General features: G+C 42.4%; 5 protein-coding genes across 8 annotated transcripts in view; 4 read left to right on the top strand and 1 right to left on the bottom strand.

Annotated features, from left to right (window-relative positions):
- The window catches only part of TBK1 (TANK binding kinase 1), a 30,760-nt gene extending 256 nt beyond the window's left edge, over positions 1–30,504 (top strand). The window contains exons 1-21 of one of the 2 annotated variants that reach the window (XM_054213790.1): positions 338–2,919; positions 4,817–4,937; positions 6,732–6,872; positions 7,692–7,821; positions 8,684–8,865; positions 9,696–9,856; positions 11,777–11,887; positions 13,638–13,817; positions 15,350–15,546; positions 16,822–16,880; positions 18,061–18,152; positions 18,721–18,822; positions 21,505–21,583; positions 22,446–22,567; positions 22,692–22,768; positions 23,126–23,165; positions 25,472–25,573; positions 25,666–25,762; positions 26,771–26,877; positions 27,220–27,291; positions 28,051–30,504. In XM_054213790.1, the coding sequence (XP_054069765.1) occupies positions 4,851–4,937; positions 6,732–6,872; positions 7,692–7,821; positions 8,684–8,865; positions 9,696–9,856; positions 11,777–11,887; positions 13,638–13,817; positions 15,350–15,546; positions 16,822–16,880; positions 18,061–18,152; positions 18,721–18,822; positions 21,505–21,583; positions 22,446–22,567; positions 22,692–22,768; positions 23,126–23,165; positions 25,472–25,573; positions 25,666–25,762; positions 26,771–26,877; positions 27,220–27,291; positions 28,051–28,102 (2,190 nt within the window). In that variant the 5' untranslated portion in view covers positions 338–2,919; positions 4,817–4,850 and the 3' untranslated portion in view covers positions 28,103–30,504. Of the gene's footprint in view, positions 1–337; positions 2,920–4,816; positions 4,938–6,731; positions 6,873–7,691; positions 7,822–8,683; positions 8,866–9,695; positions 9,857–11,776; positions 11,888–13,637; positions 13,818–15,349; positions 15,547–16,821; positions 16,881–18,060; positions 18,153–18,720; positions 18,823–21,504; positions 21,584–22,445; positions 22,568–22,691; positions 22,769–23,125; positions 23,166–25,471; positions 25,574–25,665; positions 25,763–26,770; positions 26,878–27,219; positions 27,292–28,050 lie in introns of those variants that run through there. The other variant, XM_054213780.1, reaches the window with a different exon arrangement.
- Positions 30,505–48,141: 17,637 nt separating this feature from the next.
- On the top strand, positions 48,142–144,572 carry RASSF3 (Ras association domain family member 3). Of its 2 annotated transcripts, XM_054184844.1 has the most exons (6): positions 48,142–48,262; positions 66,184–66,308; positions 138,341–138,448; positions 139,782–140,049; positions 141,151–141,266; positions 141,641–144,572. In XM_054184844.1, the coding sequence occupies exons 1-6, from the start codon at positions 48,142–48,144 to the stop codon at positions 141,788–141,790; spliced, it is 888 nt and encodes a 295-aa protein (XP_054040819.1). In that variant the 3' UTR covers positions 141,791–144,572. The 2 variants fall into 2 exon arrangements, with proteins under 2 accessions (XP_054040819.1, XP_054040907.1); XM_054184932.1 differs by lacking the exons at positions 48,142–48,262; positions 66,184–66,308 and adding an exon at positions 91,098–91,420.
- Positions 144,573–144,708: 136 nt separating this feature from the next.
- LOC128902159 (adipocyte plasma membrane-associated protein-like) lies at positions 144,709–167,106 on the top strand. 2 transcript variants are annotated; one of them, XM_054184710.1, is made up of 10 exons: positions 144,709–144,996; positions 146,094–146,183; positions 146,748–146,869; positions 150,200–150,298; positions 151,697–151,846; positions 152,269–152,381; positions 153,579–153,739; positions 155,161–155,356; positions 155,603–155,762; positions 166,848–167,106. In XM_054184710.1, the coding sequence occupies exons 1-10, from the start codon at positions 144,935–144,937 to the stop codon at positions 166,964–166,966; spliced, it is 1,272 nt and encodes a 423-aa protein (XP_054040685.1). In that variant the 5' UTR covers positions 144,709–144,934; the 3' UTR covers positions 166,967–167,106. The 2 variants fall into 2 exon arrangements, with proteins under 2 accessions (XP_054040685.1, XP_054040602.1); XM_054184627.1 differs by lacking the exon at positions 166,848–167,106 and having other exon boundaries at positions 151,697–151,756; positions 155,603–156,296.
- On the bottom strand, positions 156,557–178,241 carry GNS (glucosamine (N-acetyl)-6-sulfatase). Its single transcript, XM_054184511.1, has 14 exons — positions 177,970–178,241; positions 177,272–177,331; positions 176,373–176,579; positions 174,760–174,825; positions 174,248–174,346; positions 171,749–171,916; positions 167,994–168,076; positions 166,500–166,618; positions 165,809–165,912; positions 165,310–165,411; positions 163,978–164,085; positions 163,155–163,265; positions 161,114–161,274; positions 156,557–160,271 (listed from the first exon to the last, which is right to left on the bottom strand). The coding sequence occupies exons 1-14, from the start codon at positions 178,108–178,110 to the stop codon at positions 160,196–160,198; spliced, it is 1,605 nt and encodes a 534-aa protein (XP_054040486.1). The 5' UTR covers positions 178,111–178,241; the 3' UTR covers positions 156,557–160,195.
- Positions 178,242–179,720: 1,479 nt separating this feature from the next.
- On the top strand, positions 179,721–233,996 carry TBC1D30 (TBC1 domain family member 30). Its single transcript, XM_054186025.1, has 14 exons — positions 179,721–180,086; positions 182,418–182,582; positions 208,745–208,806; positions 209,193–209,258; positions 212,499–212,624; positions 213,747–213,932; positions 216,856–217,024; positions 218,514–218,682; positions 221,623–221,728; positions 227,352–227,464; positions 227,638–227,777; positions 229,421–229,627; positions 229,814–229,870; positions 231,197–233,996. The coding sequence occupies exons 1-14, from the start codon at positions 179,825–179,827 to the stop codon at positions 231,976–231,978; spliced, it is 2,610 nt and encodes an 869-aa protein (XP_054042000.1). The 5' UTR covers positions 179,721–179,824; the 3' UTR covers positions 231,979–233,996.
- Positions 233,997–287,194: the final 53,198 nt, after the last annotated feature.

The raw sequence follows: 287,194 nt of genomic DNA, 5'->3' as shown, positions 1-287,194 counted from the left end.
GGAGAGGGGAAGCGGCTCCCTCCGCGCCGGCGCCGGGGCGAGATGGTTTCGGTTTCCCGGGGCGGCGGTGGGGCCTTCCCGAGAGCTGCCGCCTCCCGAGGAGGGTCGCGGGCGGCGGCGGGCACGGCCGTGCAGGCCGCCCCGCGGAGCGGCCCCCGCCCCGGGGCGGGTGGGGGTGAGGCGACGGCCGGCCTGCGGCCTCGGCGGCGTGCCTGGGGCTCGTCCCTTGCCCCGTTCTCGACGACTGTTATCCCTGTGAATGTCGGCGAGTCGCAGTTGAAAATTACTTTTGTAATGGGAAGGGGGGTGGGAGGAAAGAAAGCCAAGGGAAGCGTTGTGTTTGCCTGCGGTGTGGGTAAAAGCTTTCCTCAGGTAGCGGCGTCACCTCCGTGGTTGTAGAAGTAGTTAAACTTTTACCTCAGGAAGGGTGTCCTGTTGCGGAGATGAGCTCTGGTACTGTGCCCTCCTTTGCCCCACCTTTCTGGGTGCGGGGCTGGCCGAGTCGCTCGGGCAAGCCTGTGGCCCTCCATGGCTTTCCAGGAGCTGCCATCCCTGACAGGGGCCAAGTCCTCTTCCCCCAGTACAGGCTGGAAACTCTGAGAGTCCTGGTGATGAGCAGCAATGGAGCCAGGCTTGCCGTTTGTTTTGTGGGCCTTTGGGAGCATGTGCTGCTTTGTGTGGGTTCAGGCAGCACCTTGTATAGCCCAGAGCAGTGTATTCTGGTCATTCAGATCCCGGCTGTTGGGCTGGAAACCCCTGAAGGGAGGTTAGGTGAAGAAAGCAGGAACTTCAGGGGGAAAAACTTATTTTCTAGGTTTTAAAAGAGGGCATACAGGGAAGTATAAAACCTTCATATTTACCAGACTGCATAATGCTAACATAACATTTATTCAGAACTTCAGCACCTTGCCTGTTGGCTTTGGTGGCATATAGGATCTTGCCTGTAGACAGAAAGAGCCTTCACTTTAACGTCATCATCTGTCCCCACTTGCCTGGTGAACTTGTGCATTGCAGTTGTTAAGAGGGGAACTACCTGCTTTGTGTGCCTATCCTTCATGCCTAGGGTAACAGCAAACTTCTTTGTATTAATTAGAAGCAGACAGTACTCCTGCTTCCAAGCACTGGGAGTTTTTTAAAAAAAAAAATCACGTTAGCAATGCAGCCTTTTCCTATAACAGTCCCCCCTGCTGACAAATAAAGTAGTATCACCAGAAGCAGAAAAATATTTAAAAAACCCAAAAAGCAGCCCCCAAACCCTTGAAATGCTAATGAGTCATGGGGGACAATAAATCAAACTGCTGGTAAGAGAAAAATGAAAAATGCCTTTAGATATGTGAGGACTCATCTAGTATCAGACTTAATGACAATAAGTGAGATGTGAAGAAATAGAAAGTTCAGCATTGAATCGAGTGATAGGACCATGATAGGACCAGTCTCACAGAGATTTTTTTTTTTATTTTTTTTTTTTTAAATATGAAACTCTTAGTGAATTGATCTAGGAAAGTAATGGAAGACATAAAAAGAAAACTCGACAAATGCTGGTTGTTTAGCAAAGATCAGTTCTGAATCAGTCCCAGAAAGGAAAAGTACTAAAGGAGGTCTAACATGTTATATAAGTTATTGAATCAAATTTATTATAATTTGAAGATTAAAATCAAAGCTGAGTGAGATTTTATGCCTTTGAAGTGAAGGCTGTTAAAAGAGTGTAGACTTTGTTATTATTATAAAAGTACTATTTTGGCCGATAAAAAGTGTAGTATTGCAACACTGACTTTGGTTTGGCGTTGGTTATGTACCCTGGGATTAGTACTGGCATAATTCTATCTGCGGTTTTATGAGTGAAAGAAACCAGACCTTGAGAACCCATTAGTGACTTGCTGTTTTTTTAAAATCCATTGAGTGATATTTAGGCTCATCTGTCAAAGACTTGTCCGTTTGTTCTGTTTTCACCTATTGACCTTCATGCAAATTTAATTAGAAAGTAAGAAGGTAAAGGAACAGAGCTGATCTCATACATAAGCTACCTCATCTTTGTCACTTTCGGCAACGTAATAATTCTGTCTCAGGCTGCTAAAATTTTTGGTATTTGAATAGACATTGTTGAAGAAACTCTTTGTTTACTTGATCCTTCTGCACGCTTTCTGTCTGCTTAGAAAGGATTAACGTTTCTGCATCTTGCTATGGGTCTTACGAATGTTGCTTTGAAATAAATGACAAAATACATGTTTACTGGTAATGTGCTAGCTGGCTTGTTACAAGCAGGGTTTTAATTATGAGGAATTTTTTAATTCAGAGATTTTTCAAATGGTTTACAGTGGGCTATGCATTATTTACTTGCAGACATCTTTCTTACTTTCTATGCCTGCATCATAGATAGCACTTTGGCATCTACAGTAACTGCTAGCTGGGAGAAGTTATCTTATTCTGCTGTTGCACATTGTTGTGTCAGAGTTAAATCAGAATTCTAAGGATTTAGGGTGTGGTGTTGTTTTTCTTTGGTTCGGATTTGAGATAAAACCTTTCTTCTCTAGGCATTGAGAACTTTATCTAGATTTTAAAAAATGGTGTTGCTGCTGTAAGGCTTCTGGCCGTGTCATCTTGTGCACCAGGGAGCTCTCAAAAAGTGCCAATCACCTTCTCGTCGTAAACATGCACAGGAAATTCTGTCGAACTTCTTCCAGTAGTTACAGGAAAGGGGTTTTGTTTCTTTTGAGTATGTTAACTGTTTCTTGTCAATTAACGCAGGCTGCTGCAGGATATCCTGCCAGGCTGTGAGGAAAGGCTGCTGCTGTAGAACTTTCCCCTGGTCCGGTTGCTGTTTTGCTCTTAAGATCTTTAGATCCAGGAAGCTACATCTTTGACCTTAGAGCCTTTTGCTAAATTTAATGGCAAAATCAGTGCTTTAATTAAGCCAAAAAGGTAAGGCTATTAACCTGCAGCTCCTGCTGTTTTGGCAAGGGGGGAAATCTGGCAGTTCTAATGTTTTTTTTAAATAATTTTAATTTAATCAAAATTTTTTTTTCTCCTTCCCTTGAATCTGTGAAGACCTGAGTATCTGGCAGTTTACATTTCAGGAATGGTGGGGAAGCCAGGCTGTCTCTCTAGAAATGATGTAACATACCAAACGTGAAATTTTAGAAATGAGAGAAATGTCCCTTAATTTCTTCCAGTAGTAATTGGTCGTTCTAGCAAGTAGCTGAAAATACTTCTGTTAATTTTGATTTTCATCTAGCTCATGTAAAAATGCCTTTTTATAAGTAGTTAATCCAGTCCCTTTACAGTTGTGCTGAAGTGCAACTTCAGAGATGTGATCTAAAAGATCTGTATACTTATCTGCCATCATTGCTAGTGTCTGTTCCTTGATATATATATATTGAATAATGGAATTTGATTACAGGTCTTGCATATTTTCAAAAGATGTTGTGCATGTGTTTTTGACTCTTTCTTATAGGTTTTGCTACTGTATCATTTAAACACCTCTGTACAACAGAAAAGGGACTTTTGGTGGGTTGACCCTGGCTGGATGCTAGGTGCCCACTGAAGCCGCTCAATCACACCCCTCCTTGACTGGACAGGGGAGAGAAAATACAACGAAAGGCCCGTGGGTCGAGATAAGGGCAGGGAGAGATCACTCCCCAATTACCGTCACGGGCAAAACAGACTCAACTTGGGGAAATTAATTTATTACCAATCAAAATCAGAGTAGGATAATGAGAAAATAAAAACTGAATCTTAAAACGTCTTTACCCGATCCCTCCCTTCTTCCCTTCTTCTTTTCTTTACTCCCAATTTCTCTGCCTCCTCCCTCCAAGTGGCACAGGTGTGCAGTCAGTTCATCACATGTTCTCTCTGTCGCACCTTCCTTCTCAGGGGGAGGACTCCTCACAGTCTTCCTCTGCTGCAGCGTGGGGTCCCTCACATGGGAGACAGTTTTCCACAAAATTCTCCAACACGAGTCCTTCCCACAGGCTGCAGCTCTTCGTGAACTGCTCCAGCATGGGTCCTTTCCATGGGACAGAGGCCTTCAGGAATGGACTGCTCCAGCATGGGCTTCCCATGGTGTCACAGCCTCCTTTGGACACATCCACCTGCTCTGGCGTGGGGTCTGACGTGGGCTGCAGGTGGATATCTGCGCCACTGTTTACCTCCATGCACTGCAGGGGGATAGCCTGCCTCACCATGGTCTTTGCCATGGGCTGCAGGGGAATCTCTGCTCCAGTGCCTGGAGCACCTCATCCCCCTCCTTCTTCACTGACCTTTGTGTCTGCAGGGTTGTTTCTCTTACATATTCTCACCCCTCTTTCCAGCTGCAATTGCTGTTGTGCAGGGGTTTTTTTTCCCCCTTCTTAAATATGTTGTCACAGAGTTGCTACCACTGTCACTGATGGGCTCAGCCTTGGCCAGCAGTGGGTCCATCTTTGGAGCCAGCTGCTCTGTCAGACAAAAGAGGAAGCTTCTAGCAGCTCTTACAGAAGCCACCCTTGTAGCCCCTCCGGCTACCAAAACCTTGCCATGCAAACCCAATACAGGATTATAAAGCTTTCACTTTTCCAGTTATTTTTTCAAACAAAGTTTGGGAAGTAAAGACCTCAAATGCAGAGAGGTGTTGCATCTATGGCATTAGTTTTGATTATTGAGCTAGCTTGGGTTTGTTTCTTTGCTTTACCTCTTATTTCTCTACTTGGTGGTTCTTAATTACTTTTGTATGTCTTTGGAGTTGTGGTTGGGTGATGGTTTTTTCCTTCTAATTACAATCAGTTCCTTTTGTGTATTTCACTAAATTATAATTCAATACATGTAACCTTTTGTTTTTAAGGTGAAAAAGAAAACTGTCTAATCAAAGAGCAAAGATGCAGAGCACTTCAAATTACCTGTGGCTGTTGTCTGACATTCTAGGACAGGGAGCTACTGCAAATGTTTTCCGGGGACGACATAAGGTTAGTGAGGAATTACTAATCTGAGTAACATGTAAAATTGAAAATTTTTCACATGTAAATAGCATCATAAAATCAACGACAAACCGTTCAAGAGTTAGGCCTAAAGCAAATATATCTTTGTAACTATTCATACTTAGTTTTTAATTTTTAATAATCATCCATTGAATTAGAGTTCTCTACAGTTATTTCTGAGGATTTTTTAAATATTATATTATTTGTCCTTGTAAAATATTAACTGTTATTAATTCTTCGTTCCTTCATTCTTCAATTTTATGGAAAAAATTTTTATACTCCTTGCTTAAGAATTTAAATAGGAATAAAAGTCTTATCGGTTTTTATTACGTGATATGTTATTTTTGTCTTTGTTAAATTCTCTTGTCATAGTTTTTTACTCTCCATTTAAAACCTGTTTCTTATGATTTTGTACTGTAAGCAAAATACTCTTAACATATTATCATATCAGATGAAGTTGCTGTTAATCTTAGACTGAAAGTCAGTGCTTCATACATGTCTAGGTTACCGTGTTCTTGGTGACATGCCTTGAGTAATCAGTACAAAATAGTACATCTTCCAGCAGTTTTGCCATGTAAATAATATACTGATGTGTATGTTGTAACCTGAGTGAGGGGATAAAATGACCTTACTCGTGTAGGTCAGGCCATTCCTATGAATTTCATGGTATGACTCACAAAACGAAGATAATTGTGAAAATAACGGTCTCTTATAGTAATGACAGTCTGTGTGAAATCAACATGAAGTTATATATAAGCTACAGTGTTTTCTATGCTCCACGTGTAACTGTGAAGCAACATTAAGCAGTAATTTAGCAGCTAATGTGCTTTTCTGGGTGAGTGATTTTCAACACAGAATGATTCCCATGTAAAGCTTATGGTTTCATGGTTGCACTTCTCCTCACCCTCACAAGTCTGAGCACGTTACCTGCAGCTCCTTCTCAATGGGAGAAAACTTTTACCTGGGCACCAGTAGTGCACAGAAGTGTACTGTGCAACACACCTAGTCTAAGCACAGGAAAGCTTTGTCCTTAGAAAGAATCTGTTGCACACAAGACTGCCAATGTAAGCTTATTCCTAGAGTGGGTGCAGGGAGGTACTTTGCCGTAAGAGGGACAGGAGTTGCACTGTCAGCTGGTGCTGTGGGTGCCTGAGTGTGTTGGGGCTTAGTCCCACTTGAGAACTTAAGTCTCTGATTAAGCTCATGACTGTGCTCCTGTCACTTATTACGTGGGTTTGAATTGCTTCAGGATTTTGGATAAGTGGTATGTAGTGCTTGACGCTTCCTTCTTTGAAAAAACAAAATACTGCTTTATCAGTATAAACAGAACAATAAAGAGAGAGCAACGTTCAGCTTCTGAAAGTTGTCTCTTAAGCACTCCAAGACTCTCAACTGTAGTCTGTGTGTGTCTCATTGATTTGTGCAAGTGGCTTGCTTACCTCTTGCTGAAAAGTTATTTTTCAGTTAAGTTTATGGGTCGTTCTTAAATGTGTAGCCTTTCTTATGCTAACTATTCTTTTTTAAAAAACACTTAGATTTTGTGGGTTAATGTTGAGTTTCCATTCTGCTAGTCTCTTTGCTTCTAGTCTATATTAAACTCAACCAGCATACACAAAATTTTTTTTAGTAGAATCTTAACACCTTAATGCAAAATACTGTTTTGAACTATTTGTAATATGGGTATGCTCGTATGCACAACATAAGATCTCAAAATGCTTGGATAACGGGTACCTTTACAATCTTATACTTCTGTTTGATTAGTCATTTGTTTGTTTTGAACAGAAAACTGGGGATTTATATGCTGTCAAAGTATTTAACAGTATAAGTTTCCTTCGTCCTGTGGATGTTCAGATGCGAGAGTTTGAAGTATTGAAGAAACTAAATCATAAGAACATTGTCAAATTGTTTGCCATCGAAGAAGAGGTAATGAATTGTTGTAGTTGTGATCTGAGATGCATGGTTGTAACCACAGTAACTGTCTTTATGCTTTATCCTTAACTATAGAGGAAAAAGTTATGTTTTTAAAGAATGGTAACATATATGATGATATAAATACTCTGATCCAACCACCACCATTTTTTTCATTTTTTTTCTTTCTTTCTTTTTTTTTTGTTGTTGAAAGGATATGCTTGCTTTCAGTGTTTAGGCACAAGTTATGATTCTTCAAAGCCATCTCAAGAAGCCACTGTCCTAAGCTTTATCTTGAATTAGGATTTTTAAGATATCTACATGTATGAATATTTAATACATACTGATAGTTGTGGGTGTTTCAGTAATCCTGACAATATTATGCTTTTGCTTTGCAACCAACTAAAATAATGACATAGGACATGTAGAACTGTATGTTAGTATGAATCCCAGTAGTTGCGCTGAAACTGAGACTGATTTCTTGAAATGACCCAGATACTGAGATTAGTAAAGAGGAAAGAAGGACAATTGCTGCTGTCTGCTCTTCTGTACTGCAGTTTCTCATTTGTCTACCCGTCAATATTGCTATCAACTCTCCAAGTGCCTAGAACTTGAGGCTTTCTTAATTTTTTCCCCCTCTCCAAGTTAGAATGCATGAAACAATAAAAAAAATTCACCTGTGCTTCTTTTGAAGAAGATCACCAGGATGGGATTTATGGTCTAGCCACAGATTTTATTTTTCTTTTTGTGAGAGGAAGATCCTGTGGTTATATGTAATTTCTGACATTGTTTTCACAATAGTCACAGACTTAATCTTTTTTTATTTTTTTCCAGACAACGACTAGACACAAAGTACTAGTTATGGAATTTTGCCCATGTGGGAGTTTATATACAGTTTTAGAGGAGCCATCTAATGCCTTTGGTTTGCCAGAGTCTGAGTTCTTAATTGTTTTGAGAGATGTGGGTATGTAGACTTTGCTGTTTAGTCTAATTCATTGACTGAAACAAACTCGTTTTGTTTATCTTGAAACAACAAGAGATGAGGAATTTGAATGACTGTCAACTAATTGGAACAAGAGGAAATGGCCTCACGTTGCACCAGGGGCGGTTTAGATTGGATTTTAGGAAAAGTTTCTTCACCAGAAGGGTTGTGAAGCATTGGAACAGGCTGCCCAGGGAAGTGGTGGAGTCACCATCCCTGTAGATATTTAAAAGACATTTAGATGTAGGGCTGAGGGACATGGTTTAGTGCTAACTTGGCGTTGCTAGGTTAACGGTTGGACTTGATGATCTTAAAGGTCTTTTCCAACCTAAACAATTCTATGATTCTATAATGGAACAAATTAATATGTCATACGGAGTCAGATCTTTTATTTATGTCTATATTGGTACAGATATCTGCATTAAGAAGCCATTTCTGTTTAAAGCATTCCTATAATTCTCTATTTGTTTGTTTGTTTCAAGATTATTTGTCACACGTTGGACTGACTCCTAGTGATAATTAAACTCAGAAGAGTAAATTAGAAAAATAATGAGGTTTACCTGTGTCTGCCTGTTATAAAATTTTCCTCCATTACTTCATGTGAAAGATGCTGCTGAGAGCAAGAAAAACTGTAATTTATCTGTTCGAAAGAAAAAAAGGCAAAAATCCTTAGAATATTCTCTGGTCCTGATTTTTTTTGTTAATTGAGCGTCCTTTCTCATTTCTGTTTCCCAGTGAGAAAGTAAACACATATGTTTTCCTATCCTCAGTTATAATTCTGTGCTTGTGCAGTCCGTGTCAAGATGCATATATAAATTCCGTATTTATTTTTTTTTTATTGAAGTGGCTGGGATGAATCATCTCCGGGAGAATGGAATAGTGCACCGTGACATCAAACCAGGCAATATAATGCGTGTTATAGGTGAAGATGGTCAGTCTGTTTACAAACTTACAGACTTTGGTGCTGCAAGAGAACTTGAAGATGATGAACAATTTGTTTCTCTCTATGGCACAGAAGAGTATTTAGTAAGCCCATATGATTTCACTTTCTGTTGAAGAAATGTTTGAAGCCTGGGGCCTTTTGCGATGAGAGTTGAATAGGTGGTGGTCAGACTGTTGGGCATTAGTGTTTAAACCTTTGTATTATAATTGTATTTATAACTTTCCACCTTTTTCATATTGGGTCATGCCAGTTCTGCTGCTGATCTGGGCACGGTAGCCTTTAAATAATTTCTAGGTCTAACTTCCACTGTTGATTTGTGTGAAAGGAAGAACAACAGTATTTTAGTTATGAATGTCTTTGCCTTTATCTCTGTAGATGTTTTTCAGTTTGTATTTGAGCTACTTTATTGATGTTAGGTGAAGTTAAGATACACTTACTTGATATCTTAGTTAACCAAAGAGAGGCAGGCAGAGAAGCATCAATACAAGCATTTTAGGCATAATTTTCTTCCTGCCATGTTTCCCCCCCACAGGTAGTATCATAACTGATAATCTCCTCTGACGTGGATCTTTTTCTAAGTTTGTTTCTGTTGTTTCAAAATCATCTGGAGGAATACTGGCTTTCTGCTCTTCTTTAGTGGTGTCTTATTCTAGTGGGCAATCTTTAGCTAAATTTTAAAATATTTTTTGCAAACCTTTAATAGAAATGGCTCTCTTACCTAGGAGCACTGTAGTGATATTCTGTCAGAATAACTTCAGCAAATTCAGTGATACAAACTAACTTTGCATTTCAATTAAACAGATGAAAGTTTAGAATGACAAATTATCTTGCTGTGAAATGATAGTTTTTTTGTTCTTTATATTGTTCATAAAGCAATTCTAACTTTTTTCTGATGTTTTTTTTTTCTCTTTAGCATCCTGATATGTATGAGCGAGCAGTTTTGAGGAAAGAGCATCAGAAAAAGTATGGAGCAACGGTTGATCTGTGGAGCATTGGGGTGACCTTTTACCATGCTGCAACGGGGAGTTTGCCTTTCCGACCTTTTGAAGGACCTCGTAGAAACAAGGAAGTGATGTAGGTAATTTAGAAGGAGAATTTTATCTGTTTGTAAATTAAGTCAGTCCATGAAATGCTTTTTATCAAGAAATCCTACACACATACTGTAAACATTAAAATACTGAAAATATTTAAGGAAAAACATTCTTTAACTTTGTTGTGGTTTAACCCCAGTAGGCAGCTAAGCACCACGCAGCTGTTTGCGCACTCCCCCACAGTGGGATGGGGAAGAGAATTGGAAGGGTAAAAGCGCGAAAACTCGTGGGTTGAGATGAAGATAGTTTAATAAGTATTAAAAAAAAAAACCAACAAAAAAGCCCCACCTCTAAACCCAAAGGAAAACAAAACCGAGAAAAATGAATGATGCGAAAAAAAAAACCCCAATTGCTCGCCACCAGCCAACTGATGCCCAGTCAGTCTCTGAGCAACTGCAGCCCTGGCAAATTTCCCTCCCCAGGTTTTATTGCTGAGCATTATGTCATATGGTATGGAATATCCCTTGGTGTCAGCTGTCCTGGTGTGCCCCTTCAACCTTCTTGCCCACCCCCAGCCTACTCGCTGGCAGGGCAGTGTGAGAAGTAGAAAAGGCCTCGATGCTGTGTAAGCACTGCTCAGTAACGGATAAAGCATCCTCTTGTTATCAACTCTGTTTTGGTCACAAATCCAAAACACAGCACCATATGAGATACTGTGAAGACAATTAACTTTATTCCAGCCAAAACTAGTACAAACATTCTGTTTCAACAAGGATTTTACTGTGTGGCACCTTAAGACCTGAATTAAGCATCAGAGCTCCCCCAAAATACTGACGTATTTCCACGCATCCTTCCTTCACTATGTCACTAGGCTGGTCTGTTGCAGTGTCGTGTGTGTAACTTGGATATTCAGGCAAAATTATGATATTCTGAAATGGGTTTTCAGTGCTGCAAGTTTTTGTTGTCCTTTAAATGATTGTCTTCCCAGGCAGTCTTGAAATGCACGCGCTACCCATGAGACTGATATTTTTGGAGTAGCAGAGTTGTGGACTGTGGCTTAAGATAACAGGGGTAGCTCCTGAATGGGAAACAGAAGTTGCGTCTATGATGTCATGGTTGGAATTGATTCCTCTTTCATCTTAGTCTAGTTCTATGTTGTTGTTGTTCTGTGTGTTGCATTTGAAAAATAAAGCAAGGTGGTACTTGGGAAATCTGATAGACCATTAACATCTCTGTTCTGTTACTCCTTGCAAAGCTGACTCCAATTTCCTTAATTTTAGAAACTGTGATTATCCCACAGGCATTCTTGCTATTGTATCTACTTGGGAGATAAGCAGGGAACGTATGTTTCGTATGTACCTCATCCTCCCAAAAGAGAATGCACAACTGAAATTTTCTGCTGCAAAAAGTCTATTGCTTCTGATTATTTTCATGAGAAATTTGAGAAATACTAGCGTGTTCAGTACAAAGTTAGCCAATGCCAAATTGTATCCAAATTGCTAGATGTTTCCAAGTTAAAGTAATTTCTCAAAGCCTTCTTTATCCCCAAGTGACTTTGTGGTGGCCAAATGTCATCTCTTGCCATGGAACATGCTAGAAGTTAGTCTTGTAAATGCCTAAATTGAAAATGCCTTGGAAATCTGACTGTGATTAATTAACACTTGTGAAAAAACTGCCGCTTCCTTCAGTGATGCCTGAAACATCTTCTAATTCCTCCCAAATCTGAGGTGGACAAAGTTGCTTCTTCATTGTAGCCGAAAGTGTTTCCTTTTCATTGTTTACTATTTTAGCACCACTCTGTCAGCTTGTAAGTGAAGCTTCCTAATTATTGCACCACCTACAAATTTCGGCCAATCTGTTGTTTAGATTTGTATTATTGATACCCCTTTGAGGATTAGTTACTAGACCTATTTATGTATAAGAGGTAGTAGTTGAAGTCTCTTATTTTTATAATGTATTGCAGGTATAAAATAATCACTGGAAAGCCTTCTGGTGCTATTTCTGGAATACAGAAAGCAGAAAATGGACCAATTGAATGGAGTTGGGAGATGCCCGTTTCTTGTAGTCTTTCAAAGTAAGTTTGAACTTCTCACAGAGTGTTTCTGTGCTGCTTGATTGGGCTTTTCCAGTTATTCTTTCAGGATTCGGTCTTTGGAACAGAGATCTAACTGTTGCACTTGTTCTCTTTGAACTCTTCAATAGATAGGTACAGTCTACTATTAGGTTATCGGGTGTTTTTTCTTCCTATCTGTCCAAATAGTTTTATGGCTACTAATTTACAAAAGAGTACCTGAGAATCAGAAGTGGTGTGAGTATAAGAAAGATTACTACTACATTTTCTCCACCCTCAGGAAGGAGTATGAAGATTTAAGAATTAAACTTTGAATTGATGGCCCCCCTTTCTTGTAAGAATATGACTTCAGACATTACAAAGATTAGGCAGTAGGAAGGATACGATGAAGAAAAGACAGTTCAGAGACTTGCGTTTTTGCTAGAAAACAATTCGTGTCAGCACATTTAATGTATTCTCATGGTACTTTTTAGATATTTTTTTTTATCATCATATTTTTGCTTCATGTGTCATAATACTAAGTAGGAAGAGCCATGGCAAATCTAATCACAATATGATCCTAAAAACAACTCCCACTTACCTATTTATCTTCCTGAGACTTCTTCAGTATTTTAAAATTACTACTCTTGCGTGGTATAGTGAGAAAGAAATTGTTCTGTGACGCCAGAAACAAACTTTTCTGAAGTATGTAGATCCATAAGAGGTGTAGAGTGAAAGTCTGGTTTATATCAATTCATTGGTTTATACTGTGCAGAACTTGCAATTCGTATATATTTTTTCATGATACTGCTCAGTTGCTTCCTCTGCTTATTCCATATAATTGAAGTGCTTTAAATAATAAGCAGATTTTTTCATTAAACATCTGTTTACAGTAATATTTTCAAGTAGTGTTTAAATAGTTATAAAGTTATAAGTTAGTTATAAGTTTAGTACTAAAGTGAGTTGGAGCACAGCATCCCCTGACCTCTAATGCGCTTATAAGCAACTGGAACTTGCTTCAAAATGGTACCAGTTTTACCACTGGGTTCAGGTTTGACGTGTACATAATGTTAAAACTTTGAAGTTGTGTTTAATAACACAGGAGTAGGATCCGTAAAGTTCCTTGCAATTCAGATTCTCAAAGTAGAAATGCAAGAAATTTAAGTTGGCCTTTCTGTAAGGCAATAGTTGCACATTTTTCTTTGCAGCAATTGAGCTGCATATGTGGAGTACTTATTTAGCCCCATCTCAATCAGGATGAATTCTGTTAGTGTTGACAATTTAAATAATGAGCCTTTGCTGACCCAGCTGATTTTGATTGAAAGCAACACAGTGTGCTCACACAAGCAGCTCAGTCAGCAAACCATAAATGGTAGCAGCTTCCTTCAAAGTGATGAACTGTGGTAAGTGTGTGGGGTGAGCTGGGTAAAAGGCTCAGCAGTGGTAGAAGGTGACCTTAATTCTACAATATAGACTTCTTAAATTGCATGCCATTTTTCCAATGCCCATGAAATTTGTCAAAAGCCAAGGAAAAAATAGTTGAGCCTACAACGGGAAGAGATAAAGTATGTGTATTAATGAAAAACAATAAATATTACCATAAAACATTTTGTTGTTCAGTAGAGGAAAAAGAAAAAAAAAAAGCTCTGGATATTCTTCAAGGAATAATAGATTTGCATTCATGAGAGAAATCCAATGAAGTATTGCAATTGGTTACAAGGTGAAAAGATCCAAGTAGATCCAAGTTGTCTTGTCTCTTCCTGGTGTCTTCTAGGGGTCTGCAGGTACTGCTCACGCCTGTCCTTGCAAATATTCTTGAAGCAGACCAGGAAAAATGCTGGGGATTTGACCAGTTCTTTGCAGAGACTAGTGACATACTGCACCGAATAATAATCCACATCTTTTCACTACAGCAGATGACCTTGCACAAAGTTTATATTCACAGCTATAATACGTAAGTGTGCTCTCTGTCTATTTTCATTTCTTTGCTCTTTATTCAGGGAAACATTACTGTCACCTGAGTTCACCAGTGTTACAAATTCAGTACCCTTTCCTTGGCAGTTTATCTGAGGAAGTGAAATTATAATTCTTCTGTGTATTCACAGCGCATAGAAGCATGTTGATCATCAAATATTTCTAATAAAAATAAAATCATTGAAGGTCAAATTAACTGATGCTAAAGTTGGTCTTAATCAGTGACAGAATGCAGACTTAATCCTTGACGTATTACAATGTGTCTGTGCTCTTAATGATACAGAATCATTCCACATTTGTATATGTTTCTTATTTACAAAATAGTTTTCCAGAGACTGCGTTCAGCTGTTGCTTTTCTTATCTCGTCCTCAAAAATACAAAATGTGCATGTCATCTGTCTGACATAAAACTCTCACAGGGTTTCTGAAGTTGTAATTGGTACGATTTAGGATTCTGAGTTATATGGAGTTCACTTTATGGTCATCAAGTGCTGATGTTAAAAGCTGTAAAATCTGGTTTACAGTTTGATACAAAAATAAGTGCCTTTTCTCTGCCTTATTACAAATAATACAAAGCGTGTGTTATTCTCTAATATGAGAACAGATACAGTTTTCATCAAATATATAAATACAGTTCTGACCTCTTCCAATTTCTCTTTTTGTCATTTGTATTTTGAGAGAGCCCGAGCACTATTTTTTTGCAGAGAAATGTTGCTTGCAGCTTAAATTGCTATTTGTACTTTATTTTTTTAAATTTGTTTTATTTCATTTACCTTTATGATTATTTGAATACTAGCTGTAGTATTAAGAAGTGACAGTGTACTAGTGCTGCACGGGAGGCAAATTGGTCCTTCCTCTTAGTGCAGTTAAGGGGTTTTTTCTTTGTTAGAGTTTTTTTGTTTGTTGATTTGGTGTTTTGGTTTTTGGTTTTTTTTGTCAGGGAGGGAAAATTTGTTATAAACTCTTATGCCTTATATCCATTGATTGCTGGAAATAAAATACAAAATTGTCTTTGGTTTTCTTTATCACTGCTGTTATAGGAGGTAATTGGGCTGTCAGTTAGCTTACAGGCTGAATTTAAGGTGTGTGCTTTCTGACGTGTAAAGCACAAGACTTTTCTCTTGGAGAGAGACATCCATCTCCTTTGAAGAAATGGGTATGCCTGAGAACACTAAAGTATGCTTCCTTCCTCTCATCTGGTGTTGCCTGTTTTTTACTGACCTTCAGACTTCGGGCCAAAGCAAGTTTGTTTACAGAGACATGCTTTGGTGGAAAATCAGAGGTAGAAAGGGAAGTTTGATATTTTGCAGGAAATAGCATTTATTTTTATAACAGAGCAACCTGAAGTCTTCAGCAGTGTGCTGCTTTTTGTTCTGCTTATAAGTCAAATGCTTTATGTAGAAAACTGGTTCTTAATTAATCAGAAGTAAAAGGAATTTTTATTTAAGTAGTACAAAATCTGAATTGTTGAACTGTTGTACTGAGTCTACTACTGAACGTATTTGTATTATAGAGCTGCTATATTTCATGAGTTGGTCTACAAACAGACAAAAATACCATCTCAGAATCAAGAACTACTATATGAAGGTCGGCGTTTAATACTAGAGCCTGGCAGATTGGCACAGCACTTCCCCAGAACAACTGAGGAGAATCCTATCTTTGTAGTAAGCAGGGAGGCTGTGAACATTGTCGGATTAATCTATGAAGAAGGTACATGAAAGTAATTTCCCCTTTCTTATAGCTATCCTTTGTAAATAGTTTGGATTATTTAATTATTGTTTTGTGTCTGTTATGTCTTAGAAATAATGTTTGAAAATTTTCTCTGTTGATGCCTGAAGTTTTAAGTGTGAAGTCCAATTTTTTTCACAAGTGCTGAGTATCCAGCATATTTTTACAGACCAGCAGCTGCTTGTAATGTTCCTAGTGGCTCTGAGCCTGAGCATTTATGTGTTAAGGTGTAGTGGGGCATACAGAGTTCTGAAATTTTTTGAAGTATGACACTTTTATCAAATAGAAAGGAACATTATAGAATGTAATTCAAAGCTTGTTCTTTTGTTCCATTACTCACTAAGTGGAAATTCGAGGTTTGCCCCCTTTTTTTTTTTTTTTTTTTTTTATTTGCCGTGAACATGGTTAGCCTTTTGGTTAACAGAGGAAGTTTTAACAACTTAGATTTGTTTAGAAGATAAGGTAATGCCAAAACAGAAAGAAAGGAATTAAGTTTTTGCATTTCCATTTATCACTGAGAGGCTTATAGAGGGCCCTTTGCCAGAGCCTTTTTTTATAAGAGGTGTGCTGGAGGGCACATCTGCAGTTGAGAGATCAGTGTTTCTTTTGTCCGTATGTCCTACATACTGACTGCTGGGGCCAGCTGGCACTCACACAGAGGTGCCAAAGAATCTGAGTAGGTGAGCTGTTTGTGTAAGGATCAACAGGGCCTTTATATTGTGTCAGAGCTTTCCAAGGAGTCAATGAATGTGAGAACAAAGGAGGTTCAGCTGATAGAGGCTACCCTAGCTTTTAAAAAGCTACCTGGTGAAGTCCTGCACTTAAGAGTCTCAATGAAATAAAGCAGCCATGAGATAAGAGCGAACGGTCTCCCATGCAGGCAAACACAGGGCTGAAGAACAGAAAGAAATGGTTGGCTTTCTCAATGGAGAGACACCACTAGTGGACACCTGCATGAAATCTGTGCTGTGCAGCATGTTCAAAAGTGAGTCTGAAAAAGGAAGTGAAGGACAGTTTGCTGAAGATACCAAGTTACTTAAAACATTTAAGACACAGGCTGGTTTTGAAGGTGCGCATGAGAACCACACAACATTAAAAGGCTTGTCAGTAACAGATGAAACAGAACAGATTAGGTGAAAATCCATGTAGATAGACATAAAAACAGCATACAGGGTAGGGAGGGGAGGGGAAACAGTCTGAACTTTTGAAGTCTCTCATAGAAAATAAGAAAATACAGGTGTTTGTTTTATGTTTCAGTTTTACTTCCTAAAGTACATCAACGTTATGATTTGGATGGGGATGCCAGTATGGCTAAAGTGAGTATTTATGATTTTAATCTATATACCTGTCTCAGATAATGATACTGAAATGAAAGCTACTTGATTTTCAGATGAATAATGTTAGTGAAACTATTTTTAATATGCTAGTGAGAATTCTGATTGATAGAAATGTGTTTGTTAACAAGGGCTCCAAAAGTATATTAAAGCCATAATTTGTATACAAAATATGTTTGTATATTTTTTTTTTTTTAAAAGAACAAACCCAAAAAACAGCCTTCTAAAGTCCAAGTGCTTTGTTACTGCATAATTCACTGATGGGGGAAAAAGGAGTCTGCCACTTTGGAGTCCTGAAGTTAGCTAGAAGATTCGTAACATCCCCTGTGATAGTGCAAAACTTAATGTAAGGAAAGTAACTTCCATCTTTCTCTCAATAGAGAGGAGTCTCTAGGACTCTGCAGGAGAGTGGAATTTTTTTTGCCTCTCTTGCAAGTTTTCAGAATCTGTGGGAGACAAGTAGAAGTTTCACTTCTTTGGTCATTTTGCTAAAACTACTGAACGTATGCATTGCCATGCTTTGACTGTGTGACCACCACTTACACTATGCCTATGAAGTACTGGCTGCTGAGGAGCCTTGTATTCAAGCACAGTAGTCCTGAAAGCTTACGTCTCTCTGAATACTAGAAGTCTTTAGAATTAATAAACAGAAAGTCATCCGTTAATAGTGATTATTTAAAATATTGTAAATTATCATTTCTGAAACTGTTCACAATTCTAAATAATGGAGCAAACTTGTTAGTGGAGTTAGGCGAATGAAGAGAGTCCCTAGCCTTAGAATATAATAACGTGTAATTTTTTACAAGTTTCTTTTAATGTATGTGTTTAATTCCTAAACTACTGAAGAAATGTACTTGTGACTTTCCAGAAATTAAACTAAATCCTGAGAGTAAGTGGTGTTATTTTTGTTTATAAGAGACTTATTTTCATCCCTAACAGATATTTCAGCATAACTGGAAAAACTCACTCACTGTGTTTATCTCTGCCTCCATAATGAGTTATCTCCCAACTAAAGTTTAGGCAAAGTTATGTGTTTTAAACCACCATCTTCATGTTGCTCTTTCTTTCATTAATCTGTGTTGCTTTGCTGTGATTAATTGACTCGAAACAGTTATTAAGAGAATGACAGATTAGTACTAACGTTGTTTGGTTTTTCCACCAGGCAGTAACAGGTATCGTATGTTATGCCTGTAGAGTTGCCAGTTCTTTGCTACTTTACCAGGAGCTGATGCGAAAAGGAATACGATGGCTAATGTAAGCAATTGATTGAATTTCATTGTGCATTTGTTGGGTTTTTTTATTGAGATATGCCTTGATTATCAATACATAATTCTGTGATCTCCCAGTATCTTGGGAGATTTTATTTACTTCTTGACTATGGTTTCTGAATTTTTTCCTTCTTTCTGTCCTTAAGGAAACAAAACTATTTTTTTCTGACAATAAGGTTTAGGTATTTGCAATTTCACTTTCTTCTGTGGATAATTTCAGTCTAACCTCTCGTAACATGCGGGTACAATTGAGCAGCTTGCACAAGATAGTTTTATAGAGGATTATATTAATGCATCTCTAGTGGCACAGATTGTAGGTTGTTTGTGAGTTTTTTGTTTTTGTTTGATTGTTTGGGGTTTTTTTGGTGTGTGTATGGTTGGACTTGATGATCTCGAAGGTCCTTTCTAGCCATGAAGATTCTATGATTCTATGATCTCTAACTGAAAGTAATTCTTACTAGCAGTTTTTGCTGTAGGTATAGTATTGTATTACCGATTGCTGGTAAGATGGCAGTTGAATACTTTTGTTATAGACTAATGCTTCACTTTTTTAGTGAAATCATCAAGGATGATTACAATGAAATGGTTCATAAAAAGGCAGAGGTTGTCATCAGGCTGGATTTCTGCAGCAGAAACATTGAGAAAGCTGAGAAAATGTGAGTAGAAGCACTACACTGAATGCATTGATTTTTCTTTATCAACTTTAATGACAGTAGTATTTTAAGTTATGTTTATTTACAGGAGTTTTGCATATAAAAGTTGAATTTGAATCAGCATGGATTTGCTGATGGCAGTGACTTAAGCAGATTCAGTAAATACAATTTACTCAAATTAGAGAGTTAATTTTGCTGCTTAACCTAGTGGGAACAAGTAATTACTATTGAGTAGTAACCATATGTGTTCTTTTACTCCTTTCTTCTCTGACTTCCCTCATTTGCTGTTGTTGACTTTAGAAGCTATAGGAAAGCCTGGACAAAGAATCAAATAGCTTTCCTTTCATTAGTGACTTAGTGCTTTTGTCACTGAGTTTGCTTGTGTGCATTTACAAAGGATGACTTTAAATACTGCCCCTTTCACAGCTTTAAGACCATAGCATTTTCTGCATGGAAGGAATTTTAAAGTTGAAATATAACATAGAGCAGCTGAAAAAAAAACAAAACAAAAAAACCCCACAAACCCAAACCAACCAAAACCCAAAGCTGCATTAGGGCATCACTACATCACAGTGCATGCGCATAGAGGTGCCAAAAGTTAAACTGCACAGGAAGTTCTACTTTTGTCATTTTTTTCAAGTGCATGACTGTTATGTTGATTTTGTCTATTTTGGTTAATTTAAATAGCAGTGGTCTGTATCACAGAATTTCACGGTTGCCCATATAGACCCATTTAGATCTATATAGTAGTAAGTTTTTTAGAGTGCTTTCTTCAAAACTGACAAAATTTATTATAAGCAGCAACTAAAGAATTGTAATCTTTTAGCATAGGAGTCTTCCAGGTTTCAAAGACCGCAGAAGACGCTTATTTCTCTTGTCTTCCATTCCAAGTAAGCAAACGTTTTCCAGCAAATGTCAGACTCTTCTGCCCTACCTCTTTCAATCAAGTGCTGTCTGTAGGAGATGAGATTGCACCATTGAATTCTCCTTCCAAGTTTCATTTTTTCTCTCTCACAGTCTTTGTTTCATCTCCGAGTCCCAGGCAATGTCCAATTCTCATTCACATTCCTTTCCACTTTTAAAGTGTTCTTTGCAGTGTTTTGTTCAGTCTTTCCACAAACTAACATTAGCTCCATCTTTAAGGTGTGTTATCCTTAATGCAGACTGATACAAACTTTAAACCCTGGCTCTTTTCTACTCAATTCAGCCTACTGCCAGTCTCCCCCAAATGCTGTCTTGGTCATAGGGTTCGCTAAACTTGCTTCCAGGCTGCTCTGAAAATAGAGATGCCTGCAGGACGATTAATGCATGCATGTAAAGCCATTGATTTGCAGAGTAGACTTAAGAATAGACTTAAACCATGTTGGAGCTGCTATGCATGTACAAATTGAACAGCTTGTGTGTAGTAATTATGGATACCCAAGGATTTTTCAGACTTGCTGTGTGCATGCCAAACTTGTACAGACTGATGCATCTGGGCTTTAAGGTACTTGCTTTAAAAAAACCCAACACAACAGTGAAACTAGCAACGTTGATAACTAACAAGATAACAGTATACCTGTGTAGCCTAGTTACAGATCATCAGGGCTATAATCCAAATTTTCCTTCAAGCCAGTTTACACTAGTTGACAGGACTGGTTCTTGTTCACTCTGTATTCGATTCACATAGCTTCTTCCTGCATTCTGCCAGGTCCTCACAGAAGGAAGCTACTTAGCTCAGAAGAAACCGCTGTAGGTTCTGATTTGTGACTAGTGCATTCAGCAGTGTTTCAGAGCAGCAATTTGAACAAAAATTATGTCCACTTCCGAACTGGAGTAGTTCTCATGTGAACAGACATTTGCTGCGTGTTGGCACATGGTCTTTCGGCCTCTTACGAAAGGGCAGTATTTTCAGTTTATTTGCCTTCAGAAGGCGTTTATGGAGTTAGCAAAGGACACGTCCTCTTGTTTGTCTTCCCTTTTCAAGGCTGGGCTTCAAAGCATGACAATGCAAAGCTTTTATTTGAAAAGGTAAACAAAATATTGAACTTGAGCAAAGTATGTATTTTTTGAAAGCAGCTGGGCTGGTTTTGATGTGTTTTGAAAAATAAAGTGTGCCTGGGACTCAACAGGAAGAATATTGTCCTGAATGATTTATTTGGCAATTCAGCTATGGTCATATGGAAAGTGTCGTTATGAACTGATGGTGGTACTAATCCAGCCTCTAAGGTTTTGGTAACCCAACCAACCCAAGATTTTGGTAGCTCAGCCTTTTTTTTTTTTTTTTTTCACAGAAGAGCATTTTGGTGCACTGGAGTACTAGTTTGTTGTGTGTCATTGACTACTTCAAGTAACTTTCATTTGGTAACTTTTTAAAAATTATTTATTGAGAGAAAATGGTTTTTCACTGCCTGTTGAGTACAAATAATAAGGTTAGAATAAAGAAGTCAGGAATGGAAGTTTCAAACTTCTCCTTAACACTTCAAATAGTTCATAACTAAAATGTTTCCATTCTTAATGGCCACTTGAGGTTGTCAGTGTTTCATGGTTGCTGCTTGACAGATACTATATCTCATATAAAAGAAAGATAATTATTGTTAATCTCTAGATTCAAGGAATATTTTGAGTGTATTCACTGCTGTTTATTTTCTTTTCTAACCGTGCTTTTTTATTTTCTTTTCCAACTCTCCTTTTTTTTGTGGTCAGATATGAGAATTTGATGCAGATCAACTTGGAAGCATCAGAAGTGGATGAAATTTCAGAGATACACACAAAACTGTTGCGGGTAAGTATCTTACAAAGCCTGTGTCATTCTCAAAATGGTGTTTCTAAAGAAAGAGCCAAACACACGATAACACAGGTTTTTCTGTGAACGACAGCTCTGAATTTTCAAAGTCAATTCTAGACTGCCAAGGACTGTTCAAATGCCCATACTGAGATGTGGATATCTTACTGAAAACAGAGTAATTCTTTTTATTAGCCCAGAGTAGTGAAAATAATAAGTTCCTGAAAATACAGTCTCATTTTCAAACATAGGTGAGTAAAAAATTGTAACCATGAAGTATATTTTACTTTGATGGGTTTTTTCCCCACTTCCTTAAAGAATTTTAAACTACTTTGTTGGCTTTCTAAAATGATAAATACACAAACACACTTCAGAGTGATCTGCTTTGAAATTTGTGTAATGTTTCCAGACAAGTAAGGAAAAATTGAAAATAACTTTACACGCTGGTGTCCTAAAATTCTCCATTCTAAAAGCAAAAGGTGGTTAGTTTTTGTTTTGAAGGTTGTATGAACCAGTAGAGAAATAAAGGTATGAATTATGTAGATAGTCATTACATGAATTCTTAACAAACTAAAAGAACAAGTGTGGAAATAAATAGGGAATATATGAAAGGTAGGAACTTATCATTGAAAGAAAATAAATCTTAACTAACATAAATGCCAGCGTCAAAGATGATTTTCTTTAATAATACCATGTTTTATCCGCTTTTAGCAAAGCATAGGCAGATAATTGGGCATATTTCTTTAATGAAGGTCAGCGAAACAAATGGGTCTATAGCATTAACGTGCTCAGTCTGTTTTCAGCCTCAAGTAATTTTTTACTTTAGCCAGTGGTAAGATTGAACTTTCTTGCTCTTATGTAGCTCTCCAGCTCTCAGGGCACAATAGAAACTAGTCTTCAAGATATCAAAAACAAACTTTCTCCTGGTGGTTTACTGGCTGACACCTGGGCAAATCAGGAAGGCATGCATCCAAAAGACAGAAAGTGAGTAACTGTATTAATTGTTTTAGTATTATTGAGTTCTACATTGAGTTGTAGTTATAAAACTCATTAATAGGTTCTTAAGTTTATATATAAATGTCTCATTTTTTTCCTTTTGTCACTCTAGTCCAGAAAGGCTGCAGGCACTGCTATGTTCCATCACAGATATTTATTATCAGTTCAAAAAAGACAAAGCAGAACGAAGTAAGTAACTTACTTGATTCACTTTTAACATAAACTGTAATGGAAAGGACAGGTCAGTCCTTGTTCCGCTAGGATATTTGTGGTAGGAATGAGGACTCGGCAACAGTGAATATGTCTGTAGGTCTTCCTTAGTGAGGTACCATCTTAAAGCCCGTATGAATGAAATGCCACTATTAATCTTATAAATTTGAATTGCAAGACTGAAGAGGAGAAAAAAAAAGAAGTAAATGACCACTTTTACCAATCAGGATAGGAGAAGGAAACCATAAAGGAAATGGGTAAATTTTTAGTGGAGTTTTACGTAAGTACAGCTAACAGAATTAAACTGGTAATGTCTGTCATCTGCTCTGATCCTAGGGCTTCCTTATAATGAAGAACAAATTCACAAGTTTGACAAGTAAGTTTTGAAGTTACCTTTGGGAAATGCTACATTTGCTTTCAGGTCCTTCAGCTGCTCTTGCCAATAACCTCTTTTGTTGATTTTTATTTTAAATTATAACCTGTTTAGGACTGCATTTAAAAAAAATTCCTTTAAGTATCTTAAATACGTAGGAGTGTCAGCATATAATAATGAGGTGCTTTCTGGCAGTGGAGTTCCTTCACTGATAGACCTTCTAAATGTAGATGTGAAATACCTGTTTGTTATCTGGGCATAACTGTCCTACAAGAGGTACGGGTTTTTTCCGGGTTTTTTGTGGTTTTTTTTTAGAGGAGGAAGAAGCCCTCAGGAAGAGTAAAACGACTTTGTAACTAGGGTGGAGATAATTTTCTACAGATGAATAAAATACGGGCTAGCTGAATGAAATTCTGGAATGATTTAGTATTCCAGGAAATACAGCACGCAAAATAAATTTCAATGTAGTTCTCCATACATGTTTAAAATTGTCAGTTATGAGAGGTGGCCACAATAAGTGTCTGCATGTAACCTGGGTGTCTAGACTGCCATTGGGCTCCACTGACTCTACCGACTAACTCTTGAGCAGCTGTAAACAGCTGCTGTGCTCATGCTGCTGGACCTGTCTCAGGATTGATTTCAGTTCCTCATACACAGATGCCTAATACTATTTAAGCAGGGTATCTGAGACATGCTTTGAGATTGGGAGGTAGGACACAAGACAAATGGGAAACCTACACCTTTCTGAACAAACAGTTGGAAGCAGGACATCCTTGTGCATCTCAAGTGACGCTAGATGCTTATGTTTAAGTAATTAAGTTATTCCCCTAGTGGCTGGTTAGTTGATTGGTTCCCTAGACTTTGCTGAGTGCAATGTGAATTTACACCCTGCCTCTGTAGTTTTCTCAAAATTCATGCTGTTACTACCACTAGTGTGACAATTCACTGATAATTACAGATAGAAAGCTAACGTGCAGAAGGCACTGGTATTCTCACAACTCTTCCACTTGATTTTCCTATAGCGAGAGTTAAATGGAATAACTGCCAAGTGGAGGGAAAGTTGCGTTAAGATAAAGCACAGCAGGGGCAGGAAATATGTAAGACAGATCTTGATATACTAAAAAAGACATGGACACATCATTGTCCTGCAACAGCAAAGGGCTGAATTTAATGTAAGAGATAATGTGAGCAATAATCTCCAGTCATGTGTTCATAAGGATATGGTTGGAGAACAGGCAAACACTGGAACACAATCCGTAGCTCATTTTAAAATTGCACTCCCTCAGGCAGATTAAAGAAATTTTAGGGCTTTTTCCACTACTCAAACTGCGTCCTTGCATTAATATATGAATAACTTTAAATAAATAGGCTTCATTTTCATGGTTTTGAATGCTAATGTATCTTCTACCACAAGTGTCTCCTTGGGATTGTTCTGGTATCTTTGAGATCCTAACTACATCTTATTTTCTATGACTCATGCCAGAGAGAAATGGCAGTGGTTTTTGTTAAGAACTGCGTGCCATTAGCAACAGAGGCTGGCCTTTACAACGTTTACCACTAGATAGACAAGGAAGCAGCACGCAATTCAGATTTTCTTCTGGTCGAATGACGCCTGATGACAATCCAACTACACTCCTGCCAGAATTTGATTAACCAATAGCTGTCATGCAAGACTTAATGGAATACCAGAAGCAGGTGTTACATGTAGTGTCCCAGTATTTTGTCCCTTAATTTTCCTTACTGGTGCATGGTAAGGCTGTTACACTGGGATTGCTGTCTGCAACACTAACCAGAATTGGGTTTTGTTTTGCTTTCCTGTCCTTATTTGCTTGCTTTTTTCTCCTGTCATAAGTTTAGGCTGACACAAAAATCCTGGGTTTTTTTCTTGCATGTATATTACTCAGCACAAAGGATTATTCATATATGCTGGAAGTTCCAAGTATCTGCTGAAGGCAAATAAGAAATAATAAGGATTTCTGTCATTTCCATTTAGAATTCCTTTTCCATAAATATACCTGCTTGGATAAATACTGACTTGGAGAAGATATTTGACCATTTGTTCATATACAAATAATTGCAACTAAATGCTTCAAATAATTATTTTTTTTCTCCCTGCTAGGGAATATTTTTGAAACACAAACTGTCAGTTCGTGCGGTGTGTTGAGTTCTTGTACATTACAACAGCATGAAGAAAGGTGGCTAAAGGGATTTTAAGTCTATATAGCTCTTCTCCAAGTTTCATAAAGTAAGTTAGAGGAACGGGGTTTTGAAAGCAGTGTAACACTGTTCCGGTTGTTTCTGTGTTACAGGCAGAAGCTGTATTTGCATGCTACAAAAGCCATAGCTCTATTCAAAGATGAATGTGTCAGCAAATATGATGCATTTTTGGACAAGGCTGAGGACTGGACAAGGCAAGCTATTGATTTTTTTTTTAATAGTTGGTAATGTTCACTGCACCACTTTTATAAAGGAAGCTCTTAAAAGCAAACTTTTTTTCTTTTAGGAAAATGCTTCACACAAGGAAGCAGTTACTGGCTCTCACCAACCAGTGTTTTGATATTGAAGAAGAGGTATCCAAATACCAGGATTATATAAATGAGGTAGAATGCTTCAAAACTATGTAAAGTCTTTGCATAGATAAAAGACTACTCCCCATGGTTTAATGTCAATGGTGTTGTTTACAGTGGGTCTTACATTAATGCAGTCGTATTAATGCAGGCCTGCATGGTTGCAGTGTTTGGTCTATAGTGGCTTCATCGCAGGTCTCAAAGTGGCATAAAGAGTGGCATAATTTTTTTGAATTCTGACTTGATTTTGGAGTTTGGGGGGGATTTTTAGATTTTGATTTTTTGGTGGGGTTCAGTTTTTGAGGGTTTTTTTTGTGGTAGTGTTAGCATTCCCCCCAAAAAATGTGTGCAAATGGATGTGGGTTCACTGAAAAGTGTTCTGTGTAACTGTTATCATAAAGGTATCTGAGCATCTAGAGAATTATTTTAATACTCTTATGAAGCATAAAAACACTACTCCCGTATTCAAGATTAGGGGATACGTGCTAAATTAAGGCTGCTGGGGACATGGAAAAAAATGTTTTGTTAAATTTGGATGGTGGGTCTGTGGGATGCAAGCTTATCAGAATTACATCAAAATCAAGAGAATGAGAGCATTTTCATGCAGTAAAATTATTATTTTCTCTACAGAAAATATAAATTAAAGAAGAGCACGCGAGAGGTCAAAAGCAATTGAAGAATGGTGGAGAGCAGCATTTTACTTGTTATTTCTTTGGATTTTAGTAGCACTACCAAAGTCAGTTATTGAGTAGGATCCTGTTGCCTTAGGATATCTGCAAACATAACAAATAATTCTTCCTGTTGAGAGTTTTTTATGAATGTATAAGACAGTTAAGAAGATGGAACAAATCAGGGAACTATAGGTCGTGTCAATACAAAACTTGCCATGATGATCTCAACTTGGGGAATATCAGCCACCTTAATACTGGATTTTAGGAGGCATCATAGCAGTGGAGAATGTAAAGAAGGATTGTGAGGTGGACATAAAGATACATACGACAACTTACGTTGTAACTTACATTTCCTTTTCATCTATTACAGTTACAAGATGCTCTGCCACAGAAAATGTTTGCAGCTTCCAGTGGGGTGAAACATACAATGAATACAGTCTATCCAAGCTCAAACACATTAGTTGAAATGACTCTTGGGTGAGAATTCCTTAATTGGATTGATGTAATATTCTATAGCTGTTATAGAGGCAAATTGAAAAAGAAAATAATTATAGTGGACTTAGTGATTGCTGTATTAAAATCAAGAATTTTATATTGCAGGAAATACTTCATATTGCTAAAGTGGTGGTACAGATTTGGGAGTGAGCAGGGGACAACACCAATATATCATCAGTCACTTTTAGTAAATACCAACCTGTTATCTGTCCCTGATTTTGTATGTAATGACAAGTTGCTGAAAGCTGTCTGGTGGTGAGTGATCATAGCAGATAACTGTCTCTATAAAAATTGTTACCTTTCTTTCACTTCTTGTTACTACAGTATGAAGAAACTAAAGGAGGAAATGGAAGGGGTTGTTAAAGAGCTGGCTGAGAACAACCACATTTTGGAAAGGCAAGCAATTGTTTTCCCTTTTTGGGCTGATACTGGGAACGGGCTTAATTTGGTACATTTTGTAGATCCAGAACTTAAACTAAGGGATGATTCTGTAATCTCTTTAATTGTAAATATATTTTGAACTGTTAATCTGAGGTGTAACAAAAAAAAAGGTATTCAAAACCTTGAAACATTACTGTAAAATTATTCTGATACAGCAATCATGGCGGTTTAGTTCCATGTTACTTGTGTTTAGCTAATACAAATACCTGTTGCACAGACAGAATAATTCTGAAATTAAACACGATACTGTTGCACCAATCCAGTGGTGCTCCTCACTTTTAGACGTAATTTTTAACAGCTGTGGAATTACACCAATCTGAATGAATGATTTCGTGGTTTTCGGATTGCCTAAGTAAAGTGAAGAGAAAGAGGCCAACATAGTTCTCACAATCCTGATTATCACGTACAAACTGACTGTCATTTTTTCCAATTATGTTGATGATAAAATATATAAAAATAATGATCTTCTGAAAGCTTCAGGGTAAATTGCTGGTGCAGCTGAGCTTAGCTTCAAGCTGAATTGGTTTGGTTTGGTTTTGTTCTCCACACCCAGTCCTTTCTTCTATCTTCTTTTCACATAGAAAAGTTAGATACAAACGCGTGTGTTGGCATGTGGCAAGGGAAAGGAAAAACCCTTAAATAAATTATAATGAATTAAGGATTGATTCTATAATCTGGCCAATCACCTAAGAATACACTGTTTTTTCATTTTAGATTTGGTGCTTTGACTGCAGATGGCGGCCTGCGGAACGTGGACTGTATCTAGCTTTCAAAGGACCTGAAGAGGACTTGTAAATTTTTTCAGAGGGGAAAAAAATACTGTTGGGACATTTAAAGGCAGATAATAAATCTGTATCCAGAGGTTTTTTTCCCCTCTACAACTGTAGTATTAAAAAATGTAAATATGTATAATATGTAAATATGAAAGAAATATATATCTTTTTTTGGTCCATGTTAGGATAGAATTACTCCTGGCAGGGAATTTAGCTCCTTGGGGGATCTCTGACAAAGTCCTAAAGGCAAGTGTGTTGTTAATGAAATTGGCATTTTTTTGCTTTGAATATTGCCCTTTTTGTCAGAATGCGATTTAGTCTTTATTGCAAGAGGACTTCCAGAACTCTAAACATTATGAATAGTCTTTAAAGGGTGTTCTGAGTTTCCTTTAAGCACCACTGTTATTGCAGAGTCCAGCTGAATGACTCTGATCATCACAGAACATGTTTTAAATGACATCTTTTGAAATAAGTGTGAATAGGGACTGAAAGCACAGATAGGACTGAGTGGAAATGCATTTGTCTTTCCTTGACAACCAAACTGTTAGTTCACTTCTACTTGAGAAAACAAATTCACAAAATTTTGTGAAGTTCCTCTCCATATGTGGTGCTCTGTTGTCTGTAATCATTTGACTGCTCTGTATATAGAAGTTTTGCACTCCGGGTTGTCAGACTGAATATAAAACCTCCTTTTTTAAAGTAGAGTCTTTTCAGAATTTCCCTGAAATCTTGTTGCTCACCGCAAGAGAAGCGGGTTCTTGAAATAGCTTTTTGAGAATCCTGTTTGCAGGCATAACTTTTTAAAAAGGTTAAAAATCCATATTAGGAGAATTTGCAGGCAATTAGTAGACTAGATAGCATCATGCCTCACTAGTAATTGAATATTGGAAAACTAAGTTACTGGTGTAGTAGTACTGAAAGTACTACTCTCAGTACTACATGATTAGGTTGCAGAGAAGCAGAATGAAAGAGTCTGCTCCAAAACACCTAAGAGAGGAGAAAGAGAAGAGGAAAACAAACAAAGAAAAACATCCCTTACTTTGTTTGGATACTACAGGTGTCCTTGGTTGTTTCAGCCGAAGAGCATGCAAATATTGCAGGACTCATTCTTTCCTTGTGGAAACCTGGACGTGGATGTCCAGTGGTGTCCAATAGCACTTCTAATTGCTATATTACATCTGTAAGAAGAGCTTCACCAACTACATATAGAATTTTCCATAAGTAATGGTGAAACATTTAGGTGTAAACTAAACAGCAGTAATCTGTGATAGCACCTGATAGTTTTGTGATGCTTATTCCCTGCTTACATGTTGAGGTCCGAATAAAAAACATTGCCATTGCATTTTTTTTTTTAGTATTTGAATAGAAACTTATGAAATTTATAATTGATTCTTTCATTGTTAAAAGAAGAGGAAATTCACTGCCTTGATGTCTGAGACCTGCTTTCCAGTGTCTTGGTGAGAATCAAAGATTAAAAGGGAATTCAGATGTTTTTACACCCACACGAGCAGCTTCTTTCTTTGCAGGCTTTGTCCCCAGAAAAAATCTAGCTATGCAAAAGGAGTGCAACAGTTTGCTACGTGTTTTTCTCCTGATTAGCCGTGGCATTCTCAACTGTTTGTTTTAAAATACTGGAATCATGTCTAACTGGAGTGTTTTAATGCCTGCTTGTACACTTGTTCATTCATGTCCACAGTCTCACTGAGTGTCAGTGAAACACATGCATTAAGTGTTAAAAGAATTGATTGGGCTTTTGAACTGTGCAAAAATTACATTTTTTCCCAATATTATGTCTGTAACACTTTGTTAATTTTGCAAGAAATGAAGTGTTAGCTGAAATACATAACTGTCAACTTCTTTATACTGAAGCAGTCTGAAAAACAAAGTTAATTGCAGTAACAATATAGTCTGTATATTGAAGTACGTGTGGCATTCTTTTACATGATTGAAAATGTTATATTTTATGTTCATTTTAAACATTGCTGGTTTTAGTGTTGCTAAATACATCAGTAATCTTAATCTTGTTAAAATTTCTTTTTCTAAAGCAATTTTAACTCAGCAGTAGCTAAGGAACTTGAAGTAATCAGTTCATAATTTACTGATTATGTTCTTATGAAGCAAATATATTTTTCACGCCAAAGCATAGTGTATAATACCATGAATTTTTGGCTCAAACTAAGTGTCCTGATACTCTCAGTCATGCTACTGATTTGCCAAAAGAAGTAATAGAAAGTAATATATGGTTCTTCCTCCTCAAGCTGGTTTACTGGTTTTGGGGGGTTTAGCTTAGTATATTAATTATCTGTTACTTGAACAAACCTGTTTTCATATGAACTGTGAAAATGCATGAGTGAATGACTTAATGACATAAATACATCATCAGCCACTTACTGTACAGTGTGTGCTTGCTTCTGTCTCTTTCCATAATTTCACTTCTCTTCATTTCAATATTATCGTATAATTTTTATTCCCCCATAAGTATGATACGAAGCCTTGAAATCTGATGTAGCGAATTGCAGCGTGGTTTGCATTAGCCAGCTCTCCAGAAAGAGTGTCCGTACAGCGGAATCACTAGCACAGGCTGTATGGTAGAGCCACTAATCCTTTTTATTTATTTGTTAACCACTGCTGATACCTGCTCTCATCTAAATTAGTTCTCTGTAATTGTGGCAAAATTCCTAGTCCCTGCTCAGTGTGAAACAGTCCACTGGTGGAGCTCAGTCAGTGCTAATTTAGTTTATTACTGTAGAAGTGGTAATCATAGAATAATTTTGGATACAGTATTATGACAAGGATTTAAAAGGCTGAATGGAAAAAGTTACTTTGGTGTGGTTTTGGTTTTTTTAAAGCTCAAAGCCTAAGAGGGGAGATGTGGAGTAAAGTGCAGTCACATAAACTTTTGGGGGTAAAATTAAACACGGAACTATTACTGAGTACTTGCAGAGCCTGCTGTTCCTGTGAAACCCCTTCCAGGGAAGGCACCGCAGTTGGTGTGGCTGCCACGTGTGGTTACCTAAACTGGGGATGACTTCTAGCTGGGGACCTGGGAAATCAATGGGATGGATGCTCTGTGCAGAGGAAAGCTCAGTTTACCCATGACCAGCCCGACGACGAGTGCTTTTAAACTGGCTTGGCCAGAAAAGTTGATACTGGCCACCTGAAGATAAGTTAGGGGAGAAAAAAAAGAATGGCCAGGGTCTGGAAAACTCACCTGAGAGGGACTGGGGAAAAATGGGAGCTGGCTGGCTGAAAGAAGATTGGAAGAAGGGGGACCAAAAGTCTTCAGTCATCTAAAGGCTGTTCCGGAAGATCAGTGTTCACCACCATGTCTGTGATGAAAGCATTAGAGGTTACAAATATAAATATTAGTTCAAGAAACAAAAAAATCCAGACTACAAGTTTGGAAAAGTCCTTCTCATAGTAAAGAGGGTAAAGTGCTGGAACAGATTGTTCTGGGAATTGGGCAATACTGATGACAGAGGGGTTTTAGGAACTGGTTATCTCTTTGGAGCTCTTGTGGCTGATCCTGCCATTGGCAGAATTTTAATTTTCTGTGCTCTACACAGCTTTTTTTTTTTTTTTTTTTTTTTTGTTATTTGTTCCATTGATCACAAAAAAATCCAATAGGGGTAGTGTGCCTTGGGGGAATTTGCTATATTGACACTGGTACCAGCCTGGCCAGCAGTGGTTGTGCTTGTAGATGTCCACTGGGCCATCTTCTGGAGAACTTTGCTTCCCATTGATGGAGACTGACGGCAACAGGTACAGCTGCTGGTGTGCTACGCACAAGGGCACGGGCATACAGCAGTTGTTCAAGGTTCTGTTCTGCTGAAAACCTGCACAAGCGTTGAAGTCTGTGACTACCGGGGCTTCCACAACCTTCAGAAGCTGATGAAGTGCATCACCGGCTCCTGCCAGCTCCCCGGGTGACAGTGAGAGAGTTGCTTCAGCATCTGGAGTACGTGTGGATATGTTAGAGGTTCGTTAGCGATTGTGGAGCTGGTTGCGAGCAAGTGAATCCGGCTGTACAGCCCTGCGCCGTGCTGGGGAGAACAAAGTGGGGCACTTTGAGCTTGGCAGGCGCGTTTGCTAACTCATGGTGAGCGCAGATGACGCCAGCACCATCGTGCTGCTGCTCCTGTGGTGACGGCCAGTTTCAGATTTAAGAGGACAGGAGCAGTTTGCAATCTTTAAAGAAAGCGGGTGAAAAGACGTAACTTTTTCTCCCCCCCGTTTTCATTCCTTGGAACCTTCTGTGTGAATGTGCAGGTGAATTGTTCATAAATCCTGTTTCTCCACATCTTAAAAATGCCTTAATGCCTACATCCCACTTTATACCACTTAAACTCCGTGCAAGGCTGCAGTAAACCAGCCGGTGTTTCTAACGCCTGGGAGACGCGACAGTTCCACGTACCAGTAAGTCCTCTGCAGGTTTGACAGATCCGGGCTTTACCTCACTGACGCTGCTGTCGCTTTGCCCCCAGCTCGTTACAAAAAGGGACGCGGGGCTCGGGGGAGCGACCGGCGGGGTCGGGGCCCGCCCGGGGCCCGCCTCTGCCCCCGGGGGCGGCGGCGCTCACAGTTCCCGCTGCCGCGGAAGGCGGCGTCTCCCTCAAACGCTTCCCTGGAAACTTCAGCTTGGGAAACAAAAGCAAAAAACCAAACCAAAGCCGCCACAAAGCAGTGTATTATCGGGTCTTAATTGTTTTATCTGCGGTAGTAAAACGTACCTCCTGGAAACGCTTCGCATCTTCTGTTTGTAACGCGCGTTATCAGTGAGCGCCTCGAAAACGGCAGGAAAAAGCGCTCCTTTGCATCCCGGCGGGAGCGGGGCCGGCACACCGGGAGCCTTCCAGGGCCGCCGCCCGCGGCTCTCCCTCCGTTGCGCCGTGAGAGGGAGCGGGAGGCGGCGGCGCTGAGCCCAGCCCAGCCCAGCCCCGCCGGGCGCCGGCCGCCAGGTCGGGGGAGGACGCGGCGCCGCTGCGGTGCTGTGCGGCCCCCCCCGTCGTCCCCCCCCGCCGCCGCCTCCCGCTCCCTCATGTGCGGGAGGCGTCCACCGCCGCCCGCCGCGGCCGCTCGGCGGGGAGAGGCGGGCGGGCAGCGGCCGCCGCACGGCGCTCCGCATGGCGGCGGCCCCGGGCGACGGCGGGGAGAAGCCGCCGCGGGGCCGGGCGGCGCCGCGGCCGATGTTCCCGCAGCCGGTCGCTCCCGCCGGCATCCCGGGCCCCGCGTACGGCGCCGGCCGCCGCCGCCCGCGGCCCCGCCACGTCCGAACCATCTTCCAGGCGGCGGCGGAGCCCCCGCACCGCTTCGGTCCGGCGGCGGCGGCGGGAACGTGGTGCGACCTCTGCTGCCGCTTCGTCCTGTCGCAGGGCCTGCGCTGCGCCGGTGAGCGAGCCCGCGTTTCCCAAAACTGAGGGTTACGCGGCTTTGGGAGGGGTTGGGGCGGGGGGGGCTCGGTCCGGTGTCTGCCGCTGGAAGCGTGTTCCTCGCCCGGCCCCGACGGGAGCCTGGGCTTCCCCACACGAAGCCTCGGGGCGTGAGGGATGATGGCTCTTCGTGCTGGATGGCTGGCGTGGGGTGATAGCATGGCATGGGGTGACAGCATAGCCTGGGTCCAGTGTGATCCAGGTCAAAGCACCACATGTCCACCCGACGGGAAGGGGATGCGTAGTATTATACCTGTATTTCACTCTGAGGGTGGAGAGGCACTGGAACAGGTTGCCCAGGGAAGCTGTGGATGCCCCATCCCTGGAAGTGTTCAAGGCCAGGCTGGATGGGGCTTTGAGCAGCCTGGTCTAGTGGGAGGTGTCCCTGCCCATGGCAGGGGGGTTGGAACTAGGTGATCTTTAAGGTCCCTCCCAACCCAAACCATTCTGTGATTCTGTGATTACAGGGGTGTGTGGGTAGTGCCGCTCCAAAGTGTCCTTGTGGCTTCCCACCCCTGGCAAAAACCCTTCAGTCTTCTCCCCTGCCCGGTCCTTCATGTGGGAGGAGGCAGCTGCATCTTGGAGTATTGCATGTCCCAGGGACACACCACCTACATGTCCTTTCACTCCCTGGGCTCTGATTCATAGTAGCCAAAGGTGGGTTTACCCTGAGTAGAAAACAACTTTTGTGCTTTTCAGCCCTTTGATTACCTCTGGTGTACTCTAAAATGTAGTAATTTCCTTCACCTGTTACCTCCCATTCTTTACGGTAGGAGAACATATATAATCTAGTGCTGGTGAAGAGTCCCCATTTGCTGTTCCTCACTTTGAAAACCATTTGGCCACATCATTGGTTTCATGGTGACCCTGGGGGCAGTTCCAGCATGGAACCCCACGGGCATTCTCACCACCCTGGATGTTCCTCACCCGCTGGTGCCATCCCGCTGCGCTTTTTAGGACAATCTGGTGCTATCCCTAGTGGAGTGACATGTTGAGGTGTGTGGTTTGCTTTTGATTTACGTAACTGAGCCTTTGTTTAACAGGTGATATTTGAAACCCAAGGTGGGACAGAAAGGTCAGTCTTTTCCTATCGTTTTGTTCTGGCTTAGGGAGATGTAATAACCTCATACTGTTCTCTGCTGAGATATAAAATTTCTGTTAACTCTTACAGTTACACTCACTTTCAGTAGCTCTATTTTTACAGTTGCTGTTGGAATGGAAAGACTTTGGCTGTGAAAATAAAGTATTTTTTATTTATCATTTAAGCTAGTGCACTATTTGTTCTGACAGGACGTATAGTGCACTGATGTGAAAATAGGCCTTAAAAATCATATTTTTTTCTTTTACGATCAAATGCTCTGTGGCAAGAACTTCAAGTGTCATGTTGGATTATATATCTTCCAGCAACATTTTCTCAGAACGATTACAGCTTACAACGTTTTTCCTTCTCCCCCTTCATGAGCTCCATTTTTATGAGGCATCCTACTTCAAGCTGCTCCCTTAAATTGCTGTTTAAGTAGCAGAGGAAGCATTCAACATTTATGACTTAGCGTGAATATAATATTTAAAAGCTGTAAAGTGGTATGGAGATGAAATGCTACAATAGCAGAAGCGCGCAAGAACCTCTGTCCTTTCCTGGTTGGCAGGCACACCGGCGAGCCAGGCGGAGGAACGGATCTGGCTGAAAAATTGAAAAGCAGTGGCCGTGTCAGGACAGCTTGGCGGCGTGGAGGGACGCGTGGCCGCCTGCCCTCCTGGCTCAGAGCTGCTAAACCCGCTCTGTGGCCAGGCGTCAGTCTGCACCCTTAGTCACGGGCTCTTCTGTGAGTAAGCAAATAGAGAAAGATGTCCCCCGCTGCGGAAAGCCGTCAGGCACGGCTGTGCTCAACCTCTACAGCGTGTCGAAACCGCCCTTGAAAGCTGCAACAGATACATCCAGCACTGCAGCTGGGTTTGCGGCCACTGTGGTAGCCTCTGTAAAGATGCCACCATCTCCTTTGGGTGTCCCTTGTGAAGCAGAGACTACAACTGAGGTGAAAGTTACGAGTACCTTTCGAAGATTTGAATGTGCCTGGCAAGGTGCGGCAGTGCCGAAAGGCTCCCAGGTAACTCCGTGTTTTCCAAAGGCCTACCACGAGTGGTAGGGACTAACATTTTATGTCATCTAAAAAGCAACACGCAACGGCATCTTCCAGATGGTCCACTGCCGATAGAGGCAGCCACGTACTAAATCGTCATGATTCTGAGTCACAAAGACATAGATATTATATTTATTTAAATTACCCTGTTTGATCATTGGCAGTTCTCACGAGATCGTTGCCCTCAGACAAGGTCAGAGTCAGAGGTGCCGAATTTGGTGATAACAATTAAAAGGCATGAAAAATTCCCTCTGGGATAGGGAAGTAGTCAAAAGGCACATCAAAAGGGCAATTTTAAATTCTTTAGGTGCAGACTTTTTTCTGTCTGAGAGGAAAGATGTGTGACGCCTTTGTGGGAGTGGGGCTTTCCTTTGGGTGTCTCTGTCCTGCCTTCCCCACAGGGACGGGGAAGATGCCCCAGCTGAGCTTCGGTGGAGGCTGGACTTTTCTTTCCTCATTTCGTAGGGCAGCTTTGGTCATCTTTGGGTTTTTGTACCCTCCTTAGCACACATCGTGAAGTGAGGTGGCATCACTGGAGTGAATCATGAACTACCGAGAAAAGGTCTTCCTGCCTTTTGTGAGATTTTTATTTGTAATTCACAAAGTTTGTTTTCAGGCTTCTGTTAAAGAAATGAAAAAATGCTTCCATATAACTCGGGGGAGAAAGGTCAGAATGGAAGAAAAAAAAAAGAGTTCAAGGAGACGAATGATCATCTGTTTCAATGCAGCGCACAAGGTGCACATTATTCAAGCAGCTTATTTCTTGGGAAAAAAATAAGGCAGTGCTGATATTTCTGGACCTCAGCCCAGGAAGAAAGCCAAGTGTAATGAAATACCTCTGAAAAAGATGCTTTGTAGTATCTGAGCTCTTGCTGTTGTTTTGGATTCCTTTTCAAGAGAGACTTAATTGGTTTAGCAGTCCAGACTTGCTCTGCCATTCACCTTTTCACCTCTGTTATTTGGGGTAAAAACCTGGCGATACTGTGCAGATGCAGAATGCCGGTGCCCGGCCTGGCTTCTCTGCACAAAGTCCTTTGAAACAGAAGCAGTTGGGATTATTCCAATTTATAGCAGTAAAATGATTCACATTGGGTTTTCTTTTCTAGCATTCCATTTTTCTTTCAGTCGGAGAGTGCTCTGGGGTGATGATTATCACTTTCTTATTGATGACTTCGTGGTGTGAAGCATTATGTAGCGTAGCAGCCCTGGCGTTGCTGCATTGTTTCGCCGTATCATTTGGCATTTGAAAAAATGAGGCATTTGTCATGGTTTTAGATGAAAGTCTATGCTGCCAGGTTTTGCAAAATGGTTTCTGAACAGGTTTACTTTCCCCATAGTCTCGTCAATGGACTGAGTGTGTGTAGGTGGCGGGGGCGTGAAAGGAATTATTTTGTGGACTGCTTATTCTGGGCTTCCTAGTTAATTTCTGTAACTTTGCTTGTACCTTGCATTTTGACACTTTCATTTCTGGTGCACTTTCTCATTGACCCAAACGGAAATGTTGCTAGGCCTTTTCAGAAGTTTTACTCTCTATTCAGGAGTATATAGAGAAATTATAGGGCCTCTGTGACTTTTGGTTCAAACTTCCTGAAGGTATTTAAGCAGATGGTATTTAGAGATACAATGAAAAACAGGTTGTTCCTTTCCAGTATTTAGTGATGGGACATGATTGGGAATTCACGGATGCTTTTGTTAAAAGCGTGACCTTGATGACGTTATTACTCTTAAAAACTGTAGGTTGCCCATGCAACAACATGTGTATTGGTGTATGTATTGGGTTTATATGGCAAGGTGAGAAGACTGGTACATTGTAATAGTGTAAGGACTTTGCGAAGCAAACAGAGACTCGAGTATTTGTTCATTTGCATGTAAAAGGATGCCTGCTAAAGGAGAATATAGAACATTTCTGTCAGATTTCTGGTGGTTGGAGTCCTTTATAAAGGTGCAATCAATGAGCACGGGGTGAGTGGGTGTCCTTTAAACGCTGGTTGGAAGTCATGTCCCTCAGCCTGTTTCCTCCTCACCTATAGTGTTACTTTCTGTACCTGCGGCATTACACCTGTCATGTCACCTGGGTGCAGTGTGATCGGTGCCCCTGTCCCCGCACAGCAGCCTCTCCAGTTACAAGGTGCTCTGCGGAGGCGCAGAAGCCCATGGAAACAGATAAGACTGCAAGGATCCTCTTCCCCTCCAGTCTACCGGGGAGTCATTTCAGCTTTGTTCACTGAACCATTGCTATATCTTTTTTACCCATTTTCCAGACTTTTTTGAGCGACCCTCCCTTGTAAAGCGTATAGCACAGTTTAAAGGCCTATAAAACGGGTGTTTTGGAAGTGCAGGCTAGCCTTTGGTGGGTCCCTCGTTCCATTTTTAGTGGGTTTTTTTTGGAAGTTGTCTCTGAATATTCAGCAGCTGACTCCTGCTGTAGTGCAGTTGAAGCGCAGAGGCGTCACATTTTAGTATGTGATGTAGCTCTCTTACTACAGGGTTTTTAAGTATCTGTAAAAACCCAGACCAAAACCCTGAGCCCCTTATCCCCTTAGAACAAACCAGGGAGTGTTATCTAAATTAGCAGGAATGGTAAAGAAATATATTCCCCCTTACAAAAATGAAGGGAAGGAGCAAATACAGGCATAAGTGGGTTTTTTTACTTCAAAAGGATATTTTTTTTTTGACAAATAAATTTGTGTAACATACTTTTTCATATTTTTAAAGAAGGGGATAGACATTGTCCTCTATTTCTGCAGCAGGAGTGCGTTCATATTTAATCACACGTAACGAGGGGGTTAAGTTGCTAATGCTACTTCTAGAGTTACGACTTGAATTACCAAAACCATTCAGGGTTGCATGAGCCTCTGAAAGTTTTATCAAAAGAGTGTGACCTGCGGGGTGGATTAGAAATAGGGGCAGTGGGAGGCTGCATCCCCATCCTGTGCTTTCTGTGGAGAGTTGTTTAAGGGTGCTCAGTTCTTAATTTTTTCTTCATTTAGTTTTAAATCCCAAATTACCAAAGTTTCTCAGAATGCGCAGGGGCTGGAGCAGCGGGAGGCAACAGGGTTTGGGTTGTGTGGGTGGAGCTCAGCTCGGAGAAAGCCCCGGTTCCTCCCTGTTGGGTTTGAAGGAGGTGGGTGAAGCGAAGGTGCTGCTCCAGCTGCTGGAGCTTGTGGGGCTGGTGGAGCTGGAGGCTGCTGTGACCCGTGCGGGGAGGAAGGTAGACCTGTGGAAATGGAGACCAAGAGGCAACTTTGATGGAGCTTGCTCTTTGAGAGTGATGTTTGTTGGCTTCCTCGGTTTCTCTGCACCTCCTGGGGCATTTCTGTGTTCTCTGCAGCTGCAGCAAGGCTCCCACTGCTGCAAAGCTGAGCCATTTTCCCCCCTGTTTGCTCAGAACTGGTTACTGGTTACTGTGGGTCCTGTTTTCTTGGCCCCTGACATTTCTCTTCCTATGGGGAGGTTTAGATTGGATATTAGGAAAAATTTCTTCACCAATTTCACCAAATTGGAACAGGCTGCCCAGGGAAGTGGTGGAAGCACCATTCTTGCAGGTATTTAAAAGACGGGTAGATGTGGTGCTGAGGGACATGGTTTAGTGGTGGTTTTGTCAGTGTTAGGTTGATGGTTGGACTCTATGATCTTAAAGGTCCCTTCCAACCTCGGCGATTCTATGATTCTACGTGAGGACCATCTTCCACTCCTAAGCCGTACACTGTCATACGTGGAGGCTTTCACTCATTCTCAGAGCATCTCTTTCTTTGTTCTCGTTTTCTCCACCTCATGAATGGTTAGTTGTTAATCATGCTGTCCTTCAGAATTTGGGTATCTCAGATAAAACCCTAAGAGACTACAGAGAATACAAGCAGTTGTTATTCAGTCTGCATAGAAGTGAAGAGAAAAATGAAAAAATCACCCCATAACATTCATCTGCCAGCACTGAAAGGCTCTGAAAATGCTGTGTGGTTTTCCCCCTTGTCTTCCTCACATGTTTTGGAGCTGCTCTGTGTTTCGTTTCACACGCAGGGGGGACGGAGGCCAGATGCCATAAGGCTTGGTTGCGAACTGACTGGTATTTGAGAGCTGGTATGGGAGTAGAAAAGTGTCCGCTAATGAAAAAGTGATAAAATAGGTATTTCTGCAGGCAGCGTTCGTAGAATCATAGAATGTGTTGGGTTGGAAGGGACCTTTAAAGGTCATCTAGTCCAACCCCCCAAAGGTTCATAGCCTAGGACATCTTCAAGATTTGTGATAAAACATCAAAGCAGTGATCTGTTTACAAAAGCAAAGAAGCTCTTAGTAATAAAACTGTTGTCATTACTCACCAGCATGATACCTCCTGGTGGTCTGCTTGCTGGGAAAGCCTTGGGGAACCAAGGAGAAACTTGACCTTGTCACGTAAAAGCCTTGGAGAGCTTGCTGTATCTTGAGGCCCATTTTTAGACAGTCCTATCATGCCATGCTCAGAGTTCAACAGGCTTGGCCAGGAGCTTGGGGTATTGTGGGAAGTAATGATACAAGTACCTTCTAAATGACATTGGGTTACATTGCTTGCATACTATTTACATATTGCTAATATCTGTGCTTTTAATACACAGAGGGCAAAGATAAAACTCAATTTTTTACCGGATAGTGTATTTTTTTGATAAATTGATAGCATAGTTCATTGCTGAGGGTTTTTTTTCGGATATTATTTTTTTTTTGCATTTTCTGTTAGCAATAGGAGCTGCCGGCCACAGTAAGTCCTTAATAGTGTGCTTGCGCAGGAAGAAGGAGCCGCTGGTCTGAAGTGCTATGAGCAAAATAGCCACAGATGAAAGCACTGAGAGTTGAAATGACTTTTCCAAGGTTACGCAGGAGGTCACTGGGCAAGCCAGCACTGGAGCTCAGCTCTTTCCCAGTGACAGTAGTCATCTCTTCCTTCTGTTGCTAAGTAGCGTTCACCAGAAACCTCCAGCACGATTGGATGGATCTCTTTATCCAGACAGTTAAATGCAGGTCAGCAATGTGCGCAACAGAAAGAAAATAACGATGCTGTTTTTGGCCTGGTGGCTTTATGAGCAGCTAGATGGGTCTGTTTTCTCCACACTGCACTGAGCACTGATGAATGCCTTTTTGATTTTGCTCAGTAAAGGAAGAGCATGTCACATATGGTAGCTTGGGTACAATAGCCTGACAGTGTAGGAGTGTAGGAGCTTGGAAGAAAATATAAAGGGCTACAATGAAAGTTAAGCTCTGCAGTATCTCTTTTGAGTGTTTTTCTCTTATACTGCAGTTCAAAATATTACTCTATTATCTAATAGCTGCCATGGCTAAAATAAGAAACATCCTGCTTGTCTAAGGAAAAGTAAACGTACAAGGTGCACCCTTGTTAATCTTCAAGAGTAAACAGCATGTAATCACTCATACAAGATGCAGAGATCTCAAGAAGGATGCTCACACCTTTCTTGTACTCAAAAAAACAATCAGACTACTTTTGCCTTAAGCAGACCAGATTAGGATGAACGAATTTACTGTTTTAGCAACACTTAACACATATTTCTGGTTTTCTTCCCTGATCTGATTTCCCTTAGCAATAGTTCCATGCAAGCTCTCGCTGAGAAGTCTGCTAATTTTGGCACAAAGTCACCCGAAGCCCACAGGCAAGTTGGTCTATCATCCACTGAGTCAAATCCTATGTGTCAGACCTTGTTACGAGGCAACTCAGTATCTTCTCTCCAGGTTTAGCCTTGAGTTTTATTTTCCCTGTACTTTAAAGTGTAGCTGTGTATGTACAAAAGTGATTTTGCTAAAGACTCTTCAGTCATTTCCCTGAGTTTACTGCTACTGGTATAGTGTCAACTACATAGCTAAAATTAACACTGATCTGGTTTTTTTTGACATTGCTCTACTATTGTCTGCATTTAACTTTTTGAACTAATATGCACAAACCTCCATAAATACATACATACAGTAAGCCTGTAACCAACCTACATGAAAAATGACAATGTGCATCACACTGTACCATCAGCAGTCTCTGGGAAGTAGTGAATTACCTTCCTGATGCTCAGCTGGACCAGCAAAGCAGTGTCTGGTCTGTCACACGCTTTCATCATGGTACTGTGCCAGTCCTGTCTGCCTCTGCACATTTCCAGCATCTGGAAAAGAACATAAAGCAAATTACAACAAATTTTACAGGTTGAAGTACTCGAAATGAAACAGGGAACAACTGTACAGTACGATGGATGATACTGAAAAGAATCAAGCAGGAGTATTGCTGAAATACACGAAGAGATGTTCTTTTTCATGTAACAATGTATGAAAATATTCAATGATAGTGTAATATATTGTAGAGTGAAATAAGAGCTGGTCAGATGCAAACAAAAGTGCTTCGGCACAGTGATTTTCTTCCTCAAAATCCAGGATGTGCTTCACTGGAGCTATTGCTCATAAGAAACCTTCCTACTTCTTAAGGGGAGAAATCCAGTTATTCCCCAACAGATAGCCTGTGAAAGAAGCAAGCAATTCATCTCAGAAGACCTTGAGACGTGACTGATGATAGGCTGAATTTGTGTTACTTATTTTATACATACAGCACTTTATACATACAGCACTTGAGGCCTGGAGAAAATGAACCAAAATTCCACTGCATTTGGAGAGTGCTCCTCTGCATTCATGTCAGAGCTCCAAAGCGAGACCTGCAGTTGTTGGTTGTCTGCTCTGGGTTGAGTCATTCTGGGATCTGTCCTCCATCCCTGACAGAGATGGTGCACCTGAACAACCTCAGGGTTTTCCATTTAAGATGTGCTCCGTGTGCCGTAGAAGCGTCAGGACACCGCTTCTCGTCCCCACCTCTGCTTTCCATGGTGGCATCCTGGGCTTCTCCAGAAGCTGCGCAGGGCACAGTTCATCTCGTGGATTGTACAGCTTTTCTGCAGGATGGGAATAAATGTGCCCACGAGGCACTGGTCTTTCTCTGCTGACGGTAACAGGAGCCCTGACAACCAGCTCAGCTGCAGACATCTGTATTCAATTAGATGAAGCCCAACTACCTGCTGGTACATGGTCCCTAGGACCATGAAAAAGGGTTGAAACTGCTCATGCTCACTTAATGCTCATTTGCTTCCTCTCCATTTTGGATGAGTTTCGGCCAAATTTCGTGCTGTTTTACTTCAAAAGTCATTCCAATCATAGGAATGTGTCTGGACTAGAAGCGTTTTTTACAGAAAATAACATTAGATTGGAGTTTCTAGTAGTATAGATTTGGTAGTGGCTCAGTTTGATGCGTGGCATCAATGTGATCTTTTTATGGTATTTTTAGCAGAATGGTTATCCACAGTGCGTTGTGTAAGGTTTTCAACATTTTTCCCCTTCTCTTCTGTCAGTTTTCTTTATTTTCATATTACATTTATTATCTATCAGTGTATAAATTATTGGAAGCCTTGATAGCAGTGGATTGAACATGTGAAATACTTTTGATGTCACAGCTAAAAAGGTGCCTATACAATTTTATTTTAACCTTATTTATTTATTTATCCGATAATAGATCATTAAATCTGATAACAAATGTGTCTTACATCAGTTTGAGTACTACAGTTCTTCCATTTCCAGCTTTCAAATGGAGGCAAGGTTTTGGAAGTTGCAGATTGCCAACCACCGGTTAATTTTTAATCGCTTCTTTTTGTGCCTGTGCAGCTGCTGAGAATCAAAAGTTTTTTTAGAAAGCTCACAAATATAGCTACTTATTTGGATTAGGGAGGGATGAACAGCTGAGCTGGAAATCGGAAGTATTATGCTAGTTTCGCTGAACGAAGCTCAAATGCAGCAGTTTTTTTGTTTTTAGTAGTTGTATTGTGTTCTTTATAAGCTTCCTAGCAACTGCATAGCTTTGTCACACATGATGATGTTACAAATTATGTTTTAGTATGAAATCTGTGATACTCGTGAAATCTGTGATACTATGAAATCTATGTCTTGATGGCGTCAGGCAAGTGCAGGAGTGCTGAAGCCCAGGGACTGGTCAGGCAGGACCCCTCTCTAACTTGGATAAAATTCACTCTGACATACATCCGAACAAGGTTTCAGGAAGGTCACAGCTTTTGTTTATAATATCTAGATAAATATGTTTCACACATTCAGTTCTGTCCAGTGCATAGGTACATTGTTTCTCTGCATAACCCCCTTCGGGATTGCTAAAATCTTTTAGTCTGTTTTAGATCTCTGTGAGGAAAAAAGTGAAGGGAGACAGTCCCTGGAGGTCTGGAAGTCTATTCCTTCTTCTTCGGAAGTTCGGGCTCCATCAATATGAAGAATATCCTTGTGAAGACTGGCTCGTGAATACCTCTCCACACTGAAGTGTGTCAGCGTGGCATGGAGCATAGCGTCACATACCCTGTCACACTGCGACAGGTTGCAAAGACACCACCTCATTTTCCAAGTACATTATTGTCCCTGCAAAGAAAGCAAAAACTCATTTTGAGCCCAGCTAATAGGGACAGGCTGAGAGAGCTGGGGTTGTTCAGCCTGGAGAAGAGAAGGCTCCAGGGAGACCTTATAGCAGCTTTCCACTATCTGAAGGGGACCGCCAAGAAAGCTGGAGAGGGACTTTTTACAAGGGCCTGTAGTAATGGGACAAGGGGTGATGGCTTCAAACTGGAAGAGGGTAGATTTAGATTAGATATCAGGAAGAAATTTTTCACTATGAGGGCGTGAGGCACTGGCACACAGAAGCTGTGGATGCCCCATCCCTGGAAGTGTTCAAGGCCAGGCTGGATGGGGCTTTGAGCAGCCTGGTCTAGTGGGAGGTGTCCCTGCCCATGGCAGGGGGGTTGGAACTAGACGATCTTTAAGGTCCCTTCCAACCTGAACCATTCTGTGATTCTGTGACATTTGCTAATGCAGGCAAGCAGATATTCCGTAATAGGTTTAGCTTTTCCTACAAACAATTCCCACTGTGAATGGACGTGTGGGGATCTTTGATCCTGAAACCAGACTTACCAGTTCCAGGTAGGTCAAAGCAATGAAATCCCTTGCTCATTCCAGTCATTTGCTACCTAAGAGCTGGGGGGAGCAGAAATGGCAGTAACTCCTCACTGAGGAAAGATGCTCTTCTGCCTCCAGGCAGAGAAAATGCTGCATTTGTCCCTCAGCTGGTACCACTGCATCTGCTCCTCCTCACTGTCAGACTTCATTTCTATGGTATCTCAGCGCTGCTGTGTTGCTCTAACAAACGCTTATCAGCAAAGAATTTGCTTTAAAATTGTATAAGCTCAGCAAACTCCAAGAGAATATTCCCAGTCAGACACCACTGGTTGTTTACAGTTCATCAGTTAAAAGTATTTCATGTAACAGCAAGGGTTTGTTGGGGTTTTTTTGGCTTTCTCAGCTCCAGCAGCGGGCGTGGGATGGCTACAGTGAGGTGGTCACTGGGTCCTTGTGTAGCTCTGCCTACATCTGTAGGTCGGGGAGGACAGTGACATGTCCAACCTGCTGGATGTTTCATGAGCACCCCTTTGCTTTCCCACCCGTGTGGAGAGGTTTCCATTTGGAAGGTGGGTCGTGGGGCAGATGCCAAGGGCGGTGCGTTGTGCCCGGCTCTCCTGCCAAGGCAGTGACTTGCTGCACGTCCCGGCACGTGGGGTGGGCACCACACACGTGGAGGCTGCCTGTGGTGCCGTTTCTGCCCTTTGCAAAGGCCTGCTGAGATCTGACCTTTGCACCGTGCAGGGAGATGGGAGGTCGGAGGCGTCCCGTGTAGCAGAGGGGACAGCTGCTCACCAACCTTCCCAGGCAGGTGGGACAGCATCAGTCCTCCCCCCCCTCTTCCAGCGCACTGCTTAGATGAGCAGAGGATGACCTGGGGGTTGAAATCTGCTGCAGGAAAAAGCCTTACACGGCTTTTTTTTTTTTTTTTTCCTTAAAGGGAGGCAGGGATCAAGAGTGTGACTCTGCTCATATTTCAGGTCCTTCTGTCCATCTCCGTGCGCTGTCTCTTCGTCAGGGTAGATTGAAAGGCACACATGTAGCCCCGCATAGTACCTTTTTAATTCAGTGGATTCTTAACTTCCGTAGTGCTTTGGTGTAATGTAAGCAATTGTAACTGTCTTGGGCTGTGAACTCCCCCCAGCACAGCTGATGCAGCTGATGCAGCTGATGCAGGCTGACAGCGCTGCAGTGCCGTGCAGAGCACCGTGTCCCGTATTCTGAAGCTCACAACTCGGGTTGAGAGGAACCCCCGCCATCACCACGGACCTCTCATCCATAAGCTGGGGGAGACGGGAAGGTTGCCCTCCGTTAGCTCTACATTTTGTCCCAACTAGAGCCAAGAAATGTGAAGTGATGGAGGAGTCAGGAAATTATTGCAAGGCTAACGACCGCTGCTTGAACTCAGGTCCATGTTCCCATCTGTATTTGCTGGTTTGTTGCACAGCATAATTGCCAGAGTCATCCAACTGACTTTCTTTGTCCAGAATGAGTTACGTTTGCCTTGATGTAATGTACAACATTTTATACTCTTGCTTATTTTTTGTTCCGGTAAGGCACTAAACGCTGTAAGATGTAAACCTGCACAGGTTTGTTATTCCCACCAGCAAAGTCAGTTTACCCCTTTATATTGTTATATTCTGGTGTGTTATCACAGAATCACAGAATGGCAAGGGCTGGAAGGGACCTCTGGAGATCATCTAGTCCAGCCCCCCTGCCAGAGCAGGGTCACCTCGAGCAGGTCACACAGGAATGCGTACAGGTGGGTTTTGAATGTCTTCAGAGACAGAGACTCATGTTATGCTGAATATTTTTTTAAGTCTCATAAAATACCAGTGTAACAAAAACGCTTATCAGCATTTTATGTTTAGGTGAAAAAAGTATTCCTGTGCCCCTCATATCCTGCTAAAGATTATACATATCTATATGGATTCTTTATCAAATTATGAAACTAGTTATCTTAACATATATTCACTTACGATCTGAAATAGTATGGAGGTTTTTTTATGCCACTTTGATTTTCATCAAATTTTTATATGTATACATTTCAGAAAAAAAAAATTTCATTGTTTGATTTGGTATTTGGCAGATGCTCGTAAATGTTCAAACCCATGCTGTTTCCTGAAAGAAGCAAGTTAGCTGTTGGGCCTTTAACTCTGCACCTCGCCTGTGCTGAATGGGGTAGCAGACCTCCTACTTGTGCTAAAACCGGCACTTTGCTACTAAATTCCTACTGGTATGACGGGGTGGAGCTCGAACAAGAGACAAGTCTGGCAGCCTGAGCCCTGCCTTCTGCTCTTTCATTGACACTGGCTGAAGAATTGTGGCAGATACAGTGTAAATGGAAATGTTTGTTTGTTTTCAGAAACATATTGGCCAAAGGAAATGCAATCTCTCTAGCTTGGTCCCGAGAAGTAGCAGTATGCTAAAAATGTCGGATGTATAAAATGGGGTTAAATATTTCACATATTTTAGCGTAGAAAAATACAGTGTGAATTCTAGAGGAGTTATTAACGGCGTGCTGTGAACGTAGCTGGTGTAACAAAGCCCTTACTTTCTGTAGTTTAAAGATTGATATAAAAGGATCTTTGTTTCATAATGACATTAGTCTTGGTTTTCAGTGTTTCCTACCATCCAGATCTAGCAGAAGAAAAAAAATCAAACAATATGTGAGAAGCGGAAGAGGAACTTTTGACATAGTCGAGGAAATAATACTAAGCTTGGGAAATGGTTAACTAGTCTTGCTGTTAAAAAAAGTATGCTAGGATCCGTGATATATGTTGGGGGGGGACAGACATATTGTAGTTCATAGCATCTCTGGATTTACAATTTAATATGTATCGTCTTTGAAGCATGTGTAGTCTCAGTACTGAGATGCTGTTAATTTTTTTGGGTAGCAATAGGTTGACAGATGCTCGACTCTTAAGTAAATTGTGGCAGTGAATGATTTGATTCTTATATTTGCTTTTAAATCCATTAAGAGTAAAAGTCCCATTTTTACCATCCTGTGTATCTATAGAAATCTCTGCTAAATTTACTTCTACTAATCTTCATAAGTAGGTCTTTGAGAAACACTCTCTCTAGAGAAAATCCTGTTGATTTAAATCAAGGGCTTTTGAAAGGGGACCTGTCCCTATCAGTTTTGGAGTTTGTTTGTTTACAGCCTAGAAAAGGTGGCTAAAGATGGACAAAAGAGCCCTTCTGTGGAAAACATGTCTTGTTTTAACATCACTGGAAACACAGTACCAGGTTAAGACTCCAGAGCGTTGGTCTTTCTTTAGCCAAAGCATCTATTAATATAGCTGCTTCTTGTAATGAAGAGGGAGGTCTGGAGGGCTCGGCGCGGAGTGACGGAGAGGGAGGGGATTTAGGACTAACAGGTGGTCCTGAGACGTGCTGCCCGACGCCGAGCTCACAGCCAGCGCGCTCTCTGCGGGAATTCGTGGGCTTTCCTCTCTCTGCCGGCATACGTGTGTCTGTTGTTCCCAGGGTAGCTGCGGAACCCTTTCAGCTATGGCTATAAGAAAGGACTTGAGCAAAACCATCAGGAGGATAGCACGTTTTTTTTACTGGTTTCCAAAATCGTTGAGCGGTTCAAGGAGGAGGACAGTAAAACTTCTCTGGAAGTCTGCTGGTAAGTCTGCTGTGATGTTTCTTAAGACATTTTTTCCGGCTAAAAAGAAATTCAAAGGGAAAAATAATTTATTTCCGCTCAGCTGGTTAACTTTTCCAGGCCAGCATTGTTTGCATTTTTCCATTCTCTGAGGCTCATTAGGCAAAACTGTAAAAATATTTTGGAAATGCAATAGAAGATTCATTAGGCTTGCTCAGATGAAGAATTCTCTTGCGGCTGTATAATTTATTCATATTAATGTTCATGTCGGTGGTATTTGGTGTCTTGTTTTTGCAGACCTTGTTTCTCTCTTAGGTGTGTATATAGCAGCTCTAGTATGACTCAAATACCCGTCAGAAAATTATTTGGAATTGCCTTAATCTGTTAATTGATCTAGAAGGCTGTGTAAAGACGGAATTGACTGCAAGAGCGTAACTCATTGTACCAGCGTTCACACAAAGGGATGAGCTGCTTAGAGAGGGCTTGTGTTCCGCAGTGATGCACTGACCTTCGTTTCCATTTTATCAGCTGAGAAGCAGCCCTGCGCAGCTCACCCGTCAGTGAAAGGTGTTGCTCCTAACGAGAACTCAGTGCTCTGATCTTTGTCCGCTCCTGGCAGAGAAGTGTTTGCATCTCTCAGATTAACATTCTCATAAACAACATGAAAGCCCAAAGGCTGCTGTGTCCCTCTAGAGCGGTCTGTTAAAGCTGGGGCTGAGGTATTTTCTCGGGGGCTTTGGAGGAACGTGGAGTGCTGTCATTTAGGAAGCTGACTTCATTCTGTTCTTCTTCAAGGACTAATTATACAAGACCAGCTTTCTTTGGATGAGGTCTGTTTTGACTGAAGTGGTGAACTTGTCAGTTCTGCAAATATTATAACATTAATACTAAATTCCTGTTTGTATGGGATGGGATTGGGTCAGTTCTGCAGGTGGACAATTTAGTGTCGTACTTCAAATGTGAATCTGAGAGGGGAAGGACAAGTTGGACCACCTGAAATCTGTCATGGAAACGTTGTTGGGCCACATGTCTAAATGACATGTGACTTATTCCCATGTGAAGGAGTCCACAGGTTTCAAACATCCAGAGGGAAATCCCATCTCACTGAATTCTGTGGCAAAACTTTCCTTGACTAAATCTAGAGCTTTAATTAACCTCTGTTTGAATATTGGAAATCTCAAGTCCTTCTAATACATCAGATCATCTTGAGTCCTCATAACACATCAGATCACTCCTAAATGAATGATCTGGCTTTAAAAGGAGGCTAAAAAGCATCAATAAATGTTATTGAGAGCTTTAATTGGTAGCTGAGTTACACACCTGTGAAAACATTTACATGCCAGTTATCTTTTCCCTCAGTACTACAAAAGAAAAACTGCATCCATGACTTGTAACAAGAAACAACGTGAACTTTGAGTGCTTCAAAAATAATACTTTTTGTGGTTTTTCTCCCATCTCCCTCTTGATCTAGTGGTTTGAATAAGATTTGTCTTTCTACCCTCATTTTAATTTATGTATTAGCATCTCTTTTGAAATGAATTTGTGAATAGTGTCAGAAGCACCCTACCTGTCCTTTTCTACCTGTGCGGTGAGATGATTATCACAAAATTGTGGTTTTGGTGGAAATGTGCCATTTTAGCACAAGGTTGCATCCAAGCAGGAAAAAAGTCAGTGTGAAAATTCAACTCAAGCTTCTCGTAACTTTGCAGAAGCCAGTCTCATCGAGCCTGTCTGTCATAAACTGGAAGCTGAAGCCCTGATGCTCCTCTCGCAGGGGAGGGGATGCTGCTCCTGTTTGCACGGACAATTCCTGTTTAGTCTTTACAAAGACAGCAAGTGGTATGAAACCTTAGCCACACTGAAGTCCATGAACATTTTCTGCCTTTTTCTTAAGTGGCCAGAATTTTCCTTGGGTCCTTGAGGAATTACTCACATGCTTCCTTAACTCTGAAACACCGCGTTTTGGTAACTCTTAACCAAGTTGCCCCTCTGTCCTTCTGAGAGAGTTCTCCAACACATGACCCTAGTCTGAGCAGTACTGACCATCTGGTTACCTTGGTACACAAAGAGATTTACCCTCACCTCCAGCATACTAGAGTTTTCAACTTCTTTATCTCTGCCTCTGTCTTTCTGCCAGGTTTTGCTCCAGTATTGGCACTAACAGATTTTTTTGGTTGGGTCAGCCAGGATGAGCCGGCAGAACAATTCTGCATCACTAGGCTTGTTCCACAGGTGAATAACCCAGCTTTCAGTAATACTAACTGATAGTTTTTAGCCACTTACGCTTTAACAAATAAATTAATGTTTTAACAGCAACAGAAGAGAAACTTTTCTGATTTGGATGTTAGGAAGAGCAGAGATTACATTCTCTAACATGCTTTGTCATAGATTTTGCGTGATAGCGTACGCCGTTTGAACCGAGACAGGCACTGTGCCTCTGCGCAGCACCCTCAGAGTTGTTGCTTTCGTTCTGCTTCTGTCTCGCTGTGTCTTGGGATGCCTGGTCCTCTCTGTCTGACCCAGAAACAAAATCTGCTGAAGCACAAAATTAGTTTTTAAGTACAACAATGAATTTAGTACTGTTGTAGGTCACCGTGTTCAGAAAGTTGCATTTGGTGCAATTTTAGAAAGAGCTATCAGAGCATAATTAGGCTGCTGTTTCTAAAAGTCCTTAGTTTTCCAGCCTGTCCTTGTATTAATACTCCGGGATTGTTGGCCACGGGCTATTGCCTGCAGCTAACATGCTCCTTTCTAAGCTGTAAAAGAAGAAAGAAAATTCAAGGGTGCTCTTCAGTAACTGGTTTTGATTGAATTACTTACTGAAGGACTAAGAAAAATACCTTAGACATGGTTCAGAATATACTAAATGTAGCTGATAATGTTTTAAGGGCACTGAGTTTAATCAAGAGTACAGAAAATTTTATAAGACGCTTAAACTGAGGGATGTAGTATTTAGGGTTCTGTAGCCTTTTGTTCTTTGAAATATATTTGGATTTTTTCCTGTAACATCTTGATAGAATTTGTGTTGACACATCATGTGACTAGAAGTTTTATCATGATAAAGTACATACGTACAGGGAGGGGTATTGAAACACAAAGAAATTCGAAAAAAATATGGAGGGCCGTGATAAGACTATAGGAAGCAATGATCAAAAAAATCAGAATAGACAAGTAGCTCCTGTTTTCTTTGTCTTATAGCAGAGTAATAGGGTGAGGGGTGAAAAATGTAAAGCAGATGATAGAAGGAATTTTAAAAAAAATTTTTTAGTCAGGATTTAATTAAATTGTAGAACTCATTACCAGAGGATGCTGCTGAGGTCAGGAATGTAACAAGATTTAAAGAAGGTCTGGAAGAATAAGAATATTCAATATTACAACAACTAAAGCTACAAGAAAAGCTTTGAAAGAGACATAAATCTTCTAAATCTTCTTGCTTCAGGGTTTAAGCTAATTTTTAACAATTAGGGATTAGTTTGAGCTAATTTTGTGGCTCAGATCCCACAACTGTTATTGTTTCTTCCTTTTCTTCCAAAGCAACTAATGCTCACCCCTGGCAGAGATGATGTTATGATTTGCATTGATTTAAACCTTTGTGACATTTTTCAGGCTTATACAGGAGAAGAACAGATTTTAGACCTGTTCAGAAAAGCATCCCATAATATCCTGTAGAAAACATGAAAAGCACAATGCTTGCTGTCATTTTTTTTTTTTACTCTGACAAAACTGCCCCAGTGGCAAGCCCTGCTTGCTCTGAAGCCATTCTAATAAATAAATAAATGCAGTAAATTAAGTCAGTCTGAGGTGGACGATTTTGTGTAGTCGTGTTTCTTGCCAAATCCTAGTGGCTCGTGAAGAGCTTTGTTCTCTGCTCTCGGCTGGGGAAGGTTCTCGTCAGTTTGAGCCACTATCCTCCTACTAGGGACGTTGGAAGGCTCTTTCGGAGGGCAGAAAGTGAGAATTTATCAACACAATCTTAAACTAACTGTATTTCACACAGCCTGAGGTTGATCTTTACCCTTTGCTGTTGGTTGGGGGTTTTTGTGACTTTTCTGCTCCAGTGTGTTACCCCTTTAGTCCTTCTCTAACATTAAAGTTAGTAGAGTATTCTTACTGATTTTGAAGGATTTTTGGTCAGAATGGTCAAGCGTTCACTATAAAATCATGTTTATGTAAGAATATGTGCTATGCAAAAACCTGTACAGAGGTATGGTGGTACCCCTTAAACTTGCTACCTCCTGAAAGAATTCACATCTAAAGGTTTAACTCATCAGACAGAGGAAAGTCAAACTTTGAACTCTCTCTCCAAAATACATCCAGCTGACAAAATAAATCTATAACACAGATGGAAAGAGAGAACATAATTTTAGTGTGATATGTCAATTTAGAATGGCTTAGTTTAAAATATTTGTGAATTCATTTCTTATTTTCATATTTGGCCCGCTAACGTGTGATGGCTTATGCTGTAAGCACCTGTGTCCTTACATGACCTCTTTAATCGGGCTATTCTGGGAACAGTTTGGGTATGTAGAGGTAGCATACCTAGCATTTTTGAGACTAAGTAGCTGGGAAATTAATGTACAGATAATGTCACTGTATTTCTGCGTTCTTGTCCAAACCCAGTTGGTGAAAGCCACTGCGTCCCCTGCTCCCTCAAGGCCAGTGGCATCTCACACCTCTACAGTCCTCACGGTCAGGTCCATGTCTCCTGCGCGGATACCTGCAACTGTCCGGTGAGGACCTGTATGGTCTCGTGTTTTTTCAGTCAAAGACAGTTCACCTGTCTGTCCCTACAGTTCACTGAGGCCGTAGTTCTCTTCTGCGCATCTGCTGCGCTGTGCATAGGAGCAATGCTCTGAGGTGCGATGGGTACGTCAAGCCCAGTGAGGGCTTGCAGAGGGGGACTCGGAAAGAGAGTGTCCGTCTCTGGGAATGACAGAGGGACTTTTGGCCCAACACAAGAGGTAAATGCCATGTAGGGGCATTTGTGAACTGTGACTCTGGAGCGTTCAAGCTCACATGGGTGGACAAGATGGTTGCCTCCAAGGGAATATCATTTGAAGGATTAATTAGCTGTGTTTGGGAGAGGGAGCAGAAGGACAATGTCTCAATGGAAACCAGCCTGGATGTAAATCAGTTATATTGAAACCTAACATGGTAGCAAACAAGGTGAGCTTATGACTGCAGATGGCCATTCTGGAGTGTGGATCCAGCAACCCAAGGTCGCGTCCCACTGGGACCTGCTGCGGTGGGTAAACAAGACCTCTGATCCAGCTTTTTCAGACTGCTGTATCTGTTCATTTCCTGAACGTCTAGTTCATGGCTACGATTTATATAGTGCTGGAGAGGGGTAGGCTACTGCAGCAGGTTGGGAAGCAGGTGGGAGATGATGGCCTTTTATCATCAGACCATACACAGAGGTCTTCTGCCTGCAGTAGGGTGGGTACAGTCCTTTCAGTTCATATTTGTTCATCTACTTCGGACATTTCAGCCCATTTGATTCGAATGTTCTTAACCATCGTTTAATAGCCTGGGTCCAATACACAGATTATTAATGGAAGAGTGCCATATAAATAACCTTTGTCTGGTGAAAGCATGATTTTAGTTTCTAGTCTCCCTTTCTAAAACATCTCTATATGTGCTTTTCCTACCTCTTTTGATTTTAGGTATATATTTATTAAATTTTTCTTGTATGATTCGCATAAAAATGCACTTACCTAGTTCTAAGAGGAGGCTATGCTGGGATCTGTAAATAAAAGACATTTATTAACAAAATGAAAAAGAAGATGGGTGCTGGATATCAGTGTTAACAGGTCATCAGGGTAGTTTAGAGTTAATTGTAGAAGGCTGTAGAAGAAACAGATCATACTGAGTGACTGGGCAGTAAAACGTAATTCAGTGTTGATAAATACAAACTATGGGGAAAACACTCACTGCACATATAGAGCAGTGGCTTTTAATTTAGCTTTTATCGCTTGGAAAACAGAATTAATCATGTGGATGGTTCTCTGAAGAGACTCTTCTTAATGTTCAAGCTAAAAGGGAAGTGAATATATGGAAGTATTAGGAAAGAAATAAAGCGAAAACCCAGAAAACTGTGCTGTGCCTGTATGTCACATGAAACAGTTTGGCCACCCCACCCTCTTAAAAAGGGTATAGTAGTATCTGAAGATAGAACAGAAGACTTTGGATTATCAAAGAGATCAGTAAACTCTACAGACCAGGGCTTTTCCGCTTGGTAAGAGGCAGCTGCAGGAGGATATTCTTCTGTAGTAATAAGAGCAGTGTGGAGAATTGAAAACAGCATAGTTATTTCCCGTTTTTCGTAGCGTAAAAGTCAGGGCTGCGCCATGAAATGGCCAGACAAGGGGCTTAAAACAAACTACTCTTTCACATACATCCGCATGCATGTAATTGAGTTGTGGAACTGACTGACACAGGATGTGTACGAGACTAGGAGTATAAATGTATTCAAGAAGGGATTAGGTAAATTCATGGAGGAAAGAGCCATCGAGGGATATTAAATAAAAAGATGCAGATACAGCCTCTGGCTCATTTGTTTGTTTTAAATTGCATATTGCCAGAGAGTAGAAAGGCATAAGGGGGAAACATCGCTCAAAATTGACTTTTTTTTCTTGTATGTATTCCCTAAGCATTTTCTCTCAGGCTCTTCCCAAGACAGGCTACTGGCCTAGACAGATCTTTGGTCTAACCAAGTCCATCTGTTCTTGTGTTTTTCAAATGCAATACTGATAAAGGCAAGAGAATATGAGAGCCTCCCTCGCTACTGTTGTTTTCTTTGCAATTCTCCACCCATTAAATAACTGTTTAGTTTTTCTGTTATTTGTGAGTCTGTCTTTTTCCAAGGGAGATGCATTCTGTTGGTGTTCGGATGATCCAGGATGTGTTTTTCTCTATAGCGGTTATTATTCACAGGTCTTACCAGTCACGTGGCTTTTGCAAATTGCATCATGTGTTGTTTTATTCCATTTCTCAGATAATTAGATGAGACGAATGTGGCATCCCACTACATTTTCCTTGGCTCTGCCAGTTTTAAATAAGACAAGACGAATCTCTCTGCCTACTCTGCCTCCCTTCCAAAGGAAAATCCTGGTTTGTACCCGGAGAGTTAGTAAGGTTTTTGTAAGCCTGTAATATATGTAAGAAAAAAAAAATTTGTTCAGAGACCGAACTTCGTCTCACAAGCCCCATTGCTGCTTGGATCAGGATTACCAAAGTGAATGTCCACAACACATGAGAGATGTCAGTACCACCAGGAATTGCTAGTAGTATGCCTACTGTGGGCTTGTTCTCCTGAAGTACTTGGGAAGATTTAATTTTACTTTTGGTTTTTCTGCTGCCACATTTTTCCTTTCCTTTGCCAACGTCAAACAATAGCTGTTGGAAGATGCTGTTTCTCTCCAGTTCATCTCTTTGCTGCCCTGGGAGCTCGTAGGAAGAGAAGACAAAGAAAAGAAGATGACCAACTGTGTGCGTTAAACTAAGCACCTCCCCAGTGTATCTGCTTCAAGCTCCACTATCAGGATGTGAATGATGACCTATAACATCTGAAACAAAAGCTGTGGATTGGTCATTTGTGAAGAGGAACATTAATAAATTAGCAGTGTGGAACTACCTGTTTTAAAGAGATAATGTAACATTAGAGCCATAGACCAAGCTTGGATGCAGCATGCAAAAGCATCCTCAGAATTGAGCTGTACTTGGTGTTAGAGATGATCAGTACGGAATACTCTGCTGCTTTTCCCAACAAGCACAGGTCTTTTTGTATTAAGCTTCATTTAATTTGATGGGTTTGATTCAACTTTTTTTCCCATCTCACATTCAAACATAACAGACCGCAGGTTTTGTTAGTGGGAAGCTCAAGTATTGAAATTGCACGTAATCTGCTTTTAAGAGGCCTGACTTTCGTCCTGCTAGGATATAATTGCTACTTTTCTCTCTCCTAATAGAGCCATTATTGATCCTTCAGCAGCGATTCAGAATGAACTCCCAATGTTGTGGCCAGGTAAAGCAGGTAAATCAGGTCTCTTCTGAGCTCTCGGGACCACTTTTCTATAACCCATCCCCTCCATGAACTGAAAGTGGTACCTCTTGTCCACTGTTAATTCCAGCAAGAAGAGGGAGTTTGTTAAATCACGTCTGGTCAGGAACTCACAGCTCCTCAGCAGCACAGGTGGCTAAACCTAAACCATACTTTTCTTTCCAGTTCTTGCTTTTTGGTCAGGTTTCTTCTAAAGGAAAACCGAAAGTGCGTGCCGATTTAACTTTGTGCTGGCTGTTTTGGTGGTTCAGCAATAGAGGGCACTAGAGTAAATGCTTTCAAAAAGCAATGTATTTATTGGGTTTGAGTACGGAAGTGAGGGCTCGCTTTTTTTTTACATGGAAGGGTTTCTCTCTCCATTTGTTTAGGTTTTTAATGTTGGAAAGATGCTAACAGTCAGAGCAAGTGGAAGTCCCAAAGTACCAGCATAACACATGGTGGAACTGCTTAAGTACTCTGGAGAGGCTGGAAGAGGTGGAGAGAGCAGCCAGCACTGGGCAGCCACTGGTGTCCATCCCTCTGCCCACTTCCAGCCCGGCGCCAGGGGATGCATGTGGCTAGTGCAGGGCTGTGAGCTGGCCACCGGCCAGGGGCCCGGCCCTGTGGCCTGACCCTGTGCCACTCAGCGAGTCGCAGAGATACCTGACAACTACTGCGGTCTTACACAAATAAGCATAAAAGGAAGAATTACTGGTTCTTTGGGAAATCAAATGTAAATAATTTATTGTAAGTTGCAGGTCGAATCTAGGATTTTATCTACAGGGCACTTTTTTCTTTTTGTGGCATAACTTCACTGCAGTTTGCTAGCATCAGAAACGGAGAATAAGGTTTGTTCTCTGTTCCAGAGACGTAATCCTTTTGGTCTCGAACTGAAGAAGAAATACAGCTGCTTTGTGGTACCTTGGTTTTGTCACTGCCATGCGTGGTCAGTAAAGCCTGTCACCCTCCAGGTCCATCAGATTTTCACTGACATTTTCTCCCGTGAGCCTGGATGTGATGGGTGTGTGGCTCGCTGTGTCCGCAGTACAAGAGCACTCTCTGAAGTCTGTCGTGAAAGGACAGACAAGGTGATACATCAAGACATCTGCCAAGGTTTGCCTCTAATCCCTTCTTTCAAGTTTCTGCACAGAGGAATTCGGCCTCCCCACCCCTATCTGGCATGGAGAAGTCGGAGGTGTAGGCTCTGTCTGCTGCCTGGAGCAAGCAGTTATGTCTCTGAGATCACGTCTCTGGAAAGGTGCTAGCAAGAGCTGAGTGCTTGGTCATTCCCTTCACATGTGCTGCGAAGCATGGATCTGATTTCCTACTCTGCATTTTTTAACAGGTTGAGTCTTACCAGACCTCACCGTTTTCATGGGTGGAGCTTTGGAAGACAGGAGGAATTGCAGTGCTACAGGGTGTTTAAAAAATCTCCTAAATCTTAAGGTTATCTTAGGGTTTTTGGCAGTGTGTGACAGCGTCCCTAGACGGGGACCTCAGAAAACTAGCCAGGTACATGGGGAGGAGAAGGTTGCTTGATTGAAACCCCCCCTTTCCCGGCTACATCATTTCATGTTTGATCTCAAAGCTCAGGGCAGAAGGAATGTTACCAGCCCGATGAGCCTGTTTCTCAAGGTGTGCATTGCAATTCAGACCATTTTTTCAGAAGGCTGTACAAGCAGAGTCAGCTTAAAGCTGTAGCCTGGAAGTTAAACTAAAGAATGCCATGGATGTGCGTGTATCAAGAGGACCTAAAGAGGAAGGAGAAATGAGGTATCTCCTCTCCTTTACTGTGTGGTGTTCCCGTGCCTAGGTGCCTCCAGGGGAGCCCTTCCCGGGAGGAGGCATTTCAGGCTGGGGAAGGAGAGCTCATCCCTGCACCCCCCAGGCTCCCTCCCAGACACAGGCGGATCTAAGAGCCCCCAAAAGCCCGGTAGCCCTGCGGTAGCCTCCGGAGGGGACATGGCCCGGCTCTCCAGCTAGCTGTGATGCTGAAACGGGTAAAGGAGATTGTGAGAAGTAAATATAATATAAACTTGTATTTTCTTGTCTTGTGCTTTTCTTTCTGAAGTGCTTCCACTATTGCAAATTTATGTTTTAACCCTTACCCTGATTGAATGAAGTAAACGTTTTCAGCCTTGTTTGCAAACAGATTTTGTGATTATTTCAGGGTGGTCTGGCAAGCGCTGGGTGTTCTGTTTCTGCGGGAGTGGTGACTGTAAACAGGACTGCAGGCAGCGCATTATCTGCCCAAAAGAGGTGTCGGAGTTTTCAGGAGCATCGACCTGTCTATAGGCTGGTTGTACAGAATCCTGGGCTTGTGCAAGAGTCTCCTGTGACAAGGCTTAGCTGGAGCCTGTTGGCAAGCACTGGAAGAAAAGAGAAGACCTGAGACTGTCGTCATGTTGATAAAAATACAAACGAGCTTTACAAACAGATTAAATTGTCTTTAATTCTTTAATAGCTCCAGAGTAAATCAATGGGATTTATGTTCCTACGTCACTTTGGGCCAGGCGCTCAGAGCCATTTAAGCATCTGAGAGCCATGGTAGATTTTAGCAGCTGAAGACAGGCCTTAACCCTTCTTCACGCATGGTTTTTGCACTTGCTGGCATGAAGAGTGGACAGTCCTCCCTCAGGGGTCAGGGACTTTCTCTGTGGTGGCAGCCATCAGGCCTACCTGGCTAGCAGTGGTCACTCAAAGATGCTTCATCCATGCAAACTCCTACATCCCAGTTCTTCAGCGTGCAGCTAGATGGCAATGTCTCCTTCCACTGTGGGAAGGCTGAGAGATGCCCTGGCGTGCCAGTCCTGCTGAGCCTGTCTGCCTAACCCCTGGCTGAGGGTGAACATGTCCACAGAACACGTGTGTCTTGGTGTTTACCAATTATCTAGCAAGCCCTCTAGCACAGAACAGGTTAAGATAAGCTCATACAAAAAATAAGTACTTAAAAGCTCCAAAACAGACTACAGGATTGTAGAAGTTTATAAAGGTACCAGCAGCAGAAACTGAAAAAAAAATCGGGTTGGCTATTGAATCTAAAATGCCTGTCATTCCATCCTGTTTTGCAGTTGGGAAGCCGAATTTATTTATTAAGCAATTACTTACTATCCAGTGCACGTGATGAGAGATGTGGTCCCTGTGTTCCCGGGCAGCAGGGACATTAGACAGTCCCAGGCTCGTGGAGGTTGCTGATTTCTATACCTCATCTTCTCCTTCAGGCCTCTCTGTTCTTGGTCAGTGATTCACTCAAGAGTTTTATTATCGTCTCACCACAAGGCTGATCGCTCCCTCCTGCTTTGCAAATGTAATGTCCTCTGGATGTGGAAAAGTCAGGTTGTTTCCCGCCTAGATGATAGATAAACTGTTATCTAAAAACTCTTATTAAACTGGTGAGTAATATAGCATATTTTTTTGTGCAGTACTCAAACTTTAGCTTGGTAAGACGCTTTGCAGACAAAAACCTAGTGAGCTTTTGGGTTGGGTCCTGGACTGTTCTATTAGAGTTAAAGCACAGGCCTTTTGCTGTGGTCCAAATATATGCAAATACATGATTTAGCAGGTCTGTGCCGTAGGCACTCTGGTTAATTTTATCTCAATCAGTATGAGTAGCTCCTAATAGAGCCTGTTACAGGAGTTTATCCTGTTCCCAGGCCAGGATTCCTGACCCTGAGCGGGGCTGTGGCAGTTACAGATGGGATTTCAAGCCTGGCAGAGATTCAGTTTTATCTGGTGCGTATGTAAATGTTTGGAGTTGCACAGTGCTTGGATGCGGGGTTGAAAAAATTAGCAGCCAGAAACAAGTGACAACTGCTAGTAAACTAGTAAAATGTGTGAATATATTCGATGTAGTGATAGATTAGCATTTGAGAGGCTTTTCGTTTTTTTTTTTTTTACTAATTGAAGATTGTAATCCAAATTGTATTTGCCAGTTGTGTGAAAATAGAAGATAAGTATTTTAGCAAAACTGAGGAAAAAATGCATTTATACCATGAAAGCTATTCTACCAGCTGACCTCCTTCCACTTTAATTTGCTTCTTTTGCGTTCCTGTTCAAAACCTCGCAGATTTCTGTGCTCTTTCTTCTGCTTTACAAGTCTACCATCCTTTTGATACTAAGGTGCTATGAATGTTAATAATCTTTGAAGTTTGGTGTAGTACTTCTCCGGGAGTGAACACCACTTACATTTCTGAAAAGCATTGTATCAGATATTCTGTTCTTTGTTATTATTCTGCAAGTAAAGGATGAATAGGGATAACTCACCTACGGTGGCATATCCGTGGCAGTTCATGTATTTGCACAAGGAAGGAAGCTGAGGTTGATTTTGTAGCTTCCCATTCCCTGCAGTGCAGGAGGGGAACAGGCGACAGAAAATTTGACACCGTGGCTGCAACTTTCCAACCATGGCACTTGCAGAATGATGGCTTTGTTTGTGCAAGATATTGAGCACCCAACATTTCTTTTGAGTGCTGTGTAAGCAGCGAGTGCCACTGCCTCTGATGATGACTCCAATTCTGTGTGGGTGTTTAAATTCTGTGTTTAAATTATAAATCTGGAAGCCTAGCTTTAGCACCAGCACTTTCAAAGTCTTCATCCTTTGCTGTTTCTATCCATGCTTGCATGCTAATTTTTTCAAGTGGGTTGCAACAGCTGTAGGAAATAGGAATTGAATGGGAGAGAGCACGTGCTTTTCAGCGAACAATATTCATCTGCTTGAAGGAGAAGGCACATCTGGTTACGTCTTCTGGCCTAATTCAGCCCGCTCAGTGCCACTCCAGTAACAAGATGCTTTCACTGTCTTTTTGGAGATTGTTGGAGCAGGCTTCTTGGAGCATTTCCCTAGGAAGCAAGTTAAGCCAGTTATATGCTCTTTCCGTGCCTAGCAAAATGATAGAGGATCCTCTCTTTTGGAAGCATGTGTCCCATATAGGGCCTCATGGCCAGTGGCTGTGGCCCATACAGGGCCTCATGGCGAGCGGCTGTGGCCATGGCCACTGTACCCGTTGAAAGCAGAGTCTCCAGAGCAACAGCAGATTAGAAGACCTTAAACAGCAAAGCAGTACTTGTGGATAGGCAGAGCTTTACAGGGGTTTGGAAGATGTAGGCTTTGCTGATCTAAGCCTTGCCTGGCTCCACAGTGCGGAAAGAGCACAAAATGTGCACAGAGATCCCGCAGGGGAAAGGATGGCCATACGGAGCTCGGAAAGTCTGTCTCATCTGTAAAGATTGTGATCCCTTAAAAATCACCCATGACTCACTAATTGGGAAATAGGGTTACAGTGAACTTTATTTTAATCTCAGACTGATGTTAAGTGAAACTAATAAATAAAAAAAATAATCAGAAATAAAAGGAATTGCATAGAGATAAAACTGACGTTACAGCAGATCTCCACCCACAAAAAGCCGTGCTTAACACTTTCTGAAGGCTGTTTATCCAAGCAGGTTTCCCGTTCCATTACAGCTTCTAGTGAAACTGCTAAAAAAGATCTTGGTAGCAACTTCGGCATCAAACTCGAATGTAGACATTTGAGCATCAGCAAAAAGGAGAACAACGCAACATATATTAAGTAGAAACCAAAATGTGAGATGTTGATATCAATGTATTGTAGAAATACAATGCAATTTGGCCTTGCAGGAGAAATACTGCTGAACTTCATTCTCCTTCCTTTTGTGACCTACTGGCTGAAAATGGATTAAGAATTAAAGCATTAAGCACCTTACGTAGTTTGAATATTTTTCCAAGAAGCTTTACAGAGATACTTTCCGTAGAGCAAGCATAGCAATAATCTCTCTTCTGATAGCTGGGAACCAAGCCACAAGCTCTCAAGTAAAGATGGTTTTACTTGCTAACTTCCTAACACACAGAGTAGGGGCACCAAGTTGTATACCCTCCTCATGCTTTCGAATAAAGACTTCTTCAACCTTACTGCGGTTGATAAATGATGCAAGCATAAATACAGACTTGGCTTTGAACTTTCCATGTGCTTCAATTGCTCAGGCACGACATACATTTTGCATAGCCGTTTGGAAGTTAAATGTGTCTGGGCCATCACAGAAATGAACATGTGCATTTCCTAGGCAGGGAAGACCCCAGCAGGGTAGAGAGACTTTGCCGTTGAGCCTCTGCCTGCCACTGCCTGGTTCAGTGATGCTCAATTACTAGGGTGTGATGTTGGAGCATCTGTTGGGTTGCCTGCCTGTTCACTCGCTTGCTTTCTGCTGCGCCGCCCCGGAGCAAATCAGTTATGGGAACAGCTATTTACAAGCTATCAGGCAAAATCAAGTTTCGGGTGAAGAAAACCCAAACATCGGGTAGGGACTATTCACCTAAAATTAATGTAAAATGAAGTCTGAAGGCAGGATAGGACTAGTGTGATTTCATGTAATTGTAAAATTTGCTAAGGTTTTTTTTTTTCTATGACTCTAGTCAAGCCATTGTTGCAATAGAATAATAAACAATAAGGTCTTACATCATGTCTCAGTAGCTGACAAGGCAACTTTTAAAGGATAATACTTGTTTGTTTAATAAATACATACTTTGCATTTCCTACCGATGCAGGACAATTATGCATATTCAGTGTGCATTGATGCATCACTTGCGTAAATAACCTCAGTGTACAGGGCAGTCTGAGCGTTAGTGAAACAAACCTGGTAGCTTTTCTAAATGTCAGTGAAAGCTTTTATCAACTGTGCCCAGTTAAAGCCCCCAGATCTTTGAATTCAAAGGACAGCATTCATTTCAGACCACGTGAAGGAAGAACACCTGGTTCTAATTGCTTTCCAAGCAGAAATAATATGTCAATCCACAATCTGATGACCAAAACCGTCTTTCCAGAATAATAGCTACTTTTTGAACTCATGGCAATTTTGGGAGTGGTCCAGTAAAGGATTACCACAAGAAGATATTATTTTTTAATTTGATGCAACCTGGACCTTTGTGAAACATTGTATGCCATGAATGGAATAAAATAATGTGTTTAAAGCTAGAACACATCGGAAAAAAGGTTTAAGTATTACTATTCTAGAAAATAATCATCCTTTTTCTTGTCTTACTCATTAAACTTATAATCAGTATGTTAAAATCTAGTTTATGATTGAAAGAGTTTCAGAGATGAAGCTTTTACATTTCTTGCAATCATGCCTATAACAGCCAGGCAGAAATTATGGGCTTGTCTTCCAAATGACATTACGGACTCACAAATTAAAATGAATACAAATGACAAAGAAAATGTCATTGAGAGGTAATATTTCCTAACTTAATTAGTAATCCTGTTTCAGAACACTGTTTAGCTAACAGATTTTTTTCCTAATATTATTTGTGAAAATGCGTCTTTAGAATTGGTGCATGATTGGTTTATATGGTTTTGCGTAATTTTATATGGTTTATAATTGGTTTATATGTTTGCGTAATTATAGAAAGTTGTGGAATTAGTGAAGCCTGGTTTCCTGCAGATTTGTGCCTCATTCCCCGTAACCTCCTCACCACGGAGGGGATGTTTTTAGTAACTGGTTGTGCAGACATTGCCAGACAATGGTGTAGCGGCTGAGTTTTGCTTGCCTTGCCCAGAGTGTGGGTATTAGTTTGGGTCTCCCTCCCTTTCCCAGGACGTAATTTTCATGAGAGTTACATTAACGTAATTAGCTTTTAGACCGTTTGTGGTTGACATTGGTCAGCTGTCTCAGAACTACAGGGGAAGGATAGAAAGGTAGACAAACAGTGCAATCTCATAAGTAGTTTTTTTCTTAAGAAGATGATAACTCAATTTGCAGAGCAAAGAACTCAGAAATGAAGAAAAATCAGAAATTCAAGTATTATTTTCATTTGACCTTCTTTTGCTTATGCATTACAATGTCATTTTTAATTAAGTGCTCCCATCTTGGGTTTTTCCTTGGAGCTGCCCCGCTCCCTCACTCGATGAACAGCAGCTCCAAATTTTATTTAATCCTGCTGATTATGGGTGAGGCTTTTCAACTGCTTCTTACGGCATCCTTTCCCAAATACAAAATTATTCTCTTCTCTCAAGGGCTCCATAAATGTGAGCATCCTTTTGCGTCCAGAAGTCCTCTATGAGCTGTGAGAGTCCTCTGAAAAATAATCCCAGCTGCATACGCGTAAAACAGAGCCCTGGAAAAACCTCATTTGGGTTAAAAACACAGTTCTCCCTGATTTTGGTTGCGGATGTGAATGCTCCATGTTTCCTGCAAATCAGATGAAGTAGCTCAAATGTGGCACCCAGGAGAAATTCAGCAGCAACTGTGGAAAGTCTGGCACGACTTGCCAGCATCACAGCAGGGTGCAGGGACAGTCATCGTTTCTCCTGGGCACCACACAGCTGCCTTAACCATCCTTTTTTCCCCTCTGTAGTCTTCTGCCTATTTTGCTTCATGTTTTCCAAATTCTGCATTAAATACAATGATGGTTTTAGAGAGTTAAAAGTCTTTTTTCAGTGTTTTTGATTTATACTGCAACGGGGTCCTTTTTGCCCCATAATTAGCTGGAGGCTATTTGCTGATGTCCCGAGAGGAGTGTGACTTGAGATATATTATTGTGATATAGCCAGTCTGGTTTAAGATCAGAAACATCCCAGTTACCTGATCCAGGATGGACTCGCTCTGCTGGGTCACTGGTATTGGAAAAGTTTTGACAGCTTGATTTTGTATCAGCAGACTTTGTGCCAAATAAAATATATTTAACCGTGCTTGAGTGCAAGTGTTGATTGGAAATGGGAACTCTTAAGAATTTATACTTGAGAAACTGTAATGAGCGTCTAATCAAACGTAAAGGAAACTGAGATTTTTGAGAGGCTGCTAAGGGAACAAAAAAAAAACCCATCCAGAATTCAGCTTTTGCTATAAACCAGGGAAGTGTAAAGCTTTGTAACAACAACAAAAAAATATTTTTAAGAGTAGTTTAGTTAGGGAAAATGAAAGCATTTCCTCCAAAAGTCATTCTTGGAAATGGATGAATTGTTTTAGCCAAAATGTTCTAAAACAAACAGCATGATGTTCCCCAGCATGGAAACTTGAAGCACAAGTGGTTGCTCTTTGGCAAAATTATGAACAGTTTAAAACCTAAAAATAGAAAGTGGCATTCAGTGCTAGACAAAGGTGGTATCACGAACTCTGCCCAACTTACAGAGAAAAACAGAAAACGCGACAAGGCTTCAGAGCAAATATAGGTTGTTTGAAGTGATTCTCTGTCTGGGGTTAGAGGCCATATGCATCACCTGATTTCTTACTCAGATGGGGACATTTGCCTCTGTTATCATGAATTTATGTTTCTAATAGCCATCTTAATTGATTTTGCTAGCCAGCAAGTGAAATTTCTGAATTGTTCCTGAAGGCAACTTAGTGATTTAGCAGTTTATTTACAGCTTCAGATAAGCTTCTCATTCCGTTTCCAATACTCATGTGTATATTCTTTTGAGAACCTAAGCTTAAAATATGTAAAACCATGTAATAGTGATTGTGCTTGCATAGAACTTTTTGTCTGAAAATCATAAATATTGAGTTTTTTTCTGAGAATAGTCCCTTTCGAGCTTACATTACAGCAGCTAATACCTAGTATGTGGCATGGATTTTTTGCAAAAACATCTCACCAAGGCAGCCCCGATCCAGCTAGCAGACTGCATCACTGCAGCCCTGTCAGCGTGACACTGAGGTGTGCCGCGCTGTCACCTTCGCTCCGGTGAATTTACATCTCCAGTAGCATGTAACTATTATTATCTTTACGTACGGATGGGGAGATTCAGTCGAGAGGTGGTGGTTTCTCTGAGGTCACGTAGCAAATGAGGATGTGCCTCGCTCCTAGGTTCTGCCTGCCGCAACTTTTATTTCTAAACACTTCTTCTATTTATTTTCTTTTTTGTTTGTTTGTTTTTGTGTGTCTCTGTGGGTGTTTCAGATTGCAAGTACACCTGCCATGCTCACTGCCGGGATCTGGTGCACCTGGGCTGCCGGCGGAATGGAAAATTAATGGACTGCCTTGCTCCGCATGACACCTTAGATCCATCTTACAACAACGGTCAGGTAATAGATCTCGTCTTCGTGTAATTACTGCTTTCTCTCATCAGCTCTGTGATGAAGTGTGGTCTGCATGCCTCACCCGGCTGCTTGGGAAGAATGTCTCACTTCGGCATGGCCAGCAAAGCTAAATTTCCCACCCAGTGCTGTGATTTTACAGTACGGCTGGGTCGAGCTGCAACCAGCTGCTGCCAGCTGGGTCACTCCTGCTCCAATTAATTTTCAGCTAAACTGTCTGAAAAGAAGCCCGGCAAAAAGGTATTTTCCCTGTTGGTTTGGGTGACTGTGGGGTCAGAGCAGGCACGTACAGCGGGGGATGAGAACAGGAGGACGGAGCTGCTCTTCAGATGGACTCGGCCATACCGTGGCGCAGCTCACAAAGCGAGCTTGGTGGCCCAGGTGCCTTGTGCTGCTGCTGGGTGTAGTGCCACCAGGAGGCAAATGAAACTAAGGGCTGGGCTGTTTGTGACCATTAAAGATCCTACTGGGTTTGGTGTTAATCCCCCCGTTCTCATCAAATCCCTCTTAGGGTAATTTCAAATTTCCTCGCCTGGATTCCCCAGCAGCTTCAATGGGTCACAGTGTGCCTCCTCATTTCCTTCCTTAAACCACCACAGAGCGTCACTCCTCGTGTTTCACCCTCGACATTGGGGCCTTTCTCTTTGTTCAGGGAACACATCAAAGCAGCACAGTTTTGCAGACAGAGCGGGGGTCCTCAGAGAGGGAGGTTCATACGGTGATAATGAGCCCCGTAGGCTTTTAGTGCTGTAATAAAGGTTGTATTGTGCTAATTAGTTCATGCCTTTTTGCATTTTCAAATGCATTTACCTTTTGTCCTCCACAAAAGTCCACCTGAACTTAGTTAGATATTAAGCCTTTGAACATTTACATCTAACCAGCATAAACTTCTGAGAAGGCACGAAAATTTCTCAGTGCCCTTGCTGAGCTCACTGCCTGTGTTCCAGGTCAGCACTGGGTTTTCTCTCAAGTGCAACGTTTATTTGGTAGGGGAGGTGCTTGCTCCAGCCACCCAAACTGCGACTGAGGACACAGTGTCTCTTGTGAGCTCCTCGTGACTTGCCGTTGGGAAGAGCGAAGGGGAACTCAGATGCAGAAAGGAAGAGTAGCAGGGATAGGGAGGAGGAAGGACGTGGCAACACGTCTTGGAAGTGACTATCAGCAAGAAAATACCACAGGAGCAGAAAGAGAAGGCCACTAAAAGCTGCTCATACTCAAAAAGACACGTACAGCTTGGCCATGAAAGATCTAAGAAAGAGATAGTGCTGTCTTGGGTAAAGTGGCTGTGAATACTGAGCAAGGAAACTGTTCCTTGCTGTTTGAGCCTTACAGTATTCAGGGAAGCCGAATTCAGTGTGTGGTTGTTTGTGTGCAACAAGATTGCATCAAAGAAGTACTGTTTTTTTCCTACTGATTCCTTCCTCTTGGAAGAAGTCACCATTTGGCTGGTTGCTGTGGATGGCAGTCGTTGCAAATCTCCCTTTTCCTCACTGGCTCTCTGGGGCAGTGTGCGCCTGGCAACTGATACATGTAAGATGAGGATTCAAATGCTATTTTCAGCATCCATCATCCATTGATTTTGAAGCAACAATCATTTACGTGCACAAAACCTGGAACGTTTCCTACCGGGTGAAGTGATTTCCTTTGTGCAGGGCTGTCCCGCGCTGACCCGGCTACCGATGGAGGCTGCAAGGTTGGACTCCACTCCTTCCTCTGACACTTACCTGCTCATACCACTTTGTCTTCCTAGGACTTACCTGCTTTTCTTGTAGCTAAAAAAAGAATTAGAATTTTTAAAAATAATTTTAAGATCTCTGAATGGAAACATCATTACAAGAGCTGGCATTTACAGGTTACTATTTAAGGAAATACAACTCCCAGCTCAGCTGCCTTTTCAAAATTACTTTTCCCTTCCTTGCTAAAATTTTCTGGACTTAGTCTCAGCCTTAAGGTGATTTTTCCTTTCTGTTTAAAGTTCGAAGCTCCATCTCACATACACAGCTGAGCAGGTGTTTAGCATAAGATAGTGAAGGAGACAGAGGATGGGAAAAAGGCTGAATCTAGTTCCTTTACAAAATTGTTCTTGCATTCTTATTCTGTGGATGGCGCCTAGGCTACAGAGTTTTAGTTAGACGCAGGAGTGTGCTTTTGAAGCAAATCTTCCAATTGTCCTCACTTCTCTTGTTTTGGTTGATATCAGCGAGCAGCCTTAGAGCACATAAACTTAATTCCCTTTCAGATGAAGATTAAGCTGTTTCCTGAAACCTCTGAGAAGAGGCACTCCAGGAGCCTACCCAACCTGCTCTGACCACTAATGGGCGTTCAGGCCACAGGATGAAAACAGAGACTGTCTGAAGTGAAACGTGTGAAGTGGACTATTGAGGACTTTGGGTTCTCAGCGCCACTTGCTTTGCTTTACAGAGCTGCTTGTGCTGCACCGCAGTATTTGCTAACGTAGGCGTCAGATACTTGGCATGGAACAGTCCCCAGCGAGAAGCAAACTGATAAGTGTTCCAGTGATGCCTGTGTTTGCTTTATCTACATCGTGACTTTGAAAATCACGTGGTATGCAAAACCAGTTAGTTTTGCATGAGCCATGCTAGTAAAATGCATAGCTGCAAAGACCACGCATGTATGTGGGGATGTCTCATCCACACAGTGAGCGTTGAATTAAAACACGAAGGGATTTTGCAGAACTACTCAAACTTTATAGTCTTTATGGAGAGGAATGCCTTGCTAACAAGCCTTAGTCCTGAGCTTTGTGCATTTTCTTTCCACCGGGATAACCATTTTGTTTTGAAGTGTAATTTTTTTTTTTTTAAGACAAAATAATTTTATATGGGCAAAGCACTAGTTTGAGGTTGTTATATTGGCATTCTTATGCTGCTGCAGCTTAGATCTTTTATTTTATTTTAAAGGGACACGGCACCTTTATATCTGCTTAACTTCCTCCACACAGGGAGATAATTGCTGTGAGCATGATGGTAGACAAATGCTTTCAGACCTAACTCCGTACAGGCTAAGGCCACTTTAGACCAGCCGGGCAACGTGAATATATCTCCTACTTGATCCAGGTGAGATAAACTGCACTTTGTCCTGCTGCAATGACCTTGTGGCACCCTGAGTGCGGCAGAGCTTGCGGCTCTGCTGTAGTTCCAGGTCCTGGTTGCTCATTTGTGCTCGGACACTGTCGCATGTTCCCCCCTGCCCTTCTGCTCCCAGTGGTGCCAGCACGGCTGCTTTTGGGCAATACTGTTTTAATAAGGGTCAGGGAAATGTTGTGGCTTTTAATGTTTGCTCTTGCAAAGCCCCATCAGCTCTTTAGTTCACAACGCGGCTTGTGAACAGTGCCATCAGCACAACAGGGGCTGGCTGTCCTGGTGTGGCTGGAACACCTTAAACTCCAAATAACCCCACACCAACGTCTTGTTGAACCATGGTTTGAGAAGCTGGGCTTAGGTTTTCCCCTATGGGGAAGAGGGATTTCTTACAGGCTCTTAACTGCTCATTTTGCAAAAGGAGCCAACAGATTTCCGAGGGATTTCCATTCTGTACAATTCTGCCAGTGACTGGAGCACTTTGGTGCACCCGCAAGTGGTCGGATAGTCTCAGAATCTGAAATATGGACATGCTGCTTGACCTCGTTAAGAAGTCATTGGAGCTCAAAAGGCCTGAACTTTGAGCTCCTTTCTCTGTTTGTTTGTGTATGTGTGTATATATATACACACATGTATATATAAACACACACACATACATATATGTTTCATTATAAAAAGGTCTAGGAAATTCACAGAATCACAGAATCTTCATGGTTGGAAAGGACCCTTAAGATCATCGAGTCCAACCAAACAACCTACAATCTCATTCCATTATGTAGCTATTTTGAGAAATCACTAAGGCTGCTGGGTTAAACACTTGTAAATGAAATTCGCAATTTCAGACATACCGCAGGTACCTGATGGCAGAAATACATGGCTCAGGTGAAAAGGGGATGGTGTTTTGCGAATTGTGTGGCCTTAAACATTTCCCTCCTGCCCTCCTGAAAAGGCTTGCTATAGAGATTAAAGAGGAAATGATGGATATAGGTTCTCTGTGATCTTGCAACAGAGCACTCAGACAGAGCTGCCAGTTTCCTCCAGGAACAAGCAGAGGGGATGAAAAGAGCCCCTTTCCAGCGGTCCTCTCCTGCGCTCCCACATTGACCATCACAGGAGCAACATCTGACTGACACTGCCAGTGGTTTCTCAAAGTCCAAGAAGTATCAAAGGCATTCTGTGGACTTTCATTTTTTTTCCTGTTTTTTTTTTCACCCCAGATGGATCAAAATGTTAAAATTTCTTACGTACAAGCCACAGATACAATTTCTTTTCTCCTTCAAGATGACCTGCCTTCACAAAGAGGTCTTACTGCACACAAATTTTCCCAAAGACAGAGGGTGGTGGGAGATGAGGTTTGTACAAGACCTGAGGCACTTGGTAAAGTGTGGAATGGGATATGGGCTGTCCCAAACAGCTGGGATAATAACGCCCCTGAGATTGCTTCAAGATGCATGAATCTGCTGGGGAGAAAACTGCGAGGATCTCACAGTGCAAATACAGAAACTTCTGGACGTGGATGGGCGCTGAGGTTATCATCTAAGTGTAACTGGAACTAAAAGTAGTTTCAGTTCTTTCCCTCAGAGGTGAGGTAGTTTGACATCTCTTTTCAAAAGTAACCCCTTTGGGGAAAAAAATGACAATACAGAGCAAAATATCACGTTGAAGATGTCTACAGCTCTTGATTATTAATGAAAGCTACTGTTGAGCTATTGATTGCTCTCCTCTACTAACTCTTGGCGGTGGCATGTACGCTGTACAACGGGCATGGTTTTTATGGCTTGTGTATTCCAAATCTCTCTTAAACCTGGTTATGCTTGCTAGCAGTTGAAAGGAAAAGAAGAAAACTGAATTATGTTTGTTTTGGCAGGCAGAGCGTGATTTTATTTTTGCCAGTGACTGGAAAAACTTTTAAACCAAACCTGAAGCTGGTTTCAGTTCTAATTGTGTATATTGCTCAGGCTAATTTTAGGGAAATCCATTTGGCAAAAATAAAAGCCTTGACAGATTGTATAAACTAGATATTAGTCCTAAGCTTTCAAAAAATAATGTGAGAGTATCCACAACAGTTCTTGGGGCATTACCTTCTGCAGCCTTCCTTCACGGGGGTATTATTAAAATGGGCTTTGAATAATACTGACTTAAGATCTTTAAATTATAAATTAATTGCAACATTTTTAAGAAGTCTAATTTACTGCATCAGAAATTATAAATTAATTGCAACATTTTTAAGAAGTCTAATTTACTGCATCAGATTATTTGGACTTCTTTAGTATTCTCTGGTGTAGGCATCACGCTAAAACAGACTGAATAAATGCTGGGGATGGTATTCACTGAGGCAGTAGTTGAATATTGCAAGTAGGACGAATCCAAAAGATGCATTTAAACAAGGAGGGATTTTTAAAATTAAAAGTGAATCTTAAAGCCCAATAAGTAAAGACTGGATGAGGCACGTGGTGAGGAGACATGTATCATCATACCACCAGATAACACAATATTAGAATTAATATTTTTAACAGAATGGACTTGATCTTGTTGGCACCTGGTGGAAATCTGCAGCCCATAGAAGCAATCAGAGTCATGGTGCTACACCACTATGGCTTTTTAACGTTATTTCAAAATCACACATTTTGATCAGTACATCTGTCTTTAAACTTTTTTGCTTAAGTTGGGGTTGTCAGGGTTTTTTTCTGTTTAAAATACGTGGGTAATATACAGGCCTGACCTTTCAAAGAGAAAGGTAGCAAGCTCACTGCTTAGAGAACACATTGCTGAAACCCAGGGGAGATCAATTATCGGTTGTTTAGCAACCAGATCAACTCCAGTCAAACAGCTCTGATTTTCTAGTTACGTAGAAGAAGCAGACAAGGCTTCAAATTACAGGAAAATACTGCTATTAGACGAGGGGAACATTTAAAATGCACTTTTGATTTTTGCACAGTTACGTGCTTTCATATTCAAGAGGTTTTTATGGTCTCCCTAGAAAATGATATGTGTTTCCCTAATAACGTGCCCAGCTTCAACCTGCCATTTTGTCAGCTGTCATTATAAGATCAATGTTCTTCTTCCACCATTTATTTCTAATACAGACTATTCTTACCACACGCATTTTTCCACAATCCTTTCCAGTTCCTGCTGTCAGTGCTGTGCCGGGTGTAGGATGTAAAATACCAACTACATTTTTTTTCTTGGAGCAGTTTTCTTCCTAATTCAAAGTTATTCATATCTTCCCGGTATCTCAGCAGGCTCAGCAGAGCACAGATGATCACATTACAAATTTAATACAAGTAATACAGGCCTGCACGTCCCGTGCGTTCCAGGTGGTTCTCTGATATTCAAATAGCATTGCCTAATCGTGCTGGAGAAGAAGTTCAAGGAGAACTGATCCTCTAAAACGTTAAGTTTTATGTGTTGCGTAGGTCGTGTAGCGTGATAAAGCTGCACACCGATGCGAGGGGTGGCCAGGCTCTCCCTGAGCAAGCTTGGCGGGGGCGAGGGGGGCCAGCAGGCAAGCAGCCAGGATCCTGAGGGTTGGGCTTGTGGTAGTTTGCAACAAAGAGATCAGAGCACGGTTTCTTTCTTATCTTTAGGGTAGATTTTCAAGATGCAGATCAGGACAACAATCACTCGGACGATTGGTTTTGATGGGGCGCGTGTGGGCAAATGGACATTGGCTGCCTGCATCAAAGCCTGCATGCCTGAAGAGGGGTGTTTTGCTGTTGTCTGCCGTAGATTACAATTGTACATGGAAGTGACCCAGTTGCTGGGTGATAAATCACTAACTATGATAGTGCCTTGAGTGCCTTACTCAGCCCTCAAAACATGGAAAGAAAATGAGCACTGTCTGTGAAACTGGTAAGTGGGGGGTGAGTTTGTGAGTCAGTTCCCGTGCAATCATAGGATCATAGAACGGTTTGGGTTGGAAGGGACCTTAAAGATCATCTAGTTCCAACCCCCTGCCATGGGCAGGGACACCTCCCACTAGACCAGGCTGCTCAAAGCCCCATCCAGCCTGGCCTTGAACACTTCCAGGGATGGGGCAGCCACAGCTTCTCTGGGCAACCTGGGCCAGCGTCTCACCACCCTCACAGTAAAGAATTTCTTCCTAATATCCAATCTAAATCTCCCCTCTTTCAGTTTAAAACCGTTACCCCTCATCCTATCATTACACTCCCTGATAAAATGGTCCCTCCCCATCCTTCCTGTAGGCCCCCTTCAGGTACTGTAAGGCCGCTATAAGGTCTCCCCGGAGCCTTCTCTTCTCCAGGCTGAACAACCCCAGCTCCCTCAGCCTGTCCTCGTAGCAGAGGTGCTCCAGCCCTCGGATCATCTTTGTGGCCCTCCGCTGGACCTGTTCCAACAGGTCCACGTCCTTCCTGTGCTGAGGACTCCAGAGCTGCAGGCAGTATGCCATAGATGACAGATGGACAACTAAACTTCACCTTTCTGTTAGAGATAGGCTGGTAAACAGGGTGACAGTGGTTTTCATTCCCCCCCCCCCAGGCTGCTTGATTATTTAATTTATATCCAAAAAACGCCTCGACCAAAATGGAATTACCAGCAGCTGCATGAGGTCTGTCCTAGTCTATTAAACCACAGGGGTGACTGGTTTCCAAGCAGGATCAGGGTACAAAGAAATATTTAATATCATGCACTTTCTAGTGTGCTTGTTCATGAGGTTGATTTTATTTTGCATGTGAATGTTGAGGAAGGTAGCTGGGCTGGTGACATGGCTGCAGACTACTTAATTCACCGCATGTAGACCTGCCCTAAGCAAATAACAAGATGGCAGCGGGAGCTGATGAGAAGAGAAAGTCAGAACTGTTGTGAAACTTATCCCATTTTCTCATCCAGATTGCCTAAAATATTCTCAGAGCTTCACACTCTCTCTTTTTTCTTTTTTTTTTTTTGTGCTACAGTATCAGGCTTCTTTTGTTGACTTATGGTGTTAGCAGCTGTTGGAAATGTACAGAGAAGAGATTGCTGCTGCCTTTTGACTCCGTGCAGGAAGGGCATGATGCAAAACCTTCCCTAGTGGGGAAGGAAGGTGGGGAGTGGTTTTTGATGATTTTTAATGATAACATTGCTGGGTGAAGATATGAAAATATTTGTTCCCAGTCTTTGATCCAAGTAGCTTGCCAACCAGCAGCCCCACAGACAGCTGTTAGGAAAACAGGTAGAGAACAGAGCCCTATGTTGTTGCGATGCGGTCCTGTTTGTCTTACAGGAATGTAAAGCCTTGCTTCCCTGAGAGTAGGAATCAAACAACGGGAGGTAGCTTTCCTTACTGATGCATGACTTCCTCTAACTGGGGACGCTGCCTAAAAGTTTCCCTCTGGACTCTTCCTCAGTGCCTGCCTGTTTGCATGAGTTGGGTTTCTCCCCAGCTCCGTGTGTGTTGTATGGTGGTTCCCCTTCTTCCGGGGATCTCGTTCTACAATGAAGTTCCATTCTTGTAGGTGTTGTCTCGTGTCAGTCTGCTCCATGGGAATTGTGGATAAGAACTTGGGTATTCCCCATTTACTCTGCAAATAGTGTGCATGAGTGCGTAAAAATTCAGTGACGTAGTATGTGTTAATGCTTCGATATATTTACTGGGAAGGAGGAAACTGTCACCAGTTGCTAGGTCATTTAAAAGCAATGGCTATGAAGTCACACTAGTTAAACTTCTGTGGAGTACGCCTCTTGTTCCTACCCAAAGTGTAAAGAAGCAGCTGGCTTTACCAGGATCAAAACATATGTTTTGGGTTCTCGTAGCACTGGTGGGAGATCTTGAGCAATAGTCACTTTGACGTGTTTCCTTCTCCATTTTTATTTAAGCTCTTGTAAGCCTCCATTCCTGCAGCATAGGTCCCAGTGGGGATCCTGCACCTCTGGTTCCTGTGACCTTCTGATCCTTCACTGCCAAGGAAAAGAAGCTGCCCGGATACAAAAGGCTGTTGTGTGGTTTCTTCTGAACGCAGAGACAGAGCTGCAAAATGTAGACTCCCACAAGCTTTTTAGATCTGGTTTGTTCTACAGAGAACATGCTGGCAATCAGTTGGGGTTTTTTGGGTTTGGGTTTGTTTTTTTTTTATTTCCATTAATGTTTATTTCACAAAGGATTTAACAACCCTTTTGAAAATGAGATAAAGTCCCTTAATCACTTCATCCAAGATATGGTTGTGGTTATGGTTGTGATATTCCAGATGAGATTTTTGATCCAGAGCTAGTTTTGCATCTTGATCACCTTTCACCTGTGACCTTTGGATTTCTTGTGACTTCTGACCTGTTTCTTAATCAAGAGGCCTCTCCTGAGGGTGGGTTTTGGATCTGCTCCTGGCCCAGACGATCCTGGAGCCATGCTGCTTGGAAGCTGGACGGTGCCCCGAGAAGGTAAACCCAGTTGGTCTCTGTATGCCTGCCCTATGTGGATAATCCCTACAGAAAACAGGAAAAAAATCATCTCCTTTTTACGTTTGAGAAGAAAACTTTCATCATGGGACCCCAAGAGATCTTCAAACACATACATTAGAACTCGTCTGGTGAACCACTGGAGAGCTAAGGATGTCCATTTCAGGTATTTTGCTTACTGATGTGCTGCAGTCATCTGGATAACTGGATACAATTATTTGCTTTGCCTAAATCATATCCTGTGCTTCTCCATCTCTTTCTCTGCCAGTGCTTGCGTGTATATAGCCACGGTCAATCCCCTTTTAAGGCTTTGTCTTCTCTGGCAGAGCGTTTGTTTACAGCAAGATAAATACCATCATTGATTATTTTCTTTACAATCCTGAGAACAAAGCAGAGGTGATAGTTACCATGGGGCAGCAGGACGAGGTCAGTACCGTGCATCCTGCCTGGGGCTGACCTCACCTAGCTGACTTCAGGATAGAATTATGTTGTCTTGATTTCACTAGGCTTTTCTATCACAATGACCTTATCAATCAGACAATTCTGCAACATTATTCTCTGGGGAAGGAAGACCAGTGTATAGCAAGGCTGAGAACTACTTTTACATTTCCCAGTACTCCTAAATGTGTATTTAGGGGAACATTGTGCAGTCCACGCTCCACTCTGAGTTTTCCATTTGCGCTGTTCTGTCCCCTCGACCTTCCTTTTGCCATCCTGACTAATATTTTCCTTTACAGTAACCTTGAAGAGAGATTTCCTTATCTGCATATATGACTAATCAGTAAGGTCTTACGGTTATTATAAAGCAATTTGTTGGAGGTAGGAATTAGAGCATGAAACTAGGACTGAGGAAGCCAGATTTGCAGTCCTTGCTCTACTAATGGCTGATTAGATATGGCCTTCAGCGAGTCAATTCGGCCTTGGTTTTCAGATGTGCTGATTTAATTTTTAGTCTTTTGCCTCCAGCTTTCTTTTCCTCCTTCTTCTAGGGGGAGGGAGGTGCCCACGGTATGCAAACCTGCTATTTCATTTTGCTTCAAATATGCCTCCGTCTGGGGAGTCAGGAGTAGAAGTTTTTGGAAATGGTGACATCGTGAATAATGTTCCTCGCTTATCTGCTGCTCATAGTCACACTGAGGTTTAGCTCTTTCTTGCAAAGTATTATGGGTAAATAAATGCATTTTGTGGCATTGAGTTACATTCTGAGAACTTGATCGTTTCTTCTTTATGCTTTACCCTTAACTTCTATGAATATTCCTGAATTTGTTAAAGAATCTGTAATCCAGGGAAGGAAAGGAAGGGTGAATTCTTAAAACTGAAGATTACAGATAGGGTAAATTCAGCGGTAACTCAGTATGAGAGCGTGGAAGGAGTAAAATCTCTGACAGCCGCATTTGTGAACTATTCTCCACAATTAACAGATATAGCTAGAGACAGGAACAATTTATTGGAGTGAATGAATACAAGAAATAAATGTTTTGGAAATACCTAGGATCCATATTTACAGTTGTAGTTAGGCAGCTGCTGCCTGTCTGAGAAGTGTCCTTAATGTTACTCTTCTGGGGTAGGTCAGGGGCCCTCTCCTTTGGCTGAACCATTTTTCTGAGATCCTGCACTCCGTCTCCCAGAAGGAACCTCCCAAGCTCTGCCGGGCTTCACAGCTCCCACAGCTTCCCCCACGCCCCCCAGGCCACTGGTCTTCAGCCCCTTGCTGCCAGGTCCTTCTGCCCTATGCAGGAGCATCTCATCCCACGTGTACAAACCACATGGTGGACCTGGAGAGAGAAGAGATCTTCACTGGTAGAGAAAGAGGAAGAGAGAAATGGAAAAGGGACAAGAGGGGCTGACACGAGCCATCTGGATTTTTTTTTTCTTGTCTCCCTCTGTCTCCTATTAACGCAGCCTGGACCTCCCAGGGCAGCCCCACTCTTGGGCTTGAGGATCACTGCATTAGGTTAGACTGTGAAAAAGGAGACGTAGGGTCTAACGGAGCCAGTGAGAGCAGAGTTTTGCCACCAACAGATCCAGTTTCACTAACAGTTTGTAAACATCTATTAACCATCTTCTTTTTTCTTTAAAGCGTCCTCAACTTGCAGTTTTGAGCCTTTGTCTGCTGGGGAGTCAGCACAGCGAGTCCCAGAGCTGGGGACAGGAACTGCCCCGCATCCTGAGCCAGAAAGAGAGGTCAGCAGACACATCAGGGGCCTCTGATGGGAGGGAAGTGTGTGTGCCTCCATCCCACCCACCCCCCAGGCTACCCGGATTATAAAATGAGTTGGCCATGGTCCAACGGTTGGCCGCATTTCATAGACAAGTCCTCTAGACTGTGCTAAAGCACTGTGTGTTAAGAGCAGTCTTTCCTGGTCATTCCAGCTCTCTTCCCCACACTTTCGTTTCTTTTCAGTCACCTGTGGTTTTTGGCTGCAATTAAGAAGGAAAAAATTTCTGGCGGTTCTGCCATAGCCCGATTTGGCAGTTTCACCGGTTACTTCCAGTAATTATCTCCATGTCACAGATATGCCCTCAGTGCCAGCTTTAGGAAAACCTTCCACCTTTCTGGTGTTTGAGTAAGGAAATGGATTCTATAGGAAATTGCTTTCCTCTGAGAACAGCCCCTTCTTTACAAATGGTCTTGCTGAGGTCTTTTGGAAAAGGCTGCATGCGAAATTTGAAATATGCTGATGTGCAAATCATTTCAATAGCTGACCTGCAGAATCTGTTGGCAGGGCTGCTCCGCTGGAGCAGTTTGTTCTGGAGGCAGTTTGCTCCGCTTCCCAGCCGCCTGCTTCATTCTGGCAGCCGCACATCTTCTGGCCCAGATGCCCGCAGCCTCCTGTCCAAGTTAGGAGCTAGACAAATTTTACACACGGTCCTGTAAATGCACCTCAGCTTATCATCCATGCGAAGAATTAGACCTAAAGCTCAGGCTGCCCTTTTGCCTCCCAAAGTTATTTTGAATGGATCCAATAAAGATGGATTTTGGGTTTACAGTGATGACTGTGCCGGCCGGACTCCCACCGAGGAGGGGGGAGAATCACTGCGTTTCCTTGTAAGGGTATTTGCCCGACCGCAGAGCGGTGGTGACGGCTGCCAGCCGCCTGAGCAATAGCAGGCAGGGCTTTGAAAGCAGCAAAGCACATAGAGGCAGATCCTCCCGAAAGAGCAGATGCCGAAGCAGATGTTAAGGCCACATCGAGGACTGCTGGGCACAGCTTGGGGGGGGCGGGTCGTGGCAGGAGATTGCCTCCAGGACGTGGATCTGAAATTCTTAGGTACGGCTCACAGCCTTGGTGTGCCTCTCTGTTTCAGATCCTCACAGCCCTGCCACAAGCCTCTTTTTAACTGTTTTGCAGAGTTTTCCCAAGTCAATTTAAAAACAGGTCTTTGAAACAGACAGTTTTTAAGACCTTCAGACCCAAATGAAATGAAGATAGATGCCCTAATGCTCACAGCAAAGAGTGTGAGCTTTTTAGCGTTGTTCTGCTGTGATGTTACATTCAGTGATGTTTCTGCCATGTTCTGCGGACTGCAAGCAGGCTGCACATTCACTGATTACTTTCTGACCTTGAGGTACAGCCCATCTTTCAATTATCCTGTGACTCTGCTAATTTAGTCTCATTTCAGGGGAGGGGAGGAGCACCCTCAGTGTTAAATTACCTGCACATATGGAGATAGGGATGCACCTCTACATCTGTTGAGTCACACGAACATAACCTCTCTTCGGCAGTGCGTTGCTGTGGTTTCTCTCCAGGTCCGGCACTCCAGACACTGAGTGCAGGTGGGAAGACGCGGTGCTGCTCCACGATTATGTGGGGGTCTGGTACTGCCCCTGTGGGACAAGAGGCAGAGGGTAAATGATGGAGACAGCGTATGACTGATGGGAATAAGCACTGATCAGCAGAACTCAAAGACAAGGTGTGAGGAACAAAGGCCATCCCTTTTGAAACAAAAATCATCCACTCTTTTTGCCAGATGCAGTTTGTTAACTGTTGGGGTTGGTGGGATTGCTTTTGTAATGGCAGCTACCCGGACAGATCTGGGATCCAGTTGGTATACGGCACAAAAGAAAGTGCTTGTGGCTCACACAGGCTGGGGCTTTGTGCCCCAGAGCGCTTTGTGTTCCTCTCCTCCGTGGAGCTTTCCAGCCTCTGACCAGGGACATCTTACCTCGGTATCGCTGCAGTAGTGCCCCCCTGCGCTGGTGCCCAGCCTGTTTTCCTCTTGGGGAGCTCCATTTCGCCTGGAGGGATGGCTCAGCTGATGAAGCAGCTGCTGTACGGTGGCAGATTTCAGCCTGGTGCTATTAAAAAAAAATAAAAAAAAATAATCGGAATTGGTTCCAGTTTATCCTAACCATCTAAACCCTAATTTGAGGCCGATCAGCAGCTGCTTCACCAACAGCTGAGCCGCCTGTGCTGAGGGACCGGGAACCTCTGGGAGAGGGGCAGCGCAGGCTGATAGCTAAGGGCAGGAGTAATTACTTGCGTCAGACCTCAGTCTCTCGGTGCAGGGGCTGCGCGGCAAATCTCAACACAGCAAAGAAAATCAGAGTTGCGGGAGATGTCTTCACGAGTCTGTAACAGAGAGGTTTTATGTCAGTGACAGAAAAGCGAACATGTTGAAACAAAGTGTTCAAATGTTGTAGGAAAACAGCTATATTTAGCTGCTCTAAAAATTGCTTAGTACCAGACATGAAGGAAATGGCTGTGGCAACCTACGCTCCTCCAGTTTCACCTGTTGCGGTGTTTCTTAAGCCTAGAAATATCTATAAAATAAGTAACAAAGCTGTTAAACCTTCCCCAGAAGAGGCGTAAACAAACTGAAACTCACTTGCCAAAGCAGCTATTGCTGAACTATGGATTGACCTTGAGCTGTGTCGATTTGCTGTAATGCAAACCATCTGCACGCTGAAACAATTAAAGCCTTCAGATCTCCTAGGAGTTTCCTTCCTCCGATTATAACTTATGTGCTGTGGTAGAACATAGAGGTAAACAGCTAGTTAGCGTGGACCTCTGTGTCTGTGTAATTTTATGGTGCAGCACATACAAAACCATTTCCATTTGAAGTGGCAGTCGGCTTTCAAGTAGAAAATACAGCATATGCTTGGTGCCGAATGCTGGAGTCACAGCTTGTAAAACAGCCTGAGTTAGACACATCTGCTTCGCCTCCTCTGCTTCCCTTCCCCCAGCTTCTCCTTCGGATGTACCGTTTTCGGTGATTTTTAACCAAGTTTCCGTAAAGCGCTGGTCCTGCTGGAGAGAGGCAGTGCTCAAACACAGACCTTCTTCTATAACGCCCCCATGCACGTGCCCATCTGAAACCCTCCTGCCTTCTCGAACAGCGGGATGTAAATAGTGCTTCTGTGCGGTGAGTCTGTGGCCACGTCTGAAGAAAAGGGACTGGATAACAACTGCAAGCGATTTTATAAAAGTCTTGCTTACTTTACAACTAGTTTGGTTTCCAGAAGCTCCTTAAAGCCTTAAAAAATCAATCTTTTGCCATGGCATCAGAGTTTGGGCATTGCTGCTGTGGGAAAATACCAGAGGCATTGCTTCTGTAGGATCTGTCTACAATTTGCTATGTCCCGCAATTGGCAAAATTTCATATTAAAAGCTCTACAGTGTAAAACCTCTTTTTACATGTTCTTCCACCATTTCTCTCCATCCAAATGATAACAGCATTAAAATTTCGGATCATCCCTTTTCAAATCACAGTGAAGACTAATCACCCAAGCTTAGTAAAACAAGAAAAGAGCTTTATTTTCTAAGAATAGTGGTTTTTTCTGATTCTTCTGAGCCAGCCATGACTATGTCCCTCTGCAGCCACAGGCCTCCATCCCAGGGAGTGACCCCTGGCCTCAGGCCAGGTCGTGCAGAGTGGCTCAGGTCAACGTTTCTTAGAGGTGTCCCCTCCTAGAGCAGGCTGTGTCCTACACCCCTACACCTGTGGACTTAAGATATGGCGTGCATATTTTATTGGTTCAAATTGCCTGGAAAATGTGAGGGGAGGCTGAGGGGGCGACACTGGCTGGGATAGCATGTGATGGTGAAGAGCAGAGGAAAGCTAAGGGGTCCATGCTTCTGACACGGCATGATTTCTGGCCGCTGACTGCCCCGCTGGGGTTTGTTTTGAAGGAAATGCACTGATTTGCTGTAAAAGAGGGCCCACAAATGGACTCACATGTAAAATAAGACTATCACAACACCAGACCCTGGGACTGAGCTGGGAAGCTGGATTGTTTGGCAGTGTAGGTTCAAATCCTATCAATTGTAGGTCACATTACGCATGTTATGTATAAAGGGCTATCTCTAACAAACAGGCAAAAGTATATCAAATGCCAGATCTATAGTTTCCTTTGTGACCTGAGTACTGGCCTGCGTCTGACCTATACTGGAGGCTGGAGAAGTGAGGAGGGTCTTGGTCATGCCCTGAATTGCAGCGTTGAGGGGAAAATGTTAAGCTCAAGGCAGTCAGACATGAAGGAGGCATGAAGGAAGCTTACAAGTACTGGTCTTTGAGACCCAAAAATATCCTGTTTGTGTTTTATTTTTTATAACGTAGGTGGTTTTTTGGTGAATAAATCAAATAAGAATCAGTCATATCAACTTGCCCTGCATCAGCCCAGGGCTCAGGCTCTGACCTCTCCACCCTTGGCAGGACCAGATGTGGCAGCAGGCAGAGGCATAAATAGCATTTTTCCCTCAGGGTGGGATGGTTTTTCTGCTGCATCTAAATGCAAATGTTGCTTATTTTCCCTCTGGTCATCTCTTTTTTCCCCCCAAAGTGCTGTCCTTACATCTGAGTGATAAAATGTAGGTAGAGGAGAGCAAGAGCTGCACAGAAGCAGGAAACCTCTCACAAGGCTACGACCCCCGTGCCATCTGCAGCTCTCCTGGATTTCTCCTTGATGTAAAGTGCCCGCTCCCTCCCTTCCTCTTCCCCCCGTATGTGAAGCCAGGAGGATGACTTTAAATCTGATAAATTGAGGATTCGAGATGCTGTGCACATCATGCCACAGTTTTGAAAGAAAAAAAAAAGCACCACCATATATTCTTTTTTTCCTTTTCTCTTTTTAACTTCTGCAGTATCTTCTTAGCCCTGACACGTTTTCTGTAGTTGCCCTTTCATGTAGTGCACTTTTCCCATAATTATCCTTTTTAATTCTTCAGTATGTTTTTTCTCTAAATCTTCCTTCAAAAGTAGAAGCATACATCTCAGTTTTCCTGGACCTGTGCTCTTTTTCCACCCAGAAATCTGTCTGGCCATTTGTTCTGGGGTTTTCAGGAATTCTGGATAGAAAAATCTGGTTCTTATTTCAAAATACTACCTTTTTTGTTTGGTTTTTACTTTGCCGATTTGCCTATTTATCACTTGTGTTTTTTCCAGTCCCTGCACTCCTGTCTCTTCTTTAAACTGTCCTATTTTTTTTCCCTTGCACTGATGCTCTTGCAGCAGGGGAGGAAAAGCGTGACAGCAAAGGAGGAAATCGGGAAGCGTTAGGCCAGTGAATGGGGCACGGACCAAATGTGAAAGGAGTTAGTGAGAATTGGCTAAAAGAAAGGCTGATTCAGGGTAAAATTTTCAAAGGTGGCCGCATCCTACTGAAAATGTAAAAAATGTTAATCTTGTGCAGAAGTACGAGCAAGGGGGGAAAATTTAATTACCTTGCCTTAGCAGCTGGCGGCTCCTGGGTTGCCTGCTGGGCTGGCAAGCTGGGGGGCAAGCGGGGGCTGCCCTGCTGCAGCCCCCAGCATTTCAAGCTGGCGGGGCTGGCTCGGCAGGCGCAGGGCACTGCTCTGCGAGGCTGATTTTTTTCAGATTTTTCCAGCTGAGGATGGACCGGATGGATTAGACAGGCATGTCAGCAACAAGTTGTCAGATCTGTTGTCCTGTCAAACATCACTTTCTGGGATGCTTGTCTTCATGGATTGTTTGTCAAGATGATTTACTAGAAAGTCCTAAGCTTGTGGGGACAGTTTCTAGGGAGTTTCTACTATCTATCACAATCAGACTTATGAAACAGAGCGAAACGTCATCTCGTACACAGCATGACAGGACAATTTCTTGTTCTTTGTCTAGGAAATGACAATGTGGATGTGATTCCCTGACCAGACGGCCCCATCCCCCACCAATTCCCTAGTTTGAGGACAGATGCTGGGAATCGGATTGCAGCTACAGCACATTAGGGCTCACATTTTCGTGGTATCCACAAAGCACGCTGAGCTTCCACAGTTGTGGTTTCTATACTTAAAACAGAAGGTCCTAGTTAATTTTACTGCCCCGCGTATTTTTATATACTGTTAGCAATTAGGAAGAGAATTAAAAGTAGGAGAATGTCTGGGTTTTATATGCTTTATTATAGAATATTTCCTTAAGATTGTATTTTCTTGTATAGCAGCTCTGCCGCTTACTCTGGCAAGATGAGGGTGCTTACAAAGAATTAGATGACAGCATTCCCAGGCCTCTGAGCTTCCCGTATGCCAACCTTAACTTCTACTTAACTTATAATAGTCAGACTTAACGTCTGACTATTCACATCAATGGGACTGTGTGAGTAAGGATGAATTCTTCACCTGTTTATTGAGTGGGGGCTTTGGGGCTACATCTGGGTACTGACAGACTTGTGATCTGACATTGCTAGGGCTGGCTACAGCATAAGCTAAGGTGGCCATTGCTGCAGGGAACAGATAAGGTGGCGCTCAGCTTCAAACTCTTGCTCCTGCTGGCACATCCACCAATCTGTCTGTGACGCAAAAATCCAGCCTTTGAAACCAGAGCAAGGGGCAGGGCAAGACTCACTTTGGTACATTTGCACAGCTCTTTGAAACCCTCTGACTAAACAAACATATGACAGACATCCGAAATATTTGTTCATCGTTTGTATTGTAAAATCTACCTTTTCTTATCTGTGACAAGAAAGTATCTGTTTAATAATGCAGTTTATAGTCAACTACTAGCAAATGTGTCTGCTTTGAAGAGCATTTCTGCCTAATTGGGATGCAAATACCCTGAAGAAAAATGCACACAAGTCAATGGCTTTAGGAGCTTTATCCAAATCTTTTCAAAGGCAATGGGAGTCTTTCAGTCGGTCCTGTTGGGTTTTGGGCAGGATGTGGGAAGGTTGGTGCTCACATGGCATGAGGAGGCCAGACTCCATGGCAGTGTCTTCAAACTGCAGAAATACTGCCTTGGTGAAGCTGTACCTGTAGCCTTACCCTGGCCTGTCTTGAGTCATCTTGCTAAGCTGGATCAACAACAACCACAACTTTTTTGAGGTAAAAAGGGGTATTGCTTGAATATTCTGGGAAACTCGCAAACTCCAACCCCGGGATGATGGTAATTCCAAAAGTGTGAGGAAGGATACGATTTCATCTCTATAGTTTTAGGTTGGAACCAAGGTAAAGTCCCCAGTCCTCCAAACTGTGTGTGTGCATGTTTAAAATTATGTGTAGCTCTGTTGATCTCAGTAAGACTGTGCCTGAGGGTAGGTGGCCGCATGTTTGCAGCATCTTAAAAAAGGAGACAAGCGCAATCTCCCCTTTACGTCCCCTTTTTATCTCCCTGCAAAATAATGTAGGTCTGACTGCTCCGAGCACAACCCCAAGATGCTATGAGAGAGGTGAACTTGCTCTGGGTTCTGTTATCTCTGGCCAGTCTAAGTATCTACCATGACAGTATGGTGGATGAAGACCACAGATTTGGTGCGTGACTGCAAGTTTGTGAATGCGTGAGTAAGAAAGTGATTACGTGGCTTATTTTTAGTTTCCAGGTATCCCTTTCATGTTGAGGATATTGGATGAAAGAGTTGCACTAAGGGGACTTACGGGTGAGGCAGAATTAAGAATTTCAGGAGCTGGAAGAGGATTCCTGATAGTGCTTTTTAAAGTTGCATCTGCCATAGCATAGCAAGTACATGTGCCCGTGGCATTTCTTCACCAGGAGATGGAGAGAGGCTGTTTAGCTGGCTCCTGTTTGCCTTCAGTCTGCACTCATGTGCCTGTGTGGCTGGAATTACCTTGTTTGAATTAACAAGTCTCTGAGTATGAATCAAAGGGTAATTGCCATTGCTGCCAGTGGTACTAAACAGACCTGAGCTATTAATTCAAGACAAATGGGAGAAATAAGTAAACAGAAAGTTTACTGGTGTAAGGAAACTACAAGCCTGAGTGGATGTTCTGCGTTGGTTGTATTTCAACTTCATTGCTTTGCTTTGATCATTTGAAATTACCACTGTTTTCAGCTAGAATGTATAAAAAACCAAAGCCACACAATTTCTGAATTATTTTTTCTGATTTTAAAGGGACAGTCTGTTAAAACTGACTTTTCTTCCTCTGTAACTTGTTTCGGGGAAGTCTTTGCTATACAGCCATAATTTGTGTAATGAACATCATGGAATAATTATATTTCCCTGTAAATATGTTAGAAATAAGCTAAATTCAATGTCCTTTTAGGTGTGAACCCTTTTGGATTTCAGTCCTAAGCATATCTTAAAATTTAGTATGTCCCATAAGGACTAATCATGGATAAAGCAATGTCCGTGGTTGAGTCTTTACAGGATCAGGGCTGGCACTGGTAAAGGCATGTGGAGGTGGAAAATAAGAGAGAGAGAGAGCAAACCACAGGACTCCAGAAGTGACCAGGTGGGTTCCTGAAGCAGACAGAGGCTGGGGGCATCTCACAAATTCATAGCAATTAGAATTATAAATACTGCCAGGGTCATTAATGAAACTCTTCCTGCAAAACACTGGTGACACCAGGGGATACTAATGCACGTTTAGAGGTAAGTAAGGGAGTTTAGTCTCTGCGCTGACCCTTTCCATCCCACAGCCCACGTCCTGCTTCCCTTCACCGCTCCGACCCCACTGGAGGCTGCCAGAGGTCCTGCCTGCCGGAGCTCATCAGGACCCTTGCAGGGTTTCCCCCAGGGTCGACTAAAGTCAGGAGGAATCTGTAGGCTCTTCTCTTGAGATCTCCACATTACTGTTTTTATTTTAATAGAAATAGAGTCTCAAATGCTGCAGAACTCTCCAGGCCCATGCCCTATCTTGCTTTCCGGCTCCTTTGATCCCGTGCCTTTTGATGTAGTCTGGCAAAAGTCTGGAAGAAAGACCAAGGCTTGTGTGTAGACCTGAGCATCTTAGTCCTGGGGCTCAAAGCAGCATTCCTGGACGAGTGAATGTTTAGTAGCTTTCCCGTTTTAATGAGTCCTCCCGGTTTCTATGTCAGAGGGCTAAGGGGATGTTTTAGAAACATGTAAACATCATGCAGTTGCTGATGCAGTTAATGTAAACTCTATAGGATGTTTTATCAGTTGTCCCTTTGTTTAGTCTGGGAAGCAGAATGGGGGGAAAAAAGAGAGTCCTAAAATACCCAAAAAGTTCCTATAAAAAACATCAGTGGACTGTTCTCTTTCTTTTGCTAAGAAGCAAATGGGCAAGGTTAAAGATTTAAAATATGATGTTAAGAAAAACTTTCTAACTCAATAAATAGCTTAAACACTGGAAGGGATAACTTTGGGTAGATGTTACACTACCGTACTGTATTTCAAGAATGGGTGAGCTAAAGATCTGTTAGGGATGGTGTAAAGCCCTCGGTTCTTCTTCAGACCAGGGGATGAATTTACTGAACTACCCCTTGTAATCCTGGTCAACCATACTTTCCTGTGGTATTGTGATCACTTCAATAAAGTGATATTTTGATACAAATAAACAAATGAAGCTGGAGGACTTGTGAAGCAGTCCACCTGTGTGAAATTCGATGTCTGGTTCTAAGAGTTATTTCAGTTATGGTAGTTGAAAGTCCTCATCCTTGACAGATTCATTAAATTATTCACACATGTTTTGCCATTTAGGAAGTTCAGCTTTAATTTCCACTTTTCTGGAAGCTATGCCTGATGTTTCGTTTCTCTGAACTGACTCTCCAAAACCACAAAGTGATTTAAAGCTCAATTTTATCCTTGAATGTAACAGTGATTTTAAATATTCTTTTTCCCCCTACACAACAGAAAGCTGTATATGACACAGGTTATCTTGCATGTGATTGCGTTTTATTAATATTTTATTCATGAGACTCTTGCTTTGGAACACACGACGCCCATTTTTGGTTTTACTATTTTTGGTTGTGTTACTTGAGTCACCACTTTTGACTGGCTTGAATGGGCTATAGTTTAAAAATATTCTGAAATTCTACCTGTGTCATCAAGCTTTAATAAAACACCAAAACCATTTCTTCTCTTTTTCTTCACAGGTGCATTTGCAGCACTGCCTGCTACGTGAACTTAATTGTTCATTTAAAAAGAAAGCATCTCCTTCTTGCCAGTTGCCTGTGTGATCCTGTGAACACTGTTTGGCAGTTTAATTTCTCACTGGGTTGAATTATTTCTTGGAAGGACTGATTGAGAACCTCCAAAGTGCTTGTAGATGTTTTAGATCTCTGCTGTTCCACATACATTCCTTGGCTTTTAACTTCATTATTTTAACCTAATGCTTCAATAATTCTACTTAAGAACAAGTATGCTTTCAGCAAGCCTATTACTAACTTTATCTTGAGACACGGCTGTTTTTGTTTTCATGATGCAGTGTGGGGTTTTTTTTGTTGACTACTTAAGAGGCCTGTCAGAGTGAACCAAAAATAATGCAAGGCTGGTAGTGTACAGGTTTCAGTGCAGCACCTAACAAAGAGCCTCGGATGAATCTTACCTAGGTAAGATCAAGAAGTCAATTTGAGAAGGTGGAAAAGTACTTGTCTGGGGACAGAGGCCTTGAAAATATGAACAGACAGTAGCCTGGGAACAGTGAAATCCACAGGGGTACCAATTAATCTTTAAGTAACGGTCTTGCAAAATACTTGGTAGGATTTGGATATGTTATTTGCAAGTACCAAGCAAATCAAAATTGAAAGGCATCACCTCTGTACCTTCATGTGAATTGTTTGATTCAGTGTCACGTCTGAAAAAAATTAAAGTAAAAAACCATTGTCAAATTAAAAATTAAAAGTCAAAGAAAATCACTGTCAAAATTAGGAGGCTTAAAAACAGAGCTATAGTTGAGGAGCAAACTCATACTGGAAGATATATCACAAAGAACTTAGACATATTTTCCCCATCATTCTTTGTTGCAGCAGGAGAAAACGATACTGTAATTCTTTCGGTGTTATCAATACAAAACATGCTTGACAGACCAGGTGAGTGCCATGCCTTGCTGCCAGAGAAGATATAAGGTCGAGCCCGGGACTTGCAACTGATGTTGCACAGATGGACTCTGAGCTCCCTGGCAGCAGCTTATTGTGTCAATGATCCATTTTGCCAGCTTGATGGTCCACCCACACACTATCGGGTTTGAGCCAGCGGCCAAGCAAACGAACTGTGCACACAGTGACTTTTGTTGCTGGGGAGTCCGTCAAGTGGCCAGCGGATTACATTTGAAAACACTTTTCTAGTTTGAAAACGCAAATCCGCTTTTGTAGCACACCCGAGTCACTTAAAAACCTTCACCTTCCTCATGGTCACGGTCAGGGGCGTTACATCCAAAAGCTTTGTAAATTGAGGTTGCTGGGTCTCGGACAGGTTCAGAGGCAAGCCCAGCAGATCTCTGGTGGGACTTCCTTTTGGCATGGGGCTGGTCTTGGCGAGCCAGGTAACACAAAGCTCATTTGTCCAAAGCAAGCATTTTAATACGTTTTAGTCGCATTCAAGTAACCTGGCATTCAGCTTAAAGCTATCTTGAATACCGTGGGGCTTTACAGTGCCAACAAGTAGGGTCAAGATCTGACACATTCGCATCTACTCTGTTAAACTCAATTATTTGTTTTTAAAAGCTATGCAGCCCTCTAATCTGCCAGATACTGAAACTCCATACAAAAATCTGGGAGAATCAGAGTTTATGGGAAAGTAAGGATTTAACACCTCCCAAACTGATTAACTGGTTTTATTTCTCAGTCTGAGCTGTTTTGCTGGTGTTGGGGTGACTTTTATCAGTATGTACGGCATACTGGTGGGGGAAGAGCACCTAGCTGGTAGAAACAGACCCAGTCCCCACTTGGGTGGGGGGACAGGAATGGCCACACAGCAAATGAGGAGTTTGTGAGGGGCCAGCGAGATGGGGAAGAGGGAAAGGAGACGTCAGCTGATGGCATCCCAGAGACATCTGTGGCTGAGTACTGAGACCACGGCTTAGACCGCTGTTTAGTAAACACGCTGCTTCCAATCTGTTTAATCTAAGGCTGTGCTGTTGCTGGAAGGTGTAGCCTGCCCTCCTTCCTGATCCCCACAGCCCTGTCTCCCGGGGTTTGCTCCAGCGGCCAGCAGCTGAGGTGACTCACTTCCCCCCGCGGGACCACTGCGGTGGCATGGGGACGGCTGGAACGCCGGGCTGAGGGCGTGCAGGAAAGGCAAGTCTGCTTTTTTGGGCAGCCTTAGGAAGCCCTACCTTAAACCCAGTATCCTGTCTGTCACAGTGACCAGCCCTAGATAAATTAAGGGAAGACATGAGAAACTCTGAAGCAGGTAATTACGGAGTGACTTGGCCTTCAGGCATTGTCTGTCATTTCCCCCATTAATAACGTGTCCGATGTACGCCCTGTGTCTTATCAGAGCTTGTGTGCTTTTTAAAATATGCTTCCCAGTTGGAGCGCTGGATATTCTCGCTATCTGTACACATATCTAATCTCTGCCGAGTCTTCACAAGCCTCGCTCCTCGTTACCTCCTGGGGCCACGAATTCCATTGACTTAATAGTCCGTGGGGCCGGTGTCGGGAGGCGAGGCCGGGCCACCCCCCACGGCAGCTCTTACTGCCCAGCCCCATTTGGGCCTGCTACCGGCTGCAAAGCTTAAATTCAAGGTCTACTGGAACTACAAGGCAGGAAGGGCTTGCAATTGTTTTGCCATTGGTTGTTTTTTTAATAACTTTGTTCTCAGAGGAGCGTAGGAGAGTGAAAGCAGGTAATTAGCAGGGGAAAGTCTGGGACCTTCTTTCTTTAGGAAGCCCCCCCCTCTCCCCCAACTGCCTCGTCGCTTGCAATTAAGGGGGTGGTGGTGTGATAAGGTGCCGGCCCAGAGGCCAGGAGGGGGGTCGGTAACTCCAACTCGAGCCCGACCTTTCATCCCCCGCCTCCCCCCCTTCGCCGCCCGGCCGCGGACTCACCGGGCCGGCGGGACCCCCCTCGCCGTGCCGGTGTTTCGGGGGGCGGGAAGCGCTCGGCCGCCGCCCCCTCACCTGCTGCCCAGGGCGGGCAGGGGCGTCCCCGCCTGGCAGGGCTCGGATCGGCTCGGCCCGCGGAAACTTGTGCGGCAGGAAGGGAGCGGGAGGGCGGGAGCGGAGCTGCCAGAGCAGCGGCTCCTCCTCCTCGTCCTCCTCCTCCTCCTGCGCCCCGGGCCCGGCGGCGTTGGGAGAGGAGCAGCAGCGGCGGGGCCCCATGCGGCGGCCGGGACGGCGCTCTCCGCCGCCCGGCCCCAGCAGCAGAAGCAGCACCACCAGCCGCCGCCGATGACCTGGACCAGCAGCATGAGCAGCGGCTACAGCAGCCTGGAGGAGGAGGAGTCCGAGGAGTTCTTCTTCACCGCCCGCACCTCCTTCTTCAGGAGGCCGCCGGGCAAGACCCGGGCCGCCCCGCAAGTAAGTGCCGTGCGCCGGGCTGAGGGGCGGCAGCGCCGGGCCGGGCCGTGGCGTGTCGGGCCGCCGCCTTCCTGCCCTCCGGCCTCGGCCTCCACGTGCACGCCGCCCCCTCCTCCATGGGAAGGACCGGCCGGAGCCGCCCGGGCCACGGGAGGGAGCGGGGAGGAGGCGGCAGGGAAGGACATCCCTTCCTCCCCGGGCTTCGAGCGAGGGGCTCCCGGCCGAGTGCGCCGCTCGGGAGCCGGCCTGAGGGAGCCGGACTGCGGGTCTGACTCCCCCCCCTACACCCAGACCCCTGAGCCCGGCGGGATGGGGATGTGATCAAAAATTACATGTTTGTGGGGTGAGTAAGCGTGCTATCGGCTCTGCCGGCGGCTCTCCGCCGGGGTCCGGCAGGGTCTGCTGCTTCACCCCGCTGGGAGCTGGCTTGCAGGGGAGCGACAGCCTCTTCAGCGGTTTTGTTGGCAGAGAACGGCCTTCAGAAGTGTTTTAGGTGCCTTGGTTTAAGCATTCAGGCTCAGGAAGTCAACTGTAAGTGGGCTTTGAAGTGAAGAACTGATTAAAAACAAAGCAAACCACCCCCCCCCACCCCCCCCAAACCAACCCCTTTTGTCGTCGGCATTGAAATTTCGGTGGAGGACCTTCAGGGCTGCAGGCAGAGAGAGAAGTGTTGAGGAAGCCGTGCCGTGACAGAACCGGCCCCTCTCCGAGGAGCAGAATCCGTGTCAGGGATACAAGATGGAACAGTCCTTGTCTGATCCAGAGCAGTCGTTGAACCATATAGGGTAAACGACACGATTCTTTAGTTAAGCAGTCCGGTGCCTCTCATTTTTCTCTTCCCAAAGTGCAGGATCTCTTTCTAGAGGTGGTTTGTATCTTTGGAAACTATTAGCTAGTGAGCCTGTTTTGTTTATTCTAGCCCTTCTTCCCCTGCTCCCACCAGCGTCTGTGGCTCCTCTCTCCTCAGCGCCTGTTTCTTTGTACAAACTTCTGGTGGTTTTTCCCCACTGCACTTTGGTGTCGATATTACTGCTGCTATGGAGACCTAAACTTCCTTGTCAAAGTCTGGATACCTTGGGTGCCCTCTGGCCCACTGGTGGGGCTTGTCAAGACCCATCGTTTGTTGCCCACAGTCATCCCTCTAGGCTACACTGTGCTGCAAAAAGCCAACCTTATTTTCTGTTTCTCCGAGGTTCTCCATTTGTTATGCCCCGTTTGTGATTTGCTTAAAACTTAAGCCCTCTAACTGCCCCTGGGGAAACTCCTGCTCCCGTTCGAGGAAGTGCACAGAGCTTTCTCGAGATTTGGCTTCCTTTGCGAAGTTTGGCAGGGAGCCTGGCCGCACCCTCTCCCTACACCTGAGCTCGGGCACCTTGTGCAAATAGGCTGGGACGAGCTTTTTATCCGGTCGTGGCTGCTTCCCCAGGGTGCTTCGCACTGCACCCCTCCTCGGGGGTCGTCTTTTTCTCATCCATCTTGAGTTTCAGCCTCCCACTGACCTGAGGGACTCTCTGGAAGTTGACAAGTCCTGCCGGGCATCCTTGAATTTCATCTGCTAACCTGTTTGTCCAGCGTTGGCTGCCACATGGCCCTTACAGAGGAGGACCATGGCGTGACATTACTGTGCAAACAGATACCTGGCTGCTGTCAGGCTGTGTGCGGCTGCTGTGTCATGAGATGTGAGAAGTCCCAGGCCTTGATTCAGATCCTAAAAACACATGCGTGTCTTTAGGATGCTGTTGTACAAGTTGCCTTACTAAATACTAGTTGTATAAGTAGTAAGTTGTGCAAACGTGTAAATCGCTATATGTGATGTTAACATTTCCAAGCAAGGAGGGATGGAAAAAAAACCCTAAAATTTGGTATTGTGCTCTAGTAATGACTCCCAAAAGAATACTGCAGCGAGGTGCTGCAGGGTACATGTTTTAGTAGCCTGGAACAAATTCATCTGTATTGCTGACTCTGCAGCATCAGAAACACTCAGCTAATGTTTCTAGTCATAAAGTTATTACCAGTTGCTCTGAGCTGCTGAGTTATAAAGAAAAAAAATCCCCAAACAATGCTGAATGTAGATTTCAACAGTCATGTGGCCAGTAAGAGTGAGTTTCCCCTTCCAGCAATAACAATCATAATAAGCCTCTTTGTACGGATGAGGATGTTACTTTTGGTTTGTATTTGAGGTTTAGTCAAAAAATGCATACTATGTCCCCTTGAGCAAAGAGAAAGGAGGGGAGCCGTTAGTTATTGTTTCTATGTATTTCTCAACTATACAGATATTAAGTTCTGCAGTGGGGGTTTCTTTTCTTGTAGAAGACTTAAGTGCTGGCAATTACTTTTATCGCTGTTTTAGCTCCCTCTGCCCCCTTTCTCTTGGGGAAGAAATGGGTCAAAGCGTTGGCCTTTCAGCTGTGCCTGCAGGAAAACTCAGTAGTAGCATTTGGACTTGTTTTGCGTGGCTTTCCAAAGGAAAAAAAAGGAAATTAAGTAGCTGGCTGAAATTTTTTTCTTCCGTTTAATGGGATGTGTACAGGCTTACTTATGTACCTCCATTTCTGCAGCTAAAATGGGATTAATGGATTGATACCAATTCTGGTGTAAAAATCCTATGCTAGTACCTTTGGGCCTTGCTTATGATGCCTAATCTTCTATAAGGGGTTAAAGATTTGTCTCTTCTTCTCTCTATACCACTTCTAAAAAAACCTGAAGCATAAAAGACATTACACCATATGACAAGCAGCATGGTGTTTTGGTGCCAAACAGTGGTCCCAAAGTGACTTCTGAAGCAAGAAATACTTTAATCTGAGGGCAACATGCATAAAATGCAGGTTGCTTTAAGCAGTGTTGTTACTCATGAAAGTTTAGCTTTATTTAAGATTTCTTATCTTCTGTGGTAAACTTTAAGTATTGGAGGCTAGCTTAAGCTCAGTGTGGCCCTGTTTCATGTTTGCAGTGACTCATTTAATAAATGAAAAAGGGGGAACTGTAAGTATTTTCGTCCTGCCAGTGTGACTCTTCATGTGAGGCGAAGTTATCCATGTGCATAGGCTTCTGCAAGATCAGGCCCGTGCTTCTGTATGATCAAGCCTTTGGAAATTGTCCATTCCCTGTAGAGAAAATACCAAAAGAAGATGTTTTGCACACTTTTGAAAGCCGACCCCTTTCTCTCCCTCTTTCCTCCCGCCACCCCCATCCTTTCAGGAAAAGTGAAAACAGTCATGCCTGCTCCTGCAAGCCCTACCAGATGTTGGAGGGACACTCATCTTCCTGCGTATCTTTTCTGCGCTTCCCTTCCACACGCCAGTTCCCTGTATTCTCACACTTTGACCAGGGTTGATGTAAATCCTTGCGATACTTCTCCTTTCTCAGGCAACTTGGTGGGCAGTGGCTTCTACAGTGTTGTGGTTGGTGTCTGGGTTAGTTCCCAGCCTTGTTAAGCTCCAGTTTTCTGTAAGGATCACTGCAAAGACCTGGGGAGATCTCTGAGCCTGCTCTGCATTTTGACGTCCCCTTCCACTGTAACTGTAAGGGTCAGAAACGCAAGAAGAGGCTATGGACGAGATCTCTCTCCCTGCCCTTACCCGTGAGGGATCTGTAAGAGAGGACACCACTGTGCTTGAGGAAAGACTCCTTCAGAAGCTGGCGCTGCTGTGAAGATCAGGGGTCCCGGTTGTCAGAAGAGGGCAAATCCTGCAACTTGTATTCAGCATCTGAATTGTGAATAATTTGCACGCAAATTGTGAGCGAACTCTGCTTAACGTCTGATGCAAAATGGCTTGGAGGTAGAAGCTCGAAATGTCAGTGCTGCTCTGCTCTTTAAAGAAAAAAGCAACTGCATGTTTGTGCTCTGTTCTTCACCATTTCATATAGGGTTCTGTAGAAGTGCTGGCAAGAAAAATGGAATTGCTTCTGTTGGCAGTTTCCAGAAATCCATGCTTTCCTCCTGCTCGTTGCCTTGCTGTCAACACTGGTCCTTCCCCGTCTGAAGTCTGATTTCTCTCTCTCTCTTCCCCTTACTGGTCTCGGTCATCACGGCTTCCAGACCCACCATCTTAGTTCCTTCCCCTGCACCCGGTGCCCCCTGCCATGACATTGTTTTTGTGGCCCTCTTTTCTGCACGGCAGTGGAATTTGCAGGTGTGGTAATGGAGGGGGAAAGGGAAATTCATAAAAAATCTGGAAGTGGAAAGCGGATGTAAAAGAGCAGAGGAGGTATGAAGGGGAGAGGCAAAAGGCAGAGGGTGAATGTCTCATCCCTAACTAGTCCTGGCAAGGTAACCATCCATCTCTTGCCATTGGAAGAGGAGGTTTGCAAGGAAAGATGTAGCAATCTGTTTTGTTTTTTTTTTTTTTTTTTAAATGGGTGAGCTAGTGCAAGTGTGAAAAAGGAGACAAACTCCTGGGTGCAGAAGTTCTTTTTTAGGTCTGTTCCATGTGAATTTGCACAGTGGGTCTAGGCATATCGTTGAGAGGAAGAGAGACAAAACAGCATTTTATTTGGGAAGAAAACGGTTCCTAGGGGTAGAATGCAATTTGTAAACGCTCAAGTCTAGTTAGGATGGCTTTGTGTTACCAGTGTCCGTTATTAATAAGTTTCACGTTGTTTGGCCATTACAACTCTTCCTGGGTTTCCTTTCAGTAACATTCCCTAGGGAAAATGGCTCTCCTGACTAGCAGAACAAATGAGGTTTCTAATTATAGGCTTGCTTTGGAGCCAAAAAGTTTAGGTTTGTGTTTGACGTGTAGTCATGAAATTTATTTAAAAACCCAAAACAAAACAAAAACTAAAAATATCCAGTAATGTTTCATTCTTCTTTTTTTTTTTTTTTTAATCCATTTGGCAGTCAGTGAGTATTATGGGATAAACATTGTCACAACTAGAATACTTGAAAGTTAAGAGTTGAAGGAATGAGCGGGGTAGAGATTGTGTCTATTTTAAGCCCATGTCACTCTTGGAGTAAACTAGCAGTCCTTATTCTGTGTTTCTGCCTCACTCTTATCTCGGAGCACCTGATGTGGCATGTGTGCATCAGTAGCTTGGAGTAGCCTGGTGGCCGTTTTGGGGTGAACTCCGAGTCCCCTTCTCCTGTCTGACGGCTTCTGGAGGTGAGACGGGATTTATGCTCTGTGCAGAGGATGCTGACTGCTCTACACTGCTTGACCGTCGCAGTTGGTTCTTAAAATCATCAGTTTAAATTTTGGGGACTTAACTATATGACTAGCACACGAAAACTTAAAAACAAGTTTAGGAGAGATGGATTAATGTACTGTCTCAAAAAGAGTTCAAGTCACTAAAATGCCTGGTGAGTGCTATTATTTTCAGCAACTTATTTTGTGTTATGAGTGTAGCAACAGTGGCAGGTAGTATTCAGGCTGGGTGACTAACTTATCTTTCCACTTTTTCTTTAGTCCTTTGTGTTAATACTATATTAGGTGCCTCTCAGGCAGTTGCTTCTCTGTTAGCATAAACTTTTGGAGCACCAGCGATGTGTTGCTAGCTTTGTTATTGACATTTGTTGAATATCACCACATAAACAATGGATTTTTTTTTCCTTTTTATTTGGAGAAAAGAAGACTTTGATTCACCTGAGTGTTGGGAGTACAGTAGCTAGACTTCGCGCTGGTGAGATCAGGAGTACCTACTATGTGTGGGTGTTCTGTGATTTAAGTGATGTAATTGAGTTGGGATAATCCTGTAGCTTTATCCTAAGTGCAAAGGCAGAAGGGCAGAACTGCTGCAGCTTTGGACTTTTGCTGAAGTCAGAAAGTATTGGACACCTACAGCTTCATGGTCCAAATGTTTAGGCTTAGGCTTCTTTAAACACATGTGAATAGACATGCAGACACACAGAGTTTTGTCTTAACAAGAGTCTGGTGAATTCAGGGAAATGCTCTGCAGCGCAACTGAGCTCAGGATCATCTGAGTACACTAAAGACACTTAAAAACCCCCATAAACAGTTGCTTCAGGAAGGAGAGAATTTGGTACCCCATTTTCATGATCTCTTATTTAAACTGTAAACCTGTGTATAAGAACAATATCAGAATAACCATTTTTGGAAGAGGTTCTTGCTGGCTAACATTTAGCCACTGCAAAAGCAAAATTATGAAGAAAAAAACGGAGTAAAAACTGATACTGCAGTTTGTTCCTTGTGCAAAAAGCCAGCGGCACCAGTGTTGGATTAACAGTTGCAAATAAACCGATTAACAGAGGATTTTAGATGAAGTGGTAGGTCTGTAATGCAGTGTTTGCCTGTGACAGCATACTTGTGAGCCAAGCCAAGCAACATAAGCGTCGGGAAGAGAGAAGTGAGAGTGACAGATCTCTGTTGTTCAACTCCTCTTGCGGACAGGCATCTGAGACCCCGGGGACTTCTACAGGCAGCACATTGGGCCAGGCTGTTCAGGACGTGCTGCATTTTCCTCCCAGGTAGAAATAATAGGGGTTTTTTGTATGAATGAATATATACACTCAGGTTAAAAATAAATAAATAAAAACTTATAAATATATTTTTATATATAACATTTCTTAAATGTATACAATGTTTTTATATATAAAAATATAACACACACAGATTTGTACTTTTTGAGGCCAACATTCAGGAAAGGTCTTAAGACCAGCACATCTCTCAGAGTTCAGAGGCATGCCCTGGTGGACTGAAGCTAGCACAGCGTGCTGTCATCCCCTCTGGTTTCAGTGCAGTGCTTACCTGACTACAATACTGTCAAGTTTCTGTGTGTGTTTAGGTGCCTGTAACAAAGCCTGCATGTTTCATTAGGCAGGTATGAATTGACTTGGGATGAGTAATTGCTGCTTTCCTTGTGTTCCTTTGGCGCAGTTGCTCTTTTGCAAAGTTGATGAAGTACTGCAGACAGTTTTGAGGAGAGTGCTTCCTATGCAGACACGTATTTGGCTGTGCTAAGTAGCCACATGTGATTTATGTAGCAATTAAGATCATTTTCTACTTACTCATCTGTGTGTGTGTGCTGGAGAGGAATTTGTGATCCCGTACACAGAGGAATCTACGCTGCACTGACAATAATAGTAAAAGTAGCAATGGTTCATCTGCCTCAGAGGAAGCATCAAGCGTTAGTGTTCGGTCTGTAAGTATTTGGTGTGCTGGCCGTCAGCTTCTCCGTCTCCCTCTTTACCCACTAAGTAATTGTGGAAAGTGCTGTTTGCAAGTGCATTTCTTTTAGAAATTATCTACAATAATACAGTAGGGGCAAATTACAAAGACAGTTGTCTGTAATCTTTTGCAGTTAGCCCTGTTGTCTATAATTAGGGCTGTTTGTCTTGTGTTCTGTCTCCTAATTGATCTGAGGTGTGATCAAGTGCATGGATGCACAGTTTAACCGTGCTGCACTCTTCCTCAGAGTGCACAGTCCTCGTACCCTGTGTTTGCAGTGCCCAATCAATATGGTCTCACTAAAGCCTGATTAGTAGTAATAAAAACTCGAAGGTCAAGTTCTGCTCTGACTGAAGGTTGATAGTTTGCTAAATAATTAAGTGCTTAATCTTATTTCCACTGAAGCAGGGAATCCTGTGATTTGGCTTTGCCCTACTGAAGAAAAGTTTGGGATAGATCAAATTTGTTAATACTACAAAAGTAGCTTAATGCCTTTACTGATGGCTGATAACCTCTATTGTAGAGGACGACTAATACCTAGTTGTGCCTAGGGTCACGCTAGCCGGTAAACTTGAAAGAGTTTAGTTCAGATGTTCTATTTTGAGCATTCTTTTCTCTTACTGGGTTGCTGTCTTTGGAAAAATTGTGCTCCTCAGGAACAAAACCTGCTCATCTTGCTGTTTGGTCTACCAGTGGCTTGATGTAGTGTGTTCACTTACAGATACATAAGCCACGATTATGGCAGTCTTTTTGTTCAGAGCTACTTGTTTCATTGCAGAATATCTTCATGGTTCATCTGAGAAGCATCTGGTAAAGCTGTAGAAACTCCAGCAACTGCACTAGGGATTTCAGCGTGACCCGTAGTGCTTGTGTGTACAGACACTGGCATATTCTTTGGCACTGCTTAAAAGATTAAGAATATGGTGGTTGTGTGTTGCATAACAGGAGAATTGACCTGCACTGTTTGTCCTAATGTCTGAAATGAGTAACTTCACGGTTCAGTGCTGTTGTGAGATCAGCGTAAGAGTCAGTGCAATTCTTCTCAGAATAGATGTAATTTGAACTACTATATTACGATTTTTTTTTTATTATGTCGTTATTGATGTGTGCAAAGATTATGTAGTGTAGGCATAGATGGGCATCTTATGTTACCCTTTATGAAGTAAAAGGAAAAAAGATAATTGTTTTTTCGTGTCTCTGGTTAGCTTGCTAATAGTGGAAAAGTTGACATGTGCCAAGTGACCGAGGCTGTGCCTGAAGTGCACAGCAGGTATGTGCTGTAGCCAACTGTCCAGACCGGTGACCTAGAGACTGGTCAGCCCCTCTTTTGCTACTCCATGTGTGCGTGTAACTTTGAAAAGCAGCAGGAAGAGAGGGTTTCTCCAGAAGTGTTTCTGGATCCATCAGGCTGGACTGTTTAACTGAAGTGTTGAAGACCAGGGAACAGGAATATGAGCAAGAGAAAAGTTCATTTTAGTCCTGTCAAACATTCAGGCTCCCCATTTCCAGCAGCAGGAGGACCTGTGGTGCAAAAATCAGACCCATGCGATGGCTCTTGTTTTGTGATATATTGCAGGGATAAATGCCTCAATAGGCGGTGCTCCTGAAAACTGCTGAAATCCTTAACTCTCCATGAGACATGGACCTGGCTGCTGAAGACTTGAAGTGGGTGTTGCTTTCATGTTTGGTAGTTAGGGAATGGAGGAGAATAAGGAAGACTTGCTCCATCTGTTGCAGGATGGTACATAGCAACACTTAACCTGCTGCTGAGAGCAAATTGGAGCGAATCCTGATTGCACGTGCAGCATGATAAAAGTCTCATCTGAGATGGGAAGTTGATTTCTGACTTGGTTGTCTTTCAGGAGCTCTGGCTGAAAGAAGGAAGAAAAAGTATTATATCCATAGTGTAGGCTGAAAAATCACCTGTTCATATTTCTGCACCAGGGAGCGATGTCTTGTGTCCTGTACAAAAATGGACAGTTGAATCAAAAGTTCATACTTGGTGCAGTTGCTGTGTTGGGTGCTCGTATAAAAATGCTGGCAGTGGGAGAACGCCAGACACGGAGTCAGGGGAACATCACTCGTGCAGGCAACCTGATGCGAGCAGTAACCAGACTCCCATATAATCTGCACAAGAGAAGTCCGCTTTATTGAGGAGAGCTTGATTCTTTCATTAAAGAAATCTTCCTCTGGTCATGATACTCCCAGCTTTCATGGAGCCTGACTTAGTGTTACGTTTCTTATGCAGCGTCTACATAAACTGTAGCCTTGTAACTCTTAAGTCTTGTTTTCTGTATTTAGAAGTGTTTCTAAATCTTTGAGCTAATTTTGATGTAAAATCTAATATTAAGGACAGTTTGCAGCATTTGCATCAGTTAGCAGGTCAGGTTAACATAAACCAAATCCTGGGAGTATTTAACTTGATATTCCAGTTTAGTTCTTGAATTAAGGGAACAGCTTTTTCCCCTTTGAAGAATATGCAATGTGGAGTGATGACTGACAGAAGTCTTAATCAACTCTTTCTGTAATGAAAACTGTTTAGCTGCTCTTGGAGAGCCCAGTAAGTGGATCTCGGGATCTAAGTGGATGGATTCACAGCAGCTAGGTAAGATATTCTCATGGAGCGGGACCATTGTAGAGTTCTAAGACTTGAAAATATTTTTCTATTTGCTTATATAATTTAATTATTTCCCCGGGGAAGTGACTCTTAAAACATCATTGAATTGCTTTAGTTACCTGTTAATTCGTTGTAGTGGTAAGAGACTACTGCGTGTACATATGGCTGTCTGAGGAGACAGCACGTGCTTCTGGATGTCAGTCAGATAAACCTCTGAATTAGATGATCAATGAGAATAAAAAAATGTGAATCTAAAGTTGAATTAATTTACGTAAAGAGTTGCCTTTCTTAAGTTTGTTTCTTTGGGCTCCATGGCTGACAGTATGTAAAGAACCATTCCTGAATAGAATGATTTTTTTATCCCCCCCCCGCCCCCCCTCCATTTTTCTTCAAGTTCCTGTCCAAGTCAGAACCTGTTTTATTCTTTGGGTACAAATTACTTTCCCTTCTCCTTTTAGTCTGAGACTGACTTGCACTGCTGTGGTTTATAACAGAATTGCTGACAAATCTAAATACCTTCTCTCAACATTCTCCATACCAGCTGCAAAGTATTGCTTTGGGGTCCGATTTGTCCTTCATGGGAACAAGCTTGTTTTCATAGAATTTGAAAAATGGTATTAGTGTTCAGCTGACCATGTGATCCACTTCTCTGAACTTTTGTTGGTCCCTTGCTTGCCTAGGAGGTATTTTTACTGCTTTTTAAAAAGTATAATGTTGGCAAAATAAAATTCAACTTACCTAAACCCACCACATTTTGATTAAAGTATACTAAAGAAAATGTCTTCTACAAGATTTTTAATTCTGTGCTGTAAGTTGCAACTTTATTCTTGAGGAGAATACTCAGTAGACCATGTTATCAGAGTAGAAGAATCGAGAGAATGCTGTTATTGCTAGCTCAAGCCTGTGTGCAAGGGGTCTTTGTGAGGTGGATTTGGCTGTGGGATTTCTGGCTCTTTGTCACCCTGGCTGGAATTCTTGATCTTCTGTGAAATAAAGCAGACGTGTGCTTAGTACAGTGAGATTTTTAGATTCTGGATTGGGCTGGGTGTGAATTAGCCAGCACACAGTGTAGACAGTTCCTACATCTTAGACCTGATCACAGCATATGTAGCAGTATGACAAATTCATGCCAAGTATTTAGGTGAGGAGGAGGACCAGCGATGCTTCTTAAGTCAATGGATGTCAAATCAAAGTGCCTGTGTTGCTAGTGGAGCATATTCCATCAGGATTTCCTCCTTGGTTTATTAAACCATAGGGCATTTGTGGTTGCCATGATGTTGTGATGGCAGGTTCGTTACAAAATACAGGAGAAATAATTCCTGGTATACACCTTTCTCGAGTTCTGAATAAGAATGGAACTGTCTGTAGAACAATAACCCTATAGAAATGCCCAGCTGTCAGAAAATAAAGTAAGTTGGCTTGAAACACGGCAGATGGTGTAACGCAAATTGGTTTGACTTCTCTTTGATCACCAAATCGCAGTGACGTTCCTGGGAGGTTAATCCTGTGTTTTATCACCAAAAAAAAAAATATGCTTTGTGCTCACCTGTGCCTGAGATGAACTTGTGAAGTGCGTTTTCATTTGGTGAAGTTATTGGCAGCTCCCTCTTGTTTTGGCTTGCTCCTGTTGGGTGTCCTTGGTTTTCCAGTTGCTGTTACCATGTCCCTCAATCCCAGCGGTGGCTATGGAAGCTTTTGGCAGGAGTGTTGCACCTGCTGAGCTAAAACCTAGGAAAGAATTAATTTTCTTCTGTTAATATGCCACCCTGGAAGGGTGCGGGGGCTTCAGGGACTCTCCTAGCAAAGACTGTTGCTATGATGGTTGTAGGACGACTTTTGGCGTTTCAGATATCCAGACAGTTGGTCCATTGCTTCTCGTGTGGCTGAGAGGTGATAAGATGTGCATTAATAGGACTGTCAAAGAATTTAAATAAGTTACAGATTATTCCAATAGAACAGAAGTTACAAAATGCCTTTAGTATCTTCCTAAATGTCTTTTGCTTACAGCATGCATTTGTACAGTCACAGGCAACAATGATTAATAAAGTTGTATCACAGTTTATTTTGTTTTTTGAATAGAGTTGATGGGTTTGTCTAAGTTGACAGCTGCTTTTGATTCAGTTACATGTTCACATGATGTGAAGCTTATCTCAGAATGGGGAAACATGTTTGTTTATATTGTGCTAAAAGGTTGATATTATGTGAAGTGAAACATCAAAGCAGTTTCTAATGCTCTGAACTTTAAAACTCGCAGCTGATTTAATTAAAGAAATAATTAAAAGGCACATGTTTCCCCACCCCTAAATACAGACCCCAAATATTCTTCAAAGCATATTTGATTTTAATGACTTGGTGATTTCCTCCCTGAGGCGTTTTTGAAGTTACCACTGGAATATGAAGATGTAGCTTTGAGTTGTGACAATAAAAGACCATTAGTGAAGTAGGTGTTTGCCTCATAAGACAACAAAATGACGCGTTCTGTGAAAATAGCTTGGTATTTGGGGGGGGGGGGGGGGGGGAAGTTGTAAATCTAGTGATTTTTCCTTAACAGCTGAAGTTAATGGCAGAATTATTTTTTGGTGATGTATAGCTCAAAACAGCTACTAGAGCAGCTTGGTAAGGATGCTAATATGCCACCCTTGTGTGTGTTTGTTTTTGTTCCCCCTCCCTTGAATTTTAATTGAGGGTCCTGTATTAAAATGAGTTTAGTTTTTAGCTAGGCCTTTATGGACAATGCTGGCAGAATCTTGCAATATGTAATACAGCTTTTACTGCACCATCTAATTGTCAAAATGTTATGTGGAGAATTCAAGATGGAAGCTCCATGCTGTGTGTCTGGATTTAACCTCTTACACAAGTAATAACCCATACGTTTTCAACTTCAGAGATAGATCTGAAAGGTACGTGGGGAGGGAAATTCTTTCGGAATGCATTTCGCATTGCTAGTGATCGTGTCAGAAACAAAAGGCAGCAGGGGAGTATTTATTATTATAAGGATTAAAGAAGCAGCATTGTTAGTACTAGGACTGGTATTTCATGATCTTGTAGGTATGAACATTACAGTGCGCTAAGTGCAATCTTTAGAAATGTGGTGCCATTCCCTGAATGTGGGAAGGAACTGCTTTTTTAGGTGCTTCCACAGATCCTTTTGCATTCTTCCCTGTCCCCTCAGTATATGCTGCCAAATGAATCTCTGTACTACTCTCCCAGAGAAATCCAAACTTTGATCTGACTGTTCCCAGCAAAAGCAAGTGAAAAAGTTTGAAACGTGGGGGGCATGCCTTATGGAAACTCTGAGCTGGAATTGGATCCCATTCGCTTTCAGACATGTACCAGGACATACTTCCCCAAGTAGTGCTTACTCTGTTCCCTCTTCGTTCTTCTTGCAGTTTCTGTGCGGTTTCATGACTGCATACTCATAAAGGAAGTCTTCTAACTTTGATATAAGTTGTTACCCACGTTAGTTATTGGATTGCTGATCCGCACAGGTTATCTGTAAATAGATAGGTAGTATTTTCTTTCAGGTTCGTAACTTCACCATGCTCCATTTTTGTTGAAGTGTACATATACAAACCATTTTAGTGAAAACATGGTAAACTAAACATTAAATGCAAGTTGGTTCACAGGATATAACTTATGTCAAAACATGACCCTGATGCAACTTACAGTACTCCTTTTGTTTGGACATTTTGTAGAAGGTGCTGAGCACAGCTGGGTTTCCAGTCTTCTAGATTTATCCTACAAACCAAGAGGAACAAGCAATGTCTTGCAAGGTAGAACACGAAGGGATTATCACGGAGCAGTTCATCCCGCTTCCATTGGTCCTGCGTGCCCTGTAACGTCTCAGCCACACAGCGGTGAGGTGGATGCTGCAGGTCTAAGGCTGTTTTAGAGTGTGGCTGCTGTCACTTGAGCAGAAGGTGTGGTTCCTCTGCAGCTTCAGTTTAAACTAATTAAGTTAGTTTTCTGCCAGCTGCCTTCCTTGAACCAGATCTATGTGTGGTTGCAAGAGGAGCAGTTCTGGTGCTGGAGCGGATGGAGGAACGCGCGGGTGGGGAGGCTGACAGGGAGGGTGGGACCTCAAGAAGCCCTGTCTGGGCTTGGCCTACCTTGGGGGGCTGTGCGTTGGGAGGAAGAGCCTCGGAGGTTGGTGTGATGAAGATGTGCCTTGGAGTGTTTGGACAGATTTTTTTAACTGGATGAAGATGCTACAGGTAAGCAGAAGGTGGAAAAAGCTGGGCTTTTTGGTTTTGTGCAGTTCTGGTTTCTTCTTTTTTTTTTTTTGGTATGAATAATGCTTCTGAAAGGAGATAACTTGCTGAATGGAAAAAATTGTGTATGCTTTTTAGTATCTGACAGAAAGTAGTGCAGCAAATAGGATTGTAATGTAAACCTTGGTTTTACTTACAGGATCCTGATTTTAAAAGTACATGCATTTGGGTATTTCTAGCTCTTTATATTTTCTGTGGCTTTAGAATCCTCCCATAGTTGCTCCTTGTAACAGGTTTTACAGGCCAGTTCATCCATTTAGAGAATAAAGTTGAGGGCACTACTTTAAACATATTGAAATGTATTTTAAAATGTTATGCCACACCAAAAGGTAACTGCACTCTTTCCTGTGCCTTGACTAACTCCAGTCTCAGGCAGTTATAAAAATTTTCCACTGCAAGTGTGAGCCTGTTGATGAAAATCGAGTCTTATTTGCTTGCTTTTTAAAACTGCAGGTAGGTTCCCTTGCTTGCCGGTTTTGGGAGAACGTTGGAAGGGGCTTATTAATCTGCTTGACATACGTATCATCAGTATCTGTTTTCATGCCACTTCATAAAAAGTTTCACAGCCGAAACTATCTGCTTGTGGTAATTATTTGCAGTAATCAACTTTGTGCCATGATTGTACTTTGTTATTTTGGGCTTTATTTGTTATGGCATGACAGTTACTGCTGTTTTCACAAATGTAAATATAGGTAGTTTTTTGGACACCACCACTGCTTGAGGGGAAGAAAGTGTATTTTACTGAATGGAAGACATAAGAGAAATGCAGGTGAAAAAGAAGTTACAGCAAGAGAAGAGGCATCTCCTCTTGGCAGGAGGTCTTGCTCTGCTGTTGGACCACTGGAAGGAGAGAAGGCTGGGCTGTGCACTCCTCCTGCCTTTCACTAATCACAAAATGGGAACATTTGAGCGTCTTAACTCCTGACTGTTTAATAATTTATTTTGCTCATTTCAAAGAGGGAGAGCATCACCTGATAAGCTTCTGGACAAGCTGGAAGTCAACATCATCTCTCTCCCTTTTTTTCCCCTCTCTCCCTTTTTTTCCCCTCTCTCCCTTTTTTTCCCCTCTCTCCCTTTTTTTCCCCTCTCTCCCTTTTTTTTCCCCTCTCTCCCTTTTTTTCTGTCTTCTCCCCCACAAGACCAATGATGAAAAATAGAACAGCACTCAGACCAGTAAGGCACTATTATAGTCAGGATCATGGTAAATAGCAGAGCTGTGTATGCTATTAATGTAAGAAGTACCAAGTTTAAAAAAATACATAAAATGATACCTCATTATTTGGCAGATTAGATCTAGTTTTTTACCTTGGTTGTTTTTATTGAATGAGACATGAGACATTCGCTCCCTTCCCTCCTTGTTCCCTTAGACCTTTCTCTTACAAATGTGTGAATCTGCTTCAGGTACTTTGTTAAAACAAACAAGGAGCAAGTATGGACGGCTACCAGCAGAGTGGGTAGCACCAGCAGGAGCTGAAGGAGCAAAGCCTGACTGACGTTGCTGAGACCTGAAAGTGTTTGGCAGTTTGAAGACAGTTTCTTTGTAATAGTCTCTGACCTGAGCCCTTAGATGAATGCAATCTGGTGGGACACTGAGAAATGAGTATAAATACCTAGATTTACATACAATGAATTTTGGTTCTGCTAGTTAGTAGTATCCCTTAGGAACTGATTGCAAAGTCCCTTGTTTTATTGAGAGCTGGAAAAGGGAGCAATGACCACCAGCAGCCATGGGCCTGGAAGAGCATGTGTGCCTCTGTCCCTCTGGGGACACTCGGCATGTCCTGGTCAGGGTGAGGAGACCAGGGGAAATTGCTCGGCCTCTGTCTCTACCTTCTTTGCTGGCTCAAAGCTTCTCTCTGTGCAGCACCTACATGAAGCAATAAAATGCCTGCCCTGATTAAAAGAGATGGTGTGAGCAGAGGTAAGAGCTGGTGTGGGCTCCAGCCCACCTGTGTGTCCGTGGCTGTCCAGCTGAGCCTCCGCTCCCAACAGGCTCTTCCCCCATGCCCGTGCAGTGTGCCAGCATTAACAGGGGAAGAGGCTGGGACAAGGGGGTGCTGCCACGGCCTTGGGAAAAGGACACTCTCCCTGTTCTCCAGAGAGCCCCGCCATGAGCTGGGTGGGGGATGAGGCATCCGTGCAACCAAGCCACCTGGAAAAAAGGGGTGAGCTCCTGGTTGGCTTCTTTGTGGGTGAGGGATGCTGGGGCTGGCAGGAGGTTGACAGCCCTGTGGTTTGTGTGTTCAATGCACTCTGGTTAGCAGTGGGGGAAGCTGGGCCTGCAGCATCCCGTGTCCCATCTCCTGGGTGAGAGGAGTCCAGAGAGCTGAACAGTAAGGAGAAGGATGGGATGGCTCAGGGAACTCCCACTGGGAACTGGAGCGGAGTTTTATGCAGAAACTGGGTTCTGTGGGTAGTTAACCTCAACAGGGCTGGTGGGCAGGTGGAGGTGGTGGTGTATGTGCAGTGGTGCAGGCGGTAGGTTGGTGGGAGCTCTGAACATGAATGGTGACGTGATCTGGAAGGAACCGTGAGTGTGTGCTATACAGCCAGTGATGCTTATGAGAGCAGCTTATGTATGGGGAAAGGCGTGTGGGTTTTTTTGGTCATATTTTCCTCCACTGCCTGTTTTGTTTCTTTGTCAGGACTAGCTGGGCTGGCTTTGAGCTGATACCATCAATCCACCTTCCCTCCAGTATTTTGTGTGTTCTAACCTCTTCCTTCATGGCTGAGATCTCTGAAGGGGTCACAAAACAATACCTGGCTACATAACAAATGCTTTTCAGATGATGTTTATCAATACTGCTTACCAGACATCTGTTAAGCAAGCCTATTTGTAAACACCAGTATGATGCGTAATCATTAACTGTAAATCCCTCCTTTCTGGCTGCTGTTCTCTTGGAGATTTGAAGATGGTTGCTGATAATTGACAGGTGGTTAAAATGTTTGTCCAACATGAAGGCTAGCAACCACAGACCAGTACTAATCCCTTGACTTCCTTTGCAGGATGAAGGGAATGTACTTTAGGTGTAGTTTCAGACTGAATTTGAAACTGCTTTTATCAGTGTGACTGCTGGAAATCCACCTGACTTTGTCAGGAGGCTTTAGGATGTTTTGGCTGTTCTCTAGAAAACTTGTTTGAGAGTCAATGTAGAAAGCAGGATTTATTTTTTTTTTAATTTTTTTTTTTGTTGACACACCAGAGTAGATGAAGTGTATACTAAGTATAACAGTATTTAAAACTTGGGTGTTGACATACAGGGATATTGTGTGAAAGTGTGTGAGAGACTGAAATTTGTAAAGCTGCTGTACTTTTGTGTTGCGTGTTTGCCAATAAAAAGAAAAAGTGCATCATTTAATTTTTGGCTAGACAGGCAAATGCAGACCAGTTGCATGGAAGTGTTTGCTCTGGCACCCTTCATTGCTTATGAGAGTCTTTGCTTATGACCTGAATTCTGGGAAGGTGTCCAAGCCCTATGCAGCCTGAAGAGCTTATCTCTTGAGGGGTTTTTTGGTATTATTCTGCACAACAGAATACACAGACCTACTTAGCAAAAGCCCATGCAATTATAGCTCTGTGTTCCACTTCAAATTTTCTCCCCCCTCCCCACAAAGGATATGCAATTAAAGCTTTTCTTCCAAGGAGGTCTTGTTCCAGGCTGTTCTTTTGCCTTTAACCTTGATGCTGTCTCTTTTTTCTTTTAATTTGAAAATGTTCTGTGTTAATGATACGGCTTATTTTCAAGGTGACCTGTCATCTCATGTTCATCTCTGGAGGAAAAAATGAATTCACTGAGCAAAATTAATTGTTTTCTGTTTTTATTTGAATACTTGCACCATTTACAAAAGTGTAAGGGAAATTTCTGCTTTGTGCTTTTGTGTCCACATTACTGCTGGAACAGTAGCCTTTTACAAGGAGCTGCTGCAAGAATGGTGTTTCTGAACCTCTGAAATTCCCTTTTCATTGCTATAAGAGAGTCATGTGTGGCATAACAGATCCATAGCATTGGCCCTTGGCTGGTGCTTGGGGAGGCTGAAAGCTGTTTGTGCAGGGAACAAGTAGAAGCATGGGTGGCCAAAATACGAGTGGGTTTGTGCTGTCGCTCAATGTAGTGTGTAGCTATTTCAAACTCAGTCGTTGCTCTGGTGGAAGTATAACTTCACACAAAACCTATCCTGACTTGCTGCTGGTGGTGGTATCTCAAAACTATCCTGCCTGCCCATTTTTCCCCACTGTTTCCTGCAGAACGGAGAATTCCGCAATTTTTCGCTTCCCTCTCCTAAGCTTGGAGAACATGTTGACCAGATCTCACTAAGGGAGGGGGGCTGAAGCTTCTACAGATGTTTAGTGAAGCTGTAAGCAGGTTTTGCAGAGATGCTGCTGGTGCTTCGACCGTGAGAAAGGCAGTGGTGGGAGCAGATGCCATTTGAGGCATCAGGGCTTCCACTCAAGAGAAACATTATAATCCATGCAAGGGGAAAGAATTCAACACAACTTGCCCCTTTGTAGCCATCCCTGTGAAAGTCTGTGCAGTTCAGTTTACAAGTGGATCACATGCAGGAGCATAGCAAACCACCTTCATTTGTTCCTTTGCATGCAAACCACTCAGGGCTTTTTGTTGCCTTTTCAGAGGCTACTGTAAGAATTTCCAGTTTTAAATGGAGCTGATGCTGTCCCTGACCTTGGGTCATTTGAGTCAGAAAATGTTTTTAGAACAGCCTTGCTCTTTTAGAACAAAGGAGGACCTGGAAGTTTTGAAAAGTTGAGTAAATAGAAGTGTGTTTGTGTGGCCTGCGGCAGCTTGGGCTCTTTATGGCAGGGACTATAGCAGAAGCATTGTTTTACATTTCTGTTCTGGCTTGCACTTCCAGCCCCCCTTCCTCTGCTCCCCCTCTGGCATTGGTGACACCCCATGAGTGAGGGAAATGGGCTGTGTCCGTGGTGGCTGACTGAGGCTGTGCTGTTGTCAGTTGTGCATGTTTATCTAGAGAAGAGTAGGCATCCTATATGTGTTTACTCTCTTACACTGTTGTTTGGCATAGTTCGGTTCTTGCCCTAGACAGTCGACAGTCTGCTGAGTTAGAGTAGGCAATCTGCTTTTAACTCAAAAAAGCAGAGCTGTGAATGCTCCGGTGGAGGATACTTGGCATTACCTTTTCCCTGGACTTTTGAGTATTTATTGCAGTACAGAGGTTACCCCTTTTCCCTCTGGAGTGGCAGATATTCCTTCCCATCCCCCAGTTGTGCCTCTCGGCGCTTGCTCTTCTGGGATGAAGTGCTGCAGGACTTCCTTCAAAAGGCTTTTTTGGCTGGGAAGCTCCTGGGCTAGCTGTCCTCAGCAGCGGGCCTGTTCTGGATTCTGGTAGGATTATGAATGCCTGCTTTCTACTAACCATTCCTATCACAAGACACAGATAAAAACGGATGTATAGATCTTTAATGAATTTATAAACCTCAAAGGATTTGGCTTTCTTTTAAAGCAGGCATCTGGCTTTCCATGCCATGCTTTGGCTTCCCTCGGTTACTTCAGAATCACCGCATGCTCCTTCCCCCGACTCTCACAGTGCAAGACTTTTGCATGGTATCGGAGATGATTCCAACGAGGAGCAGGATGTAGAAATTATATTGAGAAGCGAGGTGGATTGTTTCTGCAGAACTAACTGTCTGGAACAGCTTAATCTGTTAGTCATCAGTACTCTAAACAACCCATGATACCTTTTTGTGAAAAATCAGTGTGTAGGTCCATTTTGTGATGTATGGCAGAGACCGAAGGGCTCTTCACCAGACTGGTTACCTACCTCCGGATGAAGCAAACCATGGAAAATCCTTTGTTAGGAAGAACAGATCAAATCTGTCTTCACCCTAATCACATCAGTCTTTTCTAGAATAAAGCAAAGAGAACAGCATGTCTTGATCTTTGCAGTTATCTGACCTGAATAAGTTTGGGTTTTGTTGGTTTTTTTTACCCCACAATTGATGTAAGAGGGACAAGGTTGAGAACTTTGTGGTTTATAAGCAAATATACAAAATGTCCTTCCATTTGATGCAATCGTGTATTTCAAAAGGAAAAAAAAACAAGTTTTCATTTCAAAGTTTATGTATGACCTAGGGTTTAGTCATATGCAATAGACACTACATGTCAGAGCAAAGGATGCTATTTTTTTCTCCTCTTTGCTCCTTTTACCACTTCCATCTTTGGAAAATGGGATTCCTCTTGAGTTCTTTGTCATTGTAAGTGGCTGATTGCATGTCTTAGCTGGATCGTGCAGGTGACTATGTCCTTAGCACCAAGTTGATAGGAAGCACGTTAAATTCTTACCTTATTTTCAATTGTACTCTGGGTTATCAGTAAACTGAGAGGTTGTTGAGGAAAGCTGGAATATTTGTAGTTTCAGTAAAAATACCTTAAAGTGGGAAAGTAGTTTTGAATAAAATAATAGAATATTGAAGTTTGTCATCCGGCTAAATTTCAGTGTCTTCTGCATGTCTGCCTTTTACAGCCATGCTTCCTTTCTCATTGAGGATGTGTTGCTTCGTTGTTGCACCTGATCAGCTGCATAAGATGACTTTGCTTTAAAGAAAGGTGGTTCATTCTGCAATGATTTATAGGCAAATCATGAAGCACAGTAGGAAACTTTAAATATTATGTCTGATTAGAAAGATTAATAAAGGAAATACTTCTTCTGAATGTGGAAGGACAGTATGACATTTGCAGCTCTTTAATTTTAAAATACTTTCTGATTAAGCATTTCCCGTTATTAGTAGCAGTTGTTTTTAATGTTAACAGTCGGCTACTGGGCATGGGAGACTGCATTTAAATTTATTAAGTGTATACCTTTCTAAATGAGTGTGTGAAAATTTTGGAATGCATGAAACTTATCTCAGCGACCTTCTAATATCATAAAGGGCACGTGGTGATTTGCGTCATTTCAAGTACTGTTTTCCTGTACTGATTCTCTTCGCTGCAGGCCCCAAGTCAAAATTTGAATGGTGCTTGTCTAGTAATCATCACAGCTGTCCCTTGCTGGAGAGCTGAGGGTTCATTCAGGTTGCAGAGGAAATGTGTCATCTGACCCCAGAAGTTTTACGGACTAGAGTGGGCAAAACCAGACAGACTTGACTTTGCTCTGGTGCAGAGGTAACCTGTGAGGTTGTCCATTCGCTCCTGGTGGAAAAAAAGTTAACTGGGGGATGTTCTGTCAAGTTTGAAGGTGGATCTTGAATTTCTAAGGCTGTGAATTGGCTGCTTAGGCATGCCTTATAGCTCTGGCCTCAGCAGTTACAAGTTCTCCCGCTGTTTTGGTCTTGCAGATCTGGATGAGGACTGTCCACGCACAGGTGCTGTTGCAGTCGATGTCATCTTGTGTTATTGTTTGGGTTCTTGAACTGTCTCCTGCTGATGAGACAAGCAGCTCCAGTCCTGTTTTACTTTCCTACTAGACCTGCTCTTTGAGACCTTCAATCTCTCTGAAGTTGAGAAGAATAAAATAAAACTTAGGAAGGAAAAAATTCTGCATAGTTAGACAATATGATATGCCTTCCCAAATGTCTTCACTGGTGGTGAACAAATCCTCTTTCAAAACCCACATTAGCGTACCTGAAGTCTGTATTCCTTTCTGGCTCTCATGGGTCCGGATCCTTAGATTTAATCTTGTACATACTGAGTTTTTGCTGTACTTACTGATTTGCTCAGATAGCATTTCAGACTCTTCTCTGGGTGGAATAGACTCTTCGAATAGTAGAGTAATGTAAAGATTCCAGCAGAGAGTAGGGTGTTATATCTCCAGTTTTGTATGGGAATGCCTTCCTTTCAAGAAGCGACCAACCCAAACCCCAGAAACTTTGTTACAGGACATTTGGCTCGCACAGTGTGAGTGGGTCACGAAGTAGTTGACTGGGTAGAGCAGCTTGAAGCTGCTGAAGAAAAGTCTTACATGCTTTGTTCTGTGCTCTACCTCCTGTACTGCTTGGAGCTTGTTTTGCTAGCTGAGCTTTTCTTCCAGAGTTCATTTGCTGACAGGTGAGTGAGCTGAGTTTCCCTCACCGAGAGACTGAATAAATGCTGAGAGCCAGGGAGGAGGTGAGACTTCACAGCTATAGGGAAGGGGAGTGAAATACCCTGTTTGTCCTTGAGAGCAGCAAGTTGCTGGGTTGCGTCACACCAACTAGGAAAACATAATGCTCATGTTTGACCAAGTCTGGGTGATAACGCTTCAGTGTTTGCTCCCTAGAGAAAATAAGAGCCATTAAGAGTATGGTGTGATGTGTTGCCCAGTGTAACAGTGGTTCCTTCTATCTCTCACTTATGCCAAAACAGCTTTTAGTGGGGCTGTAGTAGATAAGATCAGGGAACTCCAGTAAGATGACTCATCTAGGAAAAAAGAGGGAGTGGAGCTGCTTGAGTATGTCTGCTGGCAGAAAAGAGTGTATCTCCACTTGGAGCTTTACCTTTGCCTGGGATGTGAGAGGGCTGGTTGGGGTGTGGAGAGTTTTGCAATGCATGGACTAAATCCTGCACTGTAGCTCTTTGCAGTGACGTGTGTTGCAGGGATGCTGTGGTGTCTGTGAAGGAGATGACTTAGTTCAGCGGAGCTTACTGACAGTAGCTTTGTACCACCTGTATCAGAACTTGGAGATAATTTAGGTGGGGGGTGGTGGGTTTTTTTGTTTTTGTTTTCTTTTTTTTTTTAATCATCTGTTCACTGCTTGTGCTTTGTCTCTGCCCACATTATCCTCCCAGCTTCCTACAGTAGAGGATAGACTATACAACATAAAAAAAAAAATAATTAAAAAAAATAGAATTTCTTTCTTAATGGTGGTTTGAAGTGATGGACTACACCATGTAGTGGTGCTACCTACTGCTCGTAAGTCTTGAGTGTTAAGAAAATAAATGGTAGCTTCAATTTTGAATTACTTGCTTTTGGGAAATCCTAAATTGGATGCACAGCTTCAAGTCTGAAGGTGTTCTCTGTCTTCTGGAGAGATCTAATGGAGAATGTCTCTCTTTTCCAGAAGTAACTTCCACTAGTAGTCTGAATTGATATTCTAATACATACCTAATAGGTCCTTCAAAGCGTTTGTCATCTCATAAACCACTCTTGTTAGTGCTCTCCATCTTCTCTTGGCTAGTCAAAGTGACAGACTGAAGAGTAATCTTTAAGCAAAATTAAACTGGCAATGGATAATGTCAAAAATGGCAAGAAATCCATCTTTTTATTGTAAAGCACGAAAAATCAAGGCAAAACTACCATGTAGTCTTTTTCCATGTATTCATATTTAATTTTTTCACTGCAAATGGCAGCAAATCAGAAAGAAACCCTATTTCATTGTTGTAATCTAACCATTCATTGCTCAGTACTTAAAAAATGCCTATCAGCAGGTAATGTATGCTCTGCATAAGTTATCTGTAAACATACTGAGTCTGTCTGCCAAAGCTGGCTTAAATATGTCTTGAGAAATACGAGATATGCACTAATATCAAGCTTGAAGCAAGCAATGGAGGTGTTTTGTTTTCAATGTTATTGCAGGCACACCGTGGTATTAAATGTACAGACAAGACTAAGGATTAACTTTTAAGTTCATAGTCCTTTTGGACTTTACTGTGCAAATAAGTGGTGTTGTTAACCGGTTTGTCTTCTGTAGAAAGGATTAAAGGATTTTTTTTTCCCCTTAGTATAACTGACAGCTCTCTCTTGTCCTACGCCTTCAGAAGAAGTTGATGACAACTCCAAGCACTTGACACCTGTGAAAATCAGGCTTCTAACTCTTGAAGTTCAGAACAGCCTTTCCGTATTCTGACCTGCTGAATGTGATATTGAAATGAATGGTAATTTGGAAAAAGCACTTGAGGTCTGTAAGCCTCAAACTTAGCACAGCGTTTAGCTTATTCTTTTTTAAACACTTCCTAAAATGGCTTAGCTGTTGTGACAGGTACTTTTAAACAAAATGGACTTGGCAGCAGTGCTTTCTTAGAAGCTTGTTTCATATGTAGCAATAGGAACGACCTCGCTTTTGACTTGTTGTGCTTTAGTTTGCAGTCGGTCAGTGACACCCAGCAGCTTCCTCTGAGACACTTAGTAGGTGCAGTGCGTGTGCGCTAGAAGTGATGGCTGCCTGCAGGTACTTCAGGATGTTGGGTGAATTCAAGTGCACCTCTGTATGAAAAGAATTGGCTTTCCATTCCCTCTGACATGCACTTTAAATCCCTTTAGGTTTTTTTTCGTTGGCTTTCACAGAGAGGAGAGACAAACTCATCCCTGTCTTTATTAGTTAGTGGCAACCAACTTTGCTGTTCTTTCTGGTACCCCTAGGTCACCAAGCTATACTTGCCTCCAGTATTCTTTTCACATAGTGTGTTGTATCACTGAGCAAACTATACTACTTGACTTACCAGTCTGTTGGCTAGTTGCAGCCAGCTCTTCTTTATCTCCATTTCCTTTTTTTGTTTGCTGTGCAGTGTGGATAGTATCTTTAAAGAAAGGAGGATTGAAGTGATGCTTTTGCAGGCCAGGCTGCTATAGCTTACCACCTTCTGTGCCCTCTGAGAGCAGCCCGGGAAGGGCAGGAGGACAGCAGCTGCAGCAGGGAGATCAAAGCACATTTGCTATGCCAAATCAGACATCAGGGTAAGCTGCAAGCCAAGGCAGAGCCTTCCCTGGGATGGAGTTGGATTCCAGAGAGCTGGAAGTCAGAAGCATAGCGCTCCATTTCCTGGCCTTCTATAGCAAATCCTTAAAGTGAATTGAGGAGAAGTTTCGGTATGTCCTGGACCACTTAGCGTTCATACTGGCATACAATATAAATGGCTTCCTGACTGCTGCTTTAAAGTGATTCCTCCCCTGGGCATGGAGGCCGTGGTGGTGTGACTTTGCTAGAAAGCAGTTTTGTCTGACGTGGCAGACCTTTGCCATGTCCAAAGAGCACCCTGATGCTGAGGCACTTGCAGTAGTGGAAGCGCTTGTGATGAGGAACAGTGATTGTGTTTGCCTTCCACTCACACCACTGGCTTGTATCTTTGTTTGATTCCTCTTACCCAGCCCTTCCTTGGCTAGTTTTTTGTTCCCTGTGATGATCTCTGCTTGCATGTCTCTTGGGTGCAACAGGGCTCCCTTTTCCACCAGGGCTTGAGCTCTCCCTGGTCTTTTCTGTGCTTTTGTACTGACTCAGCCTGGGTTGGGTGGGTGTCTGCAGCTCAGCCCTTTAATCTCCTCACTGCGCTGCTTTCTGAATCTTTGATCTCTGGTACCTCCTACAGCCACTCCTTTCCCTTGTCAGATAACAGCCACTTACCTGCCCTCCATGCAGGTACTTGCTGCCCTGAGTATTTACTCTCTGTAGCTGTTTCCTTTCCCCAAATGCCAATGTTTCTGTCTTAATGCCTGTGGGATAGGTCAGATGATCATCTGCACTTTCTTTCTAACCCACCCTCTTTTGGGACAACCAGCTAATTTACATTCATGGAGTCTGTATCTTTCAGAAGTGCTGTGTAGGAGGCAGCTGTATTTTTTTTCAACCAGATGAATTTGGAGGAGCCTTCGCTCCCTTACTGTATCTGTACAGCCACATCATACCTTGAGCCACCTGCACTTGGGCTTCCTGGCTTCCCTGGGTCTGCTCCGAGGAGGTGGGCACAGAGCTGATTGCTCTGTGGGTGGCGATGAGATGTCCTTCAGAGCTCTGCTGGTAAAAACAAGACGTGGCAAGAGAAGCCTCTCCTGCGGGGAAGCTGTCAAAGGGATTTCCACTGCCCTTCCTGCTGTGGGAGAGGAGAGGCGTTAGGCATTCCCCGTCCATGTCTTTACGTAGCTGCCATCGCTGCGGTGGTTTTTCAGTTTACTCTGTCTCCAGGTGGAATACATTGCCCTTCTGACTTGCTGGCAGCTGCTTGGAGCTATACTATCCTGACGCATAACCTCCTTTTTATTTCACTGGAGTTCAGGAGAAGTTAATGTTCCGTTATCTCCCCATGCATGCCTCAGCCCAAGGGTTTTCTGTGGGAAAATAGCAAAATTGGGGCAGTAGCAGAACTTGCAAAATGCTGATACATACACACTGACTTCAGAAGATACAGGAAGACCCATATCTTCCATTTTATCTAATTCCCTGGGATGTAGCTCTGTGTTCTTGCTACTCAAGGCAGAATTCTCTGAATCGTACAAGAGGGGCCAGTGAGAGGAGCAGCATGCCTCAGGGGATTGTATGGTTTAAAATATATCTCTGCTATAAATCGCAACAGATGGTGGTGGGATTCTGAGGTGGACTTTTATTCAAATAGTACTTTCAAACAACTTTACCTCCCCTTCCACCTTCCTTATCAGTGCAAGTTTCTGGAAAAAGTGTGAAAATGAACAGAGGAAGGTTGACTTTTTTTGTTGTTGTTTTGTTTTGCAGCCTCAAGGGAAAGGCCACAGGACCTTCAGTGTCCTTTTTCTGTGGTGCTAGACATAGCTCTTTGCCTCAGCCAATACCACTCCGCTGTATTACCCAGGTTAGGGAAATGTGAACAAGAGTGCAAGTGGGTTTTTACAGAGTATTTTTAGCATGTACAATGTATGTTGTAGGATCTGCATTCACGTTTTCTCATTAGTGTTCCTTTCAGTTAGGAAAAGGTCTGTCTTGCAAGAAAGGGATTAACCCTGCTGATTAGCTGCAGGGTGTGTTTGAGGAATTGGCTGAGGGTTACTTCACAAACGGGGCTTTGGTTCCCCCAGTACCCAGGAACACAGAAGCTGTCCTGTTGGTTTCCAGCTGATAATTTTTTGTTTGCTCAGGAAGGGCATCCTGTTATGTTGGCTTCCACGCAGTATCCGATTACTCCATGAAATCTGAATGCAGTCTTGAACTCCTGACCAGATACCCTATCTGCTTATACTTTTCTTTATTATCCTTTTAAGTGTATCTTTTTTCAATATCCTTTGCAGGAAGATGGAAGGTAGTTCAACCAATTTTTCGTTCAGGTCACTCTTTATTTGGTATCCGTACTTAGATAAGGTCGTGTATGTTACGGGCTTAACTTCCCACACTTCTTGTTTCTTTCTCTGCCTGTGTTCAGGCAGAAATGGTGCCCCCCTTTTTCTTTTTCCTTTCCTTTTTTTGTCCTTTCTAGACGGCTGTTAATGCTTGCTACAATTGAAAGGCAGATCTTAGGAAATATGAGTCTCTCTCCTCCTTGAAGGCTCTAAAGAGGGAGTAATTCTTGCTTTTTGTTTTGCCCTGGCTGGATAGATTGATTCTCATGTGCCGTAAGTGTGTAGGATTTGCAGATCTCTCTTGACCTGTCAAAATGAAAGCCAGCTGTAACAATTTCATATCTGCCTCCTGGGCTGAAACAAGATCTGGCTACTCCAAAGCTTGTCCTGTTATTTGGAGTGCCAGGCTTTCTTTGGGAGAGTGGAGGTCTCTTTGGCAGATTTTTTTTTTTTTCCCCTTCAACAAAGACTTCTGAACAGCTACTGTCTAAAATGTCTTCTGTACATGTGGTGGGTCCACCACACTTTCTCCTGACAGGGCAACAGAAAATGCATACTACTGCTTTCTGTATGGGCTTCTAACTGAAGCTCTGAAATAAGGTATCTTTTTAATAGTAAAACACTGACTTCAGATTCAAGACTTGTGCTTGAAAATTGTTCGTGCATGTCAAACAGGAGAGGAAGGAACATTACAGTCTTGCTAAACGTGAGTTAGCTCCCATCTTGTCCGGTGGCTGGACAATGTGCTAATGCAGCGCTGAGAAGGAACAGAGGAGAGCATTAGTAACAAGAAGAAAGCAATTACTATAACACCGTTTCATTGGAAGTGTGTAAGTAATAACTAAATAAAACATCTATATTAAAGCAAGAAAATGTTTTAAAGACAATTTATGCATAAAGCTAAATAAACTCTTCCCCCCAAGAGAGGAGCTCTTGAAAAAAGTCTGTTTAAAATAGTTATATGTGCTGCAGTTTATTTTAACAAGGAGGGAAGCAAGAAAACATGATCAATTCTCGCAGTTTCATCTATTCCTGTGGTTATTTTTTTCATTCAAGCCCAACTCCCATGTCTTTTAGTTTGTCATAAAACTTTTAAAAAATAAATAGTTGTTTAGCAGAATTCTTGTTGAGGTATGAGATATATGCATATGCATGCCAGGACTTAGTCATGTAAAGTTAAGCGTAACTGTTCTCGTCTGAAAATATCTCATTGTCCTTAAGTGTAAAGTCTCATCGTAGTCTTCGTAGTTTTTTTGATGAATCCTAGGTACTCTTAAGTCTGGATTGTGCTTTCTAGGTAATAAAATAATTCTTTTATAAATCACCACATTAAAGCGTTGTGTTTGTTTATTTTTAAAAACACTGGATAACTAAGTCAAGTTGTCTTAGTTTGTAAAAGCCAGCGTTATTTCTCCTCCTTGTCTCTCTGGGTTAGGTTATAATTGTTAATTACATCAGTGCTTGCCAGCATCCCTCCCACAGACTCTTTGCCTTATCCAGCACACAGAATATATGGTGCTAATCTTGATGAGTCTTTTCCCTTCTCCTTATTGTGGAATATGTGGCATGAGGCCATAAATTTCCTGCACGATACTCAAAGCTTGCTTTAAAAGAAGAATTAATCATTTCAACATGGACATTTTTTTTTCTATGATATTTCACAAATGTTTGTGAACGTGCCTTCCAATAATAACATATTAACAACAGCTTCTTCCCATCTGCAAGTGCACCGCTACTCGTGTTTCTGGCTTTAAGAAGTCTGTTTTGTGTTCGGGTTGAATTGGGTGATCCCAAGCTGTTCACCTTGGGCTCTGCCCAGGACTTGTCTGGCATCAGCTTCATTAGCCAGGCCTTGATTTGGGACCCGCTGTTGGTTTCTCTCTCGCACAGTGGAGATATTCCCATTCCATAGTGGATGCTGAAACGCAAGGGAAGTGTGAATACCTGTATGAAGTCAAAAGCAAGATCTGTCTAGACCAGTATCCTGTCTGGCAGTGGCTAATGGTACGTGCCAGGGGCAGAGTAGAGAAACAGGGCAAATACGCAGTGGTGGTTTACCAGAACGTTTTTCTAGCCTCTTTGATTTGCAGTCTGGGTTATTTTCTTCTGTGAGTTATCTAGTTGCTTTTACACCCACATAAACTTGTAGCATCCCCAGAGTCCTGTGACATGGAATTCCACAGACTGTTACTTGCAAAAACCACCCTGTCTTTCTGTGGGTTTTTTTTGAGTCTGTCTCTTGCTGGTGTCACTGGGGTAGGATTCACTGCTAAACTAAAACACTTACTTGCAGGTGTGTGAATGCAAATGTCTCACTGGCAATGCTGGCGGCAGAGCTGAGAGCAATTTGGCTCACCAACAAGTCAACATATAGGTTGGGACCCAGTTGCTTAAACCAGAGGTATCTGGTGTCATTTTGGGTACTGTGGGATGTGTATCCTGCCTGGTCTCTTGTTGCCACTCAATGGGTTGCAGGCATCCTGCAAAACCTCTGACACATCTGCCAGCCCTGTGGAGGCATCTTGGATGTGCTAGGATTTCTCAAGTATTGCACTGGTGGAGTTGGCTCCTCCTGTATCACCTGGCATGGGAATGAAACTGTTCAGATGTTCTGATGCAGATCAGTGTCTCGTGTCCCATCCTGTCCCCTTCTTTCCTCCCTCTATGTAGTAAGAAATGTCTTCTGATCTGGTTAGACCTACAGCTGCGACAGACTTCTGCGCGTAGCTCACGTTGCAGAGAACACACAGATCCTGCACGTGCTTTCTTTGCTTGCAGATGTGGATGTTCATGACCCAGCAAATCCTAATTACTATCAGGTCTCAAGTCAGCTCCCATAAAAGGAGAGAACCTGCCATTAGCAATCATCTGTGGATATTTTTGTACTTAAAACGCCTTTTCAGGGCAGGGGTGAAACCCATTCCTGCCAAGCTAAATTCACTTGAGAGGTTCCTCCCGCTGTTCCTGCCTCCTTTGCTGGGCTCCTTCCAGTTTCTGCAGCAAGGGATCTTGCAGACCCAGCCTCCCAGTTACAGCTGCTTGATGAAATTTTTCATAGACTCATAGAATGGTTTGGGTTGGAAAGGACCTAAAAGGTCATCATAGGATCATAGTTCCACCCCCCCGCCATGGATAGGGACACGTTCTGCTAGACCAGGTTACTATTGCCACAGAACATGTAAAAATGCTCATGTTTGTAAGGGCAAAATAGTGCTATGCAGAGTGTGGAGGAAAACATACCGATGATAAAACCTTAGAACAAACTAATTCATTTATGGTTTATTTGGTTGTTGATGAGAACAAGTATAACAGTGCTGCTCAAAAAGATGGATGCATTTATTTAAACAGTAGGTGGTCCTTGAATTGAGCAACAATTCTGAAACACAGCTAAATGTGTCTCCTTCAGCATGTGGTCCTGACTTGCTGTGGCTGCGCTACCTCTCCTCGCTGGCTCCCTGTCATCCTCCTGGACTCCACAACTCTCCCTTCGCAGTCGTGGCTGCTGCAGAGACACTCGTATGAGTTTCTATCATGGATAAACCCACTGTTTCCCTGCAGCTTCTCTGTCTGCTGCAACAGAGCAGTTTTGGCTGGAGTTTTGAGAGGGGAAAAATGTCTTCTTGATACCTAATATTGTAAACCTTGGCTCAGGCTTTTTAATGTTTGCTGAAGTTGTGCTCAATTAAAAAATGGCTGTTGCTGTCTGCCACAGTTTTGGTCAATACATACTTGAGTGCCATAGGGGTAATGGTTTGTGTTCTTTTTGAATAATCTGTTTGCAAATTATTGTTGCAAATTTGACACTTGGATGCATCTTATATTTGTCTCCTGAAAGCATTTTTCATACCTTTCTATAGCCTTATTTCCAATGAAGTATACTTTAACCCATTACTTAGTGGTCATGTTCAAGTTCATAGTAAAGCTTATAACCTGCATTTGCTCAGCACTTGGCTTCCAAGGCACACAATGAAAGACTCCTAGATTAAACCTGATCTCTGTAAAACTGCATGTGTATTCGTGGCAAAATCTGAACTGGTTCTTCGTTCCTGGTTTGAGTGCAGGAGTCAAAAATACTGACTTTCCCCGTTACCCAGCTGCAGAGAAAGTAAATTAGAGGCCTCTTAAGGGGCCAGGTGTCCCTTGGCAGTGTTTTGATGGCTCTGGTTTCCAATAAGCAAGCTGAATGTTGGGAGTTTCTAACTCTGTCTGGGTGTGGGGAAGGTTGTGTTCTGTTACTTATAAATCTAAATGAGGATTGCTGAGCTCTTTTGGCTCCTCTTCCTTATGTTAATTCTTAGTTTTTAATCTTAATATACTGGGTTTGTTCAGTGCTTTTTCTACTCCAGAGCTACCAGCAACACGCAGTCACTTAAACAGCTTGGGTGAAGACAGCAAATATCAGTGAGGTTTTGGATACAGAGAGAGATCACATTTAGCAAACAGCTGTTGTGGTGGAAGGCGGCGGTAGTCCTTTCAGTGGGAGTACTTTCTCTGAACCAAAGCAGTCAGATCTGGAAGATATTGTAATATTAGAAAAGTTGATGTGAAAAATCTAGTATCCTATTGCCAGTATTCCTGATAGCTTGGTATTTCAAAACGCCCTGTTAAACAGATATATGTGACTTACTGTAAACTGACGCACAAGAATGCTGAATTACGAGTGCACAGATAATGTTTCCTTGTTACGTGCAATGTTTAGAAAGGGTTTGCTAAGCCTACTGTTTACAGCTGATTCGCAAAATATTCCCAGGAATCTCCAGTTGGGCTGGCAAATTATTCTCTTAAGCAGTGATAGTTGGCAAAGAGATCTCAGAGGGAGCAGGAGTGCAGGTTATGACCAGTCCTAACACACAGGAGCATGTTTGATGTCCCCCAGTTCATGGGCAAGACACCACAAAAGGCTGGTACTCCAGTGCCTGCTGGCAGGGAGCTTGTCTCCATCCACCAGCTCCGAGTGTATCGCCAGTTATAGCAGTCCGTCGGTCATCCACCTATCGTGCATTACTGATATATAAAAGAACCTACTTCTGTGGTGAAAATTACTCTGTTACCCATTTTATTGGCAACATCTGAAGTAACTAAAACAAGAGCATGACTCCTTGATGGCACTACACCTGCTTGTTTACATGTCTATTAATTCCCTTCAAAGTGTTTTGAAATCAGGTTGGGCGCAGGTGTCCTGCGTGGGCAGGAAACATAAACAATGGTGGCTGATGGACTCCCGAGATGTGCCAAGCAGAAAAGGAGTGCAGCTCCATAACTGGCACTTAGTAGGGTTAATTCTGTTTGAAAATGTAAATATTTGGGGCATGGAGCTGGGACTCTGGTGGTACAAGGGGTGCAGAGGGCGTTTTGGGAAGCCACGTCCTGGAGCAGGCTCCTGGGCTGTCCTGCGTATGGGCTGTATGACCCGAAACACCGCGTGTCTGTGTGGGAGGGTGGCTGGAAGCAGGTGTGCTTCATTTCTAGTATAATTATGTGGCCATGTAAAACTGCTTAGGAGTATAAGGAGGAGAGAACACATTCTCCTTACATTACCGGTAACATCAAGGAGATGCTGGTTTTGATCAGTGTCTTTCCTTAGGATAGGACTAAGCTGCTTCTGACTTACCAGAAATGTGGTATTTCCTAGTCTGGTTAAGCCTGTAACATGTTTGGGGCTTTCATTAATTTTCCAATAATGTAAATTAGGTATACTAGGTTGAGAAATTACAAATAAAATGCAGCTTACTGAAGCAAAACTGAGAGGTGTGGTGGCACCTCGAGTTGTACACCCCACAGCATTATCTTTTCTTAGGATCGCCTGCATCCTTTGTAGGTTACTTGTTTAGATTGCCTCTGCTCTTTTTCTGAAATGCTGATTTTTATAATACTACAGCAAGCTGTGGCTGGCTTCTTCCCACTTTGCATCGTAAAAACCATTTGATTAAAAGCATGTAGTAAGCTCCCTTTAAGTCCCTCTGTTTCCACACTTTGATGTTGCCATGTTATTTTTTCTAAAAACATACCTTTCCCCGTGTGTGTGCACACATGGGCATCAGTGTGTGTTACCTTGGTATGTTTTTAGAGCCTGTGTAAGTAACTACACTGATTGATTTCATTAAGACTTGCTAACTAATTACCCTAATAAATAACTGCATGAATAATTACTGATTTCGTTAGGACTTAATGAATGGTCCTAATAATCAAGGACCAGGCTCTGCCATCTTGAGAGAACTTTCTTAGGCTCAGGGATGCCTTGTAGTTTATGCGCAAAGGTGACACTTTTTACTGTGTTACTGTAACTTTCGGCATTTGTAATACAAGTTGGTGAGATGGAAATGATTGTTTGGATGCTAAATGTTAAAAAAAATAGAAAACTGAATACCTTTTCTGCACTGTTCTGTTGTCTGCAGGTCTGCTCCTTGTGTCTTACATTATAATATGGTATTGCATGGCCAGGATGCTGCAGAGGAAACAACCGTGTGTTCCTCTCCCCTTTCCCTGCCCCATGCAACTAGGCATTTCAGAAGTGGCTTTTTACAATAACCTATGAGATTTGTTAATTTGAAGAGTTTTTGTAATCAGTTTACACAAAGGCTACTGATAAAAATTTGGTTGAATTTCAGTGTTCTGGCTAAGTTGCCCGTACAGGTTTGGAACAGAAGAAAAAACAACAAAACCTTTTTAATTAATTGCCGGTTTGGTTGAGGTGTGTAAAGCTGAGGTCCTTCACATGTGGCAAGGCTGCAGTTAGAGAGGTCTTGTTAGTGGACCTATCTTACATATGCGCAATGGAAGCGTGGGTGTGAACTCACTGGTCTGTTTACAGGACCGACGCTTTTGTGTTTGTCAGAAGTTCCAGATATGTTCGTATTTTTTCCAGCTCTTGAAGAGATTCCCCTTGACTGTATATTTTTAGGCGTGCATGTGTATACTTACAAGCTAAGAATGGCTCCCAAAATCAATAAATTTCAAATAAGTTAATTGTGTTATTTAGTAACTTAACAAATTTAAGTTTATAGGCAGAGGTAAATGCTGTGTTTCCAGTTGGGTGATGGTTTGTGGGGGTTTTTTTTTTAACTTTCATTTTGGTCTGCTGTCAAAATGGAGTTGATATCAGGTTGCTTGCTTTATTTTGTCCCCTAAAAATGTGAATTAAACGTCAAGATTCTTAGATTAGGATAGCATTTTCTGTGAAAGTGTGGGAAACGTTAAAGAAAGTATTTCAGGGACTTTTATTAGAACGCAATTAATTTGTAGTTTTGCTTTGCAGAGTTTGTTGCTTATTTAAGGAAACTTTGATCCTACTGTTTTCAGCTTATCCCATGCTTGTCCATAAGGTGACCTAACATTTTAATCTGTCGTGTCTCCTGAGAGTGTTTTTTTGGAGGGTGTGGTGGATACTGATTCTCCCTATTCCCTTTAACATTAACAAGGGTGGGTTTTTAATGAAAAATTCGAGTAGGCTGTCTTCTCCTTCCACCTGAAATACATATCAGCTCTAACAGATGCCATGCCTTCATGGGCTTCATAATTACACTTCCTGAAGCAGAAGTTGGGTGTAAGGAAAGGTGGAGTAGCAGCAGCGTTTCCTTATGCCTGTAACATCCTGCCCATAAAAGCAGGGAAATAGCTGTTTGGAAAGAAAAAAGAACTACTTTTGAACTTTTTGTTGTAAAATCAACACGTTCTCCCATTTGCTGCTTAAGAACAAAGCATGTAATCTTTTTCCCCCTTTTCTGGTTTCCTGGTGGCCATTCTCCAGCATGGCAAAATAACTTGTGTTTGGAGTTGGGCCATAGCATCAGGTTGTAAGCAGGCAAGCCCTTTTCTCCAGTGCAGCCTAATTGCTGTTCTCCTAACCTTTCTTCATAAGAAAAGTTTGTTTATCTAGCTCTTCCAATGGGATATTCATTAACCATGTTTTAAAGTCTTCTGTTCACACCTCCCTCAAAAGCTTACTCGTTGTGACCTTCTACTCTGTTCTCCGCTCTCCGCTGTGTCCTGACAGTGTTCATGTAAGTAGCTCTAGTATCACCTCACTCTTTTATTGATGTCATTAAAAAAAAAAAAATCTGATTGTAACAATTGCCCTGTAATTCTGAAGTGACTCATCACTACGGAATTGTCTGCCCTGAGGCAGAAATTGTGAGTTGATTGGGAGGGAGTGACACGCTTATGGCACCCCTGTAGATGTTAGTGGTGTAAACTGTCTGCTGATACCTGGCACAGGGCTAGCACGGTGTTCGGGTAAGTTGGGATCTCTGTGACAGTGTTTATTGCACCGTAGTTCTCTTATGCCGCAGACTTGTTTAGTGGTAGTTTATATGATCTGTGGCCTTTTTTTTTTAACCTGTACAAAAATAAAACAAAACTGCTTTCCTTTGCTAGTTCTTTTGTTTTCGATTTGTTTATCCAGTTCTTTTTCACTTGTAACAAATAAAAATACTATGTTCATCCTAATCTAGAAAGGAGCCTCCTGGATTTGTAGAAGTCACCTATGGCCTGATAGTGAGTCTGTTACTGGAGGAGGACTGTGACAGCTGACAGTGGTTTCTGAGGCAGCAGTAGCATCTGGCAGAGAAGCAGGCATACAGCTAAAAGCAGTAATATTTTAAGTTGTCCTGGCATGGGTGTCTACAGCTTGAGGCATCTGTATGCATTTGTGAGAAATAGATGTGTGTGTTTGTATTCTGGAAAACAATTTCGTACTGAAACCAGGCAGCAAGTGTAGTTTAGCAGAAAGGGTCGAGTCAAATAAGTTGATGGCAGTTTCCCATTTTCGTAGTGGTGGTAGTGTGTTTTGTCTTTCGTTTTAGAGAACATACGAATTTTTGAAGAAACTTGTCCTTTTGCCAGTCCCACTCTGCTCACAGCTGAGGTGCTTGATAGCCCGTTTAACTGTATGTGTGACTAATAAAAACAGGGTGGAGAAAAACAAGGGATTAAAACAGCTCAGAAAGCAGGTTAGCATTACTATGCTGATGGGTTTATTCAAGGTATACTCTTGCTGAATCAATTGCTCAGCTTCCTCACAATACAGGGACCTGCCGATCAAGTACCACCTTACCATCAAGTACCACCTTACCAAGGTGCGCTTGAGGTCACTAGGATGTGAACTTTTGTGGGTGGTGGCATGGGGCTGGATGGCTATGGTCCAGCAGCCCACTGCATTTGCCAGTTTCTTCCCATCTAAGCCCCTCAACATCATCTGCAAGATGAGAATAATAACTTAAACCAGTAAGTTGCAGCAAAGTTGGATCCAAGGCTGGTTCAAGCCTTTTCTTTATTTTCCTTCTTACTGGAACAGCAGTCAAATCTGAGCTCTGAAGTTTTAGTGAGTTCAAACTGGAACTCCAATAAAATTGAACAAAGGTGGGGAAAGAACCAAAAAATTCCGGTTTGCCTTGGCCTTGAGATAGATAATTGACTAAAGGGTTCTAGTATTTATTTTTCAGCATTTGACCTTCTTAAGGCTGGGGGTATAAAATAGAGGTAAAATCCTGTCATTAAGGTTAGTGTAAGTTTAGGCTATAGTAGTACACAGTGGTGGTGGTGCTGAGATGGTCACCTAGTTTGCTCCCTCTCCTTTTTTCTTTCCTGAAATACTGAACTGAATTTTTGCCGGATCAGATCTGGCAGTAATAGGTAAAGCTAATGATTGTAGTGTGCTGCTTCAGAAATGTCTTTTGAATACTACTGTCTTTTTAATAAAACATGCTAATATCAAGGCTGTACAGGAGGGTGCAGTCATTACAGTGTTAGCTGTTAATGAAATCTGCCAGGTGACATAAATTTGCTGGAGTGTAAAAGCAGAAGGAAATCCTTCATGCAGACTAGACTGCAGGGGTGCCTTCTTTTGTCTGCACTATGTGAAATATCCAATTTGGATGCCTCTTTGAAGAGACTGGTTCCTTTTTTAATATTTCTGTGGAAGCTGTGTAGAGTGTTAATTACACAAAGTGCAGTGAGAGAGGTAGCGTTGGCATAAAAATATTTCCTGTGGGCTTATTTCATGAAACCTATCTTGCTCTGTTGAAGGAGAGCTGCAGTCACTGAAAACTTTGTTAGGTTGTAAATAGAGTTAGTTTTTAGCTCTCACCATTTGATGTGTATGTATATAGAGCAGCAGTCACCTAAGCTGGCTGTAAATGCATATACAGTTTTGTCATGGTGTCCTGGTTCCGGTGGGGATAGGGTTAACTTTTCCTGGTATTCCATGCCATGTGAGCCACTCGCACCCTGAGCTGCTGGGGGAGGGGGCAGGAAGTTGCCGCTTAAAAGCGGGCTGGGGCGGCTCGGGTCCGGCCGGCGAGCGGCGGGGGAGCAGCGGTTCGGTGGTGGTGGTGGTGGTGGTGGTGTTTGCCTGTTCCCTTTGCTGTTCTGTTAAACTGCCTTTGTCTCAACCCAAGAGTCTTGCCTTTTCTTACGATTCTTCCTGTATTAGGAAGGCACGAGCGAGCAGCACGTGGTTCTTTGTTGCCGTCTGAGGCTAAACCACGACACATGGTCATATTCAATATACTAAGAAGATAATTTGGCAACTTTGGCTTAGAGGATGTGTACTTTACTGAACATACCAGTGATTGTTTACAACTTTTAACTCCACCCTGCCCCCCGAGGTTACTGTTATGGGCTTTTGAGGCCTTTAAAAAGCAGATTTTATTTGAAACATAGATAGTTGTAGTTCCTAAATTTTGTGGGGTTTTGTGATGCCTGTGTGGTAGAGGAGGGCTTTTTCCCTTCGTAAAAGTTTCAAATATGAGATCAGCGCTAGGTTGACCAAGAGTGAGACAGTAACGGTCAACTCTTGAATTTTTTTAGGGAACTGTATGTTCCTCAAACAAGGAACTTCCCCCACGATGATCAGTATTTAGTTGAGAAGTAGTATTTCGTTCTCAACTGTTGTTCAGTCTCTCTGAACAACATTGTTTTCATTGTAGTGCCCGTGACCAGGGAAAAACTGTCTGCCAAGGTTGCGTTATGTCCAGAGAGCCAGTGCTTTACATGATGTTTCCTAGATGAGAGTTGTTACTGTGCAATTTTTAGGAGATTTGTTTTTTTTCTCTTTCTTTGGAGTAGAAGAACTCCAAACAAAAATGACTTGGTTCGTGAGACTATGACCGTGTGTGCAGGCTCACCATTTCTGCCTAACACCAGCCCTGAAGCTGGGCCTGGTTAGGAAGTTGTTGCCTTTTCTTGGTACAGGCAGGTTTAGTCAGAAGGCTTAAAAAATAATGTGGTGACATAATCTTTGAACTACCCAGCCAAACCCGGGAAGGGAATGTTGCTCTGAAGATAAAATGGTGTTTGACGCGCATGGGAAAGCCAGCACATCTCCCAGCTTCTGCTGAGACAAGGACCATGACTGAACTTGCCTCAGACTTGAGAAGCGCCGATAGTAACCACCAGGAGAAGACTGCATGCCTTGGCCTGGCATGTGCTTGCTCTTCCCGCACTGTGCTTCCCCAGGAACAGCTAGTTGGTTTCCAATACCAATTTTAATATAAAACTTAGCTGCATTTGGAGACCTGGGAGGTTGTTGCAAACAACCTCTTCCTGCCTTCTGTTAGGTAGAGCGTGTTGGATTCTTGTATTGCAGGGTCACATGCAAATACTGTGGTGTAATGACCCGGGGTCCTAATATTACTTAATATCTGATTGCTAACTGTATTAATAGCTCAGGTTACAGACCATACTTAACCTTCTTTTCAAGATATACTGATTAGTTTTCTATATGATATCTTGTGGAAGCTTGTTTCCCAACTGTCTGCTTAAAGCTAGGTTTTGTTGTACAGGTCACAAAGAGGCTGGTAATCTGTTTTATTTCATTAAACCCCTTATCTGCTTAAATAGCCATCAGTCAAAACTCATGTGCTTTCTGTGGAGGAGACCTGAAGGCAGGTATTTACTGTTTGTGATGTTTCTTACATTGAGGTTTACTGAAATTTGCAAAATTGAAACAGCTGTGAAATGTTACTTAAATCACGTAATGTATTGCTTTAACAATACGTCATAATATGGAGGGGAAAAAACCCCATGTACAAATCTGCATAAAACTTGCTGTGTCTTTGGGGACAGCATCTAATGCCAAGCCTCAGATACTATTCTTCATACGGTTGATTTTCACTTTAAACAGTTGACTGACTTTTTAAAACTGGGTTGCATGCCAGTAGTTAAAGTACAGCCATATAGGGTATGGCAGGGTTTGTAACTAGGGGTTTTCAGAGGTGAGGTCATGATAAACTTAAGTGAAACTTAAGCAGCACTGTTAATGTCACCAGCAAACAGATTTCTTTTTCTAGCCTTCCTTTCACAATGCCTGAACATTAACTGTGTTTATATTGCCTCGGTTTGAAGGAACAGAATTTGTTAACAGGAATAAAGGGAAGTTGGGAGTTCTTGGTTTGTTTTCGCTGCTGCTTAAAAATATTCACCGTATAAACATCTGAGTGTTTACATCAGAGGGGTCAGACAGGAGCCATAATGCTTTACTTTACCCTTTGTCATTCAGTGCTTTTGTTAGCATGCCAAGCCACACAGTGCAGTGGTATTTTGGAAAAACTGAAAATAGTCTGAAAGTAACAGGTATTTATGTACTAACTGGAATGCACATACCTTGTAAAATTATGCTAAAATTATAACCTCTGGTAATTACACGGGGATTTCTTTAACCACTGTGGAAGTGCCCTGGAAGAGAGAGACCACATTGCATCATGAGTGTCTTAGGTAAAGATTTTTCACAGGCTTGTAGCGTACAAATAAGCAAAGAGCACCTAAACTTTGCACCTATGTTGTGGGTTCTGCATGCAGCTCTGGAAGGGCATACTGCACTAAGTTGCTCTTCACTAAAATCATTGAGAGGATGGAGGAGGAGCTACCTTAGGAAAGACTAAGGAGTCCAGGGCTCCTCACTTCGAAGAAGCAAGAAGGCAGGTGTGTGTGTGATCATGGTTTACAAAATCACAAAGGTGATGGATAAGCTGAATGTGAAACTCGGGTTCACCAAGTCCTGCTGTATTAGGATAAAAGGGCACTCAATATATTTCATAGAATCATTTAGTTTGGAGACGATCTTTAAAATTGGGTCCAACCGTTAACCTAGCACTGCCAAGTCCACCACTAAACCATGTCCCACAGTGCCACATCAACACGTCCTTTAAATACCTCCAGGGATGGTGACTCAAGCACTTCCCTGGGCAGCCTCTTCCAATTCTTGACAACCCTTTCAGTGGAGAAATTTTTCCTAATACCCAAATTAAACCTCCCCTGACACAACTTGAGGCCATTTCCTCTTGTCCTATCACTTGTTACCTGGGAGAAGAGATCGACCCCCACCTCGCTACAGCCTCCTTTCAGGTGGTTGTAGAGAGCGATAAGGTCTCCCCTCAGCCTCCTTTTCTCCAGGCTAAACAACCCCAGCTCCCTCAGCTGCTCCTCCTAAGACTCGTTCTCCAGACCCCTCACCAGCTTCGTTGCCCTTCTCTGGTCACGCTCCAACACCTCAGTGTCTTTCTTGCAGTGAGGGGCCCAAAACTGGACACAGTACTCGAGGTGGGGCCTCACCAGTGCCAAGTACAGGGGGACAGTCGCTTCCCTTATGCCACTGGCCACACTATTTCTGATACATCCAGGATGCTGTTGGCCACCTTGGCCACCTGGGCACACTGCTGGCTCATACTCAGCCAGCAGCCAACGAACACCCCCAGGTCCTTTTCTGCCAGGCAGCTTTCCAGCCACTCCTTCCCAAGCGTGTAACGCTGCATGGGGTTGTTGTGACCCAAGTGCAGGACCTGGCACTTGGCCTTGTTGAACCTCACACCATTGGCCTCAGCCCATCAATCCAGCCTGTCCTGATCCCCCTGTAGATTCTTCCTTCCCTCAAGCAGATCAACACTCCTACCCAACTTGGTGTCGTCTGCAAATGGCAGATGTGTCATCTTTAACAGAAGTTATCTTCTATCTTAGTAGAAGATCAGCTTAAAGCAGATGACAGTACTTCTTCACACTGCAGTCATGAATTTCTGGAACTTGCTGCTACAGGAGATGTAGAGATGGGCAGCATCAGCAGGTTCAAAAAGGGTTTATGTGCACGCATAGACACCAGGTCCATAAATGGACACTAAACAGACTCGGAAGGGAGGTGCCCACTAAATTCCTGCTCCAACACTTGTGGATGCCAGCAGAGAGGCTGCAGAAAGGGCTCACGTGCTGGCTTGAAATAGCCTTTATTTCTGCTGCTGTTGGAGGGAGAATACCAGGTTGGATGCACCATACACCTGATCTGGGAGGGCGCCACTTCTCTTGCTACCTCAGGAGGGCATGGTGCGGGCTGTTCTTGAACTCGCTCTGACTGTCAGGATATAATTATTTAAGATTTAGGTCAGCCAAACCCACTTAGAAAAACAAAGACTTATTCTGAAAGAGAGACTGCTTCCTCGCCCTGTGTGCCACTGACAGGGGTGGGAACTTGATCACACTGACTGCAGAAAGCAAAAGGTACTAAAGAAGATTATTCTGCCCACACCCATCATGTCGGAAAACTCCCCTTTCCCTGACCCAGAGAGCAAACTCGCCCCATTCAGGAGAACACAGACGTTTCAAGGTGCAATGCTTGGATGCTGATACTTCTCCCCTGTCCCCATTTTGTCTTCCCCAGGCGTTTCTGGCTACTGGTGTCTCTGACTGGCCATTTGTGGATGGACATGAGCGGTAGCTCTCCCTGGTGATTCTCAGGCTTTCAAATGAAGGAAGAGCACATCTTCTGAGTGCGGGCTTGCCTTGGAAAGAGAAATTGCAGTTGCTGGCAAAGCTGCTGTGCTCTCAGGAGAGTTAGGATACGGAAGAAGAAGGATGTTTGTTTCAAAATAATTTAATTGCAAGGTTTCAATTTCTTTCTTTCCTGTGGGAGTGCTGGCAGGCTGTAAGAAAGAGTGTTCTTGCTTGTGGAAGTAGCAACAGCTGAGATGAGGAGTCCCTTTCTCTGTTTTCCTTCCTGTATTCTCTGCTGGGCTTTTCTGTTGTATGATAGCACTGTTAGCTAAATCCATTCTTTAATGCAAACATGATGGAAGTAGGATGCATTAGCTGAAAATTTTATGACTAAACAAGACTTAGATTTTTAATTTTTTTAAAAAAAATGTAGATTAGGCTGCATTTCTCATTTGTTAAAACCTCAGTGCTTTACTTCAAAAAAATAAATGATTCCTGGCCACAATTTACAGCAATTCACATTCATCTGACTGACTCAAGGGTCACTATATGCGTGGGATTAATATGAAATGTGAGGGCAAGGGATGGGGACTGACTCGGCTTAAAAGTTGGCTTGGGCTCCCACAGGTCTTTGGTTCTTTAGGTTTCTTACAAAAATACTTTAATATGTTCCTGGGATAGGTTAACTTTTCGTCCATTGTATTTTCCTTTGTCTGTCAAGCTGAAATGTTAAGAGGAGCTTGGTTCCCCTTTCCTCGAGAGATGCTAATTTCTCCAAGTTCTGTGAAAATAGGATATTAGATACAAGAGAGAGACCTTCTTGCATTCCTCCATCAATAAAAGCCTATAGCAGCAGTTTGGGGAAGCCATGCATCTGTCTCAAGGCAAAGATCCTGAGGAAATAGGCTCCAGGGTTTGCGGTTTTTCTTTGTGGAACTTTTTCTCAGCCTCATCCCATAGCAGTTTACTAGCTGTTGAGCGTAGCACTTTCATACTGCATGCGGGACTAGGGTTTGCCAGTAACCATGGGACTTGGACTTTATGAAAGTCCCAGATGTGATGCGATTATTCATTTTGGGGACCACAACTTGATTTGCATTTCATTCTAATTGTAATCCGTGCAGTTTTGGTTGTGTTCCTTGAGGATTCATGCTGAACTAGTCTCTGCGGGGTTTTGCACTGGGCATAAATGTTAAAAAGAGAGCGCTGCTTCTCTAAACATCTGCGATACAATAAATGAGATGTGCATGGGGGGCGGAGGCAATAAAGAAAAAAACATTTTCTGCCCTTTTTGTTGAGAGGAAGCTCAACTGTGAAGAGGCGTTGCATCATGAGCTCTAATGAAAGACCAGCTCTTCCCCTTGGGGAAATGAAAGCACTTGCCTCATTTCCCTCTCGCTGCCAGCTGTTGCTTTAGGAATTTCATTTGAGAATGAAATGCAGCTTTGGTTGACCTGAGGAATGGCTTTAGTACAAACGGCCTCCAATGGTGCGTGCAATAAGTGTTAGGAAGGACAGTATAACTTTCACAGAAACTAATAGCCCAAATTAGAAGTAATGTTTTGGATCCAGAGACATCATCTATATGGGTTCTGAGGTATTCAGCTGTCTCCTTGAGATTAGTTCATATCTTTCACGTCTGTGCTGGGCTGAGGAAGTAGCAGACAACATGAGAAGCAGGGAATGGAAGGAGACTAAGAGTTCTGATGAGGAAAACATACTTAATTGGGCTGGAAGGAGGAAGGAGTGATGACGTGGCAGCCATTACCGAGACTGTCATTTGGTTAAGTGATGGAGGAGTCGTGCCTAACTCAGGTTTGATTTTTTTTGTTCTTAATGAAAATAATATTGAAATGTTTGTGCATTTTATAGAGCAAATTCCTTTTTTGAACACTAGCACGTAGAAACGTCATTGTTAAGGCCGGCAGCATCTAGATCTTGGCTGACAGAAGGAGACACAGTGTGAACGGCTCTGCTGACTGCCCTTATACCTCACCCTCTGCTGTGACACATGCAAGGATCTGCAGTTAGGAAACTCATCACCAGGCCTAACTTTTGAAGAAAGACAGTTTCACAATTCCCAGCATACAAATTTTGTGAGGTGTTGCATGCTGGGCGTTTTTGTAGAGAGCTGAAGATGAATCAGCTGCGTCTGAATTGGCCAAGAGATGAATTAGCTGGCTGGAGCGTGCCACCCCTTGCACCTCAGCAGCGCACTGGCTCCAAGGAGCTGTGCCAGAGGGTGCGGAGCATGCCTCGGGGCACAGGAGGGACACGGTGGAAAACGCAGCTTTTGTCCTGAGCTGGGTGAGACATCAGATGACACAGACTGGCTTCTTCTCTCACCAGACCAGGCAGAACTGTCAAGTTCAAATGATAGACATGCTTCACTGAAACATCTAAATCTCACCTCTGAAATGCCCTTGCTCCTTTGTTTAAAACAGCTGGAGTTGGAGTAGTTGCTTTCCCACTGGTCCCACCCTGAGCAGGTGTGGCTTCAGCCACTTGGTGACCGTTTCAGAGCAAGCATATTGTAAACCATGGTAGAGATTAGTTAATTACTGCTGTTACTCTGCTGTTATATGGGGTGACTCAGGGTCTTCTGCAGGTAATAGATTTACCTGTAGAGATAAAGTAGAATTTGATCTGCTGGACTTAAGTAGAGTTAGCAGAGGACTTTTCCTTTAGTGCGTCCTGTTTTGAGGTGTCAAGTACAGAAGGAAATAAGAGGACTGTGGGAAATAAGTTTACCAAGTCTTCCTCCTTTCGCCTAAGTACGCTGGTCAAAAAGGACTTATTTATCTTAACTTAAAGCATGGCTAGACAAAGCTGTATGGCAAAAATTAAGTGTCACTGTATACTGAGCTCAGTTCATCTCCAGGAATGTCAGAGCAAAACTGTATACTATGTTCAACTAGGGCTGAACATAGGAAAGGTGTTTTCCTTTTTTCTGGCTAGTGTTTGTTCTTGATGATAAATGGGTATTGTGGATGACTTCAATAATCATGGTGACAATCGGCTTCAACAGGGTAGATGAGAGGTACCTGCTTGAACAATTAGCAACGGAATAATGATAAATATTAAAGCCGAGGTGTCCGTTATTGGAAGTTCAGTGTCAGTGGCATTAGCAGATTGGAGAGGTGCGAACTCCACGATATGCTTGTCTCTCAGAGGGATGAGTCTTGGCTGGTATCCATGTGAAGGGGCTTGCCTGCAGCTACATGGACTAGGAACGTTCCAAGTTAAAGCTTGGGTTCTTGAAATCAGTCATAGAGATGGCAAATGCCCTGTCAGGCCTTTATGGCTGGAGGACTGCAGGCTGTTTCCTGTCCCTTCAGCATCCACCTCTGAGGTTGTCTCGGACCACTCCCACAACATTACTTCAAGTCAACGTTTAGAACTCCCATATTTCCAGTCTCTGGCTATGGGTCATTGCTTTTGATACTTATTTTGAGCATGAAAACAGCCATAACATTTATTTCGATTTCAGAGAAAAAATTACTATTTAGATATCTTTTTTTTTTTTTTCTGTGCCTGCTTTGTTTTGTAACTATTAGTTTGCCCCCAAATAGAAAACTACAAAGATGAAAGGGCCTCTGGGGAGCTGAATTGAGAAGTTTGGTTGAAGCTGTATCTGTCATTATTATGGCAGTTTGGAGGAGAGGGAAGATGAAAAAATAGGGCAAGAAAGCTTAATTTCTGTAGTGAGAATGAAGACCTGGATTCTGAAAACATTTAGTAGTTTAGTGTTTTGTAATAGACTAGTTGGGGTCTGGCAACTGTGCAAGATGCTGCAGAATCTTAGAGTTGTGCTTAAGGAGCTAATGGAAGAATTGTATTTGTATGGTGTTCCTTTTTGCCTCAGTTTCCTGGTCTGTGAATTAAAGGTATGTTCTCTGTCTGATGCAGGAAATCAGTATTGGAGCCCAGATCAGAATTCAAGGCCTCTGGCTTCCAGTTCTCCATTCAGACCACGCCTTTCTTTTTATAGCTAGGGGAAAAAAAAGTCCACTCTAGCATGTCATTTAGTAAAATACCATATAGGAAAAGCAAAACTAAGCCCCAGAGAGCTAAAACTAGCTGGTTCAAAATTAGGAGACAGAAAAAATTCTGCTGATTCTTTCTGCCAAATGGAAACTTACAGTTCCACACCAGATGTGCTCATCTTTGGGGTTGTTTCTGGCAAACTGAAGTGCCTGCAAGGTGTGTGCTGAGGGGTGTCCAAAAGATTGCAGTGCAGGACTGGGCAGTGAAGTCCGGGAAATCCTTTCTGAGGATAAGCTCTGCTGGGATGTGCTTGTGAGGACAGATCGGAACACTGTGACTTGGCGGTTTGTCCATACAGCAAATATATATTCCTGTGTCAGGTGTTCCCTGAAAGCTTCAAGCTTCTTCAAAGCTTCTCCCTTTCCAAGTGAAGTCTTAAATCATTAAAGCTGAGAGCTGAAACCCTTTCATACTATATATGGCATTTGTGCGAGTAGTAGAAAGCAGAGTGTATTTATAACACTAGTTTGCTGCAGGAATACGGATTGGGAACAAATGTTTGTTTGGATAAAATCCAGCTCCAGGAATTGGTTTTACTGCTGCATGTAAAATCCCTAGCAAGCTTGTAAAAGCAGCAGTTTAAAAATCTAATAGGGCCTTCCCCATGGAAAAAACACAAATTTGGTGTAACGTTACACAGCTAGAGAGTTACTTGTGATGGTTCACGTAGCAGTCGTTGACACTGTGTGTAACCTGCTGTCTGTCACGTTGGAATGCAGGGATGCTCTTAGGCTGTTGGCACACACGGGGATTGTTGGTGTTACTTGGTAGTACGTGCTGCTATTTTCATACATATTCTTCATTTGTTTAGAAATGCCCATTTGTGCCCGAAGTAATATTTCATGACAATTACAACTGTATTCTTAACAATATTGCATAGCATTGACATGAGAAAATCAAGCCATAAAGTGAGCTGGGCTGGTTTACATACTGCTGATAAATATTTGAATGAAAACAGTTGGCAAAAAAAGGACACAAGCGTCTTTGGGTGTGTTGATTTAAGCATCTCCATTCAGTCCAAGTGGTCTGTCTGATTTGCCTGACATGTTAATCCTTTCTGTTGCTGTACAGCTAATTACTGTATGTTGAGCCTCTGTGGAATAACTAGCACTTGGACTAAGAATGCTCATATGCAAAGTCATAAAAGAATTGGTTTTTATTTTGTTTTCTAAAACTGCTGTCTGTGTTGTTGTTGAAGGATGTTCAGAAGGAGAGAGAACCTCATGTTTATCTCAGTAAAGAAGAAGTTAAAGAGAAGATACAAAGCTATAATTCATCTGTCACTGATAAATTAAAGATGACCTTGGTAAGTTTTGCATAAGATTCCTGTAATTTTTAATAAGAGCAATTGAACTGTAGCTTTGTCGTGCATTGTGAATCATTTTCTTCTCAGCATCTTACGTATGAAACTCTCTCTGTTTTAATGACTTTGTAAGAGGCTCTTTCTTAGATCTGGAAATTAAATCTCATGTCTGAAATGTTTTTATCCATGTAGCTCTTTTGTATGGATTGAAACAAACTGTAGCAGAAATGAATATATGTCGTTTGAAATGTGTTTAAGATAAACTCTCAGTCCACACTAAGATGTAAATTTGTCAGATGGTAAACCTGAAGATATATTTATCTTGTTTGTGTAGATAAATTTTTGTCAGGTATCTCTCTGATAAAGATGCTCAACCAATGAGAAAAGTTAAAACATGTAGTGTTGTTATAGGAGACTTAATTTTCAGAGTAGTCATACAGGTTTTCAGCATGAGGAGACTTCCTTTCCCCCTCCCTGCCCCCATAACACAGACAATGGAATGCACGTAGATTTTTCATTTCCAAGGACTGTGGACCAGGTCTAAGCCTCAGTCCAGCCAGCTGCAGACTGTACAAATAAAATTCACATCTATCTGCCTAGTGAGCTGTTACTCAGTTGTTGCATTGTCCAAATTTTCTCATACAGTATGTATTCCTGTGGGTGTATAGTATATGGAAATTTTGAAACTCCATTATATCCTAAACCATATAAGTACGACTATGTACTAAAAAGATTTTTTTTTACGTGTTTGCATGTGGGTCAGGATTTACTATGCCTAAAACCAGATTGCCTAAAGTTTACTAGCTTAGTAAGGTTTCATGAATTTTGCTATTTTGTCTTTCAGAAGCAACTGGAATAAATAATTTGTAGTATTGATTAGACTGGCATTTATTCTGGTTCTTTTTTTAATTGCAACAGGATTTGAGCATCTGTATGCCTCAGACCAATTTGACAAGCACAGATAAAATGTGGGAGATAATTTCTGTGTTTCTGCATAAAATCTGTTTTTAAAGATGTGTGTTAGTGGTCTTTTTCACTTCATAGTTCTCTTCTAATGTGAAAACGTATCACTAGTTTGCAGTACCTTTTGCTTGATAAGATCCTAATACTCTTAGAATGCAGTAGTTATTATTAAGAAAAAATAATATTTGGCAGAAATACCAGAGAGAATAAACGTCTGAATTGTTGAAACAATATCTCTCCTACAAGATGTCATGTATTAGAGTGGCATTTAAATTTGTGTTCACTATGACCATTTTAATCTGCCTGCTCCACTAATATGTCACAACTGGTCATTTACTAGTTTTAACAGTTCGGTGTTTTCCCCCTGCCGCAGAACGCGAATGGGATTTACACTGGCTTCATCAAAGTTCAGATGGAACTATGCAGACCAATCACTGTGCAGTCTTCCCAGAGCCAGGGGAGGTGCGCTCGCAGCAATAATGAAACTGCTTTTTACTTGCCGGAGGGCTGCGTGAATACCCTTCACATCAGCAGCACCAACACTGTTCAGGAAGTTATCGAGGCCTTGCTCAAAAAGTTTTTCGTGGCTGACAACCCTGCGAAGTTTGCACTTTATAAACGCTGTCACAAGGAAGACCAAGGTACAAGTTAGGCTTGTGGCATTTTGGTGGTGAAGGGCTTTGGGGAGGGAGTTGTGCTATAGGAATACTTGAAATAAGCAGGATGGAAGAACTCAGATAAATGGAGGGAAAGTCTTGCTCTCTCTTGTCTTTTCTCCTTATGAAAAGTAGCATGCGTAAGAGAGTAAATGATTTGGGGACATTTCAGGATAATTCACAAAAGACAAAGTAACCTATTAAACCATCTACATGGATCTCCTGTGCCTTGCAGTCTGTTATATTTTATTTAATATACTCCCTTATCAGGGTCTAAATTTCAGCTAGCCTGATACACTGCAGATTTGTGAGATTGAATTACAAGACAGATTTTTAAAAAGAGAAACCTTGGTGTCTATGATACCTGAAGTCCCTGCCCTGGCAGACAGCTCTTGAGCTGGTGGGCATCATGGGCACGTGCATTATGTTTGTGTGTGTTAATTAGTGCCCCTGGCTCTCCCAGTGCACTGACTGCTGTTAGAAGTTGGTTGTATGTTGTGTTTGGAAATACCAGAAGATGCAAAAGGTATTTTAAGTGAAAAGCATATTTTGCCAACATTGTGTTCTTGCACTTAGAATCCGCCTTCTTCCATGGACATTGAGACAGTTTCAGGAGTTCAGATGTTTCTGGCTGTCGGTCACACCAACCATGTCAGGCAGGCAGAGTTGTCTTTTAGATTTTGTGTATGAGATTTTAAGTGGAAAAGGTACCAGAATGGCGATACCACAGCTCTGATGTCTTAAATGCTTAGTTATAGCAACAGACCCGTATTGTATTTTTTTCCTTGTGTTTTTTTCCTCTGCATGTGTTCAGATGGTGTACTGTGTTGACTAGAGGCCCTTTCATTCCTATGTGAATGTAGTGTTGCACTGGTACCATCAGTCATCTGCTCAGCCTCTCCCTAAAACTTATTTGCTCAAAACCAGTATGTAGACCAATATGTAGACAGTATGTAGAATGTGTAAATTTTGTGGGTACATGTGCATATCTCTGAAACTTTCTAATGTTAGCTAGCATTAATCATTCAAAGCATTTGAAACACCATTAGTAAAGATGGTAATCACTGTGATTTTCTTATCCTGCAGTTTATACATGCAAGCTGTCAGACCGAGAACATCCCCTCTACCTGCGTTTGGTGGCAGGCCCCAGAACAGAAATGCTCAGTTTTGTTCTACGTGAGCATGAAACTGGAGAAGTCATGGTATGTTACACTCATGCTGGTTTTGTGTATTTGTTTAACTTCATGGATGAGTGGGCTCCTGTTTGATCTGTGTTGACAAGATGATCCATTTTTTTGGAAGCAGATTTTTTTTTTTCTTGTTATATTTACTTTGTGCCTTTTGTAAACATTTCATTTGTGGTTAGACTGCCCATTGTTACTTGCAGAACAAAAAACAGTTAAAAAGAGTAAAATATTTTCAGATCCCTGAGATTTGCAAGGAGGGTGCCCGATACTGTTTCAGTTTGAAATTGTTTTGAGTGTCTGAGGTTTTGTTTAAAAATACTGTGTATATAAACAATTTGTGTATTTTCTGTCCATCTCATCCATCCTTCTCTCTTTTGTTCTCTCTCCAGTGGGAAGCTTTTAGTATTCCTGAACTGCAAAACTTCTTGCGTATACTGGACAAAGAGGAAAATGAGCAACTGCAAATCTTAAAGAAGCGTTACGCAGCTTACAGAGACAAACTTGAAGAAGCCCTTGGTGGGGTGTGGAAACCTGGTTAAAAGGGGGCCAAAGGACACTCAGGAAAAATGCACGCTACCAAATGTCAGTATAGCATGCCAAAACCAACGTACAAAGAGCAGCAGAGAGTAGTTTTCTTTATCCAGAAGACTGTTTTGTGATGCCAGGGTACCTGAATTTTGCTATAGACTTAGTTCCGTAAGCCAGGTCACTTAGCATCTTGCACCCACAAGTAAGGGATTCTGCATGTTTGTACATCAGTTTGCAACCCTCTGTGTGCCTAGAGAGTTTTCCAAGTTACCTTGGTGCAAGCTGTGAAACTGTAATCAATTTTCTAGGATGCTATGAAATAGGATTATTTTTTTCTTTTTCTTTGCTTTAATGGTAGCTTTACAAGTAAGGATGTGCAAATTGATGGGTTAAAAAATTAATAAAACCATCTGGACAAGAATTAGATGGAGCACTATCTTTGAGATGAAATTGATTTGCACTACCTTTCTGTTTTCAAATAGTTACTGTATAATTTGTGAGAGAACTGTTGTAGATGGAAGGCATATGAGATCTTCTGATTTGTTCTGTGAAATTTGTGGAAGGCTTTCAAGTGTGTGTTTTTTTTTTTTCTGGAGAAGGTAAAGAGAAAGTTGAAAAGAAGGTAAGAGTTGAGGGAGGAGATAACCATAATAGCTGACAGAGGAGGACTGGTTTTAAACGGAAATAGTATTTATACAGAGGAAAGTTAAAATACTAATTCTACAAGATTAAAGTTTTAGGATGTTAGAATATTGTGAATAAGTTTTATGGTTTTTAAACTGCATAAATCCACACTGGAAAAGAAATAAAGATAATAGAAGTAATGGGAAGGAATGAGAGGCAAAAGCTAAAAAAGAACGGAAATAAAGCTGCACATACAAGTCATTATTGGAGAAGCTGGTTCTATAAATGCATAGTGGGGGGTTGAAAAGTGCAGTGAAGCTAAAAAGCTGCTTACTTGAATTCTGAAAAGTGGTCGATGTCTCAGATAACTCTGTGAGAAGTGCCCGTCTAGTAAGTGTTTAGACATAAGCTATAACTACAGATGCATTTGGTCTTTATTGCAAGTCAGATCTTTCCTCTGGCTCAGCGATCCATTTTTAGGCTGGATAATTTTGAGTTATCATATCTGAAAGACAAAAATAGCTTCCTCTGCTTCTTTGCTTGTTAAAGGCTCAGTCAGGCAAAGAAAGTAGAATTTCTTATTCATGTTTCCAGCTTAGCAGAAAATTAACATTTATTGGCTGTGTTGGTGACTGAGCTTAGTAACTCTTGCTTTTAGTAATTCAGTAGGTTTTTTCCTTATGGTTTTTAAATTCTTAATTGAAAAACAGATTACCAAATTCTGCAGACTGCTGATTTACTTGATTTAAAAGTAGGAAAAATGTAGCAAGAAAATTTTTTACTTTACTGTAAATATAATTGTTGTTCTTTCAGAGTTATTTATCTTAAAAAGCACGTTCAAAAGAAACCAAAGAAGTGGGTGTGCAATAGAAGCATGAGGCAGATTTGAGTAACTGATGCTTTAGTCATTATGATGCCAGAGAGGAAATGAGTTATAAATTGGAGGGGGGGGGGGGGGAGGAGTGCTAACGATTTAAGAGAAGCAGAAGTTGGTGGGGTATTTTTTTCCCCTCCACTCTTAGGGTGTTCGTTTTGAATTCCCAAGGAATTATTAAAACTTTGGTGACATCTAATGGATACTGTGTGAAACTCCAAGATGCTTCTGTTCTTCCCCTTAATTTGACGTAATTGTGCCTTTGTTTCCTTTCCTTAGTAAGACTTTTTTTTTTTTTTTAACTCTTCACAGTTGTTTTTTTTTTTTTTGGTAAAAAGAATTTGCAAGCTTAATGAGACAATCATAATGTTTTAAAGTGTTAAGAGAAATTAAGAGTAGGACTAACGATAAAGTATATATAAGGCATATCTTGTTTGTTTTAATTTCACATGTAACATTGTAGTGCATGTGTGAGTTAGTAACATTATCCTCAAGTTGAGACACTTTATAATGGTTCAGGGAATGCTTTTATGTTTTGTTACAATTGTTTTTCTATGAGTGCAAGCAGCATGTCGGTGGGTATTCTGTTAACATCTACTTAATTTATGTATCTACCCATAGCTATGTAATCATTACATAATCGCTGTCAATATTGAACCATTTGTTGCTCAGATTTAAACACTGTTTGGGTTTAAAAGTGGAGTATAAGAATATGTGAATTTTGTTTTTACTTGAACTAAACTATCAGTCTTTTAAGTAGGCACATCTGCATTTACTTTAGCCAAAAACCTCAATCAGTGTTGTATGCACTATGAGTCTTGATTTGGGGTGAAGGGGGAGGGGGTGGGGGACCAAAATAAACTTATATTTTAATTTTGTCTTAGTCCACGGTTAATTATTGTAAGATGTCATGTGTGGGGTTGATTTTTGCTTTCTTTTTTTCTTCTTTACACACTGGCAATTACAACAGCTTTAATTTAAAAGAAATGGTCATGCCTAGTCAGTTTTTATCTTTTAATTTTTGCATCAAATTGAACTGTCAGAGCTTTTGTTGCAAAACTGTTTTCATTTAATTATATGATGGTACCAGAATGATTAAATGATATGGGTGGGGGGGAGGGGGGGATGCAGGGAAACATTAAAATGTATGTCTTTAAAAACAAACATTTAAACTATTTATAATTTTGACAAGCTTAGTTTTATTTTTGTAGGGAAGTTTTTATTCCCCTTAAAGTTATTACTGAAATGGCAAAAAAAAAGTGATGGTTCCATTATTAAAGTTGAAGTTGGCAATACTTGGTTATGTGATGTGTGTTTATTTTATTTTTTTCCCCCCTACCTTTTGTGATCACTTTGACGCCTCGTAGCAATAAATCGTATGGGGAGATGCAGCTTGCCTTAAACGTAAATTAGGTTTGCTTGGAAAAACAGATGCGTTTCAGCCTATGCGTCGCAGTCATACTTGTGTGCGTGTTTTAACTTTGCTTCCTGATTTTGCTAAATTTGCTAAACTAAACCCAACCAAATACTTAGAGATTTACACACAGACCTTGAAATTTACGAGTTTCTTCCCCACGTTTACCTCACACTCGGCCCCGCCCGAGGAGTCGTCGCTCCCGCCTCCCCTTTTCCCGCCCGGGCGGCGCTGAGGCGAGCAATGGCCGCCGCCGAGGCTGCCTCCTCCCTGAGGAGGGTGGGCGGCTCCCGCCGCGACGCCATGTAAGCACTGGGCTCCGTGGGAGGGAGGAGGGCGATGGCGTCCTCCCGCCCCCGGGAGGGCCGTGAGGGGAGGTCTGCCCCGGGCGGGCGGCGGTGGGGGAAGCGGAGAGAGTCCGCGGGAGGCGGGACCGCCATGTTCTACCTCAGGCGTGCAGGGCCGGAGCGGGGCTTTCCTCTGTCACAAAGGCGCCTCCGGTGTAGAGGGAGCGGAGACGTGCGCTCGCAGTCGGTGCTGTCCCGCTGTACTTAGGTGGGAAAGCCCAGAGGCGAGTGGTTCCTTATTAAAAAAAAAAACCTCTTGGAGAAGCACGAGGTGAATACAGTGAGGAGGTGTCCTGGGCTGGCGTCGATACCCGGCTCCTCCCTCCTCTGGAAATGCCTTTTGAGCTTTTAAATCTCATGTCCCTTCAAGGCTTTTCAGCAGTTTTCCCCAGAAACGTGGATGTTTAACTTCCTGGTTGTTTTGTGTTTTGTAAAATGGTGTAACTGCTTTGCTGTTCACTTTGGTCTCTGTTGCTCTTCCCTGGGCGTTCTGGCCCTGCAGCTGAGGAGATGATAATGGTTTCACGGGTTCCTCTCATGTGAGACCCCATAGCTTCACGCATGCCAGACTTCCCAGCCGAGTCCAAGAAAATCCAGCTAAAAATCCACATAGAAAGGGTAAAGTGCAACAACCACATTATGGCTATGTATGCACTTGGTAAACCCCATCAATAGCAAATACTCCAATCCTCAGCCAGGGTAAGGTTGGTAAAAGGCTTTAAAAGTACTAGAGTCAGCAAAGTTGCTCACCGCACAAGTAACTGGGCTCGTGTCTCTGCCTGCAGCAGGTACGTACTACTAGAAATACAACTTGGCAAAAGAAACGTGGTGGTTTTTGGCTGGGTCACCCATCCGGAGACAGGGGGAGCTCTATTGCTGGGCCGCTTCTCTCTGGGACTGCCAGGTTGCTGCAGTCTGCTTTGTTCTCTTTCAGTCTATAATTTTAGCACAGAAATTTTTTAACTTTAGAAAAAAATTGACTCTTCTTAGTCCCCTCACACCTTCCTCTTCTATGTGAATGAGTATACAAATGTTTTTTTTTTTTTTCCTCCTAGGTTCCCAGCATGGGGTTTTCCAGCTGCAGTCCTCGCGACTTTTGCTAGCATTTACTTTTTACCATCTCCCATTGATCCAGAACCATTCATGTATGTTCCCCTGCTTAATTTAAAAGTTCAATAGGATACTTGTATTTGTCAGGAAATACCCGTGCTTTCAAAACTTCTATATATTTAATTCTGCAAGAGCAAATAAAGCATGCTACTTAAGTTCATATGCAGAAGAAATTGTGTTTCTCATATAAACCTGGAAAACAGAAACACTTTTTTAAACAACTGAATTTCAAGAAAAACATTGCTGACCAGTGCAGTGTTCATATATACATGAAGAGAGATTGTTTGTAGATTTCAGACTAATGATAGGGAATAAAACTCTCTAGGATGATGTCAGTTTTGTGTTTGTATTGATTTCAAAAAAAAAAAAATAAGTCTCCTAAAAAGTCTCTATTCTTTTTAGCTTGCACCTGCAAGCTCCACGGAATTGTTAATTTAATTTGAAGTAATAGTTTTGACAAATACTAATAGTTTTAACAAATTCTTTAAAAAAAGGAAATACCTTGTTACTTGTATCTCTGGAATTAAGTCCCTTCAAATAATTTTATAATCGAATGTTGTCTTGTTTCTTACATCTTATTTATGATTCATTTGGTGCAGTTTTGAAAAGCCACCTCCTGCCTTAGTTGGATCGTTGCAAGTGAATAAAAAGCTTCAGAATGGACAAAGAATCTTCACAGGACAACTAAAAGGTCCTGAGTCTTTTACTGTTGATGATGAAGGCAAGTAGATAACTTCCCAATGGGTAAAAAGTTATTCATTTCCTCCATGCTATACATCTTATACATCTGTTTGGTCGAGTTATTAAAAGAGAAGACTTAAGAAGATAAATCCAAGATTTAAGAATTAAATCCAAAGAAAGAAAAATAGGCATGTTTGCTAAATTATTGCTCAAAACATATTAAGATAATTGTATGATCTTCTGTATCTTCACATTTGTAAACATATCCCTGGAAATATTCCAGAACATTTTGTTATCTGCTGCTCCCAAGGACACAGCAAGTGTCCTGAAGACCCAACATAGACCCATGAATTGGCAACATATAGAAATCTTATTAAAATATGTTAAAAAGGTAGAAAATGGCATATTCTTTAAAAGTAATGTGTAAAAAGATTTTTGTGGGAATTCTACCGAATGTGAGTCTAAGCTAAGCTTGGGCTTTTGACATAGAACTAGTGATAAGCTTGCCTTCCTTTTTTTTTGTTTTGGGTTGGTGTGGTTTTTTTTTTCTATTTCAGGCTTCTAAAAGTAGTGTTAATTTGCTGCTTGAGCTCAGTCACTGAGCTCAGCACACTTTAATTTCAAAAGCTGTTATTGAATATGGAGCCACAGAGGGAGGGCAAATGGAGTTGTTTTAAAATTTGAATAGTTCTCAAAAATATATTTTTAGAGCAGCTTGGACTATAAAATAACATTTTACTGTAATATAAAACCTCCCCTTATTCATGTAACTCATCTTGCTTGTCTGGCAGCTGTAAGGTGGCAAAACGGTAGGTGCAGGAGCCTTACAGATGGCGGGAAGCAGAGGGCTGAAGTGGTGACAAGTAGCACATTTAACATCTTTCCAGCAACTTTTACCTAGAGCATGACTGAAGTAGGGGCTGCGATGAAAGTTCAAGCCAAATAGAGGAGAGACACCGTCATCTTCTGTTTAGGACACAGGTTTAGTGCTGTAGACTTGGGACTCACCTGTTCTGGAGGAACAGGTAACAGTGGATAAAATAGATTTCTGCAGTAGCCAGTAGAGAGAAGCAGGTATCTCCCAGTCCAGAGCAGTTTGAGCCAGGCAGTTCAGACACCCTCCCTTGCTGCTCATGCTAGTTTTATGGTATTTTTCAAAGAAATATTGAATGGCCCAGGGCATGTTTGTTTGAAAGATACCATCTTGTGTTGTGTGCTGTGGAGGTGAGAGGTAATCATCTGGAATGTTCTTGTTTGCCATTGTGCAAGCTGAAATTAGAAGCGTTTTCAGTCGTAGCCGTGTAATAGGTCTGGAAGGGACCTATCTCACCACCTTGCATTGAGGCACCTATTGCTAAGCAAATGTCTACCCAAAGCGGTTTCCTTCCTGCTTTTCTCAAAGGTGCTATTTTAAATTGTCTTTTTATTGCATTTTTTGTTCTCCACCTCTTCATCTACAACTTTCAGAAAGGGTAGCATTCACAACCGGAGTTTTGCAGAGTATATTTTAAATATGAGGATTAATCCTGCAAATGCTCTGTGTTGGCAAATCTAACCTCTTTCATGATGCTATCTAAAGTACTGGTTTGGTTCTATTAGGAGACCAGATTCAGCCAGTTGAAATCATACAATATGACCAAGGCTGTAGTAAGTGTTGTGGGGCTCTAGTCTGATTTAGGTAAATGCTGTTTTCCGTATCAGTAAGACAGGATATTATGGGTAATTAGAGTAGTTCTGTTTTGCCTCCATTTTACTACAAATACTCATGAGACAAGTCTAGTGCAAAACCCACTTGCACTAGCTATATAAATCTAAATATATCATCATAGCCTAGTGCATAGCATGATAAAAAAATAACATTACAAGTCTAAGATTTCTCTCTTTAAATACAGAATCTGGTATGTGATCAGAAATTTCAGCTGTTTCCAACATGCCTCGGGAGGCATTAGAATGCCACTATATTTCATGACAGCAAAGTTCGACCTCTCTTTTTTCCCAGACAAAGTTGTTGTATTGAACCGTGGCTCTGAAGTTCTCCCCTCAGCTAAACAGGTGCTTTCTGTATGCCAGTAATCCTAGACAATTCTTTTAATCTAGATCTGACAGCTGACATTTTGAGAATCTGTCCTATTTGCTCATAACATTTGTCCTTAGATGTGAGTGAGCAGATGCTAGACATTTTTATATCTGTTTATCTGCTCTGGTGTAAGTGCTTATTAGACAAAGTCAGAATCTGTGGGTATTTAGTGATATTGGCACAGAAATGTAGCGTAACTTTTATGCAGTATCTTTTAACACCTGTTGCCAACTGACAGTGCACGTTTTTAAATGTAAACGAGGCCACGGTGAAAATGCAGGTCACATGTAAAGAAAATAATGTCTCCTTTAGATCAATCTATGTAAATAAAAGTCAAATCAGAGGAATGTTTCCAGACAGTTAACAGACTTTACACTAAAAGTGTATTTTTGTTGAACAGAGCAAATCTAGGATTGGCGATGTGCATTTTACTATTTCAGAGCCTGGACTAGTCAAAAGGTAGGAGGATGCTGTTTTTCAAAGGTGGGGCTTAATCACTGCTAGAGTTTTCCCTCTGATACTCTACACAGAAATTTTTGGAGTTAAATACAATGTCAAAAGATTTGAAGGCTTCCTGTGAGGTTTTTGCCTTGTTAATTTAAACACTTTTAAAGCAGAGGAGAAAGCAACTGCTAAGGAGGTAGCCAATAAAAACAGTGCTTAATCCTTTAATTCAAATTTACACATTTTTGATATTATTCTGGTAATTCAAAACCTAAGCAAAACATCACAGCTTAAAAAAAACCCCCACACTTATTTTTTTTGCTTAGGATTTCCATGTCCTAGGAGAAGGGTTACTTTCTTGTTTTGAATCAGTCATTGTAATGTTTTCCTTTTGTCTACTGAACATTTTAACTAGCTGATGATGTGGCAGAACCCTCAGGACAAAAAGGTAGGTCGTGTGAGCTCTGCTAATGCTTTCACTGATTTTTATTGACAATATGAGAGTATCACTGTGAATCTTTATTCCCATCCTTGATGCCTTTGCTGCTAACCCAGAGGAGTCTTAAGATAGCTTTTAATGTATTGTTTATTTAAAGTAAACATACGAACAAGTAATATTTTTTTTAATCTCCAATATATTATCGCTCTTTCTGCTTTATAAAACTGTATTTAAAGTAAGATGTATGGTTTCCTGTCTGTTTCATTGCTTTGTGTCTGCATAGAATATATATATTTCAGCAAGAAGGAAGGGCTCACAATAATGAGGAACATCCTTCTTTTATAGTAAGTTTGATTTGCCTTGGTCTCTTTTAAAACAGCCTTCTAATATACTTATTTTATTATTTTAAGGTAATATCTACACTGGTACTGTGGATGGGAAACTGTGGATGATCAGTGGTGACCAGCTGCATTTCCTTACTCAAATGGGGCAGGATATGCCTGAATGTGGTGAGCTATAGTTTTGATGTGAAAATGACAACAAACTTGCTCATATAAATATCACCGAATGAGCAATTGAAGTGCTATTTTTGCTGTTGTTAACTTTTTCTGATTCTTTTATGCAAATTTGTAAGAGAGGCCTAATGCTATCATGTAGTTTTTCCTAATGTAGGCAGGATTAAGGCATAAAGGCACACTTCTCTACTCCTTGAGACTGACTTGGATAGACTTGACATGGTTTGCCATTTAAATAAGGAACAACATTTTATAGAAGTCCTTCTGTACGTAGCTCTTTGAGGGTGGGTGGTCTAAAGACATGATTTATGCAATTATTTTCCTGCCTCAAGGTCAAAATGTATTTTAGGAACAGTTCAAATCTTACAAAGGAATCGGAGATTATAGCCTGTCCTGGTACTGGACTGCAAATTTACTTGTAAATGAGGAAGACAAACACCAAAATGTTTACGTTTTTACTCTGTTGCTTTTTTGATGAATCAAGCAGGCCTGAAAAGCTATTGAAATAGATGACTGCCTGTAGCCTGGTTTCCCAGGCACGACAGTTGTGTGGGTGCTTTCCCTGTCCCCAAAATCCCTGTGCTATGGGCTAATCTCGACTGAATTTGAAAGAATTCTCAAAGATTACTGAACTTTTTTTGAGTTTTATGCAAATAATTGACTATGTGGAAGTTAAGAAACCAAAAATGAGACCAAAATGATTGATCTGTTCAGAGTGAGACCAGAACTCAGCTGTTAACTTTATGGCAGCTGTCAAGCAGTCAGTCAGCTTGTGTTACTGGTGGGTTAGGGTTCTAGTGAGATGTAATGGATGTTGTCCCTTGCTTTCTGGAGTATTGGGGGAAAATATGTATTTCGGAGTAGAGGGCATTAGGTCACAAAACTGTAGGGTGTCAAGCTTTACTAATTTCACTGGTCTCAGGAAAATTACTATAAAAATACTAAACATGGTAGATCCGCTTTTTTGTAGTTTTACCTCTGGAACTTGGTCTCCTCAGCTGAAGGGAAGTAGTTAGTTAAATCTTTGCTAAAAGCAGTTTTCTCCCATCTTTTTTCTTGTGGATATAAAATGCGCAGCAGCTAACCCATTTTGTTTCACTAATTTAGTACTTCTTCAGTCATCTTTAAAGTTGTCTGGGAAAACAGAGTAGAGCTGAATTGCCCTGAAAGTTGGGAGCAAATTTTTTCTGAAGTAGCAAGGAACAGAGATGACTAGATTGACATTATACTGTCACTTCCTTTGCAAGCTACTTTTAGAGACAGTTTAAGGAAGCTTTTAAGGATCTGGTTTATTATTACAATATGATAGTTTAGTGCTTTTCAGCCATTGCATTTCAGGATCTTCATTTTGTCAACCTCGTGGTCTTACACATCCTCCTATTTGTACCTCAGGAACTCCAGACTATGAACCAATATGTGGCCGACCCCATGGAGTCCGAATGGATCAGGATGGTAACTTGATTGTGGTGGATTCTTATTTAGGCCTGTACAAAGTCAATCCAAGGACAGGAGAGAAAACCCTCCTGCTATCGAGTGAAAAAGGTGATGCTACAGTTAGTGGGGAAGTAGATTGATCTTGGGTTTGATCCTCATGCTTATATATAAATTGGAAGCTCAGGGCACTTGAATCAGTGGAGAGCAATACTAGTGAGCGTGGGGACTGGGGCTGATTGAAAGCCCACTGGCTTTATATTTTTAAGATTTGTTTAAAAAGCAACGATATTTGTCCGAGGCTTTTTGTTCAGTATATGTTATGTTAAGCAGCAACCTGAACATATTTCCCTGCAAATGAAAGTAATTTGGAGCTTGGACTTTAGCTTGGGACAAATTAAGGATAGTAATAGCATTAACTATGACATTTGGAATTGCAACGTCTGAAATCTTAAGCTTGTGTGGATCTGAATCACTTCGAACACGTGGTGGTTTTGTACTTATTTTAATCAGTAGTCATTTTTATTAACCAGGTGTGGATGGACTGCCTTTCAAATTCCTAAATGGATTAGAAATATCAAAGAAAAATTTGATTTATTTTACGGATTCAAGTAGCAAGTGGGAAAGACGACATCACAAATATGAGGTGAGATGAGGTAATCTTTGTAGCCATTTGTTCAGGCAGCTTAAGTGTTATTTTTTGTGCTGGCAGCACCATGTACTAGGCTGCAGAAGAGACCAACTTTTTTCAATACTGCTTGTGTGTTTTAGCCAAGCATGCTATGAATGCAGCGTGTTCGAGGCCTGAGGCAGAGGATGGGCTGTGCTATCCTGTAGCTGCTCTTCTGAAAAAAAACCTCCGGGTATGAATACCCAAAGAAATTGTCATGTGATGCATTACAGTCTAGATTTTTACAGCATGTTAGTTTCTCTCGAGTATCTGTCTACAAGCATGCTCTTGTACTGCAGTAAATGCAAGGTAGCAAATTGCTGGTGTACTTGAAGGTATCTTTTCTGTGTAGTCACAGCCTTTGAGTAAAACTTTATCTAGAACAATCTGTTTGTAAAGCTGAAAGCCACTGAGGTCACAGACATGAAGTTTACACTGAATCTCATCTTTACTACCGGAACTGCAGATAAAATTAAGCAAAGAGAAAAATCACATGAAGGGAAACGTGTTTAATTTAAGGGATGGGAGTTATTAAAGGAAAAAAAAAAAGAATAGTTGAAATCTCTTATGTGTCACTTGCTGTTTCTTAAAGCTATCAGAATTATTGTTTGGTAGTATATAATCTTTGCCATTCAGTATTTCAGACTTGACAAGGGGCTGCCAGTACAAATGACAATGATAAAGGCAGTTTCCTCTTCACGGGGCTTATGTGTACGTAGTTCAAAGCTGCCTTGCAGATTTTAAGCACAAGAAACCTATTAAAACTATTTCATATCAGAAGTAAAATGTCATCTGTTTACTTGCTTTAGCAAAACACTCGTGAATGCTTTCCAGTTTGATTTGAAGAAGTTGTTAATTCTTCACAGAAGCCTGATAGGCCTCAATATTTTGCTGAAGCAGGAACTGCAGAATAACATATTTTGAATTCTGGGTTTTGTAACCCCCACGTTCCTCTGGTTTTGCAAGAATACTGTGATCAGCCTGGGAAATGACATGAACAGAATCCTTTGCTCCTTTAGTGGTGTGAGCTTATTGTTTTTATAAAGATGCCATCTGCTGTTCTGTGAAGTCTGCTTTTATCTAATTCATGTTAATACAACTTCTGAATATTTTCTGTTGTAATTGAAACCAGGTATTTTGATAGCCTAGTTTTTCATTAATGTGTTGATTAAGGTAATTGAAACAAATCATCTTGGTCGCCTCTTGGCCTATGACCCTGTGACAAGAACAGGAAGAACGGTGCTCAGTGGCTTGTACATGGCAAATGGGATTGCACTGTCTCCTGATGAAGATTACATATTAATAGCAGAAACCAGCATATGCAGAATCATTCGGTATGTTAAACATCTCCTCCAAGATATAAAATATTACATGTTTTTAATAAATCTCTAGATGTGGTTTTCATGTTTTTATTTTTCTGTTTTTCCTTACTTTTCTAAAAATGTAAACTGAAGATGTGCAGTTAGCAGAGTTGCTATTGGAAACAGTCTAAATTACTTTTTTCTATTGCAAGAGTCACAGGTTTTAGTTAATTCTAGGAAGAGATTAACGGTTGTTCTTTCCACTGCCAAGCGTTTTTTATTCTGATTTACTGAAATAGTGGGCCCTAATTCCTTCAGATTCAATTACAATTATCCTGATGACTTCATTATTACAGTTACAGCAGACCTCAGAGGACAACTGTCACTGCGTGATTATGATGATTAGCATAACACTCCATTTTTCCCATTTTAAAGGGAGTTAGTTTTTTAAGTTTTTTGTTTCATGGAAGTTTGAAAGACAAATTTAATATTAGTTTTCATTTAACAGGCGCATTTTCTATGAATAGATTTTTTTTTTTAATAGAACCATGGAGGTACTGTTTATATTACATGCTGTCACGGATGGAGTGATGCACTTCGCTTGTAAGAGAGAAGCAGCAATATATTTATTGATGGAAAAAAACAATTTAACAAAGTTTGACAGTAAATGTGACTGTTTTAATAAGATTTGATGGCAAGGTACACTTGGTTATTTACTGCATCGAGGACAGGGTCAGACAGACCTGTCAGGGAGACGCTCCCATTGAGTCAAGGTTCAGAAGGGACCCCCTTTGCTATCTAAACTCCTTCTCAGAGAAGAGTCTAGGTGCAGCTGCATCTAATCCTAGTCACAGACTTGGTCAATGGTTTATATCTAAAGGATTGTATCATCTGCACAATCAATCCTTTATATTACTTAGCTAAGATTTCAAAGTTTAGCATGCTATTAGTCACTTACTGAGGATCCGTTGCGGCAAGGAATCTCTGAAGTAACCTTGAGAGGCATCCCTACTCAAGGGGAGATCCTGGCATGCAGCCCACTGCAGTTCAGAAGTAAAAAGGGCTCTTGGAGTAGCAGTATTGTGGTTAGGCGGGCACATTGCTCAAGTTAGCTCTTGGCTATTGTGTTGTTATCTGTCTCCCCAAAACCACATTGAGCCAGGTGCAGCCATCACAACTAAGTGCAGCAGTTATGATCGCCATGGGTGATTATTGCTTTGGCAGGGTTACTGGAAATAAAGGTCAGGTTGGTGGTGGAGCACACCGTCACACATGCAGATAGATGAGGTTTTTGACCAATCATTGCTACTCAAGTTTAGTCCCTCTTTGCATTTACTACTTCTTGCAGAGGCCTTTTCTCTATTTTGAAGAATCCCTTGCAGGAATCAAAATGCTGTTAAGCTTACTGCATTTTTAGCAGCCACTATAACTCATGCAAAATTCCCTTTTTGCAGCTATTGGTTGAGTGGAGCTAATGCAGGAAAAAAAGAAGTTTTTATGGACAACCTGCCTGGGTATCCAGACAACATCAGATTATCAAGTACAGGCTTATACAGAGTTGGAATATCTACTCCTCGCTTTCCTAGTTTCTTTTCTCCTTTTCTGGATGCTTTAGGACCGTATCCATTCCTGAAGAGATTTATTGCAAAGGTAAATTTGACACCTTCTTGAGCAAGCAGGCACTGGCTGTACTTCAAGATTAGTGAGCAATTACTGGACTGCCAGCTTTAGACACAGTCCAGTGGATATTGTCAAAAGATTAAGTGACAGCTGAATCTGACTAGAGCAACAGCTGGAGAGCAATATCTTAGCATTGCCATTTTCTTCTAGTCATGGAATTTCTTTTCCACCCCTTGAATGAAGTGTTAACACTGTGTATTTCTTTTTCTAAAACAGGTGACTCCTTTATCATTCTACAGCATTTTTCTTCACAAACATGGCTTGTTCTTAGAAATTAACAACAAAGGAGACATTGTGGCAAGCTTCCATGACCCTGACGGTAGCGTCACTTGGGCTGTCAGTGATGTGTTTGAGCATGATGGGAAGATGTATGTAGGTAATACAGAGCTGCCTTTTCTTGTGGTGCTACGGTAAACTGTATCGTTTCCATAAGAAGGAGCATCAAAAGAAGGAGCATTGTTTCAAGCAGCTGTTAAATTACTTAATGGAAGACAGCTACATCACTGAAGGAAAACCGAAACTGATACCACATGGTTAAGCAGAAATGAAAATACAATGCAGAAATACTTATTTTAGAAGCTTGTGAAAGCCTCAGACTTTCACCTTTAAATAGGTTAAGGGTACCAAATCACCTTGCTCTATAGTTCAGAAAATAGTTATGTATATATTTTTAAACAAATAGTTGCAGACTCATCCAAGGAATTCAGTCTGTAACAAGGATTGAGGTGAGTAAGCAGCACATATCTTACTGTTGCTCACAGTTCCCATTTTAGAAAAAGCCTCATGTAGGATTTTATTCTTCCTCTTTCCCAGAGACAGAACACACTGCTTTTGATTATGAACAGCAGTTTCTCCATTGTCTATTTTGTTGAAGTTTTCCATCTATTTAACTACTTCAGTTTCCAAGGAAATACGAGCAAGTACAGCTTGCATTTAAATTTGTTCTCTCACCTCAGTGTTTCTTCCTGGTGCAAAGCAGTCACGTGTTGTCTTGCTAGACACTGTACTTACTTAAGGTTCCCTGTGACCATATAAAAGTTCACTGGTGGCCATTGTTAAGTAGCAGGGCAGTAAGCAGAGAACAGGCTTATAAATTAGCAATTCAGTCTTTAGAAGTGTGACACACTTGATCCCATGGAAAGGTTTAACTGAAGCTCAGTAACAGAAAGATAGGAAGTTTGATAGGCAGTTTATTTTTTCTTTCCCCAAAAGTGCAGCAGTGAACAGGGTCCTCTGGAAGGGCACTTTCTAAACAAACGTTCAAAACAGCAGAAGTATGCTCACAACATGCTACAGCAAAGTATGCTCACATACAGAGTAATACAAATAAAATTCATTTTAATTGAATTACAATAAATGACAGCTGTTTCGTTATGATGAAATATTGCATTTAGCTTGTAGAATCAGTCTTAAATTTAACTTGATTGAAAAGGCATTATACCTGCTTTGGGTGTGTGTTTGCAGGTATGTGTCACTGTTACAGCTTTATTCCTCAAAATGAAGAAGTCCCAATTTACTGGGCCTATGCTGGGTAAGCACGTACTAGCTTTATTCGCTTACACTGAAGTGATGATACTGAATGTTTTTTGGTTTAGGATAATGTAATAAAGTTATTAACTGTATTTCTGCCTGTATAGTATCTACTTTACCAGATCAGATCATTAAAATTCACAGGTCTGCTTTTGATAATGATTCAAAAAAAAAATAAAAATATCACATTTTACCTAAACCCAACTTCATAACTGTTAAGGCCCCTTCATTTAAAATTCTGCACTGGTAAGGCCCTTTCATTTAACACAAATGCCTTCAGTGATAAGATACAGATACAGCCATGGCCAAATAGCATATGAAATGGAATATCCAGGAAGACCATTTAGTTTTAGAATCACTTAGTGGTGAATTACATCTGGATAAGAGTCAAAGTTCCTTCATGGTGTTTTTTTTAATCATCAAGGATTAGAATTAACAGTATTCATTCAAGGCTGTAAAAATACTCAGAGTTAACTGCTTCATGGAAACAGACCCCAGGCAAGTGACAAACTCCTCTAAAAGCAATGGAAGGCAGGCAGCTGTTGGTTCCTGTTCTTCCTTCAACTACATGCTTTTGCTGAACAGTTCTTAAGTCTTAATCATAGTGTGAGTGAAGCAGGCATTTCCCTGAACCGCTATTCTGGTTAAGTAAGGACTGACTAATTTCATTATGAATTTCAATTTAATACAACATTTACTACCTACAACAGGTTTCAGGGATAGTGTGGTTCTCTGGCAGTGAGCATGTAAGTTATTGAGCCTAGTTACAAAATGCTTTACAGGTGTGTGCAGATAGCAGAAGTGTTAATTTGGGTAGAACATCTGGTGACACATACTGAATAATCTCCATCAATTCTGTCAACTTTCATATTAGTTATTAGGCAAAAAGTAAATCATTCAAAAGAAAATTTCCTTGTTATGGCTTAAGATCACTTTAAGAAAAGACAGCATTAGAATTACACATCTGTACCCATAGCAAAGTTTTTTCTATTAAGGAGCAACATAACGCACATTACTTGCACTGAAACTTAACTCAAGCAGAAACTTGACACAGGACCTAGATTTGATACAACTGTTGAGGGTTTAACGTGCAGCAATCAATGCATTTCACACTAGCCTCACAGCTACCAAAATAAAAAAGTTTAAACAAAGAACAAGTCTAAGTTGCTAGAATTATCTGAGCAAAACACTACTTTAGGTTTAGCTCAGTGTGCAAGAAAACACTTGAGAGCATGAAAACAACTTTGGTTTTGTTTTTAAAGACAAAACAGAGTCTGGAGGATATTGATGGGCAATACTAAGGCTTCCGAAACAACAACCAGGATAAAGCTACAGTTGTAGTGGAAGGGGAAAAAAAAAAAAAAAAAAAAAAAGTCCTGAGTTTTTGAAAGTGTGTAAGTAGTTTGAATCCAAAACCCCTCTAAATTTATACAGATGCTCTAGCTGAAAAGTTACCTTTCAAGCAATTTTTTTCCTCCAAGTATTTGGTCACTCTAGAGGTTTGAAACCATGAGTTAGATTTGAGACAAAAGCTCTATAAAATCTAACCTATAGGCCATCACAGAAGTTTGCAACTCCAAACTACAGGAAGGACAACTTCTGTGCTTCCAGAATTAAAAGCCAAGAAAGTTTAACTTATCTTATTTGTAGCATTGCTTGTATCCAGTTTCTGGATCTGTGCACTGGGGTATGCATCTTCATAGTTTTGAAAGAGCCGTACTTTGTTGCCTACTTGATTACTTAGAAGAAGGTTTTATGTGACAGAAGTTGAAATCATCATGCTTTCTATTTGGGTAAAAGCTCTGAAATAACTAACTGAAAACTAAACAGTTGTGCCACAGTCTGTTTGACAAGGGAACACTTATCTTGACCGATAACGCAGTTGATCTGCCCACGTGCAACATGAACTTGTCTTGCAAGAGAGAACACAATTCAGTGTTTCTAGAGGGTGTTTTGACAATGAATCTATTCAGAAGATACATGCTAACGCAAGACTGGGTGTTTTTCAAGATTTAGAAAGATACTCAAGTTTGGGTGCAAGCAATGGCTGCATTTCAGATAAGCCTAATCAGAAGGTTGAAAAGACAACATCACCCTTCCAAAGGGAAACCAAGTGATAGCGTACTGCAGTCAGACATCTGACGTCAGTCCTTTGGTGTGAAGGCCACTTACTGCAGGTTCTGAGTAGTTATGTCTCAACCAAAAAGCAATACTCTATGAAGCACTTAAACTGCCTAAAATAGCCCTCCTAGCCTAGCTTCTAGTGAGCAATGATTTATTTATTTTTAGCTAGTTTGCTCTCGAAATAATTTACCTTCAAGAATCTAATCAACATAAGATGTCAGACAATTCAAGACATTTAGAGGTTAGAGACAGATCAACTCGACTGTGGTGCCCAGGGTTGGCATCTTTTTTGTGATTATTTTTTTTTTTTTAGTATTACTTCTGTTCATGTATTAAAACAGACTTAAGAGTTAGCTCAAAACACAGGCACGCTTATTTGAATACTTGTTAGTCTCAACACTCTCTTGTTTAACTCACTAGGAAGTCTATATTAAACCCTAAGTTTTTTCAGTAGTACATAGTAACCCATTCCAGCATTTCAAACTAGAAGGAGGTTGAAATTACATTCTTGTTTGCAAGCTACCAAAGCTGTCCTACAAAATTCATTGGTCTCATTTGAAGTGGTCTCCTTGAAAGAGAATATTTAGCATACAGATTTTAATTCTGCACAAGACACTGGCTAGTCAGATCCTACAGTTTTGACTAATGCCTTCCTACGCTATTTTGGGCTAGTTTGCTATTGTCGTTAACAGCTTTGAGCTCGATACAGGAAATCTATAATTAAACATAGCTTTTAAGGAACTCTATGACACTGAATATGGGTGAGCATTACTGTGCAATAGCACCTGCCTACCTAACCCGACTCAAATACACATGTATTGATTTTTAGAACAAAATAAACTGTTCAGATCCATAGGCATAGGTTCACCTCTGTGCCTGTGATATGAAAAGGTACTTGAAAGACAAAGGTGGTAATCAACTATCTGAGCAAGACAGATTAGCCGTGTCTAATGATTTAGAGTTACAGTTCAGCTGTAAAATATACATATTGCACAAGGCAACCAGCTAAAGACAAGGGTTTTTCTTCCAAACAGGGTTTGAATAGCCCATTAGAAGTCTTCCAGCTGCGATCAGCGAGAGTTACAGAGACAGACCTGCTGCAGTCACTGGAGAAACTGGTCAGTGGGAGCTGATTGCGAAAGGCTCTTCAGTGCCTTACAAGGACCGCGCAGAAAACCTCCGAGCCCGAACACCGTGATTGCTGAACATGAGCCGTGGGTCAAACCTGTACCTATAGAAAGGAACAGAGTCTCTGTGAGCTACAGCTAGCCCACAGTGATCGACACTTCTCAAAATAGCTTATTTCTAGAATAGCTCTGGTACAAGGCTACATGAATAGTCGCTTTCTTAACAGTATGCAGCAGGGACACTCTCTCTACATATTACAAAAAGATTAATTATAACAACACACAACTAAGGAGTTGATAGTTTCCCAAGAAATAAATACTAGCTACAACACACCACCAGCATACTGGCATGTATAACATCAAGCATTCAGGAGATTCATTCTAACAGAAAGCTTTGCTGCCTCAAATTACAAACTTACATAGCACAACTGTAAGGACATTTTAAATAGTGCTTAAAAAAGCTTCAGCCCAAGTGATTATGAACTGAATTTTGAGGTAGGAAGTGCGACTTGCTTACAACAGCTGACTAATACATACAGCTTAGGTCCCACTTTGCTTTGCTAACAGTACCTCCAGGAACAACCAGAGCAAGAATTTGGGAAATTCCTGCCTACAGAAACCTGCAGAGCTTTTCCTTGTTTGTAGGTGAACCCGAGGTCATGTGTCTGTGGCCACTCAGCACAGCTGTAAGCTTCAGCTATTCTAAGTCAAGAGTGGTTGACAAGATTAAAGTAGTCATAGTAATACCATCAAGCTGTATTTGGTAGGCTAAATTAAAATAGAGACAAAATATTAAAAAATAGAAGCACCAAGAAAGCATCTCTGTTAAACAACAATATGTATGCCAGTAGTACATTTCATCATAAATCCCTCTGTAAAAGCTTAATTTTAAAAATATATAGTTATATTTAAAAGTATTATAATAATGAATTGAATCAGTGTTTACCCGGGATCGAAGACACCTGGTGTACGGCAAGTTGCTCCTGAACACGACTGCAGCATCATTAATCGGTAGTTCATCTTTTCTAGAATTTCTTGATCAATTGTTTTAGCAATGTTATTGATCTGATGTGGATCTGCGGTCAAATTATACACCTCCACAAACACCTGTAGAAGAAAGTTCCTGCACTGTATTAAGTCCTAAATGTGAATTAACATTTAATCATATTATTTGGGAAGAACATTTTATGGCAGCATATAGTCTCAAATGTTACTTTCAACTACACTGCAGCATCCTCACACATAAGCTATATTTAGCCACGTGGCTAAGTGGTCAAAGACAGGACAGTGTGCAGGTAAAGCTAAAGTTTTGTGATAGTACAGTATTGGGAAAGTTTTTACTTCCACCTAAAGTACTACCTGCTACACTGCAGATTTTTTTCCTAACACATAAGTAGGCCCTGTCTTACAAGTCTAAGACCACAGCAAGAGGCCGTGGCTAAGCTGGCTGTTTTTTCATTAATGGATCTCAAAACACACAGTTTCACTACCACCGCATCACCATTACGTGCACATCAGGTACTTCCGGCTGTCAAATCACTACATGTACAAAATATGCTGAATACAAGTATGCTATAACCTTAATACAAGAAAGCTTTTTTTTTGTGTGCGCGTGCTTTGAGAAGGTTTGTCTGGAGGATTTTAGGGCAGATTTGTTTTTTTGTACATTAAATCTCTGAAGCATTCTGTGGGACAAATACTAGTCAAACATATCTCAAGAATTCAGCTGAGGCTTTGTCCGTGCTAGAGTAGGAGGCCTGACTGCGGCTGATGTTGATTAAAACTGGCTGGGTTGTATCTAACTTAGATAAAGATGCATCCAGACAGACTTTGGTTGCGAGCTTTCTTGTAAGGTTCACTGTAAGGTTTTAAAAGCCACATTGCTGCATCTTCCCAATACTGTTAGTCTTAATTTAGCTGACCCAGGTAAGCCGAGTGACCCAAAAATGCCACAGCCATACCTTCTTACCAGAAAAAAGTGACGTGAAGTGTATTATTGGACCAACTTTGGAGTCTACTTTTACAAAGCAAGCTGCAACACTCATTTAACTTCATCATAAATTGTCAGAAAGTGGAAAAATGAAGGGCAGGGTCTGCTAATCAGCATCTTTGTCTCCTATATGGTCTTGCTATCTTACTGCAAAAACCATCTTGTGGGATTTATTCCACTGGTTTCAGTTGTTCATTGCAGACTACCAGAAAACATTGTGTGGTGGCATGATAACTGGAGATACCTGCTGCTTATACATTTATTGCACATCTGCTGACAGTGCTGTTTATGAGATTTGTGACCCGGTTGCCTCAGATCCAACACGCTCTCTGGGGCAACTGTGTGCAAACAGGCACATGTGAAGATCTGCCCTGTATAAACGCCAAGTTTTGTGCACACGGAGGGTGCTCCGCTAGTGAGATTTGAACAGTTTCTGGAGGGGGGACATCATGTCCCTTATACCCAAACAACTGATGATGCAGTTAGAGACCTTTCTCACAGTTGTAACTTAAATACTTGCTTTGCCAGGCAAACAAGTGGGCAACAGAAGAGAATTGATCAGCTTGGGATTTCAGTTTTTCCCAAGGAAGTGAGCTGCGGCTGAACATAAGAACAGCAGAGGTACAATGTAACAGAAAACATTTGTGGTACAGAATACTCAGCCACATGGCGTTAGGGTAGGACAGAGAACTGAACCCAGCCCCAGCAAGCTGTTAGGTGATACCAGAAGACAATAGTAATAGTTTAGGCTATTGTCCCTTCCTCACTCCCCTCTCACCCTCCTCCCCCCCTTTTTTTTTTTTCCTTCCCAGAACCCTACAAGGGTTTTGGTCAAACATTCTCACCAGTAGATAAATACTTCACTGTTTATCCTGCTAGCAATGCTAATCTGCTTTTAGGAGTACTTTATGGAAACCTTGGGAGCAGATAAGAGTGCAGACAGTCGCTTGCACACAGTTGTGAACAGTTGACATTTGCTGGTCAGACAGAGACTTACCTCCCGGTCATCAAATTCACAGTACTGCAGATCCCAGGAAGTTGACAACGTCCTTACACAAGCATACGTGTTGTTATAGGAATCTTCACAGACGCAGTCTGGGAAGCAGTGCTGTGAAGCCAGCAGTGAACAAAAACTTCAGAGCAGGAAAAAAAGATGAACTAGCAATCCTTTCCCTAGGGTCTATACCAGCTCAAGCCAACTGCAGTTAACTGATGAAAACCAGGATCTTAGTCCAACACATGCAAGTCTCCACTGGAGATTTTAAGCAAAAACTCAGCTCTTCTGAAGTCGAGAAAGCATTGTTATTAAACTCACCATGACTCAGTGGATTTTGTCTGGGAAGCAAATATACACACATTGAAGAGAACAGCACAACACACCCTACTAAAGACATCTACTTGGATGCTTTACTTAAAGCAAACCTTCTTTGATTCAGGAAGTAGCTAGAGACTTAAATAATAGTCACAGATAAGGACCGTGTGACGAGGTCACTGGAATTTTAGGAAGAACATGATGTTGCTGCAGCCCACTTTGCCAAGCCCACACCTTCCTGCCTATTTCTCCAGCCCTGAGGCCCTATAGATCACAATCACAGATTCCCATTGAAAGGGTGACTGTGTTCTGTATGGTCAAATGGACACATCAGTTCCACATGGATGTATGGCCCCCTCCAATTCTTAAATGCTGCACAGGACCTACAGAGCTAGCTCCCACTTACCAAGACACTGGGAGCTTACTTATAGAACCAGGTTAGTCCACACGGCAAAGAAGTTCAATTCAGCAGTTATTTTCTAATATTAACAGATCTTATTTTGCTTACCGTGACTCCAGGTCCTAGACCAGGACAGGTAGGATCACTGCCGTTGTATCCTTCTCCTTGGTACTCCACCAAGAAGTCTGATCTCCATGTCACATTTTTGTCTCCTCTCTAGGAGAAGAGGTTAACATGACTTAGCATCCACTGCATTGTAAAACAGAAGAAATTCTCCGTGCCTGGTATAACACTAATGCTACTCACTGCTTACAAGGCAGTTTGAGTTGTGGTCTCTAGATTGAGTCAGTCTTAAAACAATATTTAGCCTTAGGTTAGAATGTCTGCTGGAAATGGAAGACAAGGACCCAACTCCAAAAGACATTAGCATACCTTCTTGTGAGGGTTTAAAGTGCTATCTTCAATTTATAAAGCATCGTGCAGTAATAGCAAACAGGAGCCACACGGCCAGATCCTACTGTATTACAGACAAGATCCCTGTAACGAGGCTGTTTCTCTCTGGTTTATCAGGCTACCGCAACAGATGGAAAAAGGTACCCTTTGCGTATAAAAAGATAAACAGCTTTAAGAAGCAACTAAGTTTTAAGCTGCTCTATTTGTAGCTGCATTTTAAAAGACAGAGGGAGAGGGAAGTTTAAAGTTAATAAACGGCATGATCACAGGCATATGCAGCAAAACAATGAGTTTCACAGTTTTGATTCCATCAGAGTTTAAACTAGACGCCTTTTACCTGCTTCTGTCTAAAGAACAGCTTAAGGTTTGGATACAAGGTTTTAAAAGCAAAGCACTGTTTTAAATCTGGATGATCTCCTGCGCTTCCAAGTAAGCTGCCTTCAATTTATAGACTAAACTTAATTAAAACTAAAAGGATCAACTGCAAGCAGCTTTATTTAAATAGGCTTCTGCTCACTTATAGGAAAGGTCAGGTTTACTTTATAAAACACCACATGCATTTTTCCAGAATTTATGGTGAAACACTAGTTTTACTGAAAATTGAGGCAAGCCAAAGATTTAAATGAGTAGTCTGCTTTTCTCCGATGTCTATGCTAAGCAATCCTAAGGAAAAGGAGAGGGAGCATGCAAGGTGGAAACAACAGACAGCCTTCAAAACAGGAATTATTACAAATGGCAGCATTAGCCAAAGGATGACACAGCTTTCTATTACAAAATGACCACAAAGTCGTAGGGCTTACGAAAATACATCTGCATTTAAACAAGGTATCTACTTTTTTCTCTAAGCTATGAACATCCCATGTGAAAATGACATCAAGGGAAGAATCTGGGTTATGAATCAACCTAGTCTATCGAAGGAAGTACTATTCACTGTGAAGAATAACCCCTGCAAAAATTACTGATTTTTATCCCTGTCCGTCTACTTACCAACAGCGGCAATAGTGACATCCCATCCATCTGGGTCTTATTCAAGTCATACCCCGCAATATCCAGAATAGTGGGACCCAAATCAATATTTGCAACAAGCATCTGCAGGGTGAGGAAAACTTACTTCAGAAGACCAGAACCTAACAGATGTAATAACAAGACTTCTGTATTTTAAGTACTTGTAATTTTACGTACACCTAAACACTACTTAATTTCACCTTTATAGGCTGACCCTGTAATATTCAAAAGCAACATCAGGGTCTTTGGAAAGTGAGCTTCACACTTTGTTTATTTTTGTAGCCTGCAACTACTTAAATTTACTGATCCGAGCAAAAGCACACAGCTTTTCTGAATGAGGTCTTTGCACTTCCTACTACTCCATATATTTAATTTCATTGATACATATATACGTAGGAGGATAAATTATTACCTAACGTTGATAATACCTGTGAAACAATATTAAAAGTAAATCCGTACTCTGATTTCACTTCTTTCTTACCTTGTTTGTCTGGTTTGGTTTTATCCCTGGTCCTCGAACTAGCAACGGGACTTTGATATCAAATTCATACAGCTGCCGTTTGTCTATTGGCAAAGAAAACTGGCCTGTACGATAGAAAATCGAAGAAGTCAAATGGCTTCTTGATTTACATTTTAAGAGTCTTGTGTTACATAATTTCCAGCAACCAGTTTTAAGAAGCCAGAAGAGGTTCTTAACCTGAACTATGTTAACAAAGTGGAGGACAGGAACAAACAACATCAAGTATAACAAACAAACAACAAACAAGTATAAGCCATATCTTACAAAGTTTAACAGTTTAGCTACTGCATTTTTAGTTGTACAACATGATACAGACAGGTCTTCAACAGATTTTTACTAGTTAACTCTTTCATGGCAGCTTTTCCTACAGAACAGAGACCCTTCCTCCATTTCTGTCCTAATTTTATGTATACCAGGATACAGTGGTAGAGATTAATGCCAAAACCCGCAACCAAACAAAAATCAAACAAACAATAAAATCCGAAAACACCCCATACTGCAACTCCAGATTATTTTGCAGATCAAATCAGTACTTCTCATGTCTACAGTTTTCTGTATCTGCTGTTCCCATTTTCTGGAGTGGTCATGAGGGTGAAGTGTAATGCAATTCCTGGATCTTCTACAAATGTGGAGTAAGCAGTGAAAATTTTACCAGTGTGGTAGCCATTGTCTGATGTGTAAAAGATGTACGTGTTGTCTAATTCTCCATTCAGTTCCAGTTTCTTGACTAGTTTCTCTACCAGGTCATCTACGGAGAGCAGAGTTTGCCACCTATACAGAAACAAAGTAATTCATATAAGAGTATGAAAAATTTAGAATAATTCTGACTGCAGGTACGGCGTTCCTATTCTGCTTCAAGTCAACAGTGTATGCACTGTAAGTGGATTATTTGCCTTGCAAATTCTGAAAACAATAGATTGCTACATGGTACTTTTTGAAGCTGCAATTTAAGATAGAAAGAGACTGTTTGTCTTCAGTTCTTGTTGATTTGGTTCTGTAGTGTCTGAGAAAGACGTCAAAATGCTGATTACTTCTTATCTGGAGACAGTCAAGACCAGCTTTGAAACAACACGGTGGGAAAGAGTCGGAATTATCTCCTGCAAGGTCACTTGTTATTAGTTCTTTATATGTAGTTTTTAATATTAAAATACAAGACTGCCAGGAATTTAATTGTCTATATGGGATCCTTTCCGCTTGAAAACTGCATCAGCTATTTTTTATTACTCATGTAATATCAGGGTCCATTATTCCAGGGTCTCTAACACCTTGAACAGCTACAAGTTATTTTTTCCTTTGTCACAGGGTTTGCTGTTGAGACAAGTGACTGCTTCTGATAAGTCAATAACAAGCCTCCACAGACTAGTATTATGCTGAATTAACTAGAGGTATTCAATTCTTGGATCCTGTTGTCCCCAAGCTTAATTTAAGATATTGTTGCATAATTTTACCTACATGTTTTTTTTTTTATAAAGCAAGAGCCTGAAAAAAATTGGTCTTCCATCTCTGAAGTGACAAGTGAAAGCCTGATAACCGCTCAAAATGGAGTTTAACACTTAAAGTTAAGCTTCTGTTTGTTTCAGAGCTTTTAAAGAAAATGCACCTAGAATGCAAAGAAATACCTTTCCTTTCTATTAAAAAGAGGGAACAAGTTGCATCTTCACATTATTCCCCACATCCCCTTTTATAAAAGGGAATCAAGCAACTGCCTTGGCCAGTCAGGTGTTCCCATATAAAAAGACCACAGACTGAGAGCCAAGGTTAATAAATCAGATTAGCTGGCAGATGCCACATACATCATGTAAGTACCTGGAATTCAAGTGAAGTAGAAGGTAAGGCCATTTTTTTATGAAAATCTGTTGTGCACCGAAAGAGAAGCAGTAGAGATACTGAGCACGATTGGTTTTTTTTTATGATAAATGGTGGCAGCATTTGGGAGCAAAATATTTCTGAAGTGAATGACAAGCTTCTTTGCAAAAAAGTAAACAGAGAGTCAGGTCTGCTCAGACAGATGCCAGAGAACTATTACAGGTAATTTGACATCTACTGTCAGGTTTATCACAGCTCTTTTAAAAAAATAACTTTTCTTTTTTTAAGAAACAATAGAAGGTCTGAGTAGAAATCTTAAGCAACAAAAATAAATTCTTACCGCTTTCTATAAGCATCATCAAGAAACTGTATTGAAGAGTTAGTCATTGGAGTCTTTGCTTGTCGAATTAACCAGTGCTTGTTCTAAAGAAAAAAAGACAAAAAGATTAGTGTAGGAGAGAAGTACCAGCTTTTATACCCTTCTTAGACCAACTACAATGGAATTGTTGTTTAGGGTAAAACATCCACATGATTCCTGTGAAAGAGCCAGGCAATGCTGTCAGACTGACCTGACTTTGATTTTCCCTCTTGGGTCATGTAAAATCTAAGTTGCAAGAGTAGAATATGTTACAGCTCCATTATGCTCAGCCCTTGGTAAGAAGAAAATAGCTGTGGATTTTTTCAAAGCAGTTGAGGGAAGAAATTTGTGAAAGGAGCTAGGGAAGGCTCTCCCAGAGATAACAGTCTGATGGCCTGCGACAGGTCTGATGAAAATGATCTAAGGATTGAGCAGCATTGTAAGATTGGACTTGGTGGCCAAAGTGAGGTCTTTTTGGGACTAAGATTGGTGAGCATCCTAACATAGAGAGGTAGGGAGAAACTCCTGCATCAAAAACAATTAGGACTAGCTAATTTATAGACAGGTGAGGACAGAGATATGTGACAGTGCCACTATCAGATTCTTGGTAGGCTATGAACTCAGGGCTGGAGACTACTGAGGAGAGCAGAAAAATTACCATTTTATTTGGATTTTTTGACTCCAGAACAAGAGCATTTCTGTAACTGAAGCATTATTGACTCTTCTACCCACATCCCCAACTCTCAGAAACAGCCCCTCCCTTTCTCCCTCCACCCATCCCCCCGAAGTAACCGAGATGATTGAACTCCTATGAAAAGTGATAATCCCACATCCTGGAGCACCAGTCTGAACTGGGTCAGCTGCTGTACACGTACATGGGAAAGTCAGTTGTGAACAACCTGAAGGTTAGCATTAGTGGGGAGCAGAATAAAGGAGAAAGTCATGTCAGTGCAGCTTTACACTTTTTCATTTAGTAGGTCAGAGATGACCCTCTCATCACCCTCAGCTTGAGCCTGTATTTATTTAGTTGGTCACTCCTCTCAGTACAGCCTCTCCTTATGCAATTTCCCTCCCGTCACAAGCGAATGACTCTGAACGGGCTCAGGCTTTAGGAACTCACAATGAAGTGACTCATATCTCCTGCAATTCTTCAGTTCTGTTTTCTGTTCTTGCCGACTGAAGGAAAGATTTTCGGCATGGAGACTTACTACCACGTCCAGTTTATTTTAATTCAGTTGTATTCAGATGTCTCTTTTATAGTAATTGTAAAACAATTCTCTGGAGAGACGCTAAGTCTGTCTCAGCAAGAAAACACAGCATGATTAAGACTGAACATCTAGGTTGTGTGTTGGTTGAGAGAGGAAAAAGTAAGGAAAGACATCACAAACCCCATCCCCAGCTCAGCAGAAGCTCTTCAGAGAACAAAGGAGCTGGCAATGTCACCTGTGCACCAGCCACCTTTCACAAGAGGTGGGCTTAGGAGAGGCCCTCCATAAGGCACAACTATGCTGGGTAACTCATGCGGATTAGTCACCTAGTGCAGTCTTCCTCTTTTCTGGAGTATTTTGTTCTTCCTACCTTTCTCTGAAGTTTCAAAAACTTCACACAGCACCTAAACACCTTTGCGTATTTCAATAACCTTGACACTGACTCAGAGTCCTCAAATCTGCTTCCCTGTCAGTCCCTGTCAAGTCTCTTTCACCAGTTACATACAAAACTGTCCAGCAATCCTGCTGCCTCCCTGTGTCCCATTCTCAAAGAAATTTTAGGATATCTTGAGACAGCATACCATATCTTGCAAGCAGAATCTGAACACAGTTGTGCTCCGAATGTGCAGGAAAAACAATTCATGCAAGAGAAATACCCAACACATATCTTAATCAGCTTATCTCTCAGAACAGCTTAGATAAAACACTTGTCCGGGCTATCAGTAGTCCTGCTTGGGAAACCAGACAGTTACCCATGAGATATAGTTCATAGCTGAGGATCCTAAGCAGAAATTAAAGCACACATCACTGGTCAGAGTCTGACAACAGCTTAACTCTTGTTTTTCACGCAGACACTCTGCCTAGATGGCTCCTTTTAGTACCCCTTGCCCACACGCTGGCTAAGGAAGCTAGCCAACATTAATTTAGGAATCAAGACTGTACAATGCAAGACTGTCTAGCAAGCATTACAACATCAATGACTTGAGGGTCTGAGCCTACGTACATGGTTACTGCTATTGCAGGAATTGTGCTTGCCCTAGAAAACAGTGAAGCTCAAAGAAGAGTTAGGCTTCAAGATCGCAACACTGCCTATTACAGAAATGCACACTGTTAATGATCGTAGCTATTTTGTGTCTAGGAAGAAGGGTAATGCCAGTCTGTTCCCATTGTGAAACCTAATAAAACTGCTGTATCCACAGATATTAACTACTAAACATTAAGTCAGTCTGGTATTTTGCTTTGTATTATATAGGCATACGCAGAGCTTTTGCCCCACATAAGGGAACTCCCACAACTTTTTTTGTCTAGCTGCTGACTTTGCTCGTCAAGTTATTTCTGGCTTACTATTTTAAAAGCATTCAGTTATTACAGCAATGAAGTCTAAGACAAAGTTAGGGATCCTTTTTTGGAGGAAAAGAATGTCTGATTCCCATGCCCTAGTTCAAAACTTCATAAGTTGGGCTATAGTATTCGTTACTGCTTACAGTCTTTTTCTCCCCTATCATTCATGTTTTTATATCATGCTGAGAAGCACATGGTCATTTTGCAAACTACAATCCTCAGCTAAAAAACAAGTTTCACCCTGTAGTACGAGAGTCACAGTGACCTTAGAAGAGGTATCACCGTGCTGCTCCAGACAGGCATTTAGGCAACGGTATCGTTTAACATTAGGAACAAATCTTGAAGTGAATCAGTTGAACACTGAACAGTAGCAAGTTCTACGTTTTAAACTAATTGAATGAAACCCACAAAATCTTTGGAAGTTAAACATCTCACCAGATTAACGGCTTGCGACTTTCACTTTCACTTACTGGCCGAGTAAGTAGCAGCGGATTAGCCTGAGCTAGACCATATTTGGCCAAGTTTACTGGCAGTGGAAGGTACTGCCCTGCCACAAGGATGTCTGCGAGTTGGTAACATTAGGCTCCGCCACTCTGGTTACAGGTTACTTCAACAAATGAAAGGCAAGTTCTCGAAGTCCTTAGTGACCCTGGGCCCTGTGGTTCATGATTTCACAAAGTCCTCTGGTTAGCTTGATATGCTTGTTGACTAGGGGCAGCTTTGCTATAAGCTCAAGTAATCGACCACCCGTCAACATGAGCAGATGTGAGCAGGAAGACAGGGCTCTCATCACTCTTCACCTGAGCCTTTGTGCAGCACGCTACCTTTGTGTTCTCCTGAACATACTGAGAGCAATGAAAGAACATTTTAAGAGCTTCAGAACAGTCTGGAAATTGGAGGAGGAATTAACTTTTTTCCATTTATCATTCATAATTCCATTGCACTGCCTTATTTTTGCCACCACACTATTTTTTTTATTTATTTACAAGATACTAGTATGTAAATATCCCAAAGTCACAACAAACATCTCTTATGCTGAAAGGCTGACTAATGTAACTAAATAACCAGTAGTCGTCGTATTAGCCTATTCTTTTCACTGTTTAAACTTAACATGCAAGTCAGGGTCATTGCCTACTGCTCTCACAAACTAGTAGAATAACCTACGCAGATTCTTGCTCGTTAGCTTACCTTTCCATGAATATTAAAATTGCCGTTTCTTGGTGCACTGACATTCTGAAAGCTCTTCGTGTACTGTGGAGCAGCTGTCCAAGGGGAGTGCGGTGCTGGGGTTGAGATCATCATAAAGAAAGGCTCGAAATTAGATTTATATTCCAAGAAGTCCAATGACATGTTGGCCTGTGAACAGTTTTGTTGGAGAAGAAAAGTCATACCTCCAAAGGAAAACAGCAAGTATTTGAAAAATCCAAACTAGACTTTCGTAACTTATTTAGAGCTTAGTTAGTACCAGGAACATTTAAACTCTTTCAGAAACTTATTGCTTGCTCATCTACAAATGTCCAGAAGAACTGCTCAGTGATAAAAAAAATAATCTCAAGTGCTAGTGTTAAACAAATAATTTGTCCCCCATCTCTGAACGGCTTTCGACTTCAGACCTTTGCATTATTTAGACCTAGAAAGCTCATCAAAAGTTTATGCTTATTCCAAGTATCAATAAAATCCACCTAACACAGTCTGAGTCTTTCTGAGGCTCTCAGATGCCATCTCCTGCCTGACAGATCACAGCTTAGCAGTTTCAAATGTCTTCAGAAATAGCTATAGTTCTGAAAGTTTTTCAGCCCCACTGTTTGCAGTGTAGGGTCACTCTGTAGCAAGCTCTTACTTTCTAAGTAGAGCCACATTTCTGCTGGTGAAGCCAGAACCTCTAGTGAAGGAGTGCCAGACTCCACTCGACTTTCATCTTCGTTTCAAGTAGCAAGTTAGAAGAGATTGCAAGTTCCGTTTTGGCCTTCCTTTGGTTAGCCTTTGAAATGAAAGCTTCAAAGCTACTATTCACAGGTGAGTTCTTCACTATTCAAATCTTGCAACATTTTCCTTTCCTGTCTGATTAGTATACACCATTTTGGATATCCTTTTCTTTCCCTAGAAGAAACAATATAGTAGGAATTCCCTCTTCTTCCTTCCTCCTAACTTGTACATCTAAGCAAGTAGGGCTGGACTTCAGTTACATGACAGAGTTAAGGGAGAATAAGAACAGTGTGAAGTTCGAAAACCTGGTTCAGAAACCAGTACAATGTAGGTAAACTCATAGAGGTAGTCAACTTAGATTTTGTTAGGAGCGTAAACTGCAACATGTCAGGGCTGCAGTAGACAGATTCTGGTGTTCAGCCCAGACGTTCTTAGTCAGGACAAGCTTGTGCATCACATCAAGAACACAGGGACTTTGCACAAGCAATTTACTCCAGTGCACAGCCCATTGAGTGAATTAAACTCAAACGCTAGCTCTGAAATGATGAATACATATTTGGTAACTACAGGCAGAAGGTAGTATGCAACACACTGAAAATCCTAATACACTGCTGTATCAATAAGTAACACGCCACAAGTAAGAGATTTATGCACCGATGACCTGTTGGTCAAAATGCTTACGAGCTGCTGAAGGATCAAGAGAGGCTAGTACAACGCCAATAACAGGACACTCTCGCTTCTGGCTTATCAATTCCAATCTAGCTTTAGACAGTGTAAATCTAAATTTAATCAGACAGCTGTTCAGTACCCTAAGAAACATCAATCAGTTCTGTTCCTAGTAAGCAGCTGTCCATGTTCAAGAACCCACTGGAATCAAACTCATTAGGGTCTCAGCGGAAAACTAGAAATTGACTGCACGAGGGGACTTCTCAGAGAAGAATTTTCCCCGAATGCTGCACGCGAGCTCCCAGCACCACCTACTCATATGCTGTAATAGCATGTCAAATTAAAACTCCAGCTTGGTGGGCAGGGGGAACACATCCTCCCCCAAAAAAAACCCTCCAAGCTGGTATTACTTGCTAAACAGGGCCCCAAGAGAGGTAAGGTAACTCTTCCAACTTTCCTTTAAGTATTTTTTATCTTTGTTACCTCTCTTAACCTTAAGAGGATAAAGAGGCTAAAGACTCCCCTTGTCAGCTACACATTTTGTCACAGTCCATACATTGCTGTCACACAGTACGAAGGATTGATTTGCCTTTGATATTTCCAAGTTATCAGTTTAACTAGTTAGAGATTACAAGATCCTGACACATCATAATATCTAACAAACAAAACACAGTGTAAAGTTATTTTTATATGCTTAACTTCCCACTGAAATCTTGGCTCAGTTAATCTGTTACCCAAGTTGTGTATTGTAATGAAATACATCCTTCTATGAAGTAATTTAAGACATTGCCTACATACATCATGTTCCTCACGCACCACAGCGGTCAGTATTAACCTCTCAGTGAGGCTACCGGCTAGCAACTGGGCAGCTGGAATCCCTTTCTTCTCCACAGCTCATACACACAAACTTGTCATTTCTAAATATACCCAGAATCTTGCTCTGCTGATTAATGCCCACCCACCATCACGACAGCACAATCATGTATTTATGATGCCTAACAAATTATCAGCCCCAGCCCTCCCCAAGCCCCCAAGCATGAGGCATTATCTCGTCATAAGCAGCTCCTGTAACACAGGTGTTGCAAAATTTCTTACCAGTACATCTGTCAGATAATCTACACTGTAGTTCTCACCATGCCTTCGTGCTTTGCCATTGACTGAAAGAGTATAGTTGTAGTACTTTGAATTTTTCTCCTGTGAAAAAGAAAAGCCGTGTGCATATTTACGCAAAGTAACATGTACATTGATTACTTGAAAGAATCAAAACGAGCTGCCAACAAGCAGCAGTCAAATAGGTTATAAGCATCTGTCACAAGGACACCACAGGAATTTTGAGAACTGGTCTTCAACAACAAAACTTATCTTGGTGCCATCTCACATTGCTTTGGCTTTAACAAATAGGGGTTTTTTTCCCCAGGCACCTTAGTAGGAGTAGCCTTTGTGAAAGCCAAGGACCCGATATGTAATAAAGGAAAAAAGGGAAGAAAATTTGCTTTAAGTTGTTAGATGCTCTTTGCCCGCTCTTTCACGACCAGCAAAGTTAGGACATGAGTTGTATTACGAAGCAACTGAAATTAAGTATTTGAAAAAAACCAACAGTCACGTACCAAAGCATACCAGAAACTCCATCCAGGAGGAACATGACCTACTCCCCCCGCATCCTCTGCTCCGTACTGAAAAAAGAGAGACCATGACTCACAGTTTCAATTATGATGAATAAAAGCTAGAAATTATGGTTCATATTCATATGCCTTATTCAACACTAGTCAGAAACTGCATTGAGCCAAATTCGATTTCGGAATGGAAAAACCCAAACATATATGCATATAAAACCATATATACAGCCTGTTAAGAGACCAGGGTTAAATAACTAGAAAGACAGTAACCGAAAGCTTGGCATTCATCAATAAAATTTCAATTTTATTCTCTGCACGTGAAAATATGCAGAGATCCTGGAGAACATATGGTACATCATCAGGGGATGAGAGGTGATCAAAACACGCATGCGACAAGATGCTCTTAGGTTTTGTGATAGCAGTTCACAAGATATTAAAGAAAATTTTACATACACCAACAGCTTCCATCATCCTCCCCATCAAGGGGGTGAGAACTTCCAAGCAATGCCAGCCTCTTGTCACCTCAGTGCCAAATAGTCTGCAACAACTAGCCTTTAAGCCAGCACAAAAAGGGAAGTAGCTGCTGAATCAGTGCCAAACTCAAAACAGAGGGTGCCTCAGAGCAACACAACGGCTTTTCTCAGGGCCGCCCGCTCCCATCTTCATGGCTTGCCTAACTGCAGGGACAGCAGACTGTGCTGAGTCAAGGGATGCTCGGAGGAAGCCAGGTAAGTTTCCCCTCCCCTAGCTGCCTCAGTAACATCAGCAGAAACAAGTTTGTGCCTGGCTATGAAAATTCACGTTCCATTATTCTACCACCAACATTTTCCACCAAGAGATGCAAGGAAAATAATGCTGTTAAGAACCCGGAAAGTCATCTAGCTCCAAATACAATTCCATCACACAAGAGGAACACCTGATCTTAGAGCTTTCAGCACTGAATTTTACAGCTTACCACAGACTACTACAAATCACAGCTTAGTTAAAAACAGAAAAAAAACCCAAAAGCACACACACACAATGATTCAATAATAAAGTGCTGGGTAACCTCTGTAAAGATCTCCAATACTACCTGTTCCCCCAATAAATTTGCCTCAGTGGACATTTAATGCTTAAAATACCATATTAACTGCTAAAAAGAAATCCTCTGATTCAAGGGGATACATCAGTTAGGAATATTGAGACAAACCGATTTTTTTCTTTAATGTTATTTGTGCCTGGTCTGCCACTGGCTTGATGGCGTTCTTTAATAACACATGCCAATCATCTATCCATTTCCCCCAGTCATTAAAATCATCATGTCTAAAAATTAACACATCTGAACATACTAAAAAAAAAAGCTTTGGATTCCATCATCCTTTCAAAACTAACTTTTAAAAACATCTAGGCACCTACAGAACCTGATTTTAACCAAGTTAAAGACTTGAAATTTGCATCATATTTATCCCATCTTAGGAAAGAGAACTGTTCATCGAAATAACATGATTTTAAGCATTTTGGGGATGCACTATCAGCTACAAATATAAAAACCACTGAATGTGCTAGTAAGGTGTACAAATGCAAATGAACTGCATCTCAGTAAAAAAAAAAAAAGCACAAAATACCTCATTCAAATACTTTCCGGCAAAGAAGGTTTGATAACCACACATAGTTTTGAGCAGCGCTGGGAAGGTGTACGGCTCTTGAATCTTCTGCCATAACTTGCTGCTACAGTTTCCTTCCAGGGTGTTATTGACAACATGATGATTATGTGGGTATTTTCCTGTTAAAATGCTAGCTCGACTGGGACAGCAAAGTGCACTGGGAACGTACTGCAAAGACAGAATGAAGAGATACAAGACTGACAACGTAAAACGATTCTTCCTCAAAATGTATAGTTTTGAAATATCAGCTAATAGGTTGATTAAGAAGTTCACCAACACTAAAGCATGCTTTTTTTCTGGACGCACAGAACTACATCCCAAGTATTTTCACTAGTGAAAAGCGGCACATGAAACTGGTTTTAGGTTTCTGCAGCTTATGCCCTTCAACCTCCCCACCCCCCTCAGATTAGATGCAGTTCTTACACAATAGCAAGTATCCATAAAAGCACTGTTTGCCAGTTGATTAACTCTATTATTTAAGCCATAGCAATATATTAGAATACAAGAAGAATAAAGTGGTTTTTCAGCACGCATGAAGCTGAAAGTTTTAAGTGTCTTCTTCTAATGCTTCTCAGTTTGTAATAAAAATATTCTGATTATTCAGTTTTACTTTACAGCTTAAGGAAGTCAGCACAAGTACTTCTAGGAAGTGAAACTCTCCCTCTCAGATTCTGAACATGACCTAGAGCTATATTCATTTGGAGACCTAAAAGTAGTTAGGGGTTGAATTTAGAAAACCCAGACACATATGTACAGACTTCATAAAACTATTAGCTGTTCTGAGATTTCAGATTGCTTAAGACACAAACTACACAAATGCACATGCCTCAGAAGTTCCAAGAGTTAAGGTAAACACTTACTGCATTTAGGAAGGTTATTCCCATCTGTGCAATGAGAGCGTTAGTCTTCTTCAGGGGGGTCTGGAACAAAGATACCAAACCAAAATCAGCTAAAAACGTAAGGATGCTGGGTAAAGCAGCAAAGTTGAAGCAATCGTGTGACTACCTGAAAGAAGGCCCACCACCACAGCTTTTAGGCGCTGCCCAGACGAGCCCCCTCGGAGCACCTCTTCTCTGGGACGACCGCAGCAGTTACACCAAGTCAGCCCAGGAGAAAAACGGAGAGTTTTTGGGGACCACTTGCAGAGGCTGCGCTCAAGGAGCTCCAGCCTCGACCCGCCTGAGCCCCGGTGGCTTCCCAGGGCCGCCTCGCTCACCCGGGGAAGCCCATCACGACGCTCCCTTCGGCGGCCCCAGAGCACCACGCTCCCCTCGGGGGCAGCTCGGCCTGAGGCCGCGGGGAAGAGACCCCGTCCCCGGCTGCGGGTTGGGCCCTGGCCGCGCCGCTTGTCACCCCAGGCCTCCTCCTCGGCCGGGAAACCCTCGCCTCACGCCGGGCCCTCTCCACCCTCTCCCGGTGCCGGGCTGTGCACGCCCGGCGGGTGGCCAGCAGCCCCTGGGCGAGGACGCGGCCTCCCTCAACGCTCCCACCGACCCGCCCCCCCCCCCCCCCGCCCCGGGCCCAACCCGAGGGGAAGCCGGGGCAGCGGCGGAGTTACCATGCCGCCCAGGCAGACGTCCTGGTCGTCGGTGAGGATGAGCACCACGTTGGGCCTCCGCGCCTGCCGGGTTGCCCCCGCCGGGCTCAGCACCAGCAGGGCGGCCAGCGCCAGCCCCCGGGCCACGGCGGCGGGGGACATGGCGGAGCGGCGGGGATAGGCGGGAGGGACGGAGGGAGCCGGTGCCGCTCGACCCCCGCGGGGCGACGAGTGGCGGCGGAGAGCGGAGCCCCGAGCAGCAACGCGCGCGCCCGCCCCGCCCCCGGCATATGACCCGGGAGAGCGGCGGGGGGGGGGGGGCGGGGTCACGTGGCCCGGGCGGCCGCCACGGAGGGGGAGGCCACGCCCCCTCCGGCCTGGCCCCGCCCGTTGCCCTGGGTGAGCCGGTGTCGTGAGGAGGGGGCGGGGCCTCCGTCGGGCCCCGCCCCCAGCCGATCCCCTCATGACGGCCGCCGGTGCCCGTACGAGCTGCCCGCCGGCACCGGCCGCCGTTGAGGGAGGGCGGCACAGCGGCTCGTTCCGAGGGGCTTCTTTGTAGTTGTGAAATACCGCGCGTTTTGCTACAAAACTCCTGGCGGTGATTAGCCGTGGCTGCTGAGCCGGCCCTGGCCTGCTTGCCGTGCCATCGCCCTCCTGTGTGCCAGCCGACCTGCTCGCGCCTCGAAGGAAAATGTTTTATTGATATTGAGGAAAATCAGAAGGCAGGGACAGGCAGGGAGCACGGTGAGGGCGCGGGGAGCGCTGGGTACTCCTGGCACCCACGGCCTGCCAGCTGGAGACGGCTCAGTGGCCATGGCCAGTGGGGCTCAGTGGCTATGGCTGGTCCAGCTCAGTGGCCACAATCAGGTGGGCTCAGTGGCCATAGCTGGTGGGGCTCAGTGGCTATGGTGGGGGCTCAGTGGTCATGACCAATCATGTTCAGTAGCCATGGCCAGTTGTGCTCAGAGGCCATGGCCAATCGGGCTCACATCCAGTTGGGCTCTAGCCCTGGCTAGTCCATCAGGCTGAGTGGCTGTGGTCAGTTGGGCTCAGTGGCTGTGGTCAAGCGGGCTCAGTGGCCATGGACAGTTGGGTTCGGTGGCTGTGGCTGGTCAGGCTCAGTGGCTACAGCTGGTCAGGCTTAGTGGCCGTGGCTAGTCAGGCTCAGTGGCTGCGGCTGGTTGGGCTCGGGCTCTGGCCGGACAGTCAGGCTCAGTGGCCACAGCCGGTGGGTGTGCGGGGCTGTCCTGCTGCAGGCCAGCGGAGTGCCGAGGCAGGTTGGGGGGCACAGGCTGCAGCCGCCACAGTGGCGGCGGTGGCCTTACTACATGCAGGCACCGGCTCTGGGCATCACTCCGTGCAGCAGCGCCCCAGCCGCCCCGGGACGCCCAGCCCCGGCGGCCGTACAAACCCCGCCATCACCTCTGCTCTCCGCGTGGTTCGGCGGTGACGCGCAGCAGCGATGGCATCTCGCCGTCACCTCGCCGAAGCTCTGCCCCGCGTTTCCTCACGCCCTGCTCTCCGCCTTCCCCCTTGAGGCGGCGCCGGGCGGTGACCGCGGGGGCTGCCCGGCGCTCGGGGACAGGCGGCAGGGCCGGGGGTGACCTTTGTGTCAGCCGCATCGCCCCGGGGAACGGTCGCGGGGGCGACGGCCGTGAGGCCAAGCCGAGCCCGGCCGCCCTCCCCGCCCCTCAGCAGGTGCAACGCCCCCTCCCTCCCCGCCCGTCGCCGGCCTCTACCACGGGAGGGGGCGGAGCGGGGCGCGGCGCTCCTGCCTGCGGGGAGCGTCCCGCCGGCCCGGACTCTCCCCCCCCGCCCCGCTGTGGAACGGGCCGAGCCCGGAACCGGGCGGCGCGCAGCCCAGCGGCCGTGGAAGATGGAGACGGGGGAGGCCGGCCTGGGCGGCAGGGCGGGCAGCAGCGCTGACAGCCTGGCCGAGGAGGAGGAGGAAGAGGAGGATGAGGAGGAGGGTGGTCCCGGCAGCGGCCGGTCCAGCCGCACCTCGTCGCTGGTGAGCGGGCTGCTCACCGAGCTCTACAGCGCCGCCGAGGCGGCCGCCCCCGTGGGCAGCGCCCGCTCCCGCGTCCTCCGTCAGCTGGAGCAGCGGCCGAGCCAGGTCAAGTACCTGCAGCTGAAAGGTACGGCCCGCCCCGCCTGCCCTGCCCGGCCCCCGCCGGCCCCTTCCCGCCTCTGTGCCCGCAGGGGAGCCCTGCTCGGGGGTTACGGCCCCTCTCCTGCCTGTGCGCCCCTACGCGCACCTGTATGTATGTATTTATGTATGTACGTGTCCCCCTTCGTTTGTTGTAGCGGCGTTGATGCGTGGCCGCCTCTCCCAGAAGCTCGCCGTGCACGGTTAGACGGTATCTCCTTCGAACCACGGCCTCGTCTGCTGTTCCCTCCCTCCCTCCTTCGTTTTAGGTGCCGTAGGAGCACAAACGGGGTCACCTGCTACTAGAGTTTCTGTAACAGGTTGCACAAGCTGTTGTGCTTCTCTAAGTTCAGTGCTTGTCTTCGCTTACAGTAATCAGTGACCAGTTTCCTTTTCTTTCATTTTTTTTTTTTAAACTAAGTCCCTTTTTTTTTAAGCTAAAAGAGGTGCTACGCATGCTGTGTCATAAGAGAGAGTTGTTTTTTTTCAAGTCCTTTTAGTCCTAGTGGACTTAAACTAAACCTGACAATCATAAAGCTTACTTGCAGGTAAGCATGTCTTCCAGGAAACAAAAAAGGGTGTAATAAAAAAATGTAAATGCAATAGTCAACTAACCAAAATCTAAATGAAACTATGAACGAATTCTTACGAAAGTTAAGTAGCCACAGCGCTGCATGCTTGTGAAAGAATGAGGCTTGCGACTCCAAGTTGACCCGATGAGGAGGGCCGTACAAAGGCCTCTTGTCTCCTGATCGTTCTTGTTTTTGACAAGGAAAAAAAAAAAGCAAGAGGTGAATAAACGTGTGTTTTTCAGACCTGTACAAACAGCTTTCTGCTTCCCTGTTTGGATGCTTACTGAGATGATATGCCATCTGATGTTACGGGACGTAGCTCAGGTTCTTCTGTGTGTCCTGTAATAATCTGGGACTCAACAAGAAATTTGCTTGGTCAGGAATATATTTTGTAGAATTTAAGCTCATTAATTTTGCTGCAAAATTAATTGTTTTTACCAGGACAGCTAAACAGCATGAACAGGAAAGAATAAAATTCAGCTCACTACTTCTGTGGTGACTGTACAAGTCAGTAGTAATACAACTGAATTTTTGTTCTCTCAAAATCCATCGATGTGGTTTTAAATCACCTTGCTTTGTACAAGCAATTGGGAGTTCCAGCTGAGCAGCAGGTGCTGAAACAGGGTGGTGTCTATAAAATACAGGACTGTTTTACCAGTGGTTCCCCTCCCTTGCAGTCATACCTTGCTCTTCACTATCCCATGATTGATTGTCATTTCAGCCTAGATTGTTCCTTTCTTTAAGGTTTTCAGAATTATTGAAAAAGTTTTGCCATATGAGCTGAGCTGTTTACCATCCCACAAATAGTAGCTTTTCCTGGATGCATAAATATTTTTCTCATTGGATCAGTTTACCAAAGTATGGATTTTTTTTTTTTTAATTGATTTTTCTTCTAGGATTGGAGGGGCATGGTTGGATTGAATGTGATAGGATTTGAAAACTTAGCTGCAGGGAACAGAAAGCTGTTTAGCTGCTGATGGCAAGCTGGACCAGGCTTGGACAGGGAAGAGCTGAAGCTGTCAGCGTGTGATAGGCAAGACCCAAGCTTTCACTGCTGGGGTGTGCCTCTGAGAACAGAGCAGAGGACTCAGGGAAGAAAAAAAAAAAAAAAAAAAATGGATTTAAGACATCTCCCCAACAGCTCCCTTTTCTCCTGGACCTGCAGCTCACCCCATGGGAAACAACAGGAATATTAGAAGTAAGCTGAGACATTGTGGTGAACTAAGAGAATCTGGCGGCACTGTGACTGACCAGTGGAAATAGTTGAGGCTGTGCCAGGAGCCATCCAGTTTGTGTTTCAGTGGAAAGAGTTTCCCACTTAGAGCTCATCCTGGACTTGCATTTCTAGCTTTGCAGGCAGCTTCTTGAACATGTCTGTTACTATTTGCTTATTACCCACGCACGTTTTCCACAGGCAGCTTCTGGAAGATTTACCCCTTGGTTGCACTACTATAGGTATATTCTGGCTACGTCTGTCGCGGTGTTTCCAATTTATAACAGTATAATTATTAAGATTTATACACTGTGCAGTAAATTGAAATACTTTAGTTTAAAAGAAAATTAGAGACTTTGGCTCAGATCCTGAAAATGTTTATAATTGGGAATTATCCCAGTCAATAGAACTTGTAATTTATAGAAAGTTTGTATATGTAAATGTCATTGGGGCAAGTCCCTCTGCATGTCTACTACAATAAGCTGTTTGTGAATGTATGGCCTGTACTGAAGTTATTTTCTCTGCTTATTGGCAGATGTTGGTGAATTAACAACTATAAAACGAGAACTGAATTACAGAATTTCTGTTCAATCGGCAAAGTTGCTTCGTCTTCTGAAGCAGAAAGACAGGCTTGTGCATAAAGTCCAGAAGAACTGCGATATTGTCACAGCTTGTTTACAGGCGGTTTCCCAGAAACGAAGTAAGTACTTTCTGTGTATGTGTGTACTAGTGCAAGCAGTTTATTTCAGTAACGTGGGCAGTATTTCAATTAAGCCCTCGCACTTGATTTAAAGTCAAGAGGCCAGGCTATGCTGTTCCTTAGGTATGCCTGGCTTCCAGTGGTGCCAGTGGCACCTGGGAACAGGCAAAGTTCAACTAGCTCAGCCAGGTATGCTGCCGTAGCCTCAGCTTTGTGTGTTGGTGTGGCACCCTTACTGTAGGTTGTCTGCCAGGCTTTTCCAGCTTTAATTTACAGAAAGCCCCAGCTGAATTTTTTTGGTGCGCATGCTGTGTTTAACCCTGTCCTTTCACACGGTTACAAGGGAGATGCTAGAAGTGGAAATTCTTCTTAGTGGAAACTGTCTTCCCAGAGCATTGTTAATAGTGCGTAACTCCTTTTTGTCGAGTTGGTTTGAGATGAGGAGTATTAGTAAAAATGAACCTACTTCCCTCAAACCTCTTTATCAGCACCCATGTTTTGGGGGGTTTCAGAGAGGGCACATGAGAAAGAGGGGAAAAATGTTGCTCTTGAATTGTTTAGCCTTTTATTCCAGCACAGTGAAACCTTTTTATTTGACTTGGCAAAGTTGTCATCTAAAGATAGGCTGAAGTGCTTTTGTTAGTCCTGCTAAAGTGAAACTGCATGTGGTGTCGTAGGTAAAAATAAATAGAAATTATACCTTTAGAAAAGACATGTGAAAATAACCTAATGTTCCCTGTCTTATTTTTTCATTAACATGCAGCGTGACAGGTACAGAAATGTTCAGGTACGGTAAATAAAGCATGGTCTTTTCACAAAAATGCCCATAGGAGCTTTGAAGTGCATGTAAAACTTTTTATTAGAAGAATCTTACTGTAGTGGCATGTGCTAATGTAGTTTAGTTAAGGGTTTGTTTATGACTGTAAAACTTAATTTTTAAGTATTTAAAAGTGTTCCTTTGTTTTACTTAAACCTAGCATGAAAGTTCTTGGCTGTCATGCACTGTGTAGGCATATTTCTTCTTCTCACCTACTCTTTTTCTTTCTCAACATCAGCTTGATAATTGAGTCCTCAGTGCCATTAACACTTGAGCATATACTGTAGTCTCCTTTTAAATGAGACTACTTGAATTTTGCATGTGTTTAAGTGCTTAGAGCATTTCACTACGAATTTTGAAGGTCTGAGCATCCAGACCTCATTTGTTAGGTAAAAACCTATTTACTGAAAGGGATATGGGATTTCATCCTAAATATGGATGTGTTTTTGCAAGTTTCAGGTAACATTTTATACTTAAATTAATGGGGCATTATGTTTAAAATGTGATAGCAACAACTGAGATAGCTGAAGTTTTAGAGTAATGCAGTTTATTGTCTAATATCCATGCATGTGCTTGCAGATTTTTGAAGACTATGTGTGGGTTTGTATATTACATCTCTTTAGCTGAGATATTTTTATTATTAACATAGCATATTTACCTACGGTTAATTTTCAGCTTATATTTTTGAAAATCCAGATGTATGTATTCCAGGGCACCAAAAATTTAGTTATTTCTTGCTTTAAGATCCAATCCAAAGCCACTGGGATTTGTTGAATGACTCCTGATAACTTAAGCTTTGGAGTAGATTGAGACTGTGTTTTTATTGCTCGGTATGAATGTACTAACACTATACAGAGAATGCAGGAATAAACTCTTGCTGTAGGATGTGCAACTTTAATTTCCTGGGGATCGTGCCTTTGAGACAATATTTGATCAATAGCTGTGCAAATGTGGGCGCAACTGGTCGTCTTTCCTCCAACCGTTTGTTCTTGCCTTTGTACTATTTCCTGTGTAGTATTAGGAACCCCTGTGTAGGATGTAATGAATCAAATTGGAGAGGTGAATCTAGTAAGATAATTGCTCTTGTGATTTTGACTTATTTGGAGTAACAAGATATAGGTTTGTTCTGTAGCATTGTGAACTATTTCAAATCCATCTTAGAAAGCAGAGTGCTTTATGCACTTAATTATATCATTTGAGAAAAGCAGAATTCAGCAAAAAATAAATCCAGGTTTTGCAGCTATCATCTGAAGAACTTGGCGAAAGACATCTCATTCTTTTATCTCTTCCTGTATTTTATATAGTGACAGCTTGCTTATATTACTAAATATATTTTGACTGATCAAATTGCAAACCTGAAGTTCTTTGAATCGCAAACTTTGATTACCTGTCATTTTAATTTTTTAAAAAAAAAGCATATATTATCTATAAATTTTTTATAAGTAAAATCATCCAGCTCAATTGTAACTCAGTCTGGCTGGAAGCAAGCAGGAATGCTTAAATCTGATTCAATACAAAATAAGCTGAAGTTATATTAACAGAAAGTTCATTAATATTCTCTTGTCTTTTTAATGGAGAAATAATTTTAGTAGAAAATTTTGTAAAGAGATTATTAGTTTGGTGCTATGTAGCTATAGTGTTATGTACCTGTAATAACTTTAAATAGGTCTCATGCTGTGTTCAGAAGGACTCTTAGTATTCTCTGTTGTAATACCTGTTTAGAAACTACAATTAAAGATAAGTATTATTTTTGTGCTACTGCAGCATTGACTCCTGTATAGAATTCTCTAAGACAACAATAAACATTAGTTTTCTAGTTTTTCTTTTTCTCCTCCTGGTTTGAATTAACACAGAGCCAGTAGAGGGAGACAGAATATTTTATTTTGTGCAGAGATAGAGGCGTATCTCAGGTTTTTCATAGGTTAGTGGCTTTCATATCCTTTCCTTAAATGTGAAGTGCTTTATAAATGTGGTCAGGCAATAATTGGATGAAAATATTTAAATTCAGGCTGTCAAATAAATGTTGTTCACAGAGGAAGTATTATGTTCCATATGTGAAGTAGTGGAAAATTGCTGAGAAATGACTTCTTAATTATTTACTGAGATCATTAATTCCCACATGGTTGTCGAGGTTATCCAGAAGCTCCTGATTGAGAAAGCTGAATGTTTTGGAGTCCAGCTACAGAAACTCAGAGGTTTACGTGTATACTTACTAGCAATACCAGTGATCTCTTGGAGCACATCTTAACTCGATAGAAAGCCAGCACAAACTGGCATCGTCTGGGCACAGATTGTTACCCTGTGTGTTCCCAGGGGATGGACAAAGTTTCCTGGTAGAAGGCCGCGCTATGAAGTCTCCTCAACTTCTGAGAATGTGTTACTGTCTCTGTAGCATCAACTTTCCTCACAGGGAACTGACTTAGAGGAAACTGGGAAAGCCTTGCCTGCTGTTGTAGTTGTATGAGTTGGTTCAGAGAGGGCTGGGCAAGATCACCATCATCAGGTGTCTCTGCATAAGTGCAGCTTAGATATGCAAAAGTACTTGCACATCAAGATTAAACTCCTGTTTTCTCTCTCCTTGCTCCCTCCCTCCAATGTTTCTCTTTAGCTTCAGTCCTACCGCATCTGTGTGTCCTGTCCCATCTTCCACGTTTTTTTCCCCTCTTCCTCTCTTTATTAGCTTTTCTCACTTGATCCCAGTCTTTAAATATTGTACTTCTCAGCCCTGTTCCATTTTTCCCCCTCTCTGTCTTGTCTACCACTGGCTCTCAGTCAGGCTATTTCGCCCGTGTCTGAGTTTTCCTCACATTGTTCCTTGTTCTCTTTCATATGTTCTTGTCTTTTTCCTACATGCACTAATTATCTACTTGCATGTTTTCTCCATCCTTCCTCTTCCCTCAACGTTTGTTATAAAACCAAGGCAGACATTCACAGATTTTAGTTCATAGGATGAAATTTTGATTAAAGATGTAAGAACAGCTTTAATACAATATACTGTGGACTGTTAACACAGCTAATATTGATTTGATTGAACTTGAACTTCATAAGGTTCTTGGAGGAGAGGAAATTTTTTCGCAATGAGAACATCAGCCACTGGAATATTCTCTCCAGGGAAGTGATGGATTCCCCAACATTGGACACTTCTAAGATTTGGCTGGACAGGGTGCTGGGCCATCTTGTCTAGACCGTGCCTTTGCTAAGAAAGGTTGGACCAGACAATCCTTGAGGTCCCTTCCAACCTGGTATTCTGTGATATGATTCCGTGATTGCCACTCTGGATCAGATGTCTCATAACATGGGGCAAACACTTGTGTACGTGTGTAATAATTCATGCAGGTCGAGTTACGCATGTGGGTTATCTGTCTTTTCCCACTCACTTCCCAGTAATTTGATGTACTCTTGCAATTGTATAAATATGCTTTAACCTGGAACGCCTCAGTTGCTCTGGTTTGTTTATTTTTTTCTTTCTTTATGAAGATTTGAGTTACTTGGTGAATGCTGCTACTGTGGCAATTTTGCCCTACACCCCTCTCCCCGCCCCAAATCCCCATTGTTATAAATTAGGTGCCAAAATTTAAGCTTGTATTTGCTTTTCATGTTCCTCACTTTAATGCCTGAAAGATATATTAAAGAGGAGGATGTTCTGTATTAAAAATTAAAAATATTAACGTCTGTGACATTTCTAGTGTTGCCTTTGCAATTAAAAGAGAGACTGTCATGTACTTGCCGTGTTCACCTCCAACTCCAATTTAGATTTTCAAGTGGATATGAAACAGGTCGTTCATTTAGAAAACCATGTCTCATTTCCAGGGTGTTGGTCTAATACATTTTTAAATTTAACTCAGTAGCTCTGATGTTTGAAGCCAGATGAATCTGCTTCAGTAACTTTTTATAGCAATAGATATTTAATTGATCTATCAAAAGTACATTCTTCCTTTGATGTGGTTAAAATAGGAGGTTTACTTCTTATGGAGTCTGATTTCATGTGAGTCATCCTCAAATGACTCAATTGGCTGCATGTTTCAGTTCAGTAGCTTTCTTATTACCTCATCTGTATTTGTGTGCTTGTTTACATTACTAGTTTCTACCCTTCGTGGGTGCTAATGAATTTGATCCTTTAAATTGGTGCTGTGGCTTTCTGAAATGCATACTTAAGAAATGTTGCTTGTGGCAGCTACTTGTTTTTCCTAATTAATTGTTCTTAATGTAGTTCTACCTGATCTTTTGTCATTTGAAGCCTTTTGGTGGGGAAAGCGAAATGGAACGGAACAGTATCATGAGCTTGAAAATGTCATGGTCATCGTAAAACATTTGTTTAAACTGTTGCCAAAGGTAGGCTGAATTATCTTTACAATCGGCTGCCTACTTATAGCAATACATGTGTAAATAATTAGAATATTGCTATTGATTTTTAATTATTGCTATTTTCATCAAGCTGTTAGTTATGCTGCATAGAGCGAAGGCTTTCTCTGTTACTGGTGACTCAAGATGTGGAGGTGGTCTGAGGACAGGTTAGCAAGGATTTTGTAATCCATTCTATGTCCTGTGCCGGTTTGCAAGGAGCAAGTGACAGCACAGTTAGAAGAGGAGAGAACCTGTATTGAGGGATGCTGGAGCTTGGCTCACTGAGGATGGTCACTGTGTGCTTGGTCCATAAGCTGCATTGGGCCACTGGGTAGCTGTTCTTTTGATCTGAGTGGTGACGTTCACCTGCCAGTCCCTTGGGTATGTGCTGTGCACGAGGGAAAACGGCTGTAGATATAAATGTGATCTTAACTGACTTGTTCATTGTTATCCAGCATTATTAATAAATTGTGTGATCTTTAAAAATATTATTGGAGAACCCTTCAAAAGAACCACCTATAGTGGTGAATATAAAATACTCATATAATAAATGCCATTCAGTAAAAAAATGCCATTCAGTTGTCATATTCCATTCAGCTTCAGACAGACACGATTCTGGGAAATCTGAAAGCTTACACCATTGCAATGGGAGCCTGAACTGAGAAAGACTACTTTCCTTTTGATACTAGGCTTGGAGCAGAAGGACTGCAAACAGCATCATTCATTGCTGTGCACCACGTCATGAAGAAATGTTACAATGAGTAGGTGTGTGTCATGTTTAGTATTGGCTAATGTAAATTACATGGTGTATTCTGGTTATCTGTTAGTCAGTCTGGGAGAAATAAGAGAAAAGTGAGTGTTATCAAGCATAATACTAGCACTGTGGAATGCTGAACAATATATTGATGCTTTGCAAGGGCAAAAATTTTTGGTTTTAAATGCCACTTGGAGTTTACTATCAGAGTATTTTATGCAGTTTTGGAAGTTATCCACACGAAGAGTGACATCTCTCTGTAAAAGCTGACAGCTAATCACTAAGTGAATAATCCTAGGGAGATTTTAGATAGTGAATTCCATGGTTACTTTCTTTTGATGACAATATGATCTTGGAACTGGTCTTTGAGCAGCGCAGCCGGGATGCTGAGACTTGGGGAAGCAGCATGAGGGGAAGGAGTTTAACATGAGCAGCAAGTCAGTAAAATTCTGGTGCAGCACTGTGCTGCTCCTTTGCCGCTCACAGGATATTATTCTGGAGGACTCTCAACTATGTTCCTGGACTTAAAGTGTAATTGTGGAGCTGTTGGAATGTGCACACAGAGGATGGATCTTGTAGATAATGAATTCTAACGCCTTTGATCACTTGACGAGCAGTAGCATTGGTAAGCCCTATGGGGAGAGACCACCCCACTTCATTGTCTCCAGCCACCTCTTCAGGATGATCTGTGCCAGCCCCAGAGAGCTGACTGGTGTATGAGTCCACAGAAGCCCTTGGCTGGCTAATTCAAAATATTTCTGCTGACTGACATCTTCTCTTGCTGATATTCTGCACTGTAAAAACAAAGCTGTATTATAAATTCTGAATTGGCAAACTGTCCAGTCAGTTGCCTTACAAACTTGGCAAATTGTGTGATTGTGCAGATTTGGTATCCCTCAGAGGCCACTTCAGGGATAATTTCAGTTTATTGACCCCCAAGATGAAGAAAAATTTTTTTCCTTTTCTGGTGTTAAAGAGGAGATAATATTATTCTTTTTTTTCCTAGAAAGAAAGAGGCTGGATTTGCTGTCTGATTTGGTCATATCTTGACTGAAAAATTCTTGTGGTCTGTGCCACTGCAGAATATTGTATTCAAAAGATGACAAGAAACTAGTGCTTAGAGTGATACAGAACCTGGAATCCTCACTTTGAGGGAAATTCTGTGTTAAGAATACAGCAACTAAAATATCTTGTTCCAGCGTGAAATAAAACACCCACTCAGAAAAGTCAATTGCTTATGAAGCAAAATTCTGAAAGCTTACATTTTGAACTGAAATGCTTTGTTCAGATTTTGACACCTCCCCCTTTTTCACTTCATGTTATGTAATGAGCCATTTTCAAGTAAGATGTTAAAATGTTTAATCCTAGAAAGAGTCAAAATTATGCTTCTAGCATTTGGAAATATGTTTTCATCAAAGATAACGTTCTGCTGTGAAGGACTTTGCTCTCCACAAGCTGGTACTTTGTGGCACAGCTTTCCATTAAAGTGGTTCCAACCAGCTTTGTTACGGAGCTCCTCCTGGGAACGTGGAGCCAGCCATCTCCCCACCTCACTCCCTGGCTGCTCAACACTGGCATTGCCGGCTGGTTTAGGGAGCTGAGGAGCCAACGTGCGTTCCGAAGCCATATCTTTTCCTTTTATGTCTTTAAGGGTTATATGAACCCTTACCTTTCCCTGTGACATACTTCATACTATGCTGCTTTGTCCCTAAGTCTCACCGCTGAAGTGTCTTACCTCCATCAAAAATACTTCCCTGCCGCCTCTTAACAAATGCCATCTCGTATTCCATCACTGGCAGCAGAAAAATGCAGATTGTTCAGTATGGGAATGTATAGATTGCAGAATCGTTACCAAATTCTTGTCCTGCAGCATTTGATATAGGATGTTGTAAATATTCTTTGTCAGTGTGCTAGCAGCTGTGACAACAGTGAAACAGTAGAGTTAGTGCTACACCTGAGACTGTGTTTATTTTGGACAATTTGGATGTTGACTGCTTGGCTTCTTTTCCATATTCTTCTGTGTAACTGTAATCCTGTTGCTGTTGTGAAGTGGTAGCTGACCTCACGGGATTAGCTTTGTGATGCATGTGGAGTTCTGAGTGCACTGAATGACACTTTTCACAACAGCTGTGCCATGAAAAGTTGATGTATTGGATAGTACTTGTTACATAAAGTACTTCCTGAGTATTAGAAATAGGGATTAAAGTGATAGATTATTATGGGGGTGTGTGTGTTGGGTTACTTATGAAGTAGTACTTGGAGTACTTATATACTAGTTTGCCTGAGCAAAGTGGTTCTCAAACTAGTGATATCTTCTCTAGTACTGCAGTAACTTTGGAAGGTGGGATTTGATGAGCACAAACTGAGGAGGCATGCAGTCACCCAAAGGAAGGATGCTGCTGTTTGCTGACAACAGTCAGAACAGCCTGTTCGCCGTCTACAGTCCTTCTCAGTCAGAACATCAGAAATAATTGTCAGACACCTCTGCTCATTAGCAGCTATAAGGATGGATACCTGATCAGTGGTAAAGTTTGATCAGTCTAATAGTTCCCTGGAAGACTGGAAAAGCGAGGCTTTTGTTTAGTCACCCTGGGATTATTGTGGTTAAATGAGGCGAGGTGCTGATTTCCACGTAGGTTCAGGATGAGCGTGAACCTGAGCTCATCCCGCTCCCCTGCGTGCAAAAGGAGTCACGCGCTTTGCTGCGAGGGGTTGTCAGCGTCCAGGGTATAACCCAGGAGTTCATTGCGTTAGCTGGGAATATGCGAGGAAGCTGGTTGTACAGCCGGTGCTGACAAAGGAGTGGTGTGCAAGAAGCCTGCCTGAGTGCACTCGTGTTTCACAAATCCTTTAGGCATGCTTCCGAACCAATGGCAGACCCTGCTCCGATTCCCGCAGGAACCGGATGCTGTGGCATCTATGGCAAATGTTGGAGACAATCAAGATGTAAGGGTTTATTTGTGTGTATAAGCTCACAGCAGGGGTGGCTGTGTGAGCTGCGTAGCTATAATGCCATGTCATTGCAATCTTTAATCTTTCGGTGACAAGCTTTTGGATGTGGAAACAGCCTGAGAGAAAAAGTTGTGCAATTAGATTGTATGCACCGTCTTTCACACTTGTCTAGTTTAGCACTGCCTCCTCTCTTATCCTTCTAGGGATTACACTTCAATACGAGTAACTGTGCTGCTCTTTTTCCTAATAAAATGTCTTTTTTCCCTTTTATTAACCATTGTGAACTTGTAGGAGGGTTAATGGGGCTTCACTGAAAATGCCCAACAGGATACATGGCCTTTAAGTAACACGGATGCATTTTATCTCTGAATATGGCACATGCTAAACATTCTTTGGTTCAGTTAGTCTTTGAAGAAAAGATTTCCTGGATACTGAAGATCAAATGGAGGATAACAGCTGCTTGGGATAATTAGTGCTAGGAATAGACTGATTTATGGAGCACCAGGCAGTGCTAGCAGCTATGTTTCTGCAGCTTTGCGAGATAAGCTTGACATTTAAAAACAAGATGCTAGAAAAGTGGGCTGTGAACTTAATCTGTTTGGATCAATAGTCCTGCTTATAATTCTGTACTGGAGCAGCACTGGAGGAAGAGTTAAATGAGATCGTCAGATTTTAAAACGCTTTTCTCCTTGAAGCTGTTAATAACCTGAATTTGGCTTATTGAGCAGTAAATGAGTGCTCCTCATATACCCTTGAAATTTGCCAAGGAAGTCAAGTCCACGTTCCGTCTCCACGTTACATCATCTTACTAGAACACTTATGTTCTAGTGACACAAACTTATTATTTATATCTCTTTCTTAGTAAAAATTGGAAACCTCTTGCTATGTTTTGCCAGCAGTGAAACAGCTTCTAAATTTAGTGCCCTGTAAATTGTAGTTACCTCCCTAAAATTACAGCAACTTAGTACTGATCAACGTTTTCCCTGCCATCCAGACAATACGTATGGCCAAAATATAGAGCATGAACAGTTTTTGGTTCTTGGGTTGGATTAGGCGTCATTGATAGCTAGCAGTTTAATGTCAGGTTTGGGTTTTGTTTTGTTTTGTTGTTTTGTTTTTTTTTCTCAGCATGTTACTGTTAATTTCTTTTCTCATCCAGTGGTCGTTGGCAGCAATAGCTATTGGGCCTTAGATCCTGAAGGAAAAATAATTATCCAGTGAGACTAATGGAAATCAGAATGGGGAGATAATCAATGTACGTAGCTGATCTTTTTAAAAAAGTAATAGTAATCTGAGGAACTAAATATTACTAATATTTATAGTAACGCCTAGAGAGGCCCAGTGAAGTCAGGAGCCTAATGAGCTGTTCACTGGACAAACACATGTTACGAGACTCTCTAAAAACCAAACTTTTAACGAGACAAGACTACTTGAAGGCTGGTAGAAGCAGCACATGTTCAGGGGAGTGAAGTGAGTTGTCCCAAGCTGTGCAGTAGTAAATAAACAATCAAAGCTTTGCTGTTATCAAAACTCATGCTTGGCTGGTGTTGTACGTGTTCAAAATCAATTTTAATGGCTCAGGGGTTCAGTCCTAAATGAGCCTTTGATTAATCCTAAACACATTCAGTTCAATAAACTTGTCCTTTAAGAGTGGGTTATGAACTGAAATTTTGTCATTTAACTGTTGAGAAAAAAAGCTTGGAGCAGTAATGTTATTGTAACTGATAACTGTTTTCTCCTCTTCATCTTTCTCTCGAGCAAAAAAACAGTCTCTGTGTCAAACTTGTTTAAATGACTAACGTATGTACTTTTTTCAGGAAGGGGAGGTGGCATTTGAGGATCGTTTGCTTTGTTAGCTGCTTCCTTTTCCAACACTCGCTGAATGTGCTCTGCGAAGCTATGGCCCACATGGGAGATGAAGGGAATTACGTGGTCTGGGGGACCTGGGGCTGCAGTAGCTTCACATACGTGCAAAACTTCATGGGAAAGTTTCCATTTCTTTACAGAATTAGTGGCATCTCCAGATGGGAACCAATGTGTATGTGATCAAAGAACTTGAGCGGTATTGGAGGATTTCCATATTGACTGATGAAGATTTGTGGTTCTAAGAGCTCTATGGGGTTTATATGAGCTTCTCTTGGGGTAAACCCCCTTGCCCTCCCCAACTGCAGAAGGGGTTTTATTTTCGTTCCTGTGTAATACAGCTTTGTCTGCAGAGGCCGTGTGTACCGGGAGAGGGAGGATCCCTGCTGGAAGCAGGACTCTGTTATCCTTGGTCAGTGCAGGAACAACCTGTCTCTTTGCTGTGTGTCTAATGAAGGCCTTGCGCAGCCTGAGCCTCGTCTTTGATGGATGTCCTTAGCATTACTGCAATAACTACTAAACAACATATAAAAACTTTTATGTATTAACATTGTCCTGTTCCCATAGTGCTTCCTGGACCAAAGCAAAGGCGCTTTGTGCTTAGTAATTTTTCTAACTTTGACAATTACTTTTTAATCTAAGATCTTTGATAGTGTTGTGTCTATGGATAAATCTTTTCTTGGGGACATAGGGTGGTTTTGCTTTTGTTATTTATATTGGGGGGATTAAAATCTTGCGGTTTATGAAATAGTAGTTCAGACCAATGAAGCTGTCAATCCACGCTGTAAAATTCAATTTCTTTGCTACGTGCTAAGCAAATAATCAGATTCTAAGAAAGGAAGAGCAGCTCAGTTTTAGAGCTATGAGCCTGCAATCTGCGATGACCTCCATTCTTCTGCAAATCATAAGCATGCCTACAAATCATACCTGTCAGAATTCTTTTTTCATATACTGCATTAGTTTTTCTGCTGAATTGGTGATTTGTTTTTTAAAATGACCGTGTAGCATTTAAGCAGGATTCTGAGAATGCTGGCCAAGATATGCATTTACTTTATATTGTTTAGCAAGGTTAGGGAACATTTCTTAATTTCTATAATCATGCTTTTCAGCAATATTTTTATGTAGGCCTCTTCTTAATATGTTCCTTACCAAAATAATATTTTTAATTCTGTGCTTCAATAGGCAGTTTATTTCCCTGACAAAAAAAAAAGGGGGCACATGCTCCCTGATACCTCACTTCAATTCATTACTTTGTATTTAATTTAAAAGATCCTTACTATATATTTTATCGAGCATGTAAGCAGTACTATGACTTTTATTCCAGTTGTTAACTCTAGACTTTATGCTACTGGTTACTACAGCAGTTAAAATATATTGTTAACTTTAGCAGTCCTTGCAAGACACGTCTTTGACCTTGCTCCTGAGATGCAACTATCTGTTTAATGTAACTGTGTATGTTCTGGTTTACTGTTATGTCGCCACGTGAAGGCAATAAGTAAAATAAGTTGACTCCCTGTCCCCCTTTTACTTTCTTCATCAGGACAACACAGATCACTGCGCTCAAATGGCAATTATAACTTTAGAGTTGATTTATACAGTTGAACCAAATTAGAAAATAAAAAAACACACCAGAAGACCTTGATGCTGTTGTTTAATTCTACCCTCCCACCCAAATTTTACAACATGAGAGGATCCATCCACTTACTTATCTACCATTTTTCTCTGGTTAAGAGCTTGTTGGAAGCATTTGGGACATAGAAAGCTTCTGCAAATTCTTTTTTCATTTTTATTTTATTTTTACTGGGTGTTCTTTTGTCCTTTTGGAGCATGTTTATCGATAAGTGTTCACATGAGTGCTAGGTGCCTAAGCTTCCATTATGGTCATCGCAGATCTAGTCAATGTGTTGCTCTCATTGCTTTAATATCCAAAGCTCTTCACAACCTACTCTTCTCTGTTGTCACATCCTTGTCACTTCTTGCTCAGTACTCAAGGTTAGCTCATGCCTCCTACCTCCATCCCACGCTTCACATTTTAAAACAAGCACCTTCTTAGTTTCTCCCCGTGTTGGTAATTTCCTTGTAGATGTTTGGCCATGTTGAACTTGAGTTGATTAAAACCTAATCCCTCATCCCTCTTATTGACCTTATGCTACCTCATTGTCCTCCTTCATGTGTGTCCCTTGGTACTCCTCTTTGCCATGAAGCCTACAGAAACACAATAGCACCTCTTACATTAACACTGCTGTCCACCATGCTTTCCAGTATCATCTTGCTGTCTCCTTGTGCTCCTCCATATGCTGATGTGTTTTCTTTTCTCTTATTGCTTTCTTTTAAAGCAGGCAGTCTGTTTTTTTGCTGTGCTTGTGCAACATCTATTACCATAGTGCTGCAGCCCAGAATTAGGATTTGTGGGCCCTGCAGTGAATACAAATAGTTTTAAGAGAATATCAGATTTACTCAGTTGTGCAAGTTTGTTGTCCTCTGCTACTGGCTTAATAAGGGAACTAACTTACTCCTGTCTCGTGATCAAGCAATATTGTATTTAAACCCCTTTTTGTTACTTGCCTGGGTAGTTCCAAGTTATATCTCTGCCTTGTCCTTTCCGTGCAGCCATCGAACCCTATGTTAAGATCAAGGTCTCCACATCGGATCTATTTTTTAATGTCAGAGTAGGTTTATTCTTTTCCTTCTGCGATATTTGAGGTGCCTCTGATCTGTGGCATATGATGTTTAAAAAACATGACTTGGTTTCTATTTTTCAGGAATTCTTTCAATTCTTCCCTGTTAAGCTCTGGGAATAGCCGCTTCCCAGTGATGGGCCTGGCGTGAAATAGGTCACCGTTTGTACTCAGCCCATTGGCACTGGTTGCTGTCACTTGTGTGCTAAGGGTTGCTGTGTTATCAGCAAATTTAATTCTTCCATCCTCAAAACCAGTTTTGCCTAGGAACTCCAGATGCTGCAGAATACTAGCTTTTTAATGGTGTGATGGTGAGAGTCGGTGGGGAGAGTTAATAATTTGTGATGTAAAGCATTTGAATATTAACATATTCCTAGCTTTCAGTGTGATTGTGTTGTAGGGAGAGGTTTAAGAAAAGCTTGTGGATTACTGCTGAGTGGTTTTCTAAAGAACTTGGGAAAATAGAGTCTTTGTACTGTATTGGATTGTGCGTAGGTCTGGCAGGCAAGTGCATGCGGTTCTGCTGTTGCTGCCTCAGCCCTGGTACCGTACAGATGTCAAGTCTTTCTGCACCTCCCTCATTCATGGAAACAGCTATGCCTTCACAAACAGAGAGAGGTTATAACCAGGTTCAAGGGGGTTACAGGCGCATCCGTACTTCTGTTTTAGCAACCTGTGATGCTTTTGAGGGCTTTCATATTCTCACCCACATGATTCTATTGCGTAAGCATCTCGTGCCATGCTGAGAACAACCTACAGATTGAGGGACTGCAGTCAACCTTACCTGCACTGACTCACCGCCTGCGAATGGGGTGCCTCCCTAGATGGGAAACCGGTCATTACAGCTCCATCCCATTGTGTTGTAAGCTGCTAGAAACTGCTTTCACAACTGATTTACAGATGCCTTCATTACAGATGTATGGTATTTCAAATGTTTTCACTGGTGATGTAAAAGTTTGGCATACTTCTCGGGTTGCATCTTATCTGCCAAAAATTTCAAGAAGCAATATGGTTATGAATATTGTTCAGCTTGTAAATACACTTGCTAGGTGTAACTGTCCATTGCTCCCAAAAGATAAATTACTACATGCATTTGTGGGTAGCTGATGTTGACGTGAAGGAGAGCTGGCTCTATTGAAGGGACCTTCTCTCTTCCTCTGCCTTTCTCGACAGTCATCGATCCTGTCCTAGTGTCTACACATGTGTAGTACCAAACACAGGAGTGGATGGTGTGTATGGGAAGGAAGGAGCAGAGTGACAAAAAAATACTAAAGATCATAACGAAGAATCTTGAGTCTGAAGTTCTCTCTTGGCCAAATCCTGATTGTGATAAGCTGAAGGATCATGTAGTGTGTATACAGTTGTGAGCTTTTTACAGGAGCTCTTATAGCTTTAATAGCCTTGCAGATTAATTTCCTGTTGAAAGATAGACACTACGCTAAGCAGTGCTATTTTAATGATCAGTCCTCAATAGATATGGCTGCACAATGTGCAGGCAATATTCTCTTTCAGGCATCTTAGCTGTAAACAGGGCCCCAGGGCCAGAGCACGCCCTCAAGTAAGAGAATACTCCAGATACTCTCAAGTTTGTCTTAAATGCTCCGAGAACAAGTGGGCTGTTTTAGGGCTTCCTTCAAGAGAAGGTACTGTTGATGAGTACTTACTATGTTGTCAGTTTTTCAAGGGAGGAATAAGTAAGGTGGCTATGAGCCTGAAGCCTAAAGGAAGAGGAAGCATTGGAGTAGAATTGAGCGCCTTTGGATTTTTTCCTGAGCTCTGCTGCACACTTCCTGAGACTAATCATTTCAATCTTAGTTTTCTGTTTCTGAAAATCATAGATGTTATTTCCTGTCCATTGTGTAGTTTATATTTGCGCTGCATACCTTTGTAGGCAAGGATTGGCTCTGCTCTTTTTGTCTGTGATATCTAATATAGGACATAGTGAGGTCCTGACCTCTTTTGTGACATTTATGTACAAAGTGATACAAATGATGACTAATGCAGTGGAAAAGTTTAAAATATTCATGCTGTGTTGATGAGACTGTGGTGTGTCAACATGCTGCACTATTTTCCTGGCTCCTGCTTGTTGAAAGTCCGTAAAATGAACCTTCTCTAGGCACAAATACAGTAGCAAAACTTAATTTTTCTGTTGGTTCTGGAACCATCCTTTGTCCAGCAAAGACAACCCTGGATAAATTGTTTGAGAGCAGAGACCAGCTTGGTGGCAGAACTGAATCTGTTAGTCCAAAATAACGTTTCTCCTCCTGTATGACACAGATCTGTCCACTCTTACCTCTAGACTCCGTCCTCATGTGCCCATGCAACTGTGGATACGCAACATAACACTACGAGCTCTGTGCTTGGTGGTCCACACAGTAGAGCTAGCTGGTTGATCAGAGCATCTGCTCACCTGCAGTGTCTGAGGCAGCAAGTCGGTAGCAGAGCCTGTAGAGCAGTGCTGGGAGTGATGGAGGTGATGCTCTCCTTGTGGGCTGAGGTGGGAGGAGCACTGGGCTCTGCCACTTCATGGGCTCTCTCATTCAAGGACACACACCGTAGCATCGCTGTAGCACCTGTACCCCTTCAGTGCCAAAGACCCAACAAGCCAGAGGCCCCTTTTCAAGCTGTCAGAGGTGTCTCCATCTTGCGCATTGGAGGAGTGTGAAACTCCAGGTGGGTCATGCTTGTTTTTAGGCTTTTAGGATCAAGCAGAAGGAAGTGGAGCTCTTTTTAGCTTGGGGGATGTTTAATAATAGAACACATATAGAACTGGGTAGGATAGGAATTTTGTGCTCCAGTGGTGAAGGTGGGTTAATGCATTTAACTAAATGTATTTAAAATAGTTTTGCCTCCTGGGAGAAACTAAAATTGCCTTATCCTTTCTTCCTTCCAAAGTGGTCATATTTCATTCCATGTGTTTTCTCTTATACACTACAATTTGAAAGTGAAATCTTTTCTCTTTTGAAGCTCATGATGAACTAGAATGCACAGCAGAACATGTATTGGGTACAGGTTAAAAAATTTCTTGATTCGCTAACTTCTGTAGAGCTGTTTGAAGCCAAGTGGTAATTTGGTTACGTTTTCTGGTTACATTTTGTGGACTCCTAAGGGTACTATATGGAACTCTGGAGCTTAGCAGACAATGGCCCAATGATGTGGTCAATACAATAGGTTTTGCCTTGTGGTGGCAATACATTTTTTTTTTTTTTCCCTCATCCTATTGATATATACGTGCTTTCTGATATTTGATCTATCAGCAGCTGGTGTAGTGACACTGCCTAAACGTAATTTCTAAAATGCTTTCGGATGAAACGTATGACAATATTATCATACAATATATTTATTATAATACAATCTTTTCATGGGTGTGTGTTGCTTAAAGTATTTTTGCTAACACAGGTGTCCAGCAGCGTGGCAAACAAGCTTTCTCCCCAAACTCTCACTGTTTTACTGGGATGTTGTCATGCGAATCAGAATTAAAGGAGGTCTGTGAAATAAAGGGGAGGATGGGGAGCTCATGAAATGCATTGACCCAGCCAAACATGTCTTACCATTTTTAGCCTTGTGATTACATTCAGTCTTCTTTGCACACATCAGAAGAGAACCAGTGAGCTGTGCCTTCCATTAATCCTGGGTTTGGGTAGTTAAAGCTCCATGCAAACAAACGTGTCCTTTTCTTTAACAGCAAGATCAGGCTGTGGCCCTGTTTCTGCTGCTGTTCCTGCACTGCCCCATCTGCTTGTGCTCGCTCTCCCTTTCTAGCTGCCTGACCTCTACCTCATTGTCCCAGTGCAGACAGAAGAGAAGTGGGTGATGAATGACAAGGTTTAAGGTTAATGGGTTTGGTTTCTCTGTGTCAGTACCTGGCAGTGATCATAGGATCGATCACCGTACGGCTGACTGTAACAATCGAGCAAGGTATACATGTGAACTACTACTTCTTATGAAGTATGCTCTGCCTTAAAAAGGCATAGTTAGCAGGCAGTGGTAAGACTGCAAAGGGATACCAAATGTAGGGGTAAGCTTTTTCAGAAAGCGACTCTGTTGTGTGGGAGGGAATAAATGAACTACGGCGGGGGGGGGGGAAGCAAATTCTCATGTTGAATATTACAAAATATCTGGAGCTGAAATATCCGGGCTAGCCAAAACGTTTTAATTTTGTTTCTCAAATCTTTTCTGAGTGTCATCTGTCTTGTCCGTAATTGCAGGTGAGGGCTTGTGAACATGGGAGACCTCTCTGCAATTGGTGGATCAATCTAGATTCGTGATGACTGGTGACATCTTTGGGTTCAAAATTGTTGCATTTTCACCAACTTGAAACTATGGTGATTTGTCTGTGAGCTGTAGTGTTCCATATACTTTGAAATTTCCCCATTGTTGAAGACTATTTACAGCTTAACAGTGGCAAATTTATACAAGATGCTGACATGCCGTGTCATGTTTGGATGTCTGCAAGTCCAGGGAGTGGTGCAGGACATGCCTTGCCACAGGCAAATTAGAGGCTTTGTCTGAGCAGTGGTTAAACCCCAAACTTTCCTAAAAGATAGGCTCTTACCCTTAAGATATGGATATGTATATGTATGCTTAATGGGAGGCTTATCCGTGTCTCTAAAACCCATTTGTGCTAATGATCCAGTGAGTCATGAGACCCATTAGTATGGCTTGGCTTCTTCATTTTGTCTCCTGGAGTTCTTTTTTGCATTCTTTTCTTAAGATTAATTTTGCATTAGTTGTCTGGCATGCGGGAAGATGTCCTTAATGGTTTGCTGGTCTTCAGAAGTTGCCATGTCCCAAGTCACAGAATGATTGTCCTGATTGTTTCCATTTTTCTTATAGAGTGACAAAATGACAATTAGGAGAAATAGCAATAATGAGGACACTTCGAGAGCTGGTTGTCCTCATCAGTTAAATACTGATGTCTGTCTTAGAGCTGATTTGCAATTGTTTAAAAATTGAAGGTAACGTATGATTATGTTCAGTTTAGTGGGATGACTGATTCTCACTGTATGGATAATGAGTGCTTCCTGCAACTTTGGCTGTGGCTTTGGGCAACGGTATGTGGTGTGTTGGGTTAGCTGGTCTTGAAACGATCCAAGAGTGATGTGGTGCTATTTGCGTATGGTGCTTAAGGATGAGGAGAATAATATTAGAAAGATTACATGGTTATTTCTGTATCTAAATGTTTCTGTTACAGTCACGTTGGTACAATCTGTACACCTAGAGAGATTAATTTATTTCAAATTTGATGCTTTAACCACTAAATCATCATCTCCAGCTGGCACTGAAATGAAGTGATTTGCATCATCTACATCAGCAGGGAAGTGTCACCTTTGTTAAAAAAAGAACCACCGACACACAGACTTAATTATCTATTCAGAGTGCAAGCTAGCAGCTCAAATGTAGTGACTTTTTTCCAAAACCAAACCAGATATTTAAAGAGGCATGCTCAAAAATCATGCTTCTCTGAAAAATTAACAGTAACTTCTAAAGATAGATATAACTGATCTCAAAAAAGGCTTGCTTCGGTGTTTTATATTGTGTATCTTTTATATAATTGGCTTCACTGCTTCTCTGTTGCCAGTTTTCTCCTATCTTTGTAACGTGGCTGAGAAAAACTTTTTAATAAAGAAACAAATTGTTGTTTCAAAGCTACAGATGTTGGCAGGTAGCCTCAGACTTCTCGTAGGTTTGTCTTTGAGCCCAACTAATGTGGTGTGATAAATCTGCTCTCCTTCCACTGAAGTGCTAAGTGGTTTAGATTGTAAAAGCTATCGTTATTTCAAATACTTTTCCTTGTTGTAAATCAAACCACTAGTTTGAAATTCTGTATCAAACCCTTTTAAGATGCTGTTAGGTCAGATGGCACTGGAAAATGCATCTAATAAAATGCTGTTGGATAGCTTCTTTTAACTACTTAGTGCACGTATGGCACATCATTAGTAATAAGTGCATTTGCAGTTTAGATTCATAGAAAAGGCTGTTATTTTAGTCGAGGATGTTCAAAGTCTCTGTGACGGAGAGTCAGAAACCAGAAACTGTGCTGCCTGCTGGCTCGTGCTGCTGCTGGGGCTGTCCCCGAGCAGCCCTGGCTGCAGGTCCGGACCCCAGCCCACCCTGGCACTGAGATACTGTTACATCCATCGCTCTCCCCATGCTCCGTGGCCTGGTAGCGCTTGTGGGACCCCTTCCCAGGGCAGCTTTTTGAGCGGGGCAGCGGGACACTCTGTGCGTGTCCAGCTGCGGGCCAGAATCCCCCGGGAGAAGTCTTTTTGCTGGATGTTTAGCTCACTTCATTCTGGGCAGAAATGTCAATATTGTCCCCTGTAAGAGCGAGACCTGTCAGCGTTGCCTGTGCTGGGTGGTCTGTGTGCAGCCCGGGGGGGGCTGTGCCGCCGCTGAGCCCCCCCGCTGCCGCCTGGGCTGCCTCTATGTCTAACCGGAGCTGCTGCTGCATCCCAGGTGGTGCTGGAGGAGGAGGAGGAGAGGCTGCTGGTTTATTCAGGCGATGATGCTAGGATTGTGGGCGGGAGCAGCTCCTCTTTTTTTTTTTTTTCTTCCTTTCCCCTCTTTTCTCACAACCCCCCCTTTTTTTCCTTTTTTTTTTTTTTTTTTTTTTTTTCTTCCTTTCTCCTCTCCTTGTCCTCCCTCTTCTCTCCCGCACTTCGGCTTTGCTGCCTCTGCACTGCAGATCCCCTCTAGCCGGGAGAGCCGTTGCCTCTCCGCCCGTCCGGCCGCCTTCCCCGCCATGCCCCCCTCCCCGCCGCCCTAGGGCGAGCTTTCGGGTACTGCTGGCCAGCGCTCGCCGCGGGGCGGGGGGCGGCGGCCCGGGGCTGCCATGCGGCAGGACAGGCTGACGGGCTCGCTGCGGCGGGGCGGGCGATGCCTGAAGCGGCAGAGCTCGGGCGGCGGCGTGGGCACCATCCTCAGCAACGTCCTCAAGAAGCGCAGCTGCATCTCCCGCACGGCGCCGCGCCTGCTCTGCACCTTGGAGCCAGGTAACCCGCTATACCCCCCCGCACCCCGCCCCGGGCCGGGCGGCCGCAATCCCCTAAGCGGCTTAGCGGGGAGCTGCGGGGGGAGGTTAAGCGGCCGGGGCCCGGGTCGCCGCCCCCCCCCCGGGGTGGTGGCTCGGCTCGGAGGACGCGGCCGGAGGGGGATGAGGGCCGCGGGTAGGTGATGGCGAAGGGGGAGGGTGGCTGCGCCCCGGGCGCGGCGGCCGGCACCGGCCCGAGGCAAATGGCCGCGCCTCGTCGGCCGCCGCTGCGGCGCGGGCAGCCTCGGCGGGGCCCGGCCTGCGTGGGGCGCCGCGGCCTGAAGTGAACGGAGCGCGGCGGCGGCAGGGGTCCCGCCCGGGCTGGGCAGCGGGGCTTGCGAGGCTGCCCCGGGCTGGGCAGCGGGCGGAGGAGTCGGGCCGTCCCCGGGCGTCCGCGGGCCCCTTCCCTGGGGGGCTCCCCCTGCTCTCCCCAGCCGGCGGATCCCGGCTCCTTTCCCCGCTCCTCCCGCCCGGCGTCGCCGCCGCCTCGCAGCGCTTTTGTGCCCGGTCCCCGCCGCCTCCCTCCCCTCCGCTCCCCGCCCCGGGCTCTCTCCTCTCTCCCCGTTCCCCCCAGCACGGCCGGGCCGCCGGGGCCCTGCGGTCCCCCCTCGGCCTCACCCAGACCCTTCCCGCTAAACCTACCGGCTTTCGGCTGCCGGAGCCCCCCCTCCCGCCCAGCCTTTGTCTGCGGCAGGGTGGTGTCTGAGTTCCCAACCTGCCGTTCCGATGGGGGCCAGGCATCGGCTCTGCGGCCGGTTTTATTTTCTGGATCCTGCTTCAGTACCAAAAATCTTTTGAGGAGCCGGTGGTCAGCAAACAACGCGTGTTTCCTCCAGGGAGGTAGGCTCTCAGCAGAAGCAGCAATGAATTGCTGAATGATAGGTTCTAGTTGCCTGCCACCAAAATTTTGGATTTTTTTTATTTAAATGCAGTATTGGAAATTTAAATACAATTTACAATGTTAGAGCCGTCATAGCTAAAATGTTGTTGATATGTTGCCTAATCCTAGACATTTACAAAAACGTGCATGTGCAAGCCTGAGGTCTGCTGAAACACAAAGCAGTGTACGATTCAGTTTCCCATTGTACTAGCTGGGTGTGCATCAAGCACACAGTGCTGACTGCGTCTGTGTTTGAGATGAGTTTCGGGTGCTATTGTCAAATACGGTCTCAGTTATATTCTGGTATAGCTTTATGGGATTGCTGCTATCGAGGAGATTTCCTGACTCGTAATTCTCACAGACCCCTGCTCCTACAATAGTCTTCTAATATCCCAGATAATGATGTTACCTGGATAATGACATGCTTTTACTTACACTCGCGCAAAGACCAGGGGAGATGATTGGAGGCATAACCACAAATGCCATGCTTTAAGAAAGCTAGGAAATCCCACTGGGTTGGGGTTTCCATATTGTTCATGTGTAAGTAAATACGATGATGTCATGCAGGATACATGCTTTCACAGAGCGATGGAGACAAGGCATCTAATGAGCCCTTAAAAAAATAAGCTGAATGAAGTTTCCTTCAGATTTTCTTATTGTCTGTATCAGCTGTCTGTATTGTGAAGTTTCTGCAGACTGTAGGTTTCAGATGTGCTTTGATACATCCCAGTGAGCTCTGGCTCTTCACAAAAGTGATTTCATGCAGACTTACTCAGAATGTTACTGTTCTTTCTCATTTTGGAGATGAAAACCTACATTTAGAGATAAATTACAGGGCAAGGCTAAGAATCTTCCTGAAACGACAAGCGACAATAAGGTGATAGTTTACATTGCTACTTTTTTCCCCCAAGTTTGGACTCCCACTGCACACAGAGCTGCTTTAGGCCTTTTTCCTTGTTTGTTTTCGATAAAATATTTATTGGCTTTCCATGGGAGAAATTTCAACAGCTGCTTTTAAGTACAGCCAAGAACCGACAGTGACGTGCTTTGTAAGTTTGAAGCTATGGCTTTATGGCTCACATATGTGCATCAGAACAGATCATCTTCTGTGCTTTTTCTGGTTTAGTATTTATGAAAAAATCCCATCCTTTTGTTTAATGTTGCTGAGGAGTGGGGATTTGGTTCCTTCATCCAGGTACTTGGCTGACCACAACATTTTGGTCATGCAGTGGAAGCCTGCTAGGGTTTAGGAATCCTAGGGGTATAATCTTTCCTCTTACAGCCTTTTGTTGTCAGGAGTCATTGTGTATTTTACATGGAAAAGCTAACAGGACTGGATTTCGTGGGGCTTTATCTTTCTTTTTCTTTTTTTCCCCCTTTTAAAATAGCTTTTCTGCAGTGGTTTCTGGTGACCTCGTTGCAAGGGCATTGAACAAGCCTTATTTTGGCATTCCCCTACCCTGCAGAAATTTGACTGGTGCCAAACATAAGCACCTTTGCACGTGCTTGTATTTGTGGACCTAATAATTCCTATGTGTTCCCAGCATATTCCCGCTTACACGAGTTAATGTGCTTTTTAGGTACGAAGCATCAGTTGAAAGTGTATGAACTAGAGGTGATACTTAATATGTCAAGTGACACCATAGCCTGTCTGGCTTGATGTAAAAGGGCTGAGTTGTACTGACAGCGCCTACAGTCCCCGAGAGCAGGAACTATTGCTGCATATATGGTACATTTCTTCCAGGCTGTCCATGCAGAGGAACTGGGAAGAAACGTTCCCGTAAGGTCCCAAGAGGTCTTTTGTGCAAAGAGCATGTGTTTATGTAATGGAGAGGAATGTGGATGGAGGATTGACAAAAAGGGGAAAATCCAGTGAAAACTGGTGCAGAAAGTCTGTGGTAGGGCTGGATGGGCATGGGGTACTGAGGGTGGAAGAAGCTCTTGGGGAATCTAAGTTTGTGGGGAGAACGCAGCTGAATGCAGAATTAAAGGGAGCTACTGGTAAGATATATCAGACGATGGAAGTGTAAGGGAGAAAAGACTGTATGTGGAAGAAGGCCCTGGGGAAAGGCTGGTGATGATGCAGGCAAGAGTGGACAGGATGAAAATGACAGGACTGAGTGGAGGAAAAAAAAAAAAGGTATGTGCGGGGGTGGGAGATTTTTTAGGAAAAGGAGAATGATGGAGGTAGGAAGGTTTGGGAAACCAAGAGAGGCTGGAATAGGGATAGGCATTAATTTCCTTGAAGCTCGAAAGTCCAAGGACAGATGCAGTGAAGAGTGCAGAAACTGCACAGAGCAAGATGGTTCTTGTGCCAAAAATAAGTAATGGGCAATGAGATGCTGCTCCCAGCTTGCTGGTTGCATCCCTGCAGGTGTCCAGGGGAGTTCCTGGGTGGGTATAGCCTTTCCTAGCTCTGTCTGCGCTGTTTGTGTTGCAGCATTTTTTACTTGCTTATTTGCTGTATTTTTATTGAACAAGGTTGTAATATTTTAGGTTTAGGAAATGTAAATTCTTTAAAATGGATAGGAATGAGGAATCTAATTCCTGTATGGTCCGTGTCTCGCTCTCCATGGCTCTTCTCCTCCCCTGTCACAAAACCGTCACATAATTTCATTTTGGGAATATTTCTAACTGGGAACAAATAAGGGGACACAGACTCCGTGGCTTCTACTAGAGGTCACAGTGCATGGCCTGACCGAGAGGTTCCTTGCCATGCTAAGAGAGAGCGCCGTGGCATCTAGTGTTACCACATAATGTTATTCTCATTTCTAGTAACTTTCACACCTGTCTTAATTGTCTGCCATGATTTAATAAACTTTTATAGATGGAGATTCAGGGGTCTCATTTCAGTCTCATTTAATCAAGAGAGACAGCTATTTGGGCCTCTTTGTGAGCTCCAGGGTCATGATGTTCATGTAAATGATAGATACATTTAACCTTATTATGTTTTGTTTTATTGTGCTTGATCTTTTGCAGACTTGGCTGTCTCTGCTTGTATCTTTCTTATGAAATTTATAAGAGCGAAGTTGTTACTGGGGTCTCTAAGTCTTAGAAGACTGTGAAGTGATTTAGTATTTGGCTGCTGAGTTGGAAATTAATACATGATTATTTTGGAAGACTATTGCTTCTTTGCTACAAGGCAGTGTTAGATAACATGTCAACATCTGTTACCTTAACAAAAGGAGTTCTTGGTCATGATATCTTTTTGTATGTATTAGGGTTTTCTAGTACTTGCCATAAGACTGCTTGGGAATGAGACTCATTTTTTTTACATTTACAGCAAACGTGATACAATTTCATCTTAGCAGGTTACTGGCATTGCTTTGCATTATTATGAAAAGATTTATCTATTAGGAGTCCCTGCTGAGTGACATGGAGTTATGGGGAAGAATACTAATAAACAGTTACTTCCAGGAATAACTGTTAATCCTTTAATGTTTTTCAAGACATTTCTGTTATGATTTGAAGCTTTTATTTTTCTCGATATGACAAGCATATCTTTTAAATCTAAAGCAGGGAAATGAAAGCACCAATCTCCAGGTCTCAGTGATGCAATTCTAAAATGATAAAATTGTAAACAAGACTGGATTTTCTGTGAATTGTCTGTCTTTCTCTTCCCCCCCAAAGAAAAACAAACAAACAAAAAAAAGCCTTGAAGGAGAAGGCTTTGTCTTTAAATATGTATTTATCAAGCAGTAAGGTTTTTAAATTACTTATCACCGCTTCAGTATGCAAATGCTGAAAGGCATTTTACACTCCATAACTAGCAAATGCCACTACAGTTTGGGTTTCTGTCAGACTCGCAGGCTTAGTCTTCCAAAGCACTGAGTATTAGTGGTGAGTTGATTAGCATGGAGTTTATATACTTAAAACCTTGGAGGATTAAAATCTGGGGTTTAATATATATGGCTTTTAAAATATATATTCAAAAATATTTGGCTTGATATTCTAGAAAGACAAGAAGGTATGTGTAACGTAATTTTAAATACGGAACAATCCATTGTATTACATTGCGGAGGAAAGATAAAGAAAGGCTTTAGACTTTATGCCAGAAGACTTGAGGGGGAGGACGCGACGTGGTGTTCAGCACCTGGTCTCTGGACAGCGGCATTTGAGGGACCAAAGAATTGTGTGTTCGAAATGTGGGATATAAAGCAAATTAAAAGTGTTACTGTTCTTCGGGTTATGAAATATTCCAGTGCCACAGTCGGGATCCAGTGTAGGCCAAACTTGAGATCCTAGTATTTTATGTAATATTGTATTTTATAGACTATTAGCAGGTGTGCTTTGTAACAATTAAAATAATTTGCTCACATGGCCAAAATAAAATCTAAGCATAAATGAGAATACTGACAAAATGTGCTTTCTGTTCTGAAGAATTATAAAAAATTTGATATTCTGAGCAATAAAATAATTTTAGCATCCCAAACTTAGAAATAAGTGATTTAACGTTAAGAAGTTGAAATAGATGGAAAGAAACTGTTTGTCTCTGTATATATTTTTTTCCATGGGTGTATATGATAGTTTGCAGTGTGCAAATATAGTTTGTAGAATAGTGAACCACTTGGTTTTTTTTTTTGTTAAATAAGTTGTACTGATCTGCATCATTAGAGTAAAGAGGGTATGACTACATTTTAAAAACATTTTTCCATGCACTTCTTAACACGTGCTTTGAATCCACTGTGAAGACAAGAATTCACAGAAACAGGTTGAAATGTAGTTGTTGAAACATGTACCTGAAATCTTGTGTTCTTATTTCAGTTGTGTTTTTTTTTTTTTTTCCTTCTGAGCTAAATGAAAATAATGACTATGATTATTTTTTTCCTTTTTGTTTCTAGGGGTTGATACAAAATTGAAATTCACTCTTGAACCATCTTTAGGTCAAAATGGTTTTCAGCAGGTAATTTGATTCATTTTTCTCTTGAGTTTATGAAGAACTGCGTTCTCTTCAATCAAGGTACTTGCCCTAGTTCAAAACTGCATCTGTCATCATAATATCAGCATATTATTTGCAATTATGTCAAGAACTGTTTCATTGGAACATTTGGGAAAAATAGGTGCTCATTGTTTACTCAGATATCTCATAAGTCTTTGTGTCCTAGAATATTACATTTTTGTTACGTCATTAAGTAATTAATATATATTTTCCCTGTGAGTGGATTAAGTAGGTAAACTCTGAAATGTGTGCAGTAAAATGAAATGAATGTGCACGTCTGCAGTGTTGTAAACGTTGCTATACTGTTGCATTAAACTAATGGTGAATTTTATGTTTTTGGATGCTTTTAGTGGCATGATGCGCTCAAAGCAGTGGCCAGGTTGCCGACAGGCATACCGAAAGAATGGCGGAGAAAGGTAGGTAGACCTGTAAGCTGTGTGGGATGTATTGCTTGTGGCTTTCTCAGGACATGTGAATAACAGCAATATTATCAGTGTTTTTTAACAAATACTTGGAATTTTTAAGTTTAAGTCTTACTGGGGCTTTTTCCTAGTTTACATTCTTCAGTGATAACCTCACAGGGCAGCTGCAGAGACTGAGGAGACAGGTAAAGATGGTGTTTTCAATAGTTGGCCTCTTTCTGCTTGAGGCTTAGGTAACTTATTCTGGTGCAGATGTTATTGCTTCATTCTGTCAGTTTCAAGGAATTGCACTGGTGAAGCTGCCCCTGCAGCTGAGGATCAACTGAAAGGAGAGGAAATCTCCAGTGTAGGCTGTCATACTTATGAAGGTGAAGTTGATAGATGCTAGTGCTGACAAGAATGCTTATTGAAACATTTGATGGGGGAAAGGCAGATTGCCTAAATTAGGGAAGTTTGGAGTCAGGCGTGATGTAGAATGGTAGAGTGCGCCATTAACAGGAAATTGCACTGAGTTAGTGTTGTAGGAAAGGGACCTCTGGGATTTTGCTGAACTCACTTTATTGCTTTCTTCAACAATGTCTGAAGTTCCCTAGCCTAAAAAAAGTAATGTCCATTCATCTTTTCTATAAAACTACGTCACATGATCTCAGCCTTAAAAATGCAATTTTAATGAAAAGAATATTTTTAAAGCCTTATAAAATATATTTAGTTCCATATATTTTTGGTGCGTCAGATGAATTTCCTTTTCCTGTTTTCTTTTTGCTATCTTTCCAAACCGAACTGTTCCTCTTTACAAATCAGAGGAGAAGGAAACCGAAGACTTATAGTGGCATTGTTTTCCTCACACCACTATGATTTTATTTTTCATCTGCAACTCCAGTGAATCATTATATTCCTCTAACAACCTTTTTTCTTTCCTTAAATGTATTTTTCCCACACTCCAGTAAGTTGCTCAGACAATTTTCTGTGGTACATGAGTGGCAGAGGTCGTAGAATCACAGAATGGTTGAGGTTGAAAGAGACCTCTGGAGATCATCTGGTCCACCCCCCTGCCCAAGGAGGGCCACCTACAGCTGGTTGCCAGGACTGTGTCCGGATGGCTTTTGAGGATGGCCAAGGATGGATGCTCCACATCCTGTCTGGGCAATCTGTGTCACCCTCACAGTAAAAAAAAGTGTTTTGTGATGTTTAAATGGAACCTCCTGTGTTTCAGTTTGTGCCCATTGTCTCTGGTCCTGTCACCAGGACCATGCACCACTGAGAAGAGCCTGTCTCCATCCTCTTTGTGCCCTCCCTTCGGGTATTCATACAAATTGATAAGATCCAGCCTGACCCTTCTCTTCTCCAGGTGGAATGGTCCCAACTCCCTCAGCCTTTCCTCATAGGAGAGATGCTCCAGCCCCTTAATCCTCTTAGTGGCCCCTTGCTGGACTCTTCAGTAGCTCTAAATCACTCTTGCATTGGGAAGCCGAGGACTGGACCCAGCACTCCAGGTGTGTCTTACCAGGGCTGAGCAGAGGAGAAGGATCACCTCCCTCCACCTGCTGGCAGGGCTCTGCCTGATGCAGTTCAGGAGGCTGTTGGCCGCCTTTGCCACAAGGGCACATTGCTGGCTCGTGGTCAACTTGGTGTCCACCAGGACCCCCAAGCCCCTTCTCTGCAAAGCTGCTTTCCAACAGGGTGGTCCCCAGCATATACTGGTGCCTGGGGTTGTTCCTCCTCAGGTGCAGGACTTTGCACTTCTACTTGTTGAACTTCATGAGGTTCTTGTCAGCCCATTTCTCCAGCCTGTCAAGGTGCCCTTGGGCTTATCAGCCACTCCTCCCAGTTTTGTGTCATCAGCAGACTTGCTGAGGGTATGCTTTGCCATATCATCTAACTCAAGTCTCTGTCTTTTCCTTCTTATTCTGCTCACCTCTGTGTTTGCTCACACATGACCACATGATGCTAACTAAAGTAGTGTTAAAAAAAGGGATGTATGTGGTCTTTTCACTGTCATTCCCTGGTTTCCCAATGATTTTAAGATTGATACCAGAATAAAGGAAGCATTTTGTGTTGGCAGCATGCTGACTGCCTCCTTTGCAGGCAGCAGGAGCAGGGTGACATCTGCATTATTGCTGTGGCATGTGACATTTGTTTTCTGGGGCTGGCAGAGGTAAAGAATTCAGTCAACCAACATCAGTAGGATGTCAGCAGTGCCAAAAGCTGCTGGGAGGCAAACAGCGGCATTCCTCCGCATGGGTGGCTTTGCAAAAGTGTGGGAAGGGACATTTAAATGCAGAAAACATGAGATTCTGGGAGCTGTCTATAAATTCGTTCATCATGCAACTATCAAGTGTTTAAATCTGTGGGAAGTGTCTGAATTGCTTTTCTCACTTGAGTGAGTTAACGGCTGATATAAAACTCAGCCAATTTGCTTTCATGATTTCTTTCAATTTCCTGAAGAGAGCTATCCTTTATTGTTACTTGTTGTCGTTGTATGACATGACATGTATGATATGTCTTTCATGATTCAGGAGCTTTTCAAATGCTTAATAAAGCTCCAGCCTTTGTCTTAGACACACATGCATAAATCTGGTAATTATTAGGCTTTAAAATTAGTCAAAATGTTTGTTTTCAGAACTCCCTATAGCACCAACAGTGTAGGAAGCCCTCTTGTAAGTTACTTTGATCCAAGTGATATTTTCAGATCAATCCCAAATGGTTAATACTAGGTGCTATTTCTTCTGCAAAGTTGACCAGCAGAGACCTCTGCTAAAGAGAAGCACCCCTAAATTTCTTTTGTGGGGTTTTCAGGAGATAAATCCATGGTTGAGTTTGAGGAAAGTCTGCAGCAGTGTTACCTTTTACAAAAACTCCTTAATGGTTACGAGGTTGGAAGGGCTGAACTGACAAGGAGGGCCCTTGCAGGAGTGTGCGTCTCCATCTTGGAGGGACCCTGTGGATTCAGTTTCTGGCAACGGACTTGCATCTTTGTAAGCAGTTCATAGATCTGGACACTTAATGCTAACTGTTACCTTCCTTTCTGTTTTAGGGAGCAAGGTATTACTTTAATTGTGCAAAATTTGTTTTTGATATAGTCCTCTTCTGTATATTTCAAGTCAACTTCTGTGTATTTCAAGCATATCACATATGGGTGAAGTGGTTGAGGTTCATCTAACTGTATATATCAAAACTGTTCATATTTTGTCTGAGAAATAATTCATTTTGTTGACTTGCTGTGTGTATTTGTAGGTTTGGCTGACCCTGGCTGATCAGTACTTACACAGTATAGCCATTGACTGGGATAAAACCATGCGTTTCACGTTCAATGAAAGAAGTAATCCTGATGATGACTCTATGGGCATCCAGATAGTAAAGGTAGCCAGCTAGTTTGTTCTTTATTTTAATTTTTTAATGAAAATTTGATTTATTTTTTTTTAAATAAATGGAATTTGGATTTATTTTGTTCTCTGCAACTGCTTTGGCAAAAATTACATCTTAATTCCCTTTAGCTCACCAAAATTATTTCATTGGCTTCTTTGTTCCTTCTTCTGCACTGGTCTGGTTAGTGTTATCTGCGAAAAAATTTGCTATTACTGTTGTTTTTTTGTTTTGTGGGTTTTTTTTTTCCCAATTTCTACTTTTTATTTTAAAAGAAAGACTGGAGTTTAATGGAGACTAAGGAACATAAGTGGTCTTTTTTCCTCCTCTCTAAATAAATACAAATGTTTGATGGGATTAAAAAGTATGTTTTATAATACAGCAATGGAGCATTTTTCAGCTGTTTTACAGGAGTGAAACACCTTTGTCTATGTATATTTCTCAGCTAATTAATGTTTAATATTTAAAGCAATGGGCAGTTTTAGGGAAAAGGTTAATAGATTTGTATTGATGTGGTGACTTAAATATTAGTCTGTTTACCTATTTAGGCAGTATTACTTTATTTAGGAGAGATTGTGTTTTGTAGTCACCTCAATTAGAGTATGTGGAGCAAAATACGTTCCTGGTGATTACAGTTGTCATCTGTACTTGGTAACTTAAGCTTATAGATACTATTTATGAAATATTAAACATTGCAGTACATGTTTTGCCTTTCACTTATAAATCTCTTAAATCTCAAAGACACTCTTTCTGGGTTTTTTTTATTGTTTGAAAATTTAGTTGCCTAGTAGTTCTTTTACACTTCGATAAAAACAGCTGCTCTTTTTTGTTCAATTATGAAGCTGTTGTCTTGCCTCTTTGAAAGGTAGGTATCTATTAGTATCTTCTGTGACAGCTTCATATGAACATCTTTTAGGTAACTTGTTTATTTAAGAGCTTGCTGAACCTATTTTTCTTCAGTAAGCTAAAGGTTTACAATTAAAAAAGAAACATTGTCATCAGCTTTGGGAGTGTGTATTGGGAGGGTGGAGGTGGAAGGAAAATTGGGACAGGCAGGAGAGCTAAAGGGGGAAGAAAGATGCACATCTTTACTGTCTCTTCTTGTCTTTTTCTTTAAAGGACCTTCACCGAACTGGTTGTAGTTCTTACTGTGGCCAGGAGGCAGAGCAAGATCGAGTGGTATTAAAACGCGTTTTGCTGGCTTATGCCAGGTGGAATAAATCTGTTGGCTATTGTCAAGGATTTAACATACTAGCTGCGCTTATTCTGGAAGTAATGGAGGGCAATGAAGGGGATGCCCTAAAAGTGAGTAAAATATTTTTTTTCAGTGTTGAAAATTGATTTTAGTTAGAACTTCAGAATCAACCAGTGCATGAATTTTGTAGGCTGCCCAAAAGAGCAGGACTCAAAGGAGTCAACCAACTTATATCTGTGGATTGTTCGTTGTTCTCTCTGAGCTAAAATGAACAGTTTGAATATTATAACTGTTAAATTTTTTTTCAAACAGAAGCTAATGAGGGCTTGGCCATAATAAAAATAAATGGGAACACTCCTACTGACTTTAGAATATCTTATCCCATAATTCCAAATCTGCTTCCAAACACCATAGGAAGCTGAAACCTTCAGATTCCGTTATCAGCCTCTTGTGTAGCAATAGCATGTGAGGCAGTTAATAAATCTGCTGCATTTTAAAGCAAATTCTAGGAAGACACAAATATTTAAAATGAAAGTAAATCACTTTGAAGACACTTTCTGGGCTATATTAGTCATGCAATGTTTTATTTTTGTAGACCTTTTCTGTTCTAATTAAAAGAAAGCTTCATGAAATTTATAATACGTCAGAAAATGGAAACACGGTTTACTATGGGACATGGTTTAAGGTTTGCCAAGATCATGTGCAAATTTCCTTAGGTAAACTTGCTCATATATGTGAGTTGGGGTCAAATTAATAAAAGGTGACTGTGACTCTTGAGATACTAAGCTGTCTGTTTTGACTTAGACACTGATTTAACTATGGTAAATATTTAAATTCACTCAGAGCTCCTAAAATATATAGAGCTTGTGATAGCAGAATCCAGCAAGCTGGTATTTAGTATTTCATTCTAGAGAACTGCCTGTAATAGGAAGAAAATACCATAATATACCTACTTTATATCAGAGAATAAAATTTCCATTCAATAATTCTTGCTAAAAATTTCCTCCGTATTTTTAGCTATAATTTATCACATCTTATTGTCATCTTATACTGTCCAGAAGCTCCTAAAACACATTATGATAATATAGGAAATATGATTGCCCAAGGTTTATGAAGTCCAAATTGAATATAAGAACTGTGTGCATCTTTATATTATTGGATTGTCTTTTACTGTGAGTGGAGTCAGGCTCCTTGAGCGAAGGAGACAATGGAATGGCGCCAGACTGCCCTGGGGAGGTAAAGTACTGAAGGCTGGTTAGCACCAAAATGGGTCTTACACGACAAAAATAAAAATGGAAAAGAAAGTGATTTCTTTTCCAAGCTTAGTGTGTGGGCTTTGCAGAGTTGGAATTTCCTGAGAAGTGAGAGGGGGGAAAAGGGAAGGGGGGGGGAAAAACACAACCAAAAAGGAACAAGGTAAGAAAAAAAAAAAAGGAATTGGGGGTTAGCACGTAGCTGTTCTGTTGTAGTCACCATGCCGTCTAAAACAAGTGATGAGTGACTTTCAAACAGCTGTAGAGGCTGTTGCCTGTAAAGCTGTCCTCAGGACTGGAGCTATGGGGAAGCTATGTTTGGATTATTGCAGGGTCTAGGAGTTAAGGGAGGAAGGGGATTCTCGGGGTTCACCAGTCAGGTCCCCTTTCTGGGAAGGATGTTACAAACAAAAGCTCCTTTTTTGGGAATTGTCTGCCAGAGGCTGGGAAACAGCTGGTACTGTGGACATCATGGGGCTTTAACAGCACAGGAGCCAACATGGTAGCCCAGCCAGGGATGCTTGCGTCTTTACTAGTTAAGGTAACCATGTTTAAGTTAAATCTCTGAAGACACCTCAAATTTAGCCTACTGAAACTGTGGTAAGCAAGAAAATCACAGCTTACATGTGTAGAAGCTGTCAAAGAATGCATAAAAGTCTTATAGATACTGAAACTTAAAAACCATTTTTTCCTCGACATTATTGTGGGGAAATATTACAAAGTCAAATAATAAAAATAAATATGTAGAGATGTGTCATGAAGAAAGTATCTATTGCAAACTGGTAAATACATAAGCTGCTTTTTTAAAAAAGCATTCTCAAAATAATTCACGTGCCAGTGAAACAGAATGGACTTCAGTGTTGCAAAAAGATTTCTGTTCTTTCCTATGCTCTCATATGTCGGAGATTTCTGAAGTAATACCACTCAATGGGAAGGGAGGAAAATCCTTTATAAAATGGTTTCTTTAAGGTAGGGATTTATGGCTTATGTCATATGAAATGAATGAAAACACAAATAGAGATTGTAAAAGATCATGAAGTGAAGGTCAGCATCTTCTGTTGGGCTGATGATATACATCAACTTCTGCATATTTCTTTGTTGCATTTGTTCATTCTCAAGAAGGTTTCACAGTATCCAGTTAATAATACATTACCACCCGTGTAGTTGAGCTGTCTCACTTGAAACAGATGTCTGTTTGAAATGTCTCATGCTGCTTAATTTAGCACCTTTTAAAGTGACAAGATGAAGTGCAGCACATGGTAACTCATCACAGTAAAATGTGTGGAGCGTTTATTTTAAAGAACAGTATCTCGCATTTTGGAGAGGGGGGAAAAAAAGATGATGTGGAAGATCGGTCTTGTAGTTGTGTCAGTTAACAACCAGAGGGAGGGACAGTGGAACTTTCCAACAGTGTGGAGAATCTCATAAACACACAGCATCAGAAGTGCCAAAAGGTGTCTTTGGCTTGAGTAATGGTCCCAATTTGGGGCATAGCTTACTGTGACATTGATTTTATTCATTAATGGTTCATAAATTCTGGACACCTTCAAGAGGCCTTTCACCTTGATTGCTTGTGGATACCTAGAGTACCTGTGAGTGGTTAAAATGATAATGTTTTCTCCCCATACAAATGGAGATACCAGAGGCATGTGTTGCCACTGGCTCCAAGCCATTCTTAAGTGAACTGAGAACTTTAAAATTCTATATTTTTTTTTCTGTTATTCCTAGAAAATAACTAGCCCTTTAGGTCCTACATGATTATATTTAATTTCCCCCACAGATCATGATTTACCTAATTGATAAGGTGCTTCCTGATAGCTATTTTGTCAATAATCTCCGCGCTCTTTCTGTGGATATGGCTGTTTTCCGAGATCTTTTACGAATGAAGCTTCCTGAACTGTCCCAGCACTTAGACACCCTGCAAAGAGCTGCTAACAGAGAAAGTGGAGGTAGGTTCAACAGAAAATGCTATTAAATTAGTTTTTCCTATTGTTTCATCTGAGCACTGGTTTAAAAATACGTGAGTGTTTACTTGAGTTTATTGCTTAGAATGTATATTTTAAATTTTTAAGGTGAAAGATGACGGTTTACGTTACTGATAATCTTAACATGAATAGGTGGCACTCTCAGGAAAAAAATAAAGGGGAAATATGTTGGTTCTATCACTAACTGCAAACAGAATTGTGTTGACAAGGATATGAAATCTATGGAGTGACAACACTGTAACACACAGCTTAGTACAAGGGCTACCTCGCAAAGGTCATTCCTTGCCTTAGCTCAAGATACCAGTCCTACCATTGCTCCTTCTAGTGGCTAGCTTACATAGCTGTTCTAGGAAGAGCTGCAACGTGAGAGCCAAAGGCGGCTGGTTAGTATTTCTTCACCTAGATGCTTAGCAATACACAGGTGCAAAACTCGTAAGTGCTTCTTGGGCTGCTACCTGAAAACGGGCTTTGCACTGTGATTTTTTTTTTTTTTTTCTGGTATAGCATTCCCTCCAGACTTGTTTGTTTGTTTTTTGTTTTTTTTTTTTAGAAAACAAGATAGAGCTCTTTTATTTGGGAGTGTTTTGGGGAGAGTAGGTGTTTTGTTGTTGGTTGGCTGGGCTTTTCTTCAGTCTGGAAGATAAGTGCACCCTGAGTTCCATCTTAGAAAAGACATGCTATCATGTTCCATGTAAATAAACTGTGACTGTGCCCAAATTGTATAAAAACAAAGAATGGGTATCAAGGAGGTATCTGCTGTTTGAAAGTGTTTTCGCAGGCAGCAGCCTCTTTGGTCACGGCCTTCAGTGCATCAGTTGACAATGGGATGCACAAAGTGTTCTCCGAGCATAACAAGAAAGTAAAACTTCAGATTTTCAGCCTGAAATACTAAATCTTGTTTGAAACTTAACAAGCCAAAGGGGAAACTGAATGTGTTATAGTCAATTCTGCTAGGCTGGCAGCACATCAAGATATTAAAACAGTAGAGAAGACTTTACAGAGACAGTCACCTTCACCTTCTTGTAGATAAAGACCTCTTATGACGTTAGTTTCTGAAGAAATGCAGAGGGTTTGGGGAAGTTTTTTGTTTTGATTTTTTTTTTATTTTTTAATAAAAGCTTTTAGCTCATATGACTTTGGGGAAGGAAAAGCAATCTTTCTAATATAAGAGAAAAAAACAAGCGTGATGGTGTTTTCCAGGGTTTACAGTCCAAAACCAATGCTGCTGCTTAAAGCTTTTTGCAGTGCAGCAGAATGAAAGGTGACTAAGTGTGTCATCTTTCCATCACTCTTTTTCTCGGCTTATCTTTGGGCAGCTGCAGGCTAAGTAATTTTTTAGCAATAACAGAGGTACTAGAATGTCTGGTAGATTTCAGTATGAAGCATATACTTCTTGTAAAATAATAGTAAATTACAATTATTTTAAACAGTTTTTTTTTTTTTTAAATTTCAGGAGGCTATGAACCCCCACTTACAAATGTCTTCACAATGCAGTGGTTTCTGACCCTCTTTGCCACTTGCCTGCCTAACCATACAGTTCTGAAGATCTGGGATTCAGTATTCTTTGAAGGCTCTGAAATTATACTGAGAGTAGCTTTGGCGATCTGGGCAAAGTTGGGAGAGTAAGTGGTCATTTTTATCTGATTTTTCTTTTCAGTATGAGGAATGTGTGTCACTCACGTTGCTCTGAAAAGCGTGTTCTCAATTCTAAACAGGATGCAATCTTTCAGTAGAATGTGCAGCTTTTTCAAAGCAGAATGAAGGTGCCTCTATGGCTCCCCCATCGTGTCAGAATGGGCATGATAATTAGCTGACCCTTGCTGCAGGAAATGTCTCCGTTGTTTGCGTTGGCTGTGTATAATGTCTTCATGCTATGCTAAAAGGTTGGTTAGACTTTCCAGATCATAGACCTCTGAGGGAGCTGGTAGATACTCTGTGGAAAGACATACAGAGAGAATTGAGGGTGACTAGCTAATTTAGTTGGTTACCTGAAGCTGGGGATGTTAATTCCCTTATTTTCGTTTAGAGACCTAAGGATTTGAGCCCATTGGCTATAGCCAAGAAGAGAGTTCAATATTATGAAGAGAATGATTTAGTGTTACATGGTTCTTTTCTGTTAAGGCCTGCAGACAAATTTTCCTGAGATTCTCTGCTTTTAAGCACATGCTAGTCAGGTTTCTATTATAGTCCTTTATGGCCTTGGAAACTCACCACATAGGACAGAACACAAGAGATGGTTAGTTCTTCTAAACTCCTGTGTTGTCATAGCAAATATTTGCATTCCGAAGTGTACGGTGCTCCTGGAGAAATGAGTTTTGTCACTGGCTTCAGTGGGAGGTGTGAGCTCTGACAGGTCGAGCAGATGTTAGTTCAGCTGGAAACTTTTTTCGGCTGGCATCAGCAGCTGCATGAAAGTTTTCTTGTGATGCCTATCAGCACTCGCCTTCCTCTTCCCCTGAGAATGAACCCCTGGGATTTATGTTTAGCTCTGCCCTTGGAGGTTTCATTTCTTTTTTTCTTTCTGAATAAATTAGCACTGCAGGCCAGTAGCATTGTAAGAGACTTTGTGTAGTATTTTTAATCTGAAGAATAATAATTAGAATAATAATTTCCTAAGAGCTTTATTTGTTCAGTTCATGAATTAAACTTGCATGAATCATTTGCATTAGGATTAAGCTGTATGTAGTCCCATTGTGCTTTATTACTTTGTACCATACCTTTAGATAAAAGGTCCTATTGCAGTGGGTCTCTGCGCACTTAAAAGCTGTAATTAAAAATGTTCCACCTCATAACATGATAAAAAAGAAAGTCACTGCTTTGAAGATTTTTACCATAGAGCTTAAAGCAAAAATGAAACGTGTTTTATAAAAATTGGAAGGAACAGAATGAATAAATCTGTAAGAGTATGTCCAAAAGAATAAGCCGTTCACATTGCATACCTTGTAACTATTGTTTGTGGGGAATGGGAGAAGGTCTGGGATATTTGGGGGCAATTAACAGAAAGGGACACTGGTGTGATAACTAGAGACCCAAAAGGTGATGATTCAGTAAAACTGAATAAGAATTGAAATTCACTAGGCTTGTGATTAGTGATATCAAATGAGATGAGGAAGTAAAAGATTGGTCTTTGCTGGGAGGAGACTGAGATTTTGTTCCTCTTTCTTCTCCACTAGAAATAGAACGGGGGGATTTAAAGAAGTGGGGCCTGAAACAGTGGTTATAGTCTCATGATCTTCATACTTCTCAAGACTATCTTTCTAGACGTGAAAATGGGGCGTGAAGTGCTTTTCCTAAAATGTGGGTGGTTCAATCATTCTTCTGTTCTGAGGGAGACTGAAGGAATGGGGAGGCTTAAAAATAGGTGCAGTAGAGAAAGCAGTATGTGGAGGTCATAAGAGACTGCAGGTATCAGGGAGAGCAAGCAGTAAGTTTGTGATAATTGGCTACATACCCATTGTTTCTATGCTCCTTTTTTTTTTTAACTATTTAATCATTCTTTTAGCTAAACTATGTTAAGACTTCAGTAGGGGTTTCATAGTTAAAGGGCTGTTCTCTTCAGACATTGGAGATCAACAGAAGCTTCCTCTTCTAATCCTTAAGAAAAAAAGGCTGTGTACTTTTTTGATCATTCCAGCAGCTGTATTTTACAGGGGAGGCTACAACACGTAGCCAGCAATGCACTTGTTTGGGATAGAAGTAAAACAAATTTTTCACTTGACAAGAGAGGATATTTAGCAGCTGACCCTAATGTATGTAGAAGAGCAACTCACAAAAGCATATTACTCATATTTATCTTCCTCTAGCTGACACTCTGTGAGTGATTCTGTGTTTTTAGAAAATTCAAAGAAAAGTGTGGGGGGGAAACAAACAACTCAAAAAAACCCCAAAACTAAACAAAAAAATCCAAAACAAAACAAAAAACAACAACAACAAAAAAAACAAACAAAAAAAGTCTGCATCTCTAATTCAGAAATAGCTTTCACAAGTATGCAGGATTATGAGTGAATTTTCCTTCATTATGCATTGTGTGAGCTCAGCTCTCTTGAATACAATGACATATATAAATACACCTATACTTAATTTACTCCACCGGAATGTTTTTTGGACAGCGAGTGTGTTCCTGTCTGACAAAAAGACAGTTCAGCCAGTGAATTCAGCAGTGAAGAATGGGTGACAAGGCAGTCAAGAAATCTTTATGCTCCTGTTTTGAGCAGGGAGCTCCCTTGTGCTAGTAGGAGGCAGGATTTGTTGATTCTCGTGTTGTAGAAGTGAAAGGGGCAGAAGGAATAACTTGTCTGGACGTGCATGAATCCTTTACCGTCAGCAGTCAGGACAGTAAGTGTGCTTACTGTGCTCAGTACATCCTTTTACTGCAACAGTATTTCCAATGTAATGTGCACAGTTTTATTATTTGGAAGTGTAGGTAGGATTACAATAAACTTAAGAATTAAGGCGACTAATGGAAGGGCATATGTTATGATAACAGAAAGTTCACTTTTGGCTTGGAGGTGTATAATCGTATGTAAAAGTAAAATAAAAAATCAACATGTATTTTGATGTAGGCAAATAGAGTGTTGTGAAACTGCAGATGAGTTTTACAGTACCATGGGCAAGCTGACCCAGGAGATGCTGGAAGACAGTCTGATTGACAGCAATGAACTCATGCAGGTGAGTAATTGTGATATAATTATTGTTAGTGTTTTCTGTGAATCCTTTAGGGGCTGATTTCTAACAAATGACACTTTTGTTCAGGTACTGCAGAAACCTGATCTCTCCCAGGAATATAAGTTTAAGATAACTAAGTTGAGCTAGCATGTCAACGGAACAAATAGATGACTTGCAGTTAAAGCTAAAATCTTGTCTTGTACATTGAGTATAGAGAACCACTAGGCTCCGTTTGATAAAAAATTGGTTGTATGTTGACAGCTGAAAGTTTGTTGTGATATAATGTCCAATTGGATTTACGCAAGTAAGATGTAGAATCTTTTAGTAGTTATAATTTTTAGGGTGTTTTATCTTTATGTTTTGGCCAGTTATTTATTACGTTGTGTCCTTTTCGTTCTGCAGACACTGGGAGACAAGAGTTTATCAAGTGAGAAGGGAAAAATATCCTTCATCATTTTAAAAAAAAAAAAAAAGCTATGAACAGTCGTCAGTGAACAACAAACAAAGACGTTTGTAGATAATTGCAGTCCCTGAATTCTTAAAGCATACGTCATTTTATGAGAACAAAGATCCACATTGTTCTGGGAAAGGAGAGGGACTTTAGTATTACAGATATAATTGTATTGATTTGCACTTACACTTTCTTTTCCTGATATCCTTGAGGTGTTGTCTACTTAGATGTTTTATAAAGACTTCATGCTATGGTTCTGCAACTTCCCTTTTGATGAGTTAGAATATGGTGATTAAATGGGTGCAAATTCAGAGCACATAATTAATCTGAAATTTTTTATGTGATTTAGGGGAAGGAGAAGTCAATTTCAGTATATGAAGTTGGATGAGTTTATTAGAGGAGTTAGCAGGTGACTTCTGTTACTTATTATTGGAAGCAAAACTTATTGACTGTCTGGGATAATACACTTCCATTGTCTGATGAAGTAAAGGATCACTTTCAGATTTTTGGCTTTTGTTATTGATGGTTTTTTTTGTTCAATGAGGGAGGTCTAGGAATGAGAGGTGAGCACTTGTGGCTTTGTTTTGCTTCAAAAATGGAAATGCAGCTGGTCAGAGGTACTTGCACGCTTTTAAAATAAGCGTTAAGGTTTCTCACAAGGCAGTTCATATATTGAGGATGCATGAGGAGGGTGGCCCAAGGTGACGCCTTCTCATATTCATTGTGTTTCAGTTCCTGATGTCAAGCGCAGTACAAAATCAAGATGTGGCACTTGTGACAAAGAATAATGTTGGGAAAGCTGACGTGGGTTTTAGCGACTCAGTGGGGATTTCTTTCTTCACCATTGTGTGTAATAGAAGATAAGGCATAGGTAACTTACTGGTTGGAGGGATGGAAGGATCTTTTTGTTTTTTTAGCTGTTGCAAATACAAGTATAATGAATTATCAGTCTTTTTGTGCTTCAGCAAAAAAATAAGCACTTGGTGCAAAGTATTCATAGTGTATGTGTGTATTTTGTGACACTGATAGGAGCATTAAGGTAGGTAGGATAGCATTGCTGTTGATACGGAGAACGTGGGAGGTTTAAGTTTTCTGCATAGAGAAGCAGTGTGTCTGTTTTTAAGATAGCATTCTTCAGGTGAAATGCAGGCACTGGCAGTGTAGCCATCTCCACCTGAGGTGTTCACTCGAGGCTCTCTTTGTTGTAAGTGGAGTTAGGCACTACAGGTGTTTACCATTAGGGGATACGAATGCCACCATGTGCTTGCCTGCTGCATTTGAACAATTCTCTCTGCGTTGGAGAAGAAAATAAAGAAATATGAACCATTGCGTTAATGAAAGGACCCAGGCTGCTTGAAGACACTGTTTTTTAAATTGCTCTAGGCTTTTTCGGAGGAGTCAGACAGAGATGAACGTTTGGACTGCTTTGTTTACAAATTGTTCTTTCTCCACGCCGTCCGCCGCCGCGGCCCCCCACCCCCCCACTCCCGCCCATCAAAATCAGATCCATGAATTTACATCTAATACTCTTTACAAAGGGGCTCAAGGATTGGTATCCTACTGCAGGAAAGGATTAATATTCTGCTCTGCCTTCCCTACACATTTCAGTAAAGGTTGCTGGTGGCAGTCACCTCACTTTAGGCTTGCACGATGCTTACATTTGCATCTGAACTACTTGTGCAGGCTCACTTAAGCCGGTGAAGAGTAACAGGCCCTTCTCCGCCACTAGAAAACAAATTGTGCTCTAGAAAGCCCTTCCTTTGGTAGTTTAAAGAGGGAGGTAAGGCTTTAGGGCCAAGTGCTGAAGGAGCAGATGTCTAAAGTAGATGAGAGGACTCCTGTCCTCATTCTCTCCACCAGCATGTATACTTGCTGCAAGTTTATCGTTAAAAATGCCTGCCTTTCTCCTCCCATGCAGACAGTACATTACCTAGGACTGTGGGCTTAAAGCTTTTGCAGATTTGGCCCTTGCGTTGCAAGAGTTCTTACAATGTCATGCTGAGGAGAGCATGGAGGGATTGGAGGAGCAAGCAAGCTTAGAGCTTCCTCCTTTTTCAGATGGAACGGTTTAGGTAAATAAAGGGTAAGGGCTGTACACATCAGATGCTAGACTGGGTATGTATTCAGGGCTAGAAGTTAAACAAATACAGTATTCAGTAATGTCATTTTATTGGCCTATTAATAATCTTTTGTTCAAACATGGAGATAGAAGGCTGTACGACAGGTGCCTGCATATATTCTAAACAGCATGTGCTAGATTGAGTATATACTTTCATGTCTTCTCAGAAAGTGAGCGTTTTTATGAGCAACTAAACTAATTCAGTTTGTACGCCTAGAAACATTCCGGCACAGAGGAGCTAAGAAGCAAACAGGAAAAGGAGAGGAATCCCTGCGTGTTTACTGTGGTGGAGGGCAACAGGGATTAATCCCTCTGTAGTACCCTAGCATTTTAGACTGTCTCCTGTAGACAGCTACTCTGATTTCCTGGTATTCACTAGTAGCACTTTGTTTTCTTATGGGTTTGGTTTTGCTTTTTGTTTTATTTTCTTAGTGAAAGTGAAAAGAGAGAGGAGCCTTAAACCAGTGTGGGGTGGCTCTTAAGAGTGTTTGAGCTGTCTGCAATGGCAAAACTGCTTACCCTGTTTTAGAAGCCACAGCCCAAAACCTTCTGTACGGTATTCTGCTGAGGGTGTAGGTAGCTTTGCATTTTTAGGGTAAGGCAAAGGAGTGACAAATGCTACTGATTTGAGGTGAGACGAGAGGGTTTTTTTCCTTGTCTTTTTTTTCTTATTCCCAGGATCTGTCCCTTATGGCCATAAATAAGATAATAAGTTCGGCTGCATCATGCTTTGTATGGGTAGGCTGTTTCCCTCTGGCACAGCTCACCAGAATTAATCAAATGGCATCCAAGGCTGTGTACAAACTAGGAACAGGATGCTTTGACTCTGAAGCATTGCTGTGAGGAGATCACAAGTGGTGATTGACAATATTTTTTTTTTAAATTTCCAGTGGCACTTACATCAGCATAAAATTTGTTTGTGAATCTCATAGCCAGGTGGCAAGTGAGGCCTCCAGTTATAATCTGATAACAAGTAATTAAGTTAAAAATGTGTATGCTAAATGAAAGAAGTTGCACAGGGTCTGGAAGAGACACGGATTGGAGACAGGCAATAGCTAAAAGCGTAATCTAAAACAGTAGGTGCAAGGAGTAAATGGAGGGCTCAGTGTCGACTGTTCCACTTAAAGGGTAACTAGCATATGGAACAAGTTACCTGAAAAAGGCTGTTGACATAAAGAGCAGAAATAAATTCCAGACACACCTCCTTCTCTATGAAGGGAGAGAGTTGAGACATATGGGGGGAAAAAAACCCAACAGGAAAGTGTGGTGGAGATCAAACAAGCAGGCAGACATGTAGGGCCAGAGGTAGGTCTTTCTCCAGATCATAAAATTCCTTCGTCTGCTAGACTGCCGGGATATCGCTGCTTAAGCCCTAGAGAATATTTGTCTTTCACAGTAGCATTGCAGTTTCACAGAGTGGCAAAGCTTCCAATTCATGCTCTGCGTTTTTGTAGGCTTTCTCCTTTGCCTTAGAGTCTGTGCATGGCTTGAACTGTAAAAGCATTTTCATGCAGAAAGCTGTTGAACTGCACTGATCCCTGTGCCTGATCCAGCCAGGAGTGTCCTTCCTGTTCCTCGTTGCATAAATCATTGCTGTTAGTGACACTTTTTTTTTTTTTCTTCTGTCAGGAAAGGTCTAGTACTGAATTCGTGTTTGCAGTTTTCCTTAGTGTATTTAGCACAGACGAGGCACAGTTCAAGAATGGATTATGGAGAAACTGTTCAAAATTTCCTTTCATCTTAATTGAGGCAGTTTGCCTTCAGATGAAAATGTCACTGACTTAATAGCACAGGAAAAAAAAAAATGTAAGTGAAGATTTCCTGTCATAGCTAATGAGAATTTTTTTCTTTGCCATCTTTCAGAAGACATTTAATTTTCAAGACGGGGAACAGCTTTAATATTTCAGAGAAACTGTGAGAAATTATTTTTTGGCTATTTTTTTCTTTTTACTTCTGACATTCTGACACACAGTGAATTGTGTGTCAGTAATTTGAAAGCCCTGAATAGTTATAAGTGTACAAAAACAGGGGGAAAAAGGGCAACTAAAATAGGTAAGAACAAATCAGCAGTGATATTACAATGAATATGATGTGTCTTTCTGCGGGGTTGGCTGGCGACACGCATTCTGTTACTACAAAAATAATGCCTAAAGCAAGTGCATTTGCAGCTATTGATCTTCTTTAACTCTGAGTATTGAAGTAAATAAAATGTATTAGAGGCTTTTATGGCCTTGTTTAACGTTCTGGGGACTATGTGCTGAGTTCAGAGAATTGCAGAGTCGTTTCTTTGTTCACCATAGAACAAATGCCTTTTAAAAAAAACCAACGACTACTACCCCACCTCCCTCACCCCCCATAAAAAACACAAAACAACCTCACAAAAAAACCCCTAAAACAAAACACCAAAAAACCTTTACAAAACAACAATCAAACCCAGAAACTGAGAGGAGAAAAGTTAGCTGCATAATGTTGGGTCCTTCTTCTTTGGCCATATTTTTTTGTGGTGAAGTGATTTCCTTCACACAAGCTCTTGGAGCTGCTCAGGTGAAGTAACGGATCTGTTAACTGTCCACATCAAGTGAGGATTTGCTCCTTCCTGTCTATGCTAGTGACAATACATTGTTGAATACTTGAGCAGAAATGTAGGTCTTCTGGAAGATCCTCAAAACCTCAATGATGCATTCATGTAAGTGAAATCATAATTGGAGGAGGAGGATTTCTGGTGTGCTGGCAAGGAGAGGATTGACAATGATTATTAAATAAGTACAGGAGTTTAAAATGACCCTACATCTCATGTTATCCATTCCCTTTTTTTTTTTTTTTTTCTCTAAACCATGTATTTTTCTAGTGAGTCAGTCTTTACTTTTCTTATAGGAAATACTGACTGAATCATAAAACTAGACCATTTCCATTTTCTTGCAGCACATGAGAATATGCAGCCTTTAATCCTGCAAGACTGTGAAAGTCTGTTCATGGGGAAAAAAAAATCTTTTGTGGCACTGTTAGTTAAAGCAAAATTTTTAAAAGTGCACTTTTTCTTTCTTTTTTTCCCCTAGACTGTTTATACCATGGCTCAGTTTCCCTTCCCACAGCTGGCAGAATTAAGGGAGAAATACACATACAACATTACTCCTTTCCCTGCAGCAGTTAAATCAACTTCACTTTCAGGGTAAGTTTGAAATGCGTTGCTTATGGCATATAGGGTTATTGTTTACCCTACACAGATAGTGAAAAGGCAAGTGTCATCGTCCCTTGTGTGCTCCTAAAGAACATAAAGATGCTTGGTAATGATCATATTTAAAAATATCTCTTTCTTATTTCTCTTATGTTCTCATTTGACAGAAGGCTAGGCAGAACCAGAGACAGTGATGAGGAGAATGACCTAGATGATGAAGACTCAATTGCCAATGCAATTGGCTGTCTTGGACCATTAAGTGGGTTTTTGGCACCAGAGCTCCAAAAATACCAAAAACAGATGAAAGGTAAAGGTGCTTTTGTTCATTTTGGAAAACATAGTTAAATCTGCATGACCTTGAAGAAATTGTCTATAGCTTCCTCTATGAAAGCTGCTATGAAAATTGTATTTTATATTCGTGTAGAGATTACAGCAGGTACCAAATTACTTGCTCTGCGGTCCATGAACATGTCTTCAAAGTCAGGTTTGAAGGCTGCATGTATACAATAAATGACAATGTGTGTTAAGGATTTGGCTACGGTGATGGTTAAAAAATCAACCCCATAGTGTTGCCTGCCCACAAAAAAAGAAGCATGCGTTTGGAAAAAAAGTCCACCCTAAATCCGTGCTTATTTCCAAGAAAGCTGTTAGGTAGTCAGCATTTTATGAAGAGTGTACATGTAATAAATAATCTTGGCCTTTTGTAGCATATGCGTGGCTAATACTGGAACCTGTCAGCAGTGGGTGAATTCTGTAGGTCATTTTCACCACTCTTTTGGCCAAACCTTCAGACTGTTATACGTTTTGGCTATATTCATGTTTTTATAAAATTGGGTAGGGTTTAGGGTGTTCTGACAAAATGTCACTATTTTTCAAATCCCTCCATGTTGAAATGAAATTTCTGACAGAACTGCATGTTCACCTGTGCAAGCTCTACAAACAGAACAAAATTCTGATCCATACAAGAAAAGCGGATAATTCTATTAACTTGCAGCCTTTATGAAATGGTACTGGATCAACAGTGATTTTATGATATCCTGGGAGAGGCTGTAACTATTTATCTTCCACCCTCCCCACAGACTGATGTAGCAGTTGCTGTTACCTGATTTACACATCATCATTCTTGTGGCTTGTTTTTGCTGCGACCTATAAGCTGTAATTTTCCTCTTGATTGCTGTGGTGTTGTTGTTTTTTCCTTCCTGAGGGACTGTACGTCTCTACCTGCCGCTTCAAGCTAGCGCTTAGTCAGAACATCAAACTGCTGTTGCAAACTAAGCCAAAGCCAAACAAACATCCCTTGAAAAAGAATTATCCCCTTGACCCTGGAGTGCCAGTTTGGTGGTGCATCAGAAACAGCTGTGAAAATAAATTGCACGGCTGCTGTTGCTCTGCAGCTGTTGATCAGAGATGCTTTCAAGTTGCCTGAACCTCAGCTGCTCTGTGCTTATCCCTCTTGTTGCTACTAGCAGCTTTCTCCCTGTGGTGCTGTAACTGTTTCTTGATGCCTCTTCCTGGTATCACCAGGTCAGTTGTTTAATCCCATGCCTGCTTGACTGTAATGTATTTTATAACTTGCATTGTTAGCCTCCTCTTTGACCAACTGAGTGTCTTTCATAATTAGTTTCTGAATTACTTTAGTGATAGCTTGATGTAATTTTGGGTAACTGAAGAACTGTGCTTATAACTTTGCTTTGCTATGTTAATTGACTTTTGTACTCTTTAAACTCCCCTCAAACCCTTGCCATTCTTAAGCAGTAGTTCTAGAAATGTAATACTTATTATAAATAGTGCAGCTTTGTTAAATGTGCATATTATAATAATTTTTTAATTAAAGCGTACAGTCAAATAAGACAATAGGAATTGGACATAGAACTCCCTTGTAGATAATCTGCAGAACTCTTGAGTATGCCAATTTACTCCTCATGTCCACTTTGTTCATGCTCTGTGCAGATCAGAATGAAGAACAAAGTCTGGGTTCCAGTAACATTGCAGAATTAAGTCCAGGAGCAATAAACTCTTGCCGAAGCGAGTATCACGCTGCTTTTAACAGCATGATGATGGAGCGTATGACCACTGATATTAATGCACTGAAAAAGCAATATTCCAGGATAAAGAAGAAGCAGCAACAGCAGGTTCACCATGTGTATATCAGAGCAGGTAACATATCAAAACATGCTTCGTTTACTGATTACTGCAAGCTAACGTCATCATAGGAGACCCATTCTTTTACGTAGACAAAACAAGAGAGACTGATGGAATATATAACACATTAGTAGTAAAGGGGTACCGCTTCCTACAGACAGATTGTAAATGAGAACGTGATGTTTTTTCTTCTTTTGTCAGGATCTGAAGATGACGACCCTGGGATTTTTTTAGGTCCCAGGGACCAGCTGAACAATGGTATTTAAAAATGTCTTTGCTGTCTGGGTGCATTGCGTTGATCTCTCTGATTAAAAACTTTAAATCTTTGGCATTCTTGGAGTTGACATACTGATGCACTGGAAAAAGTGAAACGAGGAGATGAGTACACTTCAGACCAAGTGTCAGGTAGATTTCTAGCTGGCCCGTATTATCTGAACTCCTCTCATTTCATCTGGGCATGGCAAATTATGCAGCTGAAGAACTAGCTTAGGTGTTCCATTGTGGCTGGCAGTTTATGTAGCCATAATGATTCTGCTGTGAAGATTGAGCCAGACATCAGTCCGTTAATTAGTAATCTGTCTTATGGAGTCTGTTTCCCCAATTGGCAAACTCAAAATGTAGGGCTTAGCACGAGCAGTGCAGCTGAAGGTTTTAGCGCGTGTGCAAGCTGAACACAGCCCACCCCACTCATTCCTCCTCACTTAGGTATCATCTTTCTAAGTCAGCGTTGAACCATGGAGATGAGTCACCATGGAGAATTTCTATTCCTCTATTAGATTGTCTAAACTTGTCCTAGCAGGAGCATTTGAATACACAGAGCTGCAATTTTTTGTTAACATCATTTGTAAGGAAATTTTTTTTTTTAAATATTGTCAAAGTATTTGCTTTGAACAAAGGCTGTAGCCAGTAGAAACAGTGCAAACAGTAAAATGTTAATTCCCAAGGATTGCCAACCCTCACCTCCAAACACAAACCTTTCTAATCTTACTAATCATGATGCGGGGCTGGGTTTGTGGTTTAATCAAACTGTCATCTACCTACCTAATTCTGAGTCTACTGCTCTGGTTTAAGAGGACCCAATAGAAAAGAGTTGGTGCGGTTTATCCATTAAAAATACATTGGTTCATTCTCCAGTCACACAAGCCTCATGGAGAGGCTTATTTGACTGTCCTTGTACAGGGATTGAATTGCCTCCGATGGGAGAGAAATGCAGGAGAGGGGAAAGATCAGAAGCCAATACTAATGTTAAACTACCAGTTACAGTTCAGTTCCAAAAAGTGAGAAGTTATTTTTGTTATGATTTATTTTCATGATATTCCTGTCTCAGGACTTACCCGTAGGCAAGAAGCAGGGAGGCTTCTTGTTTATTATAGAAGGAATGTTTAGTATAGAAGTTACAGCTTTCTGTTCGACCCCCAGATGTAAGAGAAATTCAGTAATTTTTAAAATTTTTTGAATACCAGACAGTCCTACAAACCTTTGCTGTACCTCAAGAAAGCCATCAAATTTCGTGGTGGATCCTTAGAACATTAACTTGTTTTGATCTTTAACAGCACTGTGTTTCTTTTAAACACTTTCTTTCAGACAAAGGGCCAGTTACCAGCCTCCTCCCTTCTCAGGTAAACCATTCCCCGGTGATAAACCACCTGCTTTTAGGAAAGAAGATGAAACTGAATAACAGGTCTCTCAAAAATGCTGTTATTCACATCCCAAGTCACGCTACAGGGAAGATGTCTCCCATTCCCCAAGAAGATCTTAAAACAAAACTGAACTCTCCGTGGCGCACTCACATACGAGTTCATCGAAAGAATCTTGCTAGGGCCAAAGGCCAGCTGGGCTACGGGGATACCGTAGGACTGATAGATGAGCAGAGCGAGAGCTGTAAAACAAATAGTCCTGGTGCAAAGGAGGAGACTTTCAAGCATTCTGATTTTGGAGAAAGAGAAGGAGGTGGTTTGGATGACAGGACTACTCGAAAAGCTGACCGGCAGTCGCCTGAGCCAGTGTCTGCAGACAGCAGCACAACCATGGCAGTGGTTCAGCTGAAACTGGAAGCGCTGGAACTCACCTCAGATAACAAAACCAATACTGAGTCAACATCCCATCAGTCCGGCCAGCCACGTTTATCAGAGTCTTCCCGTTCATCCAGTGACAGCGGAAACCTGGCTAAATCTCCTCAGCCTGCGAACCCAAAGCCTCAAGTCTTCAATCCTTTTCCCAGTGTCAAGCCTCTTCGAAAGTCAGCTACAGCCAGGAATTTAGGGCTGTATGGCCCCACTGAAAGAACACCAACTGTACACTTCCCACAGATGAGCAGAAGTTTCAATAAGTCTGCCAGTGGCAACAGTGGGACCAGGAAACGATGATGTACCACATGGCGCTTTCTGACAGCAAGAAAAAATTTGTATTGCTTTTTTTTTTTTAAAAAAAAAAAAATGTGTGCGCGTGTATGTGTGTCCCAAAGGGTTTCTAATCTTTAATTAAGTAATGGGGACAAAAGTGGTTACCAGATGTATAAATATGTGTCTTTGAAAATTGTGCTGCTGTGTTGTTATGGGATAGATTAGCGAAGATGCACTCTGGCACCCCATTGTCGATTCTGATGGTTCTGTGGTAAAATAAACATTGATTTGCAGTGTGAAGCATACTGTTGCTTTAAATTGAACTCAGACATAAAAACCACCGTCCGCCTTTAACTCCTCAGCCCTCTGTGGCTGCCTCCTGTCTCTTTCAAAGCTTGAAGGACAAATTGCAGACAGGTCTAACAGTTTTTGTGACTGTTACGCAGCTTCCCCATTAGACCTCACCATCACGCTCTGTGAATGACTGGAGAAGCCGTGACTACCGGAAGCACAAGCAGCCCTAGCAATCAAAAGCATCCCTTTGTGTCTGACATTAACCGCTTGCCTACCTGGCACCTGCCTTCAGACGTTCCTGAGCAGCATTTTGTGCTTCTCTTCCCACAGCAGTCCCCTCCTGATATGGTTTCTAATAAAAATGTAATCAGTGAGCATAAGGATAGCAGACATAAGTCCATCCACAACACTGGTTTGCTCCTTTTTTGATACATATGTACATACATACATCTCTGTTACTGCTGGAGAGTTGCAGCACTGCAAAGTTAGGAATTAGGTACAACTATAGGTGTAGTTGTATGAATATTATGACAAATCTTGGCTTCAATGGATTTAAAAGCTGTTATCATGTCATTAAATCATATTTGCCAGCTTAGCAGTAGGTAAAATATGTGAATGTTCCAAAGTAGTTTAGGGTTTTAAATTCTATAAATAGAGCGATTAGATACTTAGGGTGCCACTTACTGTTAAAAGCCAACACATCAGCCACTGCGTGAGTGGGATGGACCCATGGGACTGCCATGGGCTTCCATGGCTTGCTTCTGGTTTGGTGGGAAAGAGCAATGGCAAAGCAATAAGCTGACTATTTGCTTCCAAATCAAAAAGCAAAGCTGGTGAATACCGTAAGACAAGTACTTTAAGTACTTCCCCCCCCCCATACATTAAACAGACAGTCAGAGAAACTAAATGTGAACAATTCAATTCCAGGGTCGCAAAATCAAGCACTCCAAAAAACGCAGGTTGCTCTTAAAATATTACATCTCTGCTGAATTGTATGTGTTGACTGTGATTTGTTACACTATTACTTCTGAGTTTCCCATGACATGAAAGTGCCATTATTTTAAAGTGGAGTAAAAGCAGTAATGATGTATCGGCCCCATCGTATGTAATATCCTACTTTCTCTTTTAAAATTCTGTGTTAAATTTGTGAATTAACATATCATTGTCTATTTTAATGTATCCCATAACCTATGGGATGTTATATGAGTTTTACTGTATGCCATAACTTACAAGCTGTACAATATACCCTTGTTTATTATTGTGGGGACAGTTTTATTTTGTTGTTGTTTTATACGAGTGTATGAATATGAAATAATATACAAGTATGAATACTATAAATATAAACCAGATGTAGATCAGATCTTGCCCCTGCCTTATTTTCAGGTTATAGTAGTATTGTCACTGATGATTATTTATAGTGCTAAGTAAATTTAAAATAACGTAGAATTTAGTCATTGATCACGGACTATATGAGAATTGTTTCTGCCTTGATTTAGAAGAAATGGACTTCTCAAAATTTTACTGTGAATCATTCTCCCCAGTTTTTCCTTAGCTTCAGTCTATCACGTGGCTGTATACTGAACAATACATACTGAAAAATAAAAGGACTGTCATTCTGCAAAAACGACTAAAATGTCACAACTGTGTGCATGAATTTTCAACATGTTAAGATGTAATTAAGCAATGGAAAATTCACAGGCTTTGCACAGATATTGGTCTGGGGAAAGAAATGCCAATAAAATACTAATTCTAGCAATTCAGACCGACTCAGTAATTGACGAGTGTGCTCTGAGGGGCTTGTACTTGTACTCTACTTGGGGCAGTGGGATTGAAGCGAAGGAACCACGGCAACTCGGGGCTTTGGTTTGATGCCGTTTGCGGCAGGAAATTTTCTTTAAGTAGTGCTAGCTGAGAAAATGGGATGTCATTTTAGCTGTTCAGTAACTCGAAGGACGTTCACTCTCCACTTGAGATCTGCGTTCAACATATACCAAAAGCAACTCCATCGCTTGGTACTGAGGTGGAACATTAAGACGAGGTCCAGAGAACCAGGAAACTCCAGACAAGTTTTCAATTATTTTTCCCTAAAGATCCCTTCAGCAAACGAGGTCTGGTGACGCAGCCGTGCTGGGAAGAGTGGCACTGCAGTGCTGGGGACCTTGGGAAGCACGGTGGTGGAAGTCTCTGCTGCAAAACCCTCTGCATTTTGTTCTCCTTGGGGCCTCTTCCTATTAATCCTCTCTTCCATGCAACTAAATGACCTTTCTGTTTGTTGGGGTTTTTTTAAACTCCTTGAACCTTTTTTTGAGAATGTTTTTGCTAGGGTCAAGCTGACTTTTATTTCTGAGAATGCATTTCAGCATCACCAAATGGAAGCTCTCAAGGGATGGATGTTTGATTTAGCTTTGAGGACACTTGCGGTCTTGCAAGTGGAAACAGGTCTGAAGCTATTCTGAGGTTATTCGAAAGTGCCTGTGCTTTTGGGGTAGGAATGGTAGACGTTAGAAATTGGCTTTTCAGAATTGCAGGCAGCAAACACTTGATTCTGTCCACAACTGCAGCTAGGCAAAATATAATTTTGTATACGTAACAAAAATAGTACCAGAATCCATTCAAAAGAACATAAGTGGTTGCTATAAAGGCAACAAAACATTATTTCAAGAAAAAATGAAATGGAGCCCTTTACGTTGATATTTTCAATTCAGGTAAATGTTAAATTTCAAAATTTGAAGAGAGACTTTTAATCTGTTTCAAACCTCCACAACACGTATTTTAAACCATGTGAAATTGTTTATACAGCAGTAAGGAGGGTGGTGTCACCATTTTGTAATTTTCCTTGACCTCGCAATGAGTAACCCAGTGCTGGTCCACAGGCGACACTCACACCTGGCGGAGTGGCCCGGAGACAAAGCCATCATTGTCCGACACCAGCTCCACTGAGGCATGAAAAAACAAAAACTGGTCCTAATGGGTCCGTGTCCTTGTTTTCCTTTGTTTGCTCCAGTTTGACTCACTCTTTGGTTGCAGAAGATTGGTTCAAGGCAGGGGGTCGTCATAGAGCCCCAGGAGTGATTTGAGAGGTGCAGTCATCCCTGACCAGCACCTTCAGCCCTTGGGACCGGTCGGGTCACTGGTTTCTCAAGCACCCAGAAACTGCTGCTGTGTTTGGACACCTCTGCATTGGTGACAGCATCCCTGGGGAGTTGCACTCCAGGAGGGTCGTGTGTGGGGTGGGAGGATCCAGGTGCTGCAGGAAAAGTGTACGTGTGAAGGAAGGGTATCTTCTGCACATCCTTCCCCACTGAAGAGCCTGAAGAGCCTTCATGGCTCACACAAGCTGACTGTGACTGACAGGAGATATGTAACAAGATTTAGGACACAGAAGTGGTTTGCAGGGTCAGACCATGTCAGGCTGGCCGATGCTCAGCCTCCCCAGCCTGCAGGATGCCGTTCCGGCTGTGCTTCATCCTACAAAGCAGCATACGGCACTTACTGCCTCACTGCAGGTTTAAAAAGAACCACAAACATTTCCAAGCCTTTTTCTGATAAAACCTTATCAAACCACCCTGGCTTACCACAAATAAGCAGGCAGGCATGGGGGTGGCGTGGGAGGCGATGTGTGTGGATGGAAAGGTTGGGAGGAGGGAAGGAGTGGGCAAAAAGTGCAAGAAGCTTTGAGGGGGGGCAAACTCCTCAGTGGCCGTGCTTCTTTTTGGGTTGTTTTTTTATTAACAACATATCAAGGGATCAGATCAGCGACGTGCTGCTCCCTGCCCATCCATCGTGTGTTCAGATTGCTCATGGACTTGCCTGATGCCGGCAAGGAGCCGTATCCCATGATGTTCTTGCTCACTCCCTTGGCAGCTGGGCTGTTGCTCCCAGCCTTTCCCGGAGGAGGGATACGCCAAGTTTGGCCAGTTTGGCCTCACTTCTCAGCAAGCGGCAAACATTATCGCTGTCTGCCCTGATTGTCAAAAACATTCCTTTCCTACGGCCCCAGGCGGGGTTAATCCCAGAGGCTTACAAAGCCTGCAATTATGGCAGACGGATGTCACACACTATCCAGAATTTGGGAGATTAAAATACGTCCATTCCTCTATTGACACCTTTTCAGGCGCTCTATTTGCCTCCTGCCATGTGGGGGAGGCGGCGAAAGATGTTCGCAGGCATCTGCTGCGTGCTTTTGCTACCTTAGGCATCCCTGCACAAATCAAAACAGACAATGGCCCTGCTTATATCTCGGCTGCACTTAAAACCTTTTTTATCTCTTGGGGGATCACTCACATCACTGGAATCCCGCATTCCCCTACGGGCCAGTCCCTGATTGAATGCTCTCATCAGTCTTTAAAGCGCTTGTTACAGCAACAGAAGGGGGGAGTAGGGACAGCCACCCCTGAAGAACGTCGACAGAAAGCCTTGTATGTTTTTAACTTTTTAAATTGTTCTTTAATAGATAACAACCCTCCGATCGTTCGCCACTTTAACACAAACACTTCTTTCGAAGCCAGCGTAAAAGCTCCAGTCCTGATCCGCGACCCTGAGACAGGTAAGGTCTTGGGGCCATACCCCCTTGTCACATGGGGCAGAGGCTATGCTTGTGTCTCCACAGAACGAGGCCCCAGGTGGATCCCAGCGAAGAGCGTGCGACCTTTCCGTGAACCCCTACCACAGTCGGGCGGCCACAACACCAATCCACAGCTAGATCATTCCCCTGAACAGCATACCGGAGAACATTCGGAGGACTGATGCAGTGCTTTTATGGACAATAGAGCAGAGACGCCAGTAGAACATATTCATTGTGTCACCTGTGGTAATTGTGACCCTTGGGTTTTATGTGACTGCTATCGCTGTGGTAAGAGATGGTAGCGACGGTTAACATTGGCCAATAGATGGTGTCACAGTTGCCTAATATATGAAATTAGCATTGTAAGAATTTAGCATTGCAAAAAAAAAAAAAAAATAGGGGGGAAAAGATTCCTTCAAACATCATGATCCTGTTAACACTTTTTTGTATATGTGCGGCCTGGACACATGCCAATCCTTTGCCAGGGTACCACCCTCACCTTTTTGACCCCCGTCAAAATGTCTGGGTTACTCTGGCCAGGTCGCTCAATACAACTAGCTTTTGTGCTAGTCTTGCTACACCCTTGCCTGTTGGGTGGTTAAGCAAGCAAATGCTACCAGCCGCATACTATCTGAGATGGCTGAAGACTTGTCTACGGTACAACACGCAGTCCTGCAAAACAGAGCCGCTATTGACTTCTTGCTACTGGCCCACGGACATGGCTGTGAGGATTTTGAGGGAATGTGCTGCATGGACTTAGAGGACCACTCTTCTTCGATACATAAACAAATTACACAACTCCTCGCCCATTCACAAAAGGTGCAATCTGATACGGACTTCTTCGGATTGGGTGCTTTGGGTGATTGGTTTGGGGTAAACGGCTGGCTTAGGAGCTTGGTACAATCTGCTGTACTCATATTAGTTATTATATTGGTAGGCCTTTTGATTCTAAGCTGCGCTCTTTCCTATGTCAGGTCTATGGTGACTACAGTTGTTCGACATATATGGTTTATTCAAAACGGCGATATTCCGAAGATTTACGGTAGTGTTAGTTCTGTCCAGCTCACTGAGTATGATGACCTTTAAACCCGCGCCTCAGTTCTGCCTTTAAAGAAACAAAAAAGGGGGGAGATGTCGGGTCTGCCAGCGGAAAAGTACAAGTATGCAAGAAACTCAAGGGCATGCCGACCTTGCAGATCGGAGACAAATAACTCTGAGGAGGTAGGGAACAGCTGGCCTTGCAGATCTGAGACAAATAACCTTGAGGAAGTAGGGAGTTAAGCAACAAGTTATAACTGTAGCTTCTAGCACATAGCAAAACCGTAGCTTCTAGCATGTAGCGAAACCTCAAGTAGGAGGGATTATTGTAATGAAACATTTAGAGCTAAGCCAATCAGAAATGATAGAATTTATGTAACTGTTAAGTAGCTGTATACAAGGCTTTCCGACGCGTCTAATAAACTGACATTTTGCTTGCATCAAGCAGCGTCCCGTCTCTCAATCGCGGCAGCGCATCACACAGAGGTGAGGTGGGTGGCCTGGCCAGCGGCTCATCCTCAGCAAATCGGGGACACGCTGATCTGGGCAGCCGCATGCACAGCAGGGACCACAAAAAGGAGCAAAATTTCCTCTTTCACATGAAAAGAACGATAATAATGGAGACATGGCCAGGAATGAAAAGAATAATAAACAGCAGAAAATGTCAGCCTGTGTCATGGTTGCAGCTGGGATAGAGTTGACTTTCTTACTGGCAGCTGGTATAGCGCTGTGTTTTGGGTTTGGGATGAAAACAGTGCTCGTAAAACACTGGTGGTTTTGGTTGATGCTCAGCAGTCGAGGCCTCTTCTGCTCCTCACATCACCCTGCCAGAGGGCAGGCTGGGGGGGCACAAGAAGTTGGGAGAGGACACAGCCAGGACAGCTGACCCCGACTGACCAAAGGGATATCCCATACCATGTGAGGTCATGCTTAGTATATAAAGCTGGGGGAAGAAGAAGGAAGGGGGATGTTTGGAGTTACGGCATTCATGTTCCCAAGTAACCGTTACGTGTGATGGAGCCCTGCTTTCCTGGAGATGGCTGAACACCTGCCTGCCCATGGGAAGTGGTGAATGAATTCCTTGTTTTGCTTTGCTTGTGTGTGTGGCTTTTGTTCTATCTATTAAACGGTCTTTATCCCAACCCATGAGTTTTTTCTCACTTCTACTCTTCTGATTTTCTCCCCCATCCCACCTGGGGTGGGGAGTGGGCGAGTGGCTGCGCGTTCCTTGTTGCTGACTGGGGTGAAACTATGACAGCCTGAAAAGGTAGCTCTTGCTGTGATTCCTAGTGCCTGTCGGTTTACGTCTGTGAGCTCTGCTTGCAGTTTGAGCCGTGGGGCCGTTCCTCCCCTCCAGGCTCATGGGCTTCCCTTTGGTGGGGAGACGCCACAGGGTTGGCCTGGAGGGATCCTCCAAGGGGCAGGAGGCGGGAGCGGGCGGAAAAGCCTCACAGGAGCTCAGAGAGTCAGACATGGCTGAAAACCCGGCTTCAAGGGCAGCACCTCACACAGCCCATGCGGTGATGAAGGACACAGGGACCAGTTTTTCAGCCCTATTCAGAGACACCCAATGGTGTTTCTCTGCTCCTGCTGCTCGCTGCCCATCATGGCTGCTCCGCTCTATGTGTGCAGGCACCTTTCTTTCCCTTCCTAACATCTCCGGTGGCTTCTCCAAATGACACACGGGTACCAACACCAGCCCAGAGTCTGGGGCTGGAGCCAGTTGGTGCTGATACCCCACAAGGACACCTGTGGAGGGAAGGGGTTTGGCCAGCAAGAAAGAAGCAAGTCTATTAAGAAACGTAGGTAACGTCTCTAGTGGCCATCCAGCACAGGTAACAGTAAAACTTTGAAAGGGCAGTGATTTACAGCCTGCCTGCAATCAGTCACGCGTGCTCAGGGAGAGGAGAGCTGAGCAAAGCCCTACGAGGTGTGAACTTGTACTTCCAGGCACCAAACGTGGTGTCAGAAATCTTACACTTGTTTCACAGCTGGGATTTATAATTGCAGTTTTCCTTACTCTCCTAATGACATCTGTTCATGAAACAGGGTTTCTTTTTTCTTTTCTTTTGTTTTTTTCCAAATGTAGGTCCATTGCTCTGTTTTGTCTGCACTAGAATACAGCTGTAAATGTGATCGTCTTCTGCTCATTCTCATACTACCAGTCAGTCGCATTAGCCATCATACCCTGATGAACTCCAGATTACTGCACGATTATTTTTTTATACTGTTTCCCCTGCACTAGTAAACTTTTCACCCAGTTGCAACAATACTGCTCACTGTCTGCCCCCCGGCGCTCCCGCAGAAGAGGCCTTTCTCTGGAGGGAACAGAAGGGCTATTGTCCGTTTGGCAGAGGGACAGATGACTTGGTGTTGGCTGACACGTTCTCCATCCCCACTAGCCAGCGCTGAGTCACCGTTTTCCTTCCAGACTGGAAAGTGTTTGTTCCTCTTGTGCTGAAAAGCCTCATCTTCTGCCACAGCGTGAGAGGGAAGCTGTCCCACTCCGCTGCTGAACCTCCAGGGTGGTGTGACAGCTGGGGGGGGATTTCGATACTGCGCTTTGCAAGGCATGATGGCATCTTCTGTATAAGCGCTAGAATATCTGACGGTGACGATGGGATGTTGCTGGCTGCCAGAGGCCAGACCAGGTTTGCAGCCATAACCAGCAACAGGTCCGTGCTGTATCCCCAGCCTCCGTCTGCACCCTGTCCTTCTGGGTTCATATAAATCCATGATCTTCTAGGCGCGGTCACTAGATGCCACTGGTGCTCCACGCAAATGCAACTGTGCTCCAACAGAGCTGCAATTCCTAGCAAAGGCAATAGCTTAGTATTTCTAATTTTTTTTTCCCCATCTTTGATCAGGCATGGAGCAGTTTCCAGGCAATCCACCTTTGGTTTTGCTTTGCCGCTTCTTTCGTCTATTTGAGTTCTCTTAGTGAGCTTGCTAAGCTTGAGCAGCGATCCAAAGTACAGAGACAGCCCAACGGTGTATCTTTGGAAATAGTGCCCATAGTGATACAGTAACACACTCTAAAGCTCTTTCTTACTTAGTGGTATAATAAATTTTCTCTCTGGCAAACACAGTTCAGGTGGCGGGCAGGTGAAGGAATCTTCTAGATTCACTGGGTGCCTTGTGGAGACTGCCTTTTGTCTTAAGAGTGGCTCAGCAATGACAACCAGATACTGCCGGTCATGGAGCAACTGTGGTCCTGCCTCTGAGATATTTCTCTCATAAAAACTGGAGCTGAGTCGTTCCACCCTAAATGTTAAAAAAAAAAAGTATATTTTTTTTCTAAACTTCTGTAAAAACGAAACATACCTAACTAACAAGTACCCCCTCTCAGGTACTTGCCAGCTTGCTGCCCTGCCCTGGAGACCTTACTGTTGAACCCAGGAGTGTTTCTGAAGCTTCTGGAGTCTGAAGAAAAGCTAGGTTCAGGTATCTCGCGCGTGGATCCTGTGTCTTGAAGAATTACTTGCCTCTGCTGAGAGCTGGAATTTGCAGTCCACCTGCTGGTCCCCAGCAATCACTACTGACCTCTGGGGTCCTCGTGTGCCCCAGACACAGCCGTTGCCAGCATCCCAGCAAAATGAGATGAGACTTAGATTTTCAGTTTGATTTTTCAGGAGCGCCCTCTGCAAATCCTTGTGACCAGGCACATGGAGTGACACACAGGCTCGACACAGCCTGACTGAATGTGCACCAGCCGGCTTACTGCCAGGAGAAAGGCACCAGCTGAATGGACGTCACTCCAAAAACAAACACCCTAGATCCATTTAAGGTCTTCAGCTCTCAAAACAGGACTCAGATGTCATTAAGGTACTTGAAACACAACCCTTGGTCAGCTACTGCCCAGCAACAGAGGCTCTTGGTGCTCTGTTACATTTCCCTGTTTGGCTCCAGTGCTCCCAGAGCACCTAGAGCTCTGCCTTTCCTTACGGCATCTCTGTGTCCCTTGGCAAATCCACGTCAGCAAAAACGTAGTCAAATCAAGCTGAAAAACTGACTCTAACTCTGGGCTTTGGCTGGCACACCTGGAGGTGCTACTTGACATGCGATAATGAATTTCAGCACAGGGCAAGTCTTGATGTGACCGGGCAGAGTCAGAAATGGACTGATTTTGGTCATTAAAACAAGATGTGTCTAAAAACAGTGTGGTATTTGTAGATCTAACCAAGTGTGATTAGTCCAACAATGTCTGGGGAAATTCAGCAATTTGTTGCTTTTAATCTCCATTTTAAGATGCTTCAAGGAAAGTTGTAATGTCCAAAATTACTTTTATCCTCATAATTTGTTTTCTCCTTGTGCAGCCAGTGGTGTCCATGACCAGCATCCTGAAACCCGAGCAGTTCCAACCAACAGTTCCCTCCTGATGAATGAGTGTCTTCACTGATGAGTGTTGTCTGGTTTAGGGTACATGGGGGCAATTTCTGTGCCTCCCGTTGAGGTGGCAACACCGCAGATGCAAAGTTAAGTTCCAGGATGCAAGGACATGGCTCTGTGCCATCTACACAGGATGGATGGGCTTCATCCTGTGGGCTGTGGCTTCATGAGGGTGAAAGGGGAGGGAGGCATTGATGTCTTCTAAAGTCATAGGTGATAGCCTTGTTTAAAAAGTAGCTATAGATGGGTCTATGCATCCGCTGGAAATTCTGCAAATCGTAAAGAGTGGAAAAGCACTGTCCTACTGTCCTAAAGATCTGGCCACACATATGGATGAGGGAGACCTGGACCCCAACACCTGCATGTGGTTAGATCTTACATTATGCAGTAATTATGTAAAAAGAAGATGGAGCCCTGTGCAGGGAATAATCTTAACCTGGGGCTTATTTCTTTAGATTAATGAAAAAAGTTTAAAAGATACCAATGACATAATTTAAATATCCATTCTATATTAAGGCTAACCCACAATAAATCTCCTGTGTCATTTCCCAACTTGCTTCTCCGTTTCTGTTTGCCAGAGAGTACAGAAGTGATACCTAGGCACCTTCAGCTAGGGGACAGACTAACTATGCTTAGAGATGAAGTGGGTACTGATTCTGAGATGGGACTTGGGAAGGATAGCATGGGTGGGTAAGATAGGGAGTACAGGAGATTATTTTTATTTAGTCTCTATTTTGAATATACAGATTTTTGTACACCATTTTCCTTCAAGGGCACACAGTGCATAGAGCATTTAGCCGTTACATTTGTTACCTTACAGGTATTACCATTCTGTATGGTGAGCATTGACTGCTATTTGAATTTAACAATGCGAAGCTTGCTCTAAGCGTTCCCCTCTCCGTGTATGAAGTGAGGACGCCTCCAGCAGCAGCCTGCAGAGAAGGTGATGGTCTCTGGTCTCTGAAGCCATGTGCAGCCCTCGATGATATATTAGAGGGACCAGAGCACCACAAACACGTGCTGAAGTTCAGTATCAGGAAAAAAGTGAATTGGAAACATCCTTACCGTAAAGAAGTTGTATGTACACAGTTCATATGGGCAGGCGATTTTTTTTCTTTTTTTTTTTTTTACCCTGCTCACCTGCTAGCAGGTTACCATGCAGTGCTGCTGGTGCTAATAGTGAGCACTGATCCCAGAAGCTGTTGTGGTCTCTAGGAAAGGAGTTACCTCATAAATAAATGTTCTGGTTTTGACTTATGCCCTCCTGCAGGGTCTCCATGGCAAACAGGTTGGTGCCACTGCTGTTAAAGCTGGCAGACCAAAAATTTTCTATATTTCTTCTTTTTATTTTTTCTATATTTCTTCTTTTTTATTTTTCTTTATTTCTTCTATATTTCTTCTTTTTCCTTCCTTTCACCCTTCCTTCCTTCCCTCTTGTCTGCCTGCCTGCCTGCCTCTTCTTGTCTCCCTTCCCATCTGCCTGCCTTTTTTCCTCCTTCTTTCATCCCCAAATAGATCAAGAGCATTTTCTAGAGCTGGTGAAAAAACCTGCACAGTGGTACCTGACCTGGACGTGATGTTTCATTTATTCAGCTTTCCACTTCGTATTTATTTCTTCTTACTCTTCCACAAGATCTGTGATGTGTCTCCAGGCTTCCAGGGGAAATTATGGAAAGAGCTGAATGATCTATCTCTGTTCCAGTATGACGCAGGGACCTGAGTGCACCATCTGGTGATGAACAAAGCTGCTCTTGACACCTGTGCTCCTGTTATGAACCAGCTATAACTTTCCTTTTTTTTTCTTCATGTCTATTTTTCTCCTAATCAAAATTTCTTTTGGTCCTTCTCCTGTGTTACAAGCTCTCCCAGTCAGATATTGAGTCAGTGGGGGATTTCTTCGGTCTCTTTTTTTTTTGGAGGCTTAGCTGCTAATATCAGGCTATACCTAAGAAAAACCAAAAAAACCCCACCAAACCAAACCAGATGAAACCAAACCCCTCTCTCAGTTTTCTTTAAAAAACTAAAAGGGGAACACTGTGTTACTAGCTCTCTTAGGTTTGAGAAGGTTTTTGTCAAAAGTTTGGATGTCAGAACGGAAAATGTTCTCCCAAAGTCATTTTCCCTACTTTGAATCTGGCTGCCTTTGGAGGCTGGATGCATGATTTCTTAGCATTATGATGTGAAAAATGGTGCTGGCCTTGAAAACAGAGAGACTAGCAATTATGCAAATTCAGAGCAGCAAATAAATGACCTACCTCGTGAAAGCAACTTTTCTCAGAGGCAGGCAAACCAGAAACTGCAGAAGCTTGAAGGAACATGGGAGCAAGGCTCTGGATTGGGGTGGGCATGGCTTTTCTCTTCCCTTCCCGTACAGCGCACTGTGCTCTGCCTCCCTTTCCTAGAAAACAGGTAAAGTCTGTATTTGGGACTACATTTTGGCACTCACTGGAATCACGCCGGTAAAACAAAAGTCATATGACGGAACTACTACACAGCTAACACCGCGGCAGAACTGGCGGCAGGTTAAAATCCCTCACTCTCAGTTTATTTCACCGCTACTATTTCACCGCTGCTCAGAGAAGATGGGGGCACCGGGACTTTGCTGCAGTCAAAACTGACTATATGAATAGTGAGTGAAACACAGTCATTTTTCTTTCAGAGGTGTGTTCTGCTCTGAGGTCCTGTTGGAGAGCATGGAGAGCTTTGATGAAGGTACTCCGATGATGAAAAGAGCCATCACATATGTGTAGAAATAAAAAAGAATTCCTTCTTTTATCTTCTCATTTTCTCACACAATGGACTGACTAATTGGAAATGGGATTGCTAAGCTGCATCCTGATTATTCACCAGCTTTTAAACTCCATCCAGGATCACAGAACAGAGAGTAAGTCCCGCTTGCTTTTCTGTCAGCGGAACATGTGCCCACATGATTTTCAAGCTCTGCCATTCACATATGCAGATCGTTACAGATGAAATGTATTCTTCATGTTGTTTTGCTCACTACTCCCATGCAGAGATGGACTGGGGTGGAGAATGCCTCGCACACTGTAACCCTGAAGTGATTACTCTCAGAATAAGCATTGCAATATGAGTACGTTGCCTGGGATGTATTGCCAGGCTCTCTTTTTTGGCTTTTGAAATTGTATGCAATGTTGCGGCAATGCAGATTTTTAGTTTGCTTGCACCACAGGCTCTTGTTTTCAGTTAAGGCCACCTCAAGATGGGGAGAGGACGTCAGTTTAAGTCCTTAGCCACCTTCAAATGGTGGTCTCAGATGAGGAAGGACGGAGTCGTCTTTCCCTTAGTGTTTGAAAGATCCTTGGACCTGTTGAAGGGAGCTGAGTGAGGTGTCCCTTGGCCATTGTTGTGGTTTCAGCTGGGATGGAGTTGACTTTCTTACTAGCAGCTGGTATAGTGCTGTTTTGGGTTCAGGATGGGAATACCATTGACAGCGCGCTAATTATTTTGGTTGTTGCTGAGCAGTCAAGGCCTTTTCTGCTCCTCACACCGCCCTGCCAGAGAGTAGGCTGGGGGGGCACAAGAAGTTGGGAGCAGACACAGCCAGGACAGCTGACCCCAACCGACCAAGAGATATTCCATGCCGTATGACATCATGCTCGGCATATAAAGCTGGAGGAAGAAGAAGGAAGGGGGGGACGTTCAGAGTGATGTTGTTTGTCTTCCCAAGTAACTGTTACGCGTGAAGGAGCCCTGCCTTCCTGGAGATGGCTGAACACCTGCCCATTGATGGGAAGCAGCAAATGAACTCCTTATTTTGCCCTGCTTGCGTGAGTGGCTTTTGCTTTACTTATTAAACTGTCTTTACCTCAACCCACAAGTTTTCTCTGGTTTCCTCTTCTGATTCTCTCCCCCATCCCACTGTAGGGGGACAGAGTGAGCGGCTGCGGGGTCCTAGCTGCTGACTGGGGTTAAAGCCTGACACTCATCCTCCCTGGGCACAGCATACCTCTAAATCAGGCCAAGTTTCTGCCCAGCTCTTCAGCTATGACAACTGTTCTGTGGGATGCCTCCATCTCTGTCTCCATTGCTGTTTTCTTTGGAGGAGATGGGGAGCTGCTCTTGAGGCAAGTGCCTACTTTCCCTGCAGTTTTTGTACATTCTCACCAGAGAGTATCATTTTAAGGCTGAAGTACAGGAAATCTGCCTCCCTGGCTTTATCCCCACAATGTCCTTTAGTGGCTGAGACCTGTGGTCTAGACAGCACAGCAGTGGCTGAGGGAGAGTGAACAGGACAATGGGGGAAGGAAGAGGATTTGTGGGGAAGGAGCATCCCATCTGCATCCAGGCAGCCAGGAACCGCCACCATCAATAACATAGCCTGTGGGGAGCGGGTGTCCCAAAACTGGCATCCAGCTCAAGTGGCAGCTGCCGTTGGGCCACCCTGATTTACCATATGAGGTTTTAGTCTGTGACCAGAGTGCTAAACAGCAGAAGGTTTAGAAGAAACTGGACAATCGTTTGCTGCTGTTGAGAGCTACACGGAAAAACATAAACAAGCTGATGAGCAAAATCCCTTTATCTGGCAGTCACAGGGCTCTGCGTAGGAAAGCTGAAGAGCTACATGGGGGAAGGTCTCTGTAGGGCTGCACAGAGCTCTAATATTTGTAAAAAAAAGAGGGAGCTGTCAGTATGATTTTGAGCACCACCTACGGGTACATCAATCACTAACAGATTATACGAGTATAAAAGCATAGTGCCGAATGAAACGGGGCCTATTTGATCCCAAAGAGTGGAGTATAGAGCTGACAGGAAAAGAGGACGAATATTTTATAAGGAAGGGGGGTTGAAAGATTCTGGGTGGATTTTGATAGATTTAGTGAAAGCGAAATAAAGTGAAAAAAAAAATCTAGCAGTGTTGACAACACCTCACACTCACATTTTTAATGAAACATCGTGATTTTCAGTTTTGATTTTTACAATGTTTACACTCCGTGATCTAACTCAAATAACATGTCCTGTACCATAAAAACCCCCCAACACTCTCAATTGACTTGGAACACCCCGATCTTCTGGCATTTTACTTTCGGGAGAAGAGTGGGGCTTCTTTGGTCCCGCAACTTGACTGTTAGAGAAGGGAGGAGGAATTTGTTGTTCCCTCCGTTTGGCACACTGTATACGAGCATCTTTCTGTAAAGAGCAGGTTCGTCTGAGCACTAAGCTACCCAGAGAACGGGTGGGCTCCTGGCTCTTGCTAACTGGAGGCTGAAGGCTCAGCGCAACAAAAACTGGAGCTGCCCGCAGAATAGCTACTTGGAGTCACCTGAAATGATTTTGGTCCTTTCTAGAAAATGCCGGTGCTTTTCTGGTGTTTGTTGTTGTTCCTAACAAAGAGAATTGAACCGACCTCCCAAGTTAGGGTGCTCAGTGATGTGCAGGATGAGACGCGACTGGTGAGACTACAATACACAGATTAAGTAAATAAGGAAGTCATTAGGGGAGAGAGGAGCCTTGAAGGGATGCAGTGTCTTTCAGTTTGAGGAAGAATAGGTATATAAGCTCTCATTTTGCATTAAATTTTACCTTTTTTTTCTGCAATAAGCCGTAAGTCAGTCAACTGTTTGCCGTGACTTCAGCAGAAAATAATTTCTCCCTTTTTTTTCTTTTTGTTTCTCACAGGCATCTTGGGTTCAATAGAAAGCTTTCTGACTTGGATCCAACTATTTGCTCAGTTTAGTGGAAGGTTCTGATGTTATTCAGTATTTCACAATGGCACCGGCAGGAAATTTATCAGCACAGCGATTCTACTTAATTAACAAGCTGCCAGGAATACTCCTGGGACAGGAGAGGAGAAAGGCAATTCCAGCAAGGCACGGCTGGAATTTGAGAAGGGGAGGTGAGGAAAAATTACACCAGAGGAGGAGGTGTCCTGCAACATGGCAGTAGAAGAAACGGAAAGGGAAGAAAATAAACCTTTAGAATAACAGAAAAAAACCAAACCCAAATTATTGTGTTTTTCCACACATTCCTCGCTTTTTCTTGCCTGCTGACCCCTGTCAAGCACCTCGACTCAAAGCTGGCTAAACCAGAGTGTCTTTATTATCTAAACATGACTTCCTTTTTTTTTTGCTTGGGGTTCTTTGGCAGGGATATATATCTGAGGATGCTCCGAGGACAATATCCCCCATTACCATTTTCAGGGCAGTTACAGCTCCCTGCTGCACGAAGGCTTGGAACCTCTGCAAAGCTTCTCTCTCTCCTCTCTAGAACAGGTGCCGTGTTCCTAAGTACCCCAAACCAACAAAAAACGAGACCTACTTCAGAAAACAGACTTAGATCCCTACTTGTTTCAGGTAATGTGTTCTGGGAAATGAACTGCAAGGAGCCTCTGTAAGGAGCTAGACCAGAAGTTCCCACCCTGTGGCCCAAGGGAAGGTGGCAGATCCCACAGTGAGCGGCAAGGCTTGTCTTCTGCTGCTTTGAGCTGCCTCCAAAAGAGCCTTTGCACTGCATCATATCACATGTGTCTTCAGGTGTCAAGCCATGGCTGGAAGAGAAACCAGCCACTCTTCTCGTTCTGAGCGCGAGTCCACATAAATTTGAATTTCTTGGATTTTCTTTAAGTAATTTCTATTGTGTAGCTACAGTGACCTGATCACACAGGACTAAAAGGGAAGGGTTTTTTTGGAGGGATTTATAGATGGTATCCTATATCCTAGCAAGATGTTATGCTTTTGGAGTTCACATAGAATGCGCCGAAACTGAGCAGAAACACCACGGGACAAAGCATTGAGGAGGTATTTTTTTATTAACTACATTTCCTTGGGACTTTTCTTATCATTGTGGGATTTGCACTTGACTCTTTTGAGTATCAGGAAGGATTTCTACATCTCTCAGGAGAGAAGGCTCAACACTCTAACCAATGAGCATAATATTCATATGTTTTCTGTTAGATTAATCTTCTAAGACACCAAAGGCTCCCTTAATTTTACATCAAAGGGGCTCATGTTTCATACAGTGAAGAAACTGATACAGAGCAGTGGATTTAGCACTTGATTTTTCTCAGTGCTCAGGAAAGGAGTTCCTGATGTGTTCTGCATGCTTCACGTGCTGCTGCTGCTGCTGCACATGGGAGCCATGCCGGGTGGACGGGTGCAACAGGCTTGTAAGCTCAAGGAGCATCCTTGGGGGATCAGCTTTAAAGAAATTTGATCCGGCTACAAGGGTGGGAAAATACTGTTCCGTCCAGAAAATTTCCTACTGAATTTCAGTGTTGCACGTTCTCATAGCACCTTCTGAATTCAGGTCCTCTCTTTGCTATCACTGTTCCAGGATGCTTACCTCTATAATATTTGTCCCTGAAGGACACTTCTAACGCTCTCTCCCTCAGAGGTACTAAGGCACAAATATTGGAGGGGCTCTTTGTTTCCCATGTGGGTCTTTAAACAACAAGTTATTGTGCTGGGCACTGTGGAAGAGCCTCATGACCCTTACGTCTGTAGATAGTCTTGGTGTTTACCATACTCCAAAGTCACACTGGCGCCAGCCAGGATAAGAGAAGTGGAGAATAACAGAAGTACCAAATACAAACAGCACGGACAGAGAAAAATTAAGAGTAAACCATGCGTATCTCTGCTGCTTGGATCAGATAAAAAGGCTCTTTCCACTCTATATTATGTACCTAACTGATAGATAGTCACGCCTGCCTGCCAATAGATTGCAGTACCCCAATAGGTTTTCTCTCTTGAAAAAGACTGGCCTTACTTCATTTCACATTTCAGATACCCTTGCTTGCTTACTCCTCCCATCTGTGGATATCTAGATCCTTACATCAGACATAAAGGAGCTTTGACCTTCCTCCAACCTTCCTTGGACACGTAGAGCCAGAGAGTGTCTGCCCTACTGCTGGGTTTATGGATTGCCTGTGCACCCCCAAAAGGAGTTGAGGCACTTTGTGGTGACAAGGGGAGTGGGGCGAATGACTGGATCCTCCTGGACCCTGCTTGTAAGCATAAAGTGACGTTTTCCCCCAGATCAGGCCTCACTGATATTCCAGAAGACTGCCTAGTTACTGGAAGTAATCTTTTCCTGAACCATTTCTACTGATAATGCTACTGCACTGTGAAGAGAATAATTTTGCAGTTTTAGGTATATATATATATATATCTATATATGAAAACTAGTTTTGTTTCCTGGAAAAATGGCAATATGCAAAGGCTGGATATTGCTTAGGAGTGTGTTTATTCCCTTAGCCTGTGCAATCTGTCCCTTTGTTTCTTGAAAACTAATCCTCGCGTTTTCTTTAAGTTTTACTTTGCTTCTGCATGTTTCTATGAATCTGTGGTTTGCTGGGTCAGTGCACTGCAGCAGTCTCTAGTTTCCTCTCCAAAACTGTCAAGCTGGTCTTAACCTCCAAGCACAGCACTTGCAGATGGCTTTTCCCAAGGTTAAGTCAGACTCCTGGAGCAAATCTTCATTATTTTTTTTTGGGGGGGGGAGGTATTGTTCTTGGATTCCCATTGTAATGCCTGTCATGCACATTTGATTCAAAAGCTCAGATTGAGGTAAAAACTTAATGTTTCTATCCCTTAAACAACAGGTATCTTCTGAAAGTTTTATTTTTTCTAGGAGTACACTGCTTTTAAAATCTCTATAGTAGAGCTTGTAGGTAGGCTCACTTTCTCTAACTAACTTAGCTGGAAGGTGTCACCTTTGTCTCCAGGGCTGCTGGTCACTTGGAGAACACACCAAGAAAATATCACTGCGTTACCCGTCCTTAAACTCTTTCCTTGGCATCTTTGGCCAGTGCCATAGGCTGGGCCAGTGGAACGCCTGGGTTAACTCAATTGGGCTGTTCTAATGAATTTATATTTATCATTGAATCTCTCCCCTCTGACCCTGAATCATTAAAAAATTAGCTATTTTCCACTTCTTTCTCTTCCTGCTTCTCCTGTTGCCTCCTGTCAGGGGTGGAGCTCTTGGTCTTGGTTGCAGCAACCTCCATTTTCTCTGGAGCTCTCCCTTTCATGTTTTCTACCCATGAGCTTCTCTCCCAGTTCTCTGATTCTAGCTCTTCTCTTCCATGTCCCTCTCAGCTCCTCCATGTTCTGGTGGAGCATTCTTTGGCATTGGTGACGTTCTTTGGGATTATCGTTAACGGTAGCTGTGGGTAGAAACCTATAATTAAATGCTTAATTAAATATTGCATAAGAGTGTATAACAGAACAATAGATAGGATAAAAACACTGAAGGAAATAGCTCCTGACAGATGAAGGAAGATCACTCACCCTGTTAACATTGTTGCTTAGTCAGTCGTCTCATTAACCAGCTGCTGTAACTAGTCTTTACCAGAATGTTTTCTGTGCTGTTGTATTTTAGTCCATGCCTCTCGTACAGACAGATACTCCTGAAGAGTTATTTGTGAGGAAGATAGTTTCAGGGTCTTTTTAATCACCAGACGTCACCACCGAATGGTTGTTAGTATTACCTCAGCTACTCTAAAGGTAAGAAAAAGGAACGACTGTTAAGGAATGAATTGCATAGCTGGAGAGTGTATACCACGATTGCTATCCTTACTGTTATTGCTCTAGCTGTAGTATGCTACGGCACCAAGAAGGATCAACAAAATTGTCATTTCATTAGGGCAAGCCTGATATTGATAGTAAATGACACCCAAAGGATTTGCAGTACAGTCTGAAGGTTGCACAGCGAGAAGTTACTGATGTTTTATCATTTGAGAGACACAGGCATAGTGAATTGGCTTGTTTAGTACAGCACAGCGAGCCAAAGCCAACAAGAAGCTGAACCCAGCCACCCTCATCTCCAGGCTCACATACAACCATAAAAATTGTTTTTTTTTTTCTTGAAAAACAACCAATTCAAAACAAAAAAGATTCCTCTTGGGTACAAGCTGGTAACCTCTAGTGTCCATAAGTGGCGCTGTCTTTTAGAGACTTTTACAATTTTGTAATAACTGTGGGATTTTATTCCTTCCAGTGTTTGATTAATTATACATTTTGTTGCTTGGGTACTAAAGCTGAAACTATCAATTTTATATATGTTTATTTACTTTTGAAAAACACATAATTTAGTTTATGGTAAGATGTGCCCTATCTCTGAAAGTTCTGCATTCAATCATGCTTCTGGCATCTTAGTTACAATCTTTCGCCATTTCGCAGTATCTGGATGGTCCTGTATCTTGTGTGAATAAACTTCTCCTGATCACGTCTCGACACAAACCTGTTGTTCTAATCCCTGCCCTTTGTCATGTACATTGTGTGCAATTTTCTAAAAATGGAATGTTGCAGTTTTATTTCTTTTCTACCTTTAACTCATTTCCCTCAGTTTAGACGGTTTCTCATCCCCATAGTGCTTTTTTTCCTAATGTTTCCACTTTTTCTTTAAAATTCAGTTGAAAGTTCTTCATTGGAACAAGTGAAGATCCTCCCTTGTCATAAAACTGCTGTAGTCACAGGATAGACTAGGATGTTGAGCACTTAAAGGGAAAATTGTCTCTGGTGAATTGTCCACCAGACGATACATATTTTGGCTTTATATTTTGGCTATGTCTCTTATGGGGCAGATATTCCCTGCTGATTTCAAGGGGAGTTTCAGGCACGGTAGAAGAGGAGAGTGCTTGTGTAGGGATCATCATGTGAAATTAATAAGAGAATTTTGCTTCATGCTTTCAATGTCCTTGAAACTACGGAAATTATGCTGATGGCATAAATGAAGTATTCTTTACTCTTTGTTAAACATTAATGAGCATTGTGGCTGTTATGTAGTCGTGACTTTTCCACATTAGTAAGTCCATCTGTAACTGAAAAGGGAGAAGTCAGGCTTAGTCATGTGGCTTATTGACCAACTTCTGTTGTGAAGGTGCCAGAAGTGTAGGACCCCATTAAAAAAGTTTCTTTGCCACCAAACCCACCCCGCCGGCCAGTGACTGTCAGCCCAAGAAGACCCTTTTCAAAAAAGGGTCTTTAGTCTTTACTGGGTCCCTGCTACGTGTCAGCAGAGTGTATGTAGTCTGTGTATTTCTGGGATGGTACTTACCATTCTCTGAGATTTTGCCATTCTGTTCATAGCACATCTGATTTGAATTTTGTCTGTGGGCTGTGGTTTTGTGAGTTTAAAGCAGTGATCATTTTGTGTGTTTAATCCAGGTTAACTGCTTTGAACCCCTTTGCTGTTGTCGAAGTGTAAATAATCTTGACAGTTCTCCTTCCCTTCCTCCCTCCAAAATTTCACAAATGCTTTCTTTATCATTTGGTGATTTACAAATCCAACTTAGAGAACTGAAAAGGAGACAGACAGCCATGTTATTTACCTTTCTTGGCACCCTGAGCTTCCAGCTACTTCATCTATTTAAATTGTCCAATATTCCTGGCAAAGCTCTGCTCAGTTTTCTGGTTGGTTTAATCCAAAGTCAAGGATATTTTTTTCTTTTGTCTGCTCTTTCGAAATTTCAAAGCTTTAACAAAAAAAAAATGGATGAAGGACATTTTTCCTTGGAAGAACAAGTGGGGAAGCCAGAGAGAGACAGGAAGGGAGATTGACTGGGGAAGCTGAGAATAGCTGGGAATATTTCTGAGTGTAAACTGTGCAGGAGCCTGCAAATCTACAAATCTACAAAATGTTAAAAAAAAATGTGGGGCGTTACTTCAGTGAGAGGTGATGGAGGTGAATTGTCTGTTATCCTCCACTGGATGTCATAAGACTAGAACAGACCACTGTGATAATCTTGTCTGATTCCCTGTCTAACATAGTCATAAGGCCTCCCGCCTTGAACTACAGCAGAGCACAGGGAGAAATCCAACCAGCCCTGTTCTTCTGCAAAGCCTGATTCCCAGGGGTGGACAACCCCTTCAAACAATGTCAATTGTGCTAATAGGATGGTGGTCCTTATTTTCTGAATTTATTTAAATGGAAATCCCTAACATCATCTCAGAGGAGAAGCACCTTCCAATAGGCAATGTACCTACGCAGGTATGTATGTGCGACTTCAGCTTTCCCTGCCTTATTCTCACAGCTCAACTCTGAATATCCATGCTTTTAGTCCTGGCCAAGCAAATACGTAATTAATTTAAGCAAATAGAAACTGTTTCTACAGGAGAGGCTGAGAGAAGCCCACTGCAGAGCAGCCTGTGCTCCAGCTGTAGGGTATAAGCTTGGAAGGTGCAAGAAACTGGGTTCAAATCAGTGGTCTCTGCTGAGGGAGCATGAGAAGTCCTGCAGCTGGGGTCCATGTGAGGAACAGCCCCACAGGTGTGTCCTGGGGAGGTCCTGTCCCATCAGCTGAACAGGATTTTTTTTTTTCCTTATCTGTGCTGTGAATTGTGCTGTGCCACAGAAATGAGGAACTCGGGGTTTAGGAGATTTGGAAACCTAGATTCCTACAGGACTTTATGGGAAGGAACCGTACCCGTGACTCCAACGGGCAGAGGAGATATGATAGTGACTTCCCCCAGGACTCAGATAATGCCTCTTGGTGTCTGTGTGGTTTCTGAGACTCTCCATCTCCCGTTTTGTTTCGTTTAGTCATTGCTGAAAAAAACGTTAACTAGAGCGTCGTTGAGTACAGGACCTTACGGTACTGGAGATCATTTGAGAGTGATCCTTCCACCTTCATTGATGCCTAACTTATCTAGTTTCTAATTCAGTTACGCACTGCCATGTTCTCTTGGCACTGTTACAATGCCTTAACCAGTTGTTAGTAATACAAAGCAACACCGTGGCCTTGCTGCCTTGAGGTCTACTACAACAGTGTTGTTGCATTTCTCATCCAAACTATCAACCTCACTAAAAAATTGCAGCAGGATCTGTTTTCTGCTAGTTTATGTGGATCAGTATTAATTATAGTACCTTGTCCAAATGGGGTTATACATCCCACACAGTCAGGGAGAGGACAAAGGGATCTGAGGAGCGCTAAGTGGCTTTCCTGGCATTGCTTGAAGCTGGGCAAGAAACGGTGTCCGTGGACTCCTGCCGAGAGCTTAGCTTTCCTCTGAAAGGGTGCTGGCTAAACTCAGACAAGTCTTCTGAAAGCAGGACAGTTATATGAAAGGTGCATGAGTAAGTCAAGGAGTTATCCTTGTGTTTTGCTTTCCTGTCTGCAGCCTATGACATGAGACTGAGGTAGAAAATGGAAAAGAGCTGAGCACGACTGGATAAGTGTAGAAAAGGGAAAGCAGAGACAAGAAAAGATACGGGAGGATTAAAGTCTAGGTACAGGAGGACTTAAGTCTTCAAGGTCAAATGTGTTTGTGAAGGGGCTGGGAAACAGTTGCTCTCCATGGACTCTCTTCCCAAATACAAGATGAATCACTGTCCTCTACAACAGCAAAGCCACCACTTCTCTTCAGTAATAACCCAGTACCACAGTTAGGCTTCTTCTATGTTTTGGTCTATTAAGGATAGTCCTTTTTTATTCTCAGACATATCAGCCATAAAATTCTACCTGTGTGTCTTTCTTTCTCTTATTAGCTTTTTATAGCTCATAGTTCCTGATCTGTATTCATTCTTATAAATTCATCCCATCATTCTTTTATTCTTTAAAAAAAAAATGCTTTAAGCTTATTTTGCTCTCCTTCTAAGTTAGGTTATTTTGTAACCAGCACAGCCTTCTTTCCCATTTGTGGTATTGTGGCTTTCTTAGCATCTAGTGAAATATTCTTAAATATCTCCTAATTAACATTTTTCTTTTTAGAGTCATCTCCCAACTGACTTCAGTCAATTGTTTGCAGCTTGGTAGAAAGTTGGCCCTTTTCAAGCCCCAAGGATGTATATAGTTTACTGGTTTGGACCCTGTTCTAGTTACACAGAACAAAGGTAATCAAATCATGATCACTGGCTCCTAAACGACCACTACCTCCTACTTCTGTGGATGGCCTCTGTGTCAACAGGAGGGCTAAATATAAATCCTTCCTGTGTTCGGTATAATACTTGAACTCAGATGTTATCTATGATTCTCAAAAATGAAGTAAAACCTCATATTTGTAATGTGAGATCCATGAAACAGTTATTTTCTCCTTCCTGAATATTGCAGATAGGTCCTATAGGAGTCAATCATCATTCAAACCTCTGACCTCACCAAAACTGAAGTCACTTTGCCATGGAAATATTATCAACTAGACAAAATATAAAACACTTTCTAACCATCCACACCTCATGAAAACCAGACGTGAAGTTTTTCAATAGCCAGCAAAGCCTGATATACTTTCATGTGTCCCTGGATTAGCTCGTACATGGTAAAGCATGCTAGACACACAGAGCTTGACTTCCAGGATTTCTAATTGACAGAAATCCTCTGAAGTTATTGAAGGAGGAACCTTAGTGCTACTGGTAGATTGAATCCTCTGTGCATTCAGGGTCTAGCCACGAGCTGTAAGTCTGCACAGGTCCTTTCCAACCTCAACCATTCTGTGAGTCTGTCTCATTCTTTCCTTGTTCGTCTGTTTACCCTTCTTTAACACCCACCCTGGAATCTGACAGACACATCTATGAATTGCAACAACTCACTAACCCCCACACACCGCTGCATTAGAAAGTTAGCAGTGCAATGAGCACCAAACCCAATGAGAACAGCATCTCTCTGGGAACAGCTGAAGAGTGGGGAAAAAACAGGAGAGAGATGCTTCTTTTTCTGAAACACTGAGCTGTTTGGATGTGGGCCCACAGGGTGGGGAGAGCCAGTCTAAGTGATCTTTGACAGAGTGTTTGAGTTAATCTTTTCTCTTGGGTTTTCAGAAACCAAGTTTTCTATATATCCACTTCAGAAAAGGATGGGGAGTAGTTGCACATCCAGGGTGAAACCTGCTGCGTCCAAAGTAGCAGTGTCCGAACAATCACAAAATAACCTCCTGTCTCCCTTGAGCTGGCATCCCGCTCTTCTGGCTTTTCTATAGGGTGTTTTCCATAGAGTCCATACCCACTAAAGATCCTAAGAGCACCCTTCACTCAGGTGGGATCTTAAGAATACCTAGTGCTTCTCAGGCTTGTATCTCCTCTACTCCCCCGAACGCATTCTGTTGTTCCCTTCCTGCTCACCTCAGACTGGATGAAGGATGAGTGTCATGTAGCAGTGAAATCTGAGCTGCAACTAAAGGACCTTCCCCTCCCATGGTAAAAAGTAGAGAACAAAAATTATAACCTTCATAACATTAAACACTGAAGTTAAAAATATTAAAGTCCTGGAAAACGAAGGACTGTGGTGTCTCAGTGAGCAAGAGAGCACTGAAGAATTGATGCATGGTTGATACCAGTGTCTGGGTTCTAAATGCATCATCTAGCCTTGGCCTTGTTCAAGTGCATTTTACCTCTTATGGTTTCCACCCAGCTGCAAGCACTCCACTGCTTCATGGGCTCCTTGTTTATTAACCTAAACATTGTATATTTCCTCTTTAATTCTGAATTTTCAGGTTTTATCTTTTACAGAACATCAGAGGATGTAGTCCATAATTTTTACAATTACTCGTATGTATCCATGTTTTTAGTAGTGGGAACTAGAGAACGTGCTGAGGGACTTGCTTTTCTATCTAGTTCTTTGTATTCAGCAAGATAATTTCTGGGCTGCCAGCTGAATGCCACTAGTGCATATAGTTTATCTGTTTAAAATCAAAAAAGAATCCTGCAGAAAAAGAGGCAATTTAAAGCAGCGAGTTTTTTTTTTTTAAATTCAGTCTGCTGCTCAAGGATATGTTTGTGTGCTCTAGTGAAAGTCTATCTGGATTTATAACACACATTCTGAAGAGGAAGGTATCTGTTTTCTAGGAATGTGTGTGGTTGATACAGTCTTCCTGGGTTTCGAAAACTGAAATTACTACTTCCTAGGCTATGAAACACTGCTCAGCACACACAGGTTATTGTGGGCTTCAGTTATGATAGAAATGTGTGTACTTAAGTCTATCCTGGAGTCATGAAAGGATTTTTTTAATTTGCTTTGCTTTATGAGCCCTTACAAAATGTGGTCTCCACTTCAGAGACACGGTTGTAATGAAATACTTTCTAATATCACATGCAAATATCAGCCTTTATATGCTGAGGCCAAAATAAATATAGGCTAAAGACTACATCTACACTCTCCTCAGGAGCAGGCTGGAGACCTGTATTCTGGGGCCCTGTTCCATATGCCCACACCGTCATGATGACTCTGTGTTCTGCGTTGCCTTTTGGAGCACAGTGTTGGATTCAGCGTTAGCCACATACCGCCACCACCAAGCACTGTGGTAGGTCTTGTAGGCACTGGCTGAACGGATACAGACCCAGCTACGCCTCTCCTGTCCATAGTCTAGGGATGTACCAGCTTGGGTTACGCATTTCTCCCCTGGAGGGTAGAGGGGGAGTCTCTCAGTTCCAGGCAACATAAAAGGCGGGTTTAAATTTTAGGGCAAACACAGGCCCATTCAGATATAGTTGCAATTCAGCATAGATATACCTAAGAAGAGTTATCTTAGATTTGGGATGTCACAGCAGCTGGATCAAAAGACAAATGCGCCTGACAACCCACTTGCCATCCTTTGGCCGTCCACCACAAACAGCCAGCTCCCTTTTCTACCCAAGACTTCTGCAAACTGTCCTGCTCCTTCCCCAAAACAAGAAATGCCCCTGTGGAACACATTCCCAGTAGCTTCTGTAACGGAGTGTCCCTGTTTCCCTGGAGCACATCTTTCTGAATGCAGTGTTCGAGATAAAGAGTTCACCCAAAGGATGGAGCCGAATCCATTTTGAATGTCTTAAATATATTGCATTAAGCATCCCTTTGCCAACCCTGTTTTGAAAGCCTGGGGAGAGGAGAAGAAGAGCACAGTGTTCCTTCCCGATACGTAAATGCTGTTGGATATTTGTTTGGAGTACTTGGTTCCCCATAATTGCAGTTTTGACTTCAGGACTAAAGATGCATATTTGTTTACTTTAGATTTCTAATCCTGTTCATTCTGTGATGGAATTGCACACATTATTCTAATCATAGCATGGCAGTCCATAGCTTCTTTACTTACCATGTAGCCAGACCAGTTTCTCTGAAATCAAGGGCTTGGGGCTTATTTTGTTTGTTTTCCTTCTTTTAAATAAAGAGACTTTCCAAACAAAAAGCCAAGCAAATTTTCCTGTGGCCTTCCTAGATTTGTTCTGCTTCAGTTAAAGAAAGATGTAGGACAAGTCTAAGTATGTTAAGGAACAATGGAAAAACAGGGAGTAATCCACTTTTTTTTTTTTTTTCTCTGTCGAAGAGTTCTCTAAACAAAAGCAGCAACCTTTCAGGGGCTGAATCTGGGTGTCCTTGAAATCTGCGCCTGACCTCACCTCTCCGAACAATGAACCTCCTCACAAAGAAAGTGCCAACTGTTAGCCCAGCGTTCATTTGAACTTCCTCCAGCTCCAGAAGAAAGGGAAGCAAAGAAATTCCACTTAGGATGCCAGCGGGTCTCGTTCGTGTGACTGACAGCTCTGAGGGATTCCAGATGGCTTAAGCCCTTCTTTTGAACATATCTTTTGATCTCATTTAAATTTCCTCCTGATTTCACCTGCTCTGTGTTTACTGACTGGAGAATACGCAGGTGGACGTATTAACTCCACCATAGGGTACAAATGGATTAAAGGGAATTTATGCGCAGGAGGGAGTTTGTGCAGTACAGCTAATACAGCTCCAGCTCCACTCCATGATTTATGATTCAGAAACCACAGTATAATTTTAACAGACAGAACAAACAGACGGAAAACCTTCTCCATCCCCAGTGTGTGTTTTCTAAATGTTACAACATGTACTTTTCAATCTGGTGGTCACCTAGAAAGTCAAGCGAGAGCAAGAAACTTTTTTAGAACTAACTTTTGTGAGCATGTATTTTATCCTGCTCTTTGTTTACATATTTACAGTTGTCTCTATTCACAAACAAGTTGTTCTTCAAAACTTTCAAGCTATGTTTAGCTACCGGACTTTTTCCATAACAAGTAGCAACAAATAACTTGTGCTAACGACAGTAGTCTTGTAGTCTTATTACATTAACATTGCAGCTGAACCCCGCAGGTTGTGGAAGGAGGGAGAGCAGCCAGGATCATGCACCGGTACAGCACAGATGCAAGGAGACATCAGAATGCAGCAGAAAAATAAGACTGATGAGCTGGGTCCTCATGAAGAAGGTGGTGAAGTAGGTCAGTCTGCAGAGACAAAGACCTTTGCTGGTTGTGTTAGTGTGTGACCAGCACTGCTGATGAAGAGAGACATCCAAACACGTAGGCAAGATTAGTTCAGGTGCTCTACCTGTAAAAGCCTTTGCTGTTCACTGACTACAGAGGGTACCAGGGGGGAACCAGGCTCTTCACATGCTGTCTCAAGAGTCACTATTTCACGAAGTCTCTTTGCCTTGCCTTGCCTCATATGTGTAAATAGAAATAACAGGGTTTTTTAAACTTCAGAAGGGCTGTTGTAAGAATAAATGTGTTAGATGGCACACAGAAGTTGCTCCAGTGAAGGTACCTAACTTGGGTTCCTCAGGTTTGCTTTTTATGGCTTTTAATATCTTCAGATTTTTATTTTTTTTTTTTAAACTCTTGCCAGTCAGGACACTTGCCCTCTCTGTTTAGGAAGAGGTGGCAACACCCTTGCCTTAAAGTTTCCTGGCCGTGGAGTTGAGTAAAGGCCGGTGCAGTGCACAGCATCAACTTGGAAGCCTGAGGCTGCTTTATAATCTACTGGAGACCCTGAGGATTTTACCCAGATTAGGAAATTCTTCAGATATCTCTGTGCCAGGTCCATATATATGTTTAGATCGTCAACTTCACTGATTTCTACAGGAAATTAAATGCCCAGTTGTCTCTAGAACTTGGCTATATCTATTTAGGGGTGAAAAACTGTCCTCCCAGGCTATGCAGCAAAGTCTTGCCGTAACACCCATGAACACTGCTTCTTGATTTTAGTTTACCGTGACTCTGTGTAGCGTTAACTGGGTTCCAGGTAGCTGCCTCAGAGGTTTAGGGGATAAATATGTCCGGATTTTCAAAAAGGTTGATTACCTTCATCTGCCGTGAACTTCAGAGGGGATTGTGAGGTCTGCATCAGCCCTCAATAACTGAGCTGCTGTTGTGTGGCTGTATATAAATAACAAGGATCAGGTGCATTTATCCTACTGGAAACCTGCCGTGTTTTTCGTTCAAGAGGATCTCTGACTGAAAAATTATGCCCGAAAGAGCAGAGGGTGTTCTGCAGAAGGACAGAACTTTCTCTGCTATTCTGGACTTTTCCTGAGTTCCAGCTTTGGATGACAGATTTCAGTGCCATGACTCCTTTGAAAGAAAATCATAATTTAGCACTCGACTTCAGTATTGTCACAGCTCTGGTCACACAGGCTAGTATCAGATTATTCCATCTAGCAGACTGCCAAGATAGTAAGATCTAAAAAATAGATTTAATTGCTGAGGGGTCGGGTTTTTGAAGATGCTCTGCGCTGAGTATGCAGGCAGGCAGTGGAAAATTACACCTGGGCAGATTTGCAAAATGTGCCTTCCTGCGTCCTGAGGAATCCACACCTTTGAAAGGCCAGAGCTTTTGTTGTCTGAGCAGGTGAAAGCATAACAGAGGACCTGCAGGATGCAGCCCTTGTGTGTTCCTTGTCTCAAAGATGAGAGGAGAAACCCTCCCAGCTATAGGGCTGGTAGGAGAAGAAGAAAGTCCTCTCCTTCCTTATTTGATCTTAGTCCTATTGTCCTATAGCTCCTCTTTCCTCCCCTCCACAGTGCAGTGCTCCAGGAAAACACCATCAAGCAGGATGCTTTATCCCCACCATCCTCACCTACCTGTTTCTAAGTGAAATGTACTCCAGAGAAATGTAGTTTAGGCTGTTGCTGGGAGCAAGTGGAACCCCCCCCGCCTCCCTGGCTCCAGAGTCCCATCAAAGAGCACTCTGCCTCCTCAGCTAGCATGCACACCAGCAGCTCCCAGGCCTGTACCTCCATCAGTCCCTTTGCCTTAATTTTGCACCTCCTCCACTGCTTGTACCATTCAGTGTCTCCATTAGAAAATGGGACTGCCAGGGTTAACGACATGGTGCACACCACTGATGATGCAGACCAGAGAATAAGCATTGCTTAATGACTCTTTCGCTAGTTGTTTTTAAGTAAAACCCAAAACATGTTGTTTCCCAGAAATATATGAGCCCTCCACAGCCACATGATTCATACCTGCTGGAAAGATATGGTTAGGTTCCTAGCCAAGTCACCCAAACGCTCTGAGCTTGCCCTTCCTGGCCGTTTGCTTCAGAAGGATCGCATCTGCCCAGTGTGGATGTTTGTAGCTGAGAGAGTCTTCTAGACGCCATCTCTAATTAAAGGAGAGAAACAGGCACTTCCACAGCATGATTCTCCCCATCCTAAATAAACAAACAAACAGAGCAGTCGTTCCAGCAATGGGCTCCACTGACAAGAGGGCGAACATGTGGCAGCCAGCATAAAGTTAATTCACTGCCTAACATCAAGTGAGAGGAGACCTAGCATTGAGGGCAGTCACACTTGTTCCTTGTCTTCCCCCCACCCAGGGTAAGTCAATAGGGATGCTGCTATTTTCTTATTTTCAGTGTGGTGCCCAAATCGACCTGGCATGGGGCACAGAGCTGCGGAGAGCCCTGCCTGCAGCCATTCCTGTGGTTGGTGGCTGGAAGGGCCCCCCTTGGCCATTGCATCTACTCATCCATTCACATTGCTGTTGAGTAACACGAGGCTCCTCCTCCTCCTCCCTCGAGGACTAAACATGTTGCTTTTCCTGTGTTCCCAGCTCCCAAAGCTGCTGAAGAGCTGCTGCGGGTTTCTCTTCTGAACAGCACAGTATCTTAATCCTAGTGCAGCCTGAATATATCCTTCCGGAATCAGGAACGGTCAGTAAAGGGGTCGAGTAATACTCCCAAAGGGTGATGATTTCCCTGCGGTTTGTTTGTTTTTAATTTAAAACTATGCTGACACCACAATTAACACCTGACAGATAGACAGCTCCAGGTTCTTTTGACCTAATTAGGAGAAGAAAAGGCCCTGTTTGGGCTTTGGTCTATTTTCAGTGGGGCTTGTCAGATTAATTGGGGTTTTGAACCTACCATCACCATCATAGAAGGTGACAAGAGCATTTGCTAATATGGACATTTAAACTTTTGGTCTTCAGATATGCAACCCAGTGATGATGTCCTTCCTGTAATGGCTGGTGACTTTTGCCTGCAATCAATGTGTGCTGTTGATTTTCAGCCTCAGAGAGTCAGGTCTGGAAGCAACTGTTTCTCATAATTTTTCCATCATAGACGATATTCCAAAGGTTGCAGACAACTTGGCGTGGTTTAAAGAATAGCCTTTTGAAGCACAGACATGAAAATGAAGCTCTGTTTACCTACGCTGTGTGGCAGACATATCTCTCAGCTCTGGGGTGCATTGTCGGTAGTAAAACCACATGAACTTTCATGCGATGTCCCTGGAAAATGCTCACACATTGACTTTATGTGCATGAAGATTGAATACGGCATGGAGATGCTTTTGTTACCCAGTATTCAAAACATTTTGTTAGAAGAAAAGTGGGAAAATAAATGTCTGAGAGGAATAAGCAGATGTTTGCTGTTAAAGATCAGCATGTTATACAATCGAGTTTACAATAACTGCTTTTAAATATAAACTAACTTCTGACCAGTGTTTTCCAGTGTACTGCGAAATCTGCATGTCGTTCCTTTTGTCATTTACAAGTAAACACCCACTGGAGTGTTTTATAGTTTGCAAAATATGAAAAGGGCTTTGTTCATGAGAGACTCCTTTGATTTACTGTAAGATGAAAACCTATGTGCCAGAAGCTATTTGGTTCTCTTAATCAGAACTGAGCAAATTTTTCTTTGGCTTGACCGCTCTGATCTCATTGCCTAAACACACTAGCAAATAGCTAACAATTGTGGTGGCTTTTTTTTTTTTTTCTTCCTTTAACATAGCTTTCCTTCCCTCTGGACTGGGCAGACGTTGGAGACAGGCTTCAGCAGCCAGGAAAGGCCTCTTTATCTCCTGACAGGACTGCAGTACTTGAACCCACAGAAACAACAATAATGAGGAAGCTTTCAAAATAAACAGACCAAATGGATGCATCTTCTTGTTCCCAGTGCCCTCCCGCCGGACACTAATGCTTAGCTACTGTGCCGAGTCAGCAGCTGCAGCTATAAAAAATAACGCTAGGTTTGCAAAGGTGGAAAAATAAAACCTTGTCATAATCGTTGACAAAAAGGTAGAGCTGCCACACCTTCAAAATTTGATCATTACTTATAAAAGCAACACTGCTGCCACTAAAGATGTCTCAAACTGATTATAGCCCTAGGCAAGGAACACGTCTTCGCTCTGCTGCGCGCTAGCAGCAAGACCCATTGCCACAGGTTAACAAGGTCCTATCCCTTTCCCTTCCCTTCCCTTCCCTGAAAAAAGCCTGATTACAAAATTAATTTAAAAAATCAGGGGTGATTTGAACATGAACCAAGGATCTGAAATCGCTGGTGTCTCAAAATATTTCCTGCCTAGTCCCGAAGCAGGTCTGAACCCTTCGCAAGGAGCCACTTCCCTCATTCCCACCGCATGGCCATCTGCATAGCATCGCTTGGCTACCCTTGCAGACACTCTCTTTCTTAGCTGTCACCCTGTTTCTCCAACGTCTTAATCATAAAGTCAAAGCAGGATTTGTTGCACATTGGCTTTGAAGTTTGAAAATTTTTTATAGAATTGTTTCTTCTCATAAAAAAAAATACTGTAGTATCTATTGCTACAGTCTCCACTGAGAATGGAAGTAGTTTGGACATAGTTAGCTATTAGAGGAAAAAAAATGTCTTGCCTACTGTATGTAACCTGCTGTCACGGTACTTCAGGAATGCCGTCTTCCTCTCCTCCCAGGCACAACCACCTGGAGACCTCTGATTTCTTCTGCCCTTTCCCTGTTGGGAAATGCATCCGGCCTCAGCTGATGCCACTGACTCAAAATGGTCGCAGGGAGCCAGCAGGAAGTCTTTTACCCAAAACCCTCGCAGGCAGCGGAGGGCAGAATCCGCTCTACAGCTTTTGTGCTGAAGGGATCACTCATTTATTTTTGAATGGCCTTAGTCTAAAACACTCTTGCCGCAGGAGAGGGGGCTCCAGTGAACCCCGGGTGCTGCTGGGTCTGTTGTAGAGCATAGCAGTCATGAACGATTCTCATCAAGCTGCTCTAACTCTTTTGGCTGGTTATTAGTTGTCAGATTGGTCACAGCTGGGCCAGGTGGCCCTTTGCAAGGCAGTCGTCAGGAAATAGCTGACAGGACCCGGATCAAGCGGGAAGCAAGAACAACCAAGTAAAAGTCCTGGTGTTTTCCGGGACTGTACAATTGATATACTTTGGAAGGGGTCGGGGACAGATGTCTCCAGAGAGAAACTCTTTCCACCAAAGTTTTAGCAAAGCTGCGTCTTGCATGATGTCCTGCTGGATTTGAATTTTAAAGGGGAGATAAAAATAAACTTCTTTATGGTCTCTGAAAAGATCACTGAAAAAGTGATTTAAGAGGAAAGAAAGCTAAGCCTTTTTCCCTAGCCATCCATATGTTTATCATGTGCACATATGAGTAGAGAGGGACTTCTAACCCTAGAGGAAGAACTAAATTACAGGAGAAATTCCCAGGGACTTGAGAAAATTTGGAGCTTCTGCTCTTTCTTTTCTAGAAGCATTATTCTCAGGAGTCCCTAGATAGACACAAAAAGGGGTGGCAAAAGATTAATTATGTGCTGGAACAATAGCTGGGTTTTAAAAGGAGTTTATGTATGGCTCAGCAGGACTTCGCATTGGATCGTTCCCTGAGAACCTGCTGGGACTTCCAGCCTGGCACCAGGCAGTTCTGGGTGTATGACTACATCCATGAACAAAGCTAAGCTTTGATCTAAACATCTAAGAAGACGTCCGGCACCCTCAGAAGAAGAGCTACATTAGTGACCATGCTGGCCAGGAAGCTAAATGCAGCAAACATAAACCTCCTCATCGGTTAGGGTTTTGAGCGGTAGCTTCATTCACACAGGGCAAAAAGCCATTGCTTTCAGTTGAGGTGCCAGAGCTACTTAAACCCATGGTTTTAAAAAAACGCTTGCTACTGTCCTTCCTCATTGTTATAAAACGTGGTGGTTAGAGTGCTCACCTGAGAGATTAGAGATGCATATGTGAAGCCAGATCATGACACAACAAGAAATTCAAGATACAGTGACGTAGGAAAAAAGTGGGGGGGCTGGTGACCTAGGCCTTACTGGGAGGAGACAGTCCCAGGGTTTGCTTACTGTTCCTGACCCCAGTCCTGTATTTTATGTGAAACATTTATTGGACAGGAGTCCTTAGAAAAGGCACTGGAACAGGCATCCGCATGTGTCTGTGTTAGCCACAGAGCTGGAGCCCAGCTCCCCCACAGAAGGCACGAACACCTGGTGCAGCCTGCTGAATGCTGCGGCTTGGGTGGCTGCAAGCTCCTGGACTGAATGCTTGCAGGTGAAATCCATAAAAACAATCCAAGTGCTTTTTCAAGCACTTAGGATTGATTTACCTGGGTAAAGCGTCTCCCCTCATCTTTCTGACATCCTGAGCTACTTTGAGTTTTGGGCTCAGGAGGGATACATCGATGTCCGTGGATCCTACTCAGTTAGGAAGCTGCTTGACTCTTGGGCGCCAAGCACTATATTCACTTCACAGATCCCACCCTAAATCTGTTATGCATCTAGCTTTTAACCCCAAATTTAGGTGCTCACTTAACTCCTTCCTCAGCAGCTGAAATTAAGTGCCTTGTCCCGTAATCTCTGGTCCCACAGCTGTTTGTATGGCACTGAGCAGCCACCAGCACCCATTCCAGGGCACCCCCCCCCCCCCCTACCCGGCCCCTTTTAAACTTCCTGGGCTTTGACTGGATCTGGGAGCTCTGTGCAGCTGTGAAGCTGTATCTGGTGAACAATATCTTGACTGCTTTGCCAGTGCTAACAAGAGGGAATTTGAAAGATTTATAGCTGCAGAAATAAGGTGGCACACCAGTCTGAAGCTGACAATGACTGTGTTTATGCAGTCCCTTGAAAGGTCTACCCAAATAATTTGAGAGCTAAAAATGAATGTTTCTGAGCACTTTCATAGCCGCAGAACAATTTTAGCATCTCGTTAATTGCATATTTTGCAGGAACATTTGCCTTTGGCTCAGGAAAAGACCACAGAATGCAGTGTTTGTTATTGACATTGTAGTCCTGTTGTCCTGGGTGCCTTACTCCAGAAGAGAGATGATTCTCAAAACAGTTTTCAGTCAAACTCCGACCTTCCAGGTACCTAGTGTCTTCATGACTGCCTGCACGCAGAACGTGACAGGCTTTGAGGCTTCGCTTGTTCAAGACCTGAACGGACAAATCTAAATCAACTATTACCCTTGTTTTACATATGGAGATTTAGTAAGTTCCTTGCCCAAGCTCACTATCCAGGTTTGCATGAGAGCACAGACCCGGACCCAGTGCTCTTCAGTTCAGCGCCATCACCACAGTCATCCTGTTCTTATTAAAATTTCAGTGCCTGGCGAAGTCAACACGTGCAGCACGGGATTGCTTGGTTTTGATAAGGGACTCCGGTTAGTACATTAACTCCTGTGGTGGCTCTTCCTTCATTCAGGGGAAAAAGCGAGCTAAAAGCCTATGATGTTCTTTTTAGCAAGTTTTTTTAGAACAGCATGGCGATGGGGAGGGGGAGGGGATTTAAATCATATAGGTGAGACCCATCTGGCAAAGTTTGATGTACACACTTACGTTCTGTCTGTGATGGATGCCTTAAAAGTAGTTAATACTAGCACAGCCCTGCTGAGCCTGGACCCACAGTTGTAAAGGGTGCCTTATAAGATTATGGCTTAAAGGTATATGGTTTCTTTGATCTTGTAAATTCAACATAATTTATAGAAGGAAACCTTTGACTTCAGGAATTCTTTTATCAAGGTATTCAAATTATTTCCTGTTTGTTGTTTTGGTTTGTTTGAGGCTTTTTTTAAAATCAATTATAAGAAAAGGATGTTCTGAGTGAGGATTGAAATGGACAGAAACCCTGCTTACTGCTCCAAAGAACTGAAAGAAGCCAGATTATTGTGCAGTCAGACCTGCTCTGCGAGCTTAACTTGACTGATTTAACTTGAAAACAACGACGCACGCAAATAAGAACCTGAACTCCTTCCCCTAGGGTTTCCTGCCCTGATCTCTTGCTTGAGGAGACAATTCACATTTTTCATCTCTCTTAAAACAAATTAGGCCCACATGCCAGCATGACTTAGTGATTATGTAGTAATTACCTTGAATATTTATGCAGGGTTCCAGTAGATAAGCTTAGGGTGAGTCATCCGAAGGATTTTATACTCCTGCAAAGTTCAGTCGTTAACTTCTGCTTCAAAACGTCACTTGGTTGCTACTGAAATGTCTTCCGCTTGGCTTGAATTTCATCAAGATTTTTGTGCTACCCGCATGATTTTTCTTACTGCAAATGACAATTTATACGCCTTTCAATCAATGTTTGAATAACTCTTCTATTTGCATAGGTTAAGGCTGTATTTTGTTTGAGAGCCACAGACTTTAGCTTGGTGTGTTTAAATATGGATGTTAAATCACAGAAATAAGATTTGAATTAAAAGAAGGAGTAAATCATAATTAAAAAGTAAGGTGCTGGCTTTGCATCACCGTCCATGTTAAAGCACACAGAACTTATGTGTCTATTTTGTTCACTTCAGTCTTTCTGCCATAATTGCTCTTTGTTTATTTTGTTATCCGTTTTTTTTCTTAAGAAGATGCAAGACCACATTTGTATCTTCTAAATCCATTTTTTTGGGGGGGTAAGAGTTTGTAAATGGTTTCAGATTACTTCGCTTTTTGTTGCAATTAATATCAATTATTCTTATCCGTCTCAACTCTATTCTGATATATCACCCAAAGGTCTGGGATGTCCTTGTTGACAATAAAAAGGAACCTTTTGTTTTGGCTTGTGACCTTCTCTTGTAACTCTGAAGTGTGCAGAAAAGCTTATCTCCGGTTTTGTGCAGTGAAAAAGTTCTGTTTCTTTGATTTCCCCCCCCCCAGAGTATAACCGCTACATACTTGTTAATGAAATAGGTATGTCTGTTTTGCAGCTTTCTAGTGCTGTCACAGTGTACTGCTAAATTGCCGACCATGCATTTCTTTTTTCCTAAACAAGCTCTTTTTTTCAGTCATGTTTTTGTGGCAGAGCTTGCATGCAAAGCGTCTGGGACTAGGTGCCATGTGGCAAGTGCTTTTTCTCCGAGCTCTGCTGAGGAGAGTTCTGCTCTTGAGCTCATGCCTGTAGATGTTTAATATGAGAAATGGGGATTTCACGTGCTTGATTGCGGCAGGAGAAGCCTAAACTGGCTCATTCCAAAAGCTGAAAGCACGTGGTCCTGCTCTTGCCCTAGTGAGCTAGTCTGTGGCAAGTGTTCAAGGGAACTGTCTTTGGCTAGTCCTTCTGTTTTATTTTTTGACCTGTCTACTCTCTTTTCTTCCTCAATTTCCTTCATTTTCTCACATCTGTTTTTCTCTTTTCTGTGCTTGATTTCCCTGTCCTTATATTCCTTTAACCTCTCTTATTTTCTCTTTTATTCCCTTGTCCCTTTCAACTACCTTCTCCCTCCCTGTCTCTCCTCTCTCTCTTTCCTTCCTGTTGTTCCTTGCCATCCCCCAAACCTGTCTTGTTCTGGTTTTCGTACCCCCACACCTACTCCCTCCAGCCTGCTCTGCTGCTGTAGCTGGCAGTCGATTTCTGTCAGGCAACCCAGCCAAAAATTGCACTAAAGATGGACTTTTTTTTCTTTTTTTTTCCCCTTCCTTTTAAACCAACTGGACTAGCAATAATTGCAGTTTGTCCCACATTCTCAGTGGGAAATGTTTTGTGAGTAAATCTCAGTCAATCATAATCTGGCACTGGAATAAGCACCTTGTTTAGTCTAGGGGCACTAAATAAATTGGCCTTACATCCTTGCTTTCAAGCTGTATTTGAGCCCTGTTGTGTAATTGCCATTTGCATGCCAGAGGGATTGCGTAGGGGTGCTACTCAGATCAAAGTTACATTCATCTGGGCTTGAGTGTATTAGCTGTAATTAGTAATGTAATTTTAGGAGACAATGCCCCATTTGTAGGATGAACTGAAACTACAGCAGCACTTTAGCAGAAAAGCAATGTTGATGCAGTCTGTTCCTCTCCCGGTAGCAGAGACTAATTGCAGTGGGAGGTATTTATATTATACACACAAAAAACCCTGACATATTTCCAAACTAGCATGAAATACTAACTGAAACTTAGGTATTTTAGTACTGTGGCTCTCACCAGGAAAGAAAGCACTGCAAGGAGAGGTTATTTGCCTTGTGTGCTGCGTGGGGAAATGAGAGGTAAGTGGCCACCAGTCAGAGGGAAAGGCAGGAGGGTTTGGGGTGGTATTTCGGGTTCCTGTCTGTCTTCTCATGAATTTGTTGCTGCTCTTCCCCTTCCAAGGACAGTCCTGCTTGGACATTTCTTTTGGTCCTGAGGCGAAAAGAATGCCAAGCCAGCAAACCTTTCATTTCACCTGTCCCTTTTTTAAACAAAAGTTTAGTGTTAGACATTTTGGTGGGTAATTTTTTTTTTTTTACCTTACTATCTCATCTTGGTCTTTTCTCCATCCATTTTCCCCCTTTTCCTGCTCTGAGCCAGTGTCCAGCAGGGAAGATGGCAACAAACCCTGGGGGAACTCTGCAGTCCCAAAGATTATGGCTGTTGCAAAGCATGGCTGTGTATGACAGGTGAGATTATGATTATTGCAGAGCACGGGAAATCGTGGTCAAATTGTGCCTTAAACTTACTCTGCTGTTTATGAGTGCAAAGGTATTCGATAAAGGATGTCTTTTGGACGTGCACATCCTTGTTTCCAATTCTAGATATCTTCAGGTACGGATAACGGAGAGAAAGTTTTTGTCTGAGCACTATAGGACATGCTTGTGCATCCCAAGAACCGAATAGAGCTGTGATGTATCTTTAAAAAACAGAACAGGTCTGAGGGAATCGCTCCTGTTGGACTTGTCTGACATGGATAGTTTTATCTGTTGTCTCAAACCTTATCTTCCCATGGTGTGTGGAACTAGCACACAGACAGTGGGTACAGTGCATACCTGTCTGTGATCTTATTACAGATCCCAGACATACCTGTCTGTGTCCCTTCATTAAGGGCCATTACAGAATCGTAGGGTAATTCAGGTTGGGAGGCACCTCGGGTGATCATCTGGTCCAAACCCCTGCTCCGAGCTTGCCCCCCCTGCTCCCAGGGCTTGCCGGGAGCTGCATCAGGCTGCACAGGGCTCTGTCTGGGCAACTGTGAACACCCCCAAGGATGGAAACTCCATACCTCCTCTGGGCATCTGGTACCATCACCACAGTAAATTCTTTTTTCCCCTTTTACTGAATTGGAATATCCTTTGTTGCATCTTATTTCTGCTGCATCCTTTGGCGTCACTGTGCGCCTCCTGGAAGAGTCTAACTCCATCTTCTCCACACCTTCTCTTTAGGTGCACCTGTTGTGATGGCAGCAAAGAAGGAAGAACAAAAACAAGGAACGGAAAACGCTGCGTGTTGCTTAAACCTGGTAATGGGACACAGCGCTAAAGCAGGGGCAGTACCCAGGACTGTGGAAAGTCCTGTAGAGGGGTCCAGATCACGCTGAATGGCTCCTGATCTTGTAAAAGACCAGCATGAGACGGCAGTGGAAATGCCCGTTTAAAGAGATGTAACTGAGATTGGATCGGGAGAGGGAAGCGGGGAAGTTGCACTGGTTTAATGCGCAAACTAGTTTTTAAAGTGGGTATATTTAGTTAGTGCAAATGTGCTGGCGGACTGGGCTTTTGCTCTCTCTTGAATGCACTAAAGATAACATACAGATGAAAATATATTGGACTGATGTTCTTCCCTGAATCTGGAATAAAGTATGGAAAAAAGAAAAGGAACTAAGAAAAATTATTATTATTAAATATCAGTTTCCCTGAGTAGAAAAATACACAATTTATTACCGTTTGTACACAGACACATGTCCTGGCTTGAGGCAAAACAGAACCGATGTTCTGTTTTGTAATTTTACTTTTTAGCTGGGCCTCTTCTAACTGACTGTTAATTTCAGAGTTTAGTCAGTTAGAAGAGGCCCAGCTAAAAAGTAAAATTACAAAACAGAAAATTGGTTCTGTTTTACCTCAAACCAGGACAACACATTACTGTACCAATGTGAAACTAATTTTTTAATCTACTTATTGTTTTGGAAGTTAGTATTTCCAGTTGTAGGTTTTCAGTTCAAAAGTCTGACACTTGGCTTTTAAAAAATTTATTGTATCTCATGATTGTTGCTTGTTAAGGTTTACTACTCAATTATAAACATTTTCCTTCTGCATAGGCCCACTGGTGGTAGAGGTATTTATGTAAGCCAGGGAATTTGGAACTTGCTCAGGGTCTGCAGTAAAATGCTCAGCCAAATGGTTTTGATAGTAAAAGGAACCTTTCTTTTTTTTTTTTTTTTTTTATATATTTTTAAATGGGTGGATCACAATGGTGGCTGAGAAATCTTTGTTGTTGCCTTCTCTCCCATCAGCAACACTCATATCCAGGCTGAATAAATCCTTCGACAGCATTCTTTGCTCTTGGCCGTTTGATGTGGTTCCAGCAGCTTCAAACACAGGAGGCATCCAAACTGCTGGAAGTTGAAAAGGCTGAAACTCCACCACCGCGGCAGCCCCTGGCAGTGCCTCGCAGGACCAAAGATGCACACACACCGAGTCCTTCTGCTCTCCTGCCCTGCAGTGTGGCAGCACTTGGAGTGTCTTTCCTGGGGGTCGGGACTGCTGGGAGCCCAGCAGGGTGGTGGCAGGGTGCTGAGGATGGTGCTGCTGCAGCCATCACCCGGGGAGCGTTGGGAACGCAGTGGGACTCCGTCTGTCTGTCACAGAGTAGCTGCGGGAAGGAACGACAGCGATACGCGTGCCCTGGCTCTCAGTGAAATGAGTGGTAATGTGGAACCAAGGCCTCTGACTACTGTGCTGTATTAACGGGTCCAGCTGCAAGAAGGTGGAGTAGGTGAAGGTGACAGCAGAGACTTGGGGTCCCCAGAGGAGGGTTACATTGGCACTGTTGTGCGCATGAGACTCTCTCCTCAGGTGGTGTCTTGAAAACATATGCTTTCTGTGGGTTTTCTTGTAGTTTGGGAGTTGGTTTGTGTTGTCACTGAGCCCAGCAGTTTGGTATCCTGGTGACTGCGAATGGGCTCTGCCTACAAGGAAGCTGCAGCCAAGAAATAGATGGATGGATGGATGGATGGATGGATGGATGGATGGATGGATGGATGGATGGAGAGAACAAGGCCAGCCGAGGAGACAGGCAGCTTGGTGACTATGAGCACCTTTCCTGGACAGAAAGCGATACCTCTGCACGCTGACCATTTGTGATTGCAGTGTCTCCTCCTGTGGCAGGAAGTCTTGGGGAGTCCAGCTTGGTGGGCCAGTGCTCCAGCATCAATGCCTTCACCTCTTTCCAAACCCTAGGCTGGCTACAGCACACCAATGTCCCCACAAACCAAGGTGTTCTCTCAGGTGGCTGTGCAAGTGAAAAGCTGGAGTGAATTTGGGTGCAAAACTGTTAGCGACTGTAACAAATAATTGTCAGTTTAATGCCAGGGTAAATCAGTAAGTGCCTGTTGTCCCTCCTGCCAGCAGTGGCATCTACTTGCAGCTCCCAGGATGGCCCCAGAGGTCTCCCTTTAACAGCCGTCTTCTGCCTTCCCAGGGCTCGCTTTCCTTCAGCCTTTGGCTTTCTCCTTGGCTTGGTCCCCTCTGACTTCAGAATATGGCTTACATTTTTGAGTTACTAGGCCAAAGTAACTGTTGAGTTGCCTGGGTACTGGATGAGGATACTTCCTGAATAGAGTGACTTTGGAGTTTTCGATGAAATGGCTCTTGTAGAAAATGCTGATTTGTCAAAATCATCTTTCCCCCCCTCAAGAATGTATTTTTATTTAAATAAAACTGTCAAAAGGAAGCACTTGAAACCCAGAAGAATAAAAACAGACCCTGCCCAAGATCTGGAGAATTCAAGGATAATTGTGAAGAGTGTCATTGGGTTTTTGCTGTTCATCCCAGATTGTCTCTCTTCATCCTTCATTCCTGTATGGTGGAATTGGGGAAAGTGTGTGAGGTTTGCTACTGGCCCTGCTGAACTGTGGTGTGAACAGGCTTTGTCTTCCCCAGCTAGCATTCTGTCACCTTTCACAGGAATAAAATTCATGTTAACAACAAAATTCCCAAGTAAGAAACCTCAAATAATTAGAGGAAACCACCACAGAGGTATACCATATCCCGTTGAAGACCTTGCTGAAAACTAAACAGATTATGCTTGCTACATGTGGTTAAACTGGACCATTAATGTTAAAACTGTTAAAAACACAAAATAAATTCTGATTTTCTTCTGTCAGAGCTTGTGGTTCGGTGTTCACACATTCTAAGCTCCAGTTAAATGATTTACTGTACAATTTAATGCCTTTCAGCTGTCACTCGCACAAAAAGATCCCTTGAAGGATCTGCCAGCAAATGAAGGCAACATTTGTCCAGGATGGAGTTTGTCCAGGGCTGGAAAACCCAACGTGCCAAGACACGCAGGAGCAATCATGTAACCCATTGTGACCCACACTTGGTACCCAGAAAACTGAAGGCCACACGACTGTGATCGTACCTGTAAAAACACTTCATTTGAAATATACCGAGACATCCATTCTGCTGCGGGGCTTTTGCGAGTAGCTGCCTCTCCAAAGGCTGGTTTCACAGGCATGCTGCTATTCTCTGTCCTTCTTATGAACTTTTCTCTGTTCCTGATCCTTAAATGGTGTGAATTTTTGAAGTTTTTCTCAAAACGCCTTCACAGTAGCTTTCAAAAACCCCAGTTCTCACGTAACAACAGGGTGAGGAGAAACAGTTGCCACAGGACAGTGGAAAATGTACTTCAGGAGCAAGGAAGGAAATAAAAAAGCCACAGCTGTTCAGAAATTATCTATTTCAGGGTTTGACGTGGCCTTGAGTTCTTTGCTTTGTCACAAGCTAAAGTCGTAATGTGCCTCTTACGGACCAAATATTGGTGTACGAACAGCACATGACTTCTGTCACTAATAAGCTTCATCCACCTCTGGAGTGAAACTGTAGAGAGACACTCAGGAATGCAATACCTGCATTAGGATTTGGCTTTAGCTCTGGGGATATTCACTATTTTATATGTTTAAGACCAGAAAAAGCTATCAGACAAAAGCTTGGACTAGGTGATCACAGTGTGGAAGGAATCAGAACCTTGTCTTGTCATTTCTACGTGAAGCCTGTGACTTCGTTTTTAGCTAATAGCGTTATCTTTTAGAAGGTCCTGCTTTTAAGACTCAGGTGGTGAAGAATCTGCTGCAGTCCCAGGTAAAACCTAACAGTTACTTAATGCACTGTTAATAACGGGTACCCTGGATCCAGTCTGAAATTTCTTTAGATTCAATTTTTCAGCCCCATTTTTGGGCTTTTTTGTAAAAGGGATTTGGGTCTGCAAGTATCTGAAGACTGTGGCTGGGATACCTTTTGAAGATCTCCTCCCTTCTGCTGGTCTGCTGGAGAGTTGTTTGAACTCACGTATCCAGCAGAAAACTGCTTTTTTTCTGATGAGGACGGTGCGTGGGGGGTAAAGGAAAGACCTCTCTTCTAGCAGCAGGGAGCGATTCGGGCAGCTCAGAGAGGCCTCCTGAATCGTGTTCAAAGTCTCTCACTCCGTGGCACACTTTTCCACGATTCTGCGTAGCTCTTGCCACTTTCTTCTCAATTCTCATAAATTTTCCAAGATCTCTTTTGAAATACGGATACTGGAAGCAGACTTTTTTTTTTTTTTCTGGAACTAGTGCTACACCTCTTTAATAACAACATCTGGTTAAGATCTTCAATTCTGTCTGTCAAAGAAAATTACATCAACATCACTGCGAGGTCCTCTCTTGCCCTTTCATGTGAGTGATGATTCAGTCCTGCCTGAAAGGGAAGCGAGCCACTGTCAGCTCCTGGTTGCTGCTTCCCTCTGTACTTTGATGGGTAACTCAGCTGGGAGAGCTCTGCTAAACTGGGAAAAGCGGGCAGGATCAAACGGCTCGAGATGCCCCTGAGTCTGGGACAATCTCCAGGGCTTGGCTAACTCAGCTGACCCAGAATGGCCTGAAAGTCAAACAAACCTCCATGCGTTCAGCAGAAGTTGAAGTTACTTCTAGGCTCCAAGTACGTCCCGTAAAAGAGCCAAATTAAGTTTGTGCCACGCAGCTGTGTTTTCAGATCCGAGGCAGCAGTTTTATAGCCGCGCTCCAGTTTCACAGCAAAATTATTTGCCTCTAATAACAACTTCAGAGATGTGAAAAAGCACTGTTGTATCACTGTCTGCTTATAATAGGAGGAAGCCCGAGTGGAGTGTTACACAATGGATAGGAAGGTAGCATTAATAACGGATGAGGTTATAATTACTGTAAATCGCTTTTGAGGTTTTTTAAAAGATTCTCTCCCCTCCCTCTTCATTTCAAAGGGACTTTCATTGGCTTGTCTTTTTGGAACCTTACTTGTTTTGCTGGGTATGATGGACAAAGGATGCCTCCCAATTAGCCACTTTTTTCCTTGTAATTATTCCCTCTCTATTTTCTGGGATGCTAAAGGGGACACATACAAAAGGAATGGTTTTTGCCAGGAGAGCAAGCAGAGTTAAAAAGAAATGCAGGATTTTGCATTCCTCTTTCCATCAAGATGTTGTGTTTAGCACATCTTTTTCTTTTATCTTAAACTCTTCCAGAACAACCTTTGCGATGGATATGAGAGTACTGCAGCGTAGTCAGAGCTGTTGCATGAGGATATGTCAAATCCACTTAAAAAGCGAGCAGGAATCTAAATGCTTAACTACCCTCATGGCTCTTTTCAGGTACTTTCTGTACGTAGCAGCTCACTCGTTCTACTTAGGTGTTTGTGTTACTCCTTTGCTTCAGAGAAGACTGCTCTCTCTCAAGCAGAACAAACTCGTCTGAGTGATCAAACCCTATTTCAGTCAAGATACAAACCAACAAAATATTTTCTTATTGTCCTCTAAATCCCCACAGAAACGTCACATCCAAGGCATTCTGCTGGCCGCATCGTTGCTGCTCCTCTTGCTTGTGGGTGGCCCACAAGGTGTTCCAAAACTTTGTGGTACTATTGTACTGCCGGGGACGAGTGCAGAGTTAAACACGCTGTCATGGCAGTATTGAGGGGCTCCTCCAAATAGGCCAGAAGTGGCAATTCTGAACAAATGTAATTCTCGTGGATTTTCAATTTACTTGGGATCTATTTGACTTTTTAGTTTGTTTGTTTATTTGAAGTTACTGAGTTTTAACTCAACCCAAAAAAGGGACTACTAGTAGAGGGGAAAAATCTAAATCAACTATTTGATGAAAGGCTGAGAGAGCTGGGGCTGTTCAGCCTGGAGAAGAGAAGGCTCCGGGGAGACCTTACAGTGACCTTTCAATATATGAAGAGGGCTTATAAGAAAGACGGAGAGAAACTTATTACCAGGGCGTGTAGTGACAGGACAAAGGACAACGGTTTTAAACAGTAAGAGGGTAGGTTTAGATTGGACATAAAAAAGAAATCTGCTACAATGAAGGTGGTGAAGCACTGGAACAGGTTGCCCAGAGAAGTTGTGGCTGCCCCATTCCTGGAAGTGTTCAAGGCCAGGCTGGATGGGGCTTTGAGCAGCCTGGTCTAGTGGGAGGTGTCCCTGCCCATGGCAGGGGGGTTGGAACTGGATGATCTTTAAAGTTCCCTTCCAACTCAAACCATTCTGTGACTCTCTGATTTTATATTACTCAAACATACATTGCAAAGAAGTTCAGGAACAGCTGCAGAGACCCACAGGGCTTACGGCAATCCCAATTTCAGCTCCTTGGTGGCAACAAAGATGCATTTGCTTCCAGGTCAGTGCACCCACCTCACCTGGGGTTGCTGCCCTTACCCAAACATCGACTGGTGGGGCTTCACTGGGCTTGGGGAAGTTCCTACTCACACTGATCTCAAAGGTACACAGAAATGAATAAAAAAATCCAAACCCACCTCTCCTGGGAAAACTCTCACACTTCATTGCTGATGTGGCTTGGTGTAACTAGTGACATCTGAAATACTCGGGAGATCTGGTAATTTTTGAGGTGGGAGAAAGTTTTAAACTAGATCAGCATTTCAGCTGCATTTCAAACACAGCTGATTCCTTTCAAGAATAAGCCTTGGAGGTGGAACTACCGCTACTGAATCACTGTCTTAAATGTGATAAATAAAGTGAAGTAGTACAGTCAATAAAAAGTTTCTGGTTCAGAAAATACCTTCTTTATTGTGGCTGTAACTGTAAAAGGGGAGAAATCTTTACTCCTTTACATAATAAAGTGGTTTTAAAAATTGACTTGAATCGTGCTGAGCATTCACTTAACTTTTTTAATAGCGGCATCAGCTGGGAAGTGTATAGGTGGGGCAGTCATCCTCCAGACAGACAGAGGAGAGGTGGTACCCACAGCGACCACCCTCTTGTTGAAGGGTTGAATTGTGTGGCTGAAAATAGCCGAGACTTTAATTGACAGCTCTGACTTCCAGCTGGATTAGCCTAATTTGAAGCAAGCCAGAATCCAGCAAACAAGGAGTTCACATAGTAGACAAGTTTGTCCAACAAAGTCTGGTAATCAGTAGTATGAGGACTGGGGAAAATGCCAGGCCAGGGTCATGGTGGGCTCTGTTTGGGCAAAGCTCCTGCGAGCTGGGTGAGATGGATAACACAGAAACGCGATGCATGAGGTATAAACAGTATGGGGTGGCCTTTCCAAATGCTGTCTGATGGAGAATTAATGGACCCCCGCTGGCCCTCCCCTATGTGTGAGGACCACTGGGGTCACGGGGCAGGCAGGCAGCAGCACAACTGGAACGTGCTAATTAAGGGATGTGTATCAGCACGTGACTGGCTTAGAAACAGTACACCAAGCACTTCCTATGTCATGAGCAAGTTTTGGACTTTTATTGGAACTGCTGGTAGGAAGAGCTGGTGAGTGTAACGGAATGGGAAATAGAAAATGTGACGTGAAAGGAAGAAACTGGGTGTGTTGTTGCGGATGGTAAATCAGGAGCAGTGAACAACTCGGCATTCATCAATGTCCTCAATTCTTTTCTAGACCCTTATCAGTTTAATGAGATGATTGTCATGAATCATAGAATCATAGAATTGTTAGTGTTGGAAGGGATCTTAAAGATCATCTAGTTCCAACCCCCCTGCCGTGGGCAGGGACACCTCCCACTAGATCAGGTTGCTCAGAGCCCCATCCACCCTGGCCTTAAAAATGTCCAGGGATGGGGCTTCCACCACCTCTCTGGGTAACCTGTTCCAGTGTCTCACCACCCTCACGGTGAAGAACTTCCTAACGTCCAGTCTGAATCGTCCCATCTCTAGTTTTAATCCATTCCCTCTGGTCCTACCATTACCCAACATCCTACAAAGTCCCTCACAAGCTTTCTTGTAGGCCCCCTTAAGATACTGGTAGGCCACTATAAGGTCTCCTCGGAGCCTTCTCTTCTCCAGACTGAACAACCCCAACTTCCTCAGTCTGTCCTCATAGGAGAGGTGCTCCAGCCCTCTGACCATCCTCGTGGACCTTCTCTGGACACGTTCCAGCACGTCCATATCTCTCTTGTAGTAGGGGCTCCAGAATTGGACGCAGTACTCCAGGTGGGGTCTCACAAGAGTGGAGTAGAGGGGGAGAATCACCTCCCTCGACCTGCTGGCCACGCTTCTCCTGATGCAGCCCAGGATACGATTGGCTTTCTGGGCTGCTAGTGCACACTGATGGCTCATGTTGAGCCTCTCGTCCACCAGCACCCCCAAGTCCTTTTCTTCAGGGCTGCTCTCAAGCCAGTCACTGCCCAGCCTATTTTGGTGCTTGGGATTGCCCCGACCCAGATGGAGGACCTTGCACTTGGTCTTGTTGAACTTCATGAGGTTGGCATGGGCCCACCTCTCCAACCTGTCAAGGTCCCTCTGGATGGCATCTCTTCCCTCCAGCTTGTCAACTGCCCCACACAGCTTGGTGTCATCGTCAAACTTGCTGAGCGTGCACTCTATGCCACTGTCCATGTCACCGATGAAGATGTTAAACAAGACTGGTCCCAGTACTGATCCTTGAGGGACTCCACTTGTCACTGGCCTCCACTTGGACATGGACCCATTGACAGCCGCTCTTTGTAAAAGAGACAGCCACTCATGAAACTGATCGGGAATATGGGAGGAGATCAATATGTTTCCATTTGTCCTAGTGTGGTGGTGAACACGCCAGGAGAGCAGAGAGGGAAGTGTGGGCACACACTGGGAAGCCCAGGGAGTCTACACACAGAAGACCATGGAAAAGCCTGAGGAGCTGCACTGTCACCGTGTGCAAGGGCAGAGGCTGGCAGCCTTCAGGGACACAAGGGTCTTCACATAGTTGGGACACCATTGGGGCATATACCTGCCTGCTGGAGGGAGCTGCATAGCATTTAGAGACCCAGCTGGCTCTGACTGCTCTGGGTGTTTGACTTTACAATGTAAATTATCTTCTGTCAGTGCAAGGTTTTATGCATAATAGAAATGAGGATATGCATAATTGCATGTAAAGTTGTAACACAGGGTACAGGACGATTAAACATGGGTAGAAGTATCTTTCTTGCAAGCCAAAGGTGCCACTCCAAAAGTGGGCGTTCTGCACACGTAGAGTGGACATGGCTAGAGGGAGCCCAGGGAAGAGCGGTGCCCGGGTGCAGTGGCTCTGGATCTCTATCTTTAAACCTGCAGATGCAATGGATGGAGTGTATTAATTAGGAAACTCACTCGAGGATTGTGCTGCAGATGCTGCAGGGTTTGTTTCTGGAAGCGCAGGCTGATAGGATGCCACATTGGACAGAGCAGGAGAAGGCAAAGACGGGGTTGAGACTCAAATCAAATACATCCTTTGACAAACCCAGTGGTACAAGAAACATTGTCCTGTAGTTCGATTTTGCAGCCATTTAGCTCTTCAGCACAAGCGGTCGGTGGGCTTCTCCCCCATCATGTCCGTTACATGTCCGGATCTGCAGAAACTGGAACCCAGAAGGAAGGTATCTGAAACCCCCTCATTCTGCTGAGCGGGTTTATGAGGTGGTGCGCTCACTGGAGCTGCTATTCGCATGACACGCCGGTTTCGTGTTCTGCTTTTCAGGCACAGTGGGGTGTGTTGAGACAACGGACAGTGTGAATGGTGTCACTGCAAGTTCAAGCCAGCACCTCATTCACCCAATAAAATCTACTTGGACTTCAAATAGCCGAAACACGTTTTGGAAGCACTGCTGGTCTTGAGCACAGACTTTTCCCCTTCTCCTGGGACATTTAGGCTTTTGATTTAGACACCCTGACAGATATTTAAATGATTCTAAAGAAAAGCAAGCTTTTAAAGAGGAGTTTCTCCTTGGTTTCTCTTTTTGGGTGCTGCAGGGCCCCATTTGCTGCTGGCTGTGCTGCTTCCTCTGCCCAGGCTGACCCAGGTAGCACCAGGAAGGCCAGGTACTGAAGCCAGTGCCACTTTTCACAGCTTCTCTGTCATTTTGGGGCACATGTGCCCAGAAGCAGCTGGTCACCAAGTGTGACATTTGAGCTTCTCCCTGTAGACCAGGTTGGAGGAGAGAGGTCCCTTCTGCAAAGGATGTGCTTAAGGCACGGGCTGACCTCTCCTTCCTCCCAAGCCCCAAGATCCTCCAAGAATACACCAGGAAAGAAAGTGTTAGAAAGAACATGTCAGGATGTCCCTCGTAAGCATCTGAACTGCTTATGAGCTGTGGCTTGGCCAGACAGGGTATGTGTGCTAAACCTCTGAAAAATTCACATTTCCGTGGAAAGATTTGTGCAACAAGACTGTTCCTGTCCTCTGATGGGCTTTGTGGAAAGGGATTAAAATGCAATTTCTGTAACTAGTATCAATAATAAAATACTCTGTTCTAAGCCCAAAATATAGAGTAGGGTTTTTTCTAACTTCAAATTGCAATGGCTCATGTAAGTTAATAGTCTGAATGTTGCGAACTTTAGAAAGCCAGAGAGCAATACATCTGCTCACATCTGCATGCATGCCATGCATTTTCCAAGCCCTGCCATTCTCCTAACCTGTTTGTTTTGTGCCCTGTTCAGCTTTGCATCGTTTTTGAGTGTCGCTGAACTTGCAGGGCCGGGCTGGGGCAGCCACCTCCAGCCAGGCACCGAGGAATCTGCAATTCCCCGTGCCCCAGCAGGAGCTGGGTGCCGGGATCCATGCAGGAAGGACTGGCCGCTGGCTCAGCCCATAGGAGAGCTGCAAGGAAAAATAAACAACAACTGGGACTCATTTCACATGAGATTTTTTTTCTTTTTAACTAATTGCTTTTTTGGTTGGGAGCACCACGTGAGCAAATCTTGCTGGCACAGTTCAGAGCTGGAGAGGGTGTTGCTGGTCTAACCGTGATCATAAGGTTTGGGTATGGCCTGGCTAGTCATAGCACCTCGTCACCTCACCAAACATGAAGCCATATTCACACTGCAAGAGCTGTGGGATTTAGTAGGATTTAATCCCTGTTATGGACGAGAGCACTTTTGGCTGATGCAGTTTCTTCTAGGCTTGAGCTGAAACGACTGCAAGAGCCGGGGCTGCCGTGAATCCATGGCTCCAAGCGATGCCTTCTCACCCCACAATGTACTGCCATGGGCGAGGCAGGCACTGGAGAAACCCTGGCGCATAACTTCAGGCCGTTTCAGGCAGCTCCCGATCTGCCAGATCTCCCCTTAGTATCTGCAAGTAGGAATTTTTTCCATCCTGGGCAAACTCAGTAGAACAGGTGATGCAGAGAAGCGAGTGTGAGGGAAAGGTAACAAAACTGGAATAAAGCTGCAGTGTCTGAACCAACAGCAAAAGGCCAAAGCTTTGAGCCTGGCTTTTGGAGTTTGAACTTTACAGGCAGCAAGTCATCTGGAACAGCTTTGAATTTTTTTCTATATCATTTTTTTCACTTTAATATTCCTTGAAATGCAGCTGAAGCTGGAAGAAGCACAACTGGACCATGCATTCACACCATATGGGGAAGCTGTGCTGGGTGCCAGCAGCCGGTGCTACCATCCAGCCAGAGAGACCCCATGAGCATCGCCCGGTCTGGACCGAGGTGCTGGCTCCCTGCCCCCGCAGCGGCACGGCCACGGGGCTTGCTTTGCAGGCGGTGATGGAGTTACGCTGCTAATTCATGCAGAGCACAAACAAGAAAAGGCCCAAATTCTCTTCGGTTCCCCAAAAGTCAAGTGAAGAGGCATGAAAAGTGATATATTTTAAATCAAGCAGCATAGCTGGAGTTAAGGGGATACTAACCTAAACTGTAAATTACCAAAAAAACCCATGTGCATGGGGTCGCTAATGGCAGTTTGCCCTCAGGGCTTCTGTCTCTGCTTTCTTTCTGTGCCTTATGTATTTGTCCTTTGAACTGTTGTGCGCACCTGGACGTAGCAGGATGCTCATATTAGATATCCAAATTATCGAGCGCTATTAGAAGCACTTTATAAAGCTATAATTTTGTCAGTTGCTTAAATTGGGATCTTTGGGCTAGAGCTATAGTGATTTAACTATTTATATTGTTTTACCAGTTTTGATTATCTCATAGCTGCTGCTCACAAGTGCAACATCTGGCATCTCTCTCTAACTGCAAATTTTCCAAACATTAGAAAGGCAGTTTCTGTCTGATCTGTTGTAATAGATTGGTGTTTTGACTTTTCTTGTTATTTTTCTTTAATTGGTTTTCATCTATGCCACATACACGTGCTTTTCCCATACGTATGCTCTGTCCAGTGAGAGGGTGGGATAAATTCTGTAGTTCATTTTTTAATGGCAAAATTGCTCCCAACTTTCTACTGGACTTTTTCCGAGGAATTAATGTCTTGTTTTAGCATTGTCAGATATCACAAACTTTGACTTAAAACTTCTCTGACAGGGTGGACTGCCCTTTCTACCCAGGAAGCTTTGTGCTCACACTGGCATTGAAGGCAAAGTGATGGAAAATTTGCGTGTACAAAGTTGATATTACTTAAGAAAAAGAGTTGTGTTACAGCGTGCACTTTGAGGAATATTTTTTTTCTTTTGTATCCCTTCTGACTATATTCTACTCATGATTAATGATCTTTCCCAAAGTCAGTGGGGAAACTCAGAAAACAAAGCATTTAGTGTCTTTGGAACAAGTAGCAAAATAAATTACTCCATATAAAAGAATACACTTGTTATTTTTAAGGAAGCACTTTCTAAGAAATTGACAGGAGCAGAAAAAGTTCAGCCAAAATATCTGAGGAATTTTAAGTAAGAAATGTCTGTGCTTTTTACTGTGGCGTGTGACCAATGGCTTCAGCCAATCTTTGTTACAGAAAGAGCAAAAAGCTAGCACACGTGACATCCCTGTTTATAAACACCTCCTGGGACATCCCTGGAGACACAGAGCACTTAGACATTTAACCTCAGCCTAATATTAATCTCCTTCTTTCATTGCTTTTAAGGAAAACCTCAACGTTTCCATCCTCAACACCTCCCCCGGGTTTTCATCACCCAAGTGTCTTCTCCTGTGCCTCAGGCTCCCTGTTTCCCATCCTCTTTTGACTTGAAGAGGGTGCTTTTGGGAGCGCAGTGACAGGGCAGGGGCTGAGCTCCTTTCCTGCCCCACCACCCCCTTTGCTGGCCCCAGCAAAGCGAAAAGCCCAGCTCCCACCCACAGCTGGTATTTTGCCTTCTTGCCTGTAGATACAGCAGATTATCCCTTTTAAAGGAAAGCTGATTTCACCATGATCAGTGTCGGCCTTGATGTGGGGGAGAGATCCACAGGTTGCCAGGACATAGGTAAGAGTAGGGGGGCTGCCCTGAGGACTGAGGTTTGCTCCAAAATGCCCCGTAGCACAGCGATGCAGCAAGCCCAGAGGCAAGCTGGCTGCAGGTCAAACCCTGCCCTGTGTTGCCACCTGAATGCGAATGCCCCGTGTCCCAGGCTGCCCCCAGTCCCGCTAGGAGGTTGGGGAGATGCTGGGGGTCCCAAGGAAAGCGTGAGCCTGGGGACTGGGGGACCACCACTTTGGAGCCCACCAGCCATAGCTGTTACACACATCCACGCTAAGAAAGCTCCTTCTTCAGCAAACCTGAGTTGTTTTACTGCCATCTTGGGGAAGGATATCAGGCTAGCGGACAAATCACCTTGTTTGGGCTGTTTCTTGTTATCACCTGGGGTGTAACGAGGGGCTGGCCTGGCCCTGCCCCTCCTTCCCAGCCGCTTTTCTCCCTGCACCGGACCTGGAGGGCTGCCGCCATGCGTGATGATAGAGGATGTTGGTCTCCTGTCAGACCAGGCTTGCTGGGCAGCATCTACAGTCCCACAGCATGAAGGACAACGTAAAAATGGATCCTTAGAGAGCTGTCCCAGAGCTGCTCTCTGGCCTAAGCAAGTCTTTTCACTTGGACCATGGGTCCATTAACTAAATAAGACCAGCAAGGTCAGGTTAATAAGCTAGACTTTTTCTTTTGTAACTCAAAACCTCTCACTCATTTAGGTTAATTTTATGCCCCAAATTAAGCATTATGTATTTATTTATTTATCTCCTAGATAATAAGGTTCCTAGAACTGCAGTATAACAAGGGTCAGTAATCATTTGGTGATCTTCAGTGCAAACAGAAACAACTTTCATTGCTTCCTAGCCACAGCACGTTACAAACTGTGTGGCCCTTGACTGTCGCGAGAGGCAGCACCCAAATCTTACACAGTCTGAACACAACATGACGTGGGAGCAACGCCCTTGAGCAGGAAACATCACCAGGGCTGGACTATTAGCTGCTTGGACAGACGTTCTGAGGAGAAGAGCCTGGGCATCAGCTTGGCAGGGCTGGCTGGCAGTGCAGGAGGGGACGGAGGATGTGGTGGAGGGCAAACGCAGGGAGAGAAACACCTGCCCTCGGCGCTATCCCGTCCTTTGCAAAGGCACAAGAAGTAGCTGCTCTTCTGAAATATTTTTAAGAGCTGTGGAGGTAAAAACACAGACAAGGAAACCAATACTACAACAAAGAAGAAGGAAACCCTCACTACAAGAAAGACATTGAGGTGCTGGAGCGGGTCCAGGGAAGGGCAACAAAGCTGATAAAAGGTTTCAAGCACAAGTCTTATGAGGAGCAGCTGAGGGCGCTGGGGTTGTTTAGCCTGGAGAAAAGGAGGCTGAGGGGAGACCTTATCGCTCTCTACAACTACCTGAAAGGAGGCTGTAGCGAGGTGGGGGTCGGTCTCTTCTCCCAAGTAACAAGTGATAGAAGAGGAAACGGCCTCAAGTTGTGCCAGGGGAGGTTTAGATTGGATATTAGGGAAAAAATTCTTCACCAAAAGGGTTGTGAAGCATTGGAACAAGCTGCCCAGGGAAGTGGTTGAGTCACCATCCCTGGAGGTATTTAAAAGACAAGTAGATGTAGTGCTGAGGGACATAGTTTAGTGGTGGACTTGGCAGTGTTAGGCTGATGGTTGGACTCAATGATCTTAAAGGTCGCTTTCAACCTGGACAATGCTACGATTCTATACAGCTCTGCCACTATTTTATGAGGGTGCTCTAGAGAAGCCATCGTTCCAACCCAGCGCCAGTGAGCCCGGAGCAGGCCACACAGAGCAGTACTCAAAAAACTAAAGCAGCTTCTTTATTTTACACATAACCATCAGTATAAAAAGTTTGTTACATAAGAGCTGTTTTGTTTACAATATATTATATTGCTTCAAGCTGATACAGAAAGCTCATACATTATAGTTCTACTTTGTTTACAATATATTATGTTGCTTAAATGGCACCACCACGGTGTATTTTAGTACACAGTACTTTGCAAAACTGCAAGGCCAAAAATAACATTGAATTGAG

The sequence above is a fragment of the Rissa tridactyla genome, chromosome 1, assembly GCF_028500815.1.
Source record: "Rissa tridactyla isolate bRisTri1 chromosome 1, bRisTri1.patW.cur.20221130, whole genome shotgun sequence".
Taxonomy (NCBI): domain Eukaryota; kingdom Metazoa; phylum Chordata; class Aves; order Charadriiformes; family Laridae; genus Rissa; species Rissa tridactyla.
The sequence above is the reverse complement of the archived record's forward strand: the minus strand, read 5'-3'. Positions and strand labels throughout refer to the sequence as shown.

Coding starts and splice junctions, on each gene's coding strand:
- RASSF3 (XM_054184844.1), top strand. CDS start 48,142: ATGGCTATAAGAAAGGACTTGAGCAAAACCATCAGGAGGATAGCACGT. Junction 48,263..66,183: donor ACTTCTCTGGAAGTCTGCTG/GTAAGTCTGCTG, acceptor TGGGTGTTTCAG/ATTGCAAGTACACCTGCCAT. Junction 140,050..141,150: donor CTGTCACAAGGAAGACCAAG/GTACAAGTTAGG, acceptor CTTATCCTGCAG/TTTATACATGCAAGCTGTCA.
- LOC128902159 (XM_054184710.1), top strand. CDS start 144,935: ATGGCCGCCGCCGAGGCTGCCTCCTCCCTGAGGAGGGTGGGCGGCTCC. Junction 150,299..151,696: donor GCAGGATATGCCTGAATGTG/GTGAGCTATAGT, acceptor TTTGTACCTCAG/GAACTCCAGACTATGAACCA. Junction 155,763..166,847: donor TGATGGGAAGATGTATGTAG/GTAATACAGAGC, acceptor TTGGTTCTGTAG/TGTCTGAGAAAGACGTCAAA.
- GNS (XM_054184511.1), bottom strand. CDS start 178,110: ATGTCCCCCGCCGCCGTGGCCCGGGGGCTGGCGCTGGCCGCCCTGCTG. Junction 165,913..166,499: donor AGACAATGGCTACCACACTG/GTAAAATTTTCA, acceptor TCTATCGTACAG/GCCAGTTTTCTTTGCCAATA. Junction 164,086..165,309: donor TGTCACTATTGCCGCTGTTG/GTAAGTAGACGG, acceptor CTCTTCTCCTAG/AGAGGAGACAAAAATGTGAC.
- TBC1D30 (XM_054186025.1), top strand. CDS start 179,825: ATGGAGACGGGGGAGGCCGGCCTGGGCGGCAGGGCGGGCAGCAGCGCT. Junction 180,087..182,417: donor CAAGTACCTGCAGCTGAAAG/GTACGGCCCGCC, acceptor GCTTATTGGCAG/ATGTTGGTGAATTAACAACT. Junction 218,683..221,622: donor ATCTGGGCAAAGTTGGGAGA/GTAAGTGGTCAT, acceptor ATTTTGATGTAG/GCAAATAGAGTGTTGTGAAA.